The 243,793-nt window shown below is 50.4% G+C and overlaps 1 protein-coding gene across 1 annotated transcript; it reads left to right on the top strand.

Annotated features, from left to right (window-relative positions):
- The first annotated feature begins 2,508 nt into the window (after positions 1-2,508).
- HS3ST4 (heparan sulfate-glucosamine 3-sulfotransferase 4) lies at positions 2,509-159,641 on the top strand. Its single transcript, XM_048865696.2, has 2 exons — positions 2,509-3,224; positions 155,014-159,641. Exons 1-2 carry the CDS (start codon positions 2,509-2,511, stop codon positions 155,648-155,650), a joined length of 1,353 nt encoding a protein of 450 aa, XP_048721653.2. The 3' UTR covers positions 155,651-159,641.
- Positions 159,642-243,793: the final 84,152 nt, after the last annotated feature.

Below are 243,793 nucleotides of genomic sequence, written 5' to 3'. Positions count from 1 at the left end.
GAAAAGTCAGAGCTCTTCATCTCATTTGATTAATTTTTTTCTTGGCACTGGACATCTAGTTAATATTTGTGCTCAACGATGGTGGTTTTTTCCTCCAAATGTTGCTCTTGTCCTGGGCTCAGACAAAGGCAGAGTTGCTGATAGTATCTCCCCAGACAAACTGCCCTGCTGGGTTTGTGTGTCAACTGCAAGATGTGGAGAAGTCAGACTCCACTCCCCACTGTCCTGTCCCACGCTGCCAAGACTGGCCTATCTCGGACCAGAAGGTGCCAGGAGCAGTGACCCCACCTGCCCCCCTCCTCCCGCCAGGCTGATGCCAAAGCCCATTTGCAAGAGCCTGTGTGGTAGGGTGTGGAGCAGCTCTGTACCCCCAGGAGTCTGAGGAGGAAGGGATGGCTGTCTTCAGCTGTATTTTCTTCTCTCCCTTGGTGAAGCTGAGGTTCCCTGGGGTTCACAGTATTCAACACTGAAAACATGGGCATTGTGGTTGCACCCAGCCCAGAAATGTGTGTAGCTCAATGAGCACCCCCACAACAGGTGTGGGATCTCCAGTGCTCACACACGAGCCAGGCGCAGCATGCAGCTGCACCTAAGTGTGCCGGGGGGTTTCTGTCCCTCACGCAGGCGGGTGCACTTAGGCACATGCGTCTTTGAAATCGGGGCCCTAATGTTCACTTTCAGATCCCCCTTGAGTCAAGGCAGCAATGCAGAGAGGAAGGAGAGTCCAGAGGTTAGGGCACTAGGGTTCAGTTCCCTGCGCCATCACATATCGCTAGTCTCTCTGAGGCTGTCTACACAGCACCTAGACACCCACTGCTGGCCCGTTCCGGCCACCTGGGGCTCGTGGGTCTCGGCCTGTGGGGCTGTCTCATTGCTGTGTAGACTTCTGGGCTCAGGCTGGAGCTTGGGCACCAAGACCCTGCGGGGTGGGAGGACCCATCTGTACATCCATGGAATAGCCCAGCCCTGCCCTGCCTCCAGGGGGCTGTAGGGATAAATACACCACAGATTGTGAGGTGCTCAGCTCCTACGGGATAAGTACCTAAAAGATACCAACAGACTCTAGGGCAAGGTGGGGAGTGTAACAAACCCACGTCCACACACTCCAGGAGCTGCTCAGCTAAGCACACCTCTGCGGCAGGGGCAGAGAACTGCAGCCCTCCCCTCGCCCCAAATGACAGATCGGGGAGGTTACTGGATGGTACTGGAGCCCAGGTACCTCTTGTCGACATCCCGAAGGACAGAAGGACCGGGGTAATTTTATGCCTTTGATGGAGTCGCCCCTTTCTGGAGATCACTAAATCACCCTTGCAGGGCCTGGGTCCAGGGCCCCATATCGGTATTTCTGAAGGATAAACAGGGATGGCCACTGCCTCCCCTTGCATCCCATGGGGGAGCCAGGCCTGCCCTCAGGGGAGATGGCGCCTCGTTAGTCATGATGAGGGGAGCTCCTGGGTTGTGGGGGGGGGGGCTCTACCCCGGGGGAACAGACTCTCCTGCCCATAGAAATGTAGGGCTGGAGGGGTCACCTAGTCTAGCCCCCATCTTTTGGCTTTTCCCCACAGAGGGAATCCCCCAGCTCTGGGGGAAGGGCCCAGCCTCCTCTCATGAAAGAGGAGATTCCTTTCCCCTATGACTTGGGGTCACCGTGGCCCCTGCTTGGAGCCCCCAACGACAGAAGATGGGGGCTGACAGCCACTCACCCCAGAAACCTGCAAAGGAGAGGGGGAAAGGCCCTGTCCTCACAAGGCGGACAAGGATTAGTCTTGGGGAAGCTGTGGAGTAGTGGGGGGGGGGGGGCTGGGGCGGGAGGGGGGCAGGGAGAAGCAGAGGGCAGGGTGCTGGGGGGCCGGAGTGGGGGAAGGGAGGAGTGGGGGTAGGGCGGCTGGGGGTCACAGCTGGCAGACTGGGGCAGCAGGAGAGGTGGGGCTGTGGGGCACAAGAATTGTAAGGCAGGAAGGGGACAGCCAGTGCTGCGAGGGGCGGGGGGCAGCAGGGATTTGCATGGGGGAGGTCTCAAGGGGCGCGCTCCTCATCTCCATTCCCAGCGCCCGGCGCTCCGAGCGCACCCGCCGGCTCCGGCCGCGCTGCCCCGGCCCCGGCCCCGGCCCCGGCCCGGCCGCACCCGTGCCCGGCGCGGTCCCAGCCCCGGCGGCCGGGGCCAGGCGCGCTCCCCCCGTGCCGGGGGCGGGCTCTCCCCACGCGGGAGCGCGCTCTCCGCCTCCCACCCGGCACAAAGTTTAGCAGCAGGAACTCGGGCGGCAACAGGGCGAGGCGGCGGAGCCGGAGCGCAGCGTCCCCGGCCGCGCCGCGCCGAGAACCGGTCCCCATGCGCCCGGCCGGCGGGCGGCGGCGGCACCGCGGGGCTCCGCGCTGACTGTGCCATGCGGGGCTCCCCCCCGGCGGCTGCGGGGCGGGAGGGCGGCGGCGCCCCATGCGCACGGGGCTGCCGGGCGGCGGCTGACACCATGTGCGCCCGGTGCCCGGGGCTAGGAGCGGGGAGCAGCCATGGCCCCCCCCGCCCAGCCTGGGGCGCAGGGCGGGCGCGGCTCTAAGGGGCCCCCCGCTCGCAGGCTGTTCTGCATGTGCACCCTCTCGCTCTGCCTCACCTACCTGTGCTACAGCCTGATGGGGGGCACCGGCCCGGGCGCCCCGCGCTCCCCCGCCGCCCCGCGCGGCTCCCCGGCCCCCAGCGCCCCGCGCTCCCCCGGCGCCCCGCGCGGCTCCCCGGCCCCCAGCGCCCCGCGCTCCCCCGGCGCCCCGCGCGCCTCCCCGGTCCCCAGCGCCCCGCGCTCCTCCCCGGCCCCCGGCGCCCCGCGCGCCTCCCCGGCCCCCAGCGCCCCGCGCTCCCCCGGCGCCCCGCGCGCCTCCCCGGCCACCCCCGCGCCCCCCACTCGGGCCAGCAACGCCAGCCGCCCGGGGGGGTCGGCGGCCGCCTGGCTCCGGACCGCGCTGGCCCCCGGCGAGGTGATCGCGGCGCCGAGCGGCGCCTTCGAGAGGGACCCGCAGGAATCCAGCACCACGGACGAGGAGCTGAGCCGGGCGGGCAGCACCACGCCGGACTACGGCGAGAAGCGGCTGCCGCAAGCCCTGATCGTCGGCGTGAAGAAGGGGGGCACCCGGGCGCTGCTGGAGGCCATCCGGGCGCACCCCGACGTGCGCGCCGTGGGGGTCGAGCCCCACTTCTTCGACAGGAACTACGAGAAGGGGCTGGAGTGGTACAGGTGAGCGCCGGGCGGGCCGGGCCGGGCCGGGCCGGGCCGGGGGAGAGACACCTGCCCCGGGGCAATCAGCCTGCGCCCCCCCCCCCGGGGCAGGAGCCGGGCCTGTGGCCGGCGGGGAGCGCTCCTGGCTGGAAGGGCTGGGCCCGGACCCCCCGGCCTGTTTGGAGAAAGCCTCCCCCCGGGGCAGGGCCAACGCTGCCTGTAGCCCTCCCCCTGTGCCCCTCTCCGGCTACATGCCCGCTCCCCTTAGGCACCAGATCAACCCATCCTCTCTGCCCTGGGAGCAGGTGGCAAATTCCCTTCCTTCTCCCCATGCCGCCCCTGGAGGCTCTGGGCCTCATGCCCCGCGGCGGCGGGGGCGGGGGGGGGGGGGGCTGTGTCTTGGAGCCTGAGGGCAAGGCTTGTCAGCCTGTGCTGGGTACCAGGGGCTGTAGCTGTGGGAGGATGCACCAGTCCAGCTCAGTCCTCCCAGCCCTCAGGGACAGAGGCTGGGGGTGGGGGCGGTGGGGTTAGTAACTGTTGTGCCCAAGAGTGGAGGAGAAGGGAGTGTGTGTTGTTCCTGGCTTGACTTTCCATTGCCTTGCTTTTGTGGGTGTGGGTTTGTGTCTGGTGTGGTGTGTGTGGCTCACCCTGAAGGTTTCTGTGTATTTAAAATCTAACTTTCCCCCTCCCTGCAGAAGTTCTCACATTGAGTCTATTGCTTACTTATTTATTGCCAGCAGCGGGCTCAGGTCTGCCCATCTCCAACCTGGCAGCTTACCCGAGCAAGGTACTGTCTCCAGGATCTGTGTGAATCCCAGACATGCTCTCCCCTTTCCACTGCAGGGACCTTGGAATTGCTTAACGACATAAAAACAATATATAAGGGACATTGATAGTGACAAATAAGGGGGGCATATGAGGCCCCAGAGCAGCCAGTGCCTGGCGTGGAGGCAAGTTGTGCGATAACACTTTTAAATGCAGGTAAAATAAATGTATAATTAACGTGACTGGCTATTATACCATTTCAAATACAGGGTTGGGATGGAGATGCCAGAAATAGATAAAAATGCACGTTTTATGCAGCCCCCAGTACACAGAAGATTTGAACAGATTGCTCTGGGCAGCTGCACTTGCCCTGTACAAACCTAGACTGTTCAGTAGTTAATAATTACGGAAATAAACAAGCCTGCAAGCCCAGGTGATAGCTGCAGTTTTAAAGTGACAATAAATAAACAAGGATTCTGTCTTCATACAAGCCGCAGAATCCTGAATTTACTTCCCAAATGGAGATTTATTCCTTGTATGCAACAAGTTCCATCTGCTAGAAGTTTCTGAATTGACTAGACTGAGCTCTGTGTATGAATTACTCTTGGTATTGCCTTTTGCTATTACACATTTGAAACTTTTAACATAGACTCCTTTTAACCTGTTCAAATCTATGAAAACTGGATGAATTCATCAGTAGGTTTCTTTGCTGTTTCAGCATACCAAACTAATTGTGATGTTCACTGTTTTAAAATATTTATCTCAAAACTTGAAAATACAAATAATTAATTTAACTTGAAGATTACTGATGTTATTATTTTTTAGTTTCTGGCAGCACCCGCACTGTCCTTGTTGCTTTCCATATAGGCAAGAATCATGATTAAAACATTGAGGTCCTGGCTTTTTATTTCACTCATTAGGGCAGTTGACTAAACAGCTCAAAAGAATGAGGAAATTTTCAGTTTCAGGGGCAAAAAGTTAACAACTGTTTAAATTAGCTGGGTTTTGTTTTTTTTAATAAAAATAAAGTGTGAGGTTTTCATGCCAACACTAACTTAGATATGGTCTTCAGGCAGGTTTCCTCAGAAATTTTGGAAGCAAAGTGTGTGCATAACGCTTATTTGCTGTGGGTTTTGCTTGGCTTTGTTATGATGCCCAGCGATTCTCTGAGGAACTCCAGCGAAGTGGAGCCCAGCAATCAGAAAGAGAGTACTTGTGTGGGAGCGTGTTCGTTATGTGCTGTCAAAGGCTGTGCCTGTTACATCAGCATCTGGGCATGAGGAGGAGGACTGGCTCAGCTGATTTCATTTTGTGCACACTTTGTTTCAAACAGCCATCATCATATTTTACCTAATTTTCACCCAGGAAAGCTTTGCTTCAAAGACCAAGTTTAGAAACTTGATGAAAGAAGCTAAAGATAGGGGTGTAGAGAGGTTTGGTTTTGTTCAAAATAGGCAGAAGAAGATCAAGCATTGAATATGGCAAGCAGCTGTGTTTGCATCTTGAAAGTAAAGCTGGGAGAAGAGGGCCAGGGAGTGAGCGTAGATTTCCCTTGGAGTGAAAGGCACAAGCAGGTATGCATCTGCAGAACAGTATTTGGATTTTGTTATCATTCTTGTAGCTGTGTGGTGTTGCTCTGCATGGGTTTGTTTACGCTCATTTTTAGTGCTGGTGAATGGTGCTGGACTCGACAGCTGTGGGCACTGAAATCTACGGGTTACCCAACCTGCAGCCACCTCTCAAGCAATGAGCAGATTTTCTTCTCTCTGCCAAGGTGTCTCAATCCTAAGCTGGAATTGCCATACTGGAAGACAGCAAGGGGAGACTTACAGTTAGCTGTCCTTAGTGCCTCAGAGTAAGGCATAAATTCCCATTTCTGACACGGGAAGGGGATATCTTCCTGACCCTAGCTGATGGTTAGCTTATGTCCTGCTCCTGCAGCATGAAGGTCTTTGCAGTTCTATCCTAGCTAGAGAAATTGCAGGTGTTGTTCATATGCACATAAATGCCTGTTAAAAACATTGAATTATTATTGAATTACTTGCATTAATAAAAAGAAAAGGAGGACTTGTGGCACCTTAGAGACTAACCAATTTATTTGAGCATAAGCTTTCGTGAGCTACAGCTCACTTCATCGGATGCATACTTTTCGCATCCGATGAAGTGAGCTGTAGCTCACAAAAGCTTATGCTCAAATAAATTGGTTAGTCTCTAAGGTGCCACAAGTCCTCCTTTTCTTTTTGCGAATACAGACTAACACGGCTGTTACTCTGAAATTTGCATTAATGTCTTCCAGCAGTGAGTTCCATGGGATACTTACACATTGTGTAACATGTGGCTTCCTTTTGTCCATTTTAAAACTGTTGCCTTTTAATACTATCAAATTATTATTTTCTTGTGTCAAGGGGTGGAAAATGAGGCCACTTGACTCACCTTCTCTGCATCATTCATTGTTGAAAGTATGTTCTGGTGATTACTGTACTGTCCTAGGAGACAGTAATTTTATGTTCTACTCCACACTCTGCCAACATGGCCTAGAGCTAGTCCCCTTTTAACTTCCCTATGCCTCAGCTTCCTAATCTGTAAAATGGGGATGATAATACTTAGCTATTTCTTTTGGATGTGTATCTTGCTACAGTTGGTCATGCTTTTGTCTCCTTGAGATTGACTGAGGTAATACACTCTACATGAGGTTGTATCTTATGATGATCCAGAAGACAAAGGTAGTGCAAAATACACTTTATGTAGAGAATCAGTTACACCGGTTCTTTAGAGTCTCTGCCGTTTTTCTGTAATGTTTAGGAAAAGCTATGTGAATGAGTGATCTGTGTTGATTGTGATAGTTTGAAAGCCAGGGTTAAAGTTTATGTGGAAATTACAGAATTGAAATCTTCCTACGTGTGTACTGATGGATTTTGTTTAAGGTGGAGTTAAGGCTGCGGGGGATTGTTCAGCATTAAGGTGTCAGAATTGCTTTTGGAATCATCATTTGTGATTCCATACACTTTAGCGTTGGGTTGTTTGAAGTGTACATCATGTGTTCAGTGGTACATCTTCCCTTCAATTGCATTTATAGACTTCAGTGTAAGTTAACTGTTGTTGTTGAATTTCCTAGATCTTCTTTTTTGTAAATGTAGAATCTATTTTGAATGCTATTAAAAGTTGTGTTTAAGGGTTTGTGGGAAGCGTTATCTACTTTTAGTCTCTCTTTTTATTAACAATCCACTGACATTTCTTTCTGGCATATATATCTTTTGCATGTTCTTAGTTTCACCTCTTTCTTTTATCGGTGACATTGATACTTAACAGTAGATATTATCCTTCATGGTAAAGAGAATTAACTGCATCCCTTCTACAATGCCAAAATGATTGTGAGGTTTGGCAAAGGTCATGAGGTCTTCATTTCCAGCAAAGTGGAAATTAACTGATGCCTCTTCATTCCTTCCTTACCCTTCTAGATCACATGATCTTTCTATCATCCTAAATATGAATTGCCATGGATTTTTAGTCAGTACTTGGTGCTTTTATAATCCAAGAATTTCCCACAGTCAACAGAGGGAAATGTCCTCACTGCACAATTAACTGGGGTGACCAGCACTGGGGTGACCAGCACTCGGGTCTGAGTACGGGGGTTGCCCTAGTCAGGGTGTGAGTTGTCACACTGCAAATCCGGATTCGACTGCGTCCACACAGTTGCTGTGCATCCATATTAGCTCAGGAACTTCTGGGGGCTCGTAGCGCTGCAGCATGATATGATGCTCTGTGATTCTTTCCTAGTGAATTGTGGGAGAACTTGTCTGTCCTTCTGGGCACACGGGGGAAATGTGAGAAGGCATCGGAGGACTGTCAGCACTTGAGTGGTTTAACCTGAATCCTCACTGCAAAGTGGGCAGGTTGCCAGCCCAAAGGTAAGCCATGTTCATGCGTTAGCCTATAGCCCAGGACGGGCCAGCTAGCTCAGGGGTAAAGCTGAGGTGTGGGTGTGAATGGGAGTCAGGATAAGGCCAACCCCACCTAATAGCCAGGTTTAACTCTGCAGCAAGGATGGACTCCCAATCATTTCTGGAGCTGGGATACCTGTGTCGTCTTGCAGTTTCAGATGCCAAAACTTGTATCATTTAAAGGTTCGTCATCTACTAGGAAACCCTTTGGCAAAACCCTGCATACTCCAGAACAAGCTAGACCTGGATTCTGTGGCAAAGTCTCTGAAAACTGTGGCACTCTGCTGCAGCTTCATTTAAGTGGAAAAGTGGAAGTGTTTACTCAGTGAAATACTAACCGAATGATACAGTTAGCACACTAGCCCCTGTGCTGTTCATTTAGAGGTTAATGTAGAAACAGCACCAAATAAAATGATTTGATTGGTTTTCAGCATGCCTCAGCGGCAGCATGTTCCTGCATTGTAGGACTTGTCCCATGGAAGCAGGTTTGGGGAGTTGGGCTGAGGGCAAGTGGGGCATTAGCACCTAAAGAGGCAAGGAAAGCTGTCTGGGCGTGATAAGCACATTAGCTAAGTGTTGCACGTGTGTGATCAGCAGAGAAATAGTTAATCATGTTGGCATGTAAATTGTCAACTTTAGGTATCACAGTAACTCACTGAGAAGGGTGGGACAGTTCATGGATCTCAGAGCGATTGTTTCCGCTGCTTGCAGGTTCAGGAAGCTTCATGCTTTCAAGGTTATCTTGGCATCTGTAAGGGCTAGAAACATTTTTAAATTAAAGTTTAGAGTCTGTAGCATCCATTTGATAACAAATGCACCATTTGTAACAAAATAGGATAAGCCTCATAACGTAAATACAGCATTTATGACTAGCAGTGTTAAATCCAATATTTTCACATTAATAACCATGCCATGTATCCTGTGTCTTAGATTTTCAAATACAGTAATCTATAAATCAATGAATTTTCGAATAAAAATGGAGACATTTTAAAATGATTATAACTAACAGATTTACTGTTAAATTCTCAGAAAATTCATTCGGTACTGTTAAGAGTAAGTGCTGTAAGTATGGGGAGGATATGATAAATTTATATTCTTCATTCATAATGAAGACCTTTCATCCTTTTAGTGAAACTCTCAATGCAACTTTAACTAAGGGACTTCTATGGTGTCTTCATAATTATAACCTTGCTTTTACTTCATGGCTCATTCTCTCTTATGCCTCAATCCTTTAGGGTATATCTACACTACGAAATTAGTTCGATTTTATAGAAGTCAATTTTTAGAAACTGATTTTATACAGTCAATTGCGTATGTCCACACTAAGCGCATTAAGTCGGCGAAGTGCGTCCTCTCTACCGTGGCTAGCATCGACTTACAGAGCGGTGCACTGTGGGTTGCTATCCCACAGTTCCCGCAGTCTCCGCTGCCCATTGGAATTCTGGGTTAAACTCCCAATGCCTGATGGGGCAAAAACATTGTCGCGGGTGGTTTTGGGTACATGTCGTCAGGCCTCCCTCCGTGAAAGCAATTGCAGACAATCGTTTCACGGCTTTTTTCCTGGGTTACCCGTGCAGACACCATACCACGGCAAGCATGGAGCCCACTCAGCTCACCATCACTGTACGTCTCCTGGGCGGTGCTGGCAGACGCGGTACTGCATTGCTACACAATAGCAGCTCCTTGCCTTTGTGGCAGATTGTGCAGTAGGACTGATAGCCATCGTATGTCTCCTGGGTGCTCCTGACAGACCTCGGTGAGGTCGATCGGGGCGCCTGGACAGACATGGCTATCCTCCTCTTCGAGCACCGAATGGGAGCCAGAGACTGCAGGTCATTCTCTTCTTTAAGTTTTGTCTCATGGAGATTCAGTCCTGCCTGGAATATCATGCAAGCTGGAGGCTTCTGCCTCAGGCTGCTCTCCCAGCCGGCAGCACTGCGCAGTTGCACCTACCCCAGCCTACACCTTGCTCCCATGGCTCATGAAGCCTGGACAGTAGTAAGGAGCAGTTCAATTATAGGCTGAGCAAGTGCAGAATGGTGGTAGAATGTGCCTTTGGATGTTTAAAAGTTCGCTGGCGCTGTTTGCTGACTAGGTCAGACCTCAGTAAACCAAGAGTCCCATTGTTATTGCTGTTTGCTGTGTGCTCCATAATATCTGTGAGAGTAAGGTGGAGTCCTTTATGGCAGGGTGGAAGGTTGAGGCAAATTGCCTGGCAGCCAGACATCAGGGCGATTAGAAGAGCACAGCAAGGCATGCTTCACATCAGAGGGGCTTTGAAAACCAGTTTCATGACTGGCCAGGCTTTGGTGTGACAGTTGTGTGTGTTTCTCCTTGATACAAACCCGCCCCCTTTGTTGATTTTAATTCCCTGTAAGCCAACCACCCTCCCCCCTTCAAACTAAAGTAACTATTATTTTCAAACAGGGGGGAGGGATAGCTCAGTGGTTTGAGCATTGGCCTGCTAAACCCAGGCTTGTGAGTTCAATCCTTGAGGGGCCATTTAGGGATCTGGGGCAAAAATTGGGGATTGGTCCTGTTTTAAGCAGGGGGTTGGACTAGATGACCTCCTGAGGTCCCTTCCAACCCTGATATTCTATGAAACCATGCATTCTTTCTTTATTAATTAAAAAAAGAGAGAGATAACGGACAAGGTAGCCTGGGTGGGGTAGGGAAGGACAAGGCCACATTGCTTATTGTAGCCACACTAAAAATCAAACTGTTTGAATGACAGCCTTCTGTTGCTTGGGCCATCCTCTGGAGTGGAGTGGCTGGGTGCCCGGAGCCTCCTTCTGTGTTCTTGGGCATCTGGGTGAGGAGGCTATGGAACATGGGGAGGAGGGTAGGCGGTTATACAGTGGATGCAGCAGGGGTCTGTGCTCTTGTTGGCTTTCCTGCAGCTCCAATAGACATTTCATCATGTCCCTTTGCTCCTCCCTTAGCCTCAGCATCGCGTCCTGCCTCTGCTCTTCGCGCTCACTTAATTCTTTCCTGGTCTTTACCACTGAATGCCTCCATGCATTAAGCTGTGCCCTGTCAGTGCGAGAGGATTGCATGAGCTCAGAAAACATGTCATAGTGAGTGCGGTTTTTTTGCCTTCTAATCTGCGATAACCTCGGGGACGGAGACGAAAGGGGGAGCGTAGAAACATTCTACGCTGTATGATTCTGGGGGACTGCATGGTCACCTATGCTGCTGAGTTCGCCATGCTGACCAAACAGGAAATGAAATTAAAAAGTTCCCGGGGCTTTTCCTGTGTACCTGGCTAGTGCGTCGGAGTTCAAAGTGCTGTCCAGAGCGGTCACAATGGAGCACTCTGGGATAGCTTCTGGAGGCCAATACCATCAATTTGCATCCACACTACTCCAAATTCGACCCAGCAAGGTCGATTTTAGCGCTATTCCCCTCATTGGGGAGGAGTACAGAAGTCGATTTTAAGAGCCCTTTAGGTCAACGGAACGGGATTGGTTGTGTGGACGCAGTCATTTTTAAATTGACCTAACGCGGCTAAATTCAACCTAACCCCATAGGGTAGACCAGGCCTTAGGCTTAACTTTTCGCGTGTAAGTAGCCCCATTGAACCAATGAGCCTACATGCATGGGGAAAGTTCAATGCACATTCCTTGTCTGTCTTGTCTTTCTAGGCTGTCAAATTGTTAGGGCAGGGCCTGTCTAAGTTGGTTGTAAAGTGCCCAGCACAATAGAGCCCTCCGGATGCTACAGTCATACAAATAAGTAATAACAATAAATCGGGAGTCCTAGTTCTGAATAATAGAAATATCTGTTCCCGAACCAGTTGGTCCAAGAAGCAGTTGTACTGGGATTGAGAAATTGATTCTTTAAACCACACCCCTCTGGCCACTACCCTAGTGCAGGGATAGACAATGGGCGGACCATGGGCCAAATCCGGAGTACCAGACACTGTTGAATGGACTGTGAAAGCTTTTTATTTACTTATTATTATCATTATTGTTATTGCAGCATGAAAAGATGTTGCTCTGGAGTCTGGACCTTAACTATACCTTGACCAAGAAATTTGGATCTTGACGAAAAATAATTGGTTACCCCTGCACTAGTGTATGTTTGGGTGGTGACTGTCATGTGCTATTGTCGTTTTAGCAGGGTTTGTTGCCTCCCTGCTGCTGCGACCATGCTGTGTTCCCCATCCCTGGCTGTGTTGATCTAGAGGCCAGTGGTCTGTGCTTCACACTCGTACAGTGTTTGTACTCCTGTGACCTGCAATTTGTATCCACACAGATTGAACAGCATGAATTACCTTTCAGGTAGATTGGTTTCCATGGCCATGTGTCCCTTGGGCCTCTCTGCTCAGACTGCCAGCAGGGGAAGCGAGAGGAGGGTAGGGGCAAGGAAGGCTAAGATCCGGGACTGAGACTCTGGACTCGTTTCACATTGGGCCCTGAACAGCCATCCGATAGCAATAGCCTTTAGTCACCTCAGTGTTAGTCCTGTGCTGCTGTATAATATTTGTACCCCTCTATTCTGCGTCATAAGATTCAGAGAATAAACCCACAGCCGCTAGTGCTACCGTTCAGTGCTGAGGAGCGCTATCGGGTGCAGAGAGAGACGGGGCTTTTCTTCGCGTGGTGTGACAGACTGCTGGTGCTTTGCAACTACTGTATTTCTCTGCAAAAGGCCTTTCCACTGTATACTGTATCCTCAGCACTTCTGATAGTTTAGGGAAGGGGTATTGATTTTTCCAGGACCTGCTGTGAGTTGGCTTTTGCTGAAATGCAGTGACTCAGCTGCCCTCCCTACGCTGTGGATCCGATGTATGGGGATTACCCTGGGCTGTGAATTTTAAATTATACACACGTGCCCCATTGTAATGTTGGTTGTTTCAAACCTGTCACCTCTTCTTTTTCCTCAAACATTGAGGACCTGATTTTCAAAGATAGCCTCTAATTTTGTGGCACAATTTTGCACCTGCAAATAATTCCGGGATAATGTCAGTGCTGTTTCTCACGGGGGAAGAAAAGAACTAGCCCACTGTTATTTCAGATGCATATTTCTCTTGTGCATTCCTGTGCATACATGCAAGGCAGAGATGCATGTATATATATACACTCCACTGAGGTCTGTAGCCAGTTCTCATGGAAATTGACAGAAGGACTGCAATAGATTTCAATGCTCTTTTGATCAAGCCTGTACAGTGCATGCCAAGGGCCAGACTTTGCCCTTGGCCAGGTGTCTGGAATTCCCTATTCTTGCCCTGCTGAGAGGTTGGGGGTGGGGGTGAGTAAAGGTCTCTCATAGGGTACATTAGCCTCTTAAGCTGGGGGGCTGGATCTGCTCCCAAACCAAGAGCTACTCGGTGACTCTACCCTGATGCAGATAGGTCTGGCCCAGAGACACTCACAGTCTTTCTGTGGTCTTAGGCCAGGAGAGCTACGTTTCCCAAAGATGGTACCTGGTTTCTCTTAGCCTCTCTGCTTTGTTTCAGGTAGAGGGATGTAGGGGGATGTAGGGAGGAATCAGGCTTCGCCGCAATTCATGTGGCCTAATGGCCACAGAGCAGCACCTAGCGCTCAGCACCCCCAAGCCGGCCGCAGACACTGAGCTCAGCCCTGCACAGCAAAGGGGAGCGTGCGTGAGAGCAAGGGGAAGCATTGCGGGAAGACCCATTCCTGCGGGAAGGCCAGTGCTAGCACCAAGTTGCTTCCTGCCACCTTTCAGATTCGTTATTTGTTTGCTGCTGAAAGGACCTTGGGGGGCCACGGTGCACAGAGACCCTCCTGGCCTCCTACCAGGAACCAGGCCTCAGTGAGCTCAGAGCTATGCGCCTCCTCAACATGGCGGAAGTCACACTCCCGCCCCCACCTCCTCAGCCACACCCACTGCCTGTCCAAGCTCCACCCCCTCGTGCCCTGCCCTCTTGAGAGGGAAGGGGCAGAGGCATGGGGCTTGAGGCCTCCTGCACTCAGAGTGGAGGATGAAGCCTGGTGCTTCTCCCCACACGTAGGCTCTATTCACACTCACATGGCAACACAAGAACCTGGTGCTCCCCGCTGGGTGCTGTGCATAGGCTTGCAGGGTCATGGTCGTCATCTCGGCTGTCTATAAGGACACCACAAACAGGAGCAACTAAAGATTTCCCCAATTAAGCATTTATTTTTTGCTTTCTAACTTATCCCCTGTCAGGGGGCTATGCCTTCCCCACCTCTGCTCCTGCACCCATCCCTGGGGCAGTCATCCTTCCCTCAGGACTCCCTGATTATCCAGGTCAGAGTTCTGTTTGCGAATGCTTCCAATGAGCCCAAGCAGATATTGGGCTGACTGCGAGGTCCCCCTGCTCTGTGAAGCTGAAGTCCCTTCTGTTGGGATTATGACTGTCCGAAAGCTGTCCTTAAAAAGGATATGACAAGAGTTACAAGCTGGGAGATAAATAACAACAACCAAAAGGTAAATTTATGTTTCTTTTAACACCCTTTTGGAGCATCCTTTTGCCAGATGGTGGCCAGTGCCACGTTGCCAGGCCTGGAATGATTTACATATCAATCTACGTATGTGGGAACAACAAAGCTTCAGAGCATTTGTCTCAGTAATCCACAGAGGAAATTCTACAGTGCTTTGCTTCTAACGATTTGTCATTTATATGATGGAAGTTTTCAGATTGAGCTTCGTGTGACTGCCATTTCACATTGGCCATGCAGCTACTGCAGCGAAGGGCACAACAGAAAACCCAGAAATAGGACTGAGCTCCTTTGGAAAACACAGTGGAAAAGAATCAGCTGGTTACGTTTCTGGGTTTAAATGATGAGTTTGACCCCTATTCATGTATTGATTTAGTGAGGCATATTCTGCTTTGTAAAAACTGCGGTCTAGTTAAGGGAGGAACAACAGGTTTACAAAGAAAGTTAAGAGCAAAGGCTTTTGATTTTCAAAGTGAAAATTCCACCACAGATTGGTGACACCTTCTACTGAGAGCAGTTTGAATCCTCTGCTTTTCATGGATCTCTTTTTTCCTCCTGTTGTCATGGGGATTTCTTTTCCCTGAGTTATTATATCATGCACTTCAGCAGAAATTTTATTGCTTTTGGGGCTGGCAAGGCTCATGTGGGACATTTCTCACTGCTCACGGTGTAACACGCTGAGGTAATTTCTTTCAAATGTTTTTTGCTTGAAGTGGCTTCAATGAATTGAGAAGGGTAAGAGTGTGAGTGAATGGCTGAGAATTTAGCACTGAGTTCAAGTAAGGAACATACACTATCAAACTTTGCAAAGCATTCAGAGTGGATATTATAATTTCGCTGTGGCATATAAATAGCTAGCAGTACATTTTATTCTTTTTTCCCCCGAATATTATTTAGCATTAGAATCTGTTTAAATTGCTTTTCAGCCCCTTTTAAAAGTTTTATTGTAAATCCCAAGCTAGCTGAATGTCTTCATCCAAGGGGAAAATTATTGTTGTTTAGACTGAAGATATAGGGTCCAATCCTGCAAGATGCAGCATACCTTTTAACTTCCGTGGGAGCTGAGAGCACTCAGCAGGATCAAGCCTTTATGACCCAGTCCTCACACACGCAAGTCGGACTTGTCACACACACAAGTGGGAGTTGGCCCCATTGAAGTCAGTGAGGCCGCTTGGCTGAGTAAGGATTGTTCACGTGAATAAGCATTTGCAGGATTACACCTTTAACCCTCAATTCTGCAAAGATTTACACCAATGTTTAACTTTCCGATTGAATTTAGTGGGATCATACGGAAAGTTCAACTTCAGTCTGTGCAGGATCAGGGCCTTAACCTGTAACCTCTTTGGGGCAGAGGCTTTTTCATTTGATTTCCCTGTGAAGCGCCCAGCATACACTTGGCAGCATGTCAATATAAATCATTGGTTGACATATTGAGAAAATGCCTTAATGCCAACGTTATGGGGCTACCCCAGAGCTTTTAATGTGGCCAGAAAGACATTGTTTCCTTTACAGAACTAAGTCTCTGGATTTTTCTAAGGCCAGTTTCAGCCCGCAGGGGCTACGTCCACTGAAGCCAAGGGGAATCACTGGCATGAGGGAAAGCATAGGCAATTGGATTCCCTAGCTGGGACTTCTGATACGTGGTCTCCCGTATGGCATTGGCTGTGGCCTGGCTACCTGCAGTTCATCTTCCCTTTTCCCAGCTGCTGGAAGGCCCTTGAGCATGTCAGGGTTTGGAAACTCAATAATAACTCCGAATGAGACTCTCCTCGTTGGCAGCAGGAAGGCGGCACTCTTAGGCAAAACTTGTTAATTACTGCAACCGAGGTTCCAAAACCAACTGCCGCTTGTGAACACAACATTCATTGGGTGTTTTATTCCCATCCAGGTCTCTGCTCTGCAGTGGCTTTGAGTTAGTTGCCATTTCAATGCTGAAAGAGTATTTAAAAAGCAAAGTGTTTGAAGGCTGTGGAAAAAAATCATACTTATGAAAAATATCTATTTTTGTAAATCTCCAATTTTCTTCCCCAAAGTCTCCACACCAGTTTAGTAAATGTTGCAAGATTTGCTGTTTTTCTCCCTGTCAGATTGTACATCTAAGCATCATAAACTTGCTCTTTATTGCTTTAATATTACAATCACAAGTCACATTTTATGTAAATGATGGTATTTACCTTGACAAACTCTCCTGTGAAGTACAGTAACTTTAAAGAATTTATTTTGCAATATAAACAGGCCCAAACTGCCTGGAGTGGATGTAAAATTCAGAGTGGTTTTTACAGCTAAGTTCTTCTCCCAAAATGTCCTGCTAGATGTGCTGGGGCCTGAGCTGGAGTCGGTCAGCTCCAAATTGAATCAGTGCTTCAGAGAAACTGAGTAAAGGAGGCTTATGGGAAAGAAGAATCGGCCAAGAGATGGCAGCTAAATTCTAGAACCTGTGAAGCAGCCCAGGACAGTGGATTAAAGCATTAACTGCCAGGTGTTGTTTATTAGGAAACAACGTCTGTTGGAACACGTCTTGAGCCAAAATTTGCTTTTAGTTGCATCCATGGAGCCACGCTGGAGCAGAATTTGGCCCTTTGTGTTATGACTGAATAAAGGCCTTGGGTTCATTAGGCCAAGAGCCGGAGGAATTCACAACTCTCTGGTGTTTTGGACCCACATACACCTCCATCCCACACAGAGATGGACAAGCAACACAACTGACTTTCCATCACTATTCTCACACATTTGTAAGTAGCATTGCTTCATCTATCTTCACGCTCCATGAACATTTGTGTAATTCAGCTTAACAGGCAGGGAGTTCATAGAACGTGAATTTCAGAACCATGCACAAAAGCATTTGTTGAAACCAAATTTTGGATTCACATAGTCAAATATGTATACTGCACTCATCCAATCAGGGAACAAAAGCAAAGCCATGTGACATTCTGACCAATTGCAACGAAGTTACGTTGCTGTGAAACTGAATCTCCGGTTTTCACAGGGCACACTTTGCCATCACCACAAGGAACTAAAAATATCATACAAAAATCAGAAATGTATACACTGGAGGAAATCACAGCCTGGGTGATGTGTGCAGAGAAAGTCTAAATTAGCTGGAGAAGTAATGAATTGTAAATTATACTTTCAGCTCTAATCCTACACAAAAATTGCGGTAAAATATTAACACCAGAAATGCTGACTCATGAAACTCCAATTACAAACCGTGAATCCTAGAGTCATTTCTGTTGGAGGAGCTCTCTAATTGGCCGGTAGTTTATCCCCATTTGGTTCTTCCCCCTAGAGAATATTGGCATTGATTCTGCTACCTTTTGCATACAAAGTCAGCACTCTAACCTGCGAGCTAATTTCCCATCTATTTATTTCAACTAAATGAATCCCATGCCATCTTCAGCTGCTATCACTGCTATCCTCTGTCTCTAATTTTGGGCCTCAGCAGGGTAAGAGGTACACGCCGATGGGACAAAGGTGTTGAAGAAAGGGATGGCATTGTGTTATTTACATGGGCTGCAAAGCACAAAAATAAAGAAAAAAGTGAGTGGGTTTAACAGCTAGTAGCGAGAGCTGAGAGCCAGAGAGGAGTCTGACAGTGTCGTGTGAAAGGCCATGATCCTGGAATGAAATGGTAGTCAGAATAAACGGATGCAGTGATGCAGGATTAACCATGTGACGGTAGCCAGTGGATACCAACCCCTGCCACACCAGAGGGGGTATTAGCTTTTTGTAAACGTGATTCAAGTGATGTGGCAAGGGCCAAGAAATAAAGTGCAGCCTCTCAGCAGCATTCCTGTTGGCGAGATCTGTATGGCATGGTACCAGAAATGGAGCAAACGAAGCTACCTGAGTCCCTTGGTCTGTTGCCATTGGCTTCATAGCCACACTTGTGCCTTCCTACCCTCCACTCACTAGCACGACTTGGGTTAGAAAGCACAGAGCTGGGGGATGCAGGCTTTCATGCTGCAGTTAGCACCACTGGAAACTCCACCGTAACCAGTTGTTCAAGGCGGGATACGAGAGGCCGTGTCCAGTGCCCATCCCCTCTCTCTGCCTCCCTCCCAGAGCTTTAGCCCCAGGAGAGTGCCTTCGAGGGGTTTTCACACACACTAGCAATGTGAGGGGAAAGAGGACGTGGCAGGTTAGTGTAGGTCTGTGGATCAGCATCAAATGACAAGCTCTGTGTTACAAACACCGTTTGGAGTGGGAGACTGTCCGGTGCCTACGCTGCTGCCTTTTGCCTTCCGTCTTCTGGTGAAAGCTCCAGGGAGGGGTCAGAAGCAGTTCTTGTGGCTAGCCAGAGGCTAACAGTGCACTCAAGGGTCGTTGGTCTGGAGGGTCCCCCATTCAAATATAGGTTTCAGAGGAGCAGCCGTGTTAGTCTGTATTCGCAAAAAGAACAGGAGGACTTGTGGCACCTTAAAGACTAACCAATTTATTTGAGCATAAGCTTTCGTGAGCTACAGCTCACTTCATCGGATGCATACTGTGGAAAATACAGCAGATGTTCTTATTTCATGGTTTGTATGTATAAGAACATCTTCTGTACTTTCCACAGTATGCATCCGATGAAGTGAGCTGTAGCTCACGAAAGCTTATGCTCAAATAAATTGGTTAGTCTCTAAGGTGCCACAAGTACTCCTTTTCTTCATTCAGATATAAGCACCGTAAACCAGCAAACTAGCTGCCCCCTGAGGATCCAGTTTAACTAGGTAAGTTGGTAACCAAGGAACAGATCACCTGACAAGGGCTATGAAGTGCCCAAGTAGAATCACCTGCCTGGGGCGGGTATGGGCAGAGTCTTATAAAAGGGAGGTTTTCTCACTGGCCATTCCGGAGAGAGGCTGGGCAGGAGGAATCCTGCTGGACCCCCTGGAAAGACACATATCAAATCTTCCAGGGCTCTTGGCATGGTGAGGGTGCTGAGGCAGGGTTCTGCATGCAGGTTTTCCGTAGATCTGTGTGTCCCGTTTGCTGTGTTAAAGTGTGTGTGTGTAAATTCCTTTGCAGAGCCAGTGTGTTACTTGCTTGCACTGTCCCGTAGTCCCTGCAGGGGCAAAAAGTAAACCAGCAGGCCCAGAGCTTCCCTGGAGCTCTGGGAGCATACAGCAGCTACCAGGGAGACTAGGGAGAGCTAGCACTAGTTTCAGGGTCTAGGCAACTGGACTGTAGGGTCCCCACTGCCAAGAGGGTTACCAGACACAGGCTCTGCACCTGGAGAGTTTGCCTCCCTGCCCAGAGATGGACAGACAGTGCCTGAACTCCACCCAGCCCTAGCAAGCTAAGAGCACATGGGATCGAAGGTTTGGGTTCAGTACAGCAGCTGCTGCTTGTGCTTCTCCTCCCATCCCCCTTATACACTCATGTTAGCCGCTGCATCACGTGAGTAAGCTGGGTCGGGGAGATGACCTGTCCCTGTGGATGCACTACACATGCCTACATCAAGAATAATAAAGGTTCCTTACTCAGCTCCAAATCCTCTAGAAACCTGAAAGGAAAAAATCAAAGCACGATGGAAAAATGCCTGAAGCAGTAACTTCATTGGTAAAGGAACACGTCTAGCTGAGAATTGCGAAGACCCAGCAAATCATAATGCAATTTCTTATGCAAAAAGGATTTATCTCTATCTAAATATTATTCTGCATCATTACTCACTGAAGGGAAGCTATTGCTGTCCTAGGTTAACTGATTGAACTTTGCAACCAAAGCTGCAAGCTCATCATACTGATGATAGTTTGACTTTTATTGCTCCTAAATTGCAGTGATATTGTTAGATATGAGTAAATGTACACTCCATTAGGAAATATTAAAGTTTTATACCTCTTTAGAATTAAAAAGATTAAAACAGGCATTTCTGTGATCTAGTCCACCATGAAATTGGAATCTATTTGGTATGTAAAATGTATAATACAAATCGTCTAACAATTAATGATAACAGTGGGACTAGGTTGGATTTAATGCTCAAAGGTAGCCTGGATTTTCTGAGGCTGATAAAACATATTGCCAGGTAGTCACAACCCTTATGGCAAGGGTCACTTGCCATAGTTACAGTTCCACGAAGGAGTTTTGTTATAACCTGGTTTCTATATGCTCAGAACTTTCTGAAAACATTTCACGGTGGGCTGAAATTGTCCATGCTGGGCATCTACCAAAGGGAGGCTGTTTAGAAAGTTTGCAGGAAATTTTCTGCAGTTTGCAATGCTGAGAAAATACTTTTCCGCCAAAGGAACCTTTTAAAGGTGCGTATTTGTTCATTTGTAACTTGAAAGAGGATGAACATAAAACTGTGGCATTTTATTGCTCTCTTGGGACTAGGGCCCCCATCCAACATAACACTGAAGCACATGTATAACTTGGTCAGTGGGACAACGCATGTGCCTAAGTTTTTTGCTGGATGGATTCTAGATCCTTCCCCTACTTCACATACCAGTCAGATAAGTGCTTAAGAGGGTGGTTTTGCACACGTGCTTAAGCTAGTGTTTAGAGCGTCAGGACTGACGTTGGTGCTAAGGATGAAATTCACACCTGTGCATGGAGGCCAGTGATTTTTGAGTGCGTAACAGGTGGACAGGCTTGGTGATGGCCTTCGGCGCAGAGGTGATTTTCTCCCTTAGGACTTGGGCCCTGCAATAAACTCTGTGCAGGTTCAGGACCAACATCTCTGTCATAGCTAATGTTTTAGTAGAAAACCTTCAACCAAGCGCTATATAAACAGTTCTCCATGGGTAGATGTCTGTGCACAGGGGCTGGATTCTGCATCATTCCCTTCATGGTTGGTTGGGAAGCAGGGAACCTTTCCCATGAAGAACTTCTAACCTCTGCAAGGAGAAGTTTCTCCCATGTGGAACTTTACCACTCTGACGACTCCTTTTCATCTCTTCTTCTTTTAACCCCTCCAAGAGCAACACTGGGGATTCCAAATGGAGTTTGTAAATGGTGCCAGAACAATAGCTCCTCAGATATTAATGTTCTTTTAATTGTCCCTTCAGGGGGACAAAGAAATTTAAAATAAATCTGACGTTATTATGAAGTTAGAGTGTGTATCTCAGTGCTCAAAACTGGGGAAATGGGAAAACCCAGGTTGTCACGTTAACGTTCACTGGCCGCTCTGCACATACTTTGTATTCCTAGTCAGGTCACCCTTTGTGAAAGTGCATTTTAATATCTAAAGTATCTGCTGCACAATGCTGATCACTCTGTTTTTAAATGTGTAGGACAGACTCTGGAGATCCTTCTTCGCTGACCTGACGGTGAGACCTTTGGCACTTCATTGCTGGACTTGTCAGTGCTTTAATGAATAACCTTAATGTTACATTAATGTAGGATTCTTGTATTTTAATTATTTGTGTTACCATTGGAAATGAAGGGGCACAAATGGCAGTGAGTTCAAAAAGCAAGTGGCAGGTTTAATTGGCTGTATGTTTGAAGCTGGAAGCGCTTGGTGATTATCTGCACAATCCCTCACAGGGCCAGCTTCTCCAGTCCAGCCACGTTGTGCTCAGCATCAGACCCCACAGAATGGGCAAAGGTGGCTTGAGGCTGCCTTTGCAGCCCCCCTGCCCCGATCCTGGGGATAGTAGGCCACCAGTCTGATCCCTGATGTATGGCCACCAGTCTGATCCCTGACTGTGCGTCATTCTGCCCGTGGCCCCAGGGGGATGTTCCAACAGGTGGAGATCCCTGGGGTTCCCTTTGACCACAAGTTGGTGGGGCGTGAATGCCACAGGAGCTGCTTTATGAGCACTGATACCACCCGTGGATTCCTCTATCCATGGGGACTCCTCCCCGGGCAGTTACACTGGCTTTCGGGCTGCTTTGTGCTACCAGAAAGGTGCAAAGCTGCTCAATAGACCACAGAATCTGGTTCATATTAGTGCTCTTAAAAATATAATGTATATGCAGAGGTACCAGGCTTGCTTTCTCGGAGCACCAGGCATGCCCTGCCTGTGGCAATAAAGCCATTTATGAAGCTGTTTTGCATTCAAGGATTTGCAGTTTCCTGGCCCATGAATGTTCAGATCCGGGCTTGTCCTTTCTGTGGGTGGACTGTACCTATAGTTTCCTCCTCTTTCTTTTTTTCCCAGTGGATTCAATTAGTTCTATTGGCTGCATTAGCAATAAACAGTTCCCTCTGTGGCGTGGAAATGAGTTTGTGTTTCATTGTCTCCTTGTTACATTTTAAAAACTGGCCAGGGAAGGGTGAGTGGGGACCCTGCAGGGGGGCTGCCCTGGTTTGCAGAGCCAAGCACAAGAGGGCACAAGATGTATGTGGAGCAGCACTGAGAATTAATGAAGAGTCTTGAAAACCACAAACTCAAAAGGTTGTTTCTGCTGAGACAGGAGCCCCAGCACACAGGGCCCAGTTTAGCGGCTATTGGTAAAATGTTCACAAGTGCCACGTCCCAGTGGCTCCGGGGTAACCTAAGTCACTTAGATGCTATTGAAACTTGGCAGAGACTTGGTGGGATAACTCACATGCCTGGAGTACTGTCATGGATGGATATAAGCTGTTCAGGAAGGACAGGAAGGGCAGAAAAGGTGGGGGAGTTGCACTGTATGTAAGGGAGCAGTATGACTCTCAGAGCTCCGGTATGAAACTGCAGAAAAACCTGAGAGTCTCTGGATTAAGTTTAGAAGTGTGAGCAACAAGGGTGATGTCGTGGTGGGAGTCTGCTATAGACCACCGGACCAGGGGGATGAGGTGGACGAGGCTTTCTTCCAGCAACTCGCAGAAGTTACTAGATTGCAGGCCCTGGTTCTCATGGGAGACTTCAGTCACCCTGATATCTGCTGGGAGAGCAATACATCGGTGCACAGACAATCCAGGAAGTTTTTGGAAAGTGAAGGGGACAATTTCCTGGTGCAAGTGCTGGAGGAACCAACCAGGGGCAGAGCTCTTCTTGACCTGCTGCTCACAAACCGGGAAGAATTAGTAGAGGAAGCAAAAGTGGATGGGAACCTGGGCAGCAGTGACCATGAGCTGGTCGAGTTCAGGATCCTGACACAGGGAAGATATGAGAGCAGCAGAATACGGACCCTGGACTTCAGAAAAGCAGACTTTGACTCCCTCAGGGAACTGATGGGCAGGATCACCTGGGAGAATAACATGAGGGGGAAAGGAGTCCAGGGGAGCTGGCTGTATTTTTAAAGAATCCTTATTGAGGTTACAGGGACAAACCATCCCGATGTGTAGAAAGAATAGTAAATATGGCAGGTGACCAGCTTGGCTTAACAGTGAAATCCTTGCCGATCTTAAACGCAAAAAAGAAGCTTACAAGAAGTGGAAGATTGGACAAATGACCAGGGAAGAGTATAAAAATATTACTCGGGCATGCAGGAGTGAAATCAGGCAGGCCAAATCACACCTGGAGTTGCAGCTAGCAAGTGATGATAAGAGTAACAAGAAGGGTTTCTTCAGGTATGTTAGCAACGAGAAGAAAGTCAAGGAAAGTATGGGCCCCATACTGAATGAGAGAGGCAACCTAGTGACAGAGGATGTGGAAAAAGCTAATGTACTCAATGCTTTTTTTGCCTCTGTCTTCACGAACAAGGTCAGCTCCCAGACTGCTGCACTGGGCAGCACAGCATGGGGAGGAGGTGACCAGCCCTCTGTGGAGAAAGAAGTGGTTTGGGACTATTTAGAAAAGCTGGACGAGCACAAGTCCATGGGGCCAGATGCGCTGCATGCTAAAGGAGTTGGCGGATGTGATTGTTGAGCCATTGGCCATTATCTTTGAAAACTCATGGCGATTGGGGGAGGTCCCGGATGACTGGAAAAAGGCTAATGTAGTGCCCATCTTCAAAAAAGGGAAGGAGGAGGATCCTGGGAACTACAGGCCAGTCATCCTCACCTCAGTCCTTGGAAAAATCATGGAGCAGGTCCTCAAGGAATCAATTCTGAAGCACTTAGAGGAGAGGAAAGTGATCAGGAACAGTCAGCATGGATTCACCAAAGGCAAGCCATGCCTGACTAATCTAATTGCCTTCTATGACGAGATAACTGGCTCTGTGGATGAGGGGAAAGCAGTGGACATGTTGTTCCTTGACTTTAGCAAAGCTTTTGACACAGTCTCCCACAGTATTCTTGCCAGCAAGTTAAAGAAGTATGGGCTGGATGAATGGACTATAAGGTGGATAGAAAGCTGGCTAGATTGTCGGGCTCAATGGGTAGTGATCAATGGCTCCATGTCTAGTTGGCAGCCGATATCAAGTGGAGTGCCCCAAGGGTTTTGTTCAATATCTTCATTAATGATCTGGAGGATGGTGTGGATTGCACCCTCAGCAAGTTTGCAGATGACACTAACCTGGGCGGAGAGGTAGATACGCTGGAGGGTAGGGATAGGATAGAGAGGGCCCTAGACAAATTGGAGGATTGGGCCAAAAGAAATCTGATGAGGTTCAACAAGGACAAGTGTAGAGTCCTGCACTTAGGACGGAAGAATCCCATGCACTGCTAGGGACCGAATGGCTAGGCAGCAGTTCTGCAGAAAAGGACCTAGGGGTTACAGTGGACGAGAAGCTGGTTATGAGTCAACAGTATGCCCTTGTTGCCAAGAAGGCCAATGGCATTTTGGGATGTATATGTAGGGACATTGCCAGCAGATGGAGGGACGTGAGCGTTCTCCTCTATTCGACATTGGTGAGGCCTCATCTGGAGTACTGTGTCCAGTTTTGGGCCCCACACTACAAGAAGGATGTGGAAAAATTGGAAAGAGTCCAGCGGAGGGCAACAAAAATGATTAGGGGTCTGGAACACATGACTTATGAGGAGAGGCTGAGGGAACTGGGATGGTTTAGTTTGCGGAAGCGAAGAATGAGGGGGGATTTGATAGCTGCTTTCAACTACCTGAAAGGGGGTTCCAGAGAGGATGGATCTAAACTGTTCTGAGTGGTAGCAGATGACAGAACGAGGAGTAATGGTCTCAAGTTGCAGTGGGGGAGGTTTACGTTGGATATTAGGAAGAACTTTTTCACTAGGAGGGTGGTGAAGCACTGGAATGCGTTACCTAGGGAGGTGGTGGAATCTCCTTCCTTAGAAGTTTTTAAGGCCCAGCTTGACAAAGCCCTGGCTGGGATGATTTAGTTGGGGATTGGTCCTGCTTTTGAGCAGGGGGTTGGACTAGATAACCTCCTGAGGTCCCTTCCAACCCTGATATTCTATGATTCTATGAAAAATTTTACCCTATACCCTTAAAAGTGGGGCCTGTTGGAGTCCATTCTGAGAAGGCTCCTAAACACACAGCACCTCTCATTACCCAGTGGGGATGGAATACATTTAACTGGTCTTTATTTAAACTGAAGCATGAGTTCCTTGGTGCTGAAACGTCAATTTCAATCCAACACAGAGGTTTATTGAAATGATATTTGAAAATGTCCACCATTTGAAATATTCACTAGGGAACCGGGACTGTATCAAGGAGCCGTGTAATTTGACCTCCAGGGCATGGAAGCGCACAATGTAAAGAAAGAAATTAAGCTTTATAAGAACTGGAATAACATGGATTATGTGGCCAGGGTATATAAATAATTATACAGGACGCCAGAATTTTGTTAGCAGTCTGCATTTTTAGGGGGTTGAAATGTCGTCAGGTACCTGAATAATGTTAACAGACCCATAAATCATTCTTATTTCACACTGCGTTAAACAGAAATCATATTAGTTACAACATTGAGGAGAATCTAAGTAAAGAAAAGGGAAAGGCAAGGTAGTAAGAGGAAACTAGATTTAAATCTAATTGCTTTTTCATGTGTATTTCATTGCTGTTTGGCTGGAACACAATGGTATTCTGTAGGAACTAAAGATTAGACTGTGCACTGGGAGGGAATTCACACAATGTTCCTCGTCTCCCATCCAGGTTGTTAACAGCACACAGTTGTATTAATGGTGGATGAAAGAGAATGTCTTTGTTTATTAATTTGTTTTTAAATGGCATGTCCTCTTCTTTCTGTGACTAATACATTTTTAAGCTGTAGCACTGGTTTCTTTTTTATTAATGAGATTAAATCTCTGCTCAGATGAGAATTTCTAGACCAGAATGCTCAGAATAGCTGCTTTGACCTAAATGGATTTAACTAGTGTTGGAATTCTTGGAGAAAGAGCTCTGTGTTTTTCCTATCCCCAAGACTTGTGTGTCACACCTGGAAAAAGCCTGAACTGGCCTCTAATGGAAAGTGAAGTGACTAATTAAACCCACTATCTTCAAAACTAACTATGGAACCGAAGCCAGGACTGTTCTCCACCACAGTCCTGCAGGTTGTGGTGAATTTCTTTGCTGCAGGTTTCAGCTGATGTGCAACATTGAAAGTTACTGTTAATAACAACATAAAGCAAAGACGCTTAACAAGAAAATATGTCTATTTAAGATGAAAACCCATTTTAAACAGATGAAAAATGAGAGAGTGGGGCAGGATAAGCGGGATGGCAAGTTAAGGAATTAATCACATGGGTTGTGGAAGGGAAATAAACGTGATAAAAGGATTTGTCTGAGTAGATTACAGACAAATAAAAAAAGGCACCAGGCATCACTGGCTTGGGAATTGTACTCTTTAGAAATCTTCAATCATCCTTACAATCAATTCTGCATTTCCTTAATAGCGGTGTGAAACATGGCTCCCTGTGCATTGTCTGAGATTAACCACTAACTGCAAACCATACATTAAATGAAGTATTGAATATTTGTCTCGTAACAATACACTTGGAAGTTGTTTATTTCCTTGCTAGGTCTTCTGCGATGCATTTAGGTACTGTACCTAAATTGTAAAATACATACTTGGAATATCTGCCCTCAATAGTCTCCCAATGTCTCGCCTGAGAACCAGCTGTGCCGAGGTCCCACAATTACAGTGAGTTTTTCCTATAAAGGGGCTGTTTGTTTCTGGAGACAATTACTCTGTGACTTTATCATACAATGTATGTTTCCCTGCAACAATCTGCTTTATGGGTTTTCTTAGTAAAATACCAAGTTGAGATATGCTATGCTCACTAATATGATTCAATTGTACTGTGTTATCTGACCTTTAAGGAACTCGCAATCTATAATAACACGGTTCTACCACAGATCCACTAGTAGAAAGGAGCAGGAGCGTTCCAATGTAGATTGTATACTCCACTGCTAATGGAATAGAAAAGTCTCCCAGGATGGACCTGGGATGTTGCGCATCACAGAGACGGCCTGCTGGGATATTGGCACTGGGTTCTTGGGAGTCAGATAATACAAAACTGGGACCATTAATCTCCTCTCCCCCAACTTTGGGATGTTGGATGCAAGTTGCATCTCAGCCAGTGCAGGTGTTGGTTGCAGCTTTGCATTCCCACAGGTCACTGAAATAAAGCTTTGCACAATGAAAATCACCTATGGCCTCACTCTGCCTAGAGCCCTTGGCAGCAGTGTAGAAGTGAGCCCCTCTGGACAGGCTGCCCTGAGCTGTTATCACGTACTGTGCCCTGCACGTGATTCACACGGGTGATGTAAAGCACTTCCCACCCATCTACCTACATGCGTCTCTTCACTGGCTTTGGGCTCCATGCCCCTTGCCTTAGACATTGGGTCCAACACCACCGATTGCGAACAAAGGGTGAGCGCACCACTTTCCAACCAGCTGCACTGTCCCCTGTAGCCTCTGTCTCCCTGCAGCCTTGAGCAGGAGGGAGCTCCGGGCTGGCTCAGAGAGAAGAGGTTATCCCTGGGTCCAGGAGTCAAAGGAATTCTAGCGCAGAAGGGCAGAGCTGTACTTGCTGGTTGCAGTGACCACGTCGAATTCCTGAGACCAGGCCAATGGCTAGGTCACTACCTGGGTAGGCAGGCGCTGTTGGGAGCGGCAATGGGGACACGTTGCTGACTGTAGGAGATACCAGACTGGTCAGACCTGCCTGAGACATTTGGTGCTGGTCTGGTGTCCTGGCTCTCGTAGTGACCAGCACCAAATGTCTCAGGCAGGTGCAAGGACCCCAGCAGTGATCGGACATCCTGGGCCAGAGGAATCTGTTCCTGACCCCCATCTCTCCGAGGTGGGGCAGCCGTGGAGCAGGAGGCTTTCGAACGCTACCACGGACGTGCTGAAAGCCAGGAGATGGCTAGTCTGAATAAAGATGGAGGAAACAGGGAGAGAAGAGAGGGCTGCCTGCCCCACGCCCATGACAAGTAATCCATTCCCACTCCCCACCTGGTTCCATCGCAGTCAGGGAATCTTTGGGCTTCCCCCCCCCAAATCATATCTTCCTCTGTCTCCCCTTTCTCCCCCAGTGCCCCTGGTACCAGCAACCTCCTCCCCGGTCCTTCGGCTTCTCCTTTGCACTTGCCTGCTGTGGCCCTTGGTGTCACCTTGCGGGGAGAGGGCTCCCCTGTCGTGCTCCTTTGACTGGGATCATGAGTGGGGGGTTGAGGCCTCAGCAGCTCCTTAGCCTTCAGCCTCTGGTCTCTTTGCAGCTGTCTGTGTGACCTTTTCCACCCCTCAGCGCACCGCTCCAATGGCCAGGTTAAAACACGAGTAAAGAGATGAAATCACATTAAAGGAGAAGAACCCGGTTTCCTAGCTCCCCTCGGCAGAATACTCTGCAAAGCCCAGCCAGGTGGGCATTGCATGGCTGAGCTAGAGAGACAGGAGGGCACATCGGACACCGCTAGAAACCCACCTCTTGCCTGACTTTGCCAGGCCATGCTGAGACAGCATCTCCTCTCTGGGTTCCCGAGCCCCCTGCTTTTCAAGGGCTTCCAGAGCCCAGTGTTATGCCAGACAGCCCCCATCTCTGTGTCTCAGCTTATCCCTAAAGTGTCTGTTAAAGGATGATGCCTACAACAGGTGTCAGTGTTTGCATTCCCCTTCCTCCAGGGAAGGGGGAGAAGCTCCTTCAGTGATGCTAAATAGCTGCCTTCTAAAAGCTCCGTTTCCTGGCTCAGCAGATGGAAGCTGCCTGCTCCAGGAACTCCATAGCTCTTTTCCTGGGATTGAAGGAGTGACCTACATGCATCATAACTCAGTTTTCACCTTATTTCCCCCATATTAATGTCTCTTGTTGACAGATATTAGCAGCTCCCCATCTACCTTCTCTGTGTCACTCATTATTCTGTATCCTTTTATCATGTCGCCTCTTGTATGTCTCCTCTCTCAAGTAAACAGGCACAATTTTTTCAAACTCTCTTCATAGAGAAGGTTTTCCAGACCTCTAATTGTTCCTGGCCATATATGAACCCTCTCTTGGACGGTAGTAACTTTGGATGACTTTGTTTAGATAGGGGCATGATGTGGGATATTCAGGAATCTCCTATCCCTATCATATGGGCAGAAAACTCCAACAGAGGAAGGAAATAGCCATTAACAAAATAAGGGGCTATTTTCGAAGAAGCTCTAGTAAAGCCAGTGCCAGTCTCTTGGTTTGAAGGGTTTTTTCCCCCATCCTGCCACATGGACTTCAGGTACAGATCTTTGCGAAATCATTTTTCCACTGAAGAACCAGAGATCAGAGAATCACTCTGTTTAATGTTGAGTGTGCATGAACGTGCAGGGATATTATCTGAGGCTCTAATAACCTCCTTAAAGGTCACCTTTTGATCCATCAAATATCCTCTTTACCAGGAGATAAGGTTTAAAAATGAAAGGTGAAAAAGAGAGAGCTTAAGAAAGAAGGAAAACTTGGAAGCTAGCAGTGCAGACAGGTGGTGAGCATTTTTACTCTCAGGTTATTAGAGCAACTGCTGAATGGTTGGAGAAATCACCATGCAATGGATGAACTGCCATTGAGGTTTCATGGGCAGTAACTTTCTTAGGAGTTAGATCCCTAGGGAGGAGCGCATGTGAAATCTCTTTTGAATCCTATTGGACTGCAGGGTTCTCTGGTGCTGGGTTAACTAATGCACCAGGGCATCCTGTTTGAATTAATCACTTGCAGGCTTTTGCTCAGGAGAAGTAGCATAAGGAATCACTCGGGATTCAACTCTGAAAACCTACAGTGGGGAGCCCAGTGGCTTGTGCATTGCACTAGCATGTTGGGGGATAGTAATTGCTCTTCGCTAGCACCTTCCATCCGAGGTTCTTGTCCCACTTTGCAGATATGAATGAATTTGGCCTCCTAACACTGCTGTGAGACAGGTTAGCATTATCATTGCCACGTCCCTTAGTATTTCTGCAATCGCCCACGAGGTGAGGTGACTTTTCCAAGGGGCATGCATTGAGTCTTGCAGAACTAAGGACTGAATGTGGCTCTTCAGCGTCCCCGTCCTGTGCTTTATCCACAAGACCAGCCCTAGCCCCGTAGCGGCTGTGCTGCCTTCTCACGTGTCCAGCTCTGAAGAATGACGTAAGAACCCTTTGAAGAGAACCAGCTGACTTAGGAATTGTACTGAAAGACTTTCAGGGCTGCTGCAGGCTCATGGCGAGGAGAGAACTGGAGGGGAGCTCCCCCTCTGGAATTGTTGGTGGCCCACTAGAACAGTGAAGTTCAATGATGAACAAGCAGGCAGGAGAGTGCTGGGTTTTGTGAGCTTAAATGTGTAATGGGGCCGCGTGTTCTCCGTCATACAGTTCTTGGGATGCCTGTATTGCACTGAGTGTTCCCCAAGGGCAGGGACTGTGTCTCTGTAGCCATGCCAAGCACCACGAGCTCTTCTGACGTCAAAATACCACATGAAATGTAAGCTTAGAAAATTACTACTTGGGGGCTAGAGGAGAGGACCCAGCAGATCTCACAGGCCTGGGTGTGCTGGGCTTAGGATTGGCTTTATATCAACCCAGTCAAGTCAAAGAAAAATCAGCCTCTGCTGGATCTTGTGGGTTGGCAGTGGGTCAGTCAGCGGGATTGGCACTTTCCCCCCCGGCTGGGTAGCAAGCCAAGCATTGCGTGCTGCCTTTCGGGCTCAGCTGATGACATGATCACTAGTGCTGAGGTTTTCTGCTGTGCCTGGCTTGAAGTTCGCCCCCTTGCACCTCCACTTGGCTGGCAGGGGTTGGAACGTGATCCGGACATGTTTACATGGCAGTGGGGATCAAGTACAAAGCCGTCGTGCAGCCGTGGGAGCCCTTCTGTGATGTGGGGTTTCAGCAATTGTTTGCCTTTTACAATCAGTTCCCACGTGAGGGGCTTTAAAATGTATAACTGTCTCCTTGAAACTGCGGTGTTCAGCAGGTGGCAACACATAGGCCTTTTTAAAAATCTGTATGAAGGATTTAAAAAGGAAACCTTGACTTTTAGATTGATTTTTAAATAAGCATACATTTATCTGGTAGTGCTTGAAGTACGTATTGGATTATATTCTTCTGCAAACAGAATATTCTAATTGATCTTGCTAATAAATAATGAAAGCCAGGCATGCTACATATCATTCAAGGTTATTCTATGTTTGTACCAGCAGCACTGGGGTGGTTTCTGATGTTTAAGAGATTTGGCTTTTTTATCACACACACAAAAAAAGAAAGCAAGAGAGGCCGGGGGCTGGGAGCGAAAGGAGAATGCTGGGTTTGTCTAGAGTTCCCTTCTGTTATTTTCTAAAATGTAATTAGTGAGCTTCACCGTGTGGGATTCTTAAACATGTACAATTAACGGGCAAGCCTTTTCTTCCCTGGGAATGGCTGGCCACGGCACAGACCTGGCCTTGGATTTCTGGGGTTTCTAGCCACCATGACTAACTGTCCTGGGTTTGCTGTTGTAAGCCTGACCCTTCGTGTTCTTAGTGCAACTTTTTTGTTTGCAAATAATAATAACAGAAAGTCTTCAGCAATTGTCAGGATAAAGGTGCAGCTGATTACCAGAATGGTAGATTGTCTGCAGAATCAATTTTAATGTTGAGCCTAATATTGATCGGAGCTGTGACGGGTCACTTTCCTGTAGTGCAAGAAGCTTCAAGGAGCGTTTGTTCTGGGCTGGATCCAGGGTGTCTGAACGCTCAGAGAATACTAACCTGGCCAGGGCCGGGGAGCTGGAGTGGCTGGACTCTGTGTGTTTTTTTTGAAGCACTCACAGGAAAGAGAGCACACCACAAGCCTCAGTGGGCAACTTCTCCCTTGTGACACTTTCCACACAGGCTGTTCTTGTAGCAGGGCACACCCTCTGGGAGGGCATCAGGAGGTTACAGGCAGAGTGATTCCAGCACTTGAGATGCATGTGTATCTATCTGTATAGGGACCTCATGGCAAGACATTGTACAAACCAAACCAGCTACCCAGAGAAGCGTGGCACAGATTCCTGCACACAGTAAACCCGAATCAAAGGGGCAGCGCTCAGCCTCATTTCAAACCAGGGCACTCAGAGCACCACAAAACATGTATGGAATGGACTCCCACAAAGCTGAAACATCTTGCTATATCTGTTGTGCTGGCTAGCCTATCCACAACTACGAACACTGGCTCATCAGGCCCCAGTAGACAGCCAGCAGCACCAAGGCCATGCACCACCTCCTGATTCAAAGGAGCATGGTTTTATGGTTTGCTAATGTTGCATGGGTCCTTTGCTTGCAAAGCGGAAATTACTCATTTGGTGATATTTCAATTATCACACAGGGGTAGGGCATTTATTTGGCATTTGATATGTAATTAGAGTCAGTATCTGTTTCTCTCCCCGAGACAGTGCAAATCCCATGAGGCCAGATTTTGACCTGATGGAAGTGTTGGCGATGTGACTGCAGGGAAGTTGCTCCAGGGCAGTAGACTTTTTGCCCAGCTCAGTGCAATTATAAAGCCTGTTCTTAAAAACTAGTGGATGTCGCAATAGAGTCTCAACTGAAGCCCCAGCTTGCGGCTGGAGCCAGAACCGTGATCAGAGTCGTGTGGAGGACGAGGAGTTCAGTTTTCAAGACTTCAAAAGTTGGCTTCATTCTGAATCAGAGCAAAAATGGAGAATTATGAAATTCTCTGCAAAAGAAAAGGCTGAAGAAATGTCAGTTGGGGTGGATCAAATGTTTAATTATTATTTATTTCGGGTTGGCAGAATTAGATTTTTTATGTAATTTCAGTGGGACAATAGGAATGTTTATTTTTATCAATTTAAATTTTCTGAGTTGCACAAAATTATGGGGTTTAAACATTTAAAAATATTTTATTGATTTAAATTTTCAGAGTTGTGGTAAATTGGGGGGGGTGTCAGAGAGCGATTATTTAATGGTAGTAGACATTGAGATTCAAAACGTTAAAGCTTTAGAACCCTTAAAACACAAATTGTCAGCATCATATTTCAAAATATACAAAGCAAATCTCCTTAAATCAAAGTCTAAGAAGTTCTCAAGCAGGACTTTCCCTACTTCGCCTGTCTGGACATTTCAGTTATCTTGGATGGAAATTTTTTTCTTCTGTTGTGTGTGCATGGTGAAATTGTCATTTACCAGCATATACTAATAAACATCTAATCATTCCAAGACTTATTATATTACAGTATACAAAATAAAAAAAAATTCTCAATGAAAAGTCATTTCAAAATGAAAAATGGGAACATTTTGTTCCAAAAATGTCAAAACAGGACATTTCAACATTGTCAGGCCTTATTTTCCCCATTTTCCTTCCAAAATAGCGTTCCAGTGAAATCAGCTAGATTTCGTGAAGCATTTTGATTTCCATGGAAGTGGGTCCCTCGAAGTTTCTCCAGCTGTGGGATGATGGTGATTGTCATGTCCCATCCCAGCGCGTGGTCCTGCAGACAAAAGCCCCTGGCACTTATCACAGGGGGAGGCACCTAGACAAGCTGTCGGCTGGTCCTTTCCAACCAAGTGAGTCCCTGCAGCAGAATCCTCAGGATTCCAGGACTCCAAGCAAAGAAATCTGCAGTGCTCTCCGTGGGCCTGCAAGCCAAGATTGCCAGCTCTCCCTTTGACTACTCAGGGAAGCAGGCAAATGCTTCCTGGCCTAAGCTAGGGCAGTGGTCTGTGTTTAGTCCTTTGACCTAGATGGAGGTTGCTCCTCTGGCCCTGCTCCCTGGTTTGTGCCCTTTGGCTGTCCTAGTTCAGCTGTTGCTTGGAAGCCACTTTCCCAAGCTCTCAGCCAGCAGAGGAGCTAGTGGCTGTGTTGGCCCCAGGCTACGAGAGAGACAAGGATCTCCTCTGCAGCGTGCTGAGCCCTGTCTGCCTGTGCCTGGCTGCTGCGGCTCCTCCCCTCAGGCCCCTCTGGAAGGGGGCAGGGGTCAGTGCCAACTACGGAGGGCTCTGGGAGGGAGGCAGGGGTTCCTCTGCTCGCGGTGTGGAAGCGCTGGGTTACCAACATTTACCCACTCGCTTCACAGACGCACCCTTCGAGGAGGGGTCCCTCGCACCCAGCCATCTCCCCTGCTCACCACCCCCTTGCACCCTGGCCTGCGCTGGGGCACGTGAGTGGGAAATCTGCTCAGAATGAGTCTTTTCTGGTCTGCCCATGCAGCAGGGGAAGGGCAGACACCGGGAACTTGCTGTCGGTCAGACTCCCAGCAAAGCGGGCAGGAGCAGAACGGGGGGAGGAGCAGCCAGGCCGGGGGGTGCGGGGAGGAGAGGCCACCAGCGAGCATTGGAGAGGCGAAGGAGGGAAGGACCAGGGAAACAAGGGCAGCAGGTAACAGACACTGCACTGCATAACCCTCCCGAGTCACTGCGATCAGACCCTGCACGGCCTGGCCAGCCCAGGAATCCAGCCTCTCCTCTCCCCACGCTAGCCACAGGTGAAGCAGGGAGCGCTGAGCTTCAAGGCAGCCGGCTGAGCAGAATCTGCAGGCAGGGAGCAGCAGTGCCAGCCTGTGGCCGGGGCAGGAGCAGGGCGGGAGGGGGCTGTTTTGTCTCCTAGGCACGCCGACCCCTCTCCAGCTCTGAGCATATCCCCTTGCAGCCTGTGGCTGGAACTTGTCCCTGCCCAATGTGCGTGGGGAGGGGACGGTGCAGAGAGCTGGAGCTGGACCGAGCAGCTGCTTCTCCTCTTGCTGACTGTGCGGCCCCTTGTGCGGAGCTGTTCCTGCTTCAAGGCAAATGTGGTGTCTGAGCAGCAGCCAGTGTAGCTCTTCCAGGAGAAAGGAAACCGGTTGCTATCATCCCTTTCCTTAAGGAAGCTGGCAGCCACGCTTCCCACCAGCTGGGGCTCCTGCATGATCAGCCAGCAAAGGCAGGACGATGTGAAAGAGCTGCTGACGCCTCACAGAAAGCTCATTTAAAAACCATTGTATTTGGATGCGCGTGTGCAGGGAGATCACAGATTTTCTGTTCCTCTCCCCCTCACTCTGTGTCACTGGGGAGGTTTGCATGGAAAACAGGATCCAGGAGTGGACGTTTATTCTCTGCCCTTTGGCTAGTGGGGGGCAGGATGCATGGAGCTGAGTATTTTAGTACATTCAGGGCCAAGCCCCAGGCCTCTGATACGCAATGGCATCGTGTTCAGTGAGTGCACCAAGTCTGCCGGGCCCCCAGACAAGCACTTCCTGGGACTCTCCTCCCTGGGATGCATAAGCCAGGCAGGGGCAGAGGGGAGGATGTGTTTGTGCTGGCTGGAAAGGACACAGAAGCCACAGGCAGGGCAGACAGTTACACTCCTGGGACTTGGGCTGCTGTCACTTAGCAAAGGAGTTTATTTTCCTTTTGCCTGAAATGTGCTCCAAAAGATAGCAGGCATGTGAATGCCCGTGATCTGGAGGCAGGGAATAGTAATTAGAGTGGGGCACTGAGCGTCAGGACTTCCGAGGTCGGTTGCTGACTCTGCTGTTGACTCGTGGCATTACCTTGGGCAAGTCACTTCACCTCTGTGGATACAATAATACCTGTCTCACAGCGTGTTGTTACGAATCTGAGTTAATTAGTGCCTGTAAAGAACGTCAGATCTTTAGAGGAGAGGTAACTTAGTCATGTTTGTAATTTAATCTAATTTTAGAAAGTCTCCCTGACAGAAACACTGGTCCCGGCTCCCAGACAAGAGCCACCGTAGCCCGATTACCCAGACTGCTGCTTACAGATGTCGGTCCCTCAGACACGCTGGCTCATGCTGCCCCCCCCCTCCCCCCCCGGCTGGACTCAAGCACAAGCGGGGGGAAGGGGGGCAGTGAGGGTCCCAGTCCTGGCCTGGTGTCATTGTGACATCTCAGACACCACCACAGGCTCTGAGGGCGGCAGGATGCCTGGCTTGTCAGAGCACCAGGGAATCTGGGACACACAAATATTAATAGAATCGCTGCCTCTCGGGAGCCTTCTACAGGAGTTTCTAAAAATTCATTTCCCAGGGGAGCTCAAAGCTCAGACACAGCAGCCGCTCTGGTGAGCGCCCAGTGCTGCATGTGGGTTGGCTGAGGCCTGGGGCCGCAGGAGCCATTGTGCGCCTAGACCCCAAAGGGCAGCAGCTGCTGCGAGGGGGCAGATGGTGAGCGAGCAGGCCGAGGTGCTCTCCGCACATGGAATCGCCTCGACACAAACGTCACCCTACGCTGGCACTTTGTGCCCCCATGGCACTAACTGACCAGCTCTGCCACGAGCCCGAGGCCCAGGGTGCCCAACCGCAGCCTGTGCAGATGAGTTTGTTGTGAGCCTGAGGATTGGGAAGTGAGCCGTTCAGGGCCAGGAATGTTTGAGACAGCCCCTCACGGGGAGAGACTGCCCCCGCACCGCTTGCTGAGCTCCTCTCCGCAGGCTGGCGAAACTGCTCCGGGCATACGGCCTCCCAGCAACCCAAGCCAACCAGATGCAGCTGTGGGCTCGGGGGCTGCTCTCAGGTTAGGAACCTGGGAACCATCTGGTCCAGCTTTGGGGAAAACTGTGAACAATTTCTGACACATGCTGCAGCCGTAGCTCAGAAATCTCGGACGGTGCCCTGAGGTATTTCCACTGAGTGTCTGTCTGCCCTGGCCCTGGGTTCGAATCCCTGTTACCAGCACACTCCACAGCTCCAGCTGTAGGCATCAGCTCATCCATCAGGCCTTGGTGAGCCAGAGGACACAGATCCTGCAAACCAAGTGACCATTCAACACTTGGCTTGCCGGGGATTGGACTGAGCTCAGGACCAAAACTAATCTACCCAGAGTCCCAGCTAAGCTGGGGTTTGGCACTGGAATGAAAGGCAAATGCAGGAACAGGCTCCCGGGGTCTCTCTCCAAATTGTTTAAGATTCACAAACATTCTTCCCCCCACCCCTCTTTATTTTGTTTCCTCAACTCTTGTTGGGTTTCCCACCAGCCAGGGCTGGAGGCAGGAGGGATGGGAGCTCTTTCCACGGCATTCACAAGCTTGGAGTTCCCTTTGCTGCCCGCCACTGTGGCTTGCACAGGAGGTGGGCAGGAGATGCAAACGGTGTGAACGGGATGAACAAAGTCACTGCCCAGCGCAAGAGAATTCAGCATTAATGGTGCTGTCCTGTGGACCAGCACACTGCGGGGCGGACAGAACCGCTCACCGGGGCTCAGTCTCGAGGGCTGCTGCACAAAATGGCAGCTGCCACCACAAGCGTTGTCCCAGAGAGCGCTCGACAACTCCCGGTTCCCACAGTGTCTCCATGAAGGGCAGCGCTGCGTGAGGCCGACAGAGACTTGGGGACAAAAGGGACTTGGGCACGTGGGGGCCGACGTCCTGGGGCCTGTCCCTGAGACTTTAGGCAGCTGAGTCACGTCGGTGCTTTTGAGAGTGTTACCCTCAGTCTCCGCCCAAAGAAGCCACAGTCTAACAGACAGTTACGTACAGGGAGATCGGTGGGGCAGACCCTACCAGCTGTGCAGATCCTGAGGGCTGCACGCAGCCACGTGGGCCCTAGATAGCCAGGCCCTGGAGGTATATTACCAACTAAGGCGGCTGGTTTATATTGATACCTTGGACATAAGTGTCCCCTCTCTGGTTCATGTTCTTATCCAGACCCAACTCCTGGCTTGTGCCCTCTCTACTGCCTAGCTCCAAGCCGTTGTGGGCTGTGGCTTGCCTAGCAGAGACACCGAGGGGCAGCGGGGCCTCGAGGTCCAAGCAAAGGACAGCAAGTCGGGAACTCCAGCATTTTACACCCACTTGTCACTGACTCCCAGTGTCTTTGGGTTTATCCTCAACTTACAGATGGGGAAACCGAGGCACCACTATTACTACATAGGAGCTGCCAGACTGGACCAGAACTGAGGTCCATTCAGCCAAGTGTCCTGACTCAAAGAGCAGCCAGTGTCAACCGCTTTAGAGGAAGGACCTAGGAGCAGACAGTTACAGACTTACTGGCCCACAGGGAAACCTACCAGTGAGCAGTTGGCTTAGGCACTGAAGAAGGAAGGGGTAAGGCCCTTCTAGCAATGGGTTTGTCCTATGCAATGTAACTGGATGGTCTTGCAAGCCGTATAAATGTCTAATCCTTTGCTGAATGCTAAGCAGCATCAATGACCCCTTCTGGCAGTCCGTTCTAAAGTTCAGTTATGCAATTTATTAAAACAAAGTATTTCTCTGTATAGGTGTTCAGTACGTTGTCATTCAGTGCTGGTGGATATCCCCTTCTTTGTGAGTTATGGGCAGGTTAATAGGGATGTCTGATCTACTTTCTCTAGAGAGACAAGGTGGGGGAGGTAATATCTTTATTGGACCAACTTCTGCTGGTGAGAGAGACCAGCGTTAGAGCCACACGGAGCTCTTCCTCAGCTCTGGGTCTCCAGAATTTCTGTGCCACTCACACACTACATCTAGGTCTTCGCAGCACCCAACTGCTTTCATGGCTCCTCCGCCCTGGACTCTGAAAATCTCTGCTGGGATTTAAGATACTAAGATCCAGTCCTCTCTGGCCCACAGGGGCCCTTTCCCAGGGACAGCTCCCAGATTGCTGCACTGGGCAGCACAGCATGGGGAGGAGGTGACCAGCCCTCTGTGGAGAAAGAAGTGGTTCGGGACTATGTAGAAAAGCTGGACGAGCACAAGTCCATGGGGCCAGATACGCTGCATCCGAGAGTGCTAAAGGAGTTGGCGGATGAGATTGCAGAGCCATTGGCCATTATCTTTGAAAACTCATGGCGATCGGGGAAGGTCCCGGACGACTGGAAAAAGGCTAATGTAGTGCCCATCTTTAAAAAAGGGAAGGAGGAGGATCCTGGGAACTACAGGCCAGTCATCCTCACCTCAGTCCCTGGAAAAATCATGGAGCAGGTCCTCAAGGATTCAATTCTGAAGCACTTAGAGGAGATGAAAGTGGTCAGGAACAGTCAGCATGGATTCACCAAGGGCAAGTCATGCCTGACTAATCTAATTGCCTTCTATGACGAGATAACTGGCTCTGTGGATGAGGGGAAAGCAGTGGACGTATTGTTCCTTGACTTTAGCAAAGCTTTTGACACGGTCTCCCACAGTATTCTTGCCATACTTTTAAAGAAGTATGGGCTGTATGAATGCACTATAAGGTGGATAGAAAGTTGGCTAGATTGTCAGGCTCAACAGGTAGTGATCAATGGCTCCATGTCTAGTTGGCAGCCGGTATCAAGTGGAGTGCCCCAAGGGTCGGTCCTCGGGCCGGTTTTGTTCAATATCTTCATTAATGATCCGGAGGATGGTGTGGATTGCACCCTCAGCAGGTTTGCAGATGACACTAACCTGGGAGGAGAGGTAGATACGCTGGAGGGTAGGGATAGGATAGAGAGGGCCCTAGACAAATTGGAGGATTGGGCCAAAAGAAATCTGATGAGGTTCAACAAGGATAAGTGCAGAGTCCTGCACTTAGGACGGAAGAATCCCATGCACCGCTACAGACTAGGGACCGAATGGCTCGGCAGCAGTTCTGCAGAAAAGGACCTAGGGGTTAGTGGACGAGAAGCTGGCTATGAGTCAACAGTGTGCCCTTGTTGCCAAGAAGGCCAATGGCATTTTGGGATGTATAAGTAGGGGCATAGCCAGCAGATGGAGGGACGTGATGGTTCCCCTCTATTCGACATTTGTGAGGCCTCATCTGGAGTACTGTGTCCAGTTTTGGGCCCCACACTACAAGAAGGATGTGGAAAAATTGGAAAGAGTCCAGTGGAGGGCAACAAAAATTATTATGGGACTGGAACTCGTGACTTATGAAGAGAGGCTGAGGGAACTGGGATTGTTTAGTCTGCGGAAGAGAAGAATGAGGGGGGATTTGATAGCTGCTTTCAACTACCTGAGAGGGGGTTCCAAAGAGGATGGATCTAGACTGTTCTCAGTGGTAGCAGATGACAGAACGAGGAGTAATGGTCTCAAGTTGCAGTGGGGGAGGTTTAGGTTGGATATTAGGAAAAACTTTTTCACTAGGAGGGTGGTGAAGCACTGGAATGCGTTACCTAGGGAGGTGGTGGAATCTCCTTCCTTAGAAGTTTTTAAGGTCAGGCTTGACCAAGCCCTGGCTGGGATGATTTAGTTGGGGATTGGTCCTGCTTTTGAGCAGGGGGTTGGACTAGATGACCTCCTGAGGTCCCTTCCAACCCTGATATTCTATGACAGGAATGCGGCCAGTGCAGCAGGCTGCAGAACCCCATTTACAATGCACCAACTCACCCGTCCTCCCACCTACCCATCCCAGAGCTTGAGGCATCGGGGAGGTAAAAGCTGTATCTGAATTTGGCAGATCAGGCCCCTTGTGAGCTAGGACTGAACAAACTGTACTGCTCCGATCTCTTAGCTCTCCTGGATGGAGTATCTCTAACCGGCTGCTTTGTGCCCCATCTTTCCACAAGCCAGTCCATTGTTATTGGCTTGGTTCTTCTCAAAACACACAAAATCTGATTCCTGTCTTCTTTTGCTTCAGCCTCCGCAGAGGGTGAAGATGACAGGAGCTTGACTAGCTGTTTAACAATCTGCCGTTGCCTTCTCCAATTCCCTGCAATCATTCCATAGCGATCCAATTTTCTCACTTACATTTGCTCTTGCTAACAGATTTGAAAAACTCTTTGTTAACGGAAATAGTCTCTGGAAGTCGCTGCATTGTATTTCTTTTTGCTATTCTAATTAGCCTTTTAATGCAGCACTGCTCATATTTATAGGTGGCAAATCTTCCCCCGTCGCCCTGCTTCTCCGGGTATGGAGAAACTTCTAAAAGCCTTTTGTGCCTGGCTGTTTTCTACGTCCTGCTTCCCCTGCCCTTCGCCTGGTTCAAACACCCTGACGCTCTGCTGCACTCTCTCAACCAAAAATTGGACGGGATTCCAGGGTCCCATTCCCAGGAAGTCACAAACCTTTGAGCAGCTGCCTCTGCTTCTCGTCTTCATGATTATTTCCAACCCACTCACATGGTGGTCTTTTGCTGCTCCCTACTTCATCCAGTTCTTCACCATCTCTTGGAAAGATGGCTGCCTGACATGGGCGCCCACATACAACTGATTTACCCTGTCCTAGCAGCTTGTCAGTGTGGACATGGATCCACTTCATTCATCTCTTACATGCTTTTAAGATCTCATTTCCCAGTCAGACACCACAGTCTCTCTGCATCCTTGAACTCTGAACGATCTAGTGTAGCCTTTTGTTCTGAACATCTTAGCTCCTTTCAGTCAGAAAGGCCTTTACATTCATACAAAGGGAATGTGGTAAGATATTCTTTCCTATCCACCATCCTCATTAATATTTTAAAATAAATCACCCATTTGATTCTTTTGATATATTAAAGAACTTGGATCGAATGATTTGCTATGCTGCATGCTGGAAATGCTCTGAGTTAAGACTAATAAGTCCATTTTCCCCAGTGTGTGTGTTTACACGCACTTATCCTACCAGCACTTATCCTACCAAACCTGATGGGAGAGTAACCCATAAGAACTCTCTTCCGCCACGTGTTCCTAACCTTGACTTAGGGACAATTCCCCCGGTAATGCTTTATCTCTGCACTTATGAAGCTTAAGCTACCCCAGAGCTCTTCTGGTTCAATGCCAAATTCCAGAATCAAACAGCAAAGTGATTTTTACAGGGCAATGTTTTATACATTGTAAAAACTTTATCCTTGCACTGGAGATGTAGAGCTTTACCCTTTGTGCAATCCCGCTGCCAGAGCCTTTCACTTTGTGGTGTCAAACAGAGAACACACAGCGCAGGGAATCTGCTGGCTTATCTGCATTTAGAAATTGTGTTAAATCTTAAGAGCCTCATTCCAGGTAGAAACATTCCGGTGACAAGGATGTGTTTTCTGTTGTGCAAATCTCTGGGTGTGGTGTGACAAGATGGCCGATGGTAGTATGTGGGTCCTGCGCTTTTCTTGGCTGGGGCTAAGATGCCACCTCTTGCCCCTGCTCTTGGGGCCTTGAGGGCCCCACAAGTGGCTCAGGAAGGTGGTAGAGGAGGGAAGTGGGAGAGGGGTCTGGGTTTGCGCCTCACTCAGAGCCCCAGCCCCTTTCAACCCCTGTGGGTTCTTACCCTCTTCCCCCTTGGGTGGGGTACTTTCGGTCCTTAGACGCTGGGGAAGGGAGTCTCCCTCCCCTGCTGGGGCAGGGTCTGTCCTACTTTGGTTCTCTGGTTTTTCGAAACACACCTCCAAGCTCCAGTCCTCTCTCCTTCCTCCTCCTCCTCTGATTGCCTGAAGCAGGGGGGTTTATTAGGTTCCTGACAGGGCCTTAATTGACAACAGGTGCTCCAATTAACCTGTAGCAACCCTCCCTAGTCTACAGGAAACCACATCTTAATTAGCCTCGAGCTCGCCCACGTCCCGGTGCTCAAAAGGAACACTCTACCACTGCTCCCTGGCCCTCCTGTATCACAGTGGTAAGGTGGGGTGGAGAGTGCAGACAGACACACACACAGCCCGGTGAGCTTGCTGGGCTACTGTTAATGTGCATTGTTCTAAGGTGCTGTCTCTCCTTAAAGAGGACGCTGTGTTTTGGAGAAGGTCCCTTTGAAATCTGAAGGTGAGCTCTCCATCTGGGCACCTCCTGCCAAAGTCCATGAAAGTTCCAGCTCCCAAGTGCACTGCAAAAGGCCAGGCAGTACCAGAGTACCTGTAATAGAGACCCTGGCAGTGCCATCCCCCACCCCCATGCATTCTTCTGTGATCAGCTCAAGTAATCCCGGATGTGTGGTAACCCCCCAGGCATACATTATAAACCATCCTGAACATGACAGTGTCCCATAACTTCCAGCACAGGAATTGGTGGGTGAGATTCAGTGTCCTGTGCTATTCAGGTCAGATGAGAGAATGGTAATGGTCCCTTGTGGCCTTGCAATCTGTGGCTTTCCCTGGAGGAAAGGACGTCTCCTCACATTAAGAGCTGAAGCCAAGTTCTCCAAACTCTAGTTTGTGGGGAGGTGTAACTTAGTACGGGATGAGAACATCTTGCATGGCAAGGAACCGAACCAGAAATGAGGCCGTTTTCTCACCGGGGAAGCTCCAAGTGTTTTCCTAATATCCCGTTTTTGTAAGTGCATATTTTGGAACATGGATGGCTGAAACTAGTGAGTTATTTGTTGACACAAGATATTAGCCCTTGTCAAGAGATGTCTTTTCTGTGCATACATTACATTTTCGACACTTTGTTTTCTTTTTTAAATTGCCCCAGTTCCTCAAACTCATCTCCGTTTTATCATTCGCTCGATGCGCTGCATGTTTTTGTCCAGTTAATGAGATAGTTGCAGCACCAGGATCCTTAAAGAGCCAGACACATGGGAGAAAAAGCGCCACAGCAGCTTAGCAGCACAGATCCAGATGCCCTGATACCTCAGGGGGTCTTCATTCGAACTCAGTGATGTGTTTTAATTCCTTTCCAAATTTCCCGTGTCTGAAACTTGCAGTAGGGCCCTGGCCTGCCTGCTGCCACCTTGAGAGGGAACCTGGGAGGGTCTGACGTGGGGATGAGAGGGGGCATGACTGGCGGGTGCGGAGGTGCCTGGAAACGCCTGCCACACCAAATAGAGACAGCTGTGCTCAAGGTGCGCAGCTTGGCAGCGTTTTACAGTGAAACGCTGCCCCAGATACACTGGGAGGGAAAGCGCCCAGGTAAGGTCAGTGAGGAAGGGGAATCTACGGTATCATGATGCTCTTGACCTGCACCAGGCATGTGAAATGCCTCTGCATCCATCACCCTGCACGGGAGGCTAGGGGGCCCCAGGACCCCATATCGTCTCCTCAGCCGTAGTCAGTTTAGTGCCGGAAGCCAGTTATTCTACCCAGCCGGAGAAGATCGCAACGTGGCCTCTTTCCCTCACCTCATTTTTACATCCCAAGCAAGAAGCGCTGTGGGAGAGAGAACAGAAGGAAAGCGTCTCAGAAGAGGATCAGACTGGCAGTGAAACAGACTCCTCCCGTGATCGGGGCAGGCTATTTTCAGCAGCAGGACGAGCTTGGGGAACTCCTGGCCACAAGAGCTCAGACTGAGCCATGGTGTGTTGAGAACAAAGTGCAAGACATGCCCCTTCCCACAGTCCTGATCAGGGTAGGGGCATGGTGGTGACAAGCCCTTTATAAATACTGAGGTAGGTCAATAGACTCTTCTTCCCCCTTAAAATGGCCACTGAATTCAGAGCAAAGGCATCTAACAGGATGTTCTTGACACAGGCATTGAACTTCAGCCTGGTTTAAAAATAAGGGCCAGCTCCTCAGCTGGGGCAAATCAGCCAGTGAAGCCAGTGGGATTCAATGCACCCAGTTCTGGATCTGGCCTGGCACGAAGTACGTTGCAGGTTGGCTGCTCCCGTCGACTGAGAATCCCAAGTTGCTTTCCACACCCTCAGTGGAGCCATACAGCCCCCCTGCAAAGTAGCTAAGGGATATGCAGGAACGAACGCCCCAAGACTAAGCCTCGCTTCCCTCCCACTGAGGGGGAGACAGCAGAGTACAGTCCAGAGCAGGACGTGAAGAGGACCCTCTTATCTAGTTGAGACTGCAGGGGGTTAGAGAGGCAGAACATTGAGACACGGGCTAGCGTTTGGCAAAGCCACTGAGATCAACTGTCTGCTCTTTAAAAAAAGTGCCCTGGGGTCTGTGATGACCACAAGTGGGCTCAGTCCTCTCTGACACAACACACCCCATGACCTTGCCTCACAAGCACGGCGGTGGGAGGCCTGGCCAGTGGAGCAGACCTACCTGATGTTCCCAAAGCACTGGGCAGCATCGCGTCTCTCAGGCAACAGAGTCCTGTCCTCAGCATGGCCCTAAGTCTGTCACTGGGTGCAGCTGTCTTGTAATGGCGCATTAGAAGTTATATGTAAGGAGCCATGTAAGGCTCGGACCCTTGCCCAGAACCTGGGTGCTGACATGCACACAGAAGAGTAGGGATACATTGATGGCTTCAATCCAGGATCTCTGTGTTTTCATCTACTAACGTTGTTTCAAACGTACCCTTTTTCTGGCGGAGCGAATAAGGGCCAGATTCTGGTTTTGGCTACCTGCAGAAAACCCAGAGTGACTCTCTGACGACACTGAAGTTTGTCCACAGTCACTCTGGTGGCATTAGACTGTGGCCCTGGGCATGATCCAGATCACACCAGTACGTGTTATAACACGTTTGATTGGCACAAACTCTCTGCCATCAGCTTGCTCTCCGCCTGGTTAGTGATGGGCAAAGGACAAAAACATGCTCAAAGATTTACCCTGAATAAGCACCGAAAACCTGGTCAGCATCCTTTAGTGCTTTTTTGTAGCTAGCTTTTGCATTGACAAGAGCTGCACAGAGATCAGCTCTTCACAAAGGCTTCTCACGCAATCATTTAACGTTTTGTTTCTAATTCATTTACGGTATAATTCCCTGAGAGGGAGAAGCCTCCAGTACCCAAGGGGTTAACGTTCTGTACGTGTCCAAGAAGCTCCTGTCTATTCTCAAGTGCTACTTGTACCTTTCCAAGCCTCCTAAACCCACCTCCTTGCTGTGACAAGCAAGAAATCCCAGCTTGCGCTCACTCAGTCTGAGGTCCCTTCCTTAGCAAAGCCATGCAGCTGGTTGCTCCTGTACCCAGCTGCACAAATGCCTCCTCTGGTTTGCTGCTGTTGGTGGCTCTGCAGTCATTAATCCAGGGAAACCAATGACAACTCATGGGGATGTGGTTCTGGGTTAAATCTCATCTCAACCAGACATGTGCTGTGCAGCCTGCATGTTGAAGAAGTGATTTGTCATTGGCTGGATAGCAGCACCTAGTAATGAGCAAGGTAACTCCCGGCTGAACCAGAAGCTGCTTTCTTGTGTTAGAGCAAATTGGGAAATATTGGCCAGAGTCAACATCTGTCCCTAGGGAGTTGTGCAGTCTGTGCTCTCAGGATGTGAGGACCATTCTCTCTCTACAGTCTCCTCCTTGACTCAGACTGGTGCCACCCCGCTTCGACAGCCTGAGCTGGAGAGAAGCATCCGTGACGGCCTGCAGCTTCGCCCGATGGAAAGGGCAGAGGGAGGTTAAACACCGATATGCACACGCAATGTGTGCATTGCAAACAAAATGCCAGCCTGTCCTGTCGCTGGATTTGAACCTTTCACGTTAACAGTCACCATTTTACCTACTGGCCATCAAGGGAACGTGTGATGAGCAGGGCCCTGTTCTGATGCGTGATGCACAGTAACCGAGCTCCCCTCATCTCCCCCCAGCCTCCTCTGTGCACAGAAACCTTCCTGAGCAAACCAGACTTTTTTCAGCCAGACAGTGAGCTGTCCACGCGGACTGGACAGCCAATCAGAAAAGGGAAGAGGAGGAACCTGACCCCAAGGCAGACAGACCTAGACATCACTGAGGCCATGTGCTCCCCGCTGCACACACACACAGGCCAGGAATGGCTACAGGACCTCAGCCACCACCTGCAGAAATCCATGCTGCAGCCTATGGAGCAGGCAGGAGACTGAGGACCTGCAACTAGGATCCTTTCTGGCAAGAGCTTTAGCAGCATTGGAGAGCAACTCTCTGGGGAGCCCGCTCTGCCCATAGAGATTCACCTGGGATTCAGAACAGACCACAGCAGCGCAGAGCTGTACTCCCACAGCTCTCCCAGCTGCTGCTGCCCCGGAGTGCTAGGGGGAGGCCCACACTCAACACTGTGGAGACATTTTTGGGCCCCACACTACAAGAAGGATGTGGAAAAATTGGAAAGAGTCCAACGGAGGGCAACAAAAATGATTAGGGAACTGGAACACATGACTTACGAGGAGAGGCTGAGGGAACTGGGATTGTTTAGTCTGCAGAAGAGAAGAATGAGGGGGGGATTTGATAGCTGCTTTCAACTACCTGAAAGGGGGTTCCAAAGACGATGGGTCTAGACTGTTCTCAGTGGTAGCAGATGACAGAACAAGGAGTAATGGTCTCAAGTTGCAGTGGGGGAGTTTTAGTTTGGATATTAGGAAAAACTTTTTCACTAGGAGGGTAGTAAAACACTGGAATGCGTTACCTAGGGAGGTGGTGGAATCTCCTTCCTTAGATATTTTTAAGGTCAGGCTTGACAAAGCCCTGGCTGGCATGATTTAGTTGGGGATTGGTCCTGCTTTGAGCAGGGGGTTGGACTAGATGACCTCCTGAGGTCCCTTCCAACCCTGATATTCTATGATTCTATGAATTAAAGCCTGATTCTCAGGGGCGCTGAGTCTCCACAAGCCCCCTGGGAGACGGGGGTGCTAAGCATTGCTGCGAATCAGGCCGCCCTGCCCACTGGTCCCATGGAGACTCCCATGCAGGGGGTGGGGATCCTGCCATGGGGCGAGCTGCTCTCCACCCCTCTGCATGGGAATGGGAAGATCCGTGCCTCTTGTTGGCTACTCCCTTGTTTGCCTTGCAAGACTTGCCAGGTTGCTGGCATCTTTCAACGGGCAAGAGATTCCGGGTGTGGGAGGGGGTCCCCTGCATAAAAAATACTCACTAGTCAGAAATCCAACCCCCCCCCCCAGTTTGGCATCTTTCTCCCCTCCCCACTCATGCTTGTGAAAGGGGCTAGCGATGGCTACAGGTAATTACTGGGAAGCCTCCCCAGCGGTGTGGAGCATGTTTCCTAGCAGGCTGTGTCAGCTGCTGCATCCCTGAAGAGGGCTCCAGGGACCATTGCTGGACTTGCTGCTGTGTTTAGACATTTTACAGGGGACAGGGGGAGGGGAGTTTATTGCAGTATTTATGAGGGACAGGAGATTATCTGCATACTCTGAAAAATCACTGGCCGATATAAAGAAGGGAAAGTATCTTCCCTTGGCAAAGAAGGTGGATTGGTATTAGCCTGGAGTCAAAGAGGATCTTAAATTATTGTTGTCTTTTTGTATCACTGAGCAGTGGCGTAAAGATAAAAGCCATCTGGGAGCAGTTCAGATAAGTGGGGGAAGCCAGAGAAGCCTAGATAAACTGGTGACAATCTGCCAGGATGAACCTAGTGGCTGTTAATGTTTCTGCTTTGCTTGCTAGGATTCACATTCATAACCCTGAGATCTGCCAGGGTTGGGCAGTGTTAAATCCTTCTCCTCTTCACCGCTCCATCCATTCCAGCAGGGGTATTGCTTGTGGCCACATGTCTCAACAGGTGTCACTGCAAAGCAGCGCCGTCTCTGCAAAGCGTTGGCTGGAGTCCTCAGATTTGTGCTGCCTCTCGGAAACACCTGTTCATTAAGCAGCTCTGGCTATAAATTCACATCCTTAGCTTCGTGTTTATCATTTCACCTGCCTCCAAATGGAAGCTGCAGGCACTTGGATCAGTGGATTGACAGGCTGTCTGGCTGCACAGCCACCCGAGACAGCTTCTCCGTATACAGAGATGCTTCTGCTTCCTTTAGCCACAGCATGGAGGAGGGAGGATTATTTTAACACCCCCCTCCCCCAAGGGATGGAAGTACACTGTAAACAAAGTTTTCCTCCATTGGGTGACTTTACTGCTCTCCACTGACACAGCTGACTAGCAGCCTAAAGCCAGGATAACTAGAGAGCTGAGACTTTCAAGAGTCAGAACACGTGCTGGCTGATACATTAGAGAATTAAAGAGTTAAAAGGGCACCCACTCGAAGCCAAAAACTAAGGGGTTAAATTAGTTAACATCTTGGTCCACAGCTGACTATTGTATGGCTAACATAGGGAAAAGACTCCTAAAATCATCTGACCCTGGCTGGTTCTATAGTTTAGACATAGGTCTATTCATAATAACCAATGGCGTGTGCGACAGAATGACCCAGCGAGAGCAGCTTGGCTGCTGCTTAGCACGTGAATCCTTGAAGTGTTATGGGGACGAGCACAGGGAAGGCTGTGTTTGTACTAGCTGCTTCCTGAAGCCTCGTTGAAGGGACAGGCTGGTTTCCGCACGGGCAGCTCTGAGACCGCAGGAAAAGTGGGCACTCAAAGCACTCAGCGTCTCGGACGCAGGCAAAACAGGCACCCGTGGAACGTGGGTTTCATGCGTTAGAAACCCACCATTCCTGCAGGTTTACTGACTTTATCGTCACTACTGCTTCTGTCACACCGTGTCAGTGCTCAGAGTCTCCAGCCAGGACTGGGTCTACAGAGGAAGAGACAGCGTCAGGCCAAAAGGGCTTGAACTCCAGGAAGTCAGGAAATGGACACAGGGCTCCGGGTGACGATAGGTGGCATGTGAAGGGAAGCATGGGGGAGAAGAATACTGTGGTTTAGCTGCATCCAACTATAATAAATATTTGAAAGAGTAAAATGCCTGGTTCCGAAATCTTCCTGGTAGGAGAATGTCTGTGCTGGCCCTGGGCAGCCCAGATGATCAACAGACATTCTCCTCATCACGAGGGTTAGACTACCTGACTCTGAGCAGATAGTCCGGATTCTTACCCAGACATTTCTAGACCATCCGTGTTATTTGTTAAACTGGCTTTGGTGGCAGAGTCAGTGTTTCCCAAGGGAGAGAAATGACACAAGGGAGGAGCCTGCGGCATGGAGTGAAATCAAAGCGGAGAAGCCATGACAGCTCGCATAGTGCAGCAAGGCAGACTGGGGCAGAATCACCTGCCCGGAGCTCAGAGCTGGTTTTGAACAGGACCTGTGCTGGGTAGAGAGGTCTGGTGGCACTCTCATGCCATGGTGCTGGGTGCAAAACGAACACCCAGACAGGTATTTTAAAATTAAAACTGGAGTAATCTTGAGGCCCATGTCATTCAAGAATTTCCTGAGGTCAGCCACCATCTTGACTTCAGTCCCTGCAGTGAAGCCAGGCTTGGTGAAATGCGGTCACATGGCTGCGTACCCTGTGCTGGTGTGGCATAGTCTTACAAAGACTGAGGATTGGTAATCAGTCCTCCTGGCAAGCCAGCAAGCTGCACGGCATTACAATAATCTAGTCTGCAGGAGATAAAAGCATGAACAAGCTTTGTGGAGTCAGACAAGGATAAGCACAACGTCTGGGAGGTTTTTCAAATGATAATGGGTCTCCTTAACAAAATGCTAAATTCTAAACCCTGTGGAAAGTCACATATGACACGAGGGGTTTACTTGATGATCCCAGATGAAGTGCAAGCAGATGGTAAGAGCCAGTCTGCTCAAGGGCTCCTTCCGGTGGCCAACACCTTTATCTCCACCCGTCTGTGAATGAGTGGGAGATTCCACCTGGACCCTGACTTGTACACACAAGAGGACATGGCACCACCGTACCCCTGGCAACCATCCATGGTGCCTAGGTACCCACCAGCCTCCTGTCTTCTGCTACCCTCCCAGAGCCCCCAAGCTGTCCCCAGGGTTATTCTGTCCCAAGAGAGTCAAAATGCCCCATTTCACACATTGCCCCTCAGGATAAATTCCTGTGCTGACCCCGCACACCAGGGTCCCCTGGGTGCTTGGGCCTTGCCCTGGCACTGCGTTGCCAGCAGCGTCACCACGTGCGTCTGTCCGTGTTCCCAGCGTGCTGCTGGGAGGCAGCTTTGAGTCATTTCAGAGGGTGCTCAGGGTGACTGAGCCTTTTCGAGGCGATCTCACTGACTCCCTGATGATTTCCAAATCTGTCTTTGTTTGGCGCTGCTTCTTGGAATGGCTTCCTTTCACCGCGCAGTTTGTGAGGGGAGTGATAAGGCTCATGAATATGTAAATGCTGTTCTGAAGGTGGGAAGTTTTTTCGGTTTGACCTACGATGTCTGCCTGAAGTGCACATGGTTTGGAACTCATAGAATGGCATCTGCAGAAATAATGGCCGGGCTGCTCACTGCCGACGCCCCCTCGGACGTAAGCCTCCAGCCATTACCAGTAGCTTTGCAGTGGGAAACCGGTGCTACTTGCATTCCAACTCTGCAGAGGCTAGTAAGGTCAGACCAGCCTGCCCAATCAGAAGCGGATGAACAGTGGGACTTATCCGAGAGATCAGGGAAATGCTCAGAGGAATCCTGCGAGGGTCCAACTTTCAACAGCTATTGCAAAGCACCAGCTTCTCACGCCGTCATTGTGGGAGCGCAGGACGCCGTACGGGCCGCAGAAAGAGACACGTTGTTATTCAGCACATACCGTCCTTGCTAGCGACACAGTCCAGCAGCAGGCTGTTACCAAATGCAAATGAAATGGCTTTGCAGTTCTTTGGCATTGAGCACCCGGCTCACAGTCATACACTGCCTGCTAGATTGCAACTAAATATTCAGTTCTCTGTGACTTCAGTGCCAGCAGTGAGTGCCTCCTGCCAGTAGTGTACACTAAACCCAGCTAGCCTGTACCGCTGACCCTAGTGAGATGGGCCTGAGCCAGTGGATCTTTGAAAGCTTCTGTAAATCATCACGGTCAGTTAATCACTGACTAAGTGCAGGACTAAGTGACAAACCCCTTTCCTTCTCCCACTGAGATCCTCGGGACTGCCAGAGTGTCAGGATAGATGGCACGCAGCATGGCTGATGTAGGGACTTGAATTAAACAGCACACCTCCTCTGGGGCCAGGAGCCAACTCTTCTGGGCCGAGCAAGAGCTGCTGCATTGTGGGAGACTGAAACCATTAGAACTGCCCAGCACAAATAGCTCCAGAAGCACGATCAATCATGTGCCTTGTCAGTAGTGAAGTACCTCTCCTCTGCCCCCAGAAATCTGGGTTGGCGTGGAGCCCTCTGCAGCGTAGAGCTCTGTGCCGAGGCAGGGAGACAAACTCCTTCAGACTGCTGTTGCAACTTCTCGAAGGTTTTAATGATTGTCCTCAGACAAAACTAACCCTTTACAGTCTGGAAAATGCAGTGTGGTGTGCTCCAGGGCAGCACATGTGACAGACCACTGGGAATAAGCCTGTGGTGGTGGCAGGGTCCAGGAATTAACATGGCATAGGCAGGACTTCAGCTGCCAGCCCGGTCCTGGGAGACGACCGCGAGGCCCCTAATCCAAGGCAGCCCTGGGACTTTTCCCCACTGGCACATTCCTCCCAGGCTGATGGTTGCCTGTTGCCATAAAAATCTATGTCAATAATGAAGCTCTGGACAACGTGGATCATAGAATCATAGAATATCAGGGTTGGAAGGGACCTTAGGAGGTCATCTAGTCCAACCCCCTGCTCAAAGCAGGACCAATCCCCAATTAAATCATCCCAGCCAGGGCTTTGTCAAGCCTGACCTTAAAAACTTCAAAGGAAGGAGATTCTACCACCTCCCTAGGTAACGCATTCCAGTGTTTCACCACCCTCCTAGTGAAGAAGTTTTTCCTAATATCCAACCGAAACCTCCGCCACTGCAACTTGAGACCATTACTCCTTGTCCTGTCCTCTTCTACCACTGAGAATAGTCTAGAACCATCCTCTCTGGAACCACCCCTCAGATAGTTGAAAGCAGCTATCAAATCCCCCCTCATTCTTCTCTTCTGCAGACTAAACAATCCCAGTTCCCTCAGCCTCTCCTCATAAGTCATGTGTTCCAGACCCCTAATCATTTTTGTTGCCCTTCGCTGGACTCTCTCCAATTTATCCACATCCTTCTTGTAGTGTGGGGCCCAAAACTGGACACAGTACTCCAGATGAGGCCTCACCAATGTCGAATAGAGGGGGACGATCACGTCCCTCGATCTGCTGGCTATGCCCCTACTTATACATCCCAAAATGCCATTGGCCTTCTTGGCAACAAGGGCACACTGCTGACTCATATCCAGCTTCTCGTCCACTGTCACCCCTAGGTCCTTTTCCGCAGAACTGCTGCCTAGCCATTCGGTCCCTAGTCTGTAGCTGTGCATTGGGTTCTTCCGTCCTAAGTGCAGGACCCTGCACTTATCCTTATTGAACCTCATCAGATTTCTTTTGGCCCAATCCTCCAATTTGTCTAGGGCCCTCTGTATCCTATCCCTGCCCTCCAGCGTATCTACCACTCCTCCCAGTTTAGTATCATCCGCAAATTTGCTGAGAGTGCAATCCACACCATCCTCCAGATCATTTATGAAGATATTGAACAAAACCGGCTCCAGGACCGACCCCTGGGGCACTCCACTTGACACCGGCTGCCAATTAGACATGGAGCCATTGATCACTACCCGTTGAGCCCGACAATCTAGCCAACTTTCTACCCATCTTATAGTGCATTCATCCAGCCGTACTTCTTTAACTTGCTGACAAGAATACTGTGGGAGACCGTGTCAAAAGCTTTGCTAAAGTCAAGAAACAATACATCCACTGCTTTCCCTTCATCCACAGAACCAGTAATCTCATCATAGGAGGCGATTAGATTAGTCAGGCATGACCTTCGCTTGGTGAATCCATGCTGGCTGTTCCTGATCACTTTCCTCTCATATAAGTGCTTCAGGATTGATTCCTTGAGGACCTGCTCCATGATTTTTCCGGGGACTGAGGTGAGGCTGACTGGCCTGTAGTTCCCAGGATCCTCCTTCTTCCCTTTTTTAAAGATTGGCACTACCTTAGCCTTTTTCCAGTCATCTGGGACTTCCCCCGTTCGCCAAGAGTTTTCAAAGATAATGGCCAATGGCTCTGCAATCACAGCCGCCAATTCCTTTAGCACTCTCGGATGCAACTCGTCCGGCCCCATGGACTTGTGCACGTCCAGCTTTTCTAAATAGTCCCTAACCACCTCTTTCTCCACAGAGGGCTGGCCATCTCCCCATGTTGTGATGCCCAGCGCAGCAGTCTGGGAGTTGTCCTTGTTAGTGAAGACAGAGGCAAAAAACTTTGGCTGTCTCCGCTCAATTGTCACCAGCTCACTTAACCTTAATAGGGAGCCTGACGCTAGAATCAGCAAAGCCTCTGCCATGTTTGGCAAATGTACCTCATGGGTCTGTAACAACCAGCTGCTAACCCTGAACACAAAGGCGTCTGTTCATCAGGCTTGTGTCCTCAGTACCCACTTTTTCAGCTGTGAAAGCTGGGTGACTTACGCCAAGCAGGAGCAGATATTGAACAGTTCTCGCCTCTGCTGTCTTAGAAAATGTTCTGGAGTTACTTGGCACCAATGGATCACCAATAATGAGATCTTTGAGAGCACCAGCCTACAGTCTATGCAGACCATGCTGGAGGCTCACAGGCCTTGCTGGCTGGGACACCTGGATCATCTGCTGAAGGCTGTGCTCTATGGCCAACTCAAGAACTGCCTGTGACGCAGAGGAAGGCCAAAGCTCTGGTACAGCGACAAGGGCAGCAAGGCCTCAAGAAATTCAGCATTCCCACTGGCAACTGGGAGAACCCAGCCTACAGCCGCTCAGTCTGGAGAAGCTGGGACAAGGCTGGTGCAGTGACTGTGGAGAGCCGTCAGAGAACCCAGGCTGAGGCCTGCAGGCGAGCCAGGAAGTAGAGCGTGCTCCAGCCTCCATCTGGCGAGTGGACCTGTAGCCACTGTGGAAAGGTTTGTCCCTCATGCATTGGGCTCTTTTCCCCGTTCCATTGCCAAGCACCATTGACAGGCCGACGTTGTCACGTCTCCTTTCATCTGTCACGATGTTGCATGGCCAGATGTAGAGCTTCAGTGGTTCTATTAAGCAGACCGCACACCTGCTGCAGACAGCCCTGGCTCGCTTTTCAAAGGTGCTGACCAATCTCAGCTCACAGGTACTTTAATAGAAGGTGCGGGTGCTGAGCGCATCTGACATTCAGGCCACGAGGTTGCCAGTACTCTGCAAACTGGACGCCCCTGAGTGCTTGTGAACAGACCTGTGCGTGCCCCTCCCTTCAGACTCATTCATGAACCTTTGAGCTGTGTTCCCTGACTCTGCCAGCTCGCAAGGCAAAACTCCTGGCGATAGTCCTGAATCCAGCTCTGCCCAGTGCAGCACCAGGCAGTGCCATACCTGCTGCTGTGCTGTGCCCCTGAGCAAGGCGCAGGGAGATGTGGCCTCACAAGAGTCTCTGGCACACAGACAAGGGCATTGGCCAGGAGTTAGTTTTCAGCCGGAGACCCCCATGCCGAGTAGTGACTGAGGCGGGGAGAGTGCACTGGGGATGTTCGCCAGACAATTCCCTTCTGTAATTAACCTTCCCAGCCACCAGGTGTCACTATTCCACAAATAAAAGGGAACCCGAATTCCCTTGGCATCGCACAGCTTGGCTCTGGGCTCCGCCGTGGCGGTTCCATTCCCACCAAGAAGTTATCCAGCAACAGCCACTGCCAGCTAAAGCCTACGCCAGGAGCGGGGCTAGCGGCCTTCTGCGCCCACCTGGACATCACGTCCTTTGCACACACAAATCCAATACGCTCTGCATAAATCCCACCAAGTCCTGAGCTGTCTAACAATAGACTCACTTCTTGGAACAGACACAACGTCTTGAGGGAATGCAGCGCTCGTTGCACTCCGGCATTGGTGGGGCTGTTTTGTTGTGTGGAGACAGCTGTTTATAACGGGACACGCCGAGCAAGCGACCTATCGGCACTGGAGGTGATGCAGCCTGTGAACGGTGGCCTACGATGGCGGGTGGCGGTAACCTGGCCATGTGCTCTAGCCACATAAACACACTGCACTCCAAGACTGGGTTTAGCGGCAGTCATTTATGCAGAGCTCTTAGCATTTACCATAAAATTAGACTCTGTCTCCTCTGCTTTTGACCTAAAGGATCAATGGGAGTGATGCACGGCTTTCTGGAGGCATGGAGGGAACAGCAGGCAAATAAATCCCAAACCCTGTGAATAATTTCTTTGACGCAGGAATAAAAAAACCCCTAGGTTTGTGGTGGTTGGGGGTAGATTAACCCATTCTTGTAGTGCACACCCAAGTGCATTAGAGCATGGTAATTCCCTCTGCACCAACGCTGCACTGGAAGGCATCTTGCTTTGTACATTACTAAGAAGAGACCGGAAAGGACAATGGATGTGTTTTGTCAGCTTGAAAAAATCCCACATGACATCCATTTAGCCAGGAACCATTCTCACATTTAGTCAATGCCACCGCAGGGTCACTGGGGCTGGGTCTTCCTTTCTCAGTGGGGTCCTATGTTCAGTTAACTTCAGACTCAACCAAAATTCATGTGACCCACAGTGATGTCTTAAGGCCTGGGCAAACTGGGCACGCACCCAGTGGGGGGCCCCAGCAGTGATGTGTACAATTGTTTTATCCACTTTCAGCTCATGCAATGAGAAGTTCATAAGCAATTGGAGCTGCAAAAAGAAAAAAAAGCAGCTGAAGAAGGCAATGTTTTTAAATCAGCGAAGACAAATAACACTTTGTCTCTTACCACGCTGTTGTGTTTTGGTTCACAGTAAAATTGCTAAGACCAGAATTACTGTTTATTTCCTACTGTATTCTGGTAGGGACCCCAATGTACGCTGTCCCCCAGGCCCCCAAAAGCATTCAGGTGGGCTAGTGACCCAATACCAAGGCTCTCTTAGAATTAGCACCACCGTGGCTACAGCTAGGCAGCATTGCCAGTGTTCTGCCAATCTCCACTTTTACGCCATGCTCATCATTGGAATGTCTGAGCCCCTCACAAAGCTGCTGTCGCATGAAAGATCTGCCTGTGGCCTGACGTATTCTTCCACCTCATTGTCTCGGCTCTGCCAAAGCCTGTACTGGAGTCTGGGGTCCTTGTTCACAGGGAACTGTGACAGAGGAATGTCTCTCTGTTTGGAGCTGCAGGGCACATCTGGTGTCTGCCATGGACAGACGTGCCACTTGCCTAATTGACTCAGGATGTTGTGCTGAAGTAAAGAGCCGTCACGTTTGCCTCTTAAAAGCAGGGCTGTAGCTGCTCTCATCCATCACATCTCTCTGGAGTCACCCAGGCTCCGAAGCCATCAAAGCTCCTTGTCCCCCAGGAGGTTCTGCCCTCCCTACCACCCACTCCATGCATCTCTGCTGCCCATCTTAGGCTGCTTTGCTTGGCCCTATGCTGGACGATGGATAGCGCGGAGGACACGGTTCCCCCAGGCAGAGTCAGAAATGATGGTGCTATTGTCATCTCTGTGCTGTACGTGCAGGGGAGGGTGAATGGGGGGCAGATAGGGATGTTTTCTTTCCCATGCTGATAGCTTGCCCCTTTCTCAGATCCCTACCCCACATATATTTCCCCTCCTACATCCCCCTGCCCAGTGCATTTCTTGCAGTGACAGGCAGTGGAATGTCTTCTCCACAGCTCTCCATGCTTGTAGCTCTACTCCAAGTGACCACTAACTACTCCTTAGTTCTCTTGCGGCATCTTCCCGCCGCTGTGCATCTCCCCTGCAAACAGCCCTGGGGGAGAGGGCTTGGCCAAGTGCAAGGAGGCCGCTATGTCGCTGCCTCTCATGTGTGCGACACCTTTCTTGACCTGGAGCAATGCCTGGGGCAGGTGGAGAGTGGGAACATGCTGGTCTCCCAGTTGGCAGACCGATTCCTGGCGTGTAGATCCACAGAACAGGATTCTAAAACTGGTCACAACTGCCGGCGCGGCCACCTGCTTCCTTCCCGAGAGCCGGCCGTCCTGCTTGCTGCAAACGCCCTTTCCTACCAGACTGTGTCTAGGCAAGAGCTTTCCCTGCGCTAGGAGGCACGTGCGGCCGTTGGTCCCCAGGTTAAAAGGCTTTGTGCCTGCTGTGTTCTTGGGAGGAAGAGACTCTGCATCAGAAATTCCAGGAGTGGCACTTGTGGAAGGAGCTTGCGGCTAAACGGCTGAGGAGCTTCTCACTTCGCAATTTAAATCCTTCTTGACCCATCTTCTTATTCCAAGTAGCTGCTGAGTCTTCTCTTGTACAGTCAGCAAACAGCTTCTGAGTGCGTGTGTTGCTCCTGGGCAGAGAGGGGACAAGGTCTCCTGCAGGCAGCCGGCTGGGAAGCACAGAACAAATCAGCAATAAAAGTACATTTGTATCGTGATGTTTCCTCTGCCCACCATGCAACCCCCTGCCCCAAGTGCTTCCGAGTCTCCCCGGGCTGTGGTCCGTGGCCTGCAGAGGGCCCCATGGCCGCAGACCCCTGTTCGGCTTCCTCTATCGACTGACAGCCCCTCTGGGCAGGGATCATCTCTTGGCTTTCTGTGTAGAGTGCAGCCTGAGGGGGCCCGGTCCTGGGCAGGGGGCTTTGGGCACCAGACGTTCACACCACTGCTCCCCTCAGCACTGTCCCCAGCCTGCATACAAACAAAGAGCCACTGCAGGGACCGCTGAGGGCTTTCGAAATACAGCGGAGGAGAGAACTGAACCCCTGAGTCACCCGTCAGTCCCTCCGTAGCCGCCTGTAGCGACCGGCTGATGTCGCTCCCTGCCGTGGCTGGCGCCCGCCCCGTTCTGCTGGGTGGACTCTGGGCACAGCAGCTCGCGCTGCAGCTGGCCGCTCCCCATTCTCCCCCAAGCAGGGGGCAGCTCCCACGGACGCGCTCGTCGGCCGGATTTGCCCAGCCTCCCGGCCTGCTCACGAGCCCTTATCTGTGGGCATTCCGGGGCTGCAACTGCAGAGTCGTGCTGCGGGATTGGCCACCTCAGTCACATGACACCGTTTCCGTTTGCTGATTGGATGAGGTATACGCTTATCAGCTGGAGAAAAGCCGGTGCGAGCCAGAGGGCGGTGGCCCTCGGCGGGCGGCAGGACACAAGCCGGCCCGGGGAGTTCACATCTCCGCTTCTCCGTGTTACGCGCTGCTTTGCAAGGAGCCCCAGATTTCAAAGCTCCACTCCCGGGTTTCTTTCAGCCACGGCTGGGTGCCCAGCGAGTGCCCGTCTCCTCCCCAGTGATGCTCTTGGTCAGTTTTGTTTCACTCTTGAGTCAGGCTCTCCCCGGACAAGGTGCATCTGCATAGAGACCATGGCTCCATGTAGACAGGTCCCTGTGGGTGCCAACTCTGCCATTCAGTGAGAGAACAGCTCTCAGTGCGTCTCGGACTCTCTGTGGTGCCGCCTTGGCAGACCATATGCCAGCCCAGAGAGCACATGACCTGCAGGCCCTTTGCACTGTCAGAGCTAGACAAGTCAAGGACAGACTGTTATGGGCTGCACCTGTCCCTCGTTGGGTCTGTGTGTTTGGCAGAGTCCCAGGTTGGGACTGTGGAGCACAGAGAATGAGCCCATCCCAGAGTAATTCCTGCACCAGTCACAAGGCGCGAGTAGTCACTGACTGCTGAGCGAGTTTACTCGCTACAGGGGTGAATGCTCAGGAGCGAGTCATTGCCTAGCCCTTCAGGCCATGAAAGAATGAGCTTTAGCAGAGAGTCGTGCATCCTGGTCAGAAAGCAGACCAACCTAGAGGTTAGAAATGGAAGGCCCCCATTAGCCCGCCCCATCCATCTCTTGTGGCCAGCATTGGGTCGATCCCTTCGGGACTTTTCTGTCCAGTCTTGCTTAAAGTCACAAGCCGTGGAACTCCCATGCTTTCCCTTGGGGGCTATTCCATGGTCTGACACGCACCACTGTCAGGAAGCCCTCTGTGATATCCAGTCTGCATCTTCCTTGTGTTAATTTCATCCCATTTCTCCTGGTTGCTGCATCATGTACCACTCTAATTAATTACTCTGCTTGCTGCCATCTTTGTTACAGGAGTGCTCTCTAGAAGAGAGAGGACGCTGTGTACGTTAATTGTCAGTTAATAGATAAAATGCCCGTAGGTGGCTCTCTGGAACATGCAGCATTGTTCCCGGCTCTGGTAGGACCAATGAAACTTCTTGCTGTGCATTGCCATTGCAAGTGGCCCCTTGACAGTCCTGGCTTAGCCAAGCGAGAGAAATTGAACTCTTAAACTTTCCCTCTGGTCCTTGGTCATTTCTTGTGGCTCTTCTCTGCGCCCAGCCCAACTGTGGCAATTTTATTTTGCTGATGAGGTGCTCAGATCTGAAGTCAGTACTGCGGAGTGATCACGCCACAGCCAGACCTCCCTGCCCTGGGCATGCTGGGTTTGCACATGGAGCACAAAAAAACGCACTGGACAGTCTTGCAGTTGTATCAAATTACAAACTCATGTCTGATTTATTCTCCTCTCTCAGCCCTACATCCCTTCCGACCATGTCCAATTCCTGGGTCTCTCTTGCCCATGGGGCATGTATGTTTTGCATTTTTTCACTCTGTTTCCATTAAATTTTCACTTGTCAAGTGAAATCTCATTTATTTCCTGTCCACATTTCTGATCTCTCTGGGTCCCCTGTGAGTTCATTTATTTATTTAGTCCTCACTGATATTTGCAACACCGCCCTGATCCATACACTGGATCTTCTGCATCTCCCAGGCTTTGTTTCAGAGCCCAGTGCCAGCACTTAAAGAGCCAATTGCTTTCCAGCCATCCGGCCCATGGCACCCACTTTAATTGAGGTAGCAAAACTGAACGTGGCTGAGAGCAGAACCATACTCATCCACCATCCACAGCAATGAAACTCTGTGTGTGTGCTGAGTGAAGGGGGGAGCCATGGAAAGTCAACCTTTGTGAGCTCCCCAATCCATGTTCGAGTCTTTCTGCGCACTGGGGAATTTGTAGAGATGCATAATGTCATCAGTTAGAGGCCAAAATCCAGCTCTTGGGGCATTTATCCTATTACCGAGCAAGTCCCACCTTTCCATTGCACCCTCATTCAGATCAGCTCCCTTCGGAATCCTTGAGGAGCAGACGTATGGTATTGCACCTGATAGCTCACGCCCTGTGTCATTTGGTACCTCTGGCTGCACTCCCCAGCAGAGGCATAGCACAGTGGGATTAGCTGGTATTTCAGCATGAAAAGATGCTCAGAAAGGTCTCCGGACTGCCCTACAGTACTGCCTCTTAAGTGAGGCTAAGAGGCATCCATTAATGGTTAGCTTCATTTTCGTTTATTAAAGAAAAGAAAGCTTCTGTCAAACTTCAAAGATGGGATTTAGGACACAAAGCAATCTGCTTTTCTGAGAAGCCAGAGGAGGAAAAACAATTGTTTGAAATTCCCCACTAAACTAGTGAATCTGAAACCTGCATTTGTATTTCGCTGAATAGAAAAGGCTAAATAAATTACGTGTCTGCCATAAGTCTCTCTGCAGTCTGGTGCGCATTTCAGACAGGAAATACGTGAGCATGGAGCATGAAAAATCTGCTACAGAGCATGCCGCACAAGTGCAGGAGCGTCCTGTCCAAGGTGGGCAGCCACATGCCGTGTGTATCTCTGGCTGGAGAAGGGCTCTGTTATGCTACGTAACAGCCCTGCACTTTACCGAAGCTCACAGCAACCAACCCAAGAAAGGGAGCCAAACCCAAGAACCCTGGAAAACAAGGCAACAGACACGTCTTGCCTGGAGCTTGGATGAGCGGTGTATTTTAAAACCTCATAACCCTTGATAATTGATGGTAGAGCCTGGTATTTTCACAGCATTGGATTACAAGCTGTAACCTTGAGCTACAAGGCATTATTGGCAGTATTTAACACCCATCTGTTTTCCATCATAGTCAAATCCCACTTCAATATGCACCGCAGGAAGAGAAGTCGAATACAAAATTGATTTCTTTAATGGGAAGTGTTCTTCAGGAGAGACCAGACCTCCTGGAGATGCATTAGTGGGATTACAAGTGAATATTTTTTTTATGGATGCTTCTCTATGCCTGCATGGTTGTGAGACACTCTGGCCCACGTGCTTTGCAACCCAGCTCACTGCCAGATGGATGTGCTGTTCCAGAGAAGGAGCATGGGGACCTGGCCATTTGTACCAGCAGTATCTGTGAGCAGGAGAGAGATGGTCTGCTGCTCTGTCACTCCACGGGAGAATGGAGTTTAGAAAACACCAGCAAAGGGAGCGCTGGTCACACAGTTCAGACCCAGGATAATGCTGCCTTGTATCCAGCTGTGACCTGAACTACGTGTTCATTTTCCCCTTTACCGGTGTCCTGAACTGCCGGTGGTTTTCCCTTCAGCCGCCTTTGTTTACAGCTCCGCAGTACAGTGGGCTGCACATTCTCTTTGGAGGGGTTGTGAGCATGTTACACAATGGAAATGCAGGAGAAAAATACAGCTGGCCAGATAGCAAGGTCCAGTTTGGGAGTGAGGGGCCCCTACACAGGGCCCACCCCTCTTCGTAGTCCCCCTCTTCTCACGTGCCCCCACCTCACTGTGGCTTTTTGCCCACGGGGCAGGCTGGCTGCCTCTCTCTGGGGTGCAGCTTGCACTGTTTTGGAGGCATCTGCCACATCGCAGGGTGGGCTGGTCCGGAATGGAGCAGCGAGTTACTGGAGGTGCATATTTCTTCCCTTTTGTCTCATGGTTACACAGCGGGGCTGGAAACATTTGTATAGTGGGGGTGCTGAAGGCGGAAGCCACGTATTTGAGTTATTATTACTACTTCAAGCCAGGGGGTGTGGCAGCCCCCCCAGCACCCCTAGTTCCCGCACCAATGCAGTTATATGGGAATTCGTGGCTTGTGAGCTCTGTGGACAGGGACGGAAGCTTCAGATGCATTTGTGCAGTGCTCAGCAATGTGGGCTGGCTCCCAACCACACGCTCTGGGGTGACTGAAATGAAGAAGTCTGCACTAATTGTGTGCTGAGTCTGGATGTTAAATACAGGGCAACTATTTGTCTTTCCACCATAAGGAGGAGAGTTTGCCTTGACTTGCCATAAGGAGGAGTGTTTGCCTGTTTGAGGGTTTGCCTGTTCCTGGAATGTAAGAGCACCCAAGAGCGGATAATTGTCCCTTTTCAGCGTAATTAAACTGCCAGAATTTAACTTGACTTTTTAAAAACAAAAGCCTTGCTGTCCCCCTTCTCTTTGCAGGGAGAGCCCTCAGTTCAGGGCCAGGCTTCATGTGCCCACTGAACCAACTTGACCCCCTCCTGGAGTGGATTGCAGAGATTAGGGTTGGCACTGGGAGCTCCTGGCTCAGTTTGATTTTAGAGCTGAGCAAGTCATCTGTTTTCTGGCCATAGCCTTTCAATGAAGATAGAATCATAGAATCATAGAATCATAGAATATCAGGGTTGGAAGGGACCTCAGGAGGTCATCTAGTCCAACCCCCTGCTTGAAGCAGGACCAATTCCCAGTTAAATCATCCCAGCCAGGGCTTTGTCAAGCCTGACCTTAAAAACCTCTAAGGAAGGAGATTCTACCACCTCCCTAGGTAACGCATTCCAGTGTTTCACCACCCTCTTAGTGAAAAAGTTTTTCCTAATATCCAATCTAAACCTCCCCCACTGCAACTTGAGACCATTACTCGTTCTGTCATCTGCTACCATTGAGAACAGTCTAAAGCCATCCTCTTTGGAACCCCCTTTCAGGTAGTTGAAAGCAGCTATCAAATCCCCCCTCATTCTTCTCTTCTGCAGGCTAAACAATCCCAGCTCCCTCAGCCTCTCCTCATAACTCATGTGTTCCAGACCCCTAATCATTTTTGTTGCCCTTCGCTGGACTCTCTCCAATTTATCCACATCCTTCTTGTAGTGTGGGGCCCAAAACTGGACACAGTACTCCAGATGAGGCCTCACCAATGTCGAATAGAGGGGAACGATCACGTCCCTCGATCTGCTGGCTATGCCCCTACTTATACATCCCAAAATGCCATTGGCCTTCTTGGCAACAAGGGCACACTGCTGACTCATATCCAGCTTCTCGTCCACTGTCACCCCTAGGTCCTTTTCCGCAGAACTGCTGCCTAGCCATTCGGTCCCTAGTCTGTAGCTGTGCATTGGGTTCTTCCGTCCTAAGTGCAGGACCCTGCACTTATCCTTATTGAACCTCATCAGATTTCTTTTGGCCCAATCCTCCAATTTGTCTAGGTCCTTCAGTATCCTATCCCTCCCCTCCAGTGTATCTACCACTCCTCCCAGTTTAGTATCATCCGCAAATTTGCTGAGAGTGCAATCCACACCATCCTCCAGATCATTTATGAAGATATTGAACAAAACCGGCCCCAGGACCGACCCTTGGGGCACTCCACTTGATACCGGCTCCCAACTAGACATGGAGCCATTGATCACTACCCGTTGAGCCCGACAATCTAGCCAACTTTCTACCCACCTTATAGTGCATTCATCCAGCCCATACTTCCTTAACTTGCTGACAAGAATACTGTGGGAGACCGTGTCAAAAGCTTTGCTAAAGTCAAGAAACAATACATCCACTGCTTTCCCTTCATCCACAGAACCAGTAATCTCATCATAGAAGGCGATTAGATTAGTCAGGCATGACCTTCCCTTGGTGAATCCATGCTGGCTGTTCCTGATCACTTTCCTCTCATGCAAGTGCTTCAGGATTGATTCTTTGAGGACCTGCTCCATGATTTTTCCAGGGACTGAGGTGAGGCTGACTGGCCTGTAGTTCCCAGGATCCTCCTTCTTCCCTTTTTTAAAGATTGGCACTACATTAGCCTTTTTCCAGTCATCCGGGACTTCCCCCGTTCGCCACGAGTTTTCAAAGATAATGGCCAATGGCTCTGCAATCACAGCCGCCAATTCCTTCAGCACTCTCGGATGCAACTCGTCCGGCCCCATGGACTTGTGCACGTCCAGCTTTTCTAAATAGTCCCTAACCACCTCTATCTCCACAGAGGGCTGGCCATCTCTTCCCCATTTTGTGATGCCCAGCGCAGCAGTCTGGGAGCTGACCTTGTTAGTGAAAACAGAGGCAAAAAAAGCATTGAGTACATTAGCTTTTTCCACATCCTCTGTCACTAGGTTGCCTCCCTCATTCAGTAAGGGGCCCACACTTTCCTTGGCTTTCTTCTTGTTGCCAACATACCTGAAGAAACCCTTCTTGTTACTCTTAACATCTCTGGCTAGCTGCAGCTCCAGGTGCGATTTGGCCCTCCTGATATCATTCCTACATGCCCGAGCAATATTTTTATACTCTTCCCTGGTCATATGTCCAACCTTACACTTCTTGTAAGCTTCTTTTTTATGTTTAAGATCCGCTAGGATTTCACCATTAAGCCAAGCTGGTCGCCTGCCATATTTACTATTCTTTCGACTCATCGGGATGGTTTGTCCCTGTAACCTCAACAGGGATTCCTTGAAATACAGCCAGCTCTCCTGGACTCCTTTCCCCTTCAAGTTAGTCCTCCAGGGACTAAGGAGTCAGGAGATGGGTGATCGGGCCCAACCCAGTCACTAAATATTGCAATGTGTTCTGCTTTCATTATGTGGCAAATCTCAGATTCGATGATCTGCCCAGCTCTTGCAAGGGCTTTGCCACATGTAACACTCGGCTCTCGAGATTCTGGGGAGACTCAACACTGTGTGTGTTAACATTTAGAAATCAATATTCAAATCCTTAGTTTGTAGTGCAGGAGAAATGTCCGTGTGTTTGCTTTATACTCCAATTCCGCTGACGAAAAAACAAACGTAATCTGGCAAGCTGCAGATTTTGAAAGATGTAAATGTTGCTCATGGCTGCAAAGTACATATTTAGCCCTCAGTGACGGCCTCCTCCTCCCGTAGGAAGCTACCGCTCAGTTTTAGCCAGCGGGCATGCTCCACACTGCACATTTGGCTTTAGCTTTAAGCAATACTGGAGATGAGGCACCAAGCCCTGAACCAGCAAAGCCCCTATACACCTGCTCATCTTTAGCACCTGAGTAACCCCACTGGCTTCAGTGTCTGTCTAGACCATCCCCAGTGACTTCAGTGGGGCGACTTGTGTGCTTTGAGTTAAGCACACGCTTATGTGCTTTGCTGGTTGGGGTCTTAAAAGGCATGAGGGTGACAGGCAGCCAAATAACTTCCCCAGACCCAAGCTCTGGTTCGGTGTAGCTGGGACCCTCATCAGTGAAGTGTCATAACTGCAGCCTCCTGCAACGTTTCCAAAAAGTATGAGGCAATACCCTGTGAATGGCGCGCGGGACGCCGGGAGGAGCGAACCCTTCCGCTCAGATCCAGGACAAAAGCCAAGCTCTTTCCAGCCCAATTGACCAGTTTTGCCTGCTGCACATCACTGGTCTATTTACAGACATGAATTCTCAGCATTTCTCAAGGAAACATGCAGCTCTGCCAACAAGATTTGTAAAGCGCTTTATAGTAGCCCACAACTTTACTGTGGTGCCATTTGTGCTACTAAAGCAAAGTCTGAGTCAGCATTTCCAGTGTGAATCCCATCTTTCAGGGCTTTATCACTCTCACACAAACCCTTCCGCATACGCTGTAGGGACAATGAAATCGATCCTGCTGCCAAGTCAGGACATGGACCGAGTGACTAACCCAGCAGATCCCTTCCAGCCACATGGCTCTCTGCACATGCCATTTACCCCAAGTTTTAGAAAGCTGAAAAGGGTCCCCGCTCAGCCCAGAGGTGCCAGGTGGAGCCGGGGGAGAGGTGCGGGACCTGCCTTTGTGAGCTCAAGGAATAGGATTTAGAAGTTGCAGCGTTGGCTGGGCCTCCACCTTGGGGCTGGCACCTTACGCAAAAGAACTGATCAAAGCAGCTGCCTGGAGGAAGCTGAAAAGGCCTCTGGGGAGAGAAGGTCCCGAGCTCTACACTGGCCTTTGCAAGGCGCTGTGGCCTCTCCCACCCAGACTCCTCATTCGAATCCATGGCCAGTGCCCTGAGCATGGCCACACACAGCACAGACACAGGACGTGGTCCCCAGAGGCTCCCTCCTTCTCTCTAGAGCCTCTGTCCACCAAGGCCCATCCGTGTGGATTCTCCCACCACCACACAGATTCCCATTGGCTTCCCCGAGACTTCGCTTGGAGGCAGAGCTCAGGGGAGCAAGGGGGAATCAGACTGAGCTGAGCCAGAGCGAGTGACTAGAACCTAGGCGGGCACCTCCAGAGTCCAGGCTGCAGAGAGCAGGCAGAACTGAGAGAAATAATAATGAATCATAACGATCCAGCTGATTCTCCCCCTGACCCACAGCCCAGAGGCAAGAGGGGCTGTTCTGTGGTGCAGTCTCACCCTCCTGGCCTGGGACAGGATGTCAGGGTTCCTGAGGCAGCTTCAGGGGGGATGCCAGGGGGCTGGAAGGGACAGGAAGTGATGAAGCTGGAAAAGCAGCTCCTAGGAAGGAATAGGTTAAAGCAGGGCCCCTAATTTACGTAAAGGGGAACCGGAGCTTCAGCTCCCTGGCCGGAAATGCTTTTGTACCAGCACACACCTCCGCACTCAGGGGACAGAGGAGTATTTTCCTATTCTCAGCATGCAACACTGCTGATCCCTGACCAGGCAACGGCTTCCGAGCTGATGTTAAGCACCGTCATTTAGCCTGTGCTTTTCACGCAGGCTTTGCTGCGGCCCTTTCCTACTTGGTGGTTTCAGACCCGCTATGGTTTCTGTCAAGCAAAGGTGTCTCTCCGTAACATTGTTTCTGCAGGCGACCCCGGGGCCACAGAAAATGGGTGTGCACGTTCTCAGCCACCACAACCCCAAACATGTCCCTGGTCTCCGATTCTCCCCTCTGGATGTGAGCCCGGTCCCGATTTACACCCATTTAATGAGGAGCACATTCTCCCCACAATGATTTTACCCTTCCATTTAGCCCTTTGGGCCAAATCAGTTGCTGGTATAACTCTACCCAGAACAAAGCTGTTACCCCAGGGCTGGTTCTGGACCCTTTGAGGCAAGTTCTGTACCAAAACCAGGTTCTTTCCTTCCTTGGCACTAAGCTGGAGAAAGAAAATGATATTAATCCGGACCTGGCCCTGGCGTTAGTTCAGAGAGAGGTGGGGCTGGGGTAGCTTTAATTTCTCCCCCTCTCTCTCTTATTCCCCCTCTCTCTCTTATGAGGCTTTCTTCTGGCAGCTCATGGAAGCTACTAGATAGCATGCCCTGATTCTCATGGGTGACTTTAATTTTCCTGATATCTGCTGGGAGAGCAATACAGCGGTGCATAGACAATCCAGGAAGTTTTTGGAAAGCGTAGGGGACAATTTCCTGGCGCAAGTGCTAGAGGAGCCAACTGGGGGGGGGGCGCTTTTCTTGACCTGCTGCTCACAAACCGGGTAGAATTAGTGGGGGAAGCAAAAGTGGATGGGAATCTGGGAGGCAGTGACCATGAGTTGGTTGAGTTCAGGATCCTGACGCAGGGAAGAAAGGTAAGCAGCAGGATACGGACCCTGGACTTCAGAAAAGCAGACTTCGACTCCCTCAGGGAACGGATGGCCAGGATCCCCTGGGGGACTAACTTGAAGGGGAAAGGAGTCCAGGAGAGCTGGCTGTATTTCAAGGAATCCCTGTTGAGGTTACAGGGACAAACCATCCCGATGAGTCGAAAGAATAGTAAATATGGCAGGCGACCAGCTTGGCTTAATGGTGAAATCCTAGCGGATCTTAAACATAAAAAAGAAGCTTACAAGAAGTGTAAGGTTGGACATATGACCAGGGAAGAGTATAAAAATATTGCTCGGGCATGTAGGAATGATATCAGGAGGGCCAAATCGCACCTGGAGCTGCAGCTAGCCAGAGATGTTAAGAGTAACAAGAAGGGTTTCTTCAGGTATGTTGGCAACAAGAAGAAAGCCAAGGAAAGTGTGGGCCCCTTACTGAATGAGGGAGGCAACCTAGTGACAGAGGATGTGGAAAAAGCTAATGTACTCAATGCTTTTTTTGCCTCTGTTTTCACTAACAAGGTCAGCTCCCAGACTGCTGCGCTGGACATCACAAAATGGGGAAGAGATGGCCAGCCCTCTGTGGAGATAGAGGTGGTTAGGGACTATTTAGAAAAGCTGGACGTGCACAAGTCCATGGGGCCGGACGAGTTGCATCCGAGAGTGCTGAAGGAATTGGCAGCTGTGATTGCAGAGCCATTGGCCATTATCTTTGAAAACTCGTGGCGAACGGGGGAAGTCCCGGATGACTGGAAAAAGGCTAATGTAGTGCCAATCTTTAAAAAAGGGAAGAAGGAGGATCCTGGGAACTACAGGCCAGTCAGCCTCACCTCAGTCCCTGGAAAAATCATGGAGCAGGTCCTCAAAGAATCAATCCTGAAGCACTTGCATGAGAGGAAAGTGATCAGGAACAGCCAGCATGGATTCACCAAGGGAAGGTCATGCCTGACTAATCTAATTGCCTTTTATGATGAGATTACTGGTTCTGTGGATGAAGGGAAAGCAGTGGATGTATTGTTTCTTGACTTTAGCAAAGCTTTTGACACGGTCTCCCACAGTATTCTTGTCAGCAAGTTAAGGAAGTATGGGCTGGATGAATGCACTATAAGGTGGGTAGAAAGCTGGCTAGATTGTCGGGCTCAACGGGTAGTGATCAATGGCTCCATGTCTAGTTGGCAGCCGGTATCAAGTGGAGTGCCCCAAGGGTCGGTCCTGGGGCCGGTTTTGTTCAATATCTTCATAAATGATCTGGAGGATGGTGTGGATTGCACTCTCAGCAAATTTGCGGATGATACTAAACTGGGAGGAGTGGTAGATACACTGGAGGGGAGGGATAGGATACTGAAGGACCTAGACAAATTGGAGGATTGGGCCAAAAGAAATCTGATGAGGTTCAATAAGGATAAGTGCAGGGTCCTGCACTTAGGACAGAAGAACCCAATGCACAGCTACAGACTAGGGACCGAATGGCTAGGCAGCAGTTCTGCGGAAAAGGACCTAGGGGTGACAGTGGACGAGAAGCTGGATATGAGTCAGCAGTGTGCCCTTGTTGCCAAGAAGGCCAATGGCATTTTGGGATGTATAAGTGGGGGCATAGCGAGCAGATCGAGGGACGTGATCGTTCCCCTCTATTCGACATTGGTGAGGCCTCATCTGGAGTACTGTGTCCAGTTTTGGGCCCCACACTACAAGAAGGATGTGGATAAATTGGAGAGAGTCCAGCGAAGGGCAACAAAAATGATTAGGGGTCTGGAACACATGAGTTATGAGGAGAGGCTGAGGGAGCTGGGATTGTTTAGCCTGCAGAAGAGAAGAATGAGGGGGGATTTGATAGCTGCTTTCAACTACCTGAAAGGGGGTTCCAAAGAGGATGGCTCTAGACTGTTCTCAATGGTAGCAGATGACAGAACGAGGAGTAATGGTCTCAAGTTGCAGTGGGGGAGGTTTAGATTGGATATTAGGAAAAACTTTTTCACTAAGAGGGTGGTGAAACACTGGAATGCGTTACCTAGGGAGGTGGTAGAATCTCCTTCCTTAGAGGTTTTTAAGGTCAGGCTTGACAAAGCCCTGGCTGGGATGATTTAACTGGGAATTGGTCCTGCTTCAAGCAGGGGGTTGGACTAGATGACCTTCTGGGGTCCCTTCCAACCCTGATATTCTATGATTCTATGATTCTATGACTCTTATGATCAGTGAATTATTCATAGTGCAGAACTATCTAGGGAACCCAGCCAAGACTGGGGCCCCATTGTGCTTGGGGCTGTACAAATGCACAAGAAGAGGCAAACAGCTTGCAGGCTAAACAGAAACAACACACAAAGGGTGGGAGACAGGTGGTATTATCCCCATTTCCCAGTGGGGAAAGTGAAGCGCAGAGCAGAGCAAAAGGAGCCTGGCAGAGCCAGGGAAGTGAACCCAGCTCTCAAGTCCCAGTTCAGTGCCTTAATCACAGTCCGTTCGTCCTCCGTCACACTGGTTCGGGGCTGGTGTCACTTTGCGGCAGGCAGTGAAGTTACATGGCCATAAAATGAGGTGGGTGATCAAACCCCTTAGTCACAGAAATCTCTGGGAATGATGAGCCCAGGTCTACCACTGGTGAATAGTTTTTAAAACTATACATAGAATAATTTATTCAAAAGTATTCTGAAGCTCCAGGAATAAAACACTTGACTATTTAAGAGATTATCTGAGCCGGTCTTGTCCTCACTGATTCCTCAGTTCAACAGACAAGACCTTCCCCTGCTCCATCTGGGCTCCCAGCCGAGATGGCAATTTTGTCAGGTGCCAGCTCTTGTCAAGGCCCCTAGGCCTCAACGGAGCACTGTAAATGCAGAGCTGGAAAGCAGTCGGGCTCACTTGTGGGTTAGTATTGATAAAACAGACATTAATTATTAAAATGGTTTAGGGTTTAGACTTTATGCAGTGCTTCTGAGTTGCGGCCGGTGTTAGTCTGATGTATCATATCGGAACCCCACACTCTAAGGTTACAGTGAGCGTGTGCATTGTAAACCTCCGTCGCTGTGTAATTCCCCAAACAGGAAAGAAGCATTAACTAAGGCGATGTCACACTCCAGTTTATGTTGGCTCACCCCCCTGAGCAACATCAGTTACACTGACCTATGTGAGCAGGAGAGCTTCTCCTGACAAAACACAGCCCCTTGCTGTGGGTGGATTCATTACGTCGATGGGGGAGCTCTCGCCTGTGGGCTAAGAGCCCAGATTCCTGCTCCAGCCGAGACTTGGAGGGACACCTTCCAGCGTGAGAGGACAGTCTATTGAATCCTTTGCCTCTCTGCAGAGATTACCAGTTCGGGTCACTCAGTGTTAATTGTGTGGGTGCATTTTGTGATACATAAAAACTTAAGAGTGGCCAGACTGGGTCAGGCCAATGGTCCATCCAGCTCAGTATCCTGCCTTCCAACAGTGGCCAGGGACACGTGCTACCAAGGGAGTGAAGAGAACAGGACACTTTACTGAGTGATCCATCCCCTGTCATCCAGTCCCAGCTTCTGGCAGTCAGAGGCCAGGGACACCCAGAGCATGGGGTTGTGTCCTTGGCCAAGAGCCACTGATGGACCTATCCTCTGTGAACTTATCTAGTTCTTTTTGAACCCAGTTATAGTTTTGACCTTAACATCCCCTGGCAAGGAGTTCCACAGGCTGACTGTGCGTTATGTGAGGAAGTATTTCCTTATGTTTGTTTTAAACCTGCTGCCTGTTAATTTCATTGGGTGACGTCTGGTTCTTGTGTTATGAGAAGGAGTAAATAACACTTCCTTGTCTACTTTCTCCACACCAGTCATGACTGTATAGACCCTTCTCATATCCCCCCTTCATTGTCTCTTTTCCCAGATCAATAGTATTTTTAATCTCTCCTCAGATGGAAGCTGTTCCATATGCCTAATAATTTTTGTTGCCCTTCTCTGTACTTTTTTCCCATTGTAATTATCTTTTTTGAAATGGGGCGATCAGAGCTGCACGCAGTATTCCAGGTGCGGGCGTACCATGGATTTATATAGTGTGTGACAAGGTTCCTCCTCTGCCTTGGTGGGTCCTGCGCTTATTGGCGGATTTGCTCACCTCAGAGATTCACAGCAGCCCACAGTTTGGCCACTTTTGCTAGTGGCTCAAACCTGCCGTCCACTCAGCTAACCTCATCACTGGCCAGCATGGGGGAAACAGAGAACAATCCCCGCAGTCTCGGTGTCCCACCTAGTGGGTCAGGGACAGGCCAGATCCCTTTCCAATTTAGATCTTCCCTTCTGGTGTTTCTCACAGACCAGCTCAACTCCTCCTGTGTCCGATCAGGAGTTGAGGGGATGGGGGAAACCCAAGCCCACCCTCTACACTGGGTTCCAGCCCAGGGCCCTGTGGATTGCAGCTGTCTACAATGTTCCCTGTATCAGCTGCGTGACAGCTACAACTCCCTGGGCTACTTCCCCATGGCCTCCTCCCAACACCTTCTTTATCCTCACTGCAGGATCTTCCTCCTGAAGCCTGATCAAGCTTGAACTCTTCACTCCCCCAGCAGTATGCCTTCTCACTCCCTGCTCCTTACGCACTCCCCTACTAACTGATGGGAGGTCCTTTTTAAACCAGGTGTCCAGATTAGCCTGCTTGCCATAATTGATTCTAGAAAGTTCTTAATTGGCTCCAGGTGTCTTGATTAGCTTGCCTGTCTTAAGTGGTTCTAGCAGGTTCCTCGTTGCTCTAGGGCAGCCCCTGCCCTGGTCACTCTGGGAACAGAAAACTGTTTATCCAGTGGCCAGTATATTTGCCTTCTACCAGACTCCTGTACCCCACTGCTCTGGGTCTGTCACAAGTGGCATTATGATATTTACTATCTTACTATTGATCCCGTTCCCAATGGTTCCTAACCCTGGTCACTTTTGTGACCTCCGCTGCCCATTGAGCAGATGTTTTCAGAGAACTATCCACAGTGTCTCCAAGATCTCTCTCTTGAGTGATAGCAGCTAAATTAGACCCCATCATTTTGTATGTATAGTTGGGATTATGTTCTCCAATGTGCATTACTTTGCATTTATCAGCAGTTTGTTGCCAAGTCACCCAGTTTTTGAGATCCCTTTGTAATTTTTCGTAGTCAGCTTGGACCTAACTTTCTTGAGTAATTTTGTATCATCTGCAAACTTTGCCACCTCCCTGTTTACTCCTTTTTCCAGATCATTTATGAATATGTTGAATAGCACTGGCCCCAGTACAGATCCTTGTGGGGACCCCGCTATTTATCTCTCTCCACTGCGAAAACTGACCATTTATTCCTACACCTTGTTTCCTGTCTTTTAACCAGTTACTGATCCATGAGAGGACCTTCCCTCTTATCCCATCTCTGATTACTTTGTTTAAGAGCCTTTGGTGAGGAACCTTGTCAGAGGAATTCTGAAAGTCCAAGTGCACTATTTCCCTGGATCATCCTTGTCCACATTTGTTGACCCCATCACAGAATTCTAATAGATTGGTGAGGGATGATTTCCCTTTATAAAAGCTAAGCTGACTCTTCCCCAGTAAATCATGTTCAACTGTGTGTCTGATAATTCTGTTCTTACTGTTGTTTCAACCAGTTTGTCAAGTACTGAAGTTAGGCTCACCAGCCTGTAATTGCCAGAATCGCCTCTGGAGCCTTTTAAAAAAATTGATGTCACATTAGCTATCCTCCAGTCACATGGTGCAGAGGCTGATTTAAGTGACAGGTTACAAAACACAGTTAGTAGTTCTGAAATTTCATATTTGAGTTCCTTCAGAACTCTTGGGTGATACCATCTGGTCCTCGTGACTTATTACTGTTTATCAATTTGTTCCAAAACCTCTAATGACAGCTCAGTCTGGGACAGTTCCTCAGATTTGTTACCTAAAAAGAATGGCTCAGGTGCGGGAATCTCTCTCAGATCCTCTGCAGTGAAGACCTGTGCAAAGACTTCATTTCACTTCTCCGCTACAACCTTGTCTTCCTTGAGTGCTCCTTCAGCATCTCAATCACACAAGGCCCAATGGTTTTTTGGCAGCTTCCTGCTTCTCAAGTACTCAAAAATATATTTGCTGTTAGTTTGTGTCTTTTCCTAGTTCTCTTTGAATTGTTTTCTTGACCTGCCTAATTCTACTTTTACACTTGCCAAAATGTATGCTTCATTCTATTTTCCTCCGTAGGATTTAACTTCCAATTTTTAAAAAATGTCTTTTTGTCTCTCATCACCTCTTTTATTCTGTCATTTAGCCATAGTGGGATTGTTTTTGTGTTTTTGGGGGGACGTGGGGGGTGATAATCCATTTAGTTTTAGCCTCTGTGATGGTGTTTTTAAAAAGTTTCTGTGCAGCTTGCAGGCATTTCACTCTTATAGCTGTTCCTTTTAATTTCCATTTAACCCTCCTCCTCACTTTCGGGTAGTTCCCCTTTTTGAAGTTAAATGGGGCTGTCTGGGTTTCTTTGGTATTTCCCCCCTACGTGGATATTAAAGGTAACGACATGATGGTTGCTGTTACTGAGCAGGTCAGCTATAGTGTCACCTCTTAGGCCTGATTCTGTGCACCACCTAGGACTAACTGGAGAATTGCCTCTCTCCTTGTGAGTTCCGGGACTGGCTGCTCCAACAAGCAGTCCTTCCTGGCATCTCTGCATCCCGCCCTGAGGTGACATGTTCCCAGTCAATATGGGGATAGTTGAACCCCCCCATTATTATTGGGTTTTTGTAGCCTGTCGAATCTCCCTGAGCATTTCACAGTCACCATCCTGGTCTGGCGGTCAGTAATCTATTCCTACTGCTCTGCTCTTCGTACTCAAGCACGGAATTTCTATCCACAGAGATTCTGTGGCGCAGTTTGATCCATTTAAGATTTTTACCATATTTGACTCTTTGCTCTAGTGCCCCTCCCCCACCAGCACGACCTGCCCTCTGATTGCTGTATACAGATGCCTGCTCCCTAGGAACCAGACTGAGACACCAACCGTGGCACAGAACCCACTGAAGAGCCATCACAGCTCTGAGGCAGGGCCTGCTGACTTCATTCACAGCGGTGAATTAGCGAGGGGAGGTTTGACGGCTCTCCCTGACTCCTCACCATGCAGTCCCTGTGGACAGCTAGCTAGAATTTTCAGTAGTGCACATAGATTATCCAGGGCTCGTGCTGTGCATTTTCGGAACCTCAGGCCCCTTTGAGGTGGTTCAAGGTGGGCACCCAAAATCCCTCGTCACTTTTGCCTTTCATTTACAGCAGTGGTTCTCCACCCGCATATGTGTACTCCTGGCGGTATACAGTGGACTTCCAGGGGGTATGAAACTCATCTAGAGGTTTGCCTGGTTTTATACCAGGCTACAGAAAAAGCATGAGCAACATCAGTACGAACTACAATTCCATACAGACAATGACTTGCTTATCCTGTTTTATATACTGTACGCTGCAATATGAGTATGTTTATATTCCAGTTGATTTATTGTATAATTATCTGGTAAAAATGACAGGTTTCAGAGGAGCAGCCGTGTTAGTCTGTATCCGCAAAACGAAAAGGAGGACTTGTGGCACCTTAGAGACTAACAAGTTTACTTGAGCAATTTGTTAGTCTCTAAGATGCCACAAGTCCTCCTTTTCGTTTTGGTAAAAATGAGAAAGTCAGCAATGTTTCAGTAAGAGTGGGCTGTGACACTTGTATTTTTGTCTGACTTCGTAAGCAAGTCGTTTTTAAGTGAGGTGAAACTTGGGGGTACACAAGAGCAATCAGACTCCTGAAAGGGGTACAGCAGCCTGGAAAGGTTGAGAGCCCCTGGTTTACAATATACTCCTCCTTATACGATACATTCCAGAGATATGGGGACACCCCACCCACGTATGAAGATCATAGAACTGCCAGCTTCCATGATAATTGTGTGACCTTTGCGTTGTCTGCAAACAGGCCCTTCACCCATTTTAAACCAGTAAATACATCATTCCCTTGCTCACTGTCAGCATCCTGTGGATTCCCTTAATGTCCCACCGATCTCAGTGACAGAGCTGTCAAGGAAGTGGCAGTCCAGTGCCTAAAGAGCAAATGTAGAGGAGGTGGGATGAGAACCTAGGTCCTCAGCAATCTTACCAGTTGATGCCAGCAAAGAATTCCCTTCTCTATTACCTGGAATCCCTTACAACAAGGTGTCCGTGACCTACCTGATAATATAGAGGATTGCTTGCGCTGCCTGTAAATGTCAGAGGCAGGGCTGGAATCCTCCCCAGGCTACACATGATGCCCAGGGGTGCAATCACCAGGCGTTTGCTAAGTCAAAGCCTTTCATAGGGAAGGAGAGTTAAACAGAAATGCACAGAGGACCCCGGCTGTCTAGTGTTATCCCTCACTGGGGCAGCGCTCCGGCCGGCTAACAAATGACGACAGTGTCAAGGTTTCTTGCTCCTGGCAATGAGAACCGTTCCCCTGAGAGGCTGAAGGATTCCAGATGGAGGCTGTGTAAGGAGAGCAATCCAGAGACGTGCCAGCAGGGTGAGGCTCTGAGCACACCTGACCTTCGGTCTCTGCAGAACTGGAGAAACCCCCTTTCTAAAGAGCGCTGACGACACGTGGTAATTTCACTTTTCATGCCCCCCTCCACCGCTAAGCAGCAAAGCTCTCCCTGGAGCACTGGGCTCCTCCAGCCGCTCCGTGTTCTCTGCGCAGACACGTCAGATAGCCCGCAGTGCCCGAGGCCTGTGGAACGGGTTTACTAGAATTGCATCACCTGTCAGGGAAAATCGATTCTGGCTTATCTGAAACAACAACAGGCCTGGCCAAGTGCAGAGAAGGCACTGCATTTAACAAGCCCACGGTGGGTTTCCCGGCTCTGATGCAGCGGTGGGGAGGGGGCTGGGCTGAGGCGGTTTGTTTCCTTGTAACCCGACTCACCTTGGCTGAACTGGCTGCACAAAGTCAGCCCCAGAGAAACTGACCAGGGTCACATTTCATCACAACCCCAATTTTTTTTGGGTGGGGGTGGGGGGGATTTTTGAGCATAAAGAGGAAATTGTTTCTTTTATCAACATTTTAATTTGGGTAGAGCTGAGACCCTGGGGATTTCAGAGCCTCCTGCTCTCGTTACGTAGCATGTTTGGGGTGTTGCCGGAGCCTGCGGTGTGCGCACTGGGATCAGGGCATCACACAACTGCAAAGGGGCGCTGCACGATGGCTCCATAAATGGCAGAGAGACTGGGGGGCGGGGGGTTCCAGGCCTCACTTGCCTTTGCTGTCTGTGTCAGTGTGTACCCAGGACAAGACATAGGTTGGTCGGGCTGGGAACCTCTGTCAGCATTTGAATGGAGCCAGTTCATTGCTCAGAATTACATTCTGCTGATCCCTTCTGGGAGGATGAAGGGCCAGAACAATTTTCCTTGCATCCAGCTTTGAGGCCATTTGCTGTTCCTTTATCATTTTTGCTCACTTGGTATTATCTCTGAAACCCTTTTAGAAGCTTGGAAATGCACATTCTGTCTCATGCTGGAGCTTTTCACCATGTGGCAAAGACAGGTGGCTCTGTTTGCTAATGGAGCTGGATGTTAAGTCGATTGTTCTGGTTAGTGATTAGCAGCCCTGGAAAAAGGAAATGCAGAAACAGCAAGAGGAAAGGCTTTCAGCAAGCCGCGAATTTGTGGAAGTTTGAGTGCGCTAAGCCGAGGTCAAACTATGTATTTATTTAAACGCCTTTAGTGTGTGGTCCCTTCGCCCAGCCACCCCCTTGCTGTTGAAATAGGCTCCAGGACTGGCCCATTCCTGTGCTGACTGTAACGCAGACAACATTATCAAGGAGAATGGGTCTGCAACATCTCTCTCCTAGCTCTGATGGATGGCACTAATTCAACATGCCATTTGGTATCCATCTCAGACCACGACAGCTGAAGCCCTCATTCCCATGGCACCACAAGCAAAGGGTTTTATCATCTTACCACAGTGGGGAAGAGACTTTAAATGTTAAAAGGCAGGTTAGCTGGATTCTAGCCATGATAGCCAGCTAAGGACTCTCTCTCTCTGCGGTAGGGTGATTGGTGTTTTCAGCCTCTTGATTTCATGTGTTTCTGTTGTTCCCAGCCCTCTCACACACAAACACACACCCCTGCAGCAGGTTACCTCCAGACGAGATGCTAGGTGTGTGCAGTGACTAGGGGTGCGGGACTAGCATGGAGAGCAGGACTCATCCCTCCAAATAAATCTTTAACCTGCCAGTGTAAAGGCAGAAATCCCAGATATATTTTCCTGATCCTCTTCCAGCAGAAAGCAGGGCCCTTTGCTCTGCCGGATTTCTCCTGCTGGCTCACGGCAGCTAGGTGTGTTAGCACTGATACTAAACCGAGCGTGGGGAGCTAAACCTTGTGTCAAATGCACTGTAATATTCTGGAAACACAACCCCAGCACTGTACATCCTCATGCCAAAGGGTAAAGTAGCCAAGGTGTGCAACTCAGGTGATTAAGACTCTCAGAGTTAAGTAGCCGAGCCCTAATGTTCTGTCACTTAGGATACTGCAAATCCCAGGTGTGTGGGTACAGGGGAAGCGTGTGCTGGGAGACATGACAGAATTAGGAAGCTTTTTTTCATGTTTACGTTTCACTAAGGAAGTTTTTTATCTTTGGAACAATGGGCCGGAAATGTTCTTTTGCTGATTATAAGCCCCGCATTAATATGCAGATGAAAATGCAAATCAGTCAAGATTAGACTTTCTGGATGGCAGAGGAAGTCAGGGATTTAGTTTAATATGATCTTTTACATATTTTAAGCTTCTCAAAACAAGAACACAGATAACCCGAGGGAAAGATTTCATGTCAGCAACCCTCCCTGTCAACAAATTCGTGGGGCAGTTGTTTGCCTCCAACCATTACAATTACCCAATATTAAAGATCTGGCTCCTACAAGGCCCCTACATGCTGATGGACCAAATCCAACAGCAATGTAAAGCCGGGGGTGGACATGGCACTGATTTCATAATGGGGGCTGTGCAGAGCAAGTGTGATTTGCAAGGCAACGGGACAGAAGGAACAGCAGTTAAGAAGGCAAAGTAAGGCAAAGGAGCCCCCTCGCCCATCCTGATAGTGACTTTTCTTGCCAGCCCCTTGTTCTGCCCTCCCTTCTCCCTGCCAGCTCCCATAAACTACTCCATGCACACTGGGCTCAGGGCTAGGTAGGGGCAAGGTCTGCTCCTTGCTGACTTACCCCCGGGGGTTCAGAGTGAGATGGCACAGGGGGGATGCCAGGGAACTGCAGGACCAGCCTTCAAAGTCAGCGTCTCTTGCATAGTGGGGTCAGTGCTCTGAGCGCAGACAGGGGCTGTTCCATGCACAGCAGGGAGAGGGGCAAACTGGCCTGGCACCGAGCTGGAAACACAAGCCTGGAGGGGGTGCAGAGCAAGGGCACCCTCCTGCTCACAGGGGACCGGCCCCTTTGAAAACCAAGCATTTAATGAACCCACTCAGTACAGGCCTAGCCCAGCAAGCCCCAGGCAGGAAAGCGCCTTCCTGGAGGAAGAAGCAAGGGAGATGCTGGCTCCAAAGCACCCACCCTCCCCAGAGCTGGAAAGCCATCCCACCGGGGACATGGGAGCCAAGAAGGGTTGCCAGCCCGGGAAGCTCAGCACCCCTCCGTCCTCACACATAAATTACCCCTAACTCTGTGCTAAACAAAGGGACTGGGAACAATTGTGCTGTGAAAAGTGACTTTGCTATTAAAATTCACAGTTTTCCTTATAAAACGGGAATTTGCATTTCCTTCTGCTTGTGCGCCATGCGCAGCCTGGCTGGGATTGAAGATCAGATGCACTCTCTACACTCCCCGTAATGAAGTCAGTCACATTTTATTGCTAAATCACCCTAATAATACCTCCCTCACCGCACTGAAGAGCTGCGTCAGCTTTCTAGACTAGTCAGTAAATCTGAACAGCACCATCATGTCCTTTGCTTGGGTAAATGTGTCCAACGGCCATCGCTGCTCCTGGCACCTCCGCTAGTTTGGGTTTCCCCCCGGTAAATCACAGGGTGCCGCCTGGGCGTCTTTCACGCACTATTCCAGCCCAGTCAGGATCGTGTCCCCCCATCCCCCTCCCGGCTGGTGGCTTTTCCCATCAGTAGCCAAGGGTGGCAGAGAAGGTTCTTATTGAGCTTTCTCTGTGTGATACAATTCCCGGCATATCACTCTGTGTGTGTGTCACTCTGCAGCCTAGAACGTCTGTTGAATCAGCATGATATGATGGGGACAGCATGGCTGAGGGCTCTCTTTGGTTAGCCTGCCCCTGGGTCCCGTCATCGCGGGGCTCCGGAAGAATCAGATGCGATGGTGGTGCCAAATGTGGGAATGTGATAGCTGATCAGAGCGGGAGGGGCCTCCAGCTGGGGGCAGCTCTGTGCACAAATGCTGGGGAACCCGTGTTAACAGCCGCACCGCTTGCTGTGCACAGCATGGGACCAGGAGCCCTGCGACATGCATGACCGCGCATTTCAGTCGGGCGCCAGCCGGACTGTCAGTTCCTAGTGTTTCTGGAACAGGCAGCGCCCCAGCCCCAAGGGGAAAGTAATCCTCAGGCGCACCAAGCTACAAGAACACACAATAAACCTCTTACAGCTCAGCGGTGATCTGCTTCCTCCGTCATGGGACACTGCCCAGGTCTAAAGCAGCCAGCGAACAGAGTGCATTATGTGTCCCTAATCCCTGCCACCTGCTCTCTGCCTTGTAATGCCTCTTTGCTTTCAAACATCTAAAACTTCACCCTTAACTAGGCTGCAGAGACTTGGGGTTTCCTGTCCTCGGATCCCCAGCAAAGCTGCAGTAATGTCTCCTGCTCTCTGCTTCCAGCCTACCCCGGGGGCTAGCTCACACGCCCTGGCACCTGCAGACACCCAGTTCCTCCCTCCCCACAGCCAGTCCCTTCACCCACAGCGTCTGTGCGAGCACAGGGCAGGCACAGGCAGGGCCGTCCCTAGGGGGTGCGGGGCCCGGGGCGGAAGTGACAGATTCGTCTCTTCCATCCCCGACTGCGCCGGCCCATCGCACCAGCCCGCAGGGCCCCCCAAAGGAAGGCCTGGGAGTGGTCTCCCCAATTCGCCCTACCCAAGGAACGGCTCTGGGCACAGGCAAGGAAGAGCCCAGCAGGGGTCTAATGTGACCCTTCTCCAGGTGCCTCTGACTGACTAAGGTTGGTGCTGCCCCAGTGCAGGTGTTGTCCAAGGGATTTTCCTTGAGCCTAATCACCTGTTGAGGATGGCAGTGGTGGTGATGGACATCAGTCCACTGCCACCCTGGGTCATGCCATCTCGGCAGCTTCATTCTAGATATGGTCATTGCTTGCAGCTTGGCCCAGCAAAGGAGAGGAATGAGAGGGAATGTGATAAAGGTACATGAAAATAATGAATGGTCCAGGAGTTTACATCAGGGACTGGTATTCACCCTTTCTTGTGATGCAGGAAAGCTGGAAATGGGCAACAGGGGAGGGATCACTTGATGATTACCTGTTCTGTTCATTCCCTCGGGGGCACCTGGCATTGGCCATGGTCTGAAGACAGGTTACGGGGCTAGATGGACCTTTGGTCTGACCCAGTGTGGACATTCTTATGTCCTTATTATATCAAAAGGTAGAAAATGTAACAGATAAAACAGAAATCGGTTTTGACACAACCATGGTTGACCTGTGGAACTCACTGCCACATGGTATCACTGAGACCAAGAGTTTACCAAGATTCAAAAAGGATTGGGCATTTACATGGCTAGTGAGAATATCCAGAGTTAGAATAGTAGATTCATGGATTCCAAGGCCCGACGGGACCATTGTGATCATCTAGTCCAGGGGAGTCAATTATTTTTTATCAAGGTCCAAATTTCTTGGTCGAGGTCTAGTCAAGGTCCAGACCCCAGAGAAAATAATACAAAATAAATGACAATAATGATTATAAGTAAATAAAAAGATTTCATTGTCTGTTCAAAAGTATCTGGTGGTCTGGATTTGGCCTGCAGTCTGCCTATTGACTACCCCGATCTAGTCTGACTTCCGGTATAACACAGGTCAAAGAACTTCCCCAGAATAATTCCTAGAGCAGATCTTTTAGAAAAACACCCAATCCTGATTTAGAAATTCGCAGGGATGGAGAGTCCACCACGGCCCTGGGTACATTGCTCCCATGGTTAATTACCCTCACTGTCCTGAACCTGGCGAGGCTAGTCTAGCACCAAGGACTGCACATCGCTGGGCAGCATTGCACCTTGACTTCCTTTTGTCAAGCTCTCTCAGCAAATCTCAAGCATTCATTGCAAAGCGATCTGCTATGGCATATTACGGTTCCTGAACAGTCATGTGCTCTAGGCATGCTCTCAGCAATCAGACAGGCTGAGCATGTCAGGTCTGACACCCCCCCCCCCCCATGAAAATCCTTGGCTGTAAGCTGTTCCATTCCAAAGAAGCCCGGATGCCACCATGGACAGCACCTTATTGACCGCTCTGTCCTGCAGTTCACGTCTACACTGTAATTCAAGACCAAGGGGAGGGCTTTGGCTGGCCCAGGTCAGCTGACTCAGGCTCAGGGGGCTCCCTCTGTGGGACTATAAAGTCCCAGTGTAGACATTTGGTCTGGGGCTGGAGCCCAGGTCTAAGACCCTGCAAGGGGAGAAGATTCCAGAACCCAGGCTCCAACCTGAGCCCGAGCCCAAATGTCTAGGCTGCAGTTTTACAGCCCCATAGCCTGAGCCCTATGAGCCCAAGTCAGCTGACTGGGCTCTGAGACTCAGTGCCAGAGGGTTTTTATCCCCCAAACTAAAAAGAGAGCCCTGCAGGTTCCTGTGACCAGTCCCCCGTAAGCTCTTGCGACTGTTACATAAATGTGGCTCCTGCCAGATTCCCAGCTCGATGCTGCACAGTGGCAGCCCTCAGCTCCTAGGAGGTTTCCCGCGGCACCACCAGGTCCTCTAGCTATTCTGAGGAGGGCGAGCCCCCCAGCCCTGCATGCGTAAGGAGAAGCACCGGGCTGTTGTTCTGTTATCTGTACAGATGGGGGAAAGCCATTTGTGTTCCGGCTGTTTTCTACTGTGGGTGAATGTGTCCCCTTAGTCCCCGGTGGTGTAGTGCCGTCCTTCTCAGCTTACCAGGGTCAAAACCTGCATTCCAGCATCTGAACCTTGCCTTGGCCCCGGAAAACAAATGCTTCTTTAAAGAAGGAGATATGGAAAGGCTGCATCTGTACCCAAAGGCAGTTCTCTCAGAATGACATTGCAAGGCCCTGTTGAACAGATTGAAGCAGGAATCCTGAATTACCACAGACACACTGAACTCTCCTCAGCTTACAACAAACAGGACCCCAGGCCACTGTCCCTGACACACTGGCCGCTCGTTACTCAAGGAGTTCAGAATTTATTCCCATGCTGTAAAGGTTCAATTTCTTAACAGAGCTGTAAATCACTTCAGACCCTGGCCCATCTTCTGGGCCTTTGAGGGTCTGGGTTTTGGCACTTCGTGGGCTAACTAAGCAAAGCTGTAAACGTTCCATGAAAAAGAGCAGAGTGGAGTCATCTAACCAAGGAGACTGGCTGCATTTGAGGATCAAGAATGGAATCCAGGCTGGTAGGGAGCAAAAGCCACTCTTAGAGCTGGGGAATGATAAGTCATAAAGACTTCCTTCAGCAAAGGTCGCCTCTTTTTCCGGTAGAGAATTGTCTGAAAAGAAGAAGGTGATTTTCTTTTATGTTTATTATTTGAAATCACTTGCTAAACATTTCCTGTGACTAGGTCTTGGCCAGTGGCTCGTTTGTCAGCAGTTCTCGGTGAGCCTTTGATATTGGAGTATTGACTGGACGCATTGGTCACACGGTATTCTTGTTCCCTGGTTGGATGCATATCAACTCTTATCCCAGTGTGTCCTGGAGCTTGAAATCCACTTGCCATGAACATTTGCTACCATTTGTTTAAAATTCGCTGTTCACCTGATAGAAAACTCCTTTGCGGTTTGTAGTCACTGTTATCAACCAGCCGTTCAGTGGTCTCTACCAAATAAACTGGGAAACTTGGTGCAGGTTCCAGTGGACAGGTAGCCCCGTTGTGACAGCTGTCCCAGCTGGCAGACAGAGGCCAGGGCCTGAAGGTGGTGCAGTGGGGTGTCCCTCATCCTGAGAGCCCGTCTTTCTGGAGCCAAGTGGGTCCTGGTGGCAGGGTAGCATGGGGAAACATGTACTGTCCCTATCAAGGGGCACAGGGCGGCCTTCACACTGTTAATGGTTTGTATTTGTATTACAGCAGCTCCTAGGGGATTCAGCCAAGGCCGGGGACCCGGTGCACTGCACACTGCACCCACCTGCCCAGTGAGAGACAGCCCCTGCCCCAAGAGCCTCCCCGGGCTAAAAGACAAGCCAGACAAACGGGGGAGGGAACAGAGTCTCAGAGAGGGGACATGACCTGCCGGAGGTCACCCAGCAGGTCAGTGCCAGAGCTGGGCACAGAGTCCAGGTCTCCTGACTCCCAGCCCAGTGCCCTTCGCCCGGATGCTGCCCCTGCAGCTGGCTCAGAACAGGCCACCGCCGTTCTTTTAAAATCTAAAACTGACCCAGATTCCAAAGAACTGTCAGTTAGTCATAGCGCTCTTTTCCTTCGCCCTGTGATTTCCCTGTAGGGGACCCCGCCGCACATGAACAATGGCTTGTTTCTCAGCCTGGCAGCACCATCCCTGCGGGAAGATGCAGTGTCAAGCACCTGCTGGCAGGTGTCTGGTAAATAACTTCACTCTAGAGAGGGGAAAGCCAAAGGGCTGGCACCTGCCTGACCAAACAGAGACAAGCCAGACCTTTCAGACCAGACCTGCCATGGCATTAGCTGAAGCTATTAAGCGAGGCAAGGCAGGACCCAGCCCAGCAGCGTTCCTTGCCTATGTTCTGCACATTATTTCACCCGCCACACTCCTTCCCTCCCATCACTGCCCTTCCTCTTTCTTGTCACCATCTGCATTTGTCTAAAAGCAGAAGCTCTTCAAGGTCTGTGTCTTTATGTTTTCTGCAAAGCCTGCTCCGGCATGTGCAATCAAGCACCAGCCCCCTGCTCATAGACCCTGTGCTGAGCCATGTTTCAGGAGCAGGGCTTGCTATAAGTCTGAGATACTAGAGAAAGTTTCTGAACCAGCCCTAGGAATGTGTGAAGAGCGGATTTAAAAGGCAGTAGCAGGGCGCCCATGCCACTGCAGCAGCAGCAAGGCCAAAAGACTCCTCCGTTCTTTTGAGAGAGGGCAGGACTGCGTGCAGGAGCACTGTCATTAAAACACGAAGCTGGCTGGGTGGGAGCCCCGCTGCAGATCAGGGGTGAACCATTAGGCACGTGCATTGTGCTTGCTCGTGATTCCAACTGAAATCCACAATAAGGGACCTCTAGCATAGAGAGGTTGTCCTCCGAGGCAATGAATGGCAGCAGAGGGATTACTGCACATTAAACTGAGTGCAGTGGAGAGGCTGAACCATGGCAATCCTCTCTCAGGAGCCGCTCCCGCACTCCAGAAATGGGATCCATGCTCAGGAGAGGCAATGGGAGGCTTCCTTGCCATCTGCATTTAAGCCGTGGCTTGTGCCTCTCGGTCCCTACAGCAGGAGCCTGGGAAGTGCTCGCAAGCTGCTGGTATTTTGAATGCATTTATTTATTTATTTTTGCTGCAGGGAAAAATTGTGACATTAGCTTTAAGCATGTTCAATTACTGTCAGTTAATGATGATTAATTTACAATTAAGGCCCTTTAAAGGCTAGTGTGTGTGTTATATAAATATTGATCTTTCATTTGTGGCCACAGATATATTACCCCGATGACAGGAAATTCACCGCCAGTAACTGTCCTGCAGCCTCTGCTCCCAGGCAGACCTGTTCAAGGAGGCACCGCCTTGGAGCTCCTCAAAGTTAATTGAGTTTGTCAGAAAATTCTGGTGATTGCTGGGCTCCAGGCAGCACCGAGTGTCTCAACTTCTCCTGCGTCTGGTGCTTTCTGCATTTGGAGATAGATTAGAATCACTTCAAATTTGAAATTCAAATATTAACTCTGATTGCTCAGTCCACATCCACTAGCAACAGCTTCTGTGGAACAGGAGGTTCTCAGAACTCACGGGGCCCTGGGATCTGCCTGCTTTCTTCTTTAATTGGCCTTAGAAAATAAACCAACTGCCCAGAATCTGATAAAGTTTTATTAGCCCGATTTAACAAACCAGTCAGTGGCTTGAGTGTGGCTGAGCCTGGGATTCCAATAAAACCTCGACTAGTGCAAAGGTCGGCCTGGTCAGCGGCTCAGACGGGCTGACGCTGCCTAGCCGCAGAGCATAGTTAGTTTGCAGAGCGCTCTGGCTTTCTCTGCCTCTCGCTTGGGCAGACTTGGCTCACCAATCCCCAGAGAACCTGAGCAGCAGGCAGAGGTTCCATCCTTCGCCCACAAGCCATGCCGCCCCTACACGCAGTGAATCAGTGGGATCCAGAGGAAAGAGGGCAGCTGGCCTCAGCCAGCACATGCTTTGTGGGAAGGCGTCTCTAGTTTTAGAAGGCCAGGAGCTGGTGGAACCCGCTGGGGCATAGGATGACCAGATGTCCTGATTTTATAAGGACAGTCCCAATATTTGGGGCTTTTTCTTATATAGGGTCCTATTACCCCCAACTCTCTGTCCCGATGTTTCACTCTTGCTGTCTGGTCGCCCTATGGGGGAAGCGTACCACACTGACATGTCAGAGGCATCTTGTCGGTGTACATAGGGGAACTGTTTTGTTCCTGAAGCAATGCCAGCTGGTTCCCTGCGTTTGGAGCTCTGGCTGATGAGATACAAACACTCTCAGGCAAGTATTAATAATCCAATGCTCATGTTTCTGACAGGCTGGGAGTCGAGTGTCCAGCCAGCAGTCCTCTTCGGAGAATGCTACTGTCAAGGTTACTTCCCCACTCTGAACTCTAGGGCACAGATGTGGGGACCTGCATGAAAGACCCCCTAAGCTTATTCTTACCAGCTTAGGTTAAAAACTACAAACTTTGCCTTGTCCTTGAACCCTATGCTGCCACCACCAAGCGTGTTAAACAAAGAACAGAGAAAGAGCCCACTTGGAGACGTCTTTCCCCCAAAAGATCCTCCCAAGCCCAAACCCCCTTTCCTGGAGAAGGCTTGATAAAAATCCTCACCAATTTGCATAGGTGAACACAGACCCAAACCCTTGGGTCTTAAGAACAATGAAAAAGCAATCAGGATCTTCAAAGAAGAATTTTAATTGAAGAAAAAGTAAAAGAATCACCTCTGTAAAATGAGGATGGTAAATACCTTACAGGGTAATCAGATTCAAAACACAGAGAATCGCTCTAGGCGAAACCTTAAGTTACAAAAAGACACAAAAACAGGAATATCCATTCCATTCAGCACAGCTTATTTACCAGCCATTTAAACAAAAGGAAACCCAACACATTTCTAGCTAGATTACTTACTAACAAGTTCTAAGACTCCATTCCTGTTCTGTTCCCAGCAAAAGCATCACACAGACTGACAGACCCTTTGTTCCCCCCCCACCCCAGCTTTGAAAGTATCTTGTCTCCTCATTGGTCATTTTGGTCAGGTGCCAGCGAGGTTATCTTAGCTTCTTAACCCTTCACAGGTGAAAGAGTTTTGCCTCTGGCCAGGAGGGATTTTATAGCACTGTATACAGAAAGGTGGTTCCCCTTCCCTTTATATTTATGACAGCTACCAAGTTCAGCAATGGGCGTGCAATGCTAAGTGGAACAGGGGGTTCCCACATGGGGAGAGACGGAGAAACGTTGGGCTGAGTTAGTCAGGAGAAGGCCTGCTCAGGTGAGTTGCCTGTGGTGAACTCAGGGTTACTACTGCAATCAGCTGGCGGAGACTGTTACAAGAGCAGACCTGGGAGGCAGAGAGTTACGTTGAAAGAAAACACATGGAAGGCGACGAGTGAATGTTAATACCTCGGTATTAGTGACAGTCGGCACCCAGCTGCTATGTCTAGCTCAAGGCTTGTGCTTCGGCCCATCACCGCAGTGCTGAGCGCCTGCCACACAAGACTGACCAAGTGAGATGCCTGGGGACTTCACAGAGCCATGAGCCATTCTGGGCAGAGGCGAGTTTGCCTGGTGGTTGGGGGGCAAGGGAGCAGGGGTGGTGGTTGTAAATGTCATTCTGGTCATGGAGGGACAAGCCAGAGCACAGAGTGGTCTGCCCTACGTAATTAATGCAGTCATTAAAGGTTGGCCTTTACAGAGGGTGACGAACAGAAGCAGTGGGCTTTCACTGGGATGATGGCCCTTCCAGGGGGCAGGCTGGGGGGTTCGCTGGCTATGTCCCCCCACCCCGACTGGAGGGGGAGGGCGATGCAATGGGAGCTCACTATTTTAATTTGAAACTTTAACATTTAAAAATATTCCAAACATTCCCTCAGACAGAAGTGGCAGGCCTGCCGTTGGCTCGGCCCTCTGGCCCCGGGAGCGTGCGGTTGCATGCAGTGCCCGGGCCTGGCCCTCGGCACATGTGTGGCTCACAGCAGGTGCATGCCGGCAGCAGGGGGGATTTGCACCAGCTGTTTGGTTATTTGGGGTGGTTTTCCATAGCTGTGAGGCCATGCTGGGTGTTCTTGTTTGTTAAAGCACCTGGAAGTCTTCGCTATTAATGCAGGCTCCCTCGGGCTGGCTGTGGGAGGGAGGGTTCCCAGGGCTTATTCAGGCTAAAAGGAGTGAAGGAGTTCACCCGGTTTAGGAGGAGTCCCCGCCATATAATTGCATCAGCCGAAAGGCAGAGCATGCAGTAGCACCCCGGCATCTCTCCCATAGCCCCCCTTTGTGGCAGTGACATTGTTTAAAACATTTGCATGAGTAAAAGAGAAAGGCTCAGCTGTGTCCTCACCAGCAGGGCCTTTCTTTCCTCTTCTTCGGCTGCAGCCTGCTCTGGACGGGGCTTGGTGCAATCCCCAGTTGGGAGTGTCCCTGAATTCCAGTGAAACACTGCAATGCGTTACCTAGGGAGGTGGTGGAATCTCCTTCCTTGGAAGATTTTAAGGTCAGGCTTGACAAAGCCCTGGCTGGGATGATTTAATTGGGGATTGGTCCTGCTTTGAGCAGGGGGTTGGACTAGATGACCTCCTGAGGTCCCTTCCAACCCTGATCTTCTAGGATTCTATGATTCTATGAATACTTGATGTGGTTTTTCAAAGGCCTGGTTTCTAGCCAAGCTCTTCTGGAGTTTTTCTACCTGGTGTCGCCATTCAAAGGCCCAGCACACGTACAGAGTATACGGAGACATCAAATACATTCAGGATCATCTGCAAAAGGCATCCAGAGCAGTACGTCTGGGACTTGATCCAACTCCCATTTAAGTCAATTGGAGTCTTTCCACTGAGCTGGATTAGACCATTAATGGAAGCCAGCGAAAGTTTTATCTCTGGAAAGATGTGCATTAGAACTGGCATAAGTTAGCATGAAAACTAGATTCCTGGCATGTCCAATTTGGGGCACCAGGGGCACTGACTCTGTGAGTGAGCCCCAAGTCTTCCTACCCATGATTTCCTCCACTGTCACTGTTGTTCTGTTGCCTGTACACTGTCAAACTGTCTTAGCTGCTACTCTCCAAATGGGAATAGCCAAACCACCTTCCGGGTCTCTTCTCCTTTGGGGCAAGCACTCTCCTCCCAAAGTCTTAGGTAACTGGTTGTGTTGGCAGTTTCTTATGTCGGGGCTTAAAGCACACAATCACTAGCAGCCTAGGACACTATGATCTTCCCGTCTCTCAGAACACAGCGGTACACGTTCCCCCCACTCCAGAGTGTTTTCCAAAATCCATCTGGCTTTTTTTCTAGAGCAAGTGCTCTCTCTGAGATGTATTTATTGAAACGCTTTTAGCTGCTAGTTGTTAGTATTTTATTTGCAGCCAGGTTTCACATGAAGCTGCAAGGCACTCCACATTTTCCAATTTTATGACTATTTTTAACTTGCATCTTCAAAGCATTTGAGGCTGCTCTGTTGGCATAGCAGTGGCAATCTGTGTGATGTCAAAACCCATATCACAACTTAGCTGCTACAGCATCCTTCCTGCAGTGTATCACAGGACACTTCTCAGAGCCACACACATTAAAGTGGCACCTAGAGAATTACAGGTAACCCAAGCTGGGGATTTCCAAGCTGAAAATGTGCCTGCCGTGCGAGTCCTCAAAAGGAGGTAATTCCGTCTCTGAGGCAGAGTACAACCGAAGGTTCCAAGAGTCCAGGGCCAAGGCGAGGTGCCAAGCCAACCACTTTGCTTTAGCTAAGAATACAAGCCGGGAGCCAGCCCCCATTCTCAGATGGAGCAGATTTCTCTAGCGCAGGGGTACTCAAACTTCATTGCACTGCGACCCCCTTCTGACAACAAAAATTACTTCACGGCCCCTGCAGCGGGGACCGAAGCCTGCCCAAGCCCCACCACCCTGGGTTGGGGGGCCAAAGTCCGAGCCCCACCGCTCCAGGCTGGGGGCCTGCAACCTGAGTCCTGCCACCCAGGGCGGAAGCCCTCAGGCTTCAGGTCCGGCCCCATCAAGTCTAAGCCAGCTCTGGCGACCCATTCAAAGGGGGTTGCAACCTCCCAACCCACAGTTTGAGAACGGCTGCTCTAGGGCTGTTGAGGCTATGCTAAAGGCCTGCCAAGGGATGTTATCGGCAGTCATTGTGGAGCAGGGAAGGGTGAGTGGCAGCAATAAAACGCAGCTGGGGGTTATAAAGAACCAATCGTGACATCAGTCCCTTTTTGATCAAACGACACAACAAGCGGAGGAGGGGAGTGCGGGGTAGCTGAAATATGTCAGGGGGTGAGTAAAGCATTTATTCATGAAATCTCACCTGAACAACTGTGGCCGAAGGGAGATGATAAATAGGACTGTCTTCATAATTAGGGTGAGGTGTGTCTCTAGCAGGGTCCTGCAGGGGTAAGTGTTCGGTTCAGGCTTAGCTACAGTCTTGGTTAAGGATCTGGAAGAGGGGAGAAAGTGCCAGCTAATTAGAGTCACAGATGGCATTAAACAGAGACGAGATGTAAACACCAGTGCAGACAGGGATAGGACAAAGGAAAGGGACCTAGTGAGAAATATGGGAAAGAAATAAAACCAGAGACTCAACCTGGCCAGATAATAGAGCTGGGAATCATAATGTAGCTCAAGATGTAGCATGGGAAGGAGGATGAAAGGAATAATGAAAAAGAAGGCTTCAGAGTGCTAAGAAACAAAACTGAAGCTAGTGTCCCAGGATGGCAGCTAAAAGAGCTGATGCCAGTTTGGGATGGCAGGTGCAGAGACCTCCCCATGCAAATCACCCAGGGATTGCTGCAGCTCCTGACAGAACACAAGGAGCCAGCGGTGTGCATTTCTTGGCTTTAATACATTTATCTCACACTCTGAATAAACTTAAGAACCCTAAAATAATGCAAATTGGTAAAAGTTCCCTCCACATCCTGGGAACTTGCTTCTCCCTCCAGGGAGCTCCTTACCAGGACCCGGGGTACTCTGAAAATGCAGAGTCTAACCATTCTGTTTGGCTTTGCCTACCAGATCCCTCTGCAGCTAGGACGCTGAGGGTGAAATCCTGGCTCCGCTGAAGTCAGTGGGAGCTTGGCCATGGACCTCCATGGGCCAGAATTTCACTCAGCGTCTTTGAACAGCGGTTTTCTTTCTTTCGGCATAAAATGACTGGCTTTCTTTGGTCTTTTCCTAATTGCTGCAACATGATGGAGCGGCCATTCTTGCTGCCGCTCTTCACTCTGAGCTCTTCAATCGACTCTACGTAGAGATAAGGCTCATTAGTCTTTTATTATTATCTTTCTACAGAGACACAGATTTAAGTTGGTTGCTGCCATCCCATATATTTTAAGATGGACTGTTAAGATTTGCTATTCATGCTGTGCAAATCCCCATGGAGTGTCAGACTTCGTAGGTGCATGTATATGTCTAACTCTGCATCGTTCCTCTTACAGGGATTTTATGCCTACAGTTCTCGAGTGAAGGTTGTTGTTTCTCTCTCAATTCTTTCCAATTTCTCAACATCCAGCGTGGAGGTACCCAGAAAATAGCCATAGAACTCCATTCGAAGATATCTAGCCAGGGCACTCGCTCCTTTAAAGCATTTCAGAGTTAGCAACTCCCGCCCCCGTGCTGTGAGCTCACCAGCAATGTTTTATTAGAATAATACATGCCACCTGGGATTCCACGCCATTCCCACCTGAGCTGCTTTTTCACACCTAGCCTACTCCTGAGATGGTAACATCCCCCCCACACCTCACAGCCATTTCACAAAGCAAAGGCAGAGACTCACCCAGACATCCTCTGAGCGATTTATGCCCTTCTCCCCAGACAAATTCTACTTTACACTCTCTCCCCACTGGCTAGTCTCCTTTCTCCTGCACAAGTGGTTTGTTGAAGGCAGCTTCACCACAAGAACATTGTCTCTGGTATTCACTTTTGTTTGAGGCGTGTGTTTAAAATGATCCTTTCGTTCCATGCGAATGCGCCAATTCATTCAGAAGTGCACTTTCTGGTTTTGTATCAGCAGAGCTGTTTATGCTCATAGTGTCCATAAAAATGTTATTTTAGTCCTGACACTGATGCTTATGAATAAAATTTAGATCTCATTCAAAAGTGCATTAGCTGTAGCTATTTGGCTTCTTGTTAAAGCATTAATTTTTACTGGGAAGAATACATTGCCAAGCAGTTCCCTCTCCATCTCACAGCAAACTAAGTAGTTCAAAGTATATACTTCAGTAAGAGGCCATAACAGCATTTCACTTCCTCTTTATTACTTGCTGGCCTAGAGATTCGAGTTGCAGCTGGTTTGGTCCTACTACCAGATTGCGATTGGAACTTCATAATTAGATTTCATTAACGTGAAAAAACGGTGCCTATACAACTCATGATCAGAAAGGGCCTTTAATAGGTCTGCCTGAATCATCAGTAAATTGGCACTAAATTACTTATTTGTGAAAGCCTGTATGTTGGCTGTGTTGGAGCCAATTAGCTCACCTGTGCATTTATTGTACTTTTTTTTGCTTGAAGCAGACTGCCAAATGTCAAAAATACTTTTGTGATTTATCCAAAGGATAGTTTTTAATAGATTCCACCTACAAACAGGAGCTGACTGGCAGAATACTAAACTCGGGGAGATTTATTTTTAATCTGTGCCCCCAAACAGCTCGAGCTAGCTAGTTTTGCATTGCTCCTAGCTGATGACTCTTGCTGTTCCTAGACTGGCCTTCCCACGTGCTACATACAGTGGCAGCTGCCTCCTTTCACATTCTATTAACCTTGTCTGTGGAAAAGACACCTGGCCAAAGCAAAGAATTTGTTCGTGTCATTAGGAGGGTAAACAGCACATTCTCCTCAGTAACATGCATGCACTTTGCACCCCACTCTCCACATATGCACGGGGTTTGAGACATCTGGATAGGCCGGGCTGCCACAGTCAGATGTTTACCACTGTAATGCTGAACCCGTGGCAGTGATTACAGCTGGGCAGGAACTTTTCCAAATGTTTTTTCACTGGAAAATGTTGATAAGTTGGAACAGAACCTGTTAGTGGGAAAGGGCTGCTGTTGATGAATTTCCCATATCAAATAAAACTGGAAAAAATTCCAAATTGCAATTTCCCATTTTAAGACATTTTAAACAAAAATTTTCCATTTTTTGGTTTGAAAGTATTTGTTTCCAAATGTAAGGTAATTTACAGATTAAAAATGTAATGAGAACGTAAAACATCAACATTAAAACAAAACATTTCAAAAACAAATCACAAGACCCAATCCAATTTGGGGTGGGAGGGATTTTTGGTTTGTCAAAATTTTCAAGACTTTGGATTTTCAGCCCAATTCAGGGTGGAATTTTTTTTTTTTTTTTACTCTTCAAAATTATTGAAGGACAGGAAACCCATTCCCTGCCCAGGCCCAGCAGTGATTATGGCATCACCAGACACTGCTGCATCTCAAGGGAAGGGCAGGATCCCTGCTGAAGGAGGAGCCTGGCAGGTTTCTGGATTCCTGCCTGCTCCTCCTGGATTCCTGCCTGCTCCTCCTGGATTCTGTGTCCTCTTTCGGACCTGTTGCAGATTAGCACATGTGCTGTTGGCCACAGAGCCAATGTATGAAGCCTCTTCAGGCTTCAGACAAAAAGGCAGAGATAGCATCCTCTTTGTGGCCTAATGAATCATTGACTTATGAACAGTGGGCGTAAGCAAGGAGCCAATGCTTTCGCTGCCTCATTAAAGCTTCAATGTACTCTCCTGATGCCACCATGCCTTCAATAACATTGGTATCAACTAATTTAAACCCAGTGAACCAGTGAACTCGATCTGCAGGTGTGTTTATGAGCAGGGTACTAAGTAGATGGTTTAACTAAGTGGAACATTTCTTGCTTCAATTAATGCAGAAGATAGCAACTCAAAAGGAAATATTAGGGACATTAACTTTTATATTGGTCCCATTCATTATATTCAATGGGTAACACTCTTAATCAGTTTATTTCGGTGTTGACATCTGTGATTCATTTGTGGTTAAAACACCTTCCAAAGGCAAATAGGGAGGCGTCATTACTGAGCAGCTGATTTTAAACAGAGTTAACCCATACATGTACTGTGTCTCCAGTTATTAATTACTGTCATTGGTGGGGGAGGGGAGGGTCCCAGAGGGTCCCGGAGGAGAAGAAGTCTCTCAGTTACACTGAGTCATATAACCAGTCTGTAACTGGTGGAATAATGTCTGATATTTATGGAGCACCTTTCCTGTTCCATTCCCAAAGCACTGTGTATGGGCCTCCCAGACACCTATCCCTGATATACACAATGGATCACTTCACTCACTACTGAAATTACACCTCTAGTGTCCGACTATTAGGAGCACTGTGCACTGAGTATGGCAGGTAATAAGGAAACCGTATGTAGCTGGGGTTTATAGGGGAATACAGGTGGAGAGAATGCAGGAACAGATTGGCTAGGTTGCTCATGATAGACAAACTTCCTCCCCACTGCAGCTAGACATTGACCCTGTTATGGCTGAGAGATGAACTGTACCCATGATCTCTCTCCTAGTCTCTCCATGAGCAGGTGACAGGCCTACACCTGCACTCCTCTCAGAGTGGCACCCTGTGGCTCACCCCACCTTTAGAGGGAATCACCAGGCTACAGTGTCCCCTTTATACCAACTGTATTTACTTCCAGCAGGTCTGAGTGGATTTGTCCCGCTCTATGAAATCGTTCCCAGGAGCTGGGACCAGCTGGTAAATGCAGTGATTGAACAGCGTGTTCCAAGCAGAGCATGATTTACTGATCCATAGGAAGAGCGCAAATGGAGAGAAAAGGGTTAAAAATAAGAAAAGGCCAAAATGCAAAGTGTCTCACTAAACTTGGCCCCTCCTTGACCAAGGTTTTTAACCCAGGCACCTGTGATGAAGTGGGACTGTTCTTAATGTTTTCTCTGAATATTGTGGGAGTGCCTCAGTTTCCCCTCTTCAGTTCTTAAGTATCTAGGTGATGGGATAAGGGTGTATGATTGTTGCAGAGCCCTAGAGGGCAGGTGTGTGCAGGGGTCTGGACACAGAGAATGGCTGACACCCTGTTTCCCGTAGAACTAAGGAATCAGGTGCCCTCCTGGCCCCGGAAAGGGACAAAGCCCAGAGGAGGAGGGGCTGGAGGGGGAGTCAGCTTGGGGCTGGCTGGGGACATGGAGTGAAGGGCAGACGTGGTTGTCTGACTCACTGCCCCCCAGAATGGACCCAGCTGAGGGGTCCTGTTCTCTGCACCTACAAGCTCTGTGTTAGACCATGTTCCTGTCATCTAATAAACCTCTGTTTTACTGGCTGGTTGAGAGTCATGTCTGACTGCGAAGTTGGGGGGCAGGACCCTCTGGCTTCCCCAGGACCTTGCCTGGGCGGACTCGCTGTGGGAAGCGCACGGAGGGGCAGAGGATGCTGAATGCTCCGAGATCAGACCCAGGAAGGGGGAAGCTGTGTGAGCTGTGTGTCCTGAAGACAGTCTGCTCACGGAAAGGAGACTTCCCCAGAGTCCTGCCTGGCTTCGTTGGGAGCAGTTCCAGAGCATCGCCCGGGGACTCCGTGACAACTGGTGGCAGAGATGAGATGCACTGCACCCCATGGATAGCACTTCCTGCAGTAAGCGACTGGGGAGCGGTAAAACGAAGGGGGAATGACCAGGACCAGGTGTGCTGAAGGCTCAGAGAGGAGCGGTTTTGGGGGGCGGTTAACCCCTGGGAGTGTGTGACCAGCGAGAATGACTGTGCAGTAATGGGGTCCCCCTGGGGACTGCGGTGAGCAGTCTCATGGGCGGAGGAGCCTGTAGCTTGGCCCTTGGAGAGAGAAGGACTTTTGCAGTAACAGGGTTCCCCTGGGGATTGCAGCGAGCAGTCCCAGGGGCGGAGGAGTCTGCAGCTCAACCCTGGCAAAGAGGTGGTGACCTCGAGAAGGGCTGGCACACTGGGGGTTCTCCCTGGAAACCGTGGGGAGCTGAGAGCACACAGGCCTGTGAGTCCACAAGAACTTGGGAAGAGCGGAGTGATGGCCTGTCACCATCTCCTTAACAAGGGCATTGTAACCCTGTGCAAAAAGAGAGAGGAAGTATGGGCTGGATGAATGCACTATAAGGTGGGTAGAAAGCTGGCTAGATTGTCGGGCTCAACAGGTAGTGATCAATGGCTCCATGTCTCGTTGGCAGCCGGTATCAAGTGGAGTGCCCCAAGGGTCAGTCCTGGGGCCGGTTTTGTTCAATATCTTCATAAATGATCTGGAGGATGGTGTGGATTGCACTCTCAGCAAATTTGCGGATGATACTAAACTGGGAGGAGTGGTAGATACGCTGGAGGGCAGGGATAGGATACAGAGGGACCTAGACAAATTGGAGGATTGGGCCAAAAGAAATCTGATCAGGTTCAATAAGGATAAGTGCAGGGTCCTGCACTTAGGACGGAAGAACCCAATGCACAGCTACAGACTAGGGACCGAATGGCTAGGCAGCAGTTCTGCGGAAAAGGACCTAGGGGTGACAGTGGACGAGAAGCTGGATATGAGTCAGCAGTGTGCCCTTGTTGCCAAGAAGGCCAATGGCATTTTGGGATGTATAAGTAGGGGCATAGCGAGCAGATTGAGGGACGTGATCGTTCCCCTCTATTTGACATTTGTGAGGCCTCATCTGGAGTACTGTGTCCAGTTTTGGGCCCCACACTACAAGAAGGATGTGGATAAATTGGAGAGAGTCCAGCGAAGGGCAACAAAAATGATTAGGGGTCTGGAACACATGAGTTATGAGGAGAGGCTGAGGGAGCTGGGATTGTTTAGCCTGCAGAAGAGAAGAATGAGGGGGGATTTGATAGCTGCTTTCAACTACCTGAAAGGGGGTTCCAAAGAGGATGGCTCTAGACTGTTCTCAATGGTAGCAGATGACAGAACGAGGAGTAATGGTCTCAAGTTGCAGTGGGGGAGGTTTAGATTGGATATTAGGAAAAACTTTTTCACTAAGAGGGTGGTGAAACACTGGAATGCGTTACCTAGGGAGGTGGTAGAATCTCCTTCCTTAGAGGTTTTTAAGGTCAGGCTTGACAAAGCCCTGGCTGGGATGATTTAACTGGGAATTGGTCCTGCTTCGAGCAGGGGGTTGGACTAGATGACCTTCAGGGGTCCCTTCCAACCCTGATATTCTATGATTCTATGATTCTATGGTTGCACATTGGAAAGTTCACCAAAGCACAGTTCATCGTGCAGCTGGAGGAGGATGACCGCTCTAAGGAACAGATTCCTGACCCCAAATGGGCTATAGCAGGATCTGGGAGCAGCTGGAGCGGGAGCCAGGCATCGCCAAGACTCCTGTCCCTGACCAGACAAGGGTCTTCACGATCGGGTTCCCCATCGGGGGATCGGAGACAGACGGGATTGGAGCTGAGTCCGAGAGAGCAAGAGGACTGTGAGAGACAGCGAGAGCCCGAGAAAGAGCTGCAGAAGCAGCAGCAGCATGAACTGGCGGTGGGGGAACGGAGAGGCCTAGGGGACCTCCCCAGGGTGAGTGGGGATAGACCCCGGGGGGCCAGTTCCGCAGGGAACCTCGAAACTAAATTGCTGCCCCTGGTTAAGGAGGGGGGGGATGTGGATGCCACCTCACTGCCTTTGAGCAGGCTGGAGATCTGAACCAGGGGGACCCTGCGGAAAAGCCCCGGTGTCTAGCTCCCTTGCTGGGTCCCAAGGCCATAGACTCCATCAGCCAGATGGGTGGGGAAGTGGACGGGCTCCCACTCCTGACCCCAACCTATATGTCTGTTTGGAGTCTCCTGGGGCCAGGCCCCTCGGACCTCCAGTGGGAGCGGAAGGTGATGGTCAATGGGGAGACATGCCTGGGGTGGTGAGATCCTGGGACAGAGAGAACTGGTGTCAGACCCTGGGTGGTGCAGCCTCAGAGGCTGAGGGCCTGTGTGAGCTGGGTGAGGGTCTCAGGGACGAAGCCCATCGCCCTGCCTATGGCCCAGATCCCTGTGCAGACCCAGGAGGGGTGGGGCTGGCTGGTCGTTGGGGTTCTCCAGGACACCAGCTGCGAGACCCTGTTGTGGGGCGACTGTGTCTCTTTGGGACAGGATCCAGGCCCTGCTCCTGTAACAGCCGAAGGTTTGAATTTGAATCCAGGGAACCAATTGGTGGAGAGGGAAATGGTCAGTGAAAATGCAGATGACCTGGCTGGCAGGGGGGAGGAGCTGCTAGGCTCAGGCTACCTGCCTGCCTGTAACCAGACCCCTGGGACTCGGTGGGACAGAGAGATGCTCCCTGCCCCCTTGCACACTGGAGAGGGGACTCACGCTGGCTCTGATGCAGTGAGGAAAGCAGCAAGCTCGCTGCCTACCCCACTGGGACAGCAAGGACAGCGCTGAGCACAGTGGGAGCTGAGACCCCAGCTGAGTGGGGGGAGACACAGGCAGGGCAGGGGATCTGTGGGGAGTGGCAAGGTTCTGGGTAAGGAAAGTCTGGATGAGCCTAGGCAGCCTTGTGAGCTGATGGCTGTGTCTAGTCAGCAGGGTGGGAAGGCGAGGAGAGTGGAAAATGAGTGTCCCTGGACCTTACCTGTTAGCTGGGTGGAGAATTGTGACAGTGAAGGAAACGTGCCCGTGTTTGTCAGGGGTATTGACTTGCCTGTGGAGGGAGCTACCCTGATCTCCAAGCAGTTGTCTGTGACCAGCCCTGTGTGCTGGGACAAGGGGAATGAGATCCCAAGCTGTGTGTCTGGTAAAGGAGAAAGTGTGTCCGGCTCTTCTTGGTCTGTGGAGCAGACAGAAGGGGCCTTTCAGCCTGTGATGGTTGAGGGTTGTGCAGTTGTCTCAGAGCTGGTTCTGGACTCAGCTAAAGCCCAGGAAGGGAATGGCCCTAAGTTTGTGTCTGCTCGGGAGAATGGCCCTGTAACTAGGTCGCATCCAGCTAGTGTCTATGTAAAATCCCAGAGACCAGACAATTCTGGTGCTTGTATTTTGCCTGTTGCTAGTGTGTTGTTGGGAAAGGGTGCAGCAACTCTGTCTAATCAGGGTGAGATCCTAGCCAGGGCACAAGGAGAGCATGAAGGTGATTTGACTGTGTTACCTACGGATGATGTGGAAACCTGTAGCAAGAAGGAAAAGATTCCTGAACTTGTGTGTGGCAAAGGGAAGGAGAATGCATCTAACCTTTTATCTGTAAGTTTGCCTGAAAGAGGATTGTGTAGGAATCCACCGGATGGGCCAGAGGTAATTCTGGACGTAAGGGAGACCCAGAAAGAGTCTGTTGTTGCTCAGGACAGTGTTCCTCTAGAGCAAGCCCTAGGTAAAGAGGGTAAGGGCAGAATTTCTGGGAGGGGTGAATTGTTGCATAGAAAAGCCCTAGGGAAAGGAATCCTCATGGAGTCTTTGCAAGCAGTTTACTGCAACTGAAGGGTGTGAAAGTGATTTAATCAAGAAAGTTTCAGTTCCTGACAGCCAGAAATTTTCTGTTGTGAATGGATCCACTGACTTTCCTGTTGAAAGATCCAGTGAGAATAGCTTTGAGAAGGCCTCAGATGGAGTGAAAGCTGTTAAGAAACTTAAACAGTCCTATAACCAAGTGGCTGTGTTTGGCCAGCTTGTTGGGGAGACAAGGTTGTTGAGAAAGGAATGTCTCCATGCTAGTTCTGTAAGTGAACAGTGTGACGAAGTGGGACTGTTCTTAATGTTTCCTCTGAATAGTGTGGGGGTGCCTCAGTTTCCCCTAGGCAGTTCTTAAGTATCTAGGGGGTGGGGTGTGACGATGTGACTCAGCAGGGAGGGGGGGAGTGTTGACCTGGGAATGTGCCCTGGGGATGGGAGACCTGAGAGCCTGTCACCTGAGCCAGGAGGGGGAGGGGGAGGTAACACCTCTGCCCAGGAATGTGAACAGAGGCTGCAGCAGGGAACCTGCTGGGGGGGTTTAGTGGCAGTTTGGAGGCTGGGGGGAGGAACACAGGGAACCCCAGGGCTGGGGTCTAAGCTCCCTGCTCCCCCAGAAGGATGTGATTGAGGGGTCCTGGTTGTACCCACAAGCTCTGTTGTGGACTGTGTTCCTGTTGTCCAATAAACCTTCTGTTTTACTGGCTGGCTGAGAGTCTCAGTGGATCCCAGGAAGAGGGGTGCAGGGCCTGGACTCCCCCACACTCCGTGACAACTGGTGGCAGCGGTGGGATCTACTGCACCCCGTGAACGGCGCTTCCTGCAGTAAGTGACTGGGGAACAGTAAAACGAAGGGGAATTGACGGGGACCAGGCGTGCTGAAGATTCAGAGACGGTTTCGGGGGGCGGTTAACCCCTGGGAATGTGTGACCAGAGAGAAAGACTTTTGCAGTAACAGGGTCCCCCGGGGGATTGCAGCGAGCAGTCCCAGGGGCGGAGGAGTCTGCAGCTCGACCCTGGCAAAGAGGTGGTGACCTCAAGAAGGACTGGCACACTAAGGGCTTTTCCTGGAAACCGTGGGAAGCTGCCCGGCCTGCGAGTGGCCAGCAGGGAGATGTACGCTAAACGCCTTAAGAGTGACCTGGTGGAGCTGTGCAGGCAGAGGGGGCTGCGCATCGGGAGGTCCACCAAGGAACAACTGATTGCCCAGTTGGAGGAGAGGGATCGCTTGGATGACCCGATCCCTATCCCTGAGGGGAGCCGCCCGGCAGACGCAGCGTGGGCCCTGGGGCCTGACCGGGCTGGGAGGGGTCAGACTGCTGCCGAGGACATCCCGAGACCCTTCCTACCTATGTCTGGGGGAGGGGTTGGGGGAAGCCCAGCGAATACCGAGGGCACCCTGACCCCAGCACCCAGCAGGGGATCCTCCCGGCGGAGCTCCCCATCCCTGGAGCGGAGGCGGCTGGAATGGGAGAGGGAGATGAAAATGAGGGAGCTGGAGGATCATGAAAAACAACGTCAACATGAGGAGAAACAACGTCAACATGAGCAGGAGGAGAAGGAGAAACAACGTCAACATGAGCAGGAGGAGAAGGAGAAACAACGTCAACATGAGCAGGAGGAGAAGGAGAGGGAGCGTCAGGAGAAGGAGAGGGAGCGTCAGGAGAAGGAGAAACAAAGACAGCACGAACTGGAGCTGGCCAGGCTGAAGAGCAGTGGGGCCCCGGCTGTGGTGAGTGAGGGGGGACCCAAGACTGCAAGGAACTTTGATAAGTGCTTCCTGGCCCAGCGTAAGGAGGGGGAGGACATAGATAGCTTCCTGACGGCCTTTGAGAATGCCTGTGAGCTGCACAGGGTTGACCCTGCAGACAGGCTCCAGTTTCTCACCCCCTTACTGGACCCCAAAGCCGTGGAGGTGTACAGCCGGATGACAGGGCCGGAGGCAGGGGACTATGAACTGTTCAAACAGGCCCTGCTCCGTGAGTTTGGGCTGACCCCCGAGATGTACCGGAGAAGGTTCCGGAGTCAGCGTAAAACGCCTGAGGTCACCTACCTACAACTGGCCAACCGGATGCAGGGGTATGCCCGCAAGTGGACAGCGGGGGCCCGAGCTAAAGAGGACCTGCTTGACCTAATCGTACTGGAGCAACTGTATGAACAGTGCCCTTCCGACCTGAGGCTGTGGTTGGTGGACAAAAAGCTCGAGAACCCCCAGCACGCAGGGCAGCTGGCCGACGAGTTTGTGAACAGTCGGTCAGGGGGTAGCCGGGAGGAGTCCCAAAAGAACAGGCCCCCCCCGATGCAGAGAGAGAGTCACCAGGGGGCCTCCCAGCGGGGAAATAGGGAGAACCCCCTCCCAAGGGGAACGCCTGGCGTCGGGCCCCTCCGACCCGCTCGAGGGGACCAACGTGACCTGAGCTGCTATCACTGTGGCCAGAGAGGCCACGTACGGTCCCAGTGCCCTGGGCTCAGGGACAAACTGAGCAGACCCAACCTACCCAGGGTTAACTGGGTAGGGACCCAGCTGGACGAGGGGCAGACGACTCAGGCAAGGGGGGCTGCCAGTTTACCACCTGCCCCGGAGGGAAGAGTACCCCAGGCCAGCTCCACCAGAGGGCTGGAGGCTCTGGACTCAGGGCGCTCGGTTTACAGGGTGGGCGCGGGGCTGTCCCTCCGGAGAGAGTGCCTTGTTCCCCTGGAGGTGGATGGGAGGAAGGTCAATGGATACTGGGATACGGGTGCGGAGGTGACGCTGGCCCGGCCCGAGGTGGTGGCCCCAGATCGGGTGGTGCCCAACACCTACCTGACCCTGACAGGGGTGGGTGGGACCCCATTTAAGGTGCCCGTGGCAAGGGTACACCTGAAATGGGGGGCCAAGGAGGGCCACAAGGATGTGGGGGTACACCACCATTTGCCCACTGAAGTTTTGATGGGGGGAGACCTAGAGGACTGGCCAAGCAAGCCCCAGACCGCCCTGGTTGTGACCCGTAGCCAGAGCCGGCGAGGGCCACTGCTCCCTGACCTCGGGGAGGGTACCGCACCGGAGGCGCAGGACCCTACCCTGGTGGGAAGGGAGGGCCGAGGGGCACGGCTCAGAGAGGCTGAGGCCTCAGACCTGGCCACTGAGAGGGAACCGGTCCCCATCCCTTCCCCAGCTGCTGAGTTCCAGGCCGAGTTGAGGAAAGATCCCTCCTTGCGGAAGCTCAGGGACCTGGCCGACCTCAGGGTGGTACGGACCATGAGCAGAGGCTGCCAGGAGAGGTTCCTGTGGGAGAAGGGGTTCCTGTACCGAGAATGGGCTCCCACAAGGGAAGTGGAGTCCTGTGGGATCAGGAGGCAGCTGGTGGTCCCCCAGAAGTATCGCCGCAAGCTCCTGTACCTGGCCCATGACATCCCCCTCGCAGGGCACCAGGGAATCCGGCGCACCCGGCAGAGGTTGCTACAGAACTTTTACTGGCCCGGGGTCTTTACCACGGTCCGGCAGTATTGCCGATCCTGTGACCCCTGTCAGAGGGTGGGGAAGGCCCGGGACAAGGGGAAAGCGGCTTTGAGACCTTTGCCCATCATAGAGGAGCCTTTCCAGAAGGTGGCCATGGACATCGTGGGGCCTCTCAGCAGGACGACCCGGTCGGGGAAGAAATACATTCTGGTCGTGGTAGATTTTGCCACCCGCTACCCCGAGGCAGTGCCCTTAGCTTCCATTGAAGCAGACACCGTGGCCGATGCGCTCCTGACCATTTTCAGCCGAGTGGGGTTCCCCAAGGAAGTCTTGACAGACCAAGGCTCCAACTTCATGTCGGCCCTGCTCCGGTGCTTGTGGGAGAAATGTGGGGTCCGGCACGACTGGGCCTCAGCTTATCACCCCCAGTCCAACGGGCTGGTGGAGAGGTTTAACGGGACGCTAAAGATGATGCTGAAAACCTTTATGAACCAGCACCCACAGGATTGGGACAAGTACTTACCTCACCTGCTGTTCGCGTACAGGGAGGTGCCACAGGAGTCTACCGGATTTTCGCCTTTCGAACTGTTATATGGAAGGAGGGTGAGGGGCCCCCTGGACCTGATGAGAGACGAGTGGGAGGGGAAGGCCACTCCCGATGGAGAGTCAGTGGTGGAGTATGTCCTGATCTTCCGAGAGAGACTTGCTGAACTCATGGGCCTGGCCAGGGAGAATCTGGCCAGAGCCCAGAAGAAGCAGAAGGTCTGGTATGACCGCACGGCAAGGGCCCGTGCCTACGCCACCGGGGATCCGGTGATGGTTCTCATCCCAGTGAGAAAGAACAAACTACAGGCCGCCTGGGAGGGCCCTTTCAAGGTCGTCAAGCAGCTCAATGAGGTAAACTATGTGGTGGAGCTGTCGAACCGGGCGCACCACCGCCGGGTGTACCATGTGAATATGATGAAGCCATATTATGCCAGGGGGAATGTGGTGTTGGCCGTGTGTGGACAGTGGGAAGAGCAGGGAGATGACCCTTTAGTGGATCTATTCCCTGGGACTAGAGCTGGTTCCCCCCTGGAAACAATTCCCCTCTCGGATCAGCTAACCCCTGCCCAGCAAGCTGAGGTCAGGGGGGTGCTGCATCCGTACCGACAGCTATTTTCCAACCAGCCTGGACGCACTAATCTGACTGTCCACCGGGTGCAGACAGGGTCGCACCCGCCGATAAGATGCTCCCCCTTCCGAGTCACAGGGAAAACTGCTCAGGACCTGGAAAGAGAGGTCCGGGACATGCTGGCTTTGGGGGTGATCCAGCCATCTGCCAGCCCTTGGGCCTCGCCGGTGGTGCTGGTCCCCAAAAAGGACGGGTCGGTCCGGTTCTGTGTGGACTATCGGAAGCTCAATGCCATCACTGTATCTGATGCCTACCCCATGCCCAGGCCTGATGAGCTCCTAGACAAGCTGGGAGGAGCTCGGTACCTTACCACCATGGACCTTACAAAGGGCTACTGGCAAGTGCCGCTGGATGCAGATGCCCGGCTGAAATCGGCCTTTATCACCCCTCTGGGGCTCTATGAGTTCCTGACCCTGCCTTTCGGCCTCAAGGGAGCGCCGGCCACCTTCCAGCGCCTGGTGGACCAGCTCCTGAGGGGGATGGAGAGTTTTGCCGTGGCGTATATTGATGACATCTGTGTCTTTAGCCAGACCTGGGAGGACCACGTGTCCCAGGTTAGACAAGTGCTGGACCGACTCCAGGGGGCTGGGCTGACTGTAAAAGCGGAGAAGTGCAAGGTGGGGATGGCGGAAGTGTCTTACCTGGGCCATCGGGTGGGGAGCGGCCGCCTAAAGCCGGAACCAGCCAAGGTGGAGGTGATCAGAGACTGGCCCGCTCCCTACACCAAAAAGCAGGTCCAAGCCTTTATTGGGATGGCAGGATACTACCGAAGATTTGTGCCTCACTTTAGCGCCATAGCCACCCCCATCACTGAGCTATGCAAGAAGGGGAAGCCAGACAAGGTGGTCTGGACCGAGCAGTGCCAGGAGGCTTTCCGGGCGCTGAAGGAGGCTCTGGTCAGTGGCCCAGTTCTGGCGAACCCGGACTTTGACAAGGCCTTTGTGGTGTTCACCGACGCCTCCGACACGGGACTGGGGGCGGTGTTAATGCAGGAGGATGAAAAGGGGGAGAGACACCCCATCGTGTACCTGAGCAAGAAGTTGCTACCCCGGGAGCAACACTACGCGGCCATCGAGAAGGAGTGCCTGGCCATGGTGTGGGCCCTCAAGAAACTAGAGCCCTATCTCTTCGGGCGGCACTTCACCGTGTACACCGACCACTCGCCCCTGACCTGGCTGCACCAGATGAAAGGAGCCAACGCCAAGCTCCTGAGATGGAGCCTGCTCCTGCAGGATTACGACATGGACGTGGTCCACGTGAAGGGAAGTGCCAACCTGATAGCGGATGCGCTGTCCCGGAGAGGGGGCCCCGAACTTCCCCAGGTCACTGGTCACAGTGACCCCGCTCAGTTCAGTCTCGAAGAGGGGAGAGATGTGACGATGTGACTCAGCAGGGAGGGGGGAGTGTTGACCTGGGAATGTGCCCTGGGGATGGGAGACCTGAGAGCCTGTCACCTGAGCCAGGAGGGGGAGGGGGAGGTAACACCTCTGCCCAGGAATGTGAACAGAGGCTGCAGCAGGGAACCTGCTGGGGGGGTTTAGTGGCAGTTTGGAGGCTGGGGGGAGGAACACAGGGAACCCCAGGGCTGGGGTCTAAGCTCCCTGCTCCCCCAGAAGGATGTGATTGAGGGGTCCTGGTTGTACCCACAAGCTCTGTTGTGGACTGTGTTCCTGTTGTCCAATAAACCTTCTGTTTTACTGGCTGGCTGAGAGTCTCAGTGGATCCCAGGAAGAGGGGTGCAGGGCCTGGACTCCCCCACACTCCGTGACATGGGGTAAGGGTGTATGATCATTGCAGAGCCCTAGAGGGCAGGTGTGTGCAGGAATCTGGACACAGAGAATGGCCGACACCCTGTTTCCTGGCAACTGATGGCCTGGGCCCTTCCCCCCTGCAAGGTGAGAGCTGAAGGGTTGGAGAACGAAGGAATCAGGTGACCACCTGGCCCGGGAAAGGAACAAAGCCCAGAGGAGGAGGGGCTGGAGGGGGTTTTTCAGTTTGGGGCTGGCTGGGACATGGAGTGAAGTGCAGACGTGGTTGTCTGGCTCACTGCCCCCCAAAATGGACCCAGCTGAGGGGTCCCGTTCTCTGCACCTGCAAGCTCTGTTTTAGACCATGTTCCTGTCGTCTAATAAACCTTCTGTTTTACTGGCTGGCTGAGAGTCACGTCTGACTGCGAAGTTGGGGTGCAGGACCCTCTGGCTTCCCCAGGAGCCCCGCCTGAGCGGACTCGCTGTGGGAAGCGCACGGAGGGGCAGAGGATGCTGAATGCTCCGAGGTCAGACCCAGGAAGGTGGAAGCTGTGTGAGCTGCGTGTCCTGAAGACAGGCTGCTCACAGAAAGGCGACTGCCCCAGAGTCCTGACTGGCTTCATGGGGAGCAGTTCCAGAGCATCGCCCAGGGACTCCGTGACAACTGGTGGCAGAGGTGGGATGTACTGCGCCCCGTGGATGGCGCTTCCTGCAGTAAGTGACTGGGGAGCAGTAACACGAAGGGGGATTGCCGAGGACCAGGCCTGCTGAAGGCTCAGAAAGGAGCGGTTTCGGGGGGCGGTTAACCCCTGGGAGTGTGTGACCAGCGAGAAGGACTGTGCAGTAATGGGGTCCCCCTGGGGACTGCAGTGAGCAGTCTTAGGGGCGGAGGAGTCTGCAGCTCGACCCTGGCAAAGAGGTGGTGACCTCGAGAAGGGCTGGCACACTAGGGGTTCTCCCTGGAAACCGTGGGGAGCTGAGAACACACGGGCCTGTGAGTCCACAACAACTTGGGAGGAGCGGAGTGATGGCCTGTCACCTTCTCCTTAAGAAGGACATTGTAACCCTGTGCAAAAAGAGAGGGTTGAGCGTTGGAAAGTTCACCAAAGCAGAGTTAATCGTGCAGCTGGAGGAGGATGACGGCTCTAAGGAACAGATTCCTGACCCCAACTGGGGCTATAGCAGGATCTGGGAGCAGCTGGAGCGGGAGCCAGGCATCGCCAAGACTCCTGTCCCCGACCAGACGGGGGTCTTCACGATCGGGTTCCCCATCGGGGGATCGAGACGGACGGGATTGGAGCTGAGTCCGAGAGAGCAAGAGGACCCTGGGAGACAGCGAGAGCCCGAGAAAGAGCTGCAGAAGCAGCAGCAGCATGAACTGGCGGTGGTGGGGTGGAGAGGCCTAGGGGACCTCCCAGGGGTGAGTGGGGATAGATCCCGGGGGGCCAGTTCCGCAGGGAACCTCGAGACTAAATTGCTGCCCCTGGTTAAGGAGGGGGGGGTGTGGATGCCCACCTCACTGCCTTTGAGCAGGCTGGCGATTTGAACCAAGGGGACCCTGCGGAAAAGCCCCGGTGTCTAGCTCCCTTGCTGGGTCCCAAGGCCATAGACTCCGTCAGCCAGGTGGTTGGGGATGTGGACAGGCTCCCACTCCTGACCCCAACCTATATGTCTGTGTGGAGTTTCCTGGGGCCAGGCCCCTCGGACCTCCAGTGGGAGCAGAAGGTGATGGTCAATGGGGAGACATTCTTGGGGTGGCCAAAGGGCATGGGCTGCATAAACCTTCCCACATGCGGCCTGCGAGTGCTATCAACCACCCCTGACCTAAGGGAGGGTGTGAAAATGGAAGGGCCTGGTGTAACTCCTACCAAGGAATGGGAGAGATGCTGGGGCATCCATGGGAACATTGGTGGCTTCGAACTTCCCCAGGTCACCGGCTAAAGTGACCCCGCTCAGTTCGATCTCGAAGGGGGGAGAGATGTGACGAAGTGGGACTGTTCTTAATGTTTCCTCTGAATAGTGTGGGGGTGCCTCAGTTTCCCCTAGGCAGTTCTTAAGTATCTAGGGGGTGGGGTAAGGGTGTATGATCATTGCAGAGCCCTAGAGGGCAGGTGTGTGCAGGGGTCTGGACACAGAGAATGGCCGACACCCTGTTTCCTGGCAACTAATGGCCTGGGCCCTTCCCCCCTGCAAGGTGAGAGCTAAAGGGTTGGAGAACAAAGGAATCAGGTGACCACCTGGCCCGGGAAAGGAACAAAGCCCAGAGGAGGAGGGGCTGGAGGGGGTTTTTCAGTTTGGGGCTGGCTGGGACATGGAGTGAAGTGCAGACGTGGTTGTCTGGCTCACTGCCCCCCAAAATGGACCCAGCTGAGGGGTCCCGTTCTCTGCACCTGCAAGCTCTGTTTTAGACCATGTTCCTGTCGTCTAATAAACCTTCTGTTTTACTGGCTGGCTGAGAGTCACGTCTGACTGCGAAGTTGGGGTGCAGGACCCTCTGGCTTCCCCAGGAGCCCCGCCTGAGCGGACTCGCTGTGGGAAGCGCACGGAGGGGCAGAGGATGCTGAATGCTCCGAGGTCAGACCCAGGAAGGTGGAAGCTGTGTGAGCTGCGTGTCCTGAAGACAGGCTGCTCACAGAAAGGCGACTGCCCCAGAGTCCTGACTGGCTTCATGGGGAGCAGTTCCAGAGCATCGCCCAGGGACTCCGTGACAAACAGTATGTGGCCCAGGTCAAGATGGGGGCTCTTAACCAAGAGAGCCCGAATTGCAGCCCTCCAGACTGGAGTGCTGGGAGAAGACCCAATCCCAGTTTGACCCCCGGGGGTTTTGGGGTGGCAAAAGGGCACGGGCCATATAAACCTTCCCACATGCGGCCTGCAAGTGCTATCGACCACCCCCACCTAAGGGAGGGAGTGAAACTGGAAGGGCCTGGTGTAACTCCCACCAAGGAACGGGAGAGATGCTGGGCCATCCATGGGAACGCTGGTGGCTTCGAACTTCCCCAGGTGACCGGCTAAAGTGACCCCGCTCAGTTCCGTCTCGAGGGGGGGAGAGATGTGACGAAGTGGGACTGTTCTTAATGTTTCCTCTGAATAGTGTGGGGGTGCCTCAGTTTCCCCTAGGCAGTTCGTAAGTATCTAGGTGGTGGGGTAAGGGTGTATGATCATTGCAGAGCCCTAGAGGGCAGGTGTGTGCAGGAGTCTGGACCCAGAGAATGGCCGACACCCTGTTTCCTGGCAACTGATGGCCTGGCCCTTCCTCCCTGCGAGGTGAGAGCTAAAGGGCTGGAGAACTAAGGAATCCGGTGACCTCCTGGCCCGGGAAAGGGACAAAGCCCAGAGGAGGAGGGGTGGGAAAGAGTTTCAGTTTGGGGCTGGCTGGGGACGAGGAGTGAAGTGCAGACGTGGTTGTCTGGCTCACTGCCCCCCAAAATGGACCCGGCTGAGGGGTCCTGTTCTCTGCACCTACAAGCTCTGTGTTAGACCATGTTCCTGTCGTCTAATAAACCTCTGTTTTACTGGCTGGCTGAGAGTCACATCTGACTACAGAGTTGGGGGGCAGGACCCTCTGGCTTTCCCAAGACCCCGCCTGGGCGGACTCGCTGTGGGAAGCGCACGGAGGGGCAGAGGATGCTGAATGCTCCGAGGTCAGACCCAGGAAGGTGGAAGCCGGGTGAGCTGTGTGTCCTGCAGACAGGCTGCTCACGGAAAGGAGACTTCCCCAGAGACTTCCCCAGCCTGGCTTCATGGGGAGCAGTTCCAGAGCATCGCCCGGGGACTCCGTGACAGCACCACCCCCCTCCCCACCTCCCAAGCTTTGAGGATAGGAGAGACAGGCTGCCCCCTGCAACCGTTGCCTCTCAGTCTGATCCCCAAGTTCCTGTGTTTGAAAATTCCCACCTGGGATCCCCCGCTCCCTTTGGAGTCACTGTCCCACTTGCTGATCGAAGCTTGGTGGGGGCAAACCTGCAAAGGAGCTGACACCTGCAGTGCATGCCAAGAATCGGAGACTGCCCCTACACTCTGCCTTTCTACAGCCCTACAGGGCCCCGTAGAACTGAATTAACCCTTAGCAGTCACCCACTCAGAATCAAACAATGGAGGTTCCCACAACATTCATCAAAAAATACTACAGACAGCTATTGCCTTCCTCACAGCCATCCTCCGCTGCCCTCCCGGTGCAGGCCGGGACCCACCTCAGTGGGGCGGGGATGAGTGCATGGTCTTGTCCTGCCTGTGGCTGAGGGGAGGCCAAATGGCAGCTGGAGCTGCGGGATGTTGGGCTCCTAAGGAAACATCCCATGTGGGTGGGCTGTCCCATTACTGCTGCCTGAGGGTGTCTTGCACTTTCCCCAAAAGGCATTTGGGACCAGCCACAATCAGAGACTGGACACCAGGCTAGATGGATCTCCGGGCCGATGGTAATTCCCCTGCTCCTAGTTCCAATGTCTTGTAAACTAAGGCACGCTAGGAGACAGCCTGCTCCTGTTCCCCAGAAACTCAGGGTCTGTCTGTGTGTGGGGGGGGGGCGGGGCACGTGGGGGCCAGGGCACTGGCAGCATCCCAGGTTCAATGGAGCCATGGGTCCCTCAGGGGATGTGACTGATTAACTGGGATTTCTCCAGAGCATGGAACGTGAAACGTCTGACAGGATCTTTAACAATTGCAGGTGTTCAGTTCCTGGTTTTTAAAACAGCACGAAGCCCATGAGTGCTATGCTGGGCCACCACTCAAGTGTTTTAACCGATTTTCAGGGTAAGGAAAATCTAGGTAGCACTGAAGAAGGAAAGGCTGCCTAGGGACCATGTGCATCTCATCATTTTAGTCTTAATGTTAAGGCTTAGTCAGATTGGCCTCTTAGTTCTGAGACTCAGTGGGGATGTGTGACCATTAGGTGAAGCAATTAAATGATCGTTCACAACATGCTCACTTCTGAAAATTGCAGTGACTTTATTTTTGCTCGATAATATAGTGAGTTTTATTTTGAGTGATGCCGGATTTAATAGTTAAATCAATATGTGTGTTTAGTATTAGGCTTTATTTTAGCACTAAGTGACATGAGATAAGCAGACTTAGCCCTGGTCTACACTAGGACTTTAGATCGAATTTAGCAGCGTTAAATCGATTTAAACCTGCACCCGTCCACACAATGAAGCCCTTTATTTCGACTTAAAGGGCTCTTAAAATCGATTTCCTTACTCCACCCCTGACAAGTGGATTAGCGCTTAAATCGACGTTGCCGGCTCGAATTTGGGGTACTGTGGACACAATTCGATGGTATTGGCCTCCGGGAGCTATCCCAGAGTGCTCCATTCTGACCGCTCTGGACAGCGCTCTCAACTCAGATGCACTGGCCAGGTAGACAGGAAAAGAACCGCGAACTTTTGAATCTCATTTCCTGTTTGGCCAGCGTGGCAAGCTGCAGGTGACCATGCAGAGCTCATCAGCAGAGGTGACCATGATGGAGTCCCAGAATCGCAAAAGAGCTCCAGCATGGACTGAACGGGAGGTACGGGATCTGATCGCTGTTTGGGGAGAGGAATCCGTGCTATCAGAACTCCGTTCCAGTTTTCGAAATGCCAAAACCTTTCTGAAAATCTCCCAGGGCATGAAGGACAGAGGCCATAACAGGGACCCGAAGCAGTGCCGCGTGAAACTGAAGGAGCTGAGGCAAGCCTACCAGAAAACCAGAGAGGCGAACGGCCGCTCTGGGTCAGAGCCCCAAACATGCCGCTTCTATGATGAGCTGCATGCCATTTTAGGGGGTTCAGCCACCACTACCCCAGCCGTGTTGTTTGACTCCTTCAATGGAGATGGAGGCAATACAGAAGTAGGTTTTGGGGACGAAGAAGATGATGAGGAGGAGGTTGTAGATAGCTCACAGCAAGCAAGCGGAGAAACCGGTTTTCCCGACAGCCAGGAACTGTTTCTCACCCTAGACCTGGAGCCAGTACCCCCCGAACCCACCCAAGGCTGCCTCCTGGACTCAGCAGGCGGAGAAGGGACCTCTGGTGAGTGTACCTTTTAAAATGCTATACATGGTTTAAAAGCAAGCATGTGAAAGGATTACTTTGCCCTGGCATTTGCGGTTCTGCCTTTGCAAAAGGTTTCTGGGGAGGGCAGCCTTATTTCGTCCTTCATGGTAGGACACTTTACCACTCCAGGCCAGCAACACGTACTGGGGAATCACTGTAGAACAAAGCATTGCAGTGTATGTTTGCTGGCATTCAACCAAAATCCGTTCACGCGGTGGGAGGAGGCAAAATGCGACCTTGTAACGAAAGCACATGTGCTATGTATGTAATGTTAACTTTCAAGGTTTACCCTGAAAGAGTGTAGCCACTGTTTTATAAAATGTGTCTTTTTAAATACCGCTGTCCCTTTTTTTTTCTCCACCAGCTGCATGTGTTTCAATGATCACAGGATCTTCTCCTTCCCAGAGGCTAGTGAAGCTTAGAAAGAAAAAAAAACGCACTCGCGATGAAATGTTCTCCGAGCTCATGCTGTCCTCCCACACTGACAGAGCACAGACGAATGCGTGGAGGCAAATAATGTCAGAGTGCAGGAAAGCACAAAATGACCGGGAGGAGAGGTGGAGGGCTGAAGAGAGTAAGTGGCGGGCTGAAGAGAGTAAGTGGCGGGCTGAAGACAGGGCTGAAGCTCAAAGGTGGCGGCAGCGTGATGAGAGGAGGCAGGATTCAATGCTGAGGCTGCTGCAGGACCAAACCAGTATGCTCCAGTGTATGGTTGAGCTGCAGCAAAGGCAGCTGGAGCACAGACTGCCACTGCAGCCCCTCTGTAACCAACCGCCCTCCTCCCCAAGTTCCATAGCCTCCTCACCCAGACGCCCAAGAACACGGTGGGGAGGCCTCCGGCCAACCAGCCACTCCCCCACAGAGGATTGCCCAAAAAAAAGAAGGCTGTCATTCAATAAATTTTAAAGTTGTAAACTTTTAAAGTGCTGTGCTTAAAGTGCTGTGTGGCATTTTCCTTCCCTCCTCCACCACCCCTCCTGGGATACCTTGGTAGTCATCCCCCTATTTGTGTGATGAATGAATAACGAATGCATGACTGTGAAGCAGCAATGACTTTATTGGCTCTGCAAGCAATGATTAAAGGGAGGAGGGGAGGGTGGTTAGCTTACAGGGAAGTAGAGTGAACCAAGGGGCGGGGGGGTTCATCAAGGAGAAACAAACAGAACTTTTACACCGTAGCCTGGCCAGTCATGAAACTGTTTTTCAAAGCTTCTCTGATGCGTACCGCGCCCTCCTGTGCTCTTCTAACCGCCCTGGTGTCTGGCTGCGCGTAACCAGCAGCCAGGCGATTTGCCTCAACCTCCCACCCCGCCATAAACGTCTCCCCCTTACTCTCACAGATATTGTGGAGCACACAGCAAGCAGTAATAACAGTGGGAATATTGGTTTCGCTGAGGTCTAAGCGAGTCAATAAACTGCGCCAGCGCGCCTTTAAACGTCCAAATGCACATTCTACCACCATTCTGCACTTGCTCAGCCTGTAGTTGAACAGCTCCTGACCACTGTCCAGGCTGCCTGTGTACGGCTTCATGAGCCATGGCATTAAGGGGTAGGCTGGGTCCCCAAGGATACATATAGGCATTTCAACATCCCCAACAGTTATTTTCTGGTCTGGGAATAAAGTCCCTTCCTGCAGCTTTTGAAACAGACCAGAGTTCCTGAAGATGCGAGCATCATGCACCTTTCCCGGCCATCCCACGTTGATGTTGGTGAAACGTCCCTTGTGATCCACCAGAGCTTGCAGCACTATTGAAAAGTACCCCTTGCGGTTTATGTACTCGGCGGCTTGGTGCTCCGGTGCCAAGATAGGGATATGGGTTCCGTCTATAGCCCCACCACAGTTAGGGAATCCCATTGCAGCAAAGCCATCCACTATGACCTGCACATTTCCCAGGGTCACTACCCTTGATATCAGCAGATCTTTGATTGCGTGGGCTACTTGCATCACAGCAGCCCCCACAGTAGATTTGCCCACTCCAAATTGATTCCCAACTGACCGGTAGCTGTCTGGCGTTGCAAGCTTCCACAGGGCTATCGCCACTCGCTTCTCAACTGTGAGGGCTGCTCTCATCTTGGTATTCATGCGCTTCAGGACAGGGGAAAGCAAGTCACAAAGTTCCATGAAAGTGCCCTTACGCATGCGAAAGTTTCGCAGCCACTGGGAATCGTCCCAGACCTGCAACACTATGCGGTCCCACCAGTCTGTGCTTGTTTCCCGAGCCCAGAATCGGCGTTCCACAGCATGAACCTGCCCCATTAGCACCATGATGCATGCATTGTCAGGGCCCATGCTTTCAGAGAAATCTGTGTCCATGTCCTGATCACTCACGGGACCGCGCTGACGTCGCCTCCTCGCCCGGTATCGCGTTGCCATGTTCTGGTGCTGCATATACTGCTGAATAATGCGTGTGGTGGTTAATGTGCTCCTAATTGCCAAAGTGAGCTGAGCGGGCTCCATGCTTGCCGTGGTATGGCGTCCGCACAGAAAAAAGGCGCGGAACGATTGTCTGCCGTTGCTCTGACGGAGGGAGGGGCGACTGACGACACGGCTTACAGGGTTGGCTTCAGGGAGCTAAAATCAACAAAGGGGGTGCCTGTACATCAAGGAGTATTTCAGGCAGGACTGCACGGAGGGTTCCAATAAGAAATGGTGCACCTAAGTTATCGTTGTTATTGGAACAAGGAGGTTAGCCTGGCCTCTGATTGATACATGGCTAGATTTACCTCGCTGCACCTTCTCTGTGAGTGACTGCAGTGTGACCTAGAGGAATGAGTCCCCTAGACAGGGGAGGAGGCAAATGAGTACAAAACAAATCTGGTCTATTTCTTGTTTTGACCCACTCCATCTATCTTTTACATCTTTGGCTGGCAGCAGACGGTGCAGAAGGACTGCATGCCATCCACATCTCATGGCTGCTTGGCAGAAGATGGTACAGTACGCCTGCTAGCCATCCCCATCTCTTGCCTGCCTGGCAGAAGATGGTGCAATACGACTGCTAGCAATCCTCATCTCTTGCCTGCCTGGCAGAAGATGGTACAGTACGACTGCTAGCAGTCCGTATCGCCTGCCTGCTCACCATAAGACGGTTCAATAGGACTGACTGCAGGACTAAAGAGAATGACCTGGTCAAGTCACTCCAAATTTAGTCCCTGCGCCCATGTCTGCCCAGGCGCTCCCAGCCGACGCGGCCAGGAGCACCTCGGACACGATGAGGACGACTACCAATCGTATTGCACCGTCTGCTGCCAGAAGGCAAGGGGTTGCTGCTACTGTGCAGCAAAGCCGTACCGCGTCTGCCAGCACCCAGGAGACATAGGGTGACGGTTACCTGAGCGGGCTCCATGCTTACTGTGGTATGGCGTCTGCACAGGTAACTCAGGAAAAAAGGCGCGAAATGATTGTCTGCCCTTGCTTTCACGGAGGGAGGGAGGGAACGGGGGCCTGACGACACGTACCCAGAACCACCCGCGACAATGTTTTAGCCCCATCAGAGCGCTCCATTGTGACTGCTCTGGACAGCACTCTCAGATGCCCGATTGTTTGCCATTGCTCTGACGCTGGGAGGGGCGCTTACAGGGTTGGCTTCAGGGAGCTAAAATCAACAAAGGGGGTGGCTTTACATCAAGGAGTATTTCAGGCAGGACTTCACAGAGGGTTCCAATAAGAAATGGTGCACCTAAGTTATTGTCCTTATTGGAGCAAGAAGGTTAGCCTGGCCTCTGATTGATACATGGCTAGATTTACCTCGCTGCACCTTGACTGCAGTGTGATCTAGAAGAATGAGTCCCCTAGACAGGGGAGGGGGGGGAAGCAAATGAGTACAAAACAAATCTGGTCTATTTCTTGTTTTGACCCACTCCATCTATCTTTTACATCTTTGGCTGGCAGCAGACGGACTGCATGCCATCCACATCTCATGACTGCTCGGCAGAAGATGGTACAGCACGACTGCTAGCAGTCCGTATCGCCTGCCCGCTCACCATAAGACGGTTCAATAGGACTGACTGCAGGACTAAAGAGAATGACCTGGTCAAGTCACTCCAAATTTAGTCCCTGTGCCCATGTCTGCCCAGGCGCTCCTGATCGACCTCACAGAGGCGACCAGGAGCACCTCAGACATGACGATGACGGCTACCAGTCGTACTGTACCGTCTGCTGCCACAAGGCAAGGGGTTGCTGCTACTGTGTAGCAATGCCGTACCGCGTCTGCCAGCACCCAGGAGACATAGGGTGACGGTTACCTGAGCGGGCTCCATGCTTGCCATGGTATGGCGTCTGCACAGGTAACTCAGGAAAAAAGGCGCGAAATGATTGTCTGCCCTTGCTTTCACGGGGGGAGGGAGGGAACGGGAGGCTGACGATATGTACCCAGAACCACCCGCGACAATGTTTTAGCCCCATCAGGCATTGGGATCTCAACCCAGAATTCCAATGGGCAGCGGAGACTGCGGGAACTGTGGGATAGCTACCCACAGTGCAACGCTCCGGAAGTCGACGCTTGCCTCGGTACTGTGGAAGCGCTCCGCCGAGTTAATGCACTTAATGCACTTAGAGCATTTACTGTGGGGACACACACACTCGAATTTATAAAACCGATTTCTAAAAAACCGACTTCTATAAATTCGACCTTATTCTGTAGTGTAGACATACCCTGAGAGAGTGTTAATTGGTTTGTGTTTAGCATTTACACTAATCAGAGTGTGCAGTGCAGGGGGGCGGGGGGCTCTTCAGCACTAGTGATTCTGTTTATCTAAACCAGGCACTGTTTGCTTTATTGACTGGAGTGGAATCACTCTGGTTTCTCACAAACTTGACTATTATGCTGAGTTTGTGAGTTTAACAAGAAGGCCTCTCCAATGCGAAGCTGCACTGCGCACACGGCACGCATTCAGGGGAAGGCAGCTAAACAAACCCAGCAGAATGCAAAGCACTGCCTGTCGCTTGTTGTGACAAAGCCAAGACACAAAGATTTCAAATGTTGCGAGGAAACAGCATCTATTTTCCCTTCATCGCTGGCACTTTTGTCTCTCTACATTTCTGAGGACGCTCGAACAGCCAGGAGAGCCCATTTGCCCCGTTCACCTTGGCTACAATGAAGATAGACCCTCCACCAGACCATTTATCTGACGGATCCAATAGATTCTACTGAGTTCTCTCGCCGGAGTCATAATGCTCTGTCTTCATGAATGGTAAATGGAGAATGGGTTTTATCGGATGAAATTAAAGAGATGGCTCTTTGGACTCCCTGCGAAGTACAGAATTGCAGTCACTTCTGGGCTGTGATGGGGGCTGTCATCTCATCTGTTCCCTCTACTGCCTCTCCTCTTACAGCTCGCCCCGTACACTGGGTGTGGGTGTGCTCTCCAGCATCTTTGGCTCCATGGGGGATGGGCTGGAAAAAGGCTAAGGTAGTGCCAATCTTTAAAAAAGGGAAGAAGGAGGATCCTGGGAACTACAGGCCAGTCAGCCTCACCCCAGTCAACGGAAAAATCATGGAGCAGGTCCTCAAAGAATCAATCCTGAAGCACTTATATGAGAGGAAAGTGATCAGGAACAGTCAGCATGGATTCACCAAGGGAAGGTCATGCCTGACTAATCTAATCGCCTTCTATGATGAGATTACTGGTTCTGTGGATGAAGGGAAAGCAGTGGATGTATTGTTTCTTGACTTTAGCAAAGCTTTTGACACGGTCTCCCACAATATTCTTGTCAGCAAGTTAAGGAAGTATGGGCTGGATGAATGCACTATAAGGTGGGTAGAAAGTTGGCTAGATTGTCGGGCTCAACGGGTAGTGATCAATGGCTCCATGTCTAGTTGGCAGCCAGTGTCAAGTGGAGTGCCCCAGGGGTTGGTCCTGGGGCCGGTTTTGTTCAATATCTTCATAAATAATCTGGAGGATGGTGTGGATTGCAGTCTCAGCAAATTTGCGGATGATACTAAACTGGGAGGAGTGGTAGATACGCTGGAGGGCAGGGATAGGATACAGAGGGACCTAGACAAATTGGAGGATTGGGCCAAAAGAAATCTGATCAGGTTCAATAAGGATAAGTGCAGGGTCCTGCACTTAGGACGGAAGACTCCCATGCACCGCTACAGACTAGGGACCAAATGGCTAGGCAGCAGTTCTGCGGAAAAGGACCTAGGAGTGACAGTGGACAAGAAGCTGGATATGAGTCAGCAGTGTGGCCTTGTTGCCAAGAAGGCCAATGGCATTTTGGGATGTATAAGTAGGGGCATAGCCAGCAGATCGAGGGACATGATCGTTCCCCTCTATTTGACATTGGTGAGGCCTCATCTGGAGTACTGTGTCCAGGTTTGGGCCCCACACTACAAGAAGGATATGGATAAATTGGAGAGAGTCCAGCGAAGGGCAACAAAAATGATTAGGGGTCTGGAACACATGACTTATGAGGAGAGGCTGAGGGAGCTGGGATTGTTTAGTCTGCAGAAGAGAAGAATGAGGGGGGATTTGATAGCTGCTTTCAACTACCTGAGGGGTGGTTCCAGAGAGGATGGTTCTAGACTATTCTCAGTGGTAGAAGAGGACAGGACAAGGAGTGATGGTCTCAAGTTGCAGTGCGGGAGGTTTAGGTTGGATATTAGGAAAAACTTTTTCACTAGGAGGGTGGTGAAACACTGGAATGCGTTACCTAGGGAGGTGGTGGAATCTCCTTCCTTAGAAGTTTTTAAGGTCAGGCTTGACAAAGCCCTGGCTGGGATGATTTAATTGGGGATTGTTCCTGCTTTGAGCAGTGGGTTGGACTAGATGACCTCCTGAGGTCCCTTCCAACCCTGATATTCTATGATTCTATGATTCTATGTGCTGGAACAGTTTGGAAACTGGGTTTTGCTGTGACAGCCTTTGCTGGAGGAATCAGCAAGTTTTCCCTTTGGGCTGTAAACGCTCTCTGGCTCATTTCTGCTTCCATGAGGTTCTGGAGAGAGGCTGACTTGGCCACCCCATCTCTCGCTGAGAGTGATCCATTGAGTCTGAAGGGGAGGACAGATGAGGGCAGGGATCAATATGAAGCCCAGTAGGCCGAATGGTGTCGGTCAGATACAGGAGAGATCCCTTTTGGCTCCACCTCTTGCTTCTCAGTTTGGATGGGGCACAAATTGTGGAGGAGGAGCCGTGATGGGTCTCTCTAAGTCACAGGCTTCCAGGTGCTGCTGGTATCATGGGCCAGAAACATCGTCCCGAAACTGTCAATGAGCAGCTTGTTGGCCTGGGCTCACGCCCTGCCTCTGAGGAGAGAATGTCCTCGTGCTGAGAGCTAATGTGTTGTATAACCTAGCTCAGCTCAGCCCAGCCCTGTTCCCAGTTGGGGGGGTTGGGGGGAAGGCTTGCCGAGTTCATAAACCAGAACGCTCTCTCTTGTTTTGTTCCCATCACTTTTTAAAGTCATTTTGGGCCATTTAAATGTTATCTAAACATGTGCTTCCAAGCTGAGCCCTTGAGCTCAGCTCTCTAGCCCTGCTGGAAGCCCCTGGAAATACGCTATCCAATGGAAATGCTGACAGCTCTAAGTACAGTCCAGTGGTGCTGCTGGGATATGCCTCCTGAACACGGCACAAGGTTCTCGCTGGCTGCAGACCTGATTTTCACTCTGCCTCAAAATACCCTATTCCTGGTAGCGGAGCGAGTATCTGCATGCAGCAGTGACATGTACAGAACCTGCAGAAGTTGGGGCCCCAGCAAAGATACTTTTTTGAGACAAAGGTCAGAGGCATCGGGGATCTTTTCATTCTCGCGGGCACTTGGAGCTGCACTGAGAGGTGGAACCAGATGGAACCTCTTGTTTTTCTTGTGTGAGTTCACGGGTTCCCTCCAAACATGATTTAACTTTTCTGCCATGTCCCTCTAGGGTCTGTCACCAGGGAGTACCAACGTGCTCCTGTGCACAGCCACGGGCAGCAGTCGCAGGAGGAGGGGGCAGGCCCACGGCCACTGTTATCTGGGGCTGCAGAAGCGTTTTGACAGTTTTCAAGACGGACATTAAATCACTTGTGCGAGGGAAAGTGAAGTGCACGTCACTCAAGCTGTGCGAGAGGAAGCTGAGTTGTACCAATTGCACTGACTGTGTGATCCGAGTCAGAATGAGAATCATAAATCTTGATTATTCTCTGTCTCAGCTGATTTGAACCAAACGCCTTGGACAGGGATATAGTTCACATCTCGCTGAAAACTGCAAAAAAACTGATTAAGTGTACAAACTGATATAAATAGCACTCTATCTATGTTAATGCTCAAACTGTCACTGCTCAGGCAGAGAGGTTACTGTGAGCACAGGGCTTTCTGGCCTGACACAAAGCAGCTTGCTGGATCTTTTCTGAGGTTGTTTTCTCCCTGGTTCCATTTATTTTGGTACTTTGTTTCCGTAATATTAGCTGTTATTATGATGCAGTCAATTACAGATGGCATCTCTGATTCTGATTGCGCCTCGGTTACAATTAAGCGTCCTATAGAAAAATGGAAATGCTGGGGTATTAGCATAAAGTAATAATAAGGTAAACCATTCAATTATGGAGGAAAAAACAACATTTTGAATAATAAGAATATTGTACGCCTAAAAGACATTCAGATGTTGGCATATTACCATTTTTGCATACATAATGAATGAACTTAAACCCCAAAATAATCAGCACAAGCCAATAATAACTGGCTGTGCCCTTTGCAACAGCGCGGCTGGCTTTGCTTTCTTCTGGGTCACAAACATGGACCTTGCCAGACAGAGCACTTTTGCCGAAAGCTGAACAAAGCCAGCTGAGCTCCCTGCTGCAGCCAGGCCTCATAGGCATGAAGTGGCCATTTTGCGGCATGTCTGTCACCTGAGTGGCTTTTTCAGGCTTGGAAAGGGAGGCTTCCCAGTTGAACCCTGCACAATGTATTGTCTATCCCTTCCCTTCCCGTTCTACTGACAGCACTGTGCACTGGGGGGACTCCTGGGCAGAAGGCAAAGAGTCTCACCTCGTGGGTGACTCAGGAATGCTCATGGCCCAATACATCCCTGGTGCAAAGTGACTGACGTCCCTGGTGTTACATCACGGATCGATTTGGTGTCCAGACAGGACAGATGGCGATTAGGGGATGTGGATGTGGTGTGGGGGGGAGGCGATTGTGCACATGGGTGTGAGGTGGCCGAGGGCCCAGTGCTTGGTTACAGTGTGCACGTGGGTGTGACTTTAGAAGAGGCAGTTTATTAAGTGTAAGGAGGGGAGAAGTCTCACTGCTCATGGGAAGTCTAGAGCGAAGAGGCAGGTCTTACAATGCTTCCTAGAGCTGCTCAGACTCTGGACTGGTCTCATCTCCCTTGGAAGCCTGCTCCACAGCCAGAGCCCATCGGCTGAGAATCACTTAGCTCTGGCCTGTAAGTGCTGTGCGACGTGCCTGGTGTGGACCAGTGTCAGGCGGATGGGAGTACAGGAGATACTCCTCGCATGTACATCCTCAGGACAGGGGCATGCTGAGGACAGGAGACATGGGAGTGAGTCAGGGATACCTCTCAGCGCAGCCATCTGCCCATGGCTGAGCCTGACACTGAATGGGCCGCCAGAGGCAGTATCTGGTATAGCCTGGTGCCCTGGTTTAATGTCTATTGCTCACAGTAGAGGGCAGTAATATGCACACACACAAACTAGCTGATCGCAGGACCAGCCAAGCAATGCCCCAGCGCTGTTCCAAAGGGGGCTAGCTCCAATCGTGGGGTTCCCAGAGTGCTGCGAGCTCTTGGTGCATGGCGAGAACCAGGCTTTCCACGGCATGGCGTTTCTGCACTTATGCTTTGGGGCTGTCTTCCTTTCCACTTTGCCTGCGGCTTCAGCCCCACTCCCACTGTCCCTTCCAAAATTAGGATCCAAATAAATGTTCTGTTTAAAGAGCGAGGGGATATTGTGTCACTACCTAGCTGCCTCCATGAAAGCCAGAAACTCTGACTGGCAGCTCTAACTGGCCCTCCCCCCCGAGTAGTTCAGTACTTGTAAAGCAGAGTCTCTCTCCATTCGGCGTGGCTCATCATCATCGTTAGAGCTCTGGTCTGGGCTGTGTGTAAACATTTCTGGTACTCAGCCTCTTCTGCAGACATTACTCCTCTGGCCGCCCTTCCATAATAGTTTCAATCCTTTTAGTTGTTGATGGCTCTCCTATTACTCATGATGCTGCGTTAGGATAACATCCAAATACATCTGAACAGTGGAATTTATTTACTGTTTTTCTCCTAAAAGCTTTTAGCATGATACAGCCAGGGTGGCTTCATTTAGAGAGCCATTATTCGCAGATCTTTTTTGCTGGGAGTAAATTTCCCAGAAGATGAAACGGAACTCCTTGCAATGGAGAGCCACATTATTACATTTTTAACACTCCATTTTCATGATCTTCCTTTTCGGGAATGGCCCCTCCTGGAGGGAGCAGGAATAGCCTAAATTGCACAACTGAGACAAGTCGATGGTTAGAGTGGTTTGGACCGGGTATCTCTCTCTCTTCTTCAGCTGGATCATTTTACACAATAACTTGTTTTTTTCAGGTTTCCAATAGCCTGCAATATGAATAGTGAATATTAATCTTGAAGCTTCTGCAGATGTTACTTAGCTATCAGTGAGGCAGATACCCCTGTGGCAGAGAATATGCCTCTGCCTTAAAAAGATGTGCAGAACTAGTTTACTGCATGTCAATGCGCATATGTTCTTGTCTCTCACAAGGCAAGAGATGGCGCTGCAGGGTGCGAGTGTCACAGGTTTGAGGTGACACCCTCCCCTGATGGAGCCTCCAGAGTCATGCAGTTCTTCCCAGCACGTGACACTGGAATCTGTAAAACATCCAGCAGGGTCTCGTATTTGCTTACATGGGGACAAAGGAGCCTAATTTTCACCTGCCTGGTTTGCCCATTCTGGCCAATGGATATGAAGGTTTGACAGGGATATTGGGCTTGGAATGTAGGCATTCACACGCTGGATTTTGTGGGCCCCTCTGCAGCTGGCACAGACGTACCTTTGACTGCAGCCTGAGGTTAAAGGTCTACACACAGAGGGCCTGCCTGAGAGCATACAGCAGCCAAATGATGTGTGTATGTAGCTGCTTTTACCATAATGGCTATGAACACAAAGGACCAGTGGAAAGAGAAGAACATGCTAAAGCTCCATGCTGATACAAGCTGTTACTGAGTGGCCCAGAGGCATACGTGCTGGGTGGGGGGTGGGGGGGAAGGGGGGGAGGGAGGAAGGGTGGCATTTACAAAGCTTCTTACAGTTTTAACAAAAGAAGAAAACTGGCTTTAAAAGATTTTAACCCTGTGAGCACAAATGTTCCCTTCTCCCTCTTGCCCTGGCTGCTCCAGACTCCAGGGCAGCAGGTTGACTGCTCATGTCCTTCCCTCACGTTGATTTCAGCTCCTTGGCACCCTAGGCATGTTCCTATCCCCTCCCCGGTGGCACACACTGGGTTTGCAGATATGTCAGTGGTGTGGATTTCCCATTCAGTTGCACACTGCAAATACTCTAAGGGGAGGCACACATGCGCACACACAGGGAATCTCTCTCCAGAGACGTTTCTGAGAATGATTACAAGCCAATTAATTAAGGAATATTGTACCATTTGGGCTAAGGGAATGGTCGATGGAAGTAGATATCAGAGGCAATTTAGGGTGAGTAACTGGCTGTTGTACATGCTAGATTAGGATTCATTTCTAAGGCTGATGCTTTAAGTTGGAAATTCACAGGACATTTTCCCCCCACTTACAGGTTTTCATTCCAGCACCGAGGCAAAAGTATATTTATTCATTTTTCAATGTAGACACATTAAAGGCACCGTTCCCCTGTTCTTGGTGCCTGGAGAATCACAGTATGGTTCTCGCCAACCATTTACCTGCAGAGATGTCGCACCAACATGGTATGCACAGAACTGGTCCACGGCCTCAAGGTGTGACGGACACATTCCACATAAAGCCCATCTCCCTCCATTGCCCAGCACTGGGGGCAGCAGGCACCCCCAAAGTGGCACAAACCAGGCACCCCCAAAGAAGACCTGCTCCTTGCAGACCCTGACTGGGTCTGTTCTGTCCCATCTGGAGACCCCCTGACCGTCTCTTGAAGCATCCTCCCTGTCAGTGTGACCCAAACGTCTGTCTTCTGCACAGTGGCCCAAGGGGACCAGCTGTCAGGTGCTCTGGGGACTGGGATCCCTTTCCCAGCTTTGAAACTCTCCCCTGCAATGGACACTGGATCTGCCCTTCCTTCGTGCTTTTCCCACTCAGTGTCCGGAGGAGTTAAGCCAGTAAATCCCCCCCTCTTTCCTGAGGGAACAATTTTCAGCTGCTGCTGTTTTGCTCTTGAAATACAATATAGCGACTCCTTTACACGCATCGCTCCTGTTACTTCCCCGTGTGAGCGGCTCCTTTCGTAGCGAACAGCCCGTATCTTAGTGCTCTTCTCACAGCAGCCTCTCTGCCTTGCGCCCTTGCCTGTGGGTCTGACACTTTCTCAAATAGCCTTGTAGCCTTTCCACTTTCCGTACTCCAGGGAGCTCCTTTTCTCCAAGGAGTTCACAGCTAGCTTTGCTAGCCCACGCAGATTGCTACACGACGCTCCTGCTGCACTGTCTTCCTGGCTGCCCGCCGTGTCCCTTCTCCATTCCCAGACTAGCCAGGGGTGACCAGGGCAGAGCAAACTACCACAAGTGTGGAGGGCTGGGACCATTGTGCCTGAGCTTGTGAGTGAGAGAGAGAGAGAGACCACAAGCCACAAGGGTGAAATTTGGATTTCTTGGCCGGTTGGGCTTTAGGGGCAGTTTTGCAGAACAATAACAAGTTTCTCTCCCTTGACCCCACCATCCCTAGGAGCTGGAGCCAAGTCCCTGCGTGTAAAAGGATGCTCAGTGTAGTGTCCTCAGCACCTTTAGTGGACTCAGGACTGCTCAATGAACTGCAGCCACAACTGTGCCCATCTGTGGCCCTGTGTCTGCCCTGTGCTAATGACCCCCAGCAGGGAGCTGATTGTGATTGCTCAGGACTGCCATTCTCATGGATCCCTGACGCTGCAGCACGGCGCCGCTGATGTCCCATGAACAGTCCTTATTAAAGATTTCCTTCAAATGCCGCCTCCCATCTGCTCACCAGAGCTGCTCCCCTCCAGCTCCCATGGCTGGTCTTAGGCTCCTCTGCAAACCCAGCAGGAATGCATAGGGGAGATCGCTGCTCAGCTGCACTGAAGAGCAGGGGGATTGGGGCTGCAGACCCCCTAGGCCCTCTGAGGATCCGGAGCTCCAGATTCAAGCCCAGGCGGGGGTCCACAGTGCTATTCACCCCTCCTATGGGTCCATCTCTGAATCCCGCCACTTGCCCTTCTTCCCTGACTTGCTGTTTCTTCTCATCCTCCTGCCCCGTCTTAGGATGGCTGGCTTGTATCCCTGCTCCCACAGCTGCCCTGCCAGGCCATTCGCATGCATGGCACAGAAGTCACCCCCACTGGTTCCTGATGCACCCAGCAGGAGAAACCTGGTAGAGGTGCCTGGCATCCTCCCACTCTGGCAACTCTGCTCCTGGCACCTTAACCTGCCAGCTGTCGCCCAGGCCTGCTCTGTCACATGCTACCAGGGTGGTCCCCAGGTCAGTCCTGGGGATCCCTGCATCTTCCCAGGGATCCTAATTGGAGATCACAGCTTATGCTAACATCTTCCCCACCCACCGATACCTCTCTGGAATGGACATATTGCATTCCTACCTTACCCCTTTTGTGATAGTGTTACAGTGTTCACTCATATTTAGCTTGTGATCCACTATGACCGCCAAGTCCCTTTCTGCAGTACTCCTTCCTAGGGAGTCATTTCACATTTGTGTGTGTGCAACTGATTGTTCCTTCCTAAGTGGAGAACTTTGCATTTGTCCTTATTGAATTTCATCCTATTTGCTTCAGACCATTTCTCCATGCTGACACCTGACCCTCATCCTAGCCCTCCTCCCTCACTGAGTTGGGCTCTTCCCCCAGACACAGCTGTCCAGCCCACCTGCACTGCTCCTGCAGGGCTGAGAAAAGAATAAAGAGACATGACTGAACTGATGCTCACAGTGGAGTCAGAGCGTCTGAAGGTGGAGTTTCAAAATGATCTCGCTTCCCTGCAATGACATGACAGACCGCATGTCTCATGGCTATACAGGGAGCCCTGTTAACATCCCAGGGGCTCCTCTTTAGGAGGGAAGCCTGGACCCCTCTGTAGTGAAACCATGATTGAGAAGGTACAGAACTTGTTCCCAGAGCACTCTCCTGGACCTGATGGGCAGCACAGTGCGTCTTGCTGGACGCTCTCAATAGAAACCTGCAGAAATAATTTTTGCTCCCTTCAGCGACAGCCACTGTGCCTAGGACACACACTATCTAGGCCCCAAGTCAGTGAATGTCTTTGTGCTGGCTGCATTACATGTATTAGACTGAATTAAGATACTTGCCGTAAACGGCATCAGGGCAATCAGTATTCACCTCCGTGAGAATGACCGTGAAGGTGGGATTTGGACAAAGGGGCAATGCTTGTTACTGAGGTTGGCAAGCTGCATCTTTGAGCATCTGGCCCTCCCATCTCAGCACCTAACTACTGACAAACAACAAATACAAAATAAAAACTGGACAGCCCAAGCCAAACGCATGCCCAGCATAAACGGAGTTACACCAAACATGCGTTAAATGTCCACGTCCCACAGAGCCAAGATTCCTTTGCATACAGGCATGGAAGATGCTCAACAAAAGGTGAGTAAAACTCTGACAGTCACATTCCCTGTGGGCACCAGAAAAAACTACAGGGCGTGTCTCGGTGCCAATATGCCAACCACTGCCCACTACACTAAGAGCTCTGTTATTTTTGAGGTCAGTGCTGTACAGGGCCAGGTGCTGGGCAGAATTTGCATTCTCCAGCTGACAGTCAGGATGCTGTGGCAGGAGCCAGTGATTTTGTGCACAACCCGGTAGGGAGGCAGTGGAACGTGGAGGTGCTGTATGACTTGGGATTTTCTGAGTGTGCTTTACCTGTGCGGCCATGTGGGCCGAGGGATTTCAGGGCAGTTTGATAATCCTTTCCTGGGAGGAGCCTCTTGAGGAGCCAGCAGAAGGGAGTGAGATTCATGTTAAGATCGGCCTTTCCGATTGCATTGTGCTAGCCACACTGCCCTATACAACAGTGGGTCTTGGGGGAGGGAACTAATATCATAGCTCTTCAGACCAGCCTGGCCAACAAGGCTTATTTTAATTGCAACGGAATGGCTTTAACCTTGTGATGTCTGTGCACAAAGCACTGCGGGATTAATATGGGCTCCATCGCTGCCTCTACTAAAAGGCCTTAATGGATCAGCTTAATTTTTTGCTCCATGATTATAGCATTCTTACCCACCTATCATGCGCGAGCCAGATGGTCCCAGTGAAATCACAGTGTATTTATATCTCTCACTGATACTCAGCCAGCTGCCCCTTGAATCTATTCCGTGCTGGCAGGAAGGGGGACCAACCTTGCTGGGCGCAGTTCACCCCACCCATCGTCCCTGGCCCTGGTGTTTCACCCACATCGTGAGAACGCTTCAGAGGGCAGCACAAAGGTTTGTCTGCTTCACAACAGGCGAGGAATTGAAAACTAGGCCATGTTGAAGCCTTATACGGCTGAGTCTGGAGGACTGCCATGCCGTCTTCCAAGGTCAGAGCAAGCTCCCCTCGTCTGGCTGGACCCAGAGATTGCCCAGTCTGCAGTGGGTTTGTTTGATTGGCAACGAGAATCATGAGGAAGGTTCGGACACCGAAGAGATCCTAACAACGCCTACAGAATCCGAGTTCCTTAGAGATGCAGCAGCTGATTCTCAGGCCTCAGTCAATCCCTGACTCATGCACACACCAGCACCCTCTACTTCTGATTCTCAGGCCTCAGTCAGTCAGGACTAGGGGGTGTTGGGGAGTGCGTGAGTCACGGGTAAACTCTGGCCTGGCTCGTTATCCCAGCTCTCAAGCAGTGCTGGATTCACCCCGTAAGAGCCTAGTGGATGAGGTAGGTTGGGTACCATTAAGGCTGTAAAGGGTATGTCATAGGACAGCCCTGCCTGGAGAAGCCTTCTGCTGCAGACCATGGCATCACAAGGGCGCCTGCCTTGGTTTCCCTCCTGCAGTCTCTCCAGAAATAACCCAAAGCATCTTCCAAGTATAAATATGGCTCTTGTGAGGTTCATTGAGGACAAAAGTCCCATGCCCATAAATCATAACAAAACAAGACCCAACACCATAGGCCAAAATCCCCCCAGCATAGTCCAAAAGTACCGGCATCATACAGCCCCCTGCTTGCATTACCATGCACTGGCTCTCCGGCGCAGCCCTCCTGTCCTTGCACCAGGGCACCACCCCAGCCTTTGCAAATGGTGCGCCTTCCCATTCTTCCCAGTAGGAACACCCACAGGCTTGCTGCTAGGAGCATCTTTGCCAGGAGAGCATCCCGCACTTCCCCTGGCCCTCTCAGTCCAGCTTTCCAGCCCTGGAGAAGTCCCTCTGCTTTTCCCCTGCCTGCAGCCCTCTCAGCTTAGAGCCAGCAGGCACCAGCTCTGGCTTTCTGTCTTGGGGATGCCAAACATCTTCTCCCAGGAACCACCTTCTGCTGCCTTCTGGGACAATCCAACAGCCCCCAGCTCTCTGGCAGCTCTCACCTGCCTTCCTGACCAAACCAGTCAGCTCTGACCCCCTGTCACTGGGTCACACCCTCAGCTTTTAGAGCCCCTCGGTGCTGCCCTGCCCTTTTAATTGGCCAGTTGTGCTCTGGCACAGGGGAGCTGGACCTACATCACTTACTAGGGCCAGCCGTGCTGTGACAGGGTACACCATGAAAACCCTTTGCTTCAGGACCATAGGAGATAGTGATCTGTCCTGAGAACACCACACCAAGATCCACACTAGCCTCTGCAGGATTCCGACACAAACTCAGGTGTGTGCGTCACCCAAATTCCTGCCACTGAAATATTCTCGACTACTTGGGCTGTGACTAACCAGTGTGATAAGCTCCCTAGAGCAGGAACTAGCTCCTTGTGTTTGTACATTTCTGGGCTCATTCAGCCTCTTCTTGCTTACCCTTGTGTATATCAGGAGCTACTCCACTGCGGTCAACAACGACCCCAGTGTACGTGAGAGGAGTGAACTGGGGTGGGTGGTCAGTCAGGTGCAGCCTCCTGAGTCCGGGGAAGCACCCTCCTGTTGGTAGCAGCAGCCTGCATTGTCTGCCAGGTCTCAGCTACATGGTTTCGTATCATGGCGCCATGTACATCGCAGCGTGACTTATGCTGTCCCTCAGGCATCGGAACGGCCATTACGCCGCGGCCTGCTCAGAGGCACTGAGATTAAGTTTAGAAGACGAGACTTTTCTCTTATGCCCTGTGACAAAGCGCAGATGCCCCCCTGGACCTTCTAGATCCTGCCTGCTGCATCCATGGGATGGTCCCATGAGATCACATTACCCATCCCCCAAACCCGCACCATCCTGCATGGGATACCAGCTGAGCAACAAATGTGGCATGCTGCAAGTGGCAATAAAGACCTTTGACTTCCCTGGCATGGTGAAGACACTCTGCAGAGTTGGGAGAGCTTTGCAGGGTCCTGCCAACCATTGGTAAAGATCCTGTTAGAGACAAATCCACTACCAGGGGCAACAAGAGGCCGAATCAGAAAGTAAAGTGGCATCCATGTTGTGGTGCTAACTGGAAACTCACAGGAGCAATAAGGGTGAGTCATGGAAAGAACCAAGGAACAACAAGTCTTTGTAGTGTTGCCCCAACAGAAGAGCCCTTCCCTAGGACCCCTGCCTGGGCAGTGGCTGTTCAGACCCAGAGCAGCCATAACAGAGCATTAATAACACATGGAGAGGTGCACATTCTCTGCCCCATTTTATCACCTCACCTCCTTGCTGCAAAGCCTAGTGAGTGCTCACAGGGGAGACGCCAGAGCCCAACTGAAGGCGGATGGGGAGATCCTGTCCTGTCCTTGTGAGATGGGGTTGCCGCCTTTGAAATGCAAAAAACCTGGTACCCTCCCCCACAAGGCAACCCTGCCATAACCCCAACCCCCAACCACAAGGCAACTCCGCATCCCCCCCTCAACAGCCACTTATAGTGACTCAGACCCTCTCTCACACACACACGCAGGGCGCTTGCATGTTGGTGGGCCCACAGCCGCTGTATTTTCAACAGTTTTGATCTGTTATCGCTTAAACTGTAGAAGTGGAAACACTGCAGCCTCTTTAGCTGGATGCAGACACTTTTAACATTAGCCATCCCAGTGTATTGTGATAATAATGCAAACCTTTAGACCCACCTAAAATACCCGGCAGATTAAATTATTTTTCTGGCAACTGGCAAATCCATAAAAAAACCCAGCCAGGTTGGTCAAATACTGTGAGAGTGTGAGGTGCAGACTCCACCCCACCAGCTGTGTACAGGGCAGCCAAGACCCATCCCCAGTGGGGCAGTCTAGGGGCAGGAACACAGTGAAGGCCATCACTCAGCTGGGCAGGGGGCAGGCCTGGAGTTCTCTTCATACCCCATTAATGGAGCATCCAGAATTAACAACCAGAGGTTCACAGGAAGGGCCAAGCTCCAGACCAGCTGCTCAGAGGGAGCCTGATCATTTCTGTACAGTAACTAATGTCTCTAGTGCACATCTCTGGATACCTGCCGCTGAGCGAGGCAGGTGTGATGCAGTGGTAGAGGTGGAGTGATGGGCAAAGTGAGCACAGGGTGTCCAGGTGCAAGTGGGCCTTTGGCTGGGTCGGAGAGACCCTGAGTGCTGGAAAGTGCGGCGAACTCCCACCATGGCAGTGTTAAAGCAGAAGGCTCCGGGAGCCCGAATCACACCACAAGCCCCAGCCCCAGGAGCCCCGCTGCAGACTGGTTTTCTGGGGTCCCCTGAATTGGTTCATTCACTGAAAAGCGAGGCTGAAACAGAGCAAACAAGCTGCCCGGCTCAGCCGCAGAACAGTCTCAAACCAGCAGGAAACGTTAGCCCCAAACTGTTGTTTACATTTACTTCTTCTCCGAGAACCTCGCTATTGACACAATTTCAAATTCAGCATTTCAGTTGCCATAGCAGCTCGATACTTTGGTTCTCTGATCACATCAGTTTACAGTTAGAAACGGGATGTTAGCACCTCGGTTGTTATGGTAACAAGGCCCACTCTCCCCTGCTTTCCAGACACACTGTTGTGGAGGGGCTGGCCTGGCTGGCTGGTGCTCGGCAGACACGTGTGAGGGGGGGATGCCTATGCCAGGGCTCTGCAGCCCAGTGTGCACCACACTTTGGGGGCGGCAGGGGGGTTCGGTTGACTCCTGGGGTTAGCTGAGCTTTGTTGGTATTTCTGTGTCTGTAACCGGTGCTGGGGCACCTAGAGATTTCAGACGGCACCCCTCCCCTCTTTTAGGATGATAGGAGCCCAAGTAAATGAATCAATCCTCTGCTGCCAGTGGTCTCAGACATGCCACATTCTCCTGTTAGCACAAGGAGAGCACACGCCAGCAGAAGGGGGTGGCAGCAACTCCTACCCAAATGCAACGGTGCAGCACTCGTTCCCGTCCATCATCCCTGGCGGGAAGGGCAGGAGCCACAGCCGGGCTTTGAGGTGTCTAGCACCCCTGGCCATCCTGTAACTCAGACCTGTCAGGAGCCTGACCGCGAGAATCATAGAATCATAGAATCATAGAATATCAGGGTTGGAAGGGACCTCAGGAGGTCATCTAGTCCAACCCCCTGCTCACAGCAGGACCAATCCCCAACTCAATCATCCCAGCCAGGGCTTTGTCAAGCCGGGCCTTAAAAACCTCTAAGGAAGGAGATTCCACCACCTCTCTAGATAACCCATTCCAGTGGTTCACCACCCTCCTAGTGAAAAAGTTTTTCCTAATATCCAACCTAAACCTCCCCCACTGCAACTTGAGACCATTACTCCTTGTCCTGTCCTCTTCTACCACTGAGAATAGTCTAGAACCATCCTCTCTGAAACCACCTCTCAGGTAGTTGAAAGCAGCTATCAAATCCCCCCTCATTCTTCTCTTCCGCAGACTAAACAATTCCAGTTCCCTCAGCCTCTCCTCATAAGTCATGTGTTCCAGTCCCCTAATCAATTTTGTTGCCCTCCGCTGGACGCTTTCCAATTTTTCCACATCCTTCTTGTAGTGTGAGACCCAAAACTGGACACAGGACTCCAGATGAGGCCTCACCAGTGTCGAATAGAGGGGAACGATCACGTCCCTCGATCTGCTGGCAATACCCCTACTTATACAGCCCAAAATGCCATTGGCCTTCTTGGCAACAACGGCACACTGCTGACTCATAGCCAGCTTCTCGTCTACTGTAACCCCTAGGTCCTTTTCTGCAGAACTGCTGCCGAGTCATTTGGTCCCTAGTCTGTAGCGGTGCATTGGATTCTTCCGTCCTAAGTGCAGGACTCTGCACTTGTTGAACCTCATCAGATTTCTTTTGGCCCAATCCTCTAATTTCTCTAGGGCCCTCTGTATCCTAGCCCTACCGTCCAGCATATCTACCACTCCTCTCAGTTTAGTGTCATCTGCAAACTTGCTTAGGGTGCAGTCCACGCCATCCTCCAGATCATTAATGAAGATATTGAACAAAACCGGCCCGAGGACCGACCCTTGGGGCACTCCACTTGATACCGGCTGCCAACTAGACATGGAGCCATTGATCACCACCTGTTGAGCCCGACGATCTAGCCAGCTTTCTATCCACCTTATTGTCCATTCATCCAGCCCATACTTCTTTAACTTACTGGCAAGAATACTATGAGAGACTATGTCAAAAGCTTTGCTAAAGTCAAGGAACAACATGTCCACTACTTTCCCCTCATCCACAGAGCCAGTTATCTCATCATAGAAGGCAATTAGATTAGTCAGGCCTGACTTGCCCTTGGTGAATCCATGCTGACTGTTCCTGATCACTTTCATCTCCTCTAAGTGCTTCAGAATTGATTCCTTGAGGACCTGCTCCATGATTTTTCCAGGGACTGAGGTGAGGCTGACTGTCCGGTAGTTCCCCGGATCCTCCTCCTTCCCTTTTTTAAAGATGGGCACTACATTAGCCTTTTTCCAGTCATCCGGGACTTGCCCCGATCGCCATGAGTTTTCAAAGATAATGGCCAATGGCTCTGCAATCACATCTGCCAACTCCTTTAGCACTCTCGCATGCAGTGCATCTGGCCCCATGGACTTGTGCTCGTCCAGCTTTTCTAAATAGTCCCGAACCACTTCTTTCTTCACAGAGGGCTGGTCACCTCCTCCCCATGCTGTGCTGCCCAGTGCAGCAGTCTGGGAGCTGACCTTGTTTGTGAAGACAGAGGCAAAAAAGCATTGAGTACATTAGCTTTCTCCACATCCTCTGTCACTAGGTTGCCTCCCTCATTCAGTAAGGGGCCCACACTTTCCTGGACCTTCTTCTTGTTGCTAACATACCTGAAGAAACTCTTCTTGTTACTCTTAACATCTCTTGCTAGCTGCAACTCCAGGTGTGATTTGGCCTTCCTGATTTCACTCCTGCATGCCCGAGCAATATTTTTATACTCCTCCCTGGTCCTTTGTCCAATCTTCCACTTCTTGTAAGCTTCTTTTTTGTGTTTAAGATCAGCAAGGATTTCACTGTTAAGCCAAGCTGGTCGCCTGCCATATTTACTATTCTTTCTACACATCGGGATGGTTTGTCCCTGTAACCTCAATAAGGATTCTTTAAAAATACAGCCAGCTCCCCTGAACTCCTTTGCCCCTCATGTTATTCTCCCAGGGGACCCTGCCCATCAGTTCCCTGAGGGAGTCAAAGTCTGCTTTTCTGAAGTCCAGGGTCCGTATTCTGCTGCTCTCCTTTCTTCCCTGTGTCAGGATCCTGAACTCGACCAGCTCATGGTCACTGCCTCCCAGGTTCCCTTTCATTTTTGCTTCCCCTACTAATTCTTCCCGGTTTGTGAGCAGCAGGTCAAGAAGAGCTCTGCCCCTAGTTGGTTCCTCCAGCACTTGCACCACGAAATTGTCCCCTTCACTTTCCAAAAACTTCCTGGATTGTCTGTGCACCGCTGTATTGCTCTCCCAGCAGATATCAGGGTGATTGAAGTCTCCTATGAGAACCAGGGCCTGCGATCTAGTAACTTCCATGAGTTGCCGGAAGAAAGCCTCATCCACCTCATCCCCCTGGTCCGGAGGTCTATAGCAGACTCCCACCACGACATCACCCTTGTTGGTCACACTTCTAAACTTAATCCAGAGACTCTCAGGTTTTTCTGCAGTTTCATACTGGAGCTCTGAGCAGTCATACTGCTCCCTTATATACAGTGCAACTCCCCCCCACCCCCCTTTTCTGCCCTGCCTGTCCTTCCTGAACCATTTATATCCATCCATGACAGTACTCCAGTCATGTGAGTTATCCCACCAAGTCTCTGTTATTCCAATCACATCATAATTCCTTGACTGTGCCAGGACTTCCAGTTCTCCCTGCTTGTTTCCCAGGCTTCTTGCATTTGTGTCTAGGTACTTAAGATAACTCACTGATCGTCCTGCTTTCTCAGTATGAGGAAGGAGCCCTCCCCTCTCGCGCTCTCCTGCTCGTGCTTCCTCCTGGTATCCCACTTTCCGATTTACGTCAGGGCTTTGGTCTCCTTCCGCCGGTGAACCTAGTTTAAAGCCCTCCTCACTAGGTTAGCCAGCCTGCTTGCGAAGATGCTCTTCCCTCTCTTTGTTAGGTGGAGCCCGTCTCTGCCCAGCACTCCTCCTTCTTGGAACACCATCCCATGGTCAAAGAATCCAAAGCCTTCTCTCCGACACCACCTGCATAGCCATTCGTTGACTTCCACCATTCGACGGTCCCTACCCAGGCCTTTTCCTTCCACGGGGAGGATGGACGAGAACACCACTTGCGCCTCAAACTCCTTTATCCTTCTTCCCAGAGCCACGTCGTCTGCAGTGATCTGCTCAAGGTCATTCTTGGCAGTATCATTGGTGCCCACGTGGAGAAGCAGGAAGGGGTAGCGATCCGAGGGCTGGATGAGTCTCGGCAGTCTCTCCGTCACATCGTGAATCCTAGCTCCTGGCAAGCAGCAGACTTCTCAGTTTTCCCGATCGGGGCTGCAGATAGATGACTCAGTCCCCCTGAGGAGGAAGGATGAGAAGCTTGATGCTGACAGAGTGGGACACAGAGCCAGTGGAGGGATTCAGTCCCAAAGTGCCACGTGCACGAGCACCTTGCTGCCTGTCGCTCTCTGACTCGGGCCTGCAGGAACTGCTGCACCTTGAGTAAACTTGCACAAACCTCAGCTGAGCTCTTCTGCCTGGCCCAGAGGACAGTGTCTGGGTGGGCTCTCCCAGCTCCAGTCCCAGTGGCACATGCGTGAGGCCATGATCCCATGCACTGTGTCCTGGGAAAGCTCACGGTCTTTGACCCCTCCAAGGGGCCAGGCTGTTAGTTCACTGCAGCACTTCTCGGCTGCAGGAGCTTTTCCATGGTAATGGAGCTGCAAAAGCCTGCAAAAGTCTGTCTAGCACCTCTGACTCCAGCCCCTTGTTGGCTGGCCTGATCCCTGTGGAACAAGGGCAGTGTCCTGTAACACGGCGAGTTGCCCCTGGGTTGGAGAGCCTGGGGCTGAGCACCCTGATTGCTGACCCAGCCCCACCTCGGGGGAATCTGGCAATTCCCCATCAAGAGCAGACGGTGGCTGCAGTGGAGAGGGAAGCCCTGGGAAACAGCAGTTGTGTCTGTAAAGACTGCAGGGGGCAAGAAGGCTCCCACAGGGCCCTGAGTCAGCAGGGAAAGCTCAGTGCAGGGAAGGAAGCTGCCAGGAGAGAGTGAGAAAGAAAAGCTCCCTGGGCTGGCAGACCCTGACTAAACCCGGGGGGGTGGGGGGGGGGGGGCTGGGAGACCCAGAGGGGAACTGGAGAAGAGAGGTAGGAAGCGGCCCAGGGAAAACCGGAGCACAGGCAAGGAGCAGACCCAGCTGTTGTTAGGGGACTTATTCCTTCACCCTCCTGCTTCCCTGGTCCTTCTTGCATGAACAGAGAGCAACAATACCTGAAGTCCAAACGTGCAACCAATTGGATGTTTATTGGGGTGAACTTCCAACAAGCATGATTCCACTTTCCTTCCTTAGTGTCCCCCTTCCCATCTCTGCCACCACAGAGCCTTACCTGTGTCCCTGTTCCCATTTCCCCCCCCTTAGCAAAACATGATTCCAATTTCCCCACCCCCATTCCCTGTTCCCATTCCCCCCCTACTTCCTGATTGACTGCAGACTATATAGTAAAACTTGAGATCCGCTTAGCTATACCTCAACCTATCATTTACTGAAATTTAACTAACCAATCCTAACATATTGTAACATGATTATTTAACCAATTATATCCCACCACCTTAATTAGTTTACACCCAGCAAAATTAAGTATACAGCAGACGGAAACAATCAAAGAACCAGAGAGAGACCATGCAAATAAACAATAGCAAAGTGGGAACTATAATGACAAAACAATACAGAAGTGACAGGTTTCAGAGTAACAGCCGTGTTAGTCTGTATTCGCAAAAAGAAAAGGAGTACTTGTGGCACCTTGGTTAGTCTCTAAGGTGCCACAAGTACTCCTTTTCTTTTTGCGAATAGAGAAGTGAGGATTTCACAACTACCTCCATAAAGACATAAGGGTTTCCCAGCTATGTCTATAGATAAGTGAGTTCTTACCAGACAGAAAACTATCAAACTAAACTTCCTTTTACATCTTCTAGGCTCTTCCCTTTCTCTGGAGGTGAGAGATCGGATCACCTTTCTAACAGCCCCAGATTGACTAGTTTGGGATGTGAGGAGGTGACCGGTCGCTTCCCAGCTTATGGCTGCCTCTGCTGCTTAGCCAAAGGCCTTGGCCTAAGCACAGGGCCCCAGACTGTCACGGTGAGAAAAGGCCCTATCAACAGGCAGACAGTGATTTTGATTCTTTCTTTTATACCTCTATAACTAGCTAAATGATAAACATATACCTACATTCTTAGAGTCTAGGCCTTTACAGACAGGCCTGAATATCTATATGCTAACAGCTGTCACTCCAGGGCCCTGGGCTGGAGACCAGAGGAGTGGGCGGGACTGGATCCCCCGAGTCCCTAGGAAGCGGGTGCACAAGCCCCTTGTAAGGACCGTGAGTCCAGGATGGGGGCAGCAAGCTGAGCCAAAGACAGGCTGGGCAGGAGCCCTAGAAGGGGTTTAGTTTCTGTTAAAGACCTTGTTGGACTTTGTTTGGGACCACTGTGACCCTGGAGAGGCTGAACTTAGGGTGGTGACCCAGTGACGGGTGGAGTTAGCGGGCAGAGAAACTGCCGGGGTGAGCATGGGTAGGGGGCCCTGGCCCAGTGAAAGAACTGCAACCCCACACCTGGCCATGAGGGGGCGCCCCACGCTGCGTGACCTCGGGCCCAGGCCCCCTGTGAATCAGCAGGGAAATGCCGCCCGGGGCGTCAGGCCAGCGTCGAGGCAGCAGACGGCGTAATGCCGGAGCCTGGGTGAGGGGGACCAGAGACTTCACTTCCACGCCCAGGCAGCAGGGCAGAGGTCGGAGAGGTGCCGGAGCCCAGCTCCCTCCATCCTCCATCTGCATCTAATCAGTGCTGCTTCGTCCGTGGGATGCATCCTGGCTGCTACGTGTACCCGACAAGCCTGGGTCCTGCTGCAGCCGGTTGCTGCCTGGAGTGCCCCTGGTACTGGCAGAGGGCCTGGCGGCGGGCCCTCGGGCAGGGGGCTTGCTGACGTCCCTAGCGGCATTGAGACACAGCACTCGTGCAGCTTGAGCAGCTTTCCTGGGAGGGGAGAGGGCACCCTCTGCCCGCCATTTCCAGGCGGTAGGCTCAGCCCGCGGGAGTGGAGCGGTGAGCCCGGGGGGATGGATTTCTCCTGCCCACCTTCACCCCCATGACCCGTGCTTGCACTGGCCCAAATGTCACGAACTGTTTCTAAGCGAGTCTCCCTGGAGGCCGCGTGTTCAGTTTTAGCCTTAATCAAAGCCACAGGAGCCTTAGCAAAGGAAAACATATGAGTAACCACAAAGTTTCCTTCCAAAGCTCTTTATCATTTGTGTTTAACGTTTTTTAAAGCATATGTGCGAGCCATCTGAATTAGAGTAATATGCATCTATTAGGCAGCAGCAGCTGCAGGTTTTGTGTCTCTGATTAGAACGGATTGGATTCTGTGGTTTAGTGATGTGCAAAGGATTGGACTTTGGAGAGATTAAAATTATTTTCAGCATTAAGCACAGTATTTCTAAGCTAATGCACGCAGTCTTGAATATAGATTCACGGACCAAAAAGATTATAAAACATTAAATCTATGTAAATTCAGCTATAAATTTATGTTTGAGCAAATTCAACAAGAGATTTGACTTGGGGGCTTACAGCAAATAGATTTTATTTTAAATGCATATTGCAATCTTTAACTGCAGTGCTGTATTCCCCTTGAAAATTCCACAGCTGACTGAATTACCAACAGTCACAGTTGAGAGCCCAAGCAATTATACCAGAATGTGTTAATAATAAAACAGGAAAATGACTCTGTGTTTGTCTGGTCTAAAGACAAAAACAGATGTTTGCACCACATTTCAAAGAGTGGTAGTGACTGGTTCCCTTCACAGGAGACGCAGTCAAGGCAGCTGAATGCTGCATCTTTTGGGTAGCATTTGTCCTGTGCCTATTAAGGTCCTGCCCCTCTGTGATACTGAGCTGAGGGAGTCACTATACAAACTTTTTCTCTATGGTGGAAGCATAAAAATATAGTGAACAAAGGCTCCTTTTGAGTGGGATTGCAGGAACCCTACAACATAATGAACAAGCTGCCTACACAGATATACGTGACAGCTGTGACTGAAGCAATAAACAGGATAATCTGGATTTAAATAAGCCACAAGGGGGATTTGGCAACATGTAAATTCGCAAATTTATAAAACGTATCCTTTGAAAATTAAGAGCTTGTTTGAAACCAGCAGCTAAGAACAATTACTCAAGCACACTTCTCCAGTAAGGGTTTAGAGCCGGCCTTTGCGGCAAACTGGAGTGAGAGAAGGGGACACAAAGTTACTGCCACTCCCTGCATGGTGGCACTTGTAGACCTGATTAGTTCAATGGTCTAACAGGAGAGAACTGCGTACAGTGAGTCTCCCCTTCGGACCCTGGAGCAGCAGACGTGGTCAGGGAGGGGCCAGGGTGGGATGCAGGAAAGGCTGGTTTGTTTTAGCATCAGTGCTGCGGTGCCATGGGGTGAATGTGAAGGGAGGGATATATCAAAAGCCAAACGAGCGCCCAAACAACACGTGTGTGTTAGTCAGTTAGGACAATTCCTGGACCCCAGCCCAGGACTGGCAATAAACGTTTCTGGGTGACAGTGTACAGCATAGATAAGCAGGAGCCCTCATGTCCCTTAGACACTCAGAGGATGGAGCCTTTTCATAACCCCACTGATGGGAAGTGAAGGAGTGGTGTGAAGAAGCCTGGAGAGCAGCTGAGTGGCTCAGCTGTCCTTTCTGGCTATGCAGCGCGATGCCAATGTTAAACACAATTCCACAGCAGCCAGCCGAAGAGAACCACCCCAGCCAGGCAGGCTGGCATGGGTTAGCGTCCTGTTTACACACATGCACTGAGAGCAGAGCTCATGACAGGCAGGACTGGGAAGGGTTAACTGCTCTGTGGAACATGCCTTTGATGCTGGCTGTTTGGCTGCTTGACGTTTGAGACTCTTGCTATTTTCAACACCACGAGTGAAATAGCGGCAGGTGTTTTTCTCTCCTGTGCACTCGGCACCTGCAGTGCTATTGGACACAGGCAGAGACCAGGCCAGCAAGGATGTAGGGGGAAAGTGCTGGCCAAGAAACCCAAACATGCTCTCAGGCTGGTGAGACATGAATTCTGACCCGCCGGGAACCCGTCAGACTAACAAAGGAGAGAACCGACGTCCTGCACAATAGTGCCCCCGAGAGGCCAGCATGTCAGAGGTATCCGTCCCGGAGGTGCAGCTTCCTTACGGCATCCCAGCTCTGCTTTGGCTTCCCTGATAGTCACTGCCCAAGGTGCTCTGGATGGGGACTGGATGCTTAGAGAAACGTCCGTTCCCGCACACGGCACGCTTACATCCAGTCTGCTGTTTGCTTTCATCCCTGCCCTGTGTTAGAAAACCCATTTGCCTATCTTCCAAGCAGCTCCCTCCCATCCAGTGTCTAAACCCTAGATTATTATCCCCCGGGAATTACTGGGCCAGGCCTGGCTCTAAACTGAATTATCCTTTTTTCACCCTGTATCTCAGTGCAGAGCCCAGTAGCTTGGGCTTGGAGAGGGGCAGAAATCCCTGAGCAGCTCTCCCGCTCCATTGGGGGCGCTTGCATAGGACCCAGCCCTCCCCATGGTATCATGAGAGACTTTTATTGCTGACAGTCCTTCAAAGTCAAGCGTTCCCTCCACCCTGGCCCCTGCTTGCAAGCCTGGCCCCGCACTGGAGGCAAATCTTCCAGACCTGTATGTATGAGCTCAGCTGTGAAGCAAGAGTGAAATCTCTTAGCCGGTCCCTTCTCCTCCGTCTCCAGCACCCTTCTGTCACTGCTAACTCCCCATCTTGCTTTGCACTTGTCTCCAGGTGCACAGAACTGAACACAGTCCCGGGATGTGGTGGGGCTCTCAGGTGATTAGCTCTTTATTGTAATTTCTCGGCTCCTGTTTATTGTGATCGGATCAGCCGAAGGGCTCCTGTAATTAAGAGCTTGTCAGTGGCTCTTCCGTAAATCCCTCATTTGTTTGGTTTGGACTTGGACATCTGCCAATGGGGCGCAGGTGTCCCCACCAGACAGGTGAGGCTCTTAGGCATTTATTTACACAACAGTTTGTTTCCAGCGCTATGGTAAAGTAACACTGAGTACACTAAACACGAAACTATGGAAAGGACAATCCCTTTGCCTTGGCCTCGTCACCTGAGCACCTGGCAGAAGATACTGCTCTAACCCTTTGACAAATCCTGCAGCCAAACTCCCAGCTGGCGGGCGCCCCGTGGGCAGGAAGGGCTGATCAGGGAGGCTGTATTTCCTACTGAATTTGGGTTCATTTTTATCTCATTAGTCTTACGGTCACCCCAATAAATAAGAGGCGCACCCAACAGTCTCGGCCACCAAATACACAGGAATGGTTCAGGCAGCAGCAAACCCCTGTATTCCTGAGCCCATCCCCTGCCCAAAGACTCCAGGAACAGGTGAGTGACAGCAGAAGGCTTGGGGCAGTTTTCCTTGTACAGCGCCTAGCACATGATGTCCTGGTCCATGGTTAGGGCAGCTGGGCACAGACGGAAATACACAGATTAATAATAAATTGCCAGAGTCTATCCCAGAGCATCGGTGCCAAAGGCGGGCAAGCCCGGCTGTGGGCATGGCCACACGGAGGGGTGGGATTAGACTGGTGCAGGGCCCCTCGCAATCAGCGTCCACAAGCACATCTCTAGAAGTGGGCAGTGGCCAGGGCGGGGTGTGGCCAGCCTTGGTGCCAGTTATTTGGCAGAGGACAGATTCAGGGCATTCCCAGGCAGCCTCCCATGTGCAGGAGTCCTGGGGAGACCCAGCTTTTTAAAGCTTCTGTCCTCCAGGATGGAGGCTGCCCACAGCCCTGCCTGCCCTGGGGGCGTCTCGCTGCTCAGCACAGAGGGGAACCCAGAGCCTGCGCGGTGTCTCCTGGGAGTTAGATCACAACTGGACTGGCCGAGTGGTTTGTGCATGAAAATCTGCGGCGGGGGCCTCTCTTCGCCCCCCCTTCCTGGACCGCGTGCGACTCGTCGTGCATGCTGCCGTGGACGGCTGGCCTAGGGGGAGAGGGCTGGCGGCTCCAGTCTCCCGCCCACTTCACGACTCCTGGCCTGGCTGGAAGCCATTACCACTGGATGCCTGTGTGGGAGCCTGGTGGGCAAGAGAGGCTCAGGGTGCAACGGACATGGAACCCCAGGCCGGGGCCGGGTCTGGCAGTGCTGCTGCCCAGCGGGCCAGGGCTGCGTTCCCAGACAGCACTGCAGCTCCTGGAGGCCGGGGAGCACGTCTCTCCCATGCTGCCTGTGGGGCCTGGCCCACAGAAGGAGACCGACGATGACGTCTCTGGCTCCAGGACTGTGCAGCGGCCTTGAGCCAGTTCCGGAGGCATTTGACAGCACATGTTAGAAGGGAGCCCAGCCTGCTCATCCCACCTCACCTCCTTCCTTGGGCCCAGTCCTCGTGGTGCACCGCTGCAGCCCCCAGGCTCCCTCTCGTCGGGTTCACTCAGAGCGCCGAACAGCGGCCCCGTTCTGCCATCCGCCAGCCTGGCCTAGGTGACCTTGTTCCTGTTGTCACAGTTTCTGACTCAGATTAGCATCAGTCAGTCAATTTCACCCACCCTGATCCTTCCATTTGCTCAGACGATTGCATAAGAAAACAGCCTCTCATGTCTGGGAAATTGTAAACAAGTGTTATTGCTGAGCTGGTGTCAGGGTAATTGAAATCCCCAGGATCAGTGACTCTTTGTTGTCGCCTGGCATTCCAGCCCAGCTCGCAAAGCTAGAGGACTCTTACTGCTGCTGCTTCTCCTTTGCATCCTCTGCTGTCTCAGCTGATCAGCCGTGCACTGTAGGTCTCTTCTGGAGATAGGGACCATCTTCCCCCGCCTCACGCGTTCTCTGCCTCCCTGCTGTGTCTGCATGTCATGTACATAAGCACTATAATTACACAACAGTATTTTAGCATCCTGTTAATCCACTCTCCACGTCCCAATTTGCATCCTCGCATCTTAAATGCTGAGATTTGGGTTTCTGCTTTGGCCAGCGGAAGGAACAGCCTCTCCTTGCTGGGTAGCTGACTCTCGGGGCAGGCAGTTCTCAGCAGAGGTACGAGCACCATTGTTCACCTGGAGGAGAGGCTTCAAAAGATTTGCTCATGAACTGAGACCTTATATATTCCTTTAGAGGCAAGGGAAAAGGGATCTGAGCTTCTGTTTAAAGCCTTCTAAGTTCTAGCCTGTTACAAAATAATTACTGGTTTAGAGAAGGGAGATTGGGAACATCTGTTTTCTGCCTCATTACACAAGAGCAAGGGGACAGTCACTGAAATAAAAGGTGTGAACTCTAAAATCAGTAAAAGGAAATATGTTTTTATGTAATTAGCCTATGGAACTCACTGGCACAGGGAGTTGTTGAGGCAAAGAGCTTAGTAAGATTTGGAAAAGAACTGGACATAATTCTGGATATTCTTGAGATCCATAGAAATCATAATTAATAGCAATGGATGTTGGACAGGATATTGAACCTCCTGCTTCAAGAGTTAAGCCAATCTCTAACTATTGGCGATTACGGTGAGACATAATGTAGGGAGCAAATTTGCTACTGTAGGGTTCTTACATCTTCCTCTGAAGCATCTAGCTCTGGCCAGTGTTGGAAACAGGCTACTGGTCTAGATGGAGCATGGGTCTGACCCACAATGCTAGTTGCTAGTATACTGTGGATACTGTGGTGGTGAGTGCAGGGCAAGCCAACACACAGCAAGAGAAGAGAAGTAAAATCATTGCACAAGTTTTGTTTACTCTTCACTGTTGATGGTGCATGTTGATTTTTTGCAATTAACATACCCTGGCTCAATGAAAACAGACTAGCCAGCTTGGCTTTCGTTTCTAGTTAGTCAGTTTCCATTTCTGGTTCTCATGGGCCTGCACAATGCTGCTAATGTCTGGGTATGCATGTTGCAGACACCTCAAGGGAACAGATGTTCAGCCCCGAAACAAAATGTATCTGATTTTCTACTATTGCTAAAACAGATGTTCAGCATTGATGTGCCCAGCAGTAATTGTCCAGTCGACCCTACTGCAGTCCTGTGAGGTCCTGGGGGAGGATTGCTCCCATTTTACAAGTGGAATTTGAGGACCAAAATTGCCACAAAAAGGGCCACGGGTTTGGTCACCCAACTGTAGACACACAGGGCCTGGCTACTTTGGGTGCTGAGCACTCATCATCGCAGCAGGAGCTTTGGGTGTGCTGCACCCCTGCCTGATAAGCAGGCCCCATGGTGGTTTGTTGAACCCCCAGAACTAGTGGCCACTTCTTAAAATATTAGCTTAAGTGGCCTGTACTGGGCCATGGGGGAGGCTGGATCAGAACATAGATGAAAACTCAGAACTCCTGATTCCCAGGCCTGTGCTCAAAGCACAGGGCCAGCTCTCCTTCTCCAGCACCAGGCAGTGGTGTGGGAAGGGTCAGGACTGGAGCTGGCCAGGGGTCCGTGCAGACCGTTTCCTCATCAAGAAATACAGTTTTGTCAACACCCACATTTGTTTGTCAATGAAAAACGGAACTGAATGGAAACAACCTTTGAATTCAGATTGCAGGTTTGAAATGAAACTTTTTGTTTCAAAATTTCTTGTGGGAAAAGCAACATTTTTCAACCAAACATTTTTCACACCGATGTTTTCTGTTGGCGTTTCTCTCAGGAAAAGCGTTGGTTTCCAAGCAGCGCTAGTCAGGACAGAGCGACAGGAGCAGGCTGAGCTGGTGCTGGTGGACACGTGCACAGGTGCACTGTGAGGGCCGCCTCTGGTCACACTCGTTCCTGCAGCCCAGTCCCTCACTCCAGGAGTGTCCCTTTGAACGCAGTCCGCCTGCTTGCAAGGCTGAGGGAGCAAGGCTGGCTGAATCTGGCTCATGGTTTTGACTCTCTGACCCACAGGATCTCTTCAGTTGCTCGGATTCCATTGTGCCCCCGATCCTGAGTGTGATCCTGAGTGTTTGCTATTCCCAGGTCTCCCATGAAAATCACACCGCACCTGATTAGCTGCTGCTAGTGAGAGCGTGACAAGACGCAATTCTGGGTGGAGGAGATTAGTGAGTCACTTCTCCCCAGTACCACATGTGCCCCGTGACCCTCTGCGCAGCCATACAGAGGGCACACGGCAAGGGAGGGGGATGCTGTAGAGAATTCACTGCGGTAACAGCCCGTAACCCTGCCTGGCGGCTGCATCCCCCACAACACTGTGCAGAGCTACCCAGGAAAGACAGCCGGAGTGACGTGCTTCCTACAAAGCGATTTTCCTCATGCTACTTGAGCTGCCCACCCAATTGCAGCCCTTGGCTCTTGCATCCGGCCTTGCTGGATGTGCAAAACTCAGGGGCCGGCACTAGCTGTCAGCTGGAGGGGCTGGCCGCAGTTTATGACATAAGGGAATGATGACTTGACCCTGCCTTGTGCGGCTAGAGCAAGTCACAGTGCAGGCGGGAACAGAGGTGAAAGACAAGACATGACCAGTGGGAAAGGCTCAGCTGTCATGATCTCCAAGGAGCCCCTGGGTCGGGATGACACTTAGAGCACAGGCCTGCTACATGGAGTCCTTTGCCTTCTCAATACAAGCTAGCCCAGGGGTCGGCAACCTTTCAGAAGTGGGGGGGCCGAGTCTTCATTTACTCCCTTGAATTTAAGGTTCCGTGTGCCAGTGATACATTTTTAACCTTTTTAGAAGGTCTCTTTCTAGAAGTCTATAATATAAAACTAAACTATTGTGGTATGTCAAGTAAATAAGGTTTTTAAAATGTTTAAGAAGCTTCATTTAAAATTAAATGACAATGCAGAGCCCCCCGGACCGGTGGCCAGGACCCGGGCAGCGAGAGTGCCGCTGGAAATTGGCATGCGTGCCATAGGTTGCCTACCCCTGAGTGAGACAGTGAGTTTCTTCCAGCCTCCTGGCTGTGATGAACTTCCCTAGGCAGGCAGTGCACCGCTGCCTGCAGCCAGACCCCGTGAAACAGCAGGACAGGGACACCTAGGCACGAGGAAGGCCCCAGGTTGCATCCTACAGATGCTGCACAATAGAAGAGGGGCGAGCGCTCAGGTGTGTACCAAGCAGGGTATAGTCTGAGGAGACAAAGGCTGGAAACTGCCAGGCCTTAAAGGACACCAGCCAAGATACAAACCCAAACTGAGCATGCCTGGCAGTGGGAGGGCCAGTCGCTCATAGCAGTTCCTATTCTCCTGAAGGGGAGAAAGGGCCGAAGAGCAGCAGACTGTCCACATGAGCCCATGAGCACAGTGGTAACTGATTCTAATCCACTAGACCAGGGAGCCTGAGCAGAAAGATCCCAGCTCCAGAAGACAGGCTGCCTGCAGCCCATATCTGTGTCGTACGATCACCCGCAGCCCCCACAGTCACATCTAAACAGGAACAAAACATTGTAGTTGGAAAGAATTGTGTGCCAGCACCTGCCCCCAGACTGGCAGAGGCATTTCCCAGCTCCTACACTTTCCTGCTTCCTGCTCTGGCTGAGCCAACACCACCAATCTAGTGCATCATTCTGGGGGCTGTCGCGGCGTCGGGGGGAGCCAGAGAGAGACAGGGGCTTCCCTTCCCAACAGATGCACCAGCTGGGGCTTTCTGCACGTTGGACTAAGCATGAGAAGCAGCATGCTCAGGACCTGTCTCCTCTTTATTTGTAATTGAGTCGGTTACGGAGGCAACGCACAGAAATGGGCTGTTATGAATTACCATCAAATCTGTTTTGTGGCTTGAACAACAAAACCATAACACACTGATTTCCGTAGTTAATGGATCAATAGAGATCTCGGCTAGGAGTTCTTCAGGAAAAACAGCTTGATTGGACTGTCCTGCCTGGTACCTTGCCTTTGTCCTCCACCAGGTCTTCAAACAGACTGATAATTATGATAATTACTGGTTTCCTTGAAGCCCCAGCTCCTGGAGTCAGGTGGAGATGTGATGATTTCAGCTTTCATTCTTAAAGAAAAATTAAGTTTCTAGCCTTTGTGGCTGTGGAGAAAGCTTCCAAAGGTGATCCCAGGGCACCCTAAAGCAGTGGTTCTCAAACTTTTGTACTGGTGACCCCTTTCACACAGCAAGCCTCTGAGTGAGACCCCCCTTAACAATTAAAAATGTTTTTATATATTTAACATCATTATAAATGCTGGATGCAAAGTGGGATTTGGGGTGGAGGTTGACAGCTCACGACGTCCCATGTAATAAGCTCGCGACCCCCTAAAGTTTGAGAACCCCTGCCCTAAAGGCTCAAAAAGCAGAAGGCAAATAAAAAGAACCCCAAATCCATTATTGTACATAACCTCATTATTTTAAAGCCAATCTCAGGATTTTTGGTGATTTTTGACTCAGTTTTTGAACATTTAGGGTTGGCAAGGCTGTTCAAGGCCCAGAATTGGAGCCAACCTTTGCCCTAGACTTTCTTCTCACTCTGTCCTGCCACCTCCCACCATCTCTAGAGCATCCTGGTGATCTTCCCCCTCTCCCCTGACATCCCTCGTTTCCTCTTTTCACGCTTATGGCTCCTTGAATAATGTCCTTCCTAAATCCTCACAAGCCAGACATCCTGGAGTCCGCTACTCTGGCTGCCCGCCCTGGCCTTCCCTCTGCCCTGGGGCTGGGGCTGGAGAAAGGCTATTCTGCTTGTGTCAACACCTCGGTCCCCAGCCCGCCACATGCACACATTCAGAATCACTTCCCATTTGAACATCTTGTCTAAAAACCTTCCTTTCCCATTGGCTCTCGGAGCCTGGAGGGCATTCTCCCTCTGTTCCACCCCCGCTGCAAAGGCCTTGCAACACTCTATAGGAGACACGCAGACACGGACGAGCAGGGGTGCCACCTCTCATGACTTTATCACACGTCTTGAAATATTTGGTGTTTGCTTTAAAGCCCCAGTTCTTGGGGCCAGGTGACTGAATCTCAGCTTGCCTTTAAAAAAACAACACGTGTCTAGCTCTCAGGGGTGAGGAGAAAAACTTGAAAATCTGACCCGAATGCCCCTAAAGGCTCAAAATACAGAAGGCGAATAAAAAAAAAAAAACTCAGCTGGACTGGAGTTTATTCCCCTAAACCCATGATTTTCAAACCAGTTCTCTGATTTGGATTGGCCTGGCTCATGACGTACGCATGCTTGGGGTTGGCGAGACTGTACTAGGCATTCGTTGTTCTGATATTGCTCAGAGTCCTTAACAGAGAGATTTCAACCACCATCCACCAGGAGCACTCTGGTGTGTTTGGCTCACACGTTAACCTGCTGCTGGATGACTTAAGCATGAATGAGGCTACGTTACACTTAGTAAAAGTCATGGACAGGTCACGGGCAGTAAAGTAATGCTTGGGTGCTCGGGGGGGGGGGCGGCCCAGGACCCCCGCTGCTGCTGGGGGGAGGGTTGGCAGGGCTGGCAAATTCCCTACCCAGCTCCACGCAGCTCCCCAGAAGTGGCAACATGTCGCTCGGCGACCAGGCACAGGGATGGCCAGGGGTGCTCCATGCGCTGCCTTTGCCAGCTCCGCAGCTTCCATTGGCCAGAAACTGCAGCCAATAGGAGCTGCGGGGGCGGTGCCTACTGGCGGAGGCAGCCCGTGGAGCCACCTGGCTGCACCTCCCTCTGCCTAGGAGCTGAGGGACATATTGCTGCTTCAGAGCCCTCACCCCCTCCCACTCCCCAAACTCCCTGAGCCCCCTCCCACACCCACACTCCTGCTGCTGCTGTGAGGGCAGGGGGCCCGAGACTGCCCCAGCACCGGCTGCCGCAGAGGTCACGGACGTCACGGAGTCCATGACAGACTCGCAGCCTTAAGAATGATGCATAGACAAAGCACGGGAACAACCTGCCACTCCAGTTAGCATGGGGACGGTACTCCTTCATCCTCCGCTCTCACTAGCGAAATGGAACGTGTTTTCCTCAAGCAAATTACAGGCTGTTACATGTTTACAACTAATTGAGCCCTTTCTTGGAAATGAGGTTATTGGGGAGGAGAAATGCATGAAAAGGTTTCTGTTTTGGCTGTATGATTGCCTTGCATTGCTTGAGAAAACATGATAAAATCCTGCTGACTTTTTGCGTGAGTGTCCTGCGTTCTCAGCATTTGGGTTTTCGGCACTAGATATTCAAATATTTTACTAGCCAGAGCAAACACTTGCCTTTCCTAATGATCTAACAAAACTATGTGGGAAGAGGAAAGTAAACATTTATGGCATTATCTCCTCAACTGGGACACTTCTGCTTATTCCTGAGCATCCTCTCTTATGAGAGAAGTGACTGGGATCTGGGACTGATTCAAGGCTTGACGGGGGGCATAATAAAGTACCGTCTCTTCAGAGACCCAGCTGAACAGGCTGGCTGCAAGATTTCTATGGTAAAGAGGTGTGTATTAGCACAGTATTGCTCATCCATTCTCCATTCCATGGAAGAGGACTGGATCCTGTTCTCATTGTGGGGTAACTCTGTGTTGAGTCTAATGCTCAAGCCTCCCTCTGTGAGAGTGGAGATGTCTCAGAATGTAGAGGGGGAATCTGCAGCCAGCAATATCACTTCCACTGTTTGTAAACTGGTGTTTCTTTCTGTTATCATTCAATAAAACTAAATCAGCTCTCCAAAAATCAATAACTATGGAATGCAATTAAGCCCCTGCAGCTGAGTGCATTTAGAGCACAACTGCTAATCTGGAGGGAGATTTGATAAGAAGGAAATAGAGTATTACTCTTCAGAAATTCTTGCTAACCTGATCTTCAATATCATATTTTAACAAATTTACCGAGCCACTTAGCCTGCAGCGCTAGCAGCCCGCCGTGCACTGAACTCAGGGCTGTGGGTGGCACACTCGTGAATCGCGTGAGGGCCAGTGAACTCAGCACGCTGGGGGAAATCACTTAGCTGCTGCTCTCTGTAAACACTGGCCTTTTATTTGAAGGGGCCAGATCGCATCCCCCTTCTCCATGGTAGGAGGATTAGCATTTTGGTGCAGCGCACACAGCCATATGCAGGGCTGGATTCTCCCCATGCAAGCCTACAAGTGCCGTCAGTCATTTGCTCAGCTGATGAAATCCATCAGCTCTGTTCTGTCACTTTAATCTGTTCTGCTCAGTTGCGTCAGACCAGCCTAATTTCCAGGCAGAAATTTTAGCATTTCAGTTCCAAATTTTCTCAACAGAGTTTTCTGAAATCTATCAAGAAATTTCACGCTGCCATGCTTGGATTGTTTGGCCGGTGCAGGCAGGGCCAATGCACAGGGGTATTGTGTGCACTGAAAGTTCGCATCTGCAAGAGCTGAGGAGGGGACACTAAGCCTGGGAGTATGTACAGCTGGGCGCATACTGTAATTAGAGCTATTTCTGGCTGGTCATTTGCAAAGAGACAGTGGTGAGTGGAAGTGATTTCCATGGGAATGTGAACACCAGTCTGAATTACTCAGGGAAATTGGAAAGGTGCATGTGCGCAGGTGCAGGTCCACACATTTGATTGGGTGAATTTGCCATGTAGATCATTGGCAGCTGTTTCTGCCGTTCGTAGTGTCTTTTGTCCAGCTGGCTGGTGTGCAATATATCAGAAAACCACAAGCGCAATAGTATTTACTGAAAAAGACACTCCGCTTTCGAGAGCCAATATTGTCAGCTTTGCTCTGAGCATAGTGAGGCGTAGTTTCTTTCTGCATTGAACTGCCTTTCTCCTCCAAACACATCTCTTCCAGTTATTTAACTGGAGAGCCCATTCTGACATGGGAAACAGTCACAGAATCATAGAATTGTAGGACTGGAAGGAACCTCATGAGCTCATCTAGTCTAGTCCCCTGCACTCATGGCAGGACTAAGTATTATCTAGACCGTGTTTGTCTAACCTGCTCTTAAAATCTCCAATGATGGAGATTCCACAACCTCCCTGGGCAATTTATTCCAGTGCTTAACCACCCTGACAGTTAGGAAGTTTTTCCTAATGTCCAACCGAAACCTCCCTTGCTGCAATTTAAGCCCATTGCTTCTTGTCCTGTCCTCAGAGGTTAAGAAAAACAATTTTTCTCCCTCCTCCTTGTAACAACCTTTTACATACCTGAAGACTGTTCTCATGTCCCCTCTCAGTCTTCTCTTCTCCAGACTAAACAAGCCCAGTGTTTTCAATCTTCCCTCATAGGTCATGTTTTCTAGAATTTTAATCATTTTTGTTGCTCTTCTCTAGACTTTCTCCAGTTTGTCTGCATCTTTTCTGAATTGTGGCACCCAGAACTGGACACAATACTTCAGTTGAGGCCTAATCAGCCTGGAGTAGAGTGGGAGAATTACTTCTCATACACCATTGCAAATCCTAGCTCTTTGGGAAACGCCCTATAGACTTAATAGAGAATGTACACATCTGTACGAATCTCTGTTAAGTTCTGTAGGTTTTTGATGTAACTTGTATAGAATCCTACAGTTTTATCCCTGTTAACTTCTACGGGACTTTTCTATAAGGAAGCTAATGAGATTTCGCTGGTCTATTCACTCATTACTATCAATATGCACAGTGCAGAAAAGGAAGGAGTTGGTGGCTCAGAGGCTGGGTGGAAAGAGGGCTGGATAGAGGGGTCAGAATAAATGGAAGAGTGGAGAGTCGTGGTTATCAGACAGAGATGGCTGGGTTGTAGGAACTGGCCTGAGGGAGACATACCGGGGGAAGGGATGGGGAGGGGCCTGGATGCAGGGAGTCCATGGAGAGCAAGGAGTCACGCTGCTGAGTCTGAATTGGATTTTGAGAGATCAGAGCAGCTGCGGCAGTTGATGGAGTGTGGGGATAGTAGGGTCCCACCCCTAGAGCAAGGAACCAGTCTGGCTACAACATTTGGGCTCCCTGATGCCTAGAGACTGCGGATTAGGAAGATCAGGCAGGGGAGTGGTGCATGGGGGAGCTGGCAAGGCACAGAGGAATAAGGGGCAAGTCAGATGCTAAGAAGGGTGACAGTGTCCCAAAAAGGATGAACGTCTGAATTCCAGCCACAGGAGATGTCAGGCGCAGACCGCAGGCTAGCATTCTTCACAGGAGGAACCATCAGCTGGCAGCCTTGCCTGGCGAGCCCCTGGGCATCTGTGTAAACATGCTGACAAAGCTTTAATTGCCATTTAATTGTCGCACATGGCCGTTAAAACGGGAGCGGATTTGATAGTCCGCAGCGATTGTATACACACATGCCACTGCTTTCTGCTTCAGTGCAAAGCAGTGTCTGCATGTCAGGGACTTGGCGCCTACTGGGCGTGCAGCATTCTGCGGGTGTGGGGGGCCTTGTGCTTTGCTTTGCTGCTGGGCGCTGTGCATTCTGGGATGCAGAGCGGAAGCCTGCCAGAAGCGACTGGAAATCTGGGACTCAGGATCACAAAGCTCAGCAAAAGAGGTTGTTTGACAGCAACCCCGTTTACCACAGGGGGACCGGGGTGGGGTGGGGGACAGGACAGTCACCTAGCAAACCTCTTTGCCAAAAGAACTCTTGTCTTCAGTACGATAAGGCAGCCTTGGGCCCTTCTGGCAATATGGACAATTCTAGCCATCCATCACCAGCTTGCAAAGCCTTTCAGCTCAGAGCTGGTTCCTGGACCATGCACCACACCCAAAAGGAATTCTATGGCACAGGGAACTTAGTCTGCTAGGCCGTCATGTCGGGAAACATGAGCACACCGTACACGTAAAGCCACGGATGGCACTGAACAGTCTCAGACACAAGGCAGTGGCAAGTTCACCTAGCTGGGCCTTGTCTAGCAAACATCTCTGCTTGCAGTTGTCCACTGGGGAACCCCACAGGAGGGCGGCTTGCCTGTACGCTGCTAGGCAGCAGCAGTGTTGCTGCGGTTGTGGACCCCGAGGGGCTGGTAAAGAACCGTTTCAAGTTATTTTCTCACCCTATGTTTGCACTGAAAACAGTTTCCCATGTGAAGGGCCTGATCCTGCAAGATGCTGAGCAGCCTCACCTTGCATTAAAGCCAATGGGAGAGGTGGGCAACGCAGGGGCTCCTCTCAGGGGATGCTCAGCGCCTCGCATAATCATGCCCTGGTATTATTTTACGAGTTCTAGCCCACTGCTGAGTGACCACCCCTCCCCTGCTAATTACCCACTCAAGCACTACAATAATCATGAACCTGTGGGGGCAACTTACGCCCAGCTAAACATCCCAGTGTGGTTGAGAGAGAGAGTGAAGCTGCAAAGTTTAAAAATCAGAAAGTTGAACTGAAAATAAAATGGGCGTTTTTGTTTTATTTTATGCCCAAAACATTTAAATTTGTGCCAATTGCAAACGCTGAAACAATGAGCATTGCTCTGACGCTTGGCACTGATACCTGATATAAACCCCATGCACTGGGGACCTGTTTCCTGACTGCCTTGCCCCTTACTTACCTCGCTGACTCCTGCACAGAGTGGGCGTTGAATGGCACCATTCTGGCTGGGAGATGTGTCACACACACATTACACAGGTGCCAATCACTACATGAAGTACAAGGCGGCGGCAGCCAGGCCTCTGGCATGCTGGGTGAGGCAGGATGTTGCACAGTTGCTCTTTCTGTAGCTGGGGGGTAAATTTTCCAGCTGATAAATAAATGTTCTCAAGCCAGGAGCCACAAGAGAAGAGCAGAACCCGCCCTGGCCGTGAGAAGAGACCCACGAGTTCTCTTCCTGTTCCTGGGAGCGTACTGCCCTGCCAGCCCTGCCCAGCACAGCGTGTGTGTGACCTGGAGGCACTCTGTGCCCGGTGTACAGCAAAGGTCATCAGCCAGTCTGGTACCCAGCAGATAAGGTTCAAAAGATGCTCTAATGCACATACTGAGCCCATGATTCAAAACCTTCTGGTTTGCGACATTAATCTTTGGCTTGGGCCACATGAGCCAGGCATTTACTTCTCCATTTTCTTAGATATAAAAGCTATCTGGACTGCAGCTGCATTTTACAATATGATAATATGCTATCCAGGAAAGTCTTGCTACATGTTAATTTATCCAGTAGGCAAATTCCTTTTGGCTAATAAAAGTGCTTGCGCAGGAAGCTCAAAACCCAGCAGCAATTAATTATTGACAGAGCATGTGAATTAGAGATAAAAGAAAAGTCATTCTTCCTCACACACAAGATAGTAAATAAATTTAATTATTGTACTAGAAACAGGGGATCTTATTCTGTATTAAGTTTTATTAGCTGAGACATTTAAAAGCATGTCATCATAATAAAAAGGTCTTGTGTAATCCTAAATGCACCACTTTGGTACAAGGCTTTGAAGTGTATAGACTTAATTGAGCAAATGGTAGCAGATGGCTTGCTGTACAGACAGGTATTGTACAGGTTTATTGTCAATTAACTCTTGTCTACATATGCCTATGGCAAATTGACTGTATAATGTGTTACTGAGACTGGCTTTAACACTTGATGTACTTGCCTTCCCCGGGTTCTGAAGCCAAAGGACACTAACCGGCATTAGGTCTCCAGAGATTATGGGGTAGCTAGTGTCACTCCCTCGAGGGGTGCCCTCAGTCTCACTGGGACACGGGCTTCAAACTCACTGCGCATGGCCAGAGGGGAACCCACATGCCTGAGTTTCCTTGGGAGCTGGATTCCTACTGCAGAACTAAGCTCTCTCTCTCTCTCTCTCTCCCTCCTGTTCCTTTCTCTACAGGAATGTGATGCCCAAGACTCTGGATGGACAAATAACGATGGAGAAGACACCGAGCTATTTTGTGACCAACGAGGCCCCAAAGCGCATTCACTCCATGGCCAAGGACACCAAGCTGATCGTGGTGGTGCGGAACCCCGTCACCAGGGCCATCTCAGACTACACGCAGACGCTCTCCAAGAAACCTGAGATCCCCACCTTCGAAGTACTCGCCTTCAAGAACCGGACCCTGGGACTGATCGATGCCTCCTGGAGCGCCATCCGCATTGGGATCTATGCGCTGCACCTGGAGAACTGGCTGCAGTATTTCCCACTTTCCCAGATCCTCTTTGTCAGCGGCGAGCGGCTGATTATTGACCCAGCTGGGGAAATGGCCAAGGTCCAGGATTTCTTAGGCCTCAAAAGGATTGTGACAGAGAAGCATTTTTATTTCAATAAAACCAAGGGGTTTCCTTGTTTGAAGAAGCCAGAGGACAGCAGCGCCCCCAGGTGCCTGGGCAAATCCAAGGGTCGAACTCATCCCAAAATAGACCCAGATGTTATCCACAGACTGCGCAAGTTTTACAAACCATTCAATGTCATGTTTTACCAAATGACAGGTCAAGATTTCCAGTGGGAACAGGAAGAAAGTGATAAGTAAAGCCAAGAGAGCAGGGGAAAAGCTATCTGCTATCTAGAGGTGAATCGTTGTCAGAGACACTAAACTCACACAGGGCTAAAGTCTCAGTCTTGTGACAAAGAGACTCTTGCAGCGTCAAGGTTAAAGTCAAGCTGAACAGCATTTCTAGCTCTGAAACCTTCATGTCACAGCGAGTACAGGTTGCATTTGGGTCTGTTCCAAGCCCTCCCACTGTATTGTATTGCAAGAATTGCTGGGGGAGGCTCCAGTGGGACAGGGGAGGCTACCTGTTTCTAGCACTTTGTTCCTGGTGCTTCCTGTCAGCGCCAGATAGTCAGTGTTCAGTGAGTCCTACCCGCGGCCAACAAAGGATGAGGGAAGCTTATAGAATCCCAATAGCGACAAGGCAAGCCGACAGATTCAATTTCTTCTGCACTACTTTAGTTTTGCCTTGCTGGCAGTCAGGTGGTATCAGATCACACACACACACACAGCAAAGCTGCAAAGAATCTATTTACAGATACTTTACTTGTATACTAGTTACACCTTGCACTAGCTACCATTTACCAAGTGCCACAGATATCCTGAGCCCGAGTCTTTTCTCACTTCTGAGTGTAACTCCATTAACTGAATAGAGTTGCTTGTGATTTCCTCTGGTCTGCAGTGAGACAGAATCCAGGCTTCCTCTCTAAGTCCTCATATGCTCCTTTAGATGATCACGCGCTAAAAACCACTGCCATGCACTGGCACCTAAGAGCCAGCTGAGAGTGTTCTCATGGGATCCATCCCAGAAAGCTTGGCCTGGACGCATGGCATAGTCGCCTAGCAGAAGGTGCAGTGTCCCACTCACAGCTCTTCCTGCAGGCAGGGAATGAACTGGCATTTCTCAGTCATTCTGGAAGCCCCCTGCTTCCCCGCAGAGCAGATGGCAGTTGAGGTTGTCATTACAGGCGGCTTTTTAGTTCTTTGCAAGGTGGCCATTAGCCCAGAAGGAGAATCCTCTACTGAGTAAAACCTCATCGCAGTATCTAGAGTGGTGTGCAAAATCCAGACACAGGCCAGACTTTCAAACACGCTGAGCAGCTGCAAATGCCACTGGAGTCCCTGGGGCTGTGGGTGCCAACCCGTGGGGCTATGGGTGCCAGCCGGTGGGGCTGTGGGTGCCAACCCGTGGGGCTGTGGGTGCCCAGCACTTCTGAAAATCCAGACTCAGCTGGGTTTGCAAAACCATGAAATAGTCTTCATCTTTGCTCCAAAATCTGCAAGAGAAGAAAAGGTCATTTCCACTGAGCGAGTGCTCACTACCCTGGAGAAAGCTTCATTTCCAAGTGGAAATGACAAAGGTTTATGATCAACCAAATTGGCAAATCCCGATGGAAACTATAAGATAAGCACCCATCACTCCTAGAATCTCAGCAAAACCGAAGCGAGCTGCAGGCCTGGATTAGCAAAGACAAGGTAGCGGCAGTTTGACACAGCTGCACTATATTCCATGTCTGTTACGGAGAAAAACCCAGTAACAGTGGGCATGAAAGGAAAACACTATGTTACCTGTGAGGGAACATTTCCTTCCTTGGGGTGATTTCTTGCTGTCTGGGGCTTATTCTCTTTTCTTTTCCTTTTATTAACTGTTTAAAAAGAGCAGCAGTGGGGCCTGCTTTTGCAGGGGGAGGGAGGAAGGTGTTTTATTTTTGTCAAGCCTCAGTGCTCCTTTGAGATGTTGCGTTTGTTGCTGTTTCAAAGCAGCAAGTAAACGCAGCTTATGCATACCTGAGCAAGACCAAGGCTCGGTTTTGATTAAGGTGGCAAGAAATCCTTGTTGATCCAACTAACCAAAGGAAATGTCACTAAAACACTGTTAAGCAAGGTAAGAAGCTGAACCTGCTTTGGGTTTCATGGCCTGTCATGTGGTTCATTACACAATAAAGTGGGGCCAGTGCTTTGGATTGTATAAAAGGAGCTAAATTCATTTGTCAGTTTTCGACTGTGGGCCAGGTTTGGGGAGCATCACATTCGTTCCCGCTGAAGTAAATGTCAGTTCAGATTAGCCTGATTAGGTTTTAAAACAGCGTCTGACAAAACGCTTTCTCACCGACCTGCAAACCCAGAAATATATTGTACAAACATTGGAAATATGTAGTAAGGGGGGACATTCAGTTGTTTCAGATGTTATTAAAACGTCGTTTCTTCTGCAAAATGAAAGCTGGGTTGTTAGACCATTTGGTGCAAAATGATTCCTGGCTTCAGAGGAAGGGCATTTTTTTTAAATCTTCCCAGTTTCTAGGGTCCTGCTGACATGGACACCCCAAGTCTTTTCTTATTTCACATGCCCTGCAAACCCGGAACTCGTTTTGGTCTCACTCCTGCCCGATGCTGAGCCCCGCCTGGAAATAAGCGGTTGCCCGTCCGCCCAGGGGAGATGATGGAACTGAGGGCACTCAGCACCTGGCAGGATCAAGCCCTTTCAACTAATCTTTGCAAAAGAGGATTAAAAAGTTTATTTTCCTGACCGTGGTTTCACTTGCAGTCAGAACAGTGGCACGTGAACCACAGCTGCTGCTGGGGCAGCCGGCCCAGCCCTTAGCAACAACCTGTGCCAGGGGGAGCTTTTCGTTCCCACACGAGACCCTACTGAGCTCAGAGGCCCCCATAGGAAACCTCCCCCAGACCGCACCAAAAATGTTCTTTGCGTATTTCAAAAGCCAGAGTGTTGCACTGCTCCCTCGTCAGGGGCCACCGGGGATCAGCCAGGGCAGCAGGGGCGGAGGATTGCTTGTGGTCTTTGGCTGCTCTTTTCACAGGTCCATTCCTGGAAGGAAAAGAGACTTGAGGAAAGACCCTGCCTGTGCGTGCTGACGCTGGAGTTCTGCGGATTGGTGAAAGCTTTCAGCCGGTAGCTGGGCAGGAGAGGTAGCTGGATCCAGTACAGTCACCCTCAGCCCGTTTGCTGTATTCCCAGAGCAGCAACGAAATGTTGACCCAGGATTCAGACAGCAGCGTGTGGCCATGGCAGGCTGCCTGCGCTTAAGTCTCCATCCCTTCGCCACCCTCTGGAAGGAGCTTGCTTCACCCCAGCCAGCTCGCCCGCCCAGAGGCGAGCAATGGAAACGGTTACAAAGCTGCGTGTTCTCGCAGTGGCTTGCTCTGGAGGCAGGTGCCATTTGGCTGCGACAATAGCACTGGACCTGTCTGCATCCAGGGGATGCTGCGCCACCGGGGCTTCTTTTTGCCATATTTGAAGAGGTTTATTTTTTATATGGGTGACTTCCCTGCGCCCGAGGCACTGACTGACTCCAGCAAAGGGGATGTGCTGCTCCTGCACTTTTCCAACGGCATTGCTCGTCAGCAGGGCCTGTTCTGGGGCTAGCCCCTGGTGAGCGTTAACGGCCTGCTAAGAAGGCAAGGAGCCAGGAGAAACTCGGGTGCCGGGTGCCGGGGGAGGGTGGCTGTTCACTAGCATCACACAGGATGCTGTTGCTCTTGGGAAGGGCAGGCCTGGCACGTCCGGCCATCAGGAGGCGGTGACATGGCTTTGTCGGCTTGGGTGAGATGGTGACTTTTGTCTCTGCGTGCCCGCATGGTCAGTGACAAGTGTCTGCTTTTGTGATGTGCTCATGTGACCGAGGAGTTATTTTCTCTCCAGCGAGAGAGGGAGCAACCTGCTAGGAGAGAGTTGGGTTAATAACTTTTTTTTTTTTTACTATTTAAATGTCAGCATTACGACACACGGGAGATTGAATTTTGTATTTGATTTCCATTAGCAAAGCATAAATTATATTTAATTTTGTACACAGAGACTGGATGATTCATTGTTATGGAAAAGCAGGTACTTAATGGTTCAGAAATGAAAATGGACAATTTGTCCTTTTGAAACCAAACTGCAGTGCTGTCATCTCCTCCCAAACACACCTGTCTGTATCATTCTGTACCCGAACGATAGGAACATCTGCAAATCTTGAACTTAAAACTTGAACCTAACAGCACTAAACAATAAAACATTGTAACAGCTGCATTTCTCTGCTCCATTTCTCCTTGGTCTCCTCACAGGCATATTCCAGAGTGGCAGGAGTGGCAGGGGTGAGGGGAATTCTCTGCTCTATCCCGTAATCAACCTAATACCATAGAAACAGCTCAGTACCATGCAGGACCCTGGGCCCAGTCAGTCACTTGGGATGCAGGTAGTGGGAGATGTCCCTCTCTTAGTTTTCCATGACCGTGAGCGCAAATCAGATCCAAAAGGACCTGGGAGCAGGAAGAGAACAAACCGCGCAGCTGCTACTGGGGCAGAAAACCCACTTTGCCACTTGGGGGGCTCTGTGCCTTGCTTGGGTGTCCTCGCAGGGCTGAGGGCCTGGGGAGACGGTGTCACTCCCTGGGAAGGACAGAACCAGCAGCCGGGTAAGGCTGCCAGCGTTGTCTGAGCTCTGCCTGCACGTTTCCCTGTGTGAGCTCGTTAATGGCGTGTTGAAAGGGTGTTTGGCTAACTGCAGGAAGACAGTGACTCTCACGCTACATATGACCACAGCTGATGGCTGAGTCACCCCTTCCCCAGTGCTCTGCTGCCCGTCTTTGCTAGGCCTGGACTGCAGCCATGCAGCGACGCCGTCTCCTTTGCAGGGCCCCGCGTGGAACTAGCAAACACACAGGGTGTGTCTCAGGGCTACAGGAGCCTCACGCAGCCGGGCTGGGCCAACCACTGGGAGCCAGGGGCTCAGCCAACAATGGGCATCTCTGCTGTGAATTAGCCACAGACTGGCTGGGATTGTTACGCACTTGTGTCATCTTCTAACCTGCCTTGGAAGGGCATTTCAGCCCACAGGACACTCACAAACCATCCCCCCTGCCCTGTCCCTGTGGGTCTCTGAGTAGCTCAGTGATGGGAGACAGCTCACCCAAGCCACACAGTCCGCAATCAGGCAACCAACTCTTTTAGCAGCAGGAGGAGGGAGGATGATTCCCAGGGAGCTGCACAGAGCTGTGTGTGAATACCCAGTAGGTTGGGGGCTCCTTGCTCTGCACCCACTGCCCCATGTGTCAGGGCCTCTCAGCTCTGCACCCTAGGCCCAGTTGGGGTTGGGGGTTCTTGCTCTGTGTAAACACTCCTGCAAACAAAGTATGCCTTTGCAGACAATGAATGGAATTACAAACACCGTCAATTTATATCAATTTATATCAATCAGAGGCTCGGAATTGTTGCAAATTGATAAGGGAAGCAAAGGGACACAAGAAGACATCTATGGCCAACAGAGTTAAAGACAATAAGAAGGAGTTTTTTAAGTATATTAGAAACAAAAAAGAATCTCGACAATGGTATTAGTCCACTACTAGATGGAAATGGTAGAATTATCAATAATAATGCAGAAAAGGCAGAAGTGTTAGGTAAATATTTTTGTTCTGTATTTGGAGAAAAAACATGATGTAGTCATATCATATGGTGATAACACTCTTTCCATTTCACTAGTATCTCAGGAAGATGTTAAACCACAGCTACTAAAATTAGCTATTTTTATGTCAGCAGGACCAGATAGCTTACATTCAAGAGTTTAAAAAGAGGTGGCTGAGGAGCTCTCCAGACCAGTAATGTTGATTTTCAATAAATCCTGGAGCACTGGAGAAGTTTCAGGAGACCAGAAGGAAGCTAATGTGCCAGTATCTGAAAAAAGGTAAAGGGGATGACCTAGGCAGTTATAGGCCAGTCAGTCGGATATCAATCCTGGGCAAGATAATGGAGCAGCTGATACAGGACTTAAGTAATAAAGAATTAAAGGGAGGTAATATAGTTAATACCAATCAACATGGGTTTATGGAAAATAGATCCTGTCAATCTAATTTAATATTTTTGATGAGATTACAAGTTTGGTTGATAAAGGTAAATAGCGTGGATGTAACATATTTAGACATCTTTAAGATATTTGACTTGCTACCACGTGATATTTTGATTAAAAAGCTAGAACAATATAAACTCATCACAGCCCACATTACGTGGATGGGTCTCAAAATGTAATTGTAAGCAGAGACTCACTATCAAGTGGATGTATTTCTAGTGGGGTCTCATAGGGATTGGTCCTTGGCCCTATGCTATTGACCAATTTTATCAATAATCCAGAAGAAAATATAAAATCATCACTGATAACGTTTGCAGCTGACACAATAACTGTGGGAGTGGTAAATAACGAAGAGGACAGGTCATTGATACCAAGTAATCTGGATTTCTTGGTAAACTGGGCACAAGCAAACAATATGCATTTGAATATAGGTAAATGTAAATGTAGACATCTAGGAGCAAACAGGTCGGCCATACTTACAGAGTGGGGGACTCTGTCCTGGGGAGCAGGGACACTGAAAAGGCTTTTGGGGGGCGGGGGTGGAAAATCAGCTGAACTTGAGCTCCTGGTGCAAGGCTGCGGCCAAAAGGGATAATGTGATCCCACAATGCATAAACAGGGGGATCTCGCGGAGGAGCAGGGAGGTGATTTTACCTCCAGGTTTGGCACTGATGCAACCACTACTGGGATCCCATGTCCTGTTCCAGAGCCCACAGTTCAAGAAGGAGGTTGATAAATTGGAGAGGGGTCAGAGAAGAGCCAGTAGAAGGATTAAAAGATTGGAAAACCACCTTAAAAAAGGTGATAGACTCAAAGAGCTCAATCTGTTTAGCGTCACAAAGGGAGCATGAAGGGGTGACTTGCTCACAGGCTGTAACTTGACATGGGGAACAGATATTTGATAAAGGGTTCTTTAATCGAGCAGAGAAAGCTCCAACACAATCCAATGGCTGCAAGTTGAAGCGAGACAAATTCAAACTGGAAATTTTGCAGTGAGAGTAATTAACAGTGAGTAATTAACCACTACAACAATTTACTAACGGTCATAGTGGATTCTCCAGCACTGAATTTTTCAATCAAGATCAGATATTTTCCTAAGGGTCTGTCTACACAGGAAACAAAAACCCACGGCTGGCCCATCCCAGCTGACAGGTCCATGGGGCTGTTCCATCACTGTGTAGACTTCTGGGCTTGGGCTGTAGCCTGGGCTCCTAGACCCTCCCACCCTGCAGAATCCCAGAGACTAGACACCAGCCTGAGCCTGAATGTCTACACAGCCATGAAACAGCCCCATGGTCTGCGTCAGCTGGTGTGGACCAGCCATGGGGGTTTTTCTTGCTGTGTAGACATACCCTAAAAGCTCTGCTCTAGGAATGATTTGTGGGCAGTTCTCTGGCCTGTGCTATACAGCAGGTCAGATGAGAGGATCACAATGGTCCCTTCTGGCATCAGAATCAGTGAATCAATGTAACAGAGCAACTTCTGTTTGATAGACACGAAGCCAGTTCTTAGTTACAGTGGCCCCTCAGTGCTCCAAGCAGAGTACCCAGTCTGGAGACGAGTGAGGCCAGCAGGGGAGACCCCAGCAGCTCGCAGCAGGCTGGACAGGTGTTTTCATGCTCTAGCCATGGGCATTTAGAGGTAGCATTTAAAGAGCCAGCCAGCAGCCTGGTCTCTGCTCCCATTGCCCTGCCCTACCAGCTCATAGTTGTGGGGAGGGGGGTGGGATCGCAGGATCTGGGTCACAGCCTTTGGCCAGCTCTGAACCCCACAAGGCAACTGTGGTTGCATCTGGGAAGGAAGGGCCCGTGCAGAGCGCTGTCCAGCTCACAGGCCAAGGGCAGCCAAGAGCCAGTAGCAGACAGGGCCCTGATCCACTCTGAACCCTGAGGTGTCAGTGCCCAGCCCTCTGCTCTCTTGCAACACATCAAACACCTATGGGCCCAACTCGGCACAGCCCCCCGGACAGCAGGAGGAGGCCCCTTCGGACCTGGGGGACAGGGCAGGATTTCATTGATTGGCAGGGGGAGCTCTGTACTGCACACACATGTGCACGCCCCAGATAAGGGGGCCGCTCACATGTTCCCAGCGCACCCGTCATGCTGCTACTGCCAGAAATGACAGGGGTGGGCCTGCCCCTGCTGGCGTGTGAAGGTGCGTGTGAAGTCACACCAATCTGAAGAGCCAGAGGGGGCGGAGCAGCAGCCCCCATCCGCTCCCAGACAAACCCATGTCTGGTTTTGTCCCAGTACCAGAGAGGGAACACAGCTCTCGAAAAGGGACTGTCCAGATAATACTGTCTGAGTGGCCCCTGGCCCCGGTGGGAGGGGGGCCACCCCCAGCCCCAGGTCTGTGCTGGCTGCTAGCTCTTTCATGTGAGCCTTTTCCCTACTTTCCTTTTGACCCTGGCAGTTGCGGTTTGGGAGCATTTGGTACCAGAATCAAAAGCAGGTGGGACATCACCTGGTGCCACTTTCCACCCAAACCCACCGCCAGGCCCAGCCCACTCTGAGCTCAGGGCGAGCTGTGCCCAGGGCAGGCTGGTTCTCATGCCTTCCTGGCATCGACTCTGGACTCAATCACCAGAGTCTCAGGAGTTCAGTGCAGGCACCAAGCCTGCCAGCCACAGGCTTCTCCCCTGGATGTTTAGCTGTGCAGGCTGCAGATTGATGCGTGAACCAGCTGAGCCCCACAGCGTACAGCAAACAAACATCACGGGAAAGCGCTTTCTCTCCATTTATTCTCAGTCTTCCCTCTACTCCTAGAGCTCATGCAGTCTGTGGAGCTGCAGAGAGGGGAATGGGGCTCCTGGTGGGCTGAGCATTCCCAGAAGCTCATTAAGGAAAGATGCTTTAGTCCTAATAAGGAAATCGTTTTCCTTCCCTGCTCCCACAGCGAAGGTTAAGAACTCCCAAGAAATCCCTGAACAGTGCTGGGAGGGTTTCACCAATTGCTGATTAAAGCTAATTTACTGCATTATAAAGGGGGAGGGGGGGCTGGCTTCCAGTGGGAGACGTTAAAAGAGAAAACAGTTTATTTTCTGTGCACCCTTTCCTTGCAATTTAGAAAACTCTATTTCACACCATTGTGTTATTGTGTCATCTGATAAAACCACTGACAATTTTTATCAACAAAATTAGGAAGTAGTGAACTATAAAATTGCTAATTATTTTCTAGTAAATTTACTTTTAAATAACTTTAGACACCAATTACAGGCACCATTAAGCACCATTAACACTGGGTGTATTTACCAAACAAGGACTGAATACTTATTCAAATCAAGATCATTTTGGTGTAGAAATGTACACTGTTTGAGAAGCAGCTCCCCTCTTGCCAGACATTTAAAAAGTCATCAAAAGATCAATTAAATCTCAAAATAAGCCAGAGTTTTAGTACCTGAGTGATATAATCACACTGCAGTGTAATCCGCCCCCTTGGAATAAATGTTTGCTTGACTAAGATTGTAATCCTAATTAGTTAACTGGGGGCCTCTCCATAGCTGCTCAGCATTGATGTGGCAGAAAAATCTCAGTATTAAGAGCAAGGAGAAATGCGCTCTTCTCTTGATGACCGTTGCGATGCAAGTGCTGTATTTTTAGACAATCAAACTGTCTTGAATGATGTGCCACGTTCTCCTGCTGTTGGCATTAAAAGCTTTTGGAACAGCTGCAAAGTAAAGTTTCCCTTTATTGGACACCGGAGCTCCATGAGCAGAGCAGGACTTTGCAGTGCCATGTCCGGGGCAGGCCGATAAACCAACTCGCCTGCTCCCCCAGTTTGGGCAAGGGCAGGCTCTTTGCTGGCAACTCAAACTGAAGTCCAAATCACTGGATTCCTGTGACCAGGGACAACGCAGCCCCTCCCTGACACATTCCTGTGCTGACAACACTGCAAAGAACCCGAAGGAAGCGAAGAGAAATACAAAATGAACTAAACAATGAAAGATGATAACTTGCCATGGATGCATCACTGTTGGCTGTGGTAACTAGAAGGAGCTGTTTCTAATGGAGCCACACCAGGCTCCCCATGGCCCCAACAGGCCACGCCAGCTGCTGGGGATGGCTGGGCTACAGAGGCATCCTGTCCATGTGTCCTTTCCCCTGGGAATGCCACAGGCCCATGCGGGGTGGGTGCCAACCAAGGATTGCCCTGAGCAGGGTGAGTGGATTTGAGCTGCCAGCCTTACGGCTGCTTTGTGCCACAGCAAAGCAGACAGCAGCCCAGAGCAGCTCTTGCCAAAACCCTGCTTAGCAGTCGTTCCTTGCAGCCGTTGTTGGGAGCACCCCTCAGAGCCCCATCACATCCCCTGGTTTGAGCTGCTCACACATCCTGGGACTGAGGTTTCCCACACTCACTTTCTCCCCAGAAGGGAGCTTTTTTGAGAGAGCATGTGTGAAATCATTCCCCCATTTCCAGGTCTGGGGGAATGGAAAAAATGTACAAGGTTCTACCCAGACTGCCCTGCAGACAGCAACAGCAAACCCAGCTGTGCTCTGAAACCTGCCTGAGCACCGGCACCTTGGCTTGTTGGGTCTCCTTTCCCCTGGGAGATTATCAGCTTCTCCTTTCTAGGGAGTACGCATGGAAAGGACTATTAGCCACCTAGGCCACCCTTTGGCCCATGCTGGAGTGTTCCTGCAGCCCCATGCACTTGTCAAGCAGGACGGTTCACTAAAGGACAATCACCGGGGCACTTCTCCAGCCAGTTTTTAATTCCTCCAGTGAGTTCCTGACAGAACTAGGTGAAAAGTACAAATTTATTGGGAAATAGTTGCTTGCCTGTGAGAGCAAAATCTGGGGACAGAACAAAATTAGCCACTCAGTGTTTTATTTTAAAAACTTTGTGATATTAATCAAACCAAGTATTCACTGACTATGTTTGCAAAGTATTCACCAGCTCCACTCCCTATTTACCTCTTTACTGTTCTACAGCTAAGCAAAGCTCTGGGTGATGTTTCTCGAGGCATTGACCCATTCTAGTGCCCAGGTGTAACATCTCAAAAGCTTGCTTCAGCCATGCATTGTCTTGTTGAGATGGAGTCGTGCTTTTTAACTGGACATTGCCTTGTCAAAGAGCTGGCTGCAAAGTTTCAGAAGAAGGCAAGTGTTCTCAGATCAAAGGGTCTCTGTTGTGCTGCGGTCTGTGTTGTTGTCATTACTGCCAATATTCCATAAGAAGGATTCATGGACACATGGTCAAAGAAACCCACAAACTCACTTCATGGGGCTTTGCCCCTCTTTCCAGTGGTGTCCACACACACACGGTAGAACGATTACTTTGTTCACTGCAAGTGCAGGTTCATTCTGGATGAGTCCATACGCCCACCAAGGAGCCCTTTGATTGTCCTCCTCCTAGTCATCAAAGTTTCAGCATCCAGTCAGGGAGCCGAAACGATGCCATGTGACTTAGGTGGCCAGTCCCTCCCCACAAAGGACAGATCACAAACATAATCAAAGCAAAGACAAGTCACAAACTGTTTCATAGAATCATAGAATATTAGAGTTGGAAGGGACCTCAGGAGGTCGTCTAGTCCAATCCCCTGCTCAGGTAGTTTGCATACAGAAAAAGGGTGAAATGCGTCACAGGAGTTAATTCCTAGGAATAGCTCATCATCATCACCGCCTGCTCCCTGTCCCCCGCCCCCTGACTGCCTGTCACTCTGCCTGGAGCTCAAGGGAGCTCAGGCTCAGCACTGCACACCACCCCAGCCATGAATGCTTTGGCCACGGCTGCTTTCACCCACGGTTCCTGTCTCCCAGAGAAGATACATTCATGCCTCAGTCCAAGCCTCGAATGGGGGGTGACTTGCTGAGCACTGGTGGAGAGAAACACCAGTGGTGAGTAACCCCCCCCCCCCCCACACACACACACCAGGAACAGATTGCTTTCCAAGCAAGACACATCGCTCTCTGAGGTCTGCAAGCAGGCCAGCCAGGAAATGGCAAGGCTTTGCTGTGGAAAAGTTCCCAATGAAACTAAACCGTTTTGGGGGGGGGAGTCAGACTGATGTGTGTCTGAACTGGCCTCTGCCGTCACTCCGTGGGGGCACACGCAGCACTGCGCAAGCTGCCCACAGCTGGGGCCTAAGCCCCTCGTTACGCTGGCAGGGGCTGTGTGTCTAGCGAGCCCACTGCCTGCCGGGCTGGGGGGCCTGAGTAAAGACACTGGGCAGGTATGGCCAGTGCCCGGGTAGGAAGAGAGCAGAACCCTGACGAGGAATAACCAACAGCTACTGAGCTGAGCGAGCGTCAGAGAAGCAGCCGCCATCAGTTTCTAGGCTGATCGCTAGTGTTCACCCTGCTGGGGGTGGAATTCAGCGTGCCCCAGTGGGCACCAGAGACGCTCGTGCTGTTATTATGATGTGTGTGTGAGAGAGCAGGGAGTGAGGATCCCAAGCCCTGGATCAGGACCACTAGGTGTTGCCCAGACACACACGGGCCCTGCCCCAAAGAGCTGGCAGTATGAAGAAGACCGGCCACACAAGGGAGATGTGGGAGGAAGGAGACAAGCGGAGTGACTGCGGCGAAGGGGCCAAGTCAGTCTAGGTCTGCCGGGGCTGGGTGGGGGTTATCTTGTTTGGCTGCTTTTTGTTTTTACACTGTTTGGTGCGAGGGAGGGAAAGACAAAGAGGGAAAGGCGAGAAGGGGGAAGCAGTATCAGGGACAGCGAGGGAGGGCCCCCCTGTCCTGCTGCCACCACAGGTCCCAGCTTCTGGCAGGGCAGAGCTGTCTCTTTGGCCTCAGAGGCTGAGGCCACCAGGATTTCCTTCACCCAGTCCATGTGGCTGGGGATTGGCGGGAAGGGCGCGCAGGACCCCCGTCTTTCTCTATACGTGGTCTCTCAGATCACACAGCACAGTGACGTGGTGAACGGTTAACGGCGATCCCTGGAGGTGGCCGCTGGCTGCACGGGGAGCAGAGTGGGATGGGAACTAGTCCGTGCGCTGAGGACTCTCCCGAGGACTTGCCAGTGGAGTCGTTTTTCGGAAAATGTGACACGACTGGTCCTCTTTTCCTCCCTGCTCCGCCAGAGCCCGAGGACAGGGGAGGGCAGGGAAAGCATCAGGACATGCAGTCTCCGAGGAAATAGAATTGCAATGTACCAAAATTGTTTCAACACTACATTTTGTGACTAACGTCATTATGTGCAGAAAGATGTGTGGGGAGCTGAAGGAGAGAATTAATATAGTAAGTAATCCTCTCCCTTTAGCAATATCTTTCTGCATGAAGTAGTGATTTAATGTGTAACTGTTTCCAGCATACACATTTCCTCCTAACAAACCCTTCTATGATATGCAGCTATTTATGTTTCAAGGCAAAGAGCGCTGAGCATAATGGACTCTACTCTGACTATTTGTCCGTAAAGACATTCTGACGCCTCATGGGAAAGCATGAAAAACATTCCATTTGGAGAAAATTCCCTTCTATTTAATCCAGTTTCTGTCTCCCTTTCTCCCTCATGCTCTAGGACACTTGCAGAAAAACAGCGTCTCTTTGTTGACTGTTCTGCACCTTTAGCCCTAATCCTCTGTCTGTGACCTCACTGGTGGTTGTATGTCGCAAAGAGTGTTTTATCCAAACCCGTCAATGCACATGGCTAGAAGACAAATACACAGACTGTACCATGCACTATGCTTTTACAGCTGGTCTTCTTTTTACAGCTGTCACAAGGTGCTGTACTGTGCTGTGCTTCTTTTGTGCAGGCTAACAGAGCAGCTTACTAGTCTGGGTCGCGTTTACCAGCTGCTCTGGGCTCCTTTGGCATGGAGAGCACTGTAGATGCATGTTCCCAAAATGCCAAGCAGGATATTTAGTCCTAGCACTAATCAGTGAAAGATCAAGTAGTAACAGTGTTTAAACTCTGGTAACGAGTCAGGTGCAGGCTGAATCCAGCCACTGACTCTCCTGTGTGTCTCCCCAGAAGATGTTCCCAACCCAGCCAGGTACAGCACACACTGCTTTAGGAGGAGACAGGTTGCTGTTTACAGGACATATCACAAACATGGGAGCACTTGCTGCTGTGCAGGTGACAGACACACGCTGCTCAGCTCCACGGACTGCTCAGAGCAACAGCCTGCTTAGGTGGGTCACTTGCAAGGAAAATTCAGAGCAGCTCGGATTTCTGAACATGACTCAAGGGGCCCCTGGCTGGGTTCATAAGAACATAAGAACGGCCAAACTGGGTCAGATCAAAGGTCCATCCAGCCCAGTATCCTGTCTTCCGACAGTGGCCAGTGCCTGGTGCCCCAGAGGGAATGACCAGAACTGGTAATCATCAAGTGATCCATCCCCTGTCGCTCATTCCCAGCTTCTGGCAAACAGAGGCTAGGGACCCCATCCCTGCCCATCCTGGCTAATAGCCATTGATGGTCCTGTCCTTCAGGAACTTAGCTAGTTCTTTTTTCAACCCTGTTCTAGTCTTGGCCTTCACAACATCCCCTGGCAAAGAGTTCCACAGGTTGACTGTGCATTGCGTGAAGAAATACCTCCTTTTGTTTGTTTTAAACCTGCTGCCTGTTTATTTCATTTGCTGACCCCTAGTTTTTGTGTTATGAGGAGTAAATAACACTTCCTTGTTTACTTTCTCCACATCAGTCATGATTTTATAGACCTCTATCATACCCCCCTTAGTCGTCTCTTTTCCATGCTGAAAAGTCCCAGTCTTATTAATCTCTCCTCATATGGCAGCTGTTCCATGCCCCTAATAATTTTTGTTGCCCTTTTCTGAACCTTTTCCAATTCCAATATATCTTTTTTCAGATGGGGCAACCACATCTGCACACAGTATTCCAGGTGTGGGTGTACCATGGATTTATATAGAGGCTATAAATATGATACTTTCTGTCTTATTACCTATTCCTTTCTTAATGATTCCCAACATTCTGGTCACTTTTTTGACTGCCGCCGCCCATTGAGTGGATGTTTTCAGAGAACTATCCACAGTGACTCCAAGATCTCTCTCTTGAGTGGTAACAGCCAATTTAGACCCCATCATTTTATATGTATGGTTGGGATTATGTTTTCCAATATGAATTACTTTGCATTTATCAACATTAAATTTCGTCTGCCATTTTGTTGTCCAGCCACCCAGTTTTGAGAGATCCTTTTGTAGCTCTTCGCAGTCTGCCTGTGTCTTAACTATCTAGAGCAATTTTGTATCATCTGCAAATTTTGCCAGCTCACTGTTTACCCCCTTTTCCAGATCATTTATGAATATATTGAATTGGACTGGTCCCCGTACAGACCTCTGGGGGACACCACTATTTACACTCTCCATTCTGAAAACTGACCATTTATCCCTACCCTTTGTTTCCTATCTTTTAACCAGTTACCAATCCATGAGAGGACCTTCCCTCTTATCCCATGACAGCTTACTTGCTTATGAGCCTTTGGTGAGGGACCTTGTCAAAGGCTTTCTGAAAATCTAAGTACACTGTATCCACTGGATCTCCCTTGTCCACAAGCTTGTTGACCCCCTCAAAGATTTCTCGTAGATTGGTGAGGCATGATTTCCCTTTACAGAAACCAAGTTGACTCTTCCCCCAACAAATCGTGTTCATCTCTGTGTCTGACAGAACTGATTGGTTCTTGACTATAGTTTCAATCAGTTTGCCAGGTACTGAAGTCAGGCTTACTGGCCTGTAATTGCCGGAATCACCTCTGGAGCCCTTTTTAAAAATGGGCATCACATGAGCTATCCTCCAGTCCTCTGGTGCAGAAGCTGACGTAAATGAGAGGTTACAGTTGTAGTCCTGCAATTGCACATTTGAGTTCCTTCAGACACTCTTGGATGAATACCATCTGGTCCTCGTGGCTTATTACTGGTTAATTTATCAATTTGTTCCAAACCTCATTTAATGATACCTCAATCTGGGACAGTCCCTCAGATTTGTCACCTAAAACGAATGGCTCAGGTTTGGGAATCTCCCTCACATCCTCAGCCGTGAAGACCGATGCAAAGAATTCATTTAGTCTCTCTGAAATGGCCTTATCGTCCTTGAGTGCTCCTTTAGCATCTCAATCATCCAGTGGCCCCCCCGGTTTTTAACAGCTTAGTGCTTCTGATTTACTTACAAAAATTTTTGCTCTTACTTTTTAATCTTTGGCTAACCGTTCTTCAAATTCTTTTTTGGCCTTCCTAATTATATTTTTACATTTCATTTGCCAGAATTTATGCGCCTTTCTATTTTCCTCACTAGGATTTAACTTCCACTTTTTAAAGGATGCCTTTTTGCCTCTCACTGCTTCTTTTATTTTGTTGTTTAGCCACGGTGGCACTTTTTTGGTTCTGTTACTATGTTTTTTAATTTGGGGTATACATTTAAGTTGAGCCTATATTATGGTGTCTTGAAAAAGTTTCCATGCAGCTTGCAGGGATTTCACTTTTGGAGCTGTACCTTTTAATTTCTGGGGCTCCACTTCTGACCCTGCACGTGGGGTCCCAGCTGCATGCCCAGGGTTCTGCTTCTCGCCCTGCACGTGGGGTCCTGGCTGCTGCCCATATCCGGGGATCCCTGCTCCCAGTCACACACATGGGATCCTCACTCCCAGCCCCATGCCCCAGGCTCTGCTCCTGGTTCCGCACATGGGGTACCAGCTGCCACTCCACATCTGGGGCTCTACTCCCAGCCCCACATGCAGGGTCCCAGCTCCTCATCCGGGACTCTGCTCCCAGCCCCACACACAGGGCTCCACCCCACAGCCTCAGCCCCCTCACCCCTGTCCGGGTTCCCACTCCCTGTAGACATGACCCTGTTCTCGGACCCAGTTCTGGGGGGTTGGGGGGGCATAGACAGGAATAAGGGTGTTGGCTTTCAGCACCCCCACTAGTAAAAGTGTTCCAGCACCACTGGGGAAACTCGGGCCCAGGGAGAAGGTTCTTGGGGTGTGTCATAAACCTACAGCTAAGGGTAGCAATAAAATCCCTCCTTTACCTGTAAAGGGTTAAGAAGCTCAGATAACCTAGTTGGCACCTGACCAAAAGGACCAATAAGGGAAGAAGATACTTTCAGATCTGTGGGGGTGGGTTTGGCTTTGGCTCTTTGTGTGTGTTCTCTCGGGAGACAAAGAGAGAGACAAAGTAAGTAACCTAGCTCCTACTGAATGATACCTCTAAACTTACAGAAATAGTAAGTAATAGCAGGGAAATGCGTTAGAGTATCTTTTCTTTTAGCGTGTGAATTTTCCTTGTGCTAAGAGGTAGATCTCTGTTTTTTGTAACTTTAAAGTTTTGCCGAGAGGGGAATCCTCTGTGTTTTGAATCTGATTACCCTGTAAAATTACCTTCCATTCTGATTTTACAGAGGTGCTTCTTTTATTTTGTTTTTATAATAAAATTCTGTTGTTAAGAACCTGATGGGTTTTTAGGACCCTAAAAACCCAAGGGTCTGGTTTGTGCTCACCTTGTTTACCTATCTGGTTGGTAGATTATTCTCAAGCCTCCCCAGGAAAGAGGGTGAAGGGCTTGGGGGGGATATTTTAGGGAAACTGGAACTCCAAGTGGTCCTTTTCCCGAATCTTTGGTTAACTCACTTGGTGGTGGCAGCAGTACCCATCCAAGGACAAGGAAGGATTTGTGTCTTGGGGAAGTTTTTAACCTGAGCTAGTAGAAATAAGCTTAGGGGGTCTTTCATGCGGGTCCCCACATCTGTCCCTGCAGCCAGCAGAGCGTACACCTGAGTTGTAGCACGCAGTGCTTTGTCCCACAAGGAGGCTCCGGTATTAAGTGTTTCTCTCCTTGTCACTGTCTGTCTAAGGCAGGGTTGGAGGTTTAAAAAATAGGTGTCCCTGCTCCACACAGAAGAAGCACTGTTACTCCAGCCCTGCAAGCTACAGAACCGCACGGACGCTGGTACCGGAGACTTCTGTGCCACGAGGGCAAGCGGCTCATCTGGCAACATTCCACCCAGCTGACAGGGATCGACAGATAGCAATATCTCCCATGCTCCTCCAAGTGCCTCTCTAGGTGCAGGGGGCTCACCAGCCGCAGATATCCCAGCGCTAAGGCTGGAATCCCATTCAGGAAATAGAGACGTGCACTCGGACTGACCACCTGTAACCATAAATGACAAAGCCAGCTGACAGCCAGCGTACCCGCAGCACCCAGTAACAAACTGGGCATTACACAACGGGAAGCACGTGCTGGAGTGCCTCCAAAATGACTTGGATGACCTGTTTATTCATAGCAATGCCATGCTGGGGCTCACAGCTTCAGAACCAAAACTCTGCACAAACCATAAATCCCATCCCTTGGGCTGCAGGCCACAACTCTTCTTGTTGGGTTTTCCCCCCCATGGACTGGCAGCTCCTCCCACCCTTCATGCACCAACTGATCCAGCTGTTGAATCATAGAATCTCAGGGTTGGAAGGGACCTCAAGAGGTCATCTAGTCCAACCCCCTGCTCAAAGCAGGATCAATCCCCAATTTTTTCCCCAGATCCCTAAATGGCCCCCTCAAGGATTGAACTCACAACCCTGCATTTAGCAGGCCAATGCTCAAACCACTGAGCTATCATAGGGACCAGGTCTTGGTTCCTTTATCTTACCGTCCCAGATGAACTTCCCCTGGACACCTTATGCAGAAGGGGTTCAACAGCAGCGTAATGAGAAATAGCTAATGGAATGATTTTTACTTTTCCCTTAGAAATAACCAAAGAATAAAGTGCAGTGAATGAAAGGAATAAGGAATTCTCAGATCACCTTGGGTGACTATACTTCCCCCTTGGAGAATTTCACTAGACAGAATAAATGATTCAGAGTAAATAATTTATTTGACAAATTTAGCCTCTCTCTCTTCATGGAATCTCTTCACATTACGATGTCCTGGAATTTAATCTCTCTGATGAATATTTTCCATTTTTTTGCTTTATGGTCATAAATATTCAAATTTTGTTCTGTGTACTTAGTTGTGATTGGCCAGAGAAGTCAAGGTATCGTCTCCTTCTCTATCCCAGGCACCTCTTGCACAAGCTCTTGTGCATTATTCACGCAGCTCCAGCTGTTTTGCTGCTCAGAGGAACTATCCCACCAGGCCTTCGCCCTCCTCGGATTTCCCGTGCTCAGAAATAAAAGCACCCTGGGTTCTTCAGCTAATCGTCACACAGGGCAGTGTGACTGCAGCCGAACTGGCACCATGCTTCTTCTGGGCCACGGCACGTCACCCTTTCGACACCTAGGTCATCCTCTTCTGCCTGGCCTGCGGTGTGTTTAGCCCCATCTCGGCAGGTTGCAATCTTCCCTGCTACACCCTCTGTTGTGGTGCGAACAGCAGCTCTGATCAGGGGAGTGGCTGGGCCCCATGCCCATCTCCTCTGCTGAGGTCAGACCACCAGCTCTCTTTACCCTGACTGCAAACGAGCACACGCTGTTCCAGTTACGCTTTGGAGCCATGGAGCTGCCAACACAAGCCCTATCTGTTAAAGGATTCCCAAGGCATCTCTCTTCTTCAGTAACTCACTGCTTCAGCTTTTATAGCTCTTGGCCTCACATCCCCACATGCATCCTGCTCCTGCCATCTGGCTCCTCTGCGCTGGCTGGCAAGGGAGTCCTCTGACTCTGTAGCACTTTCATTCAGAACATTCACAGCCGAAGAGCTATCTGGGTACAACAGTGCCGGCCTGGCACTAGATGGCACTCTCCTACATTCTTCCTCCGAAGAACAGGCTAAACTATACTGCATTCAACAACGCACAGCCCCTCCCAGGCCATCCGTATCCTCCCCTTGCTGCAGGGTGCAGAGGCGAGCACGGTGCATACCAGGCAAATGCCCCTTCCATACTTTTCCTCCTCAAAGGGAAGGATTTGGCCCGGCATGCCCTGGTCCCTCCATTCTCTCAACCCTTGCTGTCAACAGCCAGCCAAGCTCCCCGAACTGAGCTCCGTGCCGGGGACTCAACTCAGTCACATTTACACCACAAGTCGCAAGGGACTGTCCTGGCCGACAGCTGCGGTGAGGTCTGAGTACATGGGGCATGCAGCCGGCGAGGCCCAGGAAAGGCCCTCGGCCACGACAGTGTTCCTACGGCCAAGCAGACTCAGGAGTGTCCGTTCTGGGTCCCTCCATCCTCTTCTCACAGGGCCTGGCAGGTGCCAGATTTCCACCACAGCCAGCAGGGCACGTGGCTGTCTGGGGCACCGCAGATGGGGAGCTGATGGAGCTCCGTGGTCTGAGCAGCATTCCAGGGCGCAGCTTCCAGACCCGCTCACTGACTCCGCACAATTATTCTACCGTGCGCTGAGCTCTCCTGGAGAAGCTAGTGGCTTTTCTGCTCGTCTTCAATCCACATTTCCCAGCCCTGCCCCTCGGCTGGCTTGCCAGCGAGCATCTCTCTGCTGCTCTAGGTACTGACACTGTTATAAATACAAACTCTTGCCACAGTCCATAGAGCCTCTTCCCTCCCTACCCTCCATGCGCCCCTTCGAGAAAGGCCTGGGGGGGGTGGAAGAGAGCACTATGTAGCCTTGCAACAAATCTGGGCTCTTTTGGGGCCCAGTCCCAAAGCTGAGGATCCCTCCCAGAGAATGTCCAGGCTCCAGCCTCTTTCAGTCCAGGCAACAGGCTTGAGATTCAAGTGCCTTCCTAACAGCGCTGTGAGGTGCAGCGGGAATCTCCCAGGGCAGCCGTAGCATTGTGGGCCTTTCCCCAGTACCTGGGGGTACAGTGCTAAGTGACAAGCCTGCCCTGGGACTCTCTGGGCCTAGCCCAGTCCCAATCCACTCCTTAGCAAAGGCTCCACTCCCTCATGTAGGATAATCTCTCAACAGTGGGCCCTACGCTGCTCCCGTCAGTTCCAAGGGCAGGCCAGAGGTGGAAAGAACTCACACTGGGGTAGATTATCCATGGTTATGAAGGCTGCCAGGCCTGGCAGATACTCATTAGTCACATTTGCCAGGTGATCTTGATGAAGGAGACCAAACATTTCAGCGTGTTTTGCCCACGACCAGGATGGTAAATATACACTGGCTGCCTTTCATGCAGATAGTTGAATTTATGGGGCAGGTTTCACAGATACTAAGGTCAGAAGGGACCATTACGATCATCTAGTCTGACCTCCTGCACAACGCAGGCCACAGAATCTCACCCACCCACTCCTGCGAAAAACCTCACCGATGTCTGAGCTAGTGAAGTCCTCAAATCGTGGTTTAAAGACTTCAAGGAGCAGAGAATCCTCCAGTAAGTGACCTGTGCCCCATGATACAGAGGAAGGTGAAAAACCTCCAGGGCCTCTTCCAATCTGCCCTGGAGGAAAATTCCTTCCCGACCCCAAATATGGCGATCAGCTAAACCCTGAGCGTATGGGCAAAATTCACCAGCCAGATACTACAGCAAATTCTTTCCTGGGTAACTCAGATCCCACCCCATCTAACATCCCATCACAGGCCATTAGGCCTATGTTGTTCTCAGCCTACGTTGTTTAGCAGGCTTGCTATTGAGAAGTGAGCTTTTTCTAGAACATTTCCTGAGCCAACTGCAGCAACTTCTTAATCCTGAATGTTGGCACCACAGTGTCCTTCCCTTAATACAATACCATCCTGAGCAGACAGCTCATTAGTGACTGTGCAGAAAGGCTGTGTTTATCTGGGCTGCAATTTGGCCATCTTCCAGTTCATGCAGTCTGGCAGAGTTCACCAAAGAGAAGGTCCTGCTGAGAAGTGCTTTACAGTTTCTTGATCATTAAAGCTTCCGAGCTAATATGCATGTATAACAGCTAATGCTTTGCTCATCCCATTTGGTCGGGGCCATCTCTACAGGCTACAATACAATGAACCATTAGCTGGCCTATTTTTCTAGATACGTTTAATAAAATCAAAAGCCTGACGTCTTCATTCCAGGTACTGAAATGCATGTAGCAAAAGAGATTTACCAGACTGGCAATATGGGAATTAGCCACCAGAAAAAAGATACATTCCCAGAGACACAGTGAAAATCTGAAACGCTCTAAAACTCAAACAGCCGCGAGGTTTATTCCCATTCCACGAGGGAATTATATCTTTTCATATCAGCCAGGAAGGGAATGGCATATGCCACTGTTTTTCCCATCTGTCTTGTTATGTTTGTAGCAGAAGAGCTCCCAAACCAGCAGGTCTGCCATTGGTCACAGCAAGAGTTGCTGTATCTAGTTTTAAGATGTTAAATGCAAAAAAGCTAAAGCCATGTCGGGCTAAAGCTGAGATCTTAATACGCACAGAAGTTAAAAAATCCAGAATTAAGGTGCCCTCCGTAACAATAGGTGTGCCTTTCCACATGCAGTCAGATCCCCCATTGCTAGACAATGGGAGAGATGATTGGATTAGGTAGCTAACACACCCCTACAGTAGAGGAGAGCTGCACTTGGAAGTAAGTTGAATTGTTCATTCTTTCATTCTTGCACCTGGGTGCATCCCCGTAGACGGGCGTGCATCTCATTGGGCATCAGAGCATGCATGTCGTAGCTGCACAGAATTAAAGACTCTCTTGCAGCATATGCACACACACGGAGGCAGGCGCGGGGCTACTCTAGGAACCTCAGTTCTGAACTCCCCTGTTCTTATGCAAAGCCTCACCGTGACATGCAGCCGGGAGGTCAGGTTTGACATAGAATTTCTGGTTTTTTAGGCTGGAATGAAGGTTCCCAAGGCAGGGGCTTTACTTTCTTGCATTCCAGAGAACGCACAGGGCACAGTTATAAGTTTCTAGAGCGTGCTCCAGCCGGGTGATGTGGCGTTTCCCTAGAATTCCCTGGCAGGGTGCTTAGGGCAGTACACGCCTGCGTGCAGAGGATGGGCCTTGGACAGGAGGGCTCAGAGCGTGCCTGCTCCCAGAGAACGGGAGCAGGAGTTTGTTCTGGGAGCTGCGTTCACCTTCCGGAACAGAGCCAGACAGACTGCGTGTCGCACCCTCAGCTGGGATTCAGGGCTGGGCAGAACAACCTAAGACTGTAGAGCCCCAGAGGATGGTCTAATTTCAGGGAAGATGGGGATGTTTGGAAGGGACAGGCTGTACATCAGATTTTAAATTGCATGCTCCTCTGTGTCGGGACCAGGCCTGTCTTTCTTTTGTTAGCATGCTGACCATGGGCGGCAGGTGGACCCCTCCTGAGCCCCCCACCCCACTGCTGGAGAAGCCCCGGACCGGCCGGAACCCCGACACACACACCCCACCGCCAGAGGAGACCTGGGCTGGCCCCAGCCAGCCGAGCGACCTGAGCAGCCCCAGCCCAGCGTCCCACAGAAACAGGCTATTGTACCTGCCCCCAAGATGCTGACAGCACTCTCATTGTTAATGACCACCCCGGGGGGTATATCACCAGTGCGTGCAGAGTCTGGTAGGCTGGACTTTGGTACCTTTTGCACCTGTATGTTTTGTTTTCCAGGCCACTTAGGCAGTGGGTTTCTTCTGGGGTACACTTAACACGCAAGTACCATATTTCAGCATCCTCAGCCCCACACCTGCTGCCACCCCCTCCAAGCGTTCCTGAGACACACTAAGCAGTGTGCACCCTCCACAGAGACGCCTGCCTAGTGTCAGCACACACAACACCTACTGAGTCTTTGATGTTAGCAAATGGCAAATGCTCGGTCTTGTACACTGTGTCCCAGATTTGTACAACTTCTTCCTAAGCAGCAAGGAAATGTTTTCCAGAGCGAGCTAATTCCGGCACATCCTCCTTGGGTAGGTTTGATGTTATGGAATAGTGGATCCGTGAAATTAATTAACATACAGTGTTCAGTTACTCAGCTAATCTGCACATTTTATTTCCCTGAGGAGGGAAATTTCCTTAAGGTTCTGCTAGGAGACAGGCTGCAGCCGTGGCTCCAGTCCTGAGGCAGGTGAGCACACCCCCCAGCGAGGAGGGCATCACTGCTCCATCCCCCATGCCCCAGCCAGGCTGTCAAGTCTCCACAGAAATCTCCCTCTTGGGAGCACTAGATCATTCCAAGGAACACAGAGCGCGCTGCCCCGGCTTGGCTCTCTGCTTCTGGACAACTTGCTCCAGGCTCAGTCATGCTGCCCATGGCAAACATGAGCAACAGGCTTGGCCCAGGGGAGGGGTCAGCTCGGGAGAGAATCCTCACCTCCTTCTCCACACCCCTTGGGGCTTCTGCTGTGTGCTCAGGACAGCAGTAACCCTGAAGTCAGAGAGCTGCTTGGGTGAGCAGTGGTTCCCTGCCCCCTGCCCGCCAGGCCCAACACCCCTTCCCTGCTGGTGCAGGGCAGAATGGTAACAGGCCTCCTGTGAGAGCATCTGTCTCCACCCCCCCCCCCAACCCCTTGCCCAAATGCACCATCCCAGCTCGGCTGCCCTGAGGGCATGCTGCAGCCAGGGAGGAAGGGGCAGCAGCTGCCCTAAGAGGTGATGCTAGGAGAAAGACACACACATGTTTTGTGATTTGGCATCTTTTCCTCTTGGCACAAAATCTTCCAGTAGATGATTACATGAAAGATGAGTCCCCGCAATACAATAGCAAAGCGACATCCTTGACTTACTGGCAGGGAAGAAAGAATGTGACCAGCATTAAGGCTCGGTTCAATGTCTCCATTGTACAGTGTCTGGAGGGGATTCTAACGAGGGCTTTCAGGCCTGGGCAGGAATGTCTCTGAACATCAGAAACCCAACTCTGTCCCCACGAGAAGGCTGGTGAGCGATGTTCCTTATTAGGAGCGTGGATGAACAGGCTCTTGCGGCAGCTCTCAGCTCTGCAAAGCGTGAGCTCACAGTGCAGGCACCGGCTAGCGCCCCCGTAGTTCGGCGCGCAGTCTAAAGCGGAGCACCAGTTCCAATGTGTGTTCCCTAAGAACAGATGACCCGTCGGGGTGAAGTTTCACATAGGGATAGTGTTTATGCCATTGGATTTTCTATGTCACTTTTGTCTGGTCTCTTCATAGATTTTTAATAATCCGCCTTTAAATTTGGGCTCTGGCTGCAGTTTTTCCTTGGCCATCATCTATTACTGCTGACTGATAGCTGCTACGGACATTGCCCTCCACGCAAAGCCTGGCGGGGTGCCCCCTTAGGAGAACGGGTGCACCGGGAGGGCCGGTTTTCGGGCCATGTTTCACTGTTACTCACATTCGAACGGAAAGGTTCTGCACTGTGCTCACACGTCTGATTGACTGGGGGCGGGGGGAGCACATTCAGATTTGATTGGATGATGGCGGGAAAGGGAGAGGGCACACTCAAAGCCTGATTGGTTGATGGGGGGCAAGGGCACATAGAGCCCCCTCCTGGTACTACACTCTTCAGACAGCGTCTCGCCTATACCATGCGCCAGGGCTGATGAGAAGTGGCCTCCTGCTGCCCTTCGACCCCTTCATGCTCACCCCCCTTCGCCCTCCCCCAAGCCCTACCCTAGGTTTAGCTCGAAATACCCTAGGGCCTTGTGACAGAGTTATGGTTTCTTCACATACAACATACCTGGCACTCAGCCCTCACTCTGCCCTCAAGGGTGCCCGCCATCCACCACCCCCTTTAGACACACTGCTGCCCTTTCGCAATCTACCTTCCCGCAACACAACTCCTACCCCACACGCCCGCTGCTGTTGAGGATGTGGGGTAAGAATCAGGGGGCAGAGTTAAGGTCGTGGTGCATGCTTATGGGTGAAGGAACAGAGGGTACATGTTGGTAAGTGGCTTCACTTTCCATTGCCTAGCTTTTGCGTCAGACTTGCAGTTAGTGGGCAGCCACTCTACCTGTGTCACAAAGCCACACCTTTGTGCACTCACACACACACACACAGTATACACACCTCAAACCCAGCAGTTGTACAGGCTACAGTTGGGGATTTACGGTTGTGATGCGAATGGGCCTGTTTTGGAGGTAGGCTTCCCCTTTACTGTGTCTGGCCACAGCAGTCAGTTTCAGGGAATAAAATCGCTTCTTCTTTTTAAATGATGCCACAGTCAGTGACCTGTCAGACAGGGTTTCCGTGGCCTGGGGAGCCACGTTTTCCAGCAGTAAGGTCAGTCTCTCCGGCTCCCCACATGTGACCGGATAGTCCCATCAGAGGCAGTTTGTACAGCGAGAAAAATACTGTCGCTGCCCCCATCCCTTCCCCCACCGTTTGACCTGGGAATGTTTCCGATGCTTCAGACCCGCAGCACGGGGAAGAACAGGAGGGAGGTACAGGGAGGGGCGATTGGCCACATTCCCCTTAAAGCAGCTCTGAGCCCAAAGCCCACTGTGCAGCTCGACACCGTGGCCCTGGGGGCGAACCCAAGCAGAGGCACAAGCAGGGGGCTGCCTAATCCCACACATCCTGGATTCCCCCCACAGCAGCGCTCCCCGGGCGTGGGAACAGACGTGCCTGCTGCGTGCTCTGTGCTCAGCCTGGCATCAGCTTCGGAGTCCTCGAGGGCCGGACTCTTATTCAGATGGCAGACGCACCCGGTGCCCCGTGGCCAAGGAGAGTCACAGCATCGACAGCTAATGATGTGGGTAACACGCTGTGGCCGCAGCGTGAGGAGACAAGACCCACACGCACCCCCAAGTGGGTGTCCTCTAGCCAGGCCATTCTGGCCCTTAATTTAGAGCAACCGTGTTAAAACCCAACAAGAAAGAAGTGGGTGTGTTTAGCCTGGCGAAGAGAAGGCTGAGGGGAGACGTGAGAACAGTTCTCACATCCAGAAAAGCTTGTTACAAGGAGGGAGAGGTAAAGGTTCTCATTAACCTCGGAGGGCTAGATGGCCTCTCGGGTCCCTCCAGTCCCACCGTTCTCTAGGGATGTTGTAGCAGTGGCCACTCACCTTGCCATGTGGCAGAGTGTTAACATGATTAAGGCGGGGTGATCAGGGCTAGGAGATAAAGACCAACCTCTGCGGGTCTGTCTACACAGCACCCAGACACCTGCAGCTGGCCCGTGCCAGCAGACTCGGGTTCGTGGGGCTCGAGCTCTGGAGCTGTTTCACTGTAGTGTGGCCCAGTCTGGAGCCCGAGCTCTGGGACCCCCCCACCCCGCAGGGTCCTGGCGCCCGGGGTCCAGCCTGAGCCCAGAAATCTACCCAGCAATGAAGCAGCCCCACAGCCCGAGTTGGCTGGCATGGGCCAGCCATGGGTGCCTAGCTGCTGTGTAGACACACCCTGAGTGGCAGTCAGGTCTGTTGGCCGGATGTGAAATCCTGGCCCTTAGCAGACCGGCGCCTGGCAGTGGGAAGTGTCACTCCCAAAGCAGAGGACAGGCCTGGGGAGGGGCCTTGGGAACGCACAGCTCCCTGTCACTGCAGGAGGCGCCAACCTCCAGGGGACGCGGGACGGGCTCAGTCTTTACATGGCTGCCTGGGGGACAGAAAACGGAGGGGGGGTTCTTTGGCTAGCATATAAAGATCTACAAGAGCCGGGGCTGGAAGCGGGAGCCAGCTACATTCAGACCAGAAATAAGGGGCAATTTTTTTAACGGGAGGATAATTAACCACTGGAATAACTGGCCGCGAGCTGCCATGGATTCTCCAGCACTGACTTTTAAAATCCAGCCAGGTGGTTTTTCTAACAGACCGTCTCTGTCCAAACAGGAATTCGCGCAGAGGAGGCCAGACCAGATGGTCCCGGGGTCCCTTCTGGCCGCGTGATCTATGAGTGAACCTGCATTGTAGAAAAGGCCAGTGCACAGCGCAGTGTTCGGGAAACGTTTTTACGGACAGAGATTTGGGGCTGGCCTCTGGGGCTGGCTGAGCGTCCCTGGGAACACCTGCTGCAGCTGCCCCTGCTGGCAGAGCAGTTGGAAGGTTCTGCTTCCAGGCTGATAAGCCACAGAGCAAGAGGCCTTGCTAGGAGCAGCTCCGAGCACCAGGAGAAGCAGCACAGTGACTGGCAGGGTTTGCACCCACTGGCTCCAGGGACATGCCTACCCGCAGCTGGCCTGGGCCAGAGCTGGGACTGGGGCTGTTTCCCTGCGGTTTGAGCTCAGGCTGGAGCCCGGGCTCTAGGGCCCTGTAAAGTGGGAGGTCCCAGAGCCCAGATGCCCACACAGGTTTTCAGCTCCCAGCCCAAGCCCTGGAGCCTGAATCGGCCGATCCAGGCCAGCCACAGGGTTTGTATCTCTGTGCAGAGTTTCCCTCAGAGCACAAAGGAGGGCAAGAGCCCAGGGCATGGAGTCCCACTGTCCTTGCGCAAAATGACTTTTGGTAACGACTTCCCAATATCAGGGAGGGCGAGGACCTGGTTCCTGCCCTGCCCAGTTAAAGCAGGTGAATGCTGGGAGGAGGGGGGAGACATAGCTGCATTCTAGCTTTTTCCACTTCAATAGCGTGTTCTAACCTTGATGATGTTGGTTTAACTAGAGTAGGAAATGCAAATATGGCATCAGTGCAACAGTTTGGACACCCAGCAGAAACACTGAAGGGTGGGAGGCTTCCCAGAAGGGTCAGAAAGGGAGCAGGCGCAGTTAGATAAAGTGAACAAACAGAATAAAACCCTCCCCTGGGCCTGTCTCTGCAGGACAAGCTGCCTGGGCCTGTCTCTGCAGGAGCGGGCGAGATTGCCCTGCAGAAAGTGAACTGCTGGTCAGGAGAACAGCACAAGTCGCGAAGAGGGAAGGCACTGGGGTTACGCTAAATGACTAGACCAGGAGGGGGCCTCCGCTCCTTCTGCTGCTTGGCTGCTTCTGCATTATTACCACCTGCCCCAGCACTCATGGCAGTCCTTCCATTGATTTCAATGGGCCCTGGGTATGCTGCAAGCCTTGAGTCAGAAGAGCGATTCTCCCCTGGTCTGTAACTGAGCTGGGACCCAGCATCCACACCACATGCGTGGACGGGTGGCCTGGACCGGACAGAGTCAGAAGCGAGAAATGGCCCAAACCAGCCAAGGGTTCAAATGGCTGCTGACACTAGCTGTTTAGCAAGCCCTTGATTTACAAAAGCTGCCCCCACCCCTGGTAAATGCAGCACGTCATTGGAAAGCATTGAATGGAGCAGGAATGTGCGACTACCTTTCAATCAAGGTGAGACTGATGCGTCAGCCAGCGATCCCCCAGTGGCATGGTTTCCTTTGTACCTGAGGTGCAGTACAGCCCATCTAGCTGTCCAGTCAGGGCACTAGAGTCCTGCCAGCTGGACATGGCTACAAAGCCTGCTCTCCCGTCTCAGCTGGCTCCTGCTTTACACAGTGGCTTTGCCATATGGGCCCAGGGCCAGCTGCAGTCGAGAGGTGCCCAAGGCACAATACAGCAGACGGGTGTTCTCCGGATCAGGCTCAGACAGTGACAGTCCCAGGTGGTGCTTGTGGTCGGGCAGGGACAGCTGGTTACATCAGGAGAATTTTGCATGGGTGTCTTTCTTGTGGCTTCTCGGAGGCATAATTTGCCCTAGTAGAACCAATTTATAATTTAAGTACAAGGCAGCTAAGCAGTAATTGTGCTGACTTTGCTCTGGTGGCTGTCCCCCATTCAGTTCAAGTATTCCTTGGTTCATCGCTTACTGCACAGTGCTGAGACTTTATACAAAACATTACACATGAACATCGAATGTAGCCACAGATGTTTACAACTGCTATAGCCCTGCAACACGCATGATTTGCCATGCACACATCGCATCCCCTCCCGCTCCCCGGCCAGACCCAACAATGGGATGAGGGCGATGGGATGAGACGCTGCATTTGCCAAAATTCGCCAAAGCAAACCTACCGTTCCTGCCACTGATCAGTGTGTGATTTCTCACACACACTCCTGGAGCTAAGGCACCATGGCCCATGTTTAAGAAGGATGAATTCAAACTGGAACAGGTACAGAGAAGGGCTACTAGGATGATCCGAGGAATGGAAAACTTGTCTTATGAAAGGCGACTCAAGGAGCTTGGCTTGTTTAGCCTAACTAAAAGAAGGTTGAGGGGAGATATGATTGCTCTCTATAAATATATCAGAGGGATAAATACCGGAGAGGGAGAGGAATTATTTAAGCTCAGTACCAATGTGGACACAAGAACAAATGGATATAAACTAGCCACCAGGAAGTTTAGACTTGAAATTAGACTAAGGTTTCTAACCATCAGAGGAGTGAAGTTCTGGAATAGCCTTCCAAGGGAAGCAGTGGGGGCAAAATATCTATCTGGCTTTAAGATTAAACTCGATAAGTTTATGGAGGAGATGGTATGATGGGATAACATGATTTTGGTAATTAATTGGGCCCAATGACCTGTGATGGGATGTTAGACGGGGTGGGATCTGAATTACCCAGGAAAGAATTTTCTGTAGTATCTTGCTGGTGAATCTTGCCCATATGCTCAGGGTTTAGCTGATCGCCATATTTGGGGTCGGGAAGGAATTTTCCTCCAGGGCAGATTGGAAGAGGCGCTGGAGGTTTTTCGCTTTCCTCTGTAGCATGGGGCATGGGTCACTTGCTGGAGGATTCTCTGTTCCTTGAAGTCTTTAAACCACGATTTGAGGACTTCACTAGCTCAGACATAGGTGAGATTTTTCGCAGGAGTGGGTGAAATTCTGTGGCCTGTGTTGTGCAGGAGGTCAGACTAGATGATCATAATGGTCCCTTCTGACCTTAGTGTCTATGAATCTATGAAGCTAAACCACCATGGCCCACAGTGCCTTGGAGGAGGCAGCCGCCAGGTGTCTATGCTTACTCCAAATTGGGACTTGAAAGGAACACAGCAGGGGAGGTTTCTTATCCCCACATGCTCGTCGCACCATGACGCAACTTGCTGCCAGCAGGTCAATGAAGAGGCAGATACAGGTGGATTTGGCCAAGACAAAACCAAACCAAACCACCCAAACAGTTGTCCGGGGCGAAGGTGGCTGGAGAATCTGGTTTGCCAGATAGACACTAGCAAGGATATTCTAGGTGCTGTAGGGGAAATTCAGCTCTGTACGGAGAGGCAGCGTGTGCAGACAGGCAGGAGGCCCGTGCATCCTGGGACTCAAGTGGCCCAAAGGACTTGGACTGGGCTTCTGCACAGAGGTGAATTTCACCCTCCCAGAACAATTCCCTTGCGCAGGGAGCCCAGGAGTAAGCAATGCACTCTGAACAGCTCGCCACATGGTAGCAAACATCCATTCACTCTCACGTGATTGCAACAGATTCATCAACTGATTCATTCCATCTGCTTCAGATGCAAAATTCCCTTGGGGACAGCTTTCCTTCTGTGGAGATTCCCTTTGGGGAGGGCTTTCCTTCCGGGGCGTGACAAGGTGCCATGCTCTAGAGGGGAGAGGACCCAATGTATAGACAGGGTTAATGTCACAGGAGCACTCTGGTTTAGGCATCTGCAGTTTCATCATGGCTTTATTAAAAATTTAAATCACAGATTACAACATTCACCAGGGAAGAGTTGCTTTCCTACCAATTACAGTTAATAGAAGAAAATTAATGTACCAATTAATATGGCTGCTTTTAAAACTCAGTCTAATATGTTAAATACTGTTCCGGCCTCTATAAATGCAGCAAAATAACACAGTGATCAGGATAGAAGCTAATAAAGTTTTGCTTCTTTGTACTTAAACTATGTGGCATCACTGACTTAAGGCACAGGAAAAAGGAGATTATTTAACATTTTAAGGTTTGTAAGACCCATAAATCATTTCATACATGCCATGTTTGTTGAAAAGGATAGAATACATTCAATTTTACAGTATATTAAACTTCATCTAATTTGAACGTAAGAACAGACCAGCAAAATAAATGACCAATTTCTGAAGCAGAAATTACCATTTGGCTGCTGCCATTATGAAGCTGCTGGTATTTTATCATGTTCTTAGCATAATATTGCTTGTCTATTGATGCACAGTTGTAATGTGAGTCCAAATTAGAAGGCAGTGAAAGAGGAGAGTGCAGAGGTTTTTTTAATAGGCATCATTTGTCAGATGTTATTTCAGAGGCCTTTGCACTGACGATAATAAGCAGATTAAAGCCGAAGTAAATAGCAAAGGAAAAAGCAAAAAGGGAATGAAAATTGTATCCTGTTTTGGCTGCAGCAAGTAAGAGGCAGACAGGTGGACGGGACCCCAGTGGGCACAGATAACAGTAATTAATCTGGTTTGAAGGGTTTCTGCTGAAAACCCCGTGGTCTTTGACAAAGAGGGAATCCTCCTATGAATTTCAATGCTGAGTGGAGACCATGCACATACAGACAGAGTGGCCACACTCCACTTGGGGAGCAGCGCAAACGTGACTGGCTGTGCCCAGCCCCCTGCACAGAGGTGCAGAGCGCAGAGCCCCCCTCCCCCACTGTTCACCAGCCACAGGAACCACAGATCTGAGTGCAAATAAAAATTATGTTTAGTTTGCAAAACGAGCGGTAGGTATCGCCATCCTTTAAAGTTTATTGTTCTGCTGAACTTGGGATTACAGCAGCAATGTGTTACGATAAGAGAAAGCAGCTGGCTGAATCACATCCAGAATGACAATGGAAAGCCACGAAACATGGTGGAGGGTGAGGCTAGCCGGAGGAAATTCCACCCAGAGGGATTATAGGGCATTAGGCCCAGGCAAGAGGGGTATTTCACATGGCCGGAGTCCCTCACATGGGGCATTGTCCATCCCAGCAGACCTGACTGATGGCTGTTCGACACGGGGGAGGAGTGAAGAGAAGTATGCCTGGAAAAGGAAGTTGGTAGCCTAATGCAGCTGACATGCTGGATCGCACAGATTAATTTCCTCCTTATATTTACTAAGCTCTCCATCAAATATAACCCTTCTGTGAGTGGCAGCCCATTGCAATGGGGCCTGGAGGCCAGAGGAAGTCCATTGGGTGGACATATAGAATATAGAATCATAGAATCATAGACCATGGGATGGTGTTCCAGGAAGGAGGAGTGCTAGGCAGAGACAGGCTCCGCCTAACGAAGAGAGGGAAGAGTATTTTCGCAAGGAGGCTGGCTAACCTAGTGAGGAGGGCTTTAAACTAGGTTCACCGGGGGAAGGAGACCAAAGCCCTGAGGTAAGTAGGGAAGTGGGATACCGGGAGGAAGCACGAGCAGGAGAGCGTGAGAGGGGAGGGCTCCTGCCTCATACTGAGAAAGCAGGACAAACAGCGAGTTCTCTCAAGTGCCTAGACAAATGCACAAAGCCTGGGAAACAAGCAGGGAGAACTGGAAGTCCTGGCACAGTCAAGGAATTATGATGTGATTGGAATAATAGAGACTTGGTGGGATAACTCACGTGACTGGAGTACTGTCATGGATGGATATAAACGGTTCAGGAAGGACAGGCAGGGCAGAAAGGGGGGGTGGGGGGGAGTTGCACTGTATGTAAGGGAGCAGTATGACTGCTCAGAGGTCCGGTATGAATCTGCAGAAAAACCTGAGTGTCTCTGGATTAAGTTTAGAAGTGTGAGCAACAAGGGTGATGTAGTGGTGGGAGTCTGCTATAGACCACCGGACCAGGGGGATGAGGTGGACGAGGCTTTCTTCCAGCAACTCACGGAAGTTACTAGATCGCAGGCCCTGGTTCTCATGGGAGACTTCAATCACCCTGATATCTGCTGGGAGAGCAATACAGCGGTGCACAGACAATCCAGGAAGTTTGTGAAAGTGTAGGGGACAATTTCCTGATGCAAGTGCTGGAGGAACCAACCAGGGGCAGAGCTCTTCTTGACCTGCTGCTCACAAACCGGGAAGAATTAGTAGGGGAAACAAAAGTGGATGGGAACCTGGGCAGCAGTGACCATGAGCTGGTCGAGTTCAGGATCCTGACACAGGGAAGATATGAGAGCAGCAGAATACCAGGATCCTGGATTTCAGAAAAGCAGACTATGACAACCTCAGCGAACTGATGGGCAGGATCCCCTGGGAGAATAATATTAGGGGGAAAGGAGTCCAGGAGAGCTGGCTGTATTTTAAAGAATCCTTATTGAGGTTACAGGGACAAACCATCCCGATGTGTAGAAAGAATAGTAAATATGGCAGGCGACCAGCTTGGCTTAACAGTGAAATCCTTGCTGATCTTAAACATAAAAAAGAAGCTTACAAGAAGTGGAAGATTGGACAAATGACCAGGGAAGAGTATAAAATATTGCTCGGGCATGCAGGAGTGAAATCAGGAAGGCCAAATCACACCTGGAGTTGCAGCTAGCAAGAGATGTTAAGAGTAACAAGAAGGGTTTCTTCAGGTATGTTAGCAACAAGAAAGTCAAGGAAAGTGTGGGCCCCTTACTGAATGAGGGAGGCAACCTAGTGACAGAGGATGTGGAAAAAGCTACTGTACTCAATGCTTTCTTTGCCTCTGTCTTCACGAACAAGGTCAGCTCCCAGACTACTGCACTGGGCAGCACCGCATGGGGAGGAGGTGACCAGCCCTCTGTGAAGAAAGAAGTGGTTCGGGACTATTTAGAAAAGCTGGATGAGCACAAGTCCATGGAACCGGATGCGCTGCATCCAAGAGTGCTAAAGGAGTTGGCGGATGCGATTGCAGAGCCATTGGCCATTATCTTTGAAAACTCATGGCGATCGGGGGAAGTCCCGGACGACTGGAAAAAGGCTAATGTAGTGCCCATCTTTAAAAAAGGGAAGAAGGAGGATCCTGGGAACTCCAGGCCAGTCAGCCTCACCTCAGTCCCTGGAAAAATCATGGAGCAGGTCCTCAAGGAATCAATTCTGAAGCACTTAGAGGAGATGAAAGTGATAAGGAACAATCAGCATGGATTCACCAAGGGCAAGTCAGGCCTGATTAATCTAAATGCCTTCTATGACGAGATAACTGGCTCTGTGGATGAGGGGAAAGCACTGGACGTGTTGTTCCTTGACTTTAGCAAAGCTTTTGACATAGTCTCCCACAGTATTCTTGCCAGCAAGTTAAAGAAGTATAGGCTGGTTGAATGGACGATAAGGTGGATAAAAAGTTGGCCAGATTGTCGGGCTCAACGGGTAGTGATCAATGGCTCCATGTCTAATTGGCAGCCGGTATCAAGTGGAGTGCCCCAAGGGTTGGTCCTCAGGCCAGTTTTGTTCAATATCGTCATCAATGATCTGGAGGATGGTGTGGATTTGCACCCTCAGCAAGTTTGCAGATGACACTAACCTGGGAGGAGAGGTAGATACGCTGGAGGGTAGGGGTAGGATACAGAGGGCACTACACAAATTAGAGGATTGGGCCAAAAGAAATCTGATGAGGTTCAACAAGGACAAGTGCAGAATCCTGCACTTAGGACGGAAGAATCCCATGCACCGCTACAGACTAGGGACCGAATGGCTCGGCAGCAGTTCTGCAGAAAAGGACCTAGGGGTTAGTGGACGAGAAGCTGGATATGAGTCAACAGTGTGCCATTGTTGCCAAGAAGGCCAATGGCATTTTGGGATGTATAAGTAGGGGCATTGCCAGCAGATGGAGGGATGTGAGCGTTTCCGTCTATTCGACACTGGTGAGGCCTCATCTGGAGTACTGTGTCCAGTTTTGGGCCCCACACTACAAGAAGGATGTGGAAAAATTGGAAAACGTCCAGTGGAGGGCATCAAAAATGATTATGGGACTGGAACTCGTGACTTATGAGGAGAGGCTGAGGGAACTGGGATTGTTTAGTCTGCGGAAGACAAGAATGAGGGGGGATTTGATAGCTGCTTTCAACTACCTGAAAGGGGGTTCCAAAGAGGATGAATCTAGACTGTTCTCAGTGGTGGCAGATGACAGAACGAGGAGTAATGGTATCAAGTTGCAGTGGGGGAGGTTTAGGTTGGATATTAGGAAAAACTTTTTCACTAGGAGGGTGGTGAAACACTGGAATGCGTTACCTAGGGAGGTGGTGGAATCTCCTTCCTTAGAAGTTTTTAAGGTCAGGCTTGACAAAGCCCTGGCTGGGATGATTTAGTTGGGGATTGGTCCTGCTTTGAGCAGGGGGTTGGACTAGATGACCTCCTGAGGTTCCTTCCAAGCCCGATATTCTATGATTCTATGACATGCCCATCTGTCTGCACCGCCTTTCCCAACAGCTCAGAAAGGAGCCAGCTCATGCGGGCTGGCCATGGAAGCAATGGGAGCCTGGAACAGGATCTTGCCTGTTCGGGTGCTGCCCATCTCCCTGCTGCGTGCAATGGCTAATGAGGTGCAGAGCTGGGCATGGCCAGCGGAGGATGGGTGGGAATCACCAGGAGGCAATTTCAGGAGAATGGTGGCCAGACACTATCACACAGCCCCCAGCCGTGCTCCTTTGCCACGGCTATTCCCAGGGAACAGTAGAAGGGGAACACAGAGTCAGAGCCCAACGGCAGGGAGTGGGAGGCACATGTGCATGACCCTGGAGCAGCCTGCCAGGCTGCAGTGCTCGGTGTGATCTCAGACTGTCAGGGCTTTGGATCGTGAACCGGCTTTTCCTCTGGGCGTGGAAAGCTGGGCCTTCTGCAATGCGAAGTCCCACACACTTAACAGCAGCCGCCAATGCCTGCAGCAAAGCCGGGAGAGCAGATTGGTTCACTGCAGAGAGCAGCCTGGTGTCCGTCACAGCACACAGGCCACTCAATGCAAGGAGGCTGGACTTTTGCATCTCCTTGGGCCTCTAGAAAGCTCTGGCTCCCCAGCCTGGGGGTTTTCATCCCTCCGCCTGGCAGCAGAGGGGAGCACACAGCCGCTGTGTCCCTGCACAGGGAGCAGAGAGGGTGCTGCCTGGGCGCAAGAAGCTCCGGCAGGTCAGGTGGCTTTGCCCCCGGGAGACCCAGCATCCCTATGGGGGAAATCCCATGGAAGGATGTACAGGAAACTCTGATGGGAGCCCTGGAATTTCCAGTCCCCTGGAGGAGGGGCAGGAAGAAACAGCGATTTGCCCACCTAGGACATGTGGTGGCCCTTCCTCTAGGAGCCACTCCCCGAGAGTGGGAAGAGTGGATCCAATCATCAGTCCTGCAACTCCTCCCAGGGCCACCACCTCAGCCATTTGTCTATAACTGAACGCAAGCTTGCCCGTCAACCATGCATCCTGGGGCTGCCAGTGCAGCACCTCAGGAGCGTCCGAAGGGTTGGAGTTCGGGTCCTGCTGGGTGTTTTCCTGAGCAGTCCAGGTCTCAGGAGCCCACAGCTTTGGGCTGGGGAGACTTGGCTCCTTTTCATAATGTCCTACACTTCCGATCCCAGCTGGAAAGGGGTGTGGAAGCAGGTTCCCAAAGAGAACTGGAAATGAGGTTGAGGTTTGGCTCTGCCAGCAGACAAAGGGTTGCAGGCGGGATCCAGAACCGTTTGCCCATTTCACCCATGGAGGCAGCTGCAGTTTGCAGGCTATTGTCTCCAGGGTGAGTTTGTCTTCAGGGCAATTCATCAAGTTCTTGTTTGCTGAAAGCAGAACTGGTTGCCATTGTGTAACCCAATCTGAACCTTTCTCTTCAGCACATGGAAATTGAACACACCTCTAGTATTGTGCCTGCTTAAACCAAATGAATTGCTCAGTTCTTAGCTCCCAAAACTGCAAACCTGTGTGCTAGGCTCTAATGTGCTATAACAGATTTCAATTACTTTCTAACCTTCAGCGCGATGATGTGACATTATACTCTGCTGTCAGAGCTTGCCAGCATGCTCCGACTTTTAGTTCTCCAGTTAAATATGGTCTTTGTTGCGCTTCATTGATCTCTGAGCATATTCTGCTGTTTACAACTTTGATAATCTTTTGTAATCTTCAGGGGTAATTGAATTCCTACAAACGTAGCTGAATTTTAAACTCCTCACAGATTTAAACATGTTGAAATGCCACGATATGAAAGTCAAACCTGAAGGAAGAGAGAAGCTCGCTCTCAACGTCTTTGCTACAAACTAGGCCAGGAGATGAGCGAGTGCCAGTGAGGAGAGGAGTAATTAATTTGTTAGGAGACACAGCTCAGGCCTTTGCTTTACTCGAGGGGATGCAGGAGGGCCTCCTTCAGGCCTTTCTTCCTCAGGCCAGATGAATGGACTTTTCTTTGAATGAACTAGAAGTGGCCCTGGGGCCTCAAGTGGAGATGTCTCTGCCGGGCACCTGGAGAGAAGGGTCCGGGAGATGGAAGCAGGAGCAGGATGGGGCAATAGTCAGCCAGCCAGAGGGAAGTCGCCGTGGCCCCTCCCTAGGCAGTGCCATGAGCTGGGATATACTGGGGGGAGGCATGAGGGAAGCTAAAAGAGCAGCAGGGTCCCAAACTGGTGACAGCAGCGCTGCTTACCAGTGGAGCTTTGCATTTCCACACACACACAACATCCAGGTCGAGTGACGGACGCGATGCAGCAGGCCAGGAAATGCCTGGTGCTGGAGAACGATGCCAGAGCCTGGACGGCTTCGCTCCAGCTGCTGATTCTGGAGCTGCTCACGGCAGCTCTGGGGAGGAAGAGGCACCCGCTCACCGGTCTGAACTGTGGGAGGGAAGATGGCAGACACGGCACAGCTAGGGCAAGGAATCATGGCAGTGTGTCTGCTAATGGCTGCCGTAGCCCAGCCCCAAGACTGACTCTGTCCCATCTCTGGATCCCTGGGAGGATACACTCATACCTGTGCCCCCAAGGAAACAACCGCTCATTTCTGCTTCTCATACCTCCTGCCTGGAGCCTCTCCTTGGACATCTCCCAGCAGGGACCCACCCCACACTGGTCACAATCCATTTAAAATGCTCCTGCTAGGATTTTAACTCAGACTCGGTCACCTTCTCCCACTGCGCCTCCTCGGAGTCGTTACATTGATGTTTCACCAGAAGCCAGATGGATTTTTAAGGCCCTTGATGGACTCTTCTTCAGCGAACTGACAGCAGCTCAGCCCTTTGCAGATGCCTAGAATCAACTCTGAGCCATTAGCTACCGTCCTCCAGGCAGCAGGCTCGCAGCTCCCCCACCATTTTTAAAGCCAAGTGTCAGATGGTTTGGACCCAGCAGTGGGTTATAAACACTGAGTGCAGCCAAGCCCAGACTGCGTGCAGTGGCCATGGGTGCTTTGGAGGCTGGCTGGCTCTGTGGACTGGGAAAGGAGCATCCAGGCTTTCCCTCAGTGAGTCCTCAGTGCACATTCAGCCTGGCTTAGCGAGCAGCAGCTGAAATTCATTCCCATCCAGCAGTTGTAGCGTGAGATGAGCTAAGACCCAGCTTATTGGGGGTCTCAGTCCAGTCCCTAGTGGATGGATGCAGATCACCAGGGTCACTGACTGGCCCCTTGTTGGCAGCCCCAGCAGAAGCCAAGGACTGTGACATGCATGAAGTCTCTGCTCCCATCTCTCCAGGGACGGGACACGTGGGCAGAGGGACACGGGGCCGCTTTCGCTGCTGCCGACGGGGCTCGGCACGTCCTGGGCACGTGGGAACGGATGCTTCCCAGACCCAGCACCGTCAACCCGGCACCTTTCACCAGCACGTAGCGTCTTTAAAAAGCCGAATCCGAGCGTGGTGCCAGGAGTCCATCTGGAGGCACTGTCTGAGGAACTGAGTGACTGGGAATAAGCTCTCGCAGCCCAGCTCGGCTGATAAGGCCTCCCACACATGCTGCAGTGTGTGGATTAAAACGCAGAACTATAATGAGAGTTTACTTTAAATGCCATAAAAAGTCAAGCTAATCAGCGACTGAACCTGTAATTGATTCTTTTGCTAGTTCAGTACTTACTCAGCTAGGTGGGGAGCGAGAGGGTTTTACAATTCGCTAGCACTTCACTTGCAGAGAATTAAGCAATAAAAATCCATTCTGAGCACAAACAGTGAGAGGGCAGCCACGCTCGCTAATAAGCGAATGAGCCAATAAAGTGACTCAATGCTCACATCGACCCTTTGTTTTTCAAAATCTCTCTCTCTGCGTGAGACGGGGAGAAGCTTTAATGGACTCCAGCGGTGTCTGAAAACACCCCCAAACACAAGGCTCTGGCAGAGGACTAAGTTAATGGAATCAGAAATGCCAACAGTTAGAAGCTGAATCGAGGTGGGTTGGTGCGGAGGTGGGCGTCCCATCATGATGCAGGGCACTCCCACGCTCAGGAATTTGCAGTTAGTGCAGGGAAGTCCCTGGTATTTGTGGTGAGATCTGCAGAACCCGCTGGAGCATGGGCTGGAGAGAGCATAGAGGAAGGTGGATCAGGAAGCCAGAGAAACATCAGCAGTTTCCCAAAGGGCAGGTGCCACACAATGAATCACAGAATCATAGAATATCAGGCTTGAAAGGGACCTCGTGATGTCATTTAGTCCAACCCCCTGCTCAAAGCAGGACCAATCCCCAATTAAATCATCCCAGCCAGGGCTTTATCAAGCCTGACCTTAAAAACTTCTAAGGAAGGAGATTCCACCACCTCCCTAGGTAACGCATTCCAGTGCTTCACCACCCTCCTAGTGAAAAAGTTTTTCCTAATATCCAACCTAAACCTCCCCCACTGCAACTTGAGACCATTACTCCTCGTTCTATCATCCGCTACCACTGAGAACAGTCTAGATCCATCCTCTTTGGAACCCTCCTTCAGGTAGTTGAAAGCAGCTATCAAATCCCCCCTCATTCTTCTCTTCCGCAGACTAAACAATCCCAGTTCCCTCAGCCTCTCCTCATAAGTCACAAGTTCCAGTCCCCCAATCAGTTTTGTTGCCCTCCGCTGGACGTTTTCCAATTTTTCCACATCCTTCTTGCAGTGTGGGACCCAAAACTGGACGCAGTTCTCCAGATGAGGCCTCACCAGTGTTGAATAGAGGGGAACGATCACGTCCCTCGATCTGCTGGCAATGCCCCTACTTATACATCCCAAAATGCCATTGGCCTTCTTGGCAACAAGGGCTCACTGTTGACTCATATCCAGCTTCTCGTCCACTGTAACCCCTAGGTCCTTTTCTGCAGAACTGCTGCCTAGCCATTTGGTCCCTAGTCTGTAGCGGTGCATGGGATTCTTCCATCCTAAGTGCAGGACTCTGCACTTGTCCTTGTTGAACCTCATCAGATTTCTTTTGGCCCAGTCCTCTAACTTGTCTAGTGCCCTCTCTATCCTAGCCCTACCCTCCAGCATATCTACCTCTCCTCCCAGTTTAGTGTCATCTACAAATTTGCTGAGGGTGCAATCCACACCATCCTCCAGATCATTGATGAAGATATTGAACAAAACCGGCCCGAGGACCAACCCTTGGGGCACTCCACTTGATACCGGCTGCCAACTAGACGTGGAGCCATTGATCACCATCTGTTGAGCCCGACGATCTAGCCAGCTTTCTATCCACCTTATCGTCCATTCATCCAGCCCATACTTCTTTAACTTGCTGGCAAGAATACTGTGGGAAACTATGTCAAAAGCTTTGCTAAAGTCAAGGAACAACATGTCCACTGCTTTCCCCTCATCCACAAAGCCAGTTATCTCATCATAGAAGGCAATTAGATTAGTCAGGCCTGACTTGCCCTTGGTGAATCCATGCTGACTGTTCCTGATCACTTTCCTCTCCTCTAAGTTCTTCAGGATTGATTCTTTGAGGACCTGCTCCATGATTTTTCCAGGGACTGAGGTGAGGCTGACTGGTCTGGAGTTCCCCGGATCCTCCTCCTTCCCTTTTTTAAAGATGGGCACTACATTAGCCTTTTTCCAGTCGTCCGGCACTTCCCCCGATCGCCATGAGTTTTCAAAGATAATGGCCAATGGCTCTTCAATCACATCCGCCAACTCCTTTAGCACTCTTGGATGCAGCGCATCCGGCCCCATGGACTTGTGCTCGTCCAGCTTTTCTAAATAGTCCCGAACCACTTCTTTCTCCACAGAGGGCTGGTCCCCTCCTCCCCCGTGCCAGAGGTAGGGCTGATGGATAGGGCCCGACACCTGGGAGCCAACCCGCCTGTTCTGCCATCGGCCACGTGTCCCGTCGCCAAGCCAGGGGAACGAAACGCTGACACAAACGTGTCAGTTCTGTGGAAAATTTAAAAAATATCGTTTCAGTCATGGGCAAGGGGCATGACATTTTTCAATGAAAATCTAAACCCTAAAGGCTTGGGGGGGGGCAGTTTTTTGAAAACCATTTTTGGTAAAAAAAAATTCCAGATTTGTCAAAAAAAAAAAAAAAGGAACATTTTGATCAAAACTAGAATTTTCTGTGATATTCACTTTTGTAAAAAAAAAACCCCAATGTTTTGACCAGAAGCTCTGCTCGTGGTTCTCATCCCAAGCCCCATCCCCAAGCCTCGGCTCCCCCACAGTCCCAGAGAAACCAGAAGTGCTGTTGGGTGACCATCACTGAAATAGTTACAGTACTGACATTTACCTGGCCATCGTTAGGGTTCAGAGCACTGCTCTCCTCCTGTCACCCCCATGCTCACGCTCTGCCATCAGCGGGTCCCAGGGGAGAGGGCCTTTGCACCAGGGTCTGCTCTTCTCGGGGCAGCTGGCGAGCAAACGCTTCTCCACGCCCGCAGCTGGGCCTGCGACTGCCACCATTCTCTCTCGCTCAGCCCTTTGTAACAACTGGAGGGCCAGACTTCTAACCGCTTCGCTTGCAGCCCGGACTGGACTCGGCCACTTGGCTGATTCCCCATCTCTGTCCCACCGGCGCAGGAGTGGGGAGTGAGAGCACAGAGCATCCTCACACCTCACAATTGATAAACTGCCAGAGCTTTACAGCTCTCTACGAAGGGTCGTTTCTCCTCAGGAGCGTGGCGAACAGGCCTCTGCTTTATTCGAGGGCATGCAGGAGGGAGCTTCTTCCAAAGATCTGATACTAACCCCAAACAAAAGTGGCATCAGTTTATTTTCCAGACTCCTCGGGGCCCGCTCACACCACTCAGCAGGTTAGCAAGACTATCTGCTCACTAGGATCTCTGGCATCAGTGCGCAGGGATGTCAGACGGGGAGCAGCTGGCAGCCCGGGCTAGTGAACGAGGCTGTGGGGAGCAGGAACACCTCCCTGCTCAGGCCACCCAGGGGGACTGCTGAGTGTCCGTACACTAAACATGAGAGCCGTCTTCTTCCCGCAAGTCTGTCAACTAGCTCGGCCTCCAGACTCCCTCTGTCTCATCCCTCCTGCCTACTTCCCACACTGTGGAGGCCTGGACCATGTCCCTCGCCTTTCTGACTAACGGACGAGTGGGGCTTGCCCTGGGACAGTCACCTCGCTGGCTAGAATGGGGTGAGCCCCCCCGCACACCAGGCCTCTCCCCACAGGCCTTATGGCTGCTCTGGAGCTTGCAGTTGTTCCAGTTCTAGAGCCTGTGGATGGCAACTATTAGCCAACCCTTATCCGGGCTGGCCCTCAGCGTGGGACTGGCCACTGCGCTCTCCTGCTTAGACCTTGGTAAAAACCTCAGGGCCCATTGTCCTGCTGCTCCTGCTGGACTCTGCCGCTTGCCCACTTCCCCATCTCACAGAGCCTGTTCCATGGTGAATGCGGCGTTGACCCTGTCCTGGCTGGGAACTGGTGCTCACAGAGAGTCTTCACAAGCCAGCACCTAGTTATTTGTGAAGCCAGGGACCTGCGGACTTCATCCCCCTGCCTGGGCACTCAGCATCCTGGGATGTCCGCCCCTCCCGCAGCCAGCTGATCTAACGAGCTGCACCTCCATCCAGCTCCTTCTAGATCCCACCGCTCGCAAATTCCAGCCCCAAGCTGCTTCGTGCTCTTCACGTTCCCGTATTGACTGCTCTACGCAGCAGCACTTGTGGGCTTCTATGGAAATTACAGGATAACTGTTCATTAGAGATGAGCCCCAGGGCCAAACGCCCCCCAGTGTGTGCTCCAACTTCAAACCCAGATCTAGATCTGAATTCCAAGCCGCTCTCCTTCCCTCTGTGTCCTGGGCCAAGCCACATCTCCACTCCCAGACATCCCACAGACTGGGAGTGGCTGGCGGCTGGCAGCCCGGATCCCAAGACAAGTCTCGGGTGGCAATCAGGCTCCTCTCTGCAGCCCTAGCTCGCCAAGGGAACCTACCTGCAGTGTGTGGCGCTTACTGGAACGCAGAACTGCTGCACCAGATGAGACCCACAATCCAGCCCAGTTCCCCGCCTCCTGGCCGCAGCCATGCATTTGTCTAGCTCCTCAAAACTGCAGATATTTGTGTCGGGGAAGTTGCTGGTGTGAGTTCCACAGCGGGTGTGTAGCCATGGCAATATTTTTCTATGTGCAATCAGAGATACACAAGATCTGCAAAGGGTGCCTCTGTTGTGCTTTCAGAAAAGGAGGAGTTGTGGCACCTTAGAGACTAACCAATTTATCTGAGCATAAGCTTTCGTGAGCTACAGCTCACTTCATCGGATGCATGCAGTGGAAAATACAGTGGGGAGATTTATATACACAGAGAACAGGAAACAATGGGTGTTACCATACACACTGTAACGAGAGTGATCACTTAAGGTGAGCTATTACCAGCAGGAGAGCGGGGGGGGGAGGGGGCGGGGGGAAGAAAGTAGTGATAATCAAGGTGGGCCATTTCCAGCAGTTGACAAGAACATCTGAGGAAAAGTGAAGGGTGGGAAGGGTGGGCAGGGGAATAAACATGGGGAAATAGTTTTACTTTGTGTAATGACACATCCACTCCCAGTCTCTAATCAAGCCTAAATTAATTGTATCCAGTTTGCAAATTAATTCCAATTCAGCAGTCTCTCGTTGGAGTCTGGTTTTGAAGATTTTTTGTTGAAGAATTGCCACTTCTAGGTCTGTAATCGAGTGACCAAAGAGGTTGAAGTGTTCTCCCACTGGTTTTTGAATGTTATAATTCTTGACGTCTGATTTGTGTCCATTTATTCTTTTACATAGAGACTGTCCAGTTTGAACAATGTACATGGCAGAGGGGCATTGCTGGCACATGATGGCATATATCACATTGGTACATGTGCAGGTGAATGAGCCTCTGATAGTCCGGCTGATGTGATTAGGCCCTGTGATGGTGTCCCCGGTTGGCAAGAGGCTTTGTTGCAAGGATAGGTTCCTGGGTTAGTGGTTCTGTTGTGTGGTATGTGGTTGCTGGTGAGTATTTGCTTCAGGTTGGGGGGCTGTCTGTAAGCAAGGACTGGCCTGTCTCCCAAGAGCTGTGAGAGTGATGGGTCGTCCTTCAGGATAGGGTGTAGATCCTTGATGATGCACTGGAGAGGTTTTAGTTGGGGGCTGAAGGTGATGGCTAGTGGCGTTCTGTTATTTTCTTTGTTGGGCCTGTCCCCTAAGGAAGTTACTGCCTAAGGATCTTTTGATTGGGGAAAATATTAAAGCTTTGTTCAGTCCAGGTAACCAGTCACAGGAGAGGAATGATCTTAAACCTATGTCTATTATGGGCAATGATTTGCCTGGGGAGGGTTTCTCCAAAGGTTTGTCTAAGGAAAAGAGCTGTTCGTCTGTAAATGAAGTTTCTGAATGTCTCTCTAATGTCTCAGAAGTGAATCTGGAGTTAGATAAAGAGCAGAAAGAACTCATTGGTCAGGAAAATGTTTCTGAGGAGCAGTTTAAAGTGGATGGTCAGGTGGAAGCCCTAACTGAGGAAGGAAAGGGTGGATTTTTGTTGGGGGATGGATTGTTGGCTAGTACAGCTTGTAAAAGTGAACCTGGAAAAGGTAACTGTGATTTGCTGGAAGTAGCTCAGTGTAGTGAAGAGAGCAGCAGTTTATTGGTGGGGAGTGGCAAAGTGCTTGGTAAGGAAAGTCTGGATGAGCCTAGGCAGCCTTGTGAGCTGATGGCTGTTTCTAGTCAGCAGTGTGGGGAGGCGAGGAGAGTGGAAGATGAGAGTCCCTGGACCTTACCTGTTAGCTGGGTGGAGAATTGTGACAGTGAAGGAAACATGCCTGTGTTTGTCAGGGGTATTGACTTGCCTGTGGAGGGAGCTACCCTGATCTCCAAGCAGTTGTCTGTGACCAGCCCTGTGTGCTGGGACAAGGGGAATGAGATCCCAAGCTGTGTGTCTGGTAAAGGAGAATGTGTCTCTGGCTCTTCTTTGTCTGTGGAGCAGACAGAAGGGGCCTTTCAGCCTGTGATGGTTGAGGGTCGTGCAGTTGTCTCAGAGCTGGTTCTGGATTCAACTGGTTCTGGATTCAATTCCAGGAAGGGAAGGGTCCTAAGTTTGTGTCTGCTCGGGAGAATGGCCCTGTAACTAGGTTGCATCCAGTTAGTGTCTATGCAAAATCCCAGAGACCAGACAATTCTGGTGCTTGTGCTTTGCCTGTTGCTAGTGTGTTGTTGGGAAATGGTGTAGCAACTCTGTCTGATCAGGGTGAGATCCTAGCCAGGGCACAAGGAGAGCATGAAGGTGATGTGATTGCGTTACCTACTGATGATGTGGAAACCTGTAGCAAGAAAGAAAAGATTCCTGAGCTTGTGTGTGGCAAAGGGAAGGAGAATGCTTCTGACCTTTTATCTAGGAAGTCTGTCAGTTTGCCTGAAAGGGGATTGTGTAGGAATCCGCCGGATGGGCCAGAGGTGATTCTGGATGTAAGTGAGACCCAGAAAGAGTCTGTTGTTGCTCAGGAAAGTGTTCCTCTAGAGCAAGCCTTAGGTGAAGACGGTAAGGGCAGAATTTCTGTGAAGGGTGAATTGTTGCATAGAAAAGCCCTAGGGAAAGGAATCCTCATGGAGCCTTTGCAAGCAGTTTACTGCAACTGAAGGGTGTGAAAGTGATTTAATCAAGAATGTTTCAGTTCCTAACAGCCAGAAGGTTTCTGTTGTGAATGAAGCCACTGACTTTCCTCTTGAAAGATCCAGTGTGGAGAGCTTTGAGAAGGTCTCAGATGGAGTGTAAGCTGTTAAGAAAGTTGAACAGTCCTATAACCGGAGACTGCTGAATTGGAATTAATTTGCAAACTGGATACAATTAACTTAGGCTTGAATAAAGACTGGGAGTGGATGGGTCATTACACAGAGTAAAACTATTTCCCCATGTTTATTTCCCCTGCCCACTGTTCGTCAGACGTTCTTGTCAACTGCTGGAAATGGCCCACCTTGATTATCACTACAAAAGGTTTTTTCTCCCCCCCCCTCTCGCCCCCGCTCTCTTGCTGGTAATAGCTCACCTTACCTGATCACTCTCGTTACAGTGTGTATGGTAACACCCATTGTTTCATGTTCTCTGTGTATATAAATCTCCCCACTGTATTTTCTACTGCATGCATCTGATGAAGTGAGCTGTAGCTCATGAAAGCTTATGCTCAAATAAATTGGTTAGTCTCTAAGGTGCTACAAGTACTCCTTTTCGCTTTGTATACTGTGTGTGCTGGGCCCTGCACCGCGTGGCACGGGGCAGCTCTTCAGATGTACAATTATTATGCGAACCTACAGGAGCCTCAAAGGGGATCAGAGCCCAGGTGGGGTGTGTCACGAACTGATCCTGCCGCTGGAGAGGGCGACATCCTTCCCCACGTATAACACATGGTGGGGTGAAATCTCACTTGGACTGTCAGGTCCTGGGGCAGGGACCTGCCATTTGCATTGGTCTGGAAAGGACACTGCACACCTACAGCTCTGCAACAACCAGTGTCTGCAGTGCTGGGCACTGATAACAAACGTTAGCGTTGATGGACTGACAGAGTAACTTTCCTCCTCCCCTATTCCCTTAGGGCTTTTCCCTGCCCCCTGGAGCCAGTAGGCACAGGATTGAGCGCGTTAGCAATCAGCTCAGCTGCAGTGCACGGAGCTTAGGGAGAGAACAAAATGATTGCACTCAAGCCACCTATTAGCACCATGTCTTTAACCGCAGGAGCTGCTGGCCCATGCAGTGCTGACTCCCGAGGATGGTGCTGGCCCTGAAGGGGTTACAGGAGCGGGGACTGGGAGTGGTGGTGTTGGTGGGCGGGAGCTGAGGGAGCCCTGCACACTGTGGCTAGCTGACCGCACGGAGCCCAGGGCGTTGTTCTGGCTGCTCTGAGTTGTGGGAGTAGAAATTTATCTAAAGAGGTACAAAAAAACCAACCACCAGAGCCCAGTCAGCGATTTTAGCTGTTCTGGACATTTCTGGAGAACCTCCTCCAATGTGAGCTCTGCAGAGCCCTGCTCCGAGCACAGAGGAGATGCAAGCCCCAAATTAGATGGGAGGGGGGGAGATCTCCAACAGCCATGGCCACTGCCACCTTCAGAACTCTGCCCATTGAACCCTGCAACTCTCTGACTAGGCAGAGAATCATAGAATATCAGGATTGGAAGGGACCTCAGGAGGTCATCCAGTCCAACCCCCTGCTCAAAGCAGGACCAGTCCCCAACTAAATCATCCCAGCCAGGGCTTTCTCAAGCCTGACCTTAAAAGCCTCTAAGGAAGGAGATTCCACCACCTCCCTAGGTAACGCATTCCAGTGTTTCACCACCCTCCTAGTGAAAAAGTTTTTCCTAATATCCAATCTAAACCTCCCCCACTGCAGCTTGAGACCATTACTCCTTGTTCTGTCATCAGCTACCATTGAGAACAGCCGAGCTCCATCCTCTTTGGAACCCCCTTTCAGGTAGTTGAAAGCAGCTATCAAATCCCCCCTCATTCTTCTCTTCTGCAGACTAAATAACCCCAGTTCCCTCAGCCTCTCCTCGTAAGTCATGTGCTCCAGCCCCCTAATAATTTCCATTGCCCTCCGCTGGACTCTCTCCAATTTGTCCACATCCCTTCTGTAGTGGGGGCCCCAAAACTGGACGCAGTACTCCAGATGTGGCCTCTCCAGTGCCGAATAAAAGGGAATAATCACTTCCCTCAATCTGCTGGCAGTGCTCCTACTAATGCAGCCCAATATGCTGTTAGCCTTCTTGGCAACGAGGGCACACTGCAGACTCATATCCAGCTTCTCATCCACTGTAACCCCCAGGGCCTTTTCTGCAGAACTGTTGCTTAGCCAGTCGGTCCCTAGCCTGCATCTCTCTCTAGGTTCTTATATGGCCCCTCGGATCAGAGCACGGGGTCATGACCTTGCATCTACCTCAGTTGCACTAATCTGATTCTGAATCCAAGTGATCTCATATTAAGTGTATGCGAAGTGAGCTGCTATTACACAGCTCCTCACCCAGCACTGTGCGGTAAGAAGCTGTTGCACTCTGTTGTGATACTTGGGCCTACAAATTTACTCTAATTGTGAGCTCAACTGTAGAAAGGATGTGAAAGTTCATAAGATGTCACAGTAACAACAAGTGTTGATGGGAAAGGTACAAAATGGAGACAGAAAAACGGCATTAGTCTCAACAAAGAGGCCCAAGATCCTGCCTGGTGAACAAGAAAATGAGGATCTGGAAATCAGTGAACAAAAATTGTTGTGTTGGAAACTCGGTCTAACTGGTGGAAAAAATCATGAGGGGCTGGGGTGTCCCCCCACCACGCCCTTTGTGGGTCCTGAAAGAAAGAGACTGAGGGGAAAGCAGAAAAGAACAGATGGAGGCTAGTGGAACGAGCTTTACCATCATGGCTGCCACCCCCACCATCTCCTGGGACCCCGCGCCTTCATCGTCCTGATCCTGAGCGATGTCCTGACCAGACTTGGCCAACGAGAGGGACCCAGATTATGTCACCCCCCTGCCCGCTCCAGCTGAATCCCACCCACCACCTGAGATGTAATGAGATCAGACTAAGAGCAGCAACCGCTCAGCTCCAGCCCTTCTCAACTACCCTGTCTTTCCCCCAGAAGGACAGTTATTGTCATCTTTGAGACCACCTAAGAGACTGTCAAACAAGGGGGGGAGGGGTTCCTTCTAAAATCTCTCCCCAGCTAAAGGCAAAGGAACAAGGGATGGTGTTAAAATGAAAGTTTTAGTTAATACTTTACATTTCCAGTGCTTCAACAGTGCCTAACCTAGGGGGCTAAAGAAACTCGCTGAAACAATCTTGGAGCCATTAACAATGATCTTTGAGAACTCCTGGAGGATGAGTGAGATCCCAGAGGCCTAGAGAAGGGCAAACAGAAGGGCAAACAGTATCTATCTTTAAATGGTTGGGGGAAAGAGGACCCAGGGAGTTACAGACTGGTCAGCCTAACGTCAATACCTGGAAAGATACTGGAACAAATTATTAAACAATCAGTTTGTAAGCATCTAGAGGATAACAGGGTTACTGGCTTAGTGGAGGGGGGAAGCTGTAGACATGATATATCTCAATTTTAGTCAGGCTTTTGACACAGTCCCACATGACAGTCTCATAAGCAAACCAGGGAAATGTGGTCTAGATGAAATTACTATAAGGTGGGGGCATAACTGGTTAGAAGACCTTACACAAACTGGGGAACATATCTAGGGGGACCCCAACGGGGTTTGTCTTGGGTCCAGCACTATTCAGTATTTTCATTAACTTGGATAATGGAGTGGAGCAGATCCTTATAAAATTTGTGGGTAACACCAGCCTGAGGGAGGTTGCTAGCACTTTGGAGGACAGGATTAGAATTCAAGATGACCTTGACAAGTTGGAGAATTGGTCTGAAATCAACAAGATGTAATTCAATAAAGACAAGGGCAAAGTACCTTTCTTAGGAAGGGGAAAATCAAATGTACAGCTACAAAATGTGGAATAACTGGCTCGGAGGTAGGATGCTGACAAGGATCTGGGGGTTACAGTGGATCACAAATTGAATATAAATCAACAATGTGATGCTGTTGTGAAAAAGGCTAATATAATTCTGGGGTGTATTAACAGGAGCATTGTATATTAAACACAGGAGGTAACTGTCCCACTCTACTCAGCACTGATGAAGCCTCAACTGGAGTACTATGTCCAGTTCTGGGTGCCACACTTTAAGAAAGATGTGGACAATTTGTCCACAAGAGAGCAACAAAAGAGAAGTCCAGAAGAGAGCAACAAAAAGCAATGTAAAAGGCTTGGAAAACCTGACCAATAAGGGAAAGGTTAAAGAAAAAACTGGACATGTTTAGTCTTGAGAAAAGAGGGCCGGAGGGGGAAGGGGGATGGAAACCTGACAGGGCTGTTATAGAGAGGACAGTGACCAATTGTTTTCCGTGTCCAGTGAAGGTAGGACAAGAACTGATCAGCTTAATCTGCAGCAAGGGATATTTCAGTTAGATATTAGGAAACACTTTCTACTTCTCAGGGGTAGTTAAGCTCTGGAACAGACTCCAGGGGAGGTTGGGGAATCCCATCACTGGAGATTTTTATGAACAGGCCAGACAAACATCATCAGGGATGGTCTAGGGTCAGTTGGTCTTGCCTCAGTGCAGGGAGCTGCACTAGATGTGCTGTCAAGGTCCTGGCAGCCCTACGTGTCTATGATTCTCTGAAGAGACATCAGAGGAAGAATCCGTGGTTGGCAGGGCTAAGGACAATAAGGTGGAGGTTTTTTTAAGTGTACTAGAAACAACTGAAATCCTGGCAGTGGTATAGGCCCATGACTAGGTGGAGATGGTTAATAATGATGTAGAAAAGGCAGGAGTGTTCAACAAACACTTTTGTTCTGTAGTTGGAAAGAAGCGGGAGTATGTACTTGTTTCACATGAGGATGATGAAGTACTTTCCAGCCCATTAGTTACCGAGGAGGATGTTAAAGAACTTGTACTCGTGGTGAATATGTTTAAATCAGCAGGCCCCAGTAGCTTGCACATAGGAGTGCTAAATGAGATGGCCGAGGGGATCCCTGGCCCACTGATTTTTATTTTTAATAAATATTGAAATGCCAGGGAAATTCCAGAAGACTGGATGAGTGCTCACATCATGCCACTATTCAGAAAGAACAAGTGGGATGACCCAGATAATGACAATTAGCCTGACAGCAATCCTGGGCAAAATAATCGAAAAGCTGATATAGGATTCAATTAATAAAGAATTGACAGGTAGGAATATAAGTTAATGCCAGTCCACATGGTTTTATGAAAAATAGATCTTGGCCTATAAATCTGATTTTATTCTTTGAGGAGATTACAAGTCTGATTGATAAAAGTTCACTGTATAGAAAGAATAGACTTTTGTAAGGCATTTGATTGACAATATTCTATTCAACCACATGCCACTCCATGAGAGATGAGCATTATACACTATCAACAGAGCACATGTTAAACAGAGGAAGAACCGGCTCAATGACGGATCTCAACGGTTAGTTCTCAGTGGGGAATCATCCATTACGGGGGTGTTTCTAATGGGGTTTCACAAAGATCAATAGTAGGCTGGATACTATTCACCATTTCCAGTAGTGATCTGGAAGTAAATACAAATTACTCCTGATAAAACTCATGGATGGCCCAGAGTTTGGCAAAGGGGTTTATAATGTGAGTGCAACAGTCACACAGAGCAATCTGGATTGCCTGGTGAGCTGGGCCCATTCAAATGAAATGTGTTCAGTACAGACATATGCAAAGTTACAGAGCTGGGTCCAAGTCATGCAGGCCGTACCTACAGAAGGGGGGGCTGTAGGCTGAGAAGCAGGGACTCTTCGAAGGACCTTGAGGTCATAGTGGACAGGCACAATGCTGTGCCAAAGGGCTAATGTGACCCCTGGATGTATAAACAGGGGAGCAGCGGGTACAAGAAGGGAGGTGATTTTACATCTGTATACACTGCCTTTACAAACAGACCTTGTAGCCAGGATCACTCGTTCATTATGCCACTTGGTTATTTATTTGGATTTCTTAATACAGTGTGTCTGTCCTTCCATCACTACCCTCCCCCCCCCCCAAGCTCTTTAACAAATTTTAGGAAATAAGCCAGGGGCAGAATATGAGCTTTGAGGTATATGTGCCAGATATGCCCAGAATATATATATTGGTAATAGGTTACTACAGGGCACCCTCTGCTTCCCTAATCAGGAAGCAATCATTCCCCCTACTCTCCTCTCCATAATAACCAAGGTTACCACCTGTCACTCTCATGCAGATTCCAAACTTCCGCCTCCTCTTCAAGCTAAACACATTGGGAATCAATTCGCCCATGCCAGCAGGGGGACATCTTGTTTCAGGAGGTTCAGTTAAGCTAGTGTTGAACTACACCGTTCCCGGGAAAGGAAAGCTCTGATGCTTGACACTTTCAAATGACTGTTAAACCTTTAGACAGGAACTTCTCATGACCTGCATGTGGAGAGAATTTTTGTCTGGCTATACAAATTAAGAGCCAGGGATGAGAACGGAAAATGTAAATTTAAACCAGCTCAGAATGGCTAGCTACGTGACCCAACAAGCTGAAAGGTCTGGGGGTTAAACTTCCTGATACCCTAGGAAGTGCAATAAATATCTTTGGCCTCAAAAGAAAGTGCACATTTGTCTGCCTTATGAATCATATCTGTACCCATCTACATGTGAATGAATGGCCTTGCTTCTCCACTGGAATGTCTCATATCTTATGGTAAACCCTGAAAACTGTGAAATGAAAAAATATTAGATATAGTCTGTACATTCTTTCATTATGTCCACTACATTTAGAAAACTATATCTGGATTTTGTTGGTTTTCTTCCTAAATTATTATTGCACTATAGAAGTCGCATGACTCGTATGGCACAGAAAGAGTTGGAATGTTACTTGGGACACAGAACTGGAAGGGATCTCCTGGGTCACTGAGTATTGAAAGATACAATCACCCAACCAGAGTGTCATTTTGGAGTATCAGAAGAAATTGCTTAAAAAGGGGGATTTGAATTAATAGGAATACAGAATCACAGAACCATAGGGCTAGAAGGGACCACAAGGGTCATCTAGTCTAACCCCCTGCCAAGATGCAGAATTCTTTGTGTCTAAACCAGAAGGACAACCCTTAGAAAGAATCAAACATAAGAAGCCTCCGATAAGAAAAGGACTGAATACGCTGACACCATCTGCTGGATGCTATTAGAAGCAGCAAAGAAAACTAAGCTGAAACCTTGAGTGCCCAGATTGGCCAGTGCCAATAGAAAATAAAAGAATGGCCTTCCTCCAAGGGACCTGGAGACAGAGTACATAAACCCGAGGCCACCGTGTGGAGACCAGAGTTTGTGAAGCCCTGCAGACAGGACAGCCTTCCCTCTCCTCCAGAGGTAAAGGACAAAGAAGAGGAGTTGCTGAACCCACAAAGAAGCTGCAGAATCCAGAAGTGCTATCGGACCCTGGGACTGGCCCAGTGAACAGCCCTCCCCTGGGGTTATAGGACTAAGAAGTGCGGAGATTTCATTTAATAAATTCTATTTCTCTTTCTGTTCTTTAATATAAATAACACATTATCTTGTTGAGCCTACACTTTCTAGCGAGACGTCAAGTAATCATATTTTGGCATTTAACTAATGCTACGTGTGTTCTTTGTAAACCCGACCAAAGTGGCCTAAGAGAGACTTAATAACTTGAAGCAATTGCTTTTGATATTTTAAAACTTGTCCCTTATACCAAATAATTTGAGTTGCAGGGACCACACGCTTGATGATTATCAGTAAATGTAATAAGAAATCTTGACAATTTGTATTGTTCCTTGGCATAACTGCAGGATCCCCACACGGGCCATGGTTAATCACTTACAAGACTGCCTGTGTATTTTGTGTTCAGTACGTGCAGAGAACATGGGTTCTATCTACACTTGACTGATGAACTGTCGATTGTTTACTTATGTCATTCTGGGTGAATTAATAAACTTTTTGATTTCTCAGAATAACTAAGTGTCCCGATCTGAGAAATCCCAGCCAAAGGAAAGGCTGACCTGAGAAGAACCTACTGTTCAGTTATTAAGGTAACACTCCCTGGACTCATTTAAAAGCAGATATACTCATTAAATTCCATCACAGTATTGGCTACAGCATTTAGCAAACTTAAGAGGCTTTTAAGGTCAGGCTTGACCAAGCCCTGGCTGCAATGATTTAGTTGGGGTTGGTCCTGCTTTGAGCAGGAGGTTGGTCTAGATGACCTCCTGAGGTCCCTTCCACCCCTGATATTCTATGATTCTATGAAACCGGCAAATCTAGATTTCAGCTTTAAAATCTAGCTGGCACCTCAGCAAGTTCATAAAATGGGCCCTTTTCTATTGACACTTCCCTCCAAACTTGGGCCCATGGCTCATAAGGGGCCATGCCAGAGGTTTAAAAAGGTTTCATGATTCTTCTGTGTCTCCTTGTTCTGCCTGGGACTGGAAGCAGAAGATTTGAAGTGACCTCAGAGGCCATTCTTGTGGCATTTCTGGCCTGACAGGAAGGCAGGGGACTGGGTATCTGGCAGGAAAACCTTCCCTCACCGGGATCCCAGACCTCCAGGTACAGACAGTTTGGAGACACATTGGTATTCATCCAAACTGAATCTCTGGAATACCTGGAGGTTCAACCCCCGCTGCCATAGGCACTGACTCCGTGGGTGCTTCGAGGCTGAAGCACCCATGGGGAAAAAGTGGGGGCTGCTGAGAACTCACCGGCAACCCCCTTATCTGCTCCCCTCTTCCCCCAAGTGCCTCTTGCCCACCAGCGACCCCGCTGATCAGCTCTTCCCCCTCTTTCCCTGCACCTCCCGCCCGCCTCAATCAGCTGTTTCACGGCATTCAGGAGGCTCGGGGGGGAGGAGCGAGGGCGTGGGGCGCTTGGGGGAGGGGGTGGAATGGGGCGGGAAGAGGCAGGGCTGGGGGTGGAGTGGGGGCAGGGGCTTGGGAGAAAGGGTGAGGTGGGGGTGGGAAGAGGCGGAGCAGGGGTGGGGCCTGGGACAGAGCCAGGGGTCGAGCACTCCCCCAGCACACTGGAAAGTGCTACCAGCCCACTCCACCAAATCCAAGACTCAGGACACGAATAAGAGTCTTAGGAGCTTTGTCCCAACTGCACTCAGAATTCCTCTGAGGACATTTTCCCGTCAGCAAGGAAAACCTGATCGGCGAGGTTCTCGCTAAGACCTAGAGCCTTCAACCATGAAATTATATGACTCTGCCTTGACCTCAGTTTTTCTGCAGTTAATGTCTCTGGCAGAATATAAACTGCTGCTCAGGGCTGCTTTTCTGACTCAGCCAGTCACTAGGAAATTTACAAAATCTCAGAATGTTGCGTGGGTGCCTTTATCAGACACCTTCTCCCCTAACTCAGACCCAGTCAGCAGAGCAGCCTCATAGCCCTGCCCAGGTGCTGGCTCACCCAGAGCAGCTTTGAAATATCACTTCTTCATCCCATTTAGGGGCTGCATCTTTGCGTGCATCTCCCTGCTTGAAGAAGTGCATGAAGATCTCTCTGCAGAGTCCTGGGAAAAGCCCAGCTCCACCCCCAGCCCAGTACCTCTGCTCAGGACACAGAGCACAGCTTCGTTCCCGGCTCTCTCCTCCACTCCAAAGAGCTTTGACCCGGTTGCCCCTGAGGACAACAGCAGAAACGTCCTTGATGTCAATGGGAGAAGGATGGAAGGGCCCCATGGAAACTGGCTACAAATCTCTGGCCAGCTGGGATAGTGTATGTAGCTGCTTGGTGGAGCTCTGTTCCCAGTGACCCAGGAAGGGGGGCAGGGTTTGGATAATAACCTCAGTGTGGGCTGCTGGAGACACTGTAAGGATAAGGCCTTTGTCTGCAGCCAGATTAGGAGAGCAGCAGCCATGAGCTAACAAGCAGGACGTCACATCCTCACATTCCATCTAAATTACATTAAAACACTGTCATATCAGGCTGTTAAGAAGGAGACCCCACAAAAGATTAAGCCCTGAGTCCACAGGGAACGGGTGTTTACCCGGAGCCCACGGAGGGGTAAAGTGAGGTGCCTTTCGCCTGGAGCCCTACGAACTGGGAAAGGATGGGGGGATGCCTAAATTAACCAGGTTACGCCTTGAGCCCTAGGAACTAGGTAAAGGTGGGTGCCCTAGAGTGTGCAAGTGACAGAGAATTGTGCACGGGTAACAATACCAGTCCCTCTTCCCCAGGGTCTGTCTCAGGTGGCTCCAGTCAGGGAGCCTTATGATGTCAGTAGCCTCAATATATATATAAAGCCGTCCCACACCATTCACACACCCATCTGAACACCAGGCCACCCCCACATTCACCCACAACCTTAGCCTCTGGCCCACCCCCACTGTTAATGCAGCCGCTGAGGGGCTGCCTGAGTGCTGTCCCTCTCCCCCAGTCACCTTCTTTGCTCCAGGAGGATTTTATTTGTAACAGCCATTTGCACCGTTTAAAACATGTACTTGTTACTGCGTGTATTACATGGATGACAAGGCCATTGTGGAGAAACTAAATTAATTCTTTGCATTGGTCTTCATTGGAGAGGATGTGAGGAAGATTCCCAAACCTGAGCCATTCTTTTTAGGTGACAAATCTGAGGAACTGTCCTAGATTGAGGTGTCAGTTCAGGAAGTTTTGGAACAAATTGATAAATTAACCAGTAATAAGTCACCAGGACCAGAAGATATTCACCCAAGAGCTCTGAAGGAACTCAAATGTGAAATTGCAGAACTACTAACTGTGGTATGTAAACTATTGCTTAAATCAGCTTCTGTACCAGACGACAGGAGGATAACTAATATGACACCAATTTTTTAAAAAGGCTCCGGGGCAATCCCAGCAATTACAGGTCTGTAAGCCTGACTTCAGTACTGGGCAAACTGGTTGAAACTCGAGTAAAGAACAGAATTATCAGACACATAAATGAACATGATTTGTTGGGGAAGGATCACCATGGCTTTTGTAAAGGTTAAATCATGCCTCACCAATCAATGAGAATTTTTTGAGGGGGGTCAACAAACATGTGGACGAGGGTGATTCAGTGGATATTGCATACTTAGATTTTCATAAAGTCTTTGACAAGGTCCCTCACCAACGGCTCTTAAGCAAAGTAAGCTGCCACAGGATAAGAGGGAAGGTCCTCTCATGGATTGATGACTGGTTAAAAGACAGGAAACAAAGGGTAGGAATAAATGGTCAGTTTTCAGAATGGAGAGAGGTAAATAGCAGTGTCTCCCAGAGGGTCTATTCTGGGACTAGTACTACTCAATATATTAATAAATGATCTGGAAAAAGGAGTAAACAGTGAGGTGGCAAAATTTTGAGATGATACAAAACTACTCAGGATAGTTAAATCCAAAGCAGACTGTGAAGAGCTACAAAGGGATTGCACAAAACTGGGTGACTGCAAAAGAAAATGGCAGATGAAATTCAATGTTGATAAATGCAAAGTAATGCACATTGGAAAACAATCCCAAACAAACATATAAAATGATGGGATCTAAATTAGCTGTTACCACTCAAGAGAGAGATCTGGAGTCATTGTGGATAGTTCTCTGAAAACATCCACTCAATGTGCAGCAGCAGTCAAAAAAGCGACCAGAATGTTGGGAATCATTAGAAAAGGACAGATAAGACAGAAAATATCATATTGCCTCTATATAAATTAATGGTACCCCTGCATCTTGAATACAGTGTGCAGATGTGGCCACCCATCTCAAAAAAGATATATCGGATTTGGAAAAAGTTCAGAAAATGGCGACACAAATTATTAGGGGTATGGAATGGCTGCCATATGAGGAGAGATGAATAAGATCGGGACTTTTCAGCCTGGAAAAGAGATGACTAAGGGGGGGATATGATAGAGGTATATAAAATCACAACTGGTGTGGAGAAAGTAAATAAGGAAGTGTTATCTACTCCTCATAACACAAAAACTAGGGGTCAGCAAATGAAATTAACAGGCAGCAGGTTTAAAATAAAAAAAGGAAGTATTTCTTCACACAACGCACAGTCAACCTGTGGAACTCCTTGCCAGGGGATGTTGTGAAGGCCAAGATTATAACAGGGTTCAAAAAAGAACTAGCTAAGTTCATGGAGGATAGGTCCATCAATGGCTATTAGCCAGGATGGGCAGGAATGGTATCCCTAGCCTCTGTTTTGCCAGAAGCTGGGAATGGGCGACAGGGGAGGGAAATGACTCCCTGTTCTGTTCATGTCCTCCGGGGCACCTGGCATTGGCTGCTGTTGGAAGACAGGATACCGAGCTAGATGGACCTTTGGTCTGACCCAGTGTGGACGTTCTTATGTCACGTGAGCAGCGAGAGTCCAACCTGTGGCAATGACTCATGATGCTGACTCCGAGGTCAAGGCCAGAACGGACCATTGGGATTATCTATCTGCCCTGTTTAGGGCGGGCCAGAGAACCCACCCTCTGACTCCTGCGCAGTGTGTGGCTGAGCAAGAGCAGAACTTTCAGAAACACCCTCTGCCTTGATTTAAAGACCGAGTGACAGAGACCGTGCTGTGTTCCCTCGGGAAGCTGCTCCAATGGCTAATCCTCCTTGCGGGGAAAATTTTGCTCCTTCATTCCAGTCTGACTGCCCAGCCCCCTGCCATTGGCACCACAGTCCTGCCCGTAAAGTGCATCCGAGAGGTGGGTGTTACCAAGGCTGGGACGCAGCGCTGGCTGGCCGGCCGGCCAGCCCCCAGCCTCTGCTTCTGGCTGCACCGGTGCAGCGCACTTGGACCTGGGGCTTCGTGCCCCCTGAACAACGGAAAGGTGTGGCAGAGCGTCTCGAGTGCCCGGGTGCTCCTGGAGGGGTCTCGCTTTGTGTCAGCGTCACGGGAGTCTTGCCTGGGCTCAGTTTGAACCATCTACACGTCAGCCTGCGGCCAGTCTCGGGCAGGCTCCGGGACGCGTCTGGGGTCTCACTCCTGCGGGAGGTCCGGGCACGGCCTTAATCCCTGTGCAGCTCCTTTGCAAGGCTCGGGGGCAGGGGAGCCTTCGCCCATCATCACTCTCTGGGCTGTGCTTGTGAGGGATGAATGAAACCGCCTTCATCCGCTCCATCCGCACCCCAGGCACACAGCACTGTCCGGGGAGGAGGGGAAGGAAGAGGAAGGGGGATATCAGTCTGTCACGGCCGCTCTTCCTGCTCGGGATGAACTCCATAAACCAGGCCTTGCTGTGTGAATGACTCACATTCCTGAGCTGCAGCTTCTATAGGGTTAGTCTGGTGCCATTCCTGAGACCGCAGCTCAGATCCCCTGCAAGGGTTTGTGGGGAGCTCAGATAGTGGTTATGGGGGTAGGATTTTCATACGAGGCAAACTTGGCATGTCTGGCAGGAGAAGGGTTGCATGGTAGCAGCAAAAGCAGAGTTGCCAATTCTTGAAAACTTCAGGCTTTTCCTGTCACTATCAATGTTTCCAGAGGCATCTCTCTGATCTTGCAGGGAAATTGATGTAGAGAGAACGCCAATGCCATTATCAACTGAACTCGAAAACTCAAAAGGAGTTTGAAGCATTTTATAACATGTTGGGGCCTTCGTGGAAGGGTTGTTGCATCTGCTGGGTTTCCGTTTCCTTTATTTGGGGCGGGGGGGAAGGTAAGGGGTATAAATATCGTAATCCATTCACTTCTGGCAAGTTAAACTTGCTCTTTAATAGCCCCGCTAAGCGTGGATTAGGGCTAAGCCCCTGCCTCCGCACCAGCAATATTTACATGTATGGTAAAAAAACAGAAGCGTCCCCCCGTGGTAACTACCCCCCGCTGCCAGAGGCAAGAGAGTGACTTGCTGCGTGATTCTAGGGGCCGTTTCCCAGCGTTGCCCCTCTCGGCGAAGCAGCCCAAGCACCATTGACTCTCACGGATGGGCTCTTCGCTTGGGGATGGCAAAGTGTTACTTGGCGACACCTGCACGTGCTGTTGATTTGTGGCTTGCTTTGGAATGAGCTAAGTGAGCGGCGTGGCCGCCTCACACTGGTGATGGCCAGACAGATGGGCCCCGCGCACGGCTCACGCCCAGCGGAGGGGGAAGGGCAGCGCCCCTCAGTCTCCGTACGAAGGGCAGGTGGACTGGAAAGGGGCGGTGCCGCTGGGCGAGGTCACGCAGACTGCACTAGCCCTGTGTTACAATCTCCGAGAGGGGAGAATCCAGCCGCTAGGCCTTGGAAAGAAAGTGCAGTGGGGCCTTGGGGCTAGGGTTGCCAATTTTGGTTGCACATATTCCTGGAGGTTCCAGCCCATGACATAATCTTTAATTAAAGAGTAATCTTTAATTCCTGGAGACTCCAGGACAATTCTGGAGGCTTGGCAACCCTACTTGGGGCCAGCTGGGCTCCAGTCAGACATTTCCCACCTTCATGCCACCAGGAGGTTTTGTTGGGCCTGACTGTGTTCTCACGAGTATTTCCTGGAGATGAAAGTGCCAGCTAGGAACACAGTCAGCTCGGCTCCGCACCAGGCTCCACCGGCCCAGGCCGGCCCAGCGCTCCCTGCATCCCCCTAGCCCTAGGGAAATGCAGCCAGGTTGGGCTGGGCCTGCCTCTCCTGTTCACATCCTCCTCCTCCTCCTCCTCCTCCACCCTTCAGGGCAAGCCTTCGCCAGAGCTCCCCTGCAGGGCTGCTCCTCTGGGCAGCCACTGCCGACTTCCCCACACGCTAGTGACCTTCCCAGTCCTTCGAAAGGCAGGGTCAGGATTTCAGTGGGGAGCCCTTGAACCATCCCTTCTGCCCCCTCTTGACGAGGGATTAATCCCGCCACTGGAGCGGGGGAATGGCTCTATAGACACCCTGCTGTCACCCTCTGTCTGCCATCTCAAAGCTCCTGATACCCTAAAGCACCAGCCCTGCGCGAGCTCAGACCTGACTCGTCTATTGAGCGGTTTGCCTTGCCTTGCCTTGCCTTGCCTTGCCTTGCCCAGCCCAGCCCAGCCCAGCCCAGCCTCGCCTCTGAGCACTAAGAGCCCCTGGGGACTGCCCAGAGGCAGCTCTCTCTCCCCCTTTTATAAACTGAGATCCCAAGAGAACCTGCTCCCACAGAGCCCAGCCTGGTTCCCAATTAACCTAATTGGCAGCAAGCTTCACCCCTCTCCCAATCAGGCCAGCAAATCCCTGCTCAGCACAGCCAAGGTCCCAAAACCCCTCAGAAAACTCCTCCCCAGTGACCTGGTCTGTAAAACGCTTTCCAGTAAAAGCCCCTAACGAGGAGCACAGGACCCCCCCCCCCCCACCCCCGCAGGGAGCCTGGCCAGGAGGTGGACATGGGCCTCAGCCGCTTGTCTTGAGATTTTCCCTGCTGTGGACGGGTTTTTAAGGACTCGGGGAGGCCTTAGAGGATCCCAGTGATGTGTGAGCTGGTCTTCTCGGGCTGTTTCAGCCCCTCCCCTCCGGAAGAGCGTACACATCCCTGACCGGCTGTAATCTGGGTCCCAGCAACGGCTTCTGCAGGCCTGAAAAAGGCCAAGGAAATCAAAAACAAACCCCAGTGCTGGGTTTTCTCCCCCAGCCCTACCAGGGCTGGGTTCCAACTCCACCCCCCACCTCCCCCGCCGAGCACTGTGCTGAGGCCCCTCAAACCTGAGCTGCAGCCAACCCCCCTGCACTCCCTCCCCCACCCCCAGCTCTACCAGTGCCCCACTCAGTCCTCCTCTGCCATCCCCTCTGCTAGTCCAGTCCTGGGTCTCTAGTCAGCAACACTGGTGAGAATCCCAACGCCTTTCACTGAAAGGAAGCCGGTCTGGTGACGAAAGCACACAGTGAGGACTCAGGAGATCTGCCATCTGCTCCCACCCCAGCACTGATATACTGTGTTACTTTGGACAAATTGCTCTGTGCCTCAGTTTACCCCCCCCTTCCGAGTGGGATAACATTGCCCTGCCTCACTGAGTCGGTGAGGCTAGTAAAGCCCCCCACGTTCTCCCTGTATCTGGTGTTAGAACAGGGTGAGGTCTGGTTGGGTGAGCGTCTGTGATTTAGATCAAGGTCTGGGAGGAGCTGGGAGAGGGCTGAACCGCTTCTCACCTGGGACTTGCTAGACTCTGAATCCAGCTCTCTGGTGGTGAAACCGAATCCCTTCTCGTTTACACCAGTCTGAAAGCAGGGTAGCGCCTGCGGCATGTACCCCTGCCTGGCTGCGAGCAGAGCTGGATGAAGGGGCCAGTGACACAAGTCACGAGCGCTCGGCGGATGCGGGACCCTGGTGTGAGGGGCGGCTCACGTGTCTCCATGGGTACAGTGACCATGTACAGGGCGCCTCAGGAGTCCCTGGCTCTATACAGACGCACAGGGCCAGGCCCTGCCCCAGGTGCTCCCGGCAGGAGCTATTTCTGCAGAGGTCCAGCTCAAAGGGGTTCCCTGGAATTCTGCTGCCAAGGGGTTGTGTCCCTCCCTCACCCCATGGATGAAACCAGGGGCTCGTCCCCTCTGCCCCACATCTCCTGAGAGCCTTGGGGATCTGCCAAATGCAAGGGCCATGCATGCAGGGACCCGTGGCCTCAGCATTGTCATCCAGCCCCTCCCCCCAATTTCCTAGGGCAGTGGTTCTCAAACTGTGGGTCAGGACCCCAAAGTGCATCGTGAGCCCATTTTAATGGGGTTGTCAGGGAAGGTGTTAGACTTGCTGGGTCCCGGGGCCAAAGCCCAAGCCTGAGGACTTCAGCTGTTGGTGGTGGGGCTCAGGGTTACAGGCCCACCCTTCTCAAGGTGGGCTCAGGCTTTGGTTCCCCCCTCCTGGGATCATGCAGTAATTTTGGGGGTCAGAAAGGGGTCGCGGTGCAGTGAAGTTTGAGAATCCCTGTCCTAGGTCAACTACAGAGCGTGGCTGCTGCAGAAGCACCTTTCGAATCTAAAGTCATTAAAACTCCTGCTTCACGGCTGACGCCCATAGTGGAGGCCAGGGCCTTCATGGGGGCAGACTATCCCACTCCAACCCTCCCCCGCAGTACCTGGTGCTGGCCACTGGACTGGATGGACCTTGGCTCTGACCCAGTCTGGCGGTTCCCTGGGTGCATCAGAGCCTGGCCCCTGCCTGGGCAGATTGGATTCCTCGCTTGTGTGGGCAGCGCTGCAGCCTCTGTTTTTATTAGCCCTGTGGATGGGTGCAGGGCCGGGGGCTCTCACAGGCTGCGGCAGGTGACCCTACTTCTCCTTTCAACGGGCATGTTTCATACCTCTGCATTTCCGACCTAATCAGCTGCCAGAACCCCAGGGGCACTGGCACGAGCTTCATTCTACAATCTGAGAGCTCAAAGCACTGCGCACTCCAGAACCCTAAGCCTCAGAAAGAGAAACAAGCTGACCCCAGGAAGGAAAGACCCATGACCATGGAGAATAGTATATTGTGCAGCTTATTCTAGTCGCATTGAGCCAGGCCTGGGCCATGGCCGGTGCAGCCCAACACGGATATTGATGTTGGGAGGTAAAACTAATTCCCAGCGAAGTCCTCTGGTCACAGAGCTCTGGGTTTCATGCTGTAAAACTCCCACTGGGGATAGCTGTACAAAGGCCCAGACACAAGAGCGTTTCAGCAGCCGGAGCTCACACAAAGGTGAATCCCTGACCAGATTACAGCGCGACTGGAGAACTGCTGCCCTCCACACCCTCTCTGCAAGGTTTATCTGTGAGAGACAGGCTGTGGGAGGTGATATCTTTTATTGGGCCAACTTCTGTTGGGGAGAGACAAGCTTTGGAGCTACACAGAGCTCTTCTTCAGGTCTTTGGCAGCCAGGTTGTGAACCACTTTCTAGCTCCATTTCAAGCCTGGTTTGAAATCTCCTCGTATACATTGGAAACAAAGCTGGTTTATTGAAGTTGGAACAATCTGAATGTTCTGAATTCCAAGAGGAGTGCAGGCAGACGAACGCAGCTGGCAAAGATTCACACTCCAGAGGAAGCAGTACTATGGGGTCCTGCCAACTGGACTAGCAACAATTTCATCCGGCTGCCTCCTTCACAGTGCCTAATATTCCTGTCTGGCAACAGATTTCTTTAAACTCGTTTTTTTACCAGTTTCCACAAATCTGTCTGTGACCCGACTGGACACTTCTCTGCGCATTGGCGGGGGAAAGGCCTGGATCCACCCTCCTGCCAGCTGTCCCTCCTTACTAGGAACTGGCAGTACCTGCAATAGCTAGCAGGCCTGGGGCTTTAGGGTCTGCATCCTGCCAACAGCCCAGTGTAAAAAGTCCAGCAATCACGCAGGTGCCCTGGGCCAGCACATTTTGATTATGCTGCAGGATCCAAGTAAATGAGATGGTGCAGACCCTGCTTCTGCACACAGGACATTCTTGTTTATCAGACTATTTTTCTTATCAGGAAATCTCGCATCACAATTAACTGCGGAGATGATCCTGGTGCCAGGGAGACAAAGCACGTTGCAGAGAAAAGCCTCCCTGGGGCAAAGTGCAGTCAGACAGAGGAGCATTGGAATTCAGTTCAGGTGCAGACCAGGCCTGCAGGGCTGGCAAAATGCTGCTGAAATCTAAACACTGTCCTCCTTGGATCTAGTTACCTTTTGCCTGGCTCTGGCTGAGTGCAATGTTTTCTGGCTAAACACCTCACAGAATGTAGGACCCAGCAGAGACCCAGAGCAGGTGCAGAGGCTCCCATGGCTGAGAATCTCCTCCCTGGGCTTTGTGAGAATCAAATTTTAAGAGAAGTTTCACGACACAGATTCATGTGAGTATGTCCAACCTCACTTCTCCGAGACCCCAGTGAGTGGCAATGAATACTGCAGTTTCTGGGGACTGGCATGTAAGAATTATGGAGACATTTAAAGGTGACACCATGAGCACACAACAATATGGACATATACATACTACGTATCTCCACATCAGATAACTTGGTTACTGTGCAGCACTCGCATTGTTTAGTGCATAGAAGTACAGCTTGAAATACAGGGTGCATGACTGTATGTATAACTTTTACAGGGATTATGTCTTGATACACACGTCAGTTTGATAACACCAGCACCCGTTACGTGCGTCAGTATGATTAATGCCTGGCTCACGTGACAGTCCATGATAGGGAAATTACAGTAAGGGAGAATGCCTGGGGTGCAGAAGAACAGTCTGGAAGTAGTGGAGGAGGGACAGTAAGAAGAAGACATAAGAGGGAGGGGCGGATGCGCCATGTGGAGGTGGGGGGTCGTACTGGAGGAATATTGCCCCAGTCTTGTACAGCTTGCAAAGTATCCCAGAACCCCCAAGCCCTGGACTGACTCTTGTCACAGGCATGATTCCTAAACATCTTTTAATGCCTGAGGTAATTCCCAGGCAAGAGTGTTTGTTGCCTGGAGTTAAGTGGACTAGATCCAAAACTCCTGAGAACACTGCAGTTTTTTCAGATAATACAGATCTTACAAAGCCTGGACATTGCAAGTTAAAGGTCTGCCTTACCAACATACCACAAGTAGGCCAGAAGGAGACAGCTAGTGCGAAGATGGGATGTTCCAAGAAACACTTTGAAAGAAATGAAAAAATTTCATTTCTTAAAAATGTTTTTATTGAAAATATCGATTTCTTTTACAAGAAAGAAAGAAAGAAAGAAAGAAAGAAAGAAAGAAAGAAAGAAAGAAAGAAAGAAAGAGAAAATTTTACCAATTTATTTTTTTAACTGAAAAATTGGAAAATTTCAAACAAAGCTAAACATTTTGGGGAACAATCCAGTTTTCATTTTTAAAAGTTGAGATGGAAAATGTTAGACCAGTTCTAGTGTTAACCCTTTCGTGGTCACTGACAAGATGTTCTTCTATTCTGACAGCCATAGACTGTCAGCACAGAAGGGAACGTTGGGATCAGCTAGTCTGACCTAATACCATGAGCCAGAGAACTGCCCCCAGAGATTCCAGCATCAAGCCCAACAATTGTGATTGAACTAAAATGTAGCCTTGAGAAAGACTCTGTGTGGCGGAGAATTCCCCACACCCCTTGGAAGTGGTTCCATCCCTAGCTACCTTCACTGTTAGAAGCATGCACTTTATTTTCTGCTTGAACTTTGCTAACTTCAACTTCCAGCCATTGGATCTTGCTGCACCTTGGTCTTCTGGTCTGAGAGCGCCTCCCCCTGTATAGATCCTGTAAGCATGGAAAGCTCATGCTCAAATAAATTGGTTAGTCTCTAAGGTGCCACAAGTCCTCCTTTTCTTTTTGCGAATACAGACTAACACGGCTGCTACTCTGTAAGCTGGGAGTGAGTCACGTCTTCACGTTCTCTTTGATGAAATAGTCTGAAGCCCTTCAGTCTCTCATCGTGATATCTGAGTGAGCGAGCAGTTTAGGATGAACAGAGGGAGAGCAATTCGGGGTGAGTACAAACATATGATTCAGATTTATGTGTAATTAGCAGCATATTTCCCATGAGAATCCCCGCTGCATGCTGTAAAAATCTGGATGTCCCACTGTGGCTGTCGAGAAGAAAAGCTTCTCGGGCAGTGACCATGGTGCGGTTACCCTATGAAAGATGCGTGTGGACGGGCCTTTGGAAGCCATGGCAGTGATGCTCCTCGATTGGCGGCCAGGAGCTGGGAGCAGAGCACTGTGGGTGCCTCCCGCACTCTCCTTGGGAGTCTGTAGTTTGGCAGAGGCCCCCCGGGATTCTAGTCCTTCCAAGAGGCAGAGGTGCTGGAACTAGGAGAGCGGGGCGGGCTCTGCGCCCCGTGCTGCGAAGTGGTTTCCGTCGTATTCAGAGTTTACAGTTTGGTTCAATGGCTCACAGCCCCCGCACTGTACACAGTGTGCCAGCCCCCCGCAAGCAGGGCCACTAATCATGCTGAGACCATGACTACTGCACACCCACTGCATGCCCGCAGGCCCGGTGTATTTCAGTGAAAGAAATTACAGCTCCAGGGCTGGGCAGGAGGAAAGCCTATTGGGCTGTGGCTAAGTAACAAATCAGACATAGCCCCGGACGTCATAAAATATGTAATCTATTAATAGGTCTGTGACCAGATTTCCCCCGTCAGCAGTCAGTCCTGAGAGGGGCTGGCTGCCCAGCACATGCTGTCAGACGAGAGGAAACCCTGCTGGAGTCTCTGCTAGAAAATGAGATTTTTCTCTTAAAATTCATGAAGGAAAATGGAATATAAGTTAACGAATAAGGGCTCTCCCTATTTACATATATCACCGAGACTACTACCGTGTTTGCTACGAATTACTTAGCATAATGCACTTTAACATCAGCCCATTCAATAGCAGGTCACTGAAAATGTAAATTAAAGTGACACTGAAATGTGTTGGAGCATTTATTTATATTGTTCTCTTGTTGTTAAAATGCATTTATGAAGGATAGTTCCAGGCACGCTTCCTTTCTTATTAAAGAAAAAGCAGGTTAGTCAAAGTAACGCTAAATGTGATTTAACAAGACTGGAGCTACCTGGATTCAGCTTCTTAAATGGCTTGTAAGTTTTAATTCTGTTCCCTGCTTGATTCTGGAGAAATGCATCTTCTGTGCTTCACACTCACAAACTGACTCCCACGGAGTCAGTCCCACGGTTTGGGCCCAGTACTGCAGTCACCCCACTGCAGCCCATGGGAGTGCTGCTGAATGTGGAATGGGGCTTAAAAATCCTGGCAGTGGGTGTGCCATGGCTGTGGGCGGGCATGCAGGGGGTGTGCAGTGCATATTGGCAGGCATGCAGTGGATGTGCCGTGGATGCGGGCGGGCATGAAGTGGGTGTGCAGTAGTCATGGAGAGGCAGGCATGCAGTGGATGTGCCGTGGATGTGGGCGGGCATGCAGTGGGTGTGCAGTGGTCATGGAGGGGCAGGAATGCAGTGGATGTGCCGTGGATGCGGGCGGACATGCAGTGGGTGTGCAGTAGTCACGGAGAGGCAGGCATGCAGTGGATGTGCCGTGGATGCGGGCGGGCATGCAGTGGGTGTGCAGTAGTCATGGAGAGGCAGGCATGCAGTGGATGTGCCGTGGATGTGGGCGGGCACGCAGTGGGTGTGCGGTGGTCATGGAGAGGCAGGCATGCAGTGGATGTGCCGTGGATGCAAGCGGGCATGCAGTGGGTGTGCAGTAGTCATGGAGAGGCAGGCATGCAGTGGATGTGCCGTGGATGCGGGCGGGCATGCAGTGGGTGTGCAGTAGTCATGGAGAGGCAGGCATGCAGTGGATGTGCCGTGGATGTGGGCGGGCACACAGTGGGTGTGCGGTGGTCATGGAGGGGCAGGAATGCAGTGGATGTGCCGTGGATGCGGGCGGACATGCAGTGGGTGTGCAGTAGTCATGGAGAGGCAGGCATGCAGTGGATGTGCCGTGGATGCGCCGTGGATGTGGGCGGGCATGCAGTGGGTGTGCAGTAGTCACGGAGAGGCAGGCATGCAGTGGATGTGCCGTGGATGCGGGCAGGCATACAGTGGGTGTGCGGTTGTCATGGAGGGGCAGGAATGCAGTGGATGTGCCATGGCTGTGGGAGGGCCTGCAGTGGGTTTGCAGTGGCAGTGCACGGGCATGCTGTGGGTGTGCTGTGGATGCGGGCAGGCATGCAGTGGATGTGCAGTGGATATGGGTGGACATGCAAGGGCTGTGCATTTGGCATGGAGGGGCGGGCATGCAGTGGGTGTGCAGTGGTCACGGAGGGGCAGATGTGGGTCAGCAGTACAGGTTGCAGTTGAACTTCCATTAAAAGGTCTATATATTGTCCCTGTCTGTAATGCTTTGGGGTCAACCCAGCCCAGGAAGGGGGTGTCTCACTCCCTGTCCTGCAACTCTGGGTGCATTCAATGGTGTGCTGCTGTGGCTCAAAGCCCTGACACTCACAGCTCACAAATCAGCATGCAGGTCACACCCTGGCTTCCACGGCCCCGCAGCATGACCCCCAATACGCTCCCAGTCCTGAATTCCCCCAAACAGTCTGCCCTGGAGTATCCAGCCCTCTCGCTGAGCACTTACAGAAGTTATTAAACTCCCTTAAAGAGACAGTTCCCAGCAGCTTAGTACCTTACCTGGGGTTAACACACACTCTGTTTTTATTAAAGCACTGAACTGGATTAGAGTAAAAGTAAAACAGATTTATTAAACAAAAAGTTTGAGGTTTGAGTGACGCCAAGTCAAGGTATAAATGTGGGATTACAAACAAACAATAGTAAAAATATGCTTCTAAACTAAAACTTCATTTCAGCGAATCACAATCTTGCCTAAGTAGGGTTCTCACCTGTACTCAGTTCCCAGACACTTCAGCCCCCTTGGTCGAAGGACCCACCTTTCTCACGCTGCAAGAACTCTGTCCCCTTGTGTCTGTCTAGTGTTGGATTACTTAGGGGCTCTCTGCCCCTCCCTTTTGAGTCCAGTAACACTTTGAAAAGCACACCTCTCCAAGGTCATTGACCTTGTTTCCAAGGGACAGGATGAGCTCATGCTGGTCTTCCCTTCCTGTGGACCTCCCACCTCCTGCTGATTTCTATGCAATGCAGCTTCCATTGTTTTTGGTCACTCCTTGCTTGATTTCTTTGGAGACAGGTAGATGGACAGAGAGCTGTGACGTTCCAGTCGGTCTGGGAGAGCCTCTTTCTCCCTGTTTGGGTCACAGACTTTAAACATAATGTTGAGGATTCAGAACCTCTTATGTGGTGTTAATACATATGCCTCACAATTACGGCAGGAGGGGAAGGGTGCCGGAAGCCCAGCCCATTCCCCAGACAGATATGCCCTGGCTGTTGGAGTAAATACTGGGGCCCCCTGATGGCTCCCCACCAGTCCTGTGTGGATGGGGCCCTGCTACCTCTCCTGGGGACAAAAGTGACCCCATGCTGGTGCTGGTGCCGGTGCCTCTCTGGGACCAGAGGGTGGTACTCCTCCCACTGTCCATGCTGTGGACAGGGCTAAATTCAGGGGCAGAGCCACATGGGCCCTGGATGGCATTAACCCAGCCTTGGCTGATCCCAGTGGTTTCTGCCTGGGCCATTCCAGGGGCACAGCTGCATAGCTCTGGTGTCCGTGGGAAGTCACTCTCCCCAGCCCTTGCACTCTGGTTGTTATGCCGGCTCATTTAGCAAGGCAGAAATTACAGCAAGATTTTAAAAGCTCTGCGTAATATTGTGCCTTGCAAATTCCCTGTCTGCAAAGCCAAGTGCATGCAATCTAAGTGCATTTACAAAGGCAGGCCAGGTTGATCACATTTTAAATTGTAGATTGGAGTTTAAGGATTCAATCTCGTGAGTCACCGGAGTCTGCCCCTAGTGCGAAGTGGAAAGGCTCCTTTCCTTTTACCCAGATAAAATTGCTTTTCTAGGGCAGGTGCTGGTGGAAATGAGTTTATTACCATGTGTTTGTCTCACACTCGTTTTACCAGTGCAAAGAGGAAACATGAGCAAAAACCACAACAAGAGGAAGAAGGTGGGATGGAGATGCCAGAGGAGCACACAAGCTCCTGCAAGCTTTGGGGGTGGGTTGGGGGGGTGCAAATCCACTGACAATTGACATCATGGCACTGAAATAACCCAGGCGCTGTGATCTGGTGTGTTGGGCCTTCCCAGTGCAAAGCCTGCTAAGCATCGGGCCTGGACCAATAACCAGAAAAACACCGTGACCCTCATGGCCAGCAGCCACAACCACAGCAGGTTTTGTACCATCCAGCAGCACTCTGGGCTTCTGCCGGGATCCAGGGCCAGCTGTCAACCTGTACTGGGCAAGTGAGTGGCTGCTTGCCATAGGGACAAGGCATGGGCCTCTATAACCCATACGCCTTCACTGCAGCATTCAGGGTGTAAACCAGGGAAGATACAGTCTGGACGATACAGTGTCGGTTTCGGGGACTCTGTTTGCCTGCAGACTCGCTGGCACGGGGTGGAGTGACTCTGCTGGAAGAGCTAGATGCAGCCAGACTCTGGGGTCTGGCATCACTAAACATCCACTCAGTAGCCATTTAGAAGCTCTATAGGAAGCTTTCCTTGTTGCAAACCGCCTGTCAGGATGCACCCAGAGTCACCGTCTGAAAGCTGAGCAAATGGGAGCTCAGTGAGGAGGAGGCTATGAATAAGGGATGTTGGAGACGGCCTGCAGGAACTGGGCAGCTGAACCAGGCAGGGATAAGAGGTGTCGGGTGTGAGGTGGGTGGCTGGGGACTGTGCCCCTCCATGTAGATCAGACGGCACACTCCCTGTCACTGAAGCCAGAGAACAGACTGGAATTACTGCTGGGTGTGAGAGCTTAAGACTGTTGTTGCGGAAGAGATGGTGGGGGAGGGATGATCTTTTATTGGACCAACTTCTGGAGGCGAGAGAGAAGCTTTCCAGCCCCACTGAGCTCTTCTTCAGGTCTGGGAAAGGAAATCCCAGTATCACAGCTAAATGCAAAGTTGGACAGAGTGTTTAGCATAGGCAGTTAGTGCATGCTGTAAGGGACCATTCAAGGTAGAGAGACCCGTTAACACCTCTGCAGTGTTTGGACAAAAACAGGGGGCTAGCGGGTTACGGATCGTTGTAATAAGCCATAAACCTAGTGTCTAACTACTTATGCTAAACTATCTGTTTGATCTTGTATTTAGCTGTGATGCTCAGAGTTCCTTTCTGAGGAAGAGCTCGGTGCGGTCTGAAAGCTGGTCTCTCTCACCAACAGAGTTGGTCCAATAAGAGGTACGGCCTCACCCCGTTGTCTCTCTAGGTACAGGGAGGTCGTTTTGTCAGTGTTTTGCAATAGCAGCACATGAAGGTGTGGGTGACGAACACCAAACAGGGGGTTGTGAGAAATAGTCGCAACCAAGGCAAATATTGCCGGTAGATAGTTTATACTTATTCGCTTTTTTAAAATTAACTTTCTCTCTGTCTCAGAAGCGTAAGGCTGTATAACATTAAATCGCTATCCTGGAGGGACTGACCGCTGGCCTGTCCTACAGCAGAGGAGTGGGCGGAAGTGCAGGCCCGGGGAAGTAATCGCACGCAGTGTGATCTCAGCCTGCTGATTCATGCTACTTCATTCTACTGACCGCTGGCCTGTCCTACAGCGGAGGAGTGGGCGGAAGTGCAGGCCAGGGGAAGTAATCACATGCAGTGTGATCTCAGCCTGCTGATTCATGCTACTTGCCGCACAGCATCTGGGCTGTGACTCTGGTGGTTCCCACCAGGACGCCAGCCCCCAGCTCCGATGGAGAGTTCTGCATCCAAACCCGCATCTATCACCGGGGCAGACCTGAGACTCCCAGAGCTAGCAGCTGGCCTGCTTTCCCTTTAATTTCTGTAACACGGCCTGCGCCCTATGCTATTGATCCTCGGTAGAGCAATTTCTCAGCTCGGAGAGCACTGGAGCATGGCTCCCAACTCCAGTTATGATTGCCTGGGTGGTAAGAGCACGACTGCACAACGTGCAGGAGGCCAGACTCCCAAGGACCCGTCTTAACGAGGCAGGAATCACGCTTGTATAATTCTGCAATAGTCTATGAATTCATTCATGGTGAGAAGGATTAAAATGCATCAAAACCCAAATTGCTGCCTAACAGAGCTACTTGTTAGTGTGAAAGCCAGTAATCTCCAGGGACTGTCTACAAAGCAAAGGCCAGGAGAGGAAAGAGTGATGCAGTCTCTTCTCTCCTGTCTAATGTTCATCTTACAAAATGTGCCTTTCTAGCTACATTTCCATCTGGAAAGGAAGCAGCCGGGTTAGTTTAACATTTTCCCTGGCTTTTGTGAAAAGAAATCTCAGAAGAAAAGGGCTGTCCAGACAGGGGCCAATTTGTTAATCAGTCGCTGTGATATTCTCTCTCTCAGTGCTGGGGCTGCCTGGATCCTCAGCAGCACTTCCCAAGAGGGCTGGAGACAGAATCTAAACCCTGCTGAGGTTCAGGTTCAAGACACTTCAGATTCAAACTGGAAGTCTCTGAAATTAATCTTGAACTAACTGGGGAAGGAGACGAGAAGGAGGGGGGCAAACACGAGATAGGAGACACCCATGAAGTTAGAACAGAACTAAAACAGCCCAGCTGAAGCAGAGGACGAGCCAGAGGGGAAGGGGGAGCATCTCTGAAAATGTATCAAATGCCTGCCCTCCAGGCGCTCAGTCACTGCCCTCTCAGGGCTATTCAGCATTTCTCCAGGAGCCCTGGAGTGGCTCTTTGCACAGCTCCTCACAGGCCATTGTGGTCCCATTGGGAAAGTCCTGTTCCTTTGCTGGCTGTGAGTGGAGCCAGTGCCTGGCATCCTACCACGTTTCCACTGAGCTGGTTTTTCAGCCCAGTCGTTCTATGTGACTAAATGTTTTGACATTCTTGGAGCTGTAGTAAACCTGAAATAATTTCCCTCTGTTCCTCCCTCCTGTGGGATGCATGAAGCATTTTATTCACGTGGGATTTTAACTGTGGCTTTCATTCTATTTCAGCATCTCACTCTGACCCCTTTTGCTGTTTGCCCTGAGGAATTCCAGCAATGGAAGATCGTGTTGATTCGTCACGCATTTCTGGGTATGCACTTGGAAAAAGTGGCAACGATTTACCTTAGCCATGGCACTGTGACTGGCCAGATTTCCTTAGCAGTGCATTGTTTTGTCAGGCAAGGAGTTTGGGTTCAGAACCTTTCTACCAGCACTCTCAGGAATCCAGCCATACCATGTTAGAAAGCCAAGGCCATAGGTCTGGGAGAATCCCCTCTGGAAAGGCACCAGGGAGAGTCATTTGGCGAGTGTCATGGCTCAGCTCATTCACACCAAGTCCTTTCTCCAGTCGTCTCAAGCAGTGGGGCTTGCGTGTCTTCTCTTGTGCAAGGCTCTGGCTCTGTGGCATTCTGTCCCGCGCACACACCCAGCTCCCTCCCTAGGCACTACAGTATTTTTGCAAAGGGCAACTCGGCATCTTCCGGACACTAGCACCTTCTGACAGGCCTTACAGCTGGGTCTTTGCAGGCCTCCTCATCCATTTGCAGGTGGAATCCTGCTGACTCGGGACAGCAGAGGTCAACAGACTGGTCTGCAGAGCACTTGCTAGTGATTGCCAGAGAGCTGACTGGTCACGTGGGATTGGCTTCTCCTCCTCCCATTCATTAATGAAGAAGCTGGATAAAACGGCTTCTGATCACAGACAGTGTCATAGAATCATAGAATCATAGAATATCAGGGTTGGAAGGGACCCCAGAAGGTCATCTAGTCCAACCCCCTGCTCGAAGCAGGACCAATTCCCAGTTAAATCATCCCAGCCAGGGCTTTATCAAGCCTGACCTTAAAAACCTCTAAGGAAGGAGATTCTACCACCTCCCTAGGTAACGCATTCCAGTGTTTCACCACCCTCTTAGTGAAAAAGTTTTTCCTAATATCCAACCTAAACCTCCCCCACTGCAACTTGAGACCATTACTCCTCGTTCTGTCATCTGCTAGGCTCAATCTCTGAGTCTCTCGCCTCAATTCATTGCTGTTTATTTCCCCCTTTTGTTTATTCACCATTGAGTAGCTTTGAATCTAGAATCAGCTAATTTTTCAAATAGATTTTATGAGATAACCAACTGCTTCATGAAGTTCCAAATATCTCGCATATGCCCTGTGTTCCTACTGACCACTAACCTTGTTAGTGTATGTCCCGTACTTCAGAAAAATTGGGATGTTGATTAAATATGCAGTCATACCTGAGCAAATTGGCTTGGAGGGAGCTGAGCAAGAAGAAAGAAAATTATATCTACATTTTAAATGGAAAAATCCTAGAGCCTAAGTGTGTGGAGATCAGCGCCCGTTGTAAGAATGAGAACACAAACCGACCCTATTTATTCAACAGGTTTATAGAGTGCATTTGGAGAAGCAGAATAAAAAGTTCATTTGTACGAAACCGGTTTCACTGTGAGCTCTGGAGGGCAGAGAATCACCTGCAATGTCACACGGCTGGCTGCCGCAGGACTGCGCCTTAGCTCTGTCGCACCAGCTTTATGCCAGTGTTGGAGTCCATGGGGTTATCCTGGCAGGGTGAAAAATCCAGGTCTGTGACAATATTTCAGGTTATCCAGCAGTTGTTTCAATGGGCTACACCCTACTACAGTGAATGGTTTCTCTGGGCCCTGAGTATATTTGTTTTTCATGAACCACTAGCCCTGTACGGGGTGGTGGTAACATTAATAGCATTTGTCTGAGTGCCGCTGAGTGGTAAAACGGTAATATTAATGGCCATTTTAGTTATGGTCAGATTATCCTCTGGCAAGGTCTCGATTTCCCCCCGGGATAATGCAGTTGGGCCACATGACCATAAATCCTTATCATGGTATTAGATTGGAGTCGAGTGCTGGACAACTGGCTAATGACAGAGAGGTCTACAGCGCACTCTGAATTCTCTTTTGAGCAGATGGATGGGCAGAAATGCCAAGGGTAGCAGGGCCCCGTGGAGCCATCTTTGACACCCTGACCTGCCATAATTTGTAAGGTCAATGGATAGTTATTTTAGAGGTCAGCTCAGAAAGCCAAACTCCCTCTCCGTGCACATCCTCAGCAGCTTGTGTTTTTTGCCCCTGCAATGTCAGCTTTCTTAACCACTCCTATTTACATGACGTGGGATGCTTCCTGTGCAGTTATAGGCTGTTTGGTGATGTCGGTGAGCTCCACAGACCCCTCCCAGAGCACCCGCACGTCCACTGGCCCGTAGATTGCAGGAACTGATGAATTTTTACCAAAGATCCAGAAAGAAGGACAATAAATCCCGGATATGTGTACAACACATAAATGGTTGTCATGGTGTTCCAGAGAGCAGCTATGAAGGATCTTTCAGGATGATGTCAAACATGGGGGGCCAAAAGAAACAAAACTCATAACTTTAAAAAAATCTCCCCTGATGAAGTGGATGGAAGGGCGGAAAATTGATTCATTGATTAATGAGGGAAGAGAGCCCCTGGGGCAGCAGTGAAGATATCTCCATCCACTCCATGCCATCCAGTGCTGTGACAATCCCCAGGAGAAGCTAGTGAAGCAATCCCCTGTCATCAGAGCAAGGAGATGTGTAAGGGAAGAGAGACCCCAGTAGGGCGACCACTGTCATGACATGCAAGGGAGTCCTGGTGCAATCTCCATTTGGCTTGTCTCTATCTTCCTCTGCGGCAGAGAATTCATCTGAGAGCTGGAGAGAGCGTCTCTAAGAGTGTGTACCCAAGAGGTCCAGGCAGGTTTGCACTCAGGCAGCTAGCCCAAGCCACCACCCATGGTAACCCCAACTGCACTGCTGTTTTTAGCAGGCTGACTCAAGCAGAGAGAGTGCACGTCTGTCTACCCATGCTGGAAAGCACACACTAAGAGGTTGTGTAGACATACCCTGAGTGCGACACATCCCCTTGGTTTGCTGCATTGTTCAGCAGAGTTTTCATTTTAATATTGTTACTTTCTCTCCAAGATATGAGAAATATGAACTGTCCCAAGTCTGCAGTTGCTAATGTTGTCCTCTTTCCAGCTTGATTTCTACTGCGGGATTTATCGCTCTCCCAACACCTGGGTTATTTGAGTTCTGCTTTGCTGCAGGGCCAGGACATCAATAAATTTCCTTCCCCCTCTGGAACATGTTCTGACCTTATCATTTTCTAATAAAGCGTTAAAGCTTGAAGCAACCTGCACTTCCACAAGTGCCTGAGAAGGGAGCAGTTTTAATGGAGCTGATGAGCTTTTGGCCCTTGGCTGGAATACACCTTTATGGGCTACCACTATTCTTTCCAGAACTTGATTAGTTCTAGCTTTCCCCTCCAACGGAAGCCCTGTCGCCTGGCAGAGGCAGCAGCTTGCCCTTCCTGTCACAGATGGAATGGAAATCTGCCCAGCCCATTGCAATCCCCTCGCCACACGTACACACACACACGCTGAGGAGCAGCGACCCTTCAGGCCTCCCGTGATTAATGACTCCGCTCACTGCAGGATTTTAGTGGGGCTGCTGCAGATGCTGCATGGTGACAATTTGTTTTCTTCATACAGTATCTGAGGATGTGGAAAAATAAAACGCTCCTTCAGGACGAGAACAGCAGGCCTGCCACGCATACAAAGCTCGCCTTGCTTTGACTTAACAGGCTTGTGTTGAATGCATGTGCAGTAGTTATGGTCCAATAGATACTGAGTTGCATTTCAAGGAGTGAGGTGGCTATGACATGCCCAAGGCATAATCCAGACCAGTGATTAGCTGTGTCACCCCAGCCCTGTAACCTGGGGTGCCCTTTATACACTGCTTTCTGCTGTGGCCTCCAGTCCGGACTGCTCACAAGCAGCCTCCGGCATGTAAGTCACTCTCAGCTACGTCTGTGTGTAAGCTGCAGCCAGCCAGCCAAACCGTGGCTCCTACCAGCGTGAATGATACTTCAGGGTGACCCCAGCACATTCCACTCCCAGCTTTTTCCCCAGCCATGTATGTCTTGCACTGCTCAGCCCTCTCCTGGGCAACACAAGCTCATATAAAGTCCATCACTTTATGAATAGAAGTGATATTCACCAATCTTGTTATCGCAAATGTAGTTTCCCAAACGCCTTCAATTCAAACACACTTGTTTAGATAAAACAATAAAACAAGTTTATTAAACTACAAAGAGAGATTTTAAGTGAGTCCAAGAATGATGCATAAAAGTCAGAAATGGTTACAAGAAAAATAAAGATTAAACACAACTAGTGCCTCACTTAACAAACCATGTTAAACTCAAAGTAAAGTTTTTCTCACCACAGTCTTACTGGCCAAACTCCTTAGGCCAGGACCCCCTCTTCTGTGTAATGGCTTCTTCCTTTGTTCTTTCTTGTGTGGTGAATTGATGGACAGAGAAAGAGGAGGAGGGGTATGTGATGGGTTTGATCACAGAAACCCCCTTGGGAACTGCCAACTGATGTGCTCAGACAACTGCCAACCCGTTTTTCCTGCCAACATGGGACTCCAAAACCTTGCCAGTTTGAGCCAGACACGCTAGCCTGTTACAAACCCAGACCCGGGTCTGAACCACGTCCCCCAATAGGGGGTTTAACTGAAAACAGATTAAGAAGTGTTCCTGTCTCCAACACTCAGATGCCCAGCTCCCAATGGCGTCCAAACTCCAAATAAATCCATTTTACCCCATATAAAGCATATACAGGGTAAACTCATAAATTGTTTGCCCTCTATAACACTGATAGAGAGGTATGCACAGCTGTTTGCCTGCCCTCCCCCCAGGTATTAATACACACTCTGGGTTAATTAATAAGTAAAAAGTGATTTTATTAAATACAAAAAGTAGGATTTAAGTGGTTCCAAGTAATAACAGACAGAACAAAGTGACTCCTTTGGGGGTGGAGAGGCTATCTCTTGAGCCAGCTGAAGACAAAATGGAGGGGTCTCCCAGGGGCTTAAATAGACTTTCTCTTGTGGGTGGAGACCCCCTCCTCTCTCCTATGCAAAATCCAGCTCCAAGATGGAGTTTTGGAGTCACATGTCCATGCATGACTCAGTTTTTACAGGCAGCAGCCATTGCCCACATGCTCCATTGAATATCTCCAGGAAGACTTCTTATGTGTATTGGAGTCTTCCAAGATCCATTGTCAGTTACTTGTTTCTTGATTGGGCACTTAATTTGCATATTCCTTTCTCAAGAAGCTGACCAAATGCTTTACTAAGGCTATTTAAACTCAAACAAGTACACAGCAAATATTCATGACTTCGAATACAAAAATGATATATACATACAAATAGGATGAATATATCCAGCAGATCATAACCTTTGCAGAAATATGTTACATGGCATATCTAGCATAAAACATATTCCAGTTATGTCATATTTACTTTCATAAGCACATTTCCATAAAGCATTACGGGGTCCAACGTCACAGGGTACACTTCTTTTTATAGTCCTGTCCTCCTGTTACAAAGCATTTCCAGCTGGGAGCATGGCGGCAGGCAGACTGTGTGGGTGCGAACTGTAGGACTGTTTCTTTGCTAAGATGCAGATTTTCTGCCCAGGTCCCTTTTCCTGCCAATGAATATCCACTTAGCAGGTAAGGGCCCACTGACCTTGTTTACACCTGGCTGAGGCATTGGCTTCCCCTTTGTCTCTGAGGAACTGGTTTGGTCACTCCCCAGACCTGGAACGTGTTTTAGGAAGTGGAATCTTATAACTTTACACACAGCATTGCCACGCATATTTTACCAGGGCAGTAATGACCAGCAAACTATGAGTTTTCAAATGATACCTCACAAGGCATCCTTTGTACAAAGATTACCACCACCGTGTGCAAGGAGTGAATACAAGGGGATGGTCTGTCTGCTGAAAGGGGATATGCAGTGATGTGGTGTGCGCAGTGGATGCTACCTCATACCCAACAGCCTGGGGACAGGGAGTTGTGCCTGTATGTGGGGTGGGGTACAGAAGGCTAAGGCTCGAGCAGGTAGCTAGCACTCAGAGTCTTTAAATCAGGGTGGGATATCTTTCTACAGCTGCACCCTAGATCAGCCCTAGGTTACTGGGCTCAGTGCAGGAATTGCTGGGGGACATTCTCCAGCCTGTGCTATTGAGGGGCCAAACTAGATCCTCATAATGGTGCCATCTGGCTTTAAATGCCATGAATCTCTGCCTCACTACACAGGGTAGGATGGCCACAGCAGAAAGACAGATCTTTAGGACCTGGCATCTATTTTCAGTTAGGGCGGAGGCTCTGAACTTCATGAACTTGGATAAAGTCTGTGAAATCTTGAAAACAGCTGTAAAAACACATTTGATTAGGCCCCCAAACCAAGTGGCATTGCGACCCACCACACCTGTCCACACTCCTCAGGTTTAGCCAGTCTGCTGCTCTGTCTCAATCCATGCAGAGATGGGCAGGCCAAACCGGAGGGGCTTGCAACCCACGTGCCAGGTCGCAACAGCCTGAGCAGGGAGCTGGCCCCAGCCCGAGAGGACAGGAGCCACTGACTCAGGGTGAGCTGGCTCTCCATCTCCTCCCCCTTTCCCTGATGTATCATTTTTCACCCCACTCCTCTTCCCTCAAATTTACTAAAAATTTCTGTGCCAAAATTGTAGCCTTAGAGTTAGCACTGAAAAGTGACTTGGAACAATGGTCTCGTTCTGAACATGATGTTGACCAAGAAATATTGTCTAGTCTCATTTAACAATAAGGAAATCTAATGGGAAGAGGAGTGTCTGGAGGCACTGGAAGAGGACAGGCATTCAGCAAACTAAGCCTGTAATGGAATAATGTGTTGTATCATTATTATCTTCTTTGTAAAACAAACAAAACCCCCACAATTAAATCTGACACGGTTTGCCGAGGAGAGAGAAGATTTAGGAGGAGGCCTCTGGCACTTTCAAACTTTCTTCCATACCTCACCTTATGCATAGAATGGCTTCTCCCAAGAGATCCACAAAGCCTGTTCTCCTCATATCCCTCCCTCTGCCATGCCACCTGCAACTCTCTGCCAGCTAATCAAGCCCAGGAAGAGGGCAAGCTGAGCCGGTCTATGAAGTAGCACACTCATAATTCATAGATTCCAAGGCTAGAAGGGACCCTTGTGATCATCAAGTCTGACTTCCTGTATAGCACAGGCCAGAGACCTGCCTCCAAATCATTCCTAGAGCAGAGTTTTTAGGAAAACATCCAGTCCTGTTCGAAAAATTGTCAGTGATGGAGAATCCATCACGACCCTTGGTTAGTTGTTCCAATGGTTAATTACCCTCACTGTGAAATATGTATACTTTATTTTCAGTCTGAAATTGTCTAGCTTCAGCTTCTAGCCATTGGATGATGTTTGACCTTCCTGGTCTAGATTTGGGGTATACATTTAATTTGAGCCCCTATTGTGGTGTTTTTAAGAAGTTTTCATGCACCTTGCAGGCATTTCACTCTTGTCACTGTACCTGTTAATTTCCATTTAACAAGCTTCCTTGTTTTTGTGTAGTTCCCCTTTCTTAAGTTAAATGCTACTGTGATGGGCTTCTTTGGTATTTTCCCTCCCACAATGATGTTAAATTTAATTACATTATGGTCACCATCACTGAGCGGTTCAGCTATATTCACCTCTTGGACCAGATCTGTGCTCCATTTAGGATTAAATCAAGAATTGTCTCTCCTCTTGTGGGTTCCAGGACTAGCTGTGCCAAGAAGACATTTCTAGACATTAATGGTGTCTAGAAACTTTATCTCAACATCCCGTCCAGACATGACATGGACCCAGCCAATATGGGGCTAGTTGAAATCCCCCATTCTTATTGAGTTATCTATTCTTATAGCCTCTCTAATCTCCCGGAGCATTTCACAGTCACCATCACCTTCCTGGTCAGGTGGTCAGTAGTATATTCCTGCTGCCGTACTCTTACTATTCAAGCGTGGAATTTCTGTCCAGAGAGATTCTATGGTAGAGTCTGATTCATTAAGATTTTTGCTCTGTTGGACACTATGCTTTCTGGTCAGTGGGCTGTAATTAGGGGAGGCATGGGGGATTTGTGGAAACAAAGCCGAGTAAATAAAATCCCTTGTCACCTCAGCGTCTCACAGCAAGATAGTGCTCAGCCTTCTGAGCCGTCAAAAGGCAGGATTTCACACCCCTCAGTGATGGGCCGCTTCAAACCCAGCCCAATCCTGGCAGGTGGTTCCGTAATTGTTAATCACTTTGCACAGGATTTCCCAAGAGCCGGAGTCCTGTGCAGTATTTTAGGAGAATCTTAACACTGTAAAAAGAATGGATTGATGTTGCAGCAAGTTCTATTCTCATTACAGTAGAAGAATCAGGTGCAGTATTAGAATTTTACCGGGTAAACTGTTTGGTGAATTCTAGCAAGGCTCTGTATTGTAGAAATATGATTTGTTCAATATATTCTATTTGGATTGGCAGGTCAGCCTAACTCTTTCTCAACTGACTGATAAAGCACTAGACAAGGGATTAGGCCTCTTGGAAGCTAAAGAAAGAGGTAATTTGGGTTGTTTATAGCCTGCAGGGGTGGAATCAAAATGTAGAGTACTGAGAGTCAAACTTTGACAGCATATGGTACAGCCATAACTCTCAGCAAGTATGAGACATTACGGCTTTGTGAAACCCGTTCCCATGATAAAATGCTGTAAAGGCAAGAAGAATGAAAGAAATTAATCTATTCTTGGGGCAAATATTGTAATGAAGACAGGAAATGCCAAAAAAAAACCCCTGACTGAACCAGTATTGGGATTAGATTGCATGATCCTCGTGTGATTTCATAATTCAGAGAACTTCACCTCTGAGCTGTGGGTTTGAGTCAGAAATAAATAAGGAGTCAGGAAGCTGCTACTAATGCTGTTGACACATGACAGCAGCCCCAGTTCTGACCTAGGCTTTCCTATACTAAACGAAGAGCATCCCCCCAACTGTGTTTCCCTGGATTTTTTAGGTTTTAAATCTAAGTGCTGAGATCGTTATAAAATCATCACTTTAACTATGCAGATTACATGAAGTAACTGGTCCTGTATTTCTGTGATTATCCCTGATTATTAAATGAACAGCTGCTTCCAATGTGTTCGCAACATACTAATTCAATGAGTCCATGTGCCTGAATATTCATGTCCCTGATTCGTGTCTCAGCCTTTTAAGACTTTTTCATCGTGGCTTTAAAAGTTAATTTATCCTGACAGTTTAAATAAACACACTTCCATCAGCTTTAGTTACTGCTCCAACCTTTAACATTATATTTGGCAATAAGCAAAAGGTGCTGTAGTCCCCACACTGACATCCTGTCACAGCCTAGAACTTTCAATGGAAAGAAACATCAGTGTTTGTGTTGATTTCAGACTTCTCCCATGTCTTGTTTGCCAGCTTGACAGCCTCTCTCCATGTAGCACTAACAAAATGTGACACTCTACAGTCTGTTTGGTTTAGCGCTTCCACTAAATTCTGCAACCATCTGAAATAGCCAGGAAATAACTGGCTTTCCCTGAATGTTAAAATATGGAAAAGATTGGCTTATGCAACAGAGAGAGAGTAACTCCCCCACCCAGACTGCACTGTGCTAGAAAATTGCACAGACAAACTGTTAATTTTTCATTTAATCAGAAACTGCTTTTTCCCTCCTCATCTCCACATCCTTCTCCCAGAATAAAAATAGCTCTGAAGTTTTCTGCACAAAAGGAAAAAGATACGTCCTTTTCGCTAATTGCTTCTCTGAAATAATTGGTGGGGAGGCTGGGACTGGCTGCCAAGTGATGCTCAGACAGATGGTGCAGAGTCTCCTGCCTGGCACCACCCTCACCACCAGTGTATCTGAGACGCTAACGCAGCTGCAGAAGCCAATCTCTGGGTCAATCGCCCTCCTCCCGCTGGCCCAGCCAGTGAGGCTGACCCGCCTGCGGCTGCTGGAGAGGGACGGTACAGGAGGCCCATGCCCAGGAGGCAAAACACTCTCTCTGGCGCTTCAAGTTAATGTATTCACTCACTCCCGCTGCAGCAGGGGTTCACTCGCTGCAAGAGCGCCTCCTCCTGGCCAGGCACAGCAGGGCAGCTTTCTTCCCAGGTGGAGCCCCTGCCATGGGTCACTGGCACCGGGCTGGTCTCTCTTCCCATAATCCACAGTTCTTCCTCTTCGCGACTCAGCCCGCACTATAGAGCCCCCACTTGCGGAATCAGTCTTGCCAGACCAGCTGCCTGGGTGATGCCTCCAACAGTCCATGCCGCTTCCCCATGGCTGGGAGGGGACCCCAGGCCCTCCCACTACCCTGGGTTCCAGCCCAGGGACCCTGTAACCAGCATCCAGGGCCTGCCCAGTGCCCCTCCTTGCTGTTGTTTCCCTGGGCTTCTTCCTGCCATCTTTCTCCATCTTTCTTTCCCCAACTCCTCTGGGGTGGACCCTGCTTCCAGGGCTCAGAGCTTGTTCTCTGCCAGGTTTCCTCCTCCTCCTCCCAGAGTCTGCACTAGGCAGAATCAGATTAGGCAATTGCTTAGGGCCCCGAGCAACTCCAGGGGGCCCCTGTTTGCTGTTAATTATGTGTTGTGGGGGGATGCCCCCAAAATATTCCTGCCTGGGGCCCCCAGGGGGCTACTACCACCTCTCTGCTCCTAGAGAGCGACTGCAGACTCCCCCACTGCTCCTGCCAACTTCCTCTCTCCATGTTCCTGACCAGCATCCCCCCAGCTGGGCTTCATCAGCACTTAGTATTTGTAACTCCCTGGGCCTCCCTTCAGGTGCAACTGCAAAAGTCATCTGGCCACCTTTGGGCCACCTTAACCCCTCTGGGGCTGGTGTGCAGTGAACACCCCATCTCTCTCTCTCTCACACACACACACACACCCCATTGTACTCTCTGGTCACATTCCATTCAGGTTTCAGAGTAGCAGCCGTGTTAGTCTGTATTCACAAAAAGAAAAGGAGGACTTGTGGCACCTTAGAGACTAACCAATTTATTTGAGCATGAGCTTTCGTGAGCTTCAGCTCACTTCATCGGATGCATACTGTGGAAACTGCAGAAGACATTATATACAGAGACCATGAAACAATACCTCCTGCCACCCCACTCTCCTGCTGGTAATAGCTTATCTAAAGGGATCACTCTCCTTACAATAAGAAAAGGAGTACTTGTGGCACCTTAGAGACTAACCAATTTATTTGAGCATGAGCTTTCGTGAGCTACAGTGAGCTGTAGCTCACGAAAGCTCATGCTCAAATAAATTGGTTAGTCTCTAAGGTGCCACAAGTCCTCCTTTTCTTTTTGCGAATACAGACTAACACGGCTGTTCCTCTGAAACCTCTCCTTACAATGTGTATAATAATCAAGGTGGGCCATTTCCAGCACAAATCCAGGGTTTAACAAGAACGTCTGGGGGGGGGGGGTAGGAAAAAACAAGGGGAAATAGGTTACCTTGCAGAATGACTTAGTCACTCCCAGTCTCTATTCAAGCCTAAGTTAATTGTATCCAAGTTACAAATATTCAGTTCCTTAACCCCCAGCAGTATCAGCGAGCGCCATGATCGGGTACAAGTCGGGCAGTTCCTGTGCTGGCTCTGTCCCTTGTCTTCCCACTGAAAGGAGCCCACCCCTTGTAAGGGTCTCAGCTAGCGCAGCTCAGCACACCGGATTTTTCCTCACAGGATGTGCCCCTTTCCCACCACCCCACTGCACTGTGGGGCTCAGCGGGGCCTCTCCCAGGGCACCCTTGAGACAGGACATTTGTGGCGGTAGGAGCCCAGCTGGGGGCTTTGAGAGACCCACACTGCCTACGTCGTTCTCCGAGCCAAGCTGCCCTGAGAGAGGTGGTATCATGCCGCCGAGCTGCAGCATTTGGGGCCCACACTGCACTGCACTGTCAGGCTCATAGAACAGCTGCCTCGGTGGGAAGCCCGGCTTTGCAGATCCTACCGTCATAGGGCCAAATTCTTCCGTCCTTCCTGAGGCAGGCACCCGCCAGAACTGCGTAGCCAGCTGCAGCGACGGTGCAGCTGCCCTGGTGCTCAGGTGCGAGCAAGGCAGGGCTCAGGCCTTTCCATCACCCTCTCATGGAGCCCCTCAAGGGAGAGTCACCCAGAGTGCCTGGGCAGGGCCATGAGCCCCCACTCACCCCTACACAAGGCACAGGGCATGGGCATGTCAGGCCGCGGGGTGCCATCACACGGCCGGGCTACCTTCCGATAAACACTGGCTCCCCTTCTGCTGCCGTGTTCAGTGGCTGGTGTTTGGGTGTCGTTCTCATTCCCTCTGCCCCCTGCCTTACCTGAAATCATCCCCGGCATGCTACAGAATGACTGCTCTGTCACTGAAGCCATCGCAGGGGCTGGGGAAAGGGGTAATTTTGGGGCAGAGGTCAGGGACACTCAGCACTAATGCTTTTCAGCCAGCATCTACCAGCTGCCACTGCATTGGCCATCACCCAGCATGTCTGTACACAGGTGTGCATGTCCCAGCAGCCAGGAGGCAGAGGCAGAAGGGATGGTGCGGTGGGAAATTGCTAGAGATTCTCTCCACTGAGCAGCCACACTCTTTGCCCAATGCTGCCTGCAAGGAAGTTAAATGCAACTCTTGTATTTAAATTCCTACACACTGTTCCGATTAAGCTGAGCTGCATCTGATCAACAGAACATTTTAATAACATTCACAGCATATGGGTTTGTTTAAAAAAAAAACAGGCATTAATTTAACCTGGAAATACAGACAGGTGCCCAGTGTATGGGGAGACTTTGGCAAACCAGTAAAGTGCCTGAAACCACTATGGCTTATTGCTAAAAGCCGCCAAGTCAGCAGGCTGTAAATTGGCCATTCAGCACTCTCAGTTTGACCAAGGCAGGAGGGGAGGGGGAGTTTTGGGTGGCATAGAAAGGGCAGCTTGACCCCGCTCCTTCCTGGTAAGAATTGTGTTGAAGTGGCTGATACATGCATTTTCCAAGAGCAGGATGTGTGCCCCAGGAATGTCTGTTGGGGGCCTCAAGGCTGCAAACTCTGGAAAAACCCACACCTGGTTAATCAATAATCAGAAGGAACCTCTCGCTTCACCATTGAAACTGCTTACTTAACCAGTTTGCTTTAAGGGACATGTCATTCTATTACTAATGTATAAATAAGGGGGAAAAGTTTGAGGTAGGGGGACTCTTCAGGACTGGACTCTTCCTCTGAATGCATCTTGTGTTCCCCACTAGCAGACGGGCCACACTCAGCTTCAGTAATTATCAAGGGTTGGGGGTGTTTTACTAACCTATTTGTGCCAGCCATCGATCGGTCGGACGGCCGTGTCTCCCCTGATTTATTTCCTGGCACCACCTCGCACAGAGTAAAAGTTACCAAGAGCTTTGGGTTGAAAGAACCCCGGGTAACACCCAGGAATGGGTATTTCACACAGTGCTGCTAATATCACGTGCCCGAGCAGTACCGTGGGGTGCTCCGGCATCAGAGGCAGTGTGTGGCTGCAGCAGCTTGAAAGAATCATTTCCCAGGTAGGAATGCATTGGGACTTACACGGGTACAGCTGCTGCTCAGGAAAGAGCCAGAATCCCCAAGGTGCATTTGTGAAGCCTCTGAGACCCTCCCACTTGCACCCCCAATGCCTCTGTGCTTCCAGGCTCCTTAGATGATCCCCGTGACTGTAGATCCTGAAGGCCTCTTGTGCGCTCAAGAAATTCCCCCCGGTCGTCCCATGGCTGGATATTGTCAGCAGAGCCAATCACTAACTCAGGGCTGGGGAGAAAGGCCCAGAGGGGCTGGTATTGTTATTTCTGGTTTTCAGTACTTCAGAGGCACCCAGCCACCCCAGTGACGGGGGCAGCACACGGACCTAGATGGAGACGATTAGATCAGATGGAGCCCATGCAATGAAATTCATTATAGGTGGGAAAAACTCGCTAGCGAAGACACACCAAACACCAGTCTCCTTTTCATGCACTGTCGGCCTGTCTTCACAGCTTTCCCACAGAGAAACCATCAGATAGGAGAAGATGCAGCAGACAGAAAAAGCTACACTGACAAGTGTATCAAAATGCGGCTGTCTTTCTGCCCCCTCCAGCATGACTGTAGCCAGGGATGATTTTTACTGCCTGAACCTTTTACAGCTTGGTCCAAGTCCATCGTAATCCCTCCTTGTTTAAATCTTTTACACAAACATCCCTCTGGCTGCCCAGGCTTTGAAACCAGCTGATGCAGCATGTGACAGCCTGTTTTGTTAAGGGCTGGGTCTCACCGGGGGCGCTACCCCTGCCCTGTGGGCTTGGCACTGGCTTCCGTTTTGTTTTGGGTGGGGCTCTACGGGGTTGATTTTAACCTCTAAAGCCTGAAATGAGCTGATCCTTGGCGAGTGAGGTGACCTCTCCTTTGCCAGCCTGCTGCTGCTCAGCACAGCGCTCACTGGTGTGTTTGTGAGGGGCGTGGGGAAGTGGGGGGGTGTCCGTCTACGCTAGGGCTCCCGATGCTGCTAACACTGCTGCAGCTGAACAGGGTAGAGCCGGGAGGGAACTTTTCAAGGAAATGTCCCTAGCGAAGACAGGGCCTTAGTGGGAACCAGACAGAGGGCAAGAGCAGGCACCTGCTGATGAGAAAGGCCTGGCTGGGAAGAGGCGACTCTGCTCCAGGGCAGCCGTGATGCAAGGGATTGGTAATTCCCTCGCGTACCCAGTTAGGAGGAGCCATTTACCAAACTTGGAATGAGGTGCCCAGCGCTAGGTGTGTCCTGTACATCGGCTACGTCCCGTCTCCCCATTCCACTGCTGTCAGAAATTAGTCTGCAATCCCG

Source organism: Caretta caretta, chromosome 10, assembly GCF_965140235.1.
Source record: "Caretta caretta isolate rCarCar2 chromosome 10, rCarCar1.hap1, whole genome shotgun sequence".
NCBI classification, from domain to species: domain Eukaryota; kingdom Metazoa; phylum Chordata; order Testudines; family Cheloniidae; genus Caretta; species Caretta caretta.
Note: the sequence above shows the minus strand (reverse complement) of the source record. Positions and strands in the feature narration are given on the sequence as shown.

What these genes read in the sequence shown, in the direction of transcription:
- HS3ST4 (XM_048865696.2), top strand. Translation starts at nt 2,509, where the DNA reads ATGGCCCCCCCCGCCCAGCCTGGGGCGCAGGGCGGGCGCGGCTCTAAG. An exon ending in AAGGGGCTGGAGTGGTACAG is followed by an intron (nt 3,225 to 155,013) that starts GTGAGCGCCGGG and finishes CTTTCTCTACAG; the next exon opens with GAATGTGATGCCCAAGACTC.